Raw genomic sequence first — 288358 nt, forward strand, 5'->3', positions numbered from 1 at the left:
TCAAGAATAGATACGGAGGAAAGCTTCTAAAACAGAGGGCTGTTTCTAGACAGACTTGATGCTAGGCTTTTCTTTTCTTATAGATTAAATACTAGGTCTACTCTCACGTAATGTGTTTAGGATTGCTGCCTTGCCTATATTACACCTTGGACTGGGGTGAGACAAATTAGTGTGACATTATCACTTAGGACACAATCCTATGCATGTTTAGAAGAAAATACACCTACAACTTTCAGCCTTCCTCCATGCTGGGAGTTGTAGGACTTTTTTCTTCTGTCTAAACATGCATAGGATTGCGCCTTTAATTAAGTTCATTATGTTAGTATGCAAAATATTTCGGCCACAGCCTAAAATCTTGAAATTCGATCTCTGGACGACATATACCATATGTTTAAGGTTTGCTGTAATAACAAGAATCTATACAAATCTATTTTTAAGCCCCAAGTCTGCCTTGTTTATTTTTAGAAAGCTCTTGGTATCTTATCTGGTTAGATTCAGACCTACGTAACTGTCAATTTTCAGCCATATTTACTAGATTAAATCCCTCCCTTGTTACGAAATCTGTTCCTTCTCTTCCTCCCCGCGAATGGTTAAAGATTGTTGAAACTGCAGCATTCTGGGACGTGTAGTTTTTAACATATGCTCCCGTAAACGATATGTCCATTTTTCCCTTTTAAAAGCTGCCTGCCGAAAAGTAAGTTTTTGCTTTCTCTTTGGGGGAAAAGGGATATCGAATACGATTATGATGTGTTTTTAAAAACATACAGCAGAGAGGTTACCCTGATTTCTTAGTAAGAGGGGAGGGGGAGTATATTTTTCAGTTTGGAGACCACGTGGTCACCATTAATAAGTTTCTTTCTCGCTGTTCTTCTGAAGTTTTCAGTGGTCTTATAATGTGTAAAAGATCTGCGACCGGGACACCAAAGAGTGTTTGTTTCTCATGAGTTCCTTCCATTTGATCTAAATGTTTACAAGGCAAGTAAGATGCCTACAAACAACGTTGAACTAAATCCAAAGAATTTGAAAATTTGCATGAATGTAGTTTCCCATACTTTTAAAACTAACGTTGATTTCCGTACTTTTAAAACTAGAGTTTTTCTTTTAAAAAACTTTTTGAAAGATCGTTCGGTGGAATCCAATGTTAAGCCTGCTTAGAGTTGACCTACTGAAATAAATGGGACTTAAATTAGACTAACATTGGATACAGTCAAAAGTTTACAATATAAACTTTGTTTTAAAGTTTTATCAGTGTTTTAAGTACATATGTTATCCTACAGATCTCCATATTTCCAGTATATGGAATATATTTAGTATAGTCTACCGAGATATGTGTTCCTCAGGGATATTCAATTGATCCCATAATTTGTAAATAATATGGGAAAATCTTACTGCCATTATGTCTAGCCATTTCTTGCTAAAGAGGTGGACGATGGGGGGAGCAATATGTATGTGTATGGTGCAAGCCTAGATACGGGAGACAACCAGGAATGTCTCTGATGCTTCTAATTCTGGTTCTCGGAGCAGTCCTGGGTCCAAGTAACTATAGCTAGGTGTAATTATTAGAACAGTCTTTCAGTCATTGTATTAAAATGACTAAAGTAACAGAAGATCAATTAAAGGCAAAATCCTATGCATGTTTAGATAGAAAAAAGCCCTTCAATTCTTACCATGCCCCAGTTTTCCTGTCTAAACATGCATGGGATTGTGCCCTAAACAAAAGAACAATTTTTACCTCTTCTAGAAAATCCCTATTTCTATGTCGTATGTACTGTGGGTGTCCAGGGGTATAATATAACATTCTTTCCACATATTGTGATGTTTGGCTTATTTACATGATCAGGCTGGTTAACATCTAGTAATCCAAAATGTGTTTGAAAGTTTGTTGTTGTTTATTCGTTCAGTCGCTTCCTACTCTTCGTGACTTCATGGACCAGCCCACGCCAGAGCTTTCTGTCGGCTGTCGCCACCCCTAACACCCCCAAGGTCAAGTCTGTTACCTCTAGAATATCATCCATCCATCTTGCCCTTGGTCGGCCCCTCTTCCTTTTGCCTTCCACTTTCCCTAGCATCAGCATCTTCTCCAGGCTGTCCTGTCTTCTCATTATGTGGCCAAAGTACTCCAGTTTTGCCTTTAGTATCATTCCCTCAAGTTAAGTGAGCAGTCTGGCTTTATTTCCTGGAGTATGGACTGGTTTGATCTTCTTGCAGTCCAAGGCACTCTCAGAATTTTCCTCCCAACACCACAGTTCAAAAGCATCTATCTTCCTTCGCTCAGCCTTCCTTATGGTCCAGCTCTCGCAGCCATAGGTTACTACAGGGAATACAATTGCTTTAACTATGCGGACCTTTGTTGTCAGTGCGGTGTCTCTGCTCTTAACTATTTTATCAAGATTTGTCATTGGTCTCCTCCCAAGAAGTAAACGTCTTCTGATTTCCTGGCTGCAGTCAGCGTCTGCAGTAATCTTTGCGCCCAGAAACACAAAGTCTGTCACTGCCTCCATGTTTTCTCTCTCTATTTGTCAGTTATCAATCCAGCTGGTTGCCATAATCTTGGTTTTTTTGAGGTTTAACTGCAACCCAGCTTTTGCACTTTCTTCTTTCACCTTCGTCATACATGCATGTTTGAAGGTAAGTGTGTGATATGCTCACTTCTGCAAAAGAGGAGTTACAAACCTATTGTTTGCATTATTATTTATCTCAGGATGAAAAAGAGGTATTGCAACTTGATGGCAGCAAGTTTTGGCCCTTGTTTTAAGACCTAAGGGAAGAGTAGAAATCTTCGTGTTCCAATAATCATGGACTCAGTACATTGCACAATCACCCTAACAGGCCTACATAGGCTGGGCATACTTACTTTGTGAATGAGCTTCGTGATCATATGTTCCCACTTTCCCTCCTAGTTGCATAGCATTTTGGATCCCAGTATTTTCAAATTTGTGGCACAGTTATTTTTAATTTGATTTAATTACTGAAGACATTTGAGTCTTATCTAGCCTTGGAGGAAAAAAGGTGGGGTGTAAATGGCCATTTGTAACCACCCTCTTTTTCCATGGTGAACTGAGCTCTCCTGTTCATTGGTCTCTTGTATATTGTCATCAGTAGGGTTTTGATAGGCTTATAGCTCGAGGCTGTTCTCTGGTTCTTTCCCTTTTTTTGCCTGCCTTTTGGAACATCTCTCTGTCCAGATTGCCACTATCTAGAACACAGTAAGTAATTGTGTGTCATAGCGTTAGCCTCAAACTCCAGTTCTAAGAAATGACTCCCATAAACCTTCAAACCAATCCATCTCTTGTGATACTGTTGATATTGTATAACAGTCCTAAATTCATTTACTTGGAAGAAAATCCAATGAATTTAGATGGTTGGCATTGCAGCAAACCATGAGGCATTTTCAATAGAAATTTGCTCCCAAATACAGATGCTTGGGACTGAGGAATTGTTACATATTGTTTTGTAATGTCTTTTCATAATTTGACTACAAGTGTGATACTTAGTAATTGTTCAAATCATTTGTCATAGAAAAGTTTTTTTTATCACTCTACACCACCAGGTTCCTTACTGTATTTTTAAATTATGGAAAATCCGCCTTCTCCCCACCCTGCTCTACCCCCTTAAATGTCAAATATATTTTGCTGTAACTGATATTCAGCTCCATTTTCGAGTACATATTGCTGGTGTGATCTTAATGCATGTTTCTTTATAAGTCACCACTGCAGACCAGAGTGATCCTTTTGGCATCTCCAGGGGCTTTTTACAAGGCAAAATGTGCAGTCTTAGGCTATTCTTGTTGACTCAGAAATAATTTCCACAGAGTTCAATGGGAATTAGTGTCAAGGAGGTGCACATAGGACTTGCAATATTTACAGCGTAAACCTATGCATCTCTACCCAGGATTACGTCCCATTGAGTTGAATGGGACTTAACTCCTAGGTGTGTATGTATACCAGCCTTCCCCAACCTGGTCACTGGTGTCCTCTTAATGTGTGGCATAGTGGCTAGAGTGTTGTACTGGGAGTTGGGAGATCCAAGTTCTAATGCTTACTCAGCCATGGGAGCTCATTAGGTGACTTTGGGCCAGTCATAGACTCTTAGCCCAACCTACCTCACAGGATTGTTGTTGTGGGGATAAAATGGAAAGGAGGAGGATTATGTATGCTGCCTTGGGCTCCTTGGAGGGAAAAAGGTGGGATATAAATTCAATGAATAAATAAATGTGTAGGGTTACAATCCTCCAAAATCCCCAGACAACGTTGCCATGCTGGCCAGAGATAATTGGAGTTATAGTCCAATATATCTAGAGAGTACCAGGTTGGGAAAGGCTGATGTATAGGATTGCAGCCTTACATTCTTGTTTACCTTCTACAGCAGTTCCCTTTTCCCCACAGCCCAATTTCTATCATAAAGGAATTTTTAAAACAAAAAACACCCCACAACATATTTAAATAAACATTGGCTAACAATCAGCGGATAGGTAAATTATGAATAAAAAAGTCAAAAGCTTCTTTGGATGTTTAGCGTTAATTGTGCATATCCCTGAATTGTGGCACTTCCTTTTTTGGAAAAAGAATGAGTTGACATTGATTGAAGATGTTTAACCTTAAATATGCACATTTTAGTGCAAGATGTGCAGGCCAGTCTATGTATGTTTATTTGTATGTTAGTCCCACTTTGTTCAATGAGACCAACTTCTAAAAAAGTATACACAGGATTGCAGCCTAACATGTTAGGATACTGTTTGCCAAGGAAATGAAATCTCCAATTAAAACAAACAAACCATGGAATGCATTGAAAGCCTGTGTGGAGGGCAAACATCCTACATCTATTGTCAAAGGTTTCTTTCCATCTCTCAAAATGTCTTGAGAAAGAAAGAAAACGTTGTGGCTGCTAACTACTTTCACTCCTATTGCCACTGCACCTCCACTAGTTCTGTTGCACTAATGAAATGGACTGCTAGTGCAAAAGGAGGAATCAACACTTATTTCCATATCAGGGCAGGTCAGTGGAGTTTCCTTCTTCAAGTTCCACTGTCCTACCCCATTCTGGGAAAAAGTATTGCTACTCATTTCATTTTTTTCCAGGGACTGCTTGTTCCTTTCGTGATAGCAGTCCATTCTGCTAGCACAGAGGCAGTATAGAGTACTGTCCCTAGATCTGGATCCAGACTTCATCATACTAAGAGCAGGTCAATTGAAACAAATGGGACTTAAATTAGTTATGATTTAACTTAAACTGCATTGATTTCGGTGCATCTACTCGAAGTATGACCAATAGTGGAATCCTGTGCATACTTCTTAGAAGTAAGTCCCACTGTATTTAACAGAACTGACTCCCAAGTAATTGTGCATAGAATTGCAGCCTAACTCTAAATCCAACCTGTAAGGTAAACCAATTCTTTCCTAAACCTTTTAATTGTGCACATTTGCAAAGGGGATTTAAGAACCTCGTCTTTAAACAAGGAGTTCTGTAGAACAAGGCTGAATAAGAAGTAGATCTGGATCTTCTGGCAGATATATTTGTGATTTGCAGTAGATTGGCAAGGATTTCACACACACACACCCAAGTCATTTAACAATAACAGCAAGAAAATGGCTCCCCTCCCCGCCCTTAAATTGTATTGCTGAAATGAAGAAAGCCTGCAGGTGAGGTGTAACTAGGCATGGAATTTTGTGTGCAAAGACTTATGTTCTGTTCAGTCCTGGTACTTCAAACGAAATGGCTGGGCTTAGAATCCTTTAATTCTACGTGTATGTCTTTTGCACCAGGCTTCAGTAGGTGGATCTCAAGTTTCCAGTAAGAAACAAAGTTGGTCCCACAAGCCTGAAGTGTGCCCACCCCTCCTGTAGAACTGAAATAATCCTTCCACCACAAATATAGCAACTGATATAGCTAATATTTATTTTTCCACCCATATTTCAGTTATGCACAACGTTCAAAGAAGTTGGACCAGGCCCTTTTGCGAACCTGGCAAGGCAGTTAGTACTAATACAGGGTCTGACAAGCTGAAAAGTCTTTAGTAGGGTGACCATATGAAAAGGAGGACAGGGCTCCTGTATCTTTAACAGTTGTATTGAAAAGGGAATTTCAGCAGGTGTCATTTGTATATATGGAGAACCTGCTGAAATTTCCTCTTCATCACAACATTTAAAGCTGCAGATGTCCTGCCCTCTTTTAAATCTGGTCACTCTAGTACAGCTCCTGCAGCTTTAACTGTGGTGATGAAGAAGGAATTTCCCCAGGTTCTCCATATATACAAACGACACCTGCTGAAATTCCCTTTTCTATGCAACTGTTAAAGATACAGGAGCCCTGTCCTCCTTTTCATATGGTCACCCTAGTCTTTAGGCTGGAAGTGGGACATGTACCTGCTACTATGGAAAGCTTGGTTTGAGCTTGGGGAGCAGAATCCTTCACTGAAGGATTAGCTTCCTTGCCAACTCTAATGTCATTCTGCATCAGAGGTCCAGGCTTCGGCCTTCTCCAAGTGGGATGTGCGCCTCCATACCTAAAAATGCAAATCCTGCCAAGTGCTTTTCTATGTGCCTGACATTAGGAGGAACTGTACACATTGACCAAAGTGGGGTTAATGACCAGCCTCTCTATGGATGACACTGCAAGGGGTGGAAAAGGCTAAATGCCATGTTTGCAAAGATTGCAACAGAAGGACTGCTTGTTTATGTGAAATTTTTAACTAGTTAGGAGGCTGTTCCCTCAGGAGCTATGCAAAGGCTTCCATTGCAAAGACAGCCTATCTACAATGCATTGTCTTGTTTGGGTAGTTTTTAATGTGCATATTTCATCTGCATAAAACCCCCAAACAACAAAACTATTATTTTTAGTGTTAGCAAATATTTATAAATGTAGCATTGCGTGTATAAAAAGATTCCCATTATGGTTCATTTCAAATGAATAGGTTTCTTGTTACACAAGTATGTTTTACATTTGGTAGTACTACTACGTGAATCTACAGAACTTTTTGACATTCTGCTTTCATCTTGTATTAGTGGGAGCCTTGGTTACTAATTCGCCATTTGTTTGTGCTGCTTTTGAATGCTATCAATGATGGAATTTTTAAGATCTTGGCATTTATTCGGTTGCCTTTTTTAAGGCATAGGGACCAAAATTATTCAGTTCAGGGGTAACAGCACTGAAAGAATCCTTCCTCCTCATGTCCCCGCCCCATTCTCCTGTTTGAAGACATTTGTCATTATTCTTCAAGGAAGCACCGACATCTGTAGTTGTTGTGAGATATACAAAGTAATTGCAGCAGATAGTTTTAAAATACATTGCTCATTGTTTCTTTAATGTTGAGCATACCTAAGAGCGGGTCTTTGAATCTGGTTGGAAATTTTGCCCCACTCTGTTAAAAGGCTGCAATCGTATCCCCACTTAATAGAAGTAAACCCTAGTGAACTCACTGTAAACATGTACAGGATTGCAGTGCAAATCTTTTTGCCCTCCCTAAACATGAAATGGTGATTGAGATAATACTCTTTATATGCCAAAGTTTGATTAAGGTTGCTATCCTATGCAGGTTTAGACAGAAAAAGAGTCCTACAATTCCCAGCATTCCCCAGCCAGCCACTGTAGACCTTTTTTCTGTCTAAACATGCATAGGATTGTGCCTTAAAGGTAGTAAGTTGAATTCGACATTACTTCTTTCCAGATAGGGATCAGTTTGTTTGTTTTGTTCCTACCAGAACAATTCTGCGCAGCCTGAAGCCTTGCTATCCTACTACCACAAGACCATTTATACCAAATGGTCCAGGAAAAGGCATTTTCGGAACAGTTTTAGATCCAATTAGTCCCTTTTTTAAAAAAAGTATTTACCTACACATGCATTGTCACCAGAATAATCTCTAACAATCTTCCATCTTCCATTGCCAACCAGGAAAGATCCAGCGGGGGCGGGGTGGCGGCGGCACATGCTAGCAGTGGCCATGGCCATCCCATTCCCTCATACATTCTTTGCATTTACACACAATTCTCTCTCTCTCTCACTCTCTCTCTCTCTCTCTCACTCTCTCTCTCTCTCTCTCTCTCTCTCTCTCTCTCTCTCACACACACACACACTATATGCATCATTCAAACACACAGACCCTTCCCATTCCTTATCTAATCAATGCAGATCAGTTGGGGGGGGGGCATTTTCCCTGCTCAGCACTCAGCTGATCAAAGATAAAACCTAGGTGATTGTGGCAGGCTGTGATTTCTTGGTGAGAAGTTAGTCAGCTGAGTCTCCAAAAAACTGTCTGGGGAGAGGGAGTAGGACCTGGTAAAGAAGCTAGCAAGCTGGGTGGGAAATCCCCGCAGGACATATCCAGCCAATGGGACAGCGTTTCCCCATGCTTGCTCTAGACACTTAGCTGGGAATAAGCCAACTTGAACTCAGCAGAGCTTACTTCTGAGTAAGACACATATGGGATTGCATTGTTAGGCTGCAATCCTATACCCACTTACTTGAGAATGAGGTATATTGAATCCGATTGGACTTTCCATGTTTAGGTTTGAGCTGTAAATACCACCACTGGTGTTAAAAGAACAGAACCAGTGATACTGTTTTCTTGGTTTGTCATATATATATTTCCAGAGCTGCAACTGTAAAAGTGCACTAGTAGAATTAGTTAGGTGGTCAGCAGAGGTGCTGGTTGTGGAACTCCTCTTACAAGAGAAAATGCAAGAACTGATATAACATCAGTTGTTCTGGTTTGTATCTCACCACTAGCTTATTACATGGTTAATCTAATCTTGTCTCATGCCTGGTAATAGCTACAATTACTACTGATTACTAAAGCGATTGGTTTTGTCTTTACTTCTGGCAGGCGTTAACAACAGAAGTAATACACCATTGGTATTACAACCGTATGCTGGGTTCAGGAAAGGAATGATGCATCCTGCCTCTACCACTTTCCCCCACAAACAACAAAACTTACTGTTAATACTTGTAACAATGGTCACAATCATATGTGCTTATGATTGTGCTTATTTCAGTGTGTGTAAACAAGTACAAAGTGTCGCCAAAAGCACTGTGCAAAATGTTACTAACTGTAGCAGCGGCATGGTTTGTATTGTTAAGTGTGAGCCACAGCATTAAAAAAGAAATCTGAACTGTTCTTCATGAAATGATCACCATGATTTGCTGCATGAATTGCCAGAGGCCTGTGAGGAAAGTGGGACAGATAAAACATGCTTTGTTTCTTTGTGCTAGCAGTATCAGAAGAGGAACAAAACAGAAATGTATCCCATGAAATGCACAAAGCAAACTTCTTTGCAATATGGCATTTTTTGCTACTACAGGTATTGGTCAGTGTAATGTGTAATAGGCATGTCCTGCTTTTTCATAGACCAATGGCTGAGCGAGTGCTTGTGATTGGCAGTGGAGGCAGAGAACATGCTCTGGCATGGAAATTAGCGCAGTCCCCCCACGTAAAACAGGTACTGGTCGCGCCAGGAAATGCCGGAACAGCTAATCATGGAAAAATCTCCAATTCAGGTAATTATGAAAATGTGAACTAAGCTGAGATGTACATCACAGAGGGATGAAATGTTTCAACCTTTTCCACTGATAAAATGTGACTTTAATGGGAAGTACACAATGGGGCTCTGTGCCCCTACTGATTCCATTGTGCCCCCACTGATTCTGTTCCACAAACGAGACCCACCACTTGCACAACAGAGATTTAGTGCTTTCTGGAATGGGGCAGGTCAGTGGAGCTCGCATAAGGGATCCAGAAACGAGTGTTTCCATGCATTTTAGGCCTTCTTATAGGAAGGATTATATCTCTGTTGTGCAAGCAGTGGGCCCCGTTTGTACAATGAGATCGGTGGGAGGGGCCACTCATGCAACAGAATGGGCAAGAGAAGTTGCTTGTGAAATGGCCACGATGGATTCTCTCCCCATCTATATCACCATAACCATTCTCATCATTCAGACTCTTTTTTTGGGTTTGTTGGGAAAAAATTAAAAATAAATTACTGCCACTGATTTTTCTGCTCTCTTCATCTGAGTACCTGACATTGCATCCAGTTTTAGTCCTACACAGAATAGACCACTAAAACCCGTAGGACCATTAGTTTCAATGGATCTAATTGAAGTGTGATTATTAATCTTATCCCCGCTATCCTCCCGTCCTTGCTTCACATCATTAATTCTTCTCTATCCTCTGGTTCATTTCCTTCTGCTTTTAAACATGCTACAGTCTCTCCCATTCTCAAAAAACCCACTCTTGATCGACTATCCCTGTCTAACTACCGACCTGTCTCCCTCTTGCCCTTTGTCTCAAAGATCCTGGAACGTCTGGTCTACTCTCGTTGTCTTGACTTTCTCTCTAATAACTCTGCTCTGGATCCCTTTCAATCTGGCTTCCGTCCTTTGCATTCCACTGAAACAGCCCTTACCAAGATCACCAATGATCTTCTTACTGCCAAGTCTAAAGGCCATTATTCTGTTCTTATTCTCCTTGATCTAACCGCAGCCTTTGACACGGTTGATCACGATCTTCTCTTAGATTCCCTCCACGACCTTGGACTCTGTGGCTCTGTCTATAACTGGTTCGCCTCCTATCTAGAGGGCCGCTCTTTCAGCGTGTCGGCTAACGGCAGCTCGTCCTCCTCTTTTCCCCTTTCAGTTGGGGTTCCGCAAGGCTCGGTGCTTGGCCCGTTGTTGTTCTCTCTATACATGCTGCCCTTGGGCAAGCTCATTCAATCTCACGGCCTCCAATATCACCTGTATGCCGATGATACACAATTATATCTTTCATCTCCGGAACTTTCTCCAGATGTTCACGATCGTATCTCGGCATGTCTTTCAGATATCTCAGCCTGGCTGCTTCATCGTCGTTTGAAACTTAACATGGCAAAGACTGAATTGCTAGTTTTTCCTCCTAAACCTTCTCCTCACCTCTCATTCTCCCTTACTGTCAACAATGTCACGCTTACTCCGGTCAAGGAAGCTCGTAGTCTTGGCTTTATATTTGACTCCTCGCTCTCCTTTACTCCTCACATCGAGGCAGTAGCTAAATCCTGTCGTTTCTTCCTGTATAATATTGCCAGGATTCGACCATTTTTGTCTGTCTCTTCTGCCAAGACTCTCGTTCACGCACTGGTTATCTCTCGGTTGGACTACTGCAACCTTCTTCTCTCTGGCCTTCCTTCGTCTCACATCAGTCCGCTGGTCTCTGTCCACCACTCTGCCGCCAAGATCATCTTCTTGGCCCGCCGCTCTGACCATGTCACTCCACTTCTGAAATCTCTTCATTGGCTTCCAATTCACTTCAGAATCCAATATAAACTTCTCCTGCTGACCTTCAAAGCTCTTCACTGCCTAGCTCCTGCCTATCTCTCCTCTCTCATCTCACACTATCGCCCCGCTCGGGCTCTCCGCTCCTCTGATGCCATGCTTCTCGCCTGCCCAAGGACCTCCACTTCCCTTACTCGGCTTCGTCCTTTTTCTTCTGCTGCCCCTTACGCCTGGAACGCTCTTCCAGAACACTTGAGAACTACAAACTCAATCACTGCTTTTAAGACTCAGCTCAAAACTTTTCTTTTCCCTATAGCCTTCAAATATTGAGTTTGTTCTGACTTTACACTGTTGGTTTTGCCCTACCCTGTGCCTGTTTACACTTCCCTGTGCCTGTTTGCATTCTCCTTCCCTCTTTATTGTTTACTACAATTTATTAGATTGTAAGCCTATGCGGCAGGGTCTTGCTATTTACTGTGTTATCTGTACAGCACCATGTACATTGATGGTGCTATATAAATAAATAATAATAATAATAATTAAATCTGGACCCAATGCATACGCTTGTTTCTTTGATGGTGGCAATCTATTCAGAACTCCTCACCTTTGCACACAAATGTATTCTGCATATATAGTGGTATTAATAGTGTATTTAAACTCTTGTTCAAAGTCTCTCCCTGATCTTTCATTTCTGATGAAAATGTGTGGGACAGGTGGCCAGCAGGCAGCATATCAGTAATCCTCTTTTCAAGGCTGTATTGAAAGCATTCCTGGGGACAATATCAGTCTGAATGGACCAATGGTGTGATTCAGCATAACATATCATCCTAGGTTCCTAGAATCTACACAATTTATGATAAAACGATTGAGGAGGTCTTCGTGTGTGTGTGTAAAACTATCTCTTACCTAACATCCTTTTAAACTGAATTTCTATTTCTGTGTGCACTCTTACTATAGATATCTCCCACTTGAAAGGGAGCATGACTTCCGGCTCTGCAGGGCCCTTGAATACTCTTGAAGGGTATTTTTATATGGGAAAGCATTCAAAAATATCATTTCCTCCCTTTCCCTGCCCCTCCCTGGAGCTTGAAGAGGGATAGTCCATTCGACCGCCTCACTTTGCTGCATTTGTAGACCATGTCTATTTCACATCTGGAAGTGGGAAAGACATGTTGCTACCCTTAGCAGCTTTCTTGGAACTGAAAAACAGAGGCTTGATGTTTGGTTTCACATAGAGTTGGGGCAATCACAGCTTGGGGGAATCACAACCTTATTACAGCAAATGGGTAGTGAGCATGTTTAGACCGTAGTTATGTAGCCACCATGGTTAGGAATGGTTCACATGACACACTGTCGTGGTTCACATGACACTAAACCATAATGTTTAGCTCAAAATGCTTAACTACCATGGCTTACCATGTCATCTCAACAGGGTTAGTGTCAACGGTACTGGTCTAAATGGACCAATGGCAGCTTCCTATGCAAAAGGAAGTTTCCTATGTTCCTTGAATCAGCACCAGTTATTATAAAACTATTGGGGCTGTCTACCACTTCGTCTGTGTGTATTTGTGTGTGTGTGTAAAACACTATTTCTTACATAATATCCTTTGTAACTGAATTTCTATTTATGTGTGTTTAAAGTACATGATTTGATGAACTGAGATTGTTTGCAAACTATAATATAAAACTAGCCTCTCTTATAAGTATAGATGTGTTCTGGACACATCCAGTCAATTAATAGTTCATATGGGTACTATACTAATCTGCTTGGCCCATTTTAGGCCCAAGCCTGACACTAGAAAGGGATACACATCACATTGAAAACAATTATGTGCAGATGGGTGACACCCATATTTGGAAGCTCATTGAGATGTGCATCAGATTTATTCCCAAGGGTCCAGAATTTTTGATTGGCCACAACCCCAAAAATCTGTGGCTGCTAGGACCAAATCCTTCCCTTAAGAATGAGTTTTGTCCCAGTCATTGTGCTGTGCTTCCAAAATGCAGTGTGAGGTTAGGGGCAATTTCATGCTCCCCTCCCCAGTTCAAAAGCTTGGGGGATCACCTCAGCATGAAAAGAAGAAAGAAAGCCCTAGCCCTTCTGTTCAAGTTTAGGGGGCAGGGAGGAAACATCCCCTTGCACTTTGAAGGCACTCAGATGGCCTCTAGAGCCTAGTGAATTTGTGGTAATAATCCCTGCCCACTCTCTCCAGCACTAAGATGTAGATGAGGGCTAGGTTTTGGATTTGCTCTGCAATCCCAAGTTATCCATGGACATGCTGTACTCAGATGTACAGAAACCAAGCATGCCTAGCCTTCCTCTGAACTTGGAGTTGTCAAGGGGGTGGAGATCATACCTGCATTTGCACTGCACTGCACTTTGGAAGGCCTTAGTAGCCCAGTGCAATTGTGGGCATGATCTCCCATCGCCCTCTTTAGCTGCAAGTTCAGGAGGAATGCAAGGACTCATCACAGTTACTGGCTGGCAGCAGAATACTGGCCATGGCAAGCATTGCGAATGAAATTGTAGAAGTCGTTCTGCTTGGTGTTCCCACCCAGAAAAGGAGATCCAGATGTGGAAGACTGCTTCCACGTGCAGATCTCCTTCCCTGGATTAGGGCATCTATCTATTAGGACAAAGTTTTTTATCTGCAATTTGAAATAAACAATAAAAGTGTCATATTTAATTTCAACACATTGCCAAATTTTGTCTGCTCCATTTTAAAAGTATTTTCTGTATGCTAAAAATCAATATGCTCTATTTAACTATCCTTTTCATTTAAGAGACTGAAATATCCCAGGGCATTCACGTGGCAATCATATGATCTGTTCAAACCCATAGCATTGGACAAAAAACTTTGTCACTCTGTTTATTGAATTAAATTTGGTTTCCTCTTCCAGTAACCTTCTCTTTCACATGACAGACCCAGCATTGGGTGGGTCAAGATAATTGCATTTTCATTTATTTATATTTTAAGAGTTCCTCTTGATATTCCCAATGAAAGAGCAGAAATACCATCTATATGTTAGAAAACTCAAACTTCTTAAAATAATAAGAATAAAAACAAAACCTCAGCTCCTAATTCTGTAGGCTTTAGAGCGCATGATGAGTGTGTACAACAACCTGATCTCAATATGTTGTTTGGAAGAAGGTTCAATTAGTTTGAACTGAACTTGCTTCCACATGGATGTCTTTTAAAGGCACTTTAAGGGCGCAATCCAATGCATGTTTAGAGAGAAAAAAGCCCCACAGTTCTAGCATTCCCCAGCCAGCCATGCGTCCTGATCACTTTTTCACTGTCCTGTATCTATATAGTGGTGGCACAAGATGCACATTCAAATGTTAAGGATGTTAATAGTTTTCCAAATTTCCCTTCACCTTGTGGGTTTTTGTTTTGTTTTGTTTTGTTGTTGTTTGTAGTATGGGGGAGCGGTATCAACATTATTTGTGAAGATTACTTTCAGTGTGCTTTGAAAATTATGATCCTGTTTAGAGAAAGCAGATGTGTGCATTGCGACTGATTCTTGCATTTGCTTTTTGTGCTTTTGGTGTAAGATCCAAAGGGGGAAATCCCACATTTCTCTTGCAGAGAGATGTGTGGCCATCCGATGCTGCTCCACCCCATGCATAACACTGTCACAATATATACAGATGCGCTTTTCAAAAGTTATATCAGAAGCATGAAAAATGAATTTGTAGGTCACTTGTGCATTTCTCCATTGGATTGCAACATCTAAAGCTAACCCAAGTTTTCTAGAGATATGGGGACTTGCCAGATATCCACAGACCCACTCACCAGGTCCAAGTGTCCCAGGCCCTCTGGTGAATATGCTCCCCTGCAGCACATGGGTCTCCCCCCTAGAGTGCTATCATTGTGCTGGGTTTGGGGTTACGTAAGAAACCGCAGGAATTTCTCCACTGCTGACCAGCTTCTCCATAGAGGGTTCAGATGAAAGAAAATCCTGCTTCTCTTCCAAAATCAGAGGACTTCAGGGGAGGGGCTTGTTGGCAAGCACAAATAATGGATGGCTAGTATATCAGGCCAACATTTGTGGACCCTAGGTCTTTCTCTACCTTTTCAAATGCACCTTTTTGAACATTGTGTGCCATTTGAAGCAGGAAAGACAGAATATTATATATGAAGGGAAAAAGTAATAGACCCTGTTCGGATGTAATAGTGGGGATTTGTGGGTTAATTATTTAACCCATGATTTGTAAAGATGTGTGCTATGTGTGGGACACTTCCAGTTTTTAGCAACAACCTATGTCGTTTGTAGGTCATTTCCGTGACATCCAGGGAATTGTGGGTTAAACAACTTCAACTTAGCCCAAGAACAAACCATGGGTTTGGGGTTACACAAGAAACAGCAGGAGATTCTTACTGGCTTCCCCATTATTAATTAGCCCACAAATTACCACTGAATGCCACCATTACATCCGGATAGGGCCATAAAGTTGGATCATTAAGGCATTTCCTGTCACCCTCCATATTTTCCCCTAAAACCATTAACCTATAACCTAAATGGCACTTTTGCGAAATAATGACATTTTCAGAGACAAAAAAGTTTTCAGTCAGTTATTTTTATTCCTTTTAACCTAGTAAGGGGGGGGGGGAGAGTCAGCACTTTAATATGAGCTATTCCAAATGCTCTTCCAGCGTTATCAAAGTGGTGGAAGGTGGTTAAAATAAAATTTGCACGCTTCAAATTTAGGATAGCTTCTCATGCTATCCTACAATACCACACAACACCTTTTGGTGCCCACACTTCTCCCATGCAAAAATTATGAAACCCAGGTGAGGAATAACATCATAGAAGGAACAAAGGCTTCACAATAAATAGGCCAGGCCAATGAAAATGTTTTGCTTCATGTTTGCCTGTTTCTGCCGCTGTAACACCCCCTGCAACTGCCAATACTCGTCATGAACGATGAGGGGGTAGGAGGTTGTCTTGGCCAATTGACTCACATGACCCATTACACTTTAGACTTTGGATTTATTTATTCTTGATAAAAGTTAGAGCGTAAACTTGCATTTTTGTACTTTTTTTATCATGTACTTGGTTTTCTTTCTCTTGTGAGCAAATGTTACTTGCTCTGTGTGTGTGTGTGTGTGTGTGTGTGTGTGTGTGCGTGTGTGTGTGAGAGAGAGAGGCTTATTAAAACTAGCATATTCCCCCCCCATAAAATATCCTTATAAAAAGTACAATCAACCTTGCCAACGTTATTCACAAGAATGTACCCTTTTTACATGAACATTGTGCCAAAATTTAGTAGTTCTATGGCTTAATATTAACTTGATGAATTCTAGTCATCTTTGGTCTCAGTTAAGATGTGTGGCTGTCCATGTGATAATACTTGAAACATTTCCATTTATAAATGGAACATCGCAAACGGGATCAGTCAAGGTTTTAAAATGCCTCAGGCGCACCACAGTGGTGCTCCTGCGTTCATGAAGGATGAGATGATACAAATGTTCTACTACTTGCAACTTACTAGGGAGGCACAAAAGCGACTGGATGACCTTGGACTACAAAACTGCCTCTCGGGTCCAAACTAGATATAAAGTCATCCACACAATTAATAATTGTGTGAGTGGCTTTTAAAAAGTATGTTTGGAGTGTGAGGGGATGTGCGCTTTAACCCTGCTTCAGTCCTGATCCATATTACACTCCTATGCCTTCTGTTTGCATTGGGCGGTGGGGGGACTCCCATTCATTCTAGTGGGAGCCCCCCCCCCAACACAAGTAGTTTCAAGGGCCGCAATCTGGATCAGGACCGCTGTGCATGGGTGGAGGCAAAGAGCTGAAGTTCTCACAGCCCCACTCCAGGGTTCAATCAGGGCGATGGGAGGCTGCACCTGAAATTTCTTTTTTAAAGAAGCCATTCACACGATTGCTAAATTATGTGAATGACATTACATCTAGTCTGGCCCTCAGCTTAACCTACGTCAGTGATTAAAGTGTCTCTCTGAGCTGTATAAAGGAAGGGAGGGGAACAAATGTAAGGACTAAATATTCCCCCTCATTACAACTGACCTGTTCTTTGTATCTGCTGACAGTTATATCAATCAGTGATCATGCCACTCTTTCCAAGTACTGCAAAGACCAGAAGATTGGACTTGTGGTGGTTGGTCCAGAAGTCCCACTTGCTGCTGGTATGTCTGACAGAAATCGTGAAAATATTTTGTTTATGCAGGTTGCTGTCTTCTATTTAATTTATTAATGGACTGATTTTAAATAACTGTGGGAAATCTAGCAAACACTTATCACTTCTTTATGCTGATAGGCGAGTGTCTAAACTGCACATGTTTGTTGATGTACATGTACTACAGAACTTCTGTTCTATAAAACTATAACATAATAATGGAGGTGTTAGAATGTTATAGCTATTAGTTAAAAGGTACTTCTTGGCCTTCCTGATTGGCTAATAGTTCAAAGATCCTGGCTTGCTTGGATGATGATGATGATATTGCTATTCATTTGCCCAATACTGGGCCTCAAGGTGGCCTTACAAAATTTAAAACATATACATTTTAAAACCTATGAAAAGAAATATACAGAAGTTAAAATATATTAAATATATTACAATATTAAAACATTAAACATTTAAATTACATGACAATTTTAAAAGTCCTTAGCATAGAAGGAGGTCCAGATTATTCGCCAAAGGCCTTCCAGAACAAAGACATTTTTGCCTACTTTTGAAAGCCCATCAAGGAGGGAGCCAGTCTAGCTTCCCTGGGAAGAAAGTTCCAGAGCATTGGAGCAGCCACCGAGAAAGCCCTCTCCCATGTTCCAACCAGGCGCGCCTGTGAAAATGGTGGGACTGAAAGAAAGGCCTCTGCAGAAGATCTCAAAGCACAAGGAGAATATGGTCTTTCAGATAACCTGGACCCGAGCCATAAAGGGCTTTATAGGTCAGAACCAGCATTTTGAATTGTGCCTGGAAACAGACTGGAAGCCAGCAGAGCTGTTTTAACAGGGGAGTTGTATGCTCCCTGTCAACAATCTGGCTGCAGCTCTTGGAACCAGGAGTTTCCAAACACTCTTTAAAGGCAGCCCCACGTAGAGTGCATTACAGTAATCCAATCGGGATGTAACTAAGGCATGTGTTGCCATGACCAGGTCCGACATCTCTAGGAATGGGCGCTGCTGGTGCACTAGCTTTAACTGCAGATACACACATGGCCACTGCCAAAACCTGAGCATCCAGGCTCAGGGCTGAATCCAGAAGTACACCCAAACTGCACACCTGTGTCTTCAGGGGGAGTGTAACCCCATCCAGCACAAGCTGAATCCCTATTCCCTGATTGCCTTTCAACTGACCAGGAGCACCTCTGTCTTGTCTGGATTAAGTTTCAATTTGTTTGCCCTCATCCAATCCATTACGGCCAACAGACACCGGTTTAGCACAGAAACCGCTTCCTTGGAATTGGGTAGAAAGAAGTAGTAGAGTTGGGTGTCATCAGTGTACTGGTAGCACCACACCCCAAAACTCTGGATAACCTCTCCCAATGGTTTCATGTAAATGTTAAATAGCATGGGGGACAAAACAACCCTGAGGGACTCCACAGGCCAACGGCCAAGGACTCGAACAGGAGTCCCCCAGCACCACCTTCTGGGTCCGCCCCTTCAGGAGGGAATAGAGCCACTGTAAAACAGTGGCTCCAAGTCCCATCCCAGCAAGGCGGCCCAGAAGGATACCATGGTTGATGGTATCGAATGGCGCTGAGAGGTCCAGCAGAACCAACTGGGACACAGACACCCTGTCCAGTTCCTGGTGTAGGTCATCCACCAAGGCAACCAAAGCTGTTTCTGTCCCATAACCAGGCCTGAAGCCAGATTGAAATGGATCTAGATAATCCATCTCATGCAGGAATCCCTGGAGTTGGGAGGCCACCACATGCTCCAATACCTTTAGAATCCTTAGTCTTATACAATTCTTGGCCCTTCCTCACTACTCCCACCCTATTTGTCTATGGCTTTGAAATGGGTATTCCAGATGATAGCCAAAAAATTGATAAAAGTGAGTAAGGGCTCAGAGTTCCAGCTCCTAGTTTCTGCCTTTACCAACAGCCATAGATATCAATCATCTCTGTAAACCTCATCCCAGGTCACAGTGCAAGGGGGGATGAGTCACAGAACATGTTGGAATTAGGAATTACAAGTGGGACATGCAACAAAATGTTGCAGTGTGGGGTGCTTTTATTCAGGGTTCCAAGCAGCCAGTCATCTCACGATAGTTCACTCCACTCCCCACCACCCTGGCTTTTTTGTGGTGTTTCCTCCGTCCAACTATCAGCCATCATTCCATGCCCATAGAGCATGCTTGGTCTTCACCGGACTGTTTTTAATCTTTTTCTCACACTTCCCCCTTAGGATTCTTCCCACCACCACCATAAAGTTATACTTCTTCAAACCTTTGGGCTTTCCCAAGCTTGCAGATACTTCCTTCATGTATGTGGGTGGTGGATACATTAAGGATTGGCTCTGGGAGAATTGAGTTTGCTATGAGTGTATGTGGTTATATTTCATCTAACTATTTTGAGAGCCTATGTAACTTCAAGATGCATTTGTTGCTAGGAATTGTCGATGACTTGACAGCTGCTGGTGTGAGATGTTTTGGTCCTACGGCGAAGGCAGCTCAGCTAGAGTCCAGCAAGAGCTTCTCCAAAGCCTTTCTGGACCGTCATGGCATCCCAACTGCGAGATGGAAAGCTTTCACGAATGCACAAGAAGCTTGCGCCTTTATTACCAGGTACAGCATTCTTTCAGAACTTGAAGAATGGTTATATTAATTTTGTTCCATCTTCCCTGAATTTGCATCTTGAGCTTGGAGTTTTCATGGAATCCTGCTTACTCTTTCTTTCTTTTTCTTTTTACCCCAAGTGCAACTTTCCCTGCCTTAGTTGTAAAAGCAAGTGGTCTGGCTGCTGGAAAAGGTGTGATTGTGGCTACAAACAAAGGAGAGGCATGCAAAGCTGTACATGAAATAATGCAAGTGAGTTGAAAATGTGCAAGCATTGAAAATGTATAAATGACTTTTATTGCCCTGTATTTAAAGTAACTGTGGTCAGAAATACAGTAGCATATTTAAAGAGCAGAACATCTATGCTACAATTTAAAATCCATTTCAGACTGGGTTTAAATGTCATGTATTCTCCAAATTGTCTGAGGAACTGTCATTTCTGGGAATTCTTATAGAAATACGGAATTGTAGCTAACTGTGTTCTCTGCTGGCAGAATACATTTCTCCTCTTCCCTGCAGCCACCCACATACACACCCACCCACCCCTTGAATCTGCTCTGGAGGATTAGGAGACCCCCTGGAGCAGATCTGGGGAGTACATGGAATAGGTGGAGTGGTCAGCAAGTCGTGACCCTAAGAATGTAAAGACTCGGATGGCTCATATTTATATTGAACAATATGAAGCATTCTAACTGATTGCTCATTTTACTCCTCAAATTGTTTTCTGGGAGCCTAATATTGGGCAAATCGGGAGTAGTGATGCAATCCTAGACTCCGTCAGTAGAGAGTCAATTCCATTGAATGCACTGGGACCTGCTTCTGAGTGAACGTCGCTTAGGAATACGGTATCATTTTGATTCTGAGTAGCTCCCCTGAGAGTAAGCAACCTTGAACAGAGCGGGACTTCCTTCTGAGTACACAGGCATAGGACTGAGCAGGACCAATAACCATGTTTGCCAGGGATGATGGGGGATGTAGTCCAATGCATCTGGAGGACACCAGGTTGAGAAAGTCTGCTTTAAAGGGTGTCTACTCCATTCCTCAGAACTAAAAACAGTAGCTCTCATCTGAGCAAGTTCTAATTTGGAACATGAAATGAATGAAAAATTATGAAAAGCACCTCAGGTACTTTCGCAGCTGATTTGGCTAATGTCAGCATTTTAAAAATGGGAACAGTTTGAGAAAGCAAAGGAAACGGCCTCTGCTGTTGTTTGGGTTTCCAAAGTAGATGATTGAGAACATGTTTGAAAGCATTTCCTCCGTCTTCCCTGTTGGGCAGATTCCACATATTGGAAAAGTGTGATAAATGAAAAATCTGCAGATGGTATATGGTATTTGTGTATATTTTGAATGTAGGACAAAACGTTTGGAGCAGCTGGAGAAACTGTCGTTGTTGAGGAACTTCTAGAAGGAGAAGAGGTTTCTGTAAGTATATAACTTATAATGGATGGGAGCCAATGTGAATGGAAGAAGCTTCCGTTCATGGAAGCTTTTTCCATTTATGGAACAACTACGCTGGATCTGACCTAATGTCTATAATGCAATGCATTTAGCAGAACCAGTCGAAGGTGGTCATTTTTATGACTTGCTTATATCAGTGGAAGAATTCAGCACATGCTTAACTCTTCCCTCCTCAAAGCAATAGGACTTCATGTCACCTTTGGCTGCATCATGTCCATTCTCATTAATAGTTACAAATTTTAATCCCTAAGCACTTAGAAATTGCTAATTGGCAACAACAACTATTGTACTATTCCGAGCTCTTCGTACGCTGTTGACAGAATAAAATATTCTGTTCAGGTAACCAAAATAAAATATTGCTTTATAATGGGTGTGGGCAGGCTGCATGTGGCCCTTAGAGGCCCCCAGAGAGTTGCTCAGCGTCGCCACTGCCCCATCCCCAATCCCCGCCCCCCGGGGAACCACCACTAGGAAAGAGGGGATGGAGGGTTGACTTTCCCATTTTCTTCCGCAGCACTATTAAAGTGTTAGAAATTATATTGGCATTTTGTGTCCTTTCCACAGCTTCTAATGTAATTCATATAAGAGGTGTCTGCTCTGTTTCCAGAGATTTCCTTTTGTTCAGACTGAGTAAAAATAGAATACCTGTGTTTGTTTGTTGTTATGAGCAGGGTTCTATGCATAATGAAGGGCTTAATAATAGTCAGTTTTATAAGCCTGGAAACCAAAGCAATTTCCATTGTTACTCAGCGTGGCTCCATCATTTATCTGTTTTTGTTACAGTGCTTATGCTTCACAGATGGTGTCACTGTTGCCCCCATGCCACCCGCCCAGGACCACAAACGGTTAATGGATGGAGATCAGGGCCCAAATACTGGCGGCATGGGTGCCTATTCCCCAGCACCTCAGGTAAAACGCATGTTGTACGATGTTTCTTTGCTGAAGCTTATTTCTAAAGAGCGCTTGTCATGAGAATGAAAGTAATAGAAAAACCAATTCTTGCCTTCCTGCCTTGAGCTTATTGAACATATACAGCTGCCTTATATTGAGTTAGATCACTGGTCCATCTAGACCAGCATCATCTGTTCTACTGACTGGCATCAGGTCTCAGACACAAGGATGCCTTGTATTGAGCCTGGGAATGTTGGGAGTGGGGCTGTGGCTCAGTCAAACAACACCTGCTTTGCATGCAGAAGGTCCCAGGTTTGATCCCGGCATCTCCAGTTAGGGCTGGAAAAATGCCTGCCTGAAACCCTGGAGAGCCGCTGCCAGTCAGTGTTGACAGTACTGTGCTAGATGGACTCATGGTTTGACCCAATATAAGGGAGCTTCCTATGTTCCTGTGCTTGTTAAATATGCGCTGTCTTACTGAGCTATAGACCCTTCCCTGAACAGTTTCCTCCCATAATGTTGCCCAGGGGTTCTTCTAAATGATGCAGAATAGGAAAGCAATTTGGACATAATGCCTTGCATGCTTACAAGTGCTGCTTTTTGTAACATTTTAACATTTTATTAGCTGTCCAAGGATCTACTTCTGAAAATCAGAAATTCTGTTCTCCAGAAAACAATTGATGGTATGAGAAAAGAGGGTATTTCTTACATAGGTAAGTGGTGTGTGTGTGTGTGTGTGTGTGTGTGTGTGTGTGTGTGTGTGTGTGTGTTCACTTTGGCAACTTGCAGCCGTCTCAGTGTTTTGGCCTGCAACTCCCATCATCCCTCACCGTTGGCTGTGCTGGCTAAGACTGATGGGTATTGTAGGCCAAAACATCTGGAGGGGCACAACTTGCCCCCCATCCCTGACCTAAAATTTTCTAAGCGCTGAACAAAGGTGCAAAATAAAGTATAGTCCCTGCCCAAAAACTTTCAAACTAATAGACACAATATAAAAGGGAAAGGGCAGGAAAATGAGCAGTTATGTATTCAGTTACATAAATGTTACATGATCCCCAAATCATTCCAGGCAGGACAGTTGCAGGGCCTGTGCTCTCCCACCTCTTCCTCTGCTGGAACCAGGTGGACATTATCAGTGCATTCTTCATGTCTGTTGACCTACAGCTTCATATGCCGTGGTTCTGCATGGCTACAGCTGTAGCTGCTGTAGGACTCCACCCACTTTTCCCTATGGCCCAGCTGATTAGTGATCTCGCTGGGGGACAGGAGAGCTACAAGTCTCAAACCCCAGCAATCCTGCTTCTGAGATCGCAGTTCTGCCACCAGTAGCAGCAGCAAAGAAAGTGATATCTCGCTGGCGATTGTTGGGGGATGAGAGAGGTGCTTGCCTCCAAGCCACCCCTTCCCCAGCAATCCTAACCTCCCAGCAGGCAAGGAGAGGAGGCTTTAAGCCTCCCCATCCCTTCACACTTAAATGGGGTGTGTGAGAGAGAGTGTATGTATTTGTGTGTGCACACAGATGAGCAGCCCCTGGCCCCTCCATCTGACACCGGATGCAGTCCTTGGGGCCGAAAATGTTGTGTGCCCCTGCTCTCGGGGAAAGCAAGAGCTGTAGTGATAAACAGCCTATTATAAGCTGTTATGCTCTGATATCCTGAAAGACATGAAGGGAGATAGATCTAGCAAGCTCACGTTTTTGGTCCTGATTAGCTCCAGCTGCCTTTGCTTTGCAACATCTCTTTTTAAAGCATTCAGCAGTGGGAACAGATTATAGAATGTATGTCTAATATAAAACACACAGCCAAACATGTATATGCTATGTAAGTTAATCAGCCTGCTATTTGCAAATGACTGCACTCCAAAACTTGTGAATACAATTAAGTGTGAACCAAGTTTTTGTGGTCCACAGTTGTGGACCATAGCCTCTGTATACTTGTCTCTAGATAGTGGAGACGTTTTTAATTAATGCAACATTCTTGTAAATGAATTTAAAATATATGTTTTTTTCATTCACATATGTTCTCAGTATATTGTGTCTTTTCAATACAGGTGTGCTCTATGCTGGGTTAATGTTAACCAAAGATGGACCAAAAGTCTTAGAATTCAACTGTAGGTTTGGTGATCCTGAATGTCAGGTGAGAGACACCAGCGGTGCCTTCCTTTGCATGTTGGCTCAGGAGTGAATCCTACCATGTTTAGTGGGGATTACTGGCAAGTAATTAAAAAGAATTGCTGGCTCAGTCATCACAATGACCTGGTGCACACTTAACAACAACCCATATGTTCTCCAGCCCAGGGATTGTCGCAAGTGAGCAAGTGTATCCTCCTGCTATTGCACAATTGCAAGCATTTAAGCATTTTTGTTTACAGAACTTTACACGTCAGTGGAGCTTACAGAAGGAGCTGACCTGTCCTTTTCTGGGGTGTTTCCATTTGGTTTTGGGGCTGCTTTCGGAAGCACTAGCTCCTGTTGTGTTAGCAGTTCCGGGCACATTGAAATGAGCAGAGGTGCAGTTGCAGCATTGGATATTGCCCTGTGAAAGCACAGCAGTCTTACTATTTAGAGAGAGTTTAAAAATGAAGGTTGGTCTATGCATCCCATGGAAGAGTTAGCATAATCCAATGCATGCAGGCACAGGGAAAAGAAAAAAAGGCTTATTAAATACAGAAACATGAAATAAAGCTGACATATGAAGACAAGTTCACTGCACTGCAATGTGAACCACAATAAATACCATGCCACACAACAGTGGCCCTAAACTTCATCCATTGTGACCAAAAATGTTGGCATAAATGTGATGTATTGCCGTAATGTGAACTTTGATAACTAAGCAAATCATAGCTAAATCATAGCTAAATCATAGCCATGATTTAGAGCAGGGCTCCCCAACCCCTGGTCCGTGGACCGGTCCAGGTCCGTGGCCTGTTAGGAACCGGGCCGTGTGGGTGAGCTGCTTTCACCCACCCACCCCTACCCCAGCGTACCTGGGTGTGGGGTGCCATCTCGCCTGCCCAGCCAAAGTGAAGCTAGGACGCTGGGGTGGGGGGTGGGGGCTTTGGAACAGCGCACCCAACCGGAAGCCGCTCTGGGGGAGTGACTTCTGGGCACGCTGTTCTGAAGCCGCCGCCCCACGCCAGCATCCTGGCTTTGCTTCAGCTGGGCACCCATCCAGCCGAAGCAAAGCCACGCCCACCCCACTCCAGCATCTCTGAGAGCCGCTGTGGGAGAACGGCTTCCGGGTGCAGTGGCGGGGGTGGGGAGGCTGCCGCAGCTCTGCTCCTCCCTCTCGGGAGCCAGGTGGGCATGACCCTGGCTGCCGCCGCCGCTTGCAGGCAGGAGCGGGCCTTGCATGTGGATGGGCTGGAGGCACATGGCGCCGTCGGCACTCCAAATGCGGAGCAGGTTGCAGCTTGGTCTGGTGCTTGGTGGGAGGAGGAGGGAGGGAGGGAGGGTGGCTGCAGCTGGCAAGGAAAGAGGCGGCCCACCCCTTGGCGCCTCCCTAACCCCTCCACCACCACCACCACCCCGGTCTGTGGAAAAATTGTCTTCCACGAAACCGGTCCCTGGTGCCAAAAAGGTTGGGGACCACTGATTTAGAGGGTCAATCAAATGAGCAATGCTTCTTTACTGGAAATCAGCACAGGAAGATCCTATGATCTTCAGCACTGTCCTATCTGATCTATTAACAATATATTAAAAGTCCAGTGTGTTGACCTCTTTGTCTTAAAGCCAATTAATTCTACACAATTCAATAGAATATGTGCTTAGGTCTCATACATAATATTAGTATACATTGAGATGTTCATTTTAGTCTCTCGCGATCTCCACTGTATTTCACTGGGAGTTAATTTCCTAATTTTGTTATTAAATGACAGCTGCCACCACATCTCTTAAGTCTTGTCTATATTTCTTTAGGTAATTCTCCCGCTACTTAAGAGTGACCTTTATGATGTTCTACAAGCAACTATTGATCGAAAGCTATCTTCCCACATGCCTGTTTGGTTTGAAGACTGTGCCGCAGTGACTGTGGTCATGGCTAGTGAAGGCTATCCAGGAAGCTATGCCAAGGGTTTGGAAATAACAGGTAGGAAACTTACGCAGAGAACCTGAATGCATAGAATATGATGTGTTTTCACTATCATATGATTGGTCAATCATGTGACAGTGGAAGCATAGCATCTTCCAATCAATCTCTTTGAGCTTGACTAGCTCAAATCAAAATAAAAAAGGGCTGAACCAATGGAGAGTTTTCTTTTGTTCCCCGAAGCGATCACTTCCACTTTCTGTCATAATACAAAGAGGACTAGTGACTTTCACTTGTGCAAGAGGAGATTGAATTGATTGTTCCATAGTCAAAAAGTGGTTTTATTTTAAATTAATAGAAATTTCCATTTGCATAATACGATGTGAATTCCCAGAAATCTCTTTGAATTCTTTGGGGGTTACACCTTGTACAACCTGGTGCCCTCCAGATGTTTTGGGCTACAACTCCTCATAGCCATTGGCCATGCTGACTGGGGTTGATGGGTGCTCTAGTCCAAACCATCTTTAGAGAAATAGGTTGCCTAACCCTGCTTTAGTAAATGTATTTTTAGGATTGCAGCCTTGCAACACAATCCTATTCAGGTCTGCTCAGAAACAAATCTCATTTAGGTCAATAGAATCATAGAATAGTAGAGTTGGAAGGGGCCTATAAGGCCATCAAGTCCAGCCTCCTGCTCAATGCAGGAATCCACCTTCAAGCATCCTTGACAGCTGGTTGTCCATCTGCCTCTTGAAGGCCTCTAGTGTGGGAGAGCCCACAACCTCCCTAGGTAACTGGTTCAATTGTCGTACTGCTCTAACAGTCAGGAAGTTTTTCCTGATGCCAGCCAGAATCTGGCTTCTATGATTCTATGTATTGCATTTTATCTCGCCCTTCCTCCAAGAAATACAGAGCTTCCTAGGGAGGTTGTGGGCTCTCCCACACTAGAGGCATTCAAGAGGCGGCTGGACAACCATCTGTCAGGGATGCTTTAGGATGGATTCCTGCATTGAGCAGGGGGTTGGACTCGATGGCCTTGTAGGCCCCTTCCAACTCTGCTATTCTATGATTCTATGATTCATGGATGATTCTTCGCCTCACTCCCCTTTTATCCTCTCAACAAACCTGCAAGATAGGTTAGGCTGAGAGACAGTGACTGGCAATCTGACCTGGACCACTGCACTACACAGGCTCGCCTACAGAGCAGTTGTCTTATGGCTCTATTTTCTGTGTAATTTCCCAGTGCAAAAAGTGTGGCCACTCACTGACCTAAACTGTATGCATCTTTAAAATCATCACATGGTGAATTCCACCTTATTGAAATACAGGAAGGAATAATGGCAACTTTAAAATACAGATAGACTAGCCATCTGGTGATCAGGTTATGCTCTTGCCCTGCAGTAATCTTCATATCTAGGATGGGGCTGGGGAACCTCAGCCTGGGTGCTGGTGGTTCTAATCCATCCCTCCTGATGTTCCAGTTTCGACCTCTGGGTGTCCCCATACGCCATGCCCCCTTCCACTGGCCCTATCTCCTTTCCTCAAACTACCACTGATTGGTGGCTTTTGAGCTCTTTCTCCCCCATTCTAAAAGATTGAAATGCCTCGCCAAAGGCCTAGTTATTGGCAGTAAGAGCTTTAAGCTAAATTGTGCTGGTATTTTTGGTACTGTTGCCCACATCCCTGTTGCTTTTGGCCCCGCCCACCACTGGAATTCGGGCCCCTCCGAGAGCGTCTCCAAAACTGAATTCGGGTTGAAAGAGATTGCCATCCCCCTGGTCTAGGAAGGAAGATAAGGTGGAAGGGTGTGAGGATGTCTGCATGTGAAAACCTTGGCTATTGGGCGATATAGAAATTTAATAAATAAAACAAAACAAAAAATAAATGTGGGGTGTGCTTTTGGTCTGTTTTTTGTAGGAATGCCAGCCGGTGAAACTATGTGGTTTCTGCACCCTCCACAAGGCCTAAATTTATCCCGCATAATCAATAGAAAGACATGCATAATAGAGAGTATGGCGAAACTCATCCATACCATTTCATCAAATGTAGTTTGCTTCCTCTGAGCAGTCAGTCACACTACAGTATTTAATTTAAGTTATTTAAAACCTTTCTTGGCTGCCTTTCAAGGCAGAAGTCCTCACAAGGCGTCTTACAACAATAAAATACATAAAAACAGTTAAAATATTAAAAGCAATAAAAATATAATCACAATAAAATAGACAACAATAAAACCAGCAAGAACAACAATAGCAATAACAGTACTCATCATGGGAACGGTAAAAGAAAATGTTTTTAAGGCCTTCTTAAAAGCCTGCAAGGATGGTGCATGGCGGACCCCTGATGGAAATTTGTTCCAGAGGTTTGGAGCCACTGCAGAGAAGGCCCTCTCCCATGTGGACACTCACCTAATTGCTTTCACAGGTGGGCAAATGAGAAGGGCCTCTCTTTTTGATCTTAAAATGTGGGCAGGCTGATATGGGTGAAGGTTGTCCTTCAAGTAAGTAGGTCCCAAACCATTTAGGGCTTTAAAGGTCAAAACCAGCACTTTGAATTGTGCTCAGAAACAAACCGGTAACTAGTGTAACTGTTATAGTATCGGGTACGGAGAAAATGTGATTTCACAGACGTTTTAGAAAGATGGATTCATACACTCTTAAGTAAGCTTTTACTGGTTTGACTTAGTACCTTTTTGTTTTATTAAGGGACCGTTTGGGGGCGGGGGGGGTCATAGGATTTTTCAGTTTTCTGGCTCCAACCTCAGAGACAGCACTCCAAAGCCGGAGCCAGGAAACTGTACTTCCTGCCCCTTCGCCTTCACGGCCAGGGCAGAGTGAACTGCCTCTTCTCCTTGTAAAATCAAGCACAGACAGGGAGAAAGAGGGTGTTCCTGGGGGTGAGGAGGAGAAGAGGGTGCGGAAACTGCTTTAGACAGCTTTCTTAGTGATGTGGGGCTTCCCCATCCCACTCTGAAGCTGCCCAGGTAGACGCTCAAAATCGAGCTTCTAACAACTACTGCAGGGTGGATGGAGCATGGAGGGTAGGATCCCATCTGTCCTCCATCCACCCTGCATTGGATATTCACACATCCACAAGTTTAGGGGCTTATGAGTGCCCAGGTATGTAAGTAATTGCTAGGTTACCCAATCGATGCATGGCGAAGGTTTTGAAATAACTGGGTTTTTTAACATTTATATTGCTACCTTTGTAACAGGGTTTTCTCAGGCTAAAGACCTAGGCTTGGAGGTGTTCCATGCTGGCACAGCCATGAAGGATGGCAAAATAGTGACCAGCGGAGGCCGAGTCCTCACCGTGACAGCTGTCAAGAAGGACCTTGTGTCTGCACTGGAAGAAGCCAACAAAGGAGTGGTAGTCATTCGGTTCCAAGGGGCCATTTATAGAAAGGATATTGGTTATCGAGCTATTGCTTTCCTTAAACAATCCAGGTATCTATCCGAAGGCAAAGTGGAAGACTGATTGAAGTCATTATGTAATGTTCTTCATGAGTCACGTCTTCTGTTTAACTTTAAATAAACAGAAGACATGATTCATGCAAACTGTTACATAACCATTGTATGTTTAGTATAATGTCTATAAACTTCGCAATAGCCTCATATAAACATTCTTAACAGATATGCTTGTGTATAATCTCAACAACAGAGTGCAAGGATTAGGTATGCTTTGGGTAATGAATAAGTCTTCCTGAAGACTTTAAAAACATGGATAAGCAAGCATAGGATGCTGACATGTATTTTTCCATGTATACTTACAAAATATTCATATCACAGTGTTACACCAGTTTATCTGTACTGGCTTGCCCACATGGAACTCTGGGAATTGTATTTGTGTTAGAAGGTTAAGACTCTCAGAGAGAGAATTCTTAGTATCTTCTCCAAACAAGGCTGGTGGGAGTCCAATTCTGCTAGGAAACAGGATGCACAAGGAGATCCATCCCCATGCGCCCTGGTGCACAGCACAATCAGGAGGGGAGGGGAGGTTTAAGCTTCCCCATCCCTGCATAATGAGATGGGGGGGGGGAGAAAAGTTGCTGTGCATTATAATTGCTGTGGTAGGGGGGAGTGTGTGTGCATGCATTTGGAGGGATGGTGCATATCCCCTTACTCAGGAGTAGGCAAAAAGAATACCTTCAGATGTTTGAGACTTCTGCTCCCAGTGCTCATGACCATTGGCCAGTACAGATAAATAATCTGGAGAGCTACCATCTGCCCACCTCTGCCGTCACCCAACCACCTCATGTGGCCTTCAGGAGCCAAAGGGTTGCCCACCCATGATTTAGTATTGGACCAGTGTGGAATACCACCTGAATCTCACTTTTATTAAGCTTTCACTCTCCCAAAAATAAGTGGTAAAGAACATTGTTTGCATTTCCATTTAATTTTAAAATAGTATTGCAAGAAGCAGGCTTATCAGATATGGGAATTCTTTAGGGTTTGTCCACATATAGCTTTTTGCTGGCTTTGTGTGCAGCTTTTAACTACATCCCTCTTAGAATATAGAGCTATATAAAAGCCCTAATATTGCACCTCTTCTGGTAGATAAAAATGTACCAACACATAATCCACTTGTACCTGTAGAGGCTATTCCTGTAAACATTAAGTAGTGGAAAGACATTTGTACTGGTATAACTGCATTAGTTTCTACCTTGAACTAACACAACTGCACTAACAAAATTATCCATTAATCCAAATATTTCTGTCAGTACAAGAACTGGAAGCAGGCAAGCTCTTGCTGGTTTTGACAGGTGCCTCTTGATCTAGACAAGAGCGTCTTTTGACCAAAGCCACCAAATATTAACCATTAAAATGAAATTACCTTCTGACAATGTAGTGCGCTGTAATGCATTATAGACTGTTAGTATAAAGCTAACTTTGCTGAAAAGCATATGACATCAAGCCTTAGTACATTGTACTACTAATCTTATGTACATACAATAAAGTTACTAAAAATGGCATAGTATCTAGTTTTATTTCTCCTGAATGTCTAGTATTTGATCATTTATTGGGTAAAGGATGTAAATCTGTGTAGTGTGCTGTATGCCATGAGGTCAAATTTGTTTTCAAATATGTATTAAAATATTGTCTATTTTTATGGGTAAAATTCAGTGCTGCCCAACTGGACTTCCACATGTGCAATAGGAGTTTCCACGTCTCTCTTCTTCCCTATAGCCCTGCACAGCCCCCACTCCCCATCTGCTCAAGAGTTTCCTCCAACCTCTGCAGCAGATTTTGAGGGTGGGAAGTGGCTGCAGGAGGGAAGAAGAATTGCTTCCCTCTCGCTTCTGCTGACGCATGCCTCTGTTGGCAGGAGGGGTTAATTGCATACAACTTTACACTTGTAGAAGTTCTAAGGGCCAAACGACACATTCTTCTGAGGACCACGGTGTACATTGGAATCAATGCAGACATTTTTTTTTCTTTTTTTAATAACCCTTCCCTCGTGGTGGAGATTGGAATTTCAGGATGAAAATGAGGGGCAGGGAGCTTAAATCACCATGGTCCTGATGGAATTGGGGCCCTGCATGCTTACACTTGGGTAAATAAGCCTATCATGCATAACTCTGCTAATCTTGATTTGAAGCACTGTTTCAGCCCTCAGCCAAAATAGTTATAATGAATTTGAATGTATGGCTGGAGAGTAGGGGTAAGAACCAGCGTATTCAAGTACATGTTGGCAAAGTTGAAATGTTTGTGCATTCTGATGAAACAGGTACTACAGGTCACAGCAGAACTAAAAATACCTAGACTTATGTTGACAACACATAGTGGATGTGGAGTGATGACTGCCACCAAGGCCTTATACTAAACATATTGTATCGAGGGCATAAATTAGTATTTGCTTCTGGGGCAGCCTACCCCAACCTAGTGTACTCCAGATGTGTTGGTCCTCAGCATAGCTTGCTGGGGTTATTATGGGAGTTGTAATCGAACACATCTGGAGGGACCAGGTTGTTCTAAGGCCTTTGCGAAGACTTAAGAGAGGTGTTAAGAGACCTCATCTTCCATAGGACTAACCTATGGAAAATAAGGTTAGAGGCAGCCTAGTTCTCAGATGATTTGCCCTGGACTGAAATAATACTTAGACAACAAATATAAAGATTTTAGTTACATATCTTTGACAGATGTGTGTATTAGACTATATACTTTTTAAAAATGTATTTGGTTTTATTTCATTTTAAATCCTACTGCTATTATTCTAAGAGAGCCCCCCCCCCCATTATCCTTGTGTGAAAGAGTCAGTATGATCCATTTGACAGAAGCTGGACTTCAACCTGGTAGTCATGTGTTAAAATTCCAGCCAAACCATTGATGGTTTGGATAGCGATCACTTCTCTCCACATGAGGGCACATTCTAGCACTCCATGCACTCAGCAGCACACTGTAGCTGTACTACACAGCTGGGGATGGGGAAAGTGGGGAGCCAGGCTTCAGCGCTTGCACTGGTCTTCATTTGGATGGGCAGGGGCCTAGTTCCAGTTGAGGCACCGCACACACCAGGAGCACAGGGAACATAAGCACTGGCACAGAGCTACCTACCTCTGGAATCAGGCCCATCAGAACACTGCCTCAGTTCACCATCTGAAAAACATGTTTTTTAAATCAAAATCATTTTATTTTTATTTTTGCACTGCTGCTCAGTTATACTTTGGTTTTTGTCTTTATTTTATACTATTGTTTTAAACATTTAAATTCTATTTTATCCTGTTGTATTTTATGGTTTAAATTGTTGTGAACTACTCAGAGAGCTTCACCTATTGGGTGGCATAGAAATGTAATAGATAAACCAGGACTCTTACCTGTGCTTGTTGAAGGCACAGAAGCAGGGTGAGTTCAAAAGTTGACAGTTGAGATCCCAGTTAATTGTTACAACCGAATAACTGGCACTGGAAAATACTGCTGCTGATAGATCATACGTATGGTTGAATTGATAACTGGCTATTCTGCCTTTTTAGAGGCCTGACTTATAAAGACAGTGGTGTAGATATTGCAGCTGGTAACACCTTGGTTCAGAAAATTAAACCTTTAGCAGCAGCCACATCCAGGCCAGGTAAGATAAAAGCTTGATTGTTTTTAATTAACATGCTTGTGTAGCGCTCATTCACTCACTTACCTCATTAATATTCTGTGATAATATATAATGTACAGCTACTGTGTTTGTGTCTTGCATTGGTGAGCCAGTGTGGTGTAGTGGCTAAAGTGTAGGACTGGGAGTTGGGAGATCCAGATTCTAGTCCTCACCCAGCCATGGAAACCCACTGGGTGACTTTGGGCCAGTCACAGACTCTCAACCCAACCTACCTCACAAGGTTGTTGTTGTGAGGATAAAATGGAGAGGAGGATGAGGATTATGTACACTGCCTTGGGTTCCTTAGAGGAAAAAAGGCGGGATATAAATGCAATAATAAATAAAATTGGGAACTCATGGTTCAGCATCCAGATTGGCCACTATGCTGAGTTTTCTGAATATTGGAGTTGTGCTACAAACTCATCTTAAATGAAATAAATTCCATTTGGCATATTTTATCCTTTAACTCATTTCAACATAAAGATTTCTTTTGCAAGGGTAAATACAAGATTGACAGAGCAGTCTTTTACTTTGGGGTACTCAGAGGTAGGTCCCATTGAGTTCAACGGGGTTGCTCCCAGGTAAGGAAGTACAGCAGCTGCAATCCTAAGCACACTTGCTATGGAGTCAACCTCATGGAACATCGTGGGACCGGATTGCACCGTAAACCAAAGAAAAGTGATGTAGAATAGGAGGAGGGGCAGGCTCTTCCCTCACCTTCGCTGTTAGTTCCAGCTGACTACCTATAGAATAGTACCACTATTGGCATCTGCAATCCCGAGGGAGAAACTTGTCCTCTTCGCCAGCCCATTGTATCATATTTTCTGAGGTATTATTTCACAATCTCAGGATGGGGGAAACAAGCCAGAGGAGAAGTTTGATAAATAATTCTGCAGGATCCCCCCAAAGCACCTGTTAACAAGCCCTTTTTTCTGATTGGTAGGCTGCAATGCTGAGCTTGGAGGATTTGCTGGCCTTTTTGACTTGAAGGAAGCTGGATATAAAGATCCAATTTTAGTATCTGGAACTGATGGTGTTGGAACAAAGCTCAAGGTAAGGAGAAGGAGGGGATTGAATGCATTTCTTTGCAAGCCTTATCTTGACAACTGATATTTTACGTGGTAATTGAATGTTTAGTTTCACATCACATTTATAATTTTGGTATGGGAAAGGGACTATCGCTCAGTAGTAGAGCATGGAGAAGTTCCTAGGCTCAATCCCCGGCAACTCCATTTAGAAGGATCAAGTAGCTCTGGGTTCTCCAGCCTGGTGCCCACGGTCAAGTCTCTTGCTTCCCGCCACTCCTGATTTTTATTTTATTTAAGATATTTTAATTATTTAAAATAAACACGGTGAGGCTTCAAAGCGAAGTGTTGCCCTCCAGCACCTTCCTTATTTGGGGTTCAAAATAGTGTTTTGGAGTTTAGACCCCTCCCCCACACCTCTGCCTTTTCTTTTTAGTCTGCCCCACTACCTATCTCTTAGCCATTGGTTGTTCAGTATTGTTTGCAAATTTCTGAAATTCTGTTCAGTATTCTTTGCTGACAATTCTTCCGCCTGCCTAATAGATAGGACAGGGGTTGACAACCTAGTGACTTACATGTATTGTGGATTGCAACCCTGCCTAATTTGTGACCATTGGCCATGTTGGCTGGGGCTTACACGGGTTACAGTCCAAAACATCTGGAGGGCAGCCAGTTGCCTACCTAAGGGAAAGAATCCCAAAGTCCAATGATGTCACATCTTGGTGTGGTTCATACAGCAAAAATCTTAGAGAACAGTGTGCCTTGTAAGGGAGAGCATAGGGCAGCTTTCCCCAACCTCCAGGTGCCCTGGACTAGAACTCCAAGCATTCCTGGACAGGGCTCATGGGACTTGAAGTCCAAAACATCTGGGGTGGGAGCACCAAGTTGGGGAAAGCTGATACAGGGATATGGTTATATTGGATTTGGTAAGTAAATAATTGCCAATATATTTGGGGGGAAATGTCCAAGAGCATAACCCATCATCTGTGCCTCTTTCTCAAGCCACATTGACAAGAAAGAGAGTTGCAGAGTGTACCTCAGCGTCTCCCACAGTTAAGTGACCTGCCTGCTTTCCACTGCAATTGGGTAGGCAAGTCTCTCAGATATTGTACCCAAGACATGTCAGGCTCTGAAATTATTTTCCCAATTCTCATTACAGATTGCCCAGCTGTGCAAAAAGCACAACACGATCGGCCAGGACTTGGTCGCCATGTGTGTCAACGACATCCTAGCTCAGGGAGCTGAGCCCCTCTTTTTCCTTGACTATTTTGCCTGTGGAAAGCTGGATGTGGCGATGGCGCAGGCAATCGTAGCTGGAGTAGCTGAGGCGTGTAAATTGGCAGGATGTGCTCTCCTTGGTAGGAACGATCCCTCATTTCTTCTTTGGCATGAGAAATTTCTCATCACGGTTAGACGAAAAACGGGTTATTTTGTTGAAGGTGGTGCATGGAGTTGCATCTATGCAAGTACGAATCTGCTCTAGTACGAATCCACATTGGATTTGCAATGGGTTGTCACAGTGTGCACTGTGTTGAGAGTGGGAGGAGCTTAAAATGGGGATCGTCTGAAGGAGAGTGAGGGTGGCAGCCTAGACTGTCTCCCTGTCCTTCCCCTCCAGGATGCAGCTTTTCTCTGTGTGGGAAGTTATTATACATGGGGGGAGCATTCAAACACATGATCCCCTATTGGAAGTCTGAACTGGTCTAGTCCAGAAAAGGTTACAGCACGTGGCTCTCCTGGTGACGTAACTTGAGGGTCTTGCCCTTTCCTTTTGTGAGAGGCTGTCTCCTTCTCAAAACTTCCCCTCAAAGTACAGCTGCTCTTTCACTCTTCTGACCATTCCTCTTGGAACTCCTTTGCTCATTACTTCAACCAGCTTCCCCAACCTGGGGCCCTCCTGATGTGTTGGACTATAGCTCTCATCATCCATGGCTTGGGAATGTTGGGAGTTGTAGTGCAATAAATCAGAAAGTCTGGCTTAAAAAGTTTCTTTCTTGTCATTGATAGGTTGCTTTCTTCTCCGTATCAGAACAGTCAGAACTGGAAAATTAGACCTGGAAAATTTGAATCATTTTTTTTTAATAGCATGACTCAAAACGTGCCATTTCTTAAAGGGCAAAAAGCTTTTCTGACAGGCTGGGCTTGCTATACTTCCATGCATATAAGACTCCAGGAGTTCGGATTTCTCCAATGGCCACCACTGCTTTGGCTAAGGGGAGACATGATAGAGGTCTACAAAATTATGCATGGTATGGAGACTTTTTTCTCCCTCTCTCAAAATACTAGAACCCGGGGGTCATCCCATGAAGCTGATTGGTGGGAGATTCAGGACAAATAAAAGGAAGTACTTCTTCACACAGCGCATAGTTAAATTATGGAACTCACTACCACAAGAAGTAGTGATGGCCACCAATTTGGATGGCTTTAAAAGGAGGTTGGATAAATTCCTGGAGGCAAAGGCAATCAATGGCTACTAGCCCTAATGGTTGTGTGCTATCTCCAGTATTCGAGGTAGTGTGCACCAGATGCTGGGCAACATGGGTGGGAGGGTGCTGTTGCACCATGTCCTGCTTTGTTGGTCACTGGTTGGCCACTGTGCGAACAGAGTTCTGGACTAGAGAGAAACTTGGTCTGACCCAGCATGGCTGTTCTTATGTTCTCACAATGTCTTTCTCTGTCCCTGTCCTGCCTCAGGAGGAGAAACTGCTGAAATGCCTGGCATGTATCCACCTGGGGAGTATGACCTGGCTGGCTTCGCTGTTGGCGCTGTAGAACGAGGACAGATGCTTCCCCAGCTTGACAGAATTGTTGATGGGGATGTGATTATTGGAATTGCTTCCTCGGGCGTTCACAGCAACGGGTTTAGCCTTGTGAGGAAGATCGTCGAAAAGTCCTCTTTGGATTTTTCCTCTCCTTCAGTGGGCGGCTCTGGTGACCAGACATTAGGTAAGGTCTGTCAATACAATCTCCTCCTCTTCTCAGTACAGTATGAGGATGAATTCTGGGTCCTCCTCTGTTCACACTTACTGGAATATTTCCTTTGGGGGTTTGCTCTAAAAGGAGGTCTGCAGCTAAGGAAAGAGGGGTAGGTGCAAATACTGGAACACTTTTAACTCTTCCTTCTGTATATATGCTGATGTGATATTTGTGCTTCAGTAGCCCTTGTCGTGCGTTATTCGTGTGAAGGGGCCGCCACACAATTAGAGAAAGTGGGACCCCACTGCTGTCTCTGCCCCAATCTGGTGTGACGTCTCCCCAGTCCTGTCTCTGACATTCACATGTTAGCTGTGGATGTTTGTAGAGGGAAAGCCTATGTGCACAGACCTCTATGCAACCTGTTCAGGGTTCCAGCTCCCACGGAAGCTTATGCGCATAGCCTTTCTCTCTGTAGATGTCCATGCATTGAGTGTAGAGATCAGGGGCAGCACTGGGGAAAACACACCACAGTGCATTGCAGCCCCACTTTCCCCCAATGGTGTGGAGCCATGAATTAAGCTGTGAAAGAGGCTCAACAATATCCACGTTACGCCTCCTTGCTCTATTTCGCCCCGGTGTGTATTTCTGTCTTGTAGTAATTGTTTGCCTGTTTCTGTTCGCAGGTGAGCAATTGCTTACTCCGACGAAAATCTACAGCAAAGTTCTTATGCCGGTCCTTCGTTCAGGTCACGTGAAGGCATATGCTCACATCACTGGCGGAGGGCTGCTGGAAAACATCCCACGCGTACTCCCAGCATCATTTGGTGTAGTTCTAGGTAAGAAAGACCTGGCAATGGGTAACAGCTAGGCCAAAGCTGCAAATATGGTATAAGATTTCCTGATTTTTTATAAGTAACCTTTTCCTCTTTATAGTACTGTTTTCTCTCTCCCCTCTACCCCACTGGTGCTGCTAGGACTAGGCTGAAGCAGCTTGAGACCTGCTGGACTCTCTCCTGCAGCGGCCTCAACAGGAAAGTAGCTGGCACAGATGTCTGGAGTGGCGGTGACCACCTGTCTTATGCCTCACCCTGACAAATTCTCAGAGTGAGACATAAGGCAGGTGGCCACTCTGAAAAGCCTCTTTAGTTTATTTAATATGTATATATTTACATATGAGAATGAAGCACACTTTATATTAAAAAAATAACCAACTTTAAAAAATGTGTTTATTAGATTGTTTTAGTTTAATTGAGAAGTTTTAAAATCAATTAATTGGTTAAAGGTTTCAACCCTAACTGAAATGGGTTGTATCCACTGGTGTCTATCTGCTAATTGAAGAATGAGAGAGGTCCTTGTGCATCCCTCAGATCTCCAGAGGATTGGGGGACCCTCCGAGGCAGATTGGAAGTGCTTTTCGGGGTGCAGCAGTGGAGGAGAGGAAAGGAAAGTCCTGTTGCTAATGCTGTAATTGGGTTGATAATTTTTCCATTTGTAAAGTGCATTCAAGCCCCCACCGTCCCGAGACATTTGAGTACCATACTTGTGTGTGCCTATTTTCTCTGCTGTAAAATGTTTGTCAAAAGACAACTCTGGTTATTTTCAGATGCCTTGAGTTGGAAGATGCCAGACATCTTTTCCTGGCTTCAAAGAGAGGGAAACCTATCAGAAGAGGAAATGGCTCGAACATTTAATTGCGGGATCGGTGCAATCTTAGTGGTGCAGAAAGAACTGTCTGGGCAGGTTCTGAAGGACATCCAGAGGCATGAAGAGGCATGGTTGATTGGGAAGGTTGTACGCCATCAAGCAGGTGACTATACTGAGGCTTCTTGACGATTACGCATAATGTGGTGATGGTGCCATAGCCATGTTGACCCAGCTGTCTTGAAATCTGTAATTGGCCAATATTTATTTATTTATTTATTGCATTTTTATATCGCCCAATAGCCGAAGCTCCCTGGGCAGTTCACAAAAAAATACAGCACATAGCTGTGCTTTGAAGGGCAGTAGATTCCCTCATGTCTTAAACCCTGCTTATATCATAAATCCATCCATATTCTCTCTAGTCCTAGGTATATCTCATTTTAAAAAGACGGTATTCAAAGCACGACATGATAAATTCAGGATAAACAGTAGAACTATAAAAGCTGTTTGGCCTGATATAAAGCTGCGTAGAAACATGGCTGATTCCTTCTTTGGAGGTTTTCAAGAAGTTGTTTGACTAGCAGGTGTCGCTCAGAGATAGGTATAAAACATCTTGACTTAGAGCAAGGGGTCAAGCTGGATGAGCCTTTGAGTCCCTTCCAATTCAGCAAAATAAAGCCACAGTGTATCCCCATGTTTTAGATGCACCATTGGAAAAGTGAGAAAGTTGGGAATCTGGTAATTTATCTTACATTCACAGTACAGTCTGAGCGATTATTTTATTACTGTTTGTTTCCAACTAATCTTTCTTCTCTGTATTAAAGGGTCTGCCCATGTTAAAGTCAATAACTTGCTTCAAGCCTTACAAGCGAACCGGTTACAGTCCTCCGACAGACAACAGAGCAAAACCCAACCAAGCAAAACAAGGGTGGCCGTCCTCATCTCTGGAACAGGTGAGATTCCTGTATTCTCCACTCCAAGAAATTTAAAAAAGGAACTTTGGGGTATCTTGTGGGGAATCAAGTCTGGTCATTTTATGGACAACCTTAAAGTAGGTTGGTCAAACCCAACAGGAAAAATATTTCCTGATTCTAAATTTATGCGATAATCATGATAATACTTAAAAGAACATAAGAAGAGCCAAACCAGATCTAGTCCAACATTCTGTTTTCACTGTGTCCAACTGGATGCCTATGGGGAGCCCACAAGGAGGACATGAGTGCAGTAGCACCCTCCCACTTGTACAGCTGGTACTGAAAAGCAGAAGTACGTGATCAGTCACCCCTCTGCCTAAACACAAAATGCAAACGCTGTCTTTTGCAAACAAACAAGCAGAGGTCCCATCATTTCCATGTGCAATTTTCAGGGTCAGGAGTTTGTGGGGGAGAGAGAGGACATTTAAAAATATTCTTATCTGAAGTGCAGCAGAATCTAACAGATTTTTAGCAGCAGGTTGCTTTGAGGAGGAGGTTTTTGCAATTATTTGTGAAATCTGTACCCATCGACACAAGCTCTATGGAACCCAAATGCAAAGCATTTGAGAAAAGGCACTTGTTTAGAATTAGAGTGGTGTGAACATGAAGGAGAAAGAAGAACGCTCTGAACTCAACAACGGAGAATGAAGAACTGTTGAATCGTGTTAAGTGTGGGAAAGAAGGAAATAATTAATAGTTTGGTTTAAATGTTTGGAATATGCTGCAAAATCTTCTTTTGCCATCAAACTAGAAACACTGAGGTTGTAATCCTATACACACTTACCTAAGAGTAGGATTGGACTGCATGTGATTTTTTTTTAAAAAAAAACCCAGGATATATTTTGTCATGGATGGATACACTTTTGAAGGTCACTGTTGGTTTTCTGTAGGTTGGATTCATTAATAAAGTGATGCTACTTTTAGAAAGCTTTTCAAAACATTTAAGAGTATCATTTATTGTTTTGGACTCTTCAGGTACAAATCTGGAAGCTCTAATAACCAGCACAAAGAAGCCAATTAGCTCTGCACAAATAGTGCTTGTCATTTCTAACAAAGCTGGTGTTGAAGGGTTACAAAAAGCTGAAAGAGCTGGCATTCCTACAAAAGTAAGTAAACATTCAGCGGTTTATCATATTTAACCTAACAGTTATTGCTGTGTGCAATAAATGAGAAACAGCACTGTTCAAAGACAGTCCTGCACGTCTTAGCTAAAGTTAATGGTCTAACATTGCTTAGCATAGAATCAAACTTCAAGGTCTTCATGTCCATGGCTCAGGAGTCTAGAATATACTTCTGGGGCTATTTCAGATATGAGTCTGGGGTCTTTTAGGGGTCTTCTTGTAAATTACCCCAAAACCCTCACTCAAGCCACCCCATTCCAGATCAAATCATTCATATTTCACATGAAGTAGCCTTGTTCTTGCACTATAATTTAACCCTTAACAAGATTAACAAGCACCATACTCTATTTTAGGGCTCAGACATTATAAAGAATATGTGCAATATAACAGTTCTAAACTTTTCTCATTGTTACATTATTTCTTACATGATATGCCAATAATTCTCTTTAGCTGAGGTCAGTTGAGAAATTTATTTATTTATTATATTTCTATACTGCTCAATAGCCAGAGCTATCACACCAAACCATGCTTTAGGAAGTTTGATGATGGTTTGGCATGATGTCTGAGTTGACAGATAACAGTTTACAATCAGTGGGCAAACCAAAATCAGAAACTAGTTTAAAGTGGGTTTGCATACTATGGATTGTGCTGGCTGTGGTTTGGCTTGATAACTGAAATCAACACATAGATCAGATTTATTGTGTCTTAGCAAATTGCTAAGTTACAGCCGTTAGCTAATCATCTCTGGGGTCCTCTGCATCTTAGAAACAGAAGTGGTCAGATAGAACACACACTCAGAAAAGCAGTTCAAAACCATGCCTGTTCTGTTCATTTGGAAGCTCAAGCCATGCTTTTGGGTCTAAACAATGAATAGAGCAAACCACAATTGGCGTTATGACTGCTTCTTTCATCGTGGGTAAAAAAAAATTACAACCATAGTTAATATCAATTATACACACACACACACCCTAAGCTCCATGGGTTTCAATGGGATTTAAGCCTTCTGAACCTCTGTATATCAGGCTGGTATATAGTTATCAAGGGTAAGTTTGTTAATAAGTTGAGTTTTCTAATTTTTAAATTCCATAAAACAATGTAAGGCTTTACAGCCAGGATGGGGAACCTGTGGCCCTCTAGATGCTGTTGGACTCCAGTACCCATCATTCCTGATTATTAGTATGCTGGTTGGGGCTGATGAGACTGGAGTCCAACAGCAACTGGAGGGCCATAGGTTTCCCACTGTGCTTTACAGCGACGGAAACAATCTAGGAGACTGATTTATCAATTTCATTTGTACCCTGCCTTCTACCAAAAATGGTACTCAAGGTAGCTTACAATCACTGATAAAAGCAACAATAAACATTTTTTTTTAAAAAAAAAAAAGGTAACACAACGGCAACAGAATAAAAACAGCCTCCAGCTCAACAGTTTTGCTTACACACCAAAGGCCTGCTTTGCCGGTGGGCAGAAGGACAGCAAAGAGGGAGCAAACCTAGCTTCCCTCAGTACAGGGTCCCACAGCTGGGGAGCAGCCACCGAGAAGCGCCTCTTTCCCGTTGCCACCAAATGTGCCCCTGAAGGTTGCAATCCCAAAAGAAGGGACTAAATTTGGCTTGTACAAATGCAATTATTGTCCGCTGGTTCATTCTCTCCGCCACCATGAGTGTACTAGGTGGCCTTGGGGCAAGCCCGTCTGTCTCATCCTTAATGTCCCATCTGCAATATGGGTATAAATACAGCTCCACTTTATGCAGTAGTAAGGATGGTTGAGAAGAATGTATGTGAAACGATTTGAACAAGTGAAAGAATAAATTCTTAGATAGGCCTCCACATATCTGGTCACCAGGGGTAAGTGCCCTTCCCCTTCTGGAGAGCCCTGGCTGTGACTATCCCTGGCCCAGCTCTTCCTATTAACTCCTGCTTAACCTTCTTCAAGGCCAGCAGCCAAAGCTCATTATCGATGATGATAAATTGGGCATAGTCCAACATATCTGGAGGGCACGGAATTGGGAAAAGCTGGACTAAATGAACCCCATCATATATTGTTTTTCTACCCTGTCTTTGGCTTCTTAGGTAATTGACCATAAGCTGTTCAGCAGTCGTACGGAGTTTGACAGTGCAGTTGATAAAGTCCTTGAAGAGTTCTCCACTGAACTGATCTGCCTTGCGGGATTTATGCGGATCTTATCTGGCCCTTTTGTCCGAAAGTGGGATGGTAAATGCATCTGAATGTACTGGATATAAACTAGAAATGTTGACGTAATTAAATGCTGTATTTAGCATATGAAGCAGTTTGGTAGTATAGTCGCTTTTAATGAGGCAAATTTTGTTTTAATTTCCTAGTTTTAAAACAATGCAGTATTTCCTACAGGTTTTGGGGGATAGTCATACATTTCCTGCAGATTTTCCCCCCAAATGAAAACAGCATTGCTTCATCTTTTTAGCAAACCAGCTATCCCTGTGATTGTTGATTCCACAGTGCAGTGCTAAACTATTTTCTGATCATTTGTTCCCAAGTTGTAATGAAACAACATTAATGACTGTTGTGGTTGTATGATTTGAAGACAAAACACCTTTTTATTAACTCTCCAACTAAGTTGATGTACTGAACAAACCTGATTATTTCCTGGGGATGTCTTAGAGTGAGTGACCCCCATCTTGACTTTTTGTAACAAAAAGCAGCCTGAATTCCACCCCCATCCCACACAATTGTTTGAAGGGCGTTATAGCCAAATTCTACTTTTGTTTTCCACCCCAGAATTCATTGGCTGGTGACAAAACATATTGGACAAAGTGTACCGTCAGAAATCTCACAAACACTATTGAAGACGTAGAGGGTGTTGAGATTCCATCCCCAAAGATGTTGAATTATCTTAGGTTGTATACAGTGGAGGCTGGTGGCTCCAATCTCAGTGGGGCATTGAATCCGCTCCAGGTTTCAGTCAGAATTCTAAAGGAGCAATCCAAGTTCTGACTGATACCAGGAACAGATTCACCACCCAACTGACATTGGCGCCACGAGCCTTCAGTGGTTGTATGTGGCAACCAGTTCTGTCAAGGGCTGCAGTCTCTCGGGGTAATCTGCTTGGGGCTACCTGCCACCAGCAGACTGGGCCAAAGTCAGCTGTGGGTGAGGCTAAAACCAAAAGTGGACAGGGCCACCATTTTTCTCTCTGTCTGCCGCTTCTTTTTCTCTCTCTCTTCTGATACCCCATTCTTTCTTTCTCTCTGTCGCTTTCCCTCCTCACCCAGCAGGCTGCGAGGAGAGGGACAGATTGCTGTTGTCAGATATTTTTTGAAGTTAGGCTGAGGTCTGCATGGATGTGGCCCCAGGGCCTCAGACTGCCTTCCCTTGAAGTACAACTTCTGTGAAGGATGTGAGGAGAGGTTATGGCAATAATATTGGTCCATGTTTGCCATTTGCAATTTTTGTCTTTAAGGGGAGCACTACATAGTCCAAGAAGGCATGGGAGTCTTAAACCTGAGGCTTTCTTTATATAAAATCTGCTATCAATATTATTGAAGACCAGTTCATTTTTTATTTTTTTTTACTGTAATGGCCTTCACTAGACATCCAAGGTCAGTGACTGCATGGTTTATCAGCTATGCGAATGCAGGCTGTGTAAGGTCAGCTCTGTGCGACTGCTAATACCCACTTCTGCTTGGATTCTCTGTGTCGGGTGTTGCAGAACTCATCTCACAACTCTGCATGTAGGTGAATTTTTGGCCCCTTCTGCCCCGCCTCCTACCATTTTTAAAAAATGAATTCTGCTTTTGGGTAAGAAAACTGATAAGAATCTGCATTTGTGTTTATGTGCAAATCAAAAGGAGAATAACAGGTGCATCGTGAAGAATAGTTATTTCAGGTGGAAGCAGAGAACGTTGCCCCATCCTCACTTTTTGCTAGGTAAAATGTAGTACCACCATCACACTGTGACAACTTCTATTCCCAGTTCTATGGGTGCCAATGGCAGTGGGTGGGTCTGCATGGTTCATGCATGGTTTCATGTGCATACACACAGCCTAGATGTGCATAAAAATGGGCCCTAAGCTGCTATAAATATGTATTGCGGGCAATTATTATTATTGTTGTTATTTATATTTCTATACTGCCTCATAGCCGAAGCTCTCTGGATGGCTTTATGAGTTCATGGGTTATTTTTTATAAGTATCACACATCCCATTTGATTTGCATTTCTGAACCTTGATGTTGCTTAATTCAGCATGCCTCCTCTTAAGGACAGGGCCAGGCTCCAAAGATCCATAGAACTCGTTCTGTCAATCCTGCGGGTGGGGCCATAAGACGTGTTTTTCTCACAACAGTCATTTAATCCCATGCCTCATGACAAAATGCTTTTGAGACGAAGTGTGTTTCAAAAGACAATTTTATTATGGCCTATTAGCAGGGCAGTCTACTACCATAGCTAAATGGTACAACCCACATATTTTGCATGCAGAGAATCCCTGGCATCTCCAGTTAAAAAAGGATCAAATACTAGACTGGTGAGAGAGACCTCTGCCCATTAAAATAGACCATACTGGGCTATGTGGACAAATAGCCTGACCTGGTATAAGACAGCTTTCTACATTCAAAGGGGAAAAGCCAAACATTCTACGGGGCTAGAGTGTAAGCAGCTCTTTGGATTCTGACTCTAATATCCAAGGTTGCATTGCATGGCAAATGTGACGAATGGCATAGTAGTAGCATACTTCGACTAGACCCATTGAAATCAATTGGACTTAAGTTAGTGATGATTAACCTAAGTCCTATTGATTTCAGTGAGTCCTACTTTAAGTTTAACTTAGATTCAGCTTTCTCTTTTGTTTAATTGCAGCTTTAATTTGTTTAAACTTCATAAAATTAGGGATGAGAATTAAAAGCAGAGTCTTCTGTGTGTTTTTTCTCTCTCTCTAGGAAAAATATTGAATATTCACCCTTCTTTGCTGCCTTCATTTAAAGGCGCAAACGCCCATAGACTGGTACTGGAGGCTGGAGTCCGAGTCACTGGGTGCACCGTGCATTTTGTGGCTGTACGTTCTCTCTTTTGTTACTCTGTTCATGATAAGCTTAGTCTGACATTATTGACAGTTTGTTTATCTGCCCATTAAAAATGTAGAGAGAAGAGTGTGCCTAGTGCACCATATGCTGGCCAGTGATCTGGGCACATAGTGCAGTAGTTGGACAGCTGCTGCACCTCAGGCTCACTTCAATGTAGCCTGAATTCAGTCATATTTCAGCTCCCTAAAAGATTTATACCAGGGATGGGAAACCTGTGGATGGACTACAACTCCCATAATCTCTGACCATTGAGTGTATTGGCTGGGGCTCATGGGAGTTGGAATCCATCTGGAAGTTCCCTACCCCTGGTTTATGTGAATCCACCCTGTCTGTAGCCACTAGTAGCCAGGCCAAAGTTGACATGAGAACTATATGCTACTGGGAGTCATTTGGACTAGAATAATAGTAGAGTTGGAAGGGGTCTATAAGTCCATCAAGTCTAACCCCTGCTCAATGTAGGAATCCACCTTAAAGCATCCCTGACAGATTGCTGTCCAGCTGCCTCTTGAATGCCTCTAGTGTGGGAGAGCCCATGACCTCCCTAGGTAATTGGTTCCATTGTCATACTGCTCTAACAGTCAGGAAGTTTTTCCTGATGTCCAGCCGGAATCTGGCTTCCTGTAACTTGAGCCCATTATTCCATGTACTGCACTCTGTGAGGATCGAGAAGAGATCCTGGCCCTCCTCTGTGTGACAGCCTTTCAAGTGTTTGAAGAGTGCTATCATGTCTCCCCTCAATCTTCTCTTCTCCAGGCTAAACATGCCCAGTTCTTTCAGTTTCTCCTCGTAGGGCTTTGTTTCCAGATCCCTGATCATCCTTGTTGTCCTCCTATGAAATGACTACTTCATTTACTTGACAGTGTGAAAATAATTGTTGTGAAATGTATTATTAGTCTGTTTTTTTTTGTGGTGATGTGGACTTTATGATTTTCTCTTGGCATCTGTTCTACAGCCAGTTTGACTGCATAGCATTCAAACTATGTATTTCTCTTTTTAAATTTTTTGTTTAGAAGTATGTTATCCCATCTCAATATACCTTGTACCACTGCGAATAACTTTAAAGAGGAAAGGTATGACGAAAAGTTGTGAAGGCAAAGAAACTCTGTAGCCGAGAGCTCATCTCCTTTACTATCTCTTTTCACCTTGCCAAACATTTTTACCTTTCTTTCTAGGAAGAAGTTGATGCCGGAGCAATAATTTTTCAAGAGGCGGTTCCAGTGAAGGCTGGAGACACAGAGAAGACCTTGTCAGAGAGAGTGAAGGAGGCAGAGCATAGAGCCTTCCCGGCTGCTTTGGAGCTAGTGGCAAGTGGAGCCATGCAGTTAGGAGGAGATGGGAAATTATGCTGGAATTCGGAAAAACGCAACTGAAATGCAGAGAGCAAGAAAATAGCAAGAACAATCATGTGTATTTTTGTTAAATTGTTTAGGATAGGGCGGCAAGACTTTAAAGTTTTGATCAAGCTAAGATGAGGAACCCAACAGAGCCAAATTGGGAAGGAAATGAATTTTCCGACTCTAATATTCAACTGCTTTGGCCATGGTCTGGAATTTTATGGGTGGAGGTCTGTGTGGCAAGCCACAGGTTCACCTGCATCATCATCATCGTTTTGTTAAGGTGCACTAAAATGTTCAAAACCTATGTAAGGAACCATTTCAACCCAATAGTTTGCCATGTTACCTGCACAGCACATGTCATAAGACATGGCAGAGTCCAGATTTAAATCAAGCCTCAGATTCAGCATCTTCACAGGCTTAGCGAGCTGACAGAAATAAACATAGTTGGTGTCACGATATGAATTAAACACTTCAATAGCACCCTCACGATATGAATTAAATGTTTTAATAACACTCCCACATCAGTTTTTCCTGCTAAAAATATAGAGGTAATTCCAAATCACACACATTCTTTGGGCTGGATCTATGGTTGGCCTTCTGGAAGAGGAAGGTCCCTGCCTGTGGAATGTGCCTCTGATTAATGTTAACACCCCTTCACACCGCAACTCACCTCATTTTGCAAGGCATCTTGACTCTTGTGTGTCGCATTTTCAGGTAGCTGGAGGGGCTGCTGTGGGGAGAAAGTCCACTTCCATCAGCGCAGTTGATCCAGAGTACATCTGGATCTAGCCCTATGTAATTCAGAATCAAGCCCTTCCATAGTCTTTGTCATAGTACTGGTGGCAAATGTTCTGGCATTTGGTAATCCCTTATGAAATACTTCCAAAAAAATACAAGATGGTATCATTGAATATCAGGGCAGTACTTAGATAATCACCTGCGTGAGATCTAGTCTTTTCTAAATATATTGTACTGTGAAACGTATTTGAACGGTACATTGAAATGTGGCTCATTCCATTACAGAGGCATGTGCTAACCTTTTCTTCGAGATGTTTTATCATGGCTGGTTAGCATGATGGGGTGTATTGCAATTCATCTAATTCCTATTTAAAGAGAAAAATGAATTGGGTGTCATGTGCCTTTCAGAAAACATTTCACAATTATTTCTTAAAGAGAATACATATGTATTTCCTCCTTGCCATTTTTTTTATTTACAAAAATAATCAGTGTTCAAATGTCAGGCATCCACAATACTGTTAGATTCCTGTTATCTCTGCTTTATATCCATGTTTTGTGATCTCAAACCCCATCCAAATAAAATGTTGAATTAATACCAGAAATCAAAGGTGTTTGTTTTAAAGGAATTTCTGGGTGATTACTAAATGAGTTCTCTGTCTTTACAGTAGCTGGAGATGACTTGCAAAGAGCTGTTGGTTTCTAGGAGAGGCCAGATGTCCAGAGAGACTTGTTGATGGAAATGGATCCCCCCCCCCCCCCCGCCCCAACAACATCTGAAACCTAGAGTACATCAGTTGGGTTCTCCTTTGGGCCAAAAAAAGCAACAAGCTCACCCATTGCACCTGGATTTTAACCAGTGTGTTTGACATATATTACCAAGAAATATGCCGTGGATACACAATAGAAAAGTGAATCCCTGGTTAACTGGAGCTTACTCATTTTCTTTAATAGGGAAAGCAGATTTGCACACAAAGCTTTTTGCTCATGCAAAGCTGCTCCATCTAAACTGTGTAAGTCAGGCCTTTCCCTGTCTTTGACAGTCCTTCTAAACTGTATAAATCAGGGAAAGATGTCTGCATGCACCACAGCTGCTTATGCTTGCAAATATTATTGGATACAGGATAATTTAATTCAAAAAGTGGAACAAAATAAATGCAGGAAACGTATTTTTCTTTTCATATGTGACATGTTAGAATGTCTTAAATTTAACTGTAGTGCACTCTGAGAACGGAGCTGAGGGTTATTTGAAATGAATTGATCAAAGCTGAATACAGGAAAAGTAGGAGAATGAAAATGAAATTCAGGAAGTGCAAGAAAATAATCAATTGAGACTCATTCTTTTTATTCAGAAAGGTTAGTAGAAAGCAGCGAACTACAACAGCGGTGGGGACAAGGTAGATTAGCCAGTTTCCCTAAAATGCAAGGAGATCAATTCAGATTATCTGAGAGAAGGGGCTTGATTTAACTCACTTCTACCTGATTTAATATTTTTTGTCAGTAAACTATCTTTATAACCATAATCTTTAATCTCTGTAAACTTCCCAGAGAGCTTCAGCTATTGGGTGGTATGGAAATGTAATAAATGAATGAAAAATGAAATGTAGGCCACTAAGACTTCACTGGTACAGCACAATTCTATACATGTTTGCTCAGAAAAAAAATCCCAGGGATTTCAATGAGGTTTCCCCCCACAACTAAGTGTGCATAGAATTGCAGCCTTGAATAGGTCAATGAGTGAACTAGATGGGAACTAGATATGCATGAGTTTACTCCAGAACTGGATATTGCATTCCCATTAAAACTTGCAATACTACTCTTAAACTGTATTTAATATTCATTAAAAAAAACCACAACCTATAGTTTACAAAACAACGTTAAGGCTTGACAGTTTTCAGCCAAGCACCATAAAGCAGGGAAGTTGGGAGTTAAGGCTCACAAGCCATAACACCACATCCTCCGTAAGGAGGCAGAAAGTGCCAGTGAAATTCTCATTCTATGTCCTTTCCAAATACAGGGGCTGCCCAATATTTTTCTCTCACATATAGCAGCATGGTTGATAACAAAAGGGACACCATTTGTTACAGAGCTAGAACCAGATCATGTGCCAGTCAGTATCCTGCCCAGACATAAGGCACTCAGCACACCTATGTGAGAGTGAGTCCCATTGAAGACAATGGGACTTGCTTATGAGCAGACATTTGTGTGCATGCAGCACCTGGTGAAATTTCCTCTTCATCACAACAGTTAAATCTGCAGGAGTATAACTAGAGTCCTATTGAAGAAAATGGGACTTCTGCAGATATCCTAGGGAAAGTCCTGGGTTTCCCCTGGGAGTCCCTGTGCATCATTTGGATACACAAGGACGATCCAGGGACTACCCCGGGATCTAGGGCTGGTGTAGACATGCCCTGTCTATACACAGGTGCCCAGTGCCAGGGGGAACAAGGATGGAACATGGCGAAAAGAGGGTGTGAGAGCCTGCTGCACCTTATGCATCCTTAGCGCATGGTATCATGTTGTGTTGCCCTCACCAAGATGTTCTTGCCCCTGGCTGGTGGCTGTTGCTGCCGTTTCTTCTTCACCTCACTCTGGCCAGGGATGCTGATGGCTCTCAGGGCTTCTTAACTTGCCCTTGCCTCTGCGCGGTATCCTGGCTGGGTAGCACCCCTGTCCTTGACTCCCACGTGTACCACAGCTACTACACAGACCACATAAAGTTGTGAACTGATTTCACCCAGCCCAGTTTGGCTGCTCGTGTTTCTCATCCCTTGCTCCCTGCAGACGGCACAATTCCACTGCTGCCTCAGTTCCTTCTTCCCTGTGGCTGGTGCTGAAAGTCCCATGCAGCCTTTGCAATAGCACCAGCACAGGCCATGAACAACTCTCCCCTAAGGTCAGCAGTAGAGTCCCAAGGACCATACAGAGCAAGCTGATGAAGATTTGTGTGCAGAGGGAAGGAAGAGAGTATGGTTGTTATTATTACTTTAATTTGCACCCTGCCTTTCTACACTGATGTGCCAAAGCGGCTCACACCACAAGAATAGCAATACAAGAATGGGAATATATATCGAAGCATCATTACAATAAACAGCCCTAATACCAAATATATTATTAGCAGAGCAAACAGTTCCTTTCAATGATTCTAGCATTGTAACATTTAAATTTAATTACAAAATAGAGAGTGGGATGGATCCAGACTTAGCCATGCTCAGTCAAATCAATGAGACAGAACTTAAGTCATGACTAACTTAAAAGTTTTCTAGGCTGCCTTTTAGAGGAAACAGTCCCAAGGCAGCCTACAAAACTAAAACCATATATACATATCTCAAAATTTTAATAAGTAAAACAGACTTAGCCAGTGGACCAGGCTATCATTAATTAAAACTCAATATCAATGATGGTTTAAATACATAACCCAGAGTCAGAGGGTGCTTCCAGATGGGGTTTATATACCTCATCTATGAAATTTTAGAGGCAGTCCAGAGTATGCCATTTTCAAATTGTAACCCTCCTGTGTTTTCCCACCACTTCTATCTTTTTTGTGAACCGCCCAGAGAGCTTCGGCTATTGGGCTGTATAGAAATGCAATAAATAAATAAATAAATAAAATAAAGGGGGGAAATCCATCAAAGAAAAAAAAAAGCAGAACAGCAGTGCAATGCTTTTTGATGGTTAGTGCTAGGAGCCCTCCAACTGAAAGCACACAAAGTTCGGGCAGCGCAAGATCTTCACTTAGACTGTTCTAAAGCTAATTGTGGGCCACATATTGTGTCCATGGTTCATACTTTCCTCACCCTAAGGAACCAACAGTGGTTCTAACATTTTGATTTTACAAAAGGAAGTGAATGGCTACGACTGTATGAACAGGATTACATTTGAACAAAAGGAAATTGACAGATCAAAATTAAAATTCTAATTACAGCCTTAGTTACTGTTGCTGTCACATGTACTATTAATTGCAGTATTGTAGAAGAGTTTAAGAGGAGGAACAATCCTGCTTTTCCTTTTGACGGATCAGTTTCCGACTTTCTCGTTTCCAGTAGGTTTTACCATCCGCTCCTAGCTGCACCGTTCCGCTGGCTACCAGCTGCAGAGCAACAGGAAACACTCGGCTCTCTGCTTCTTTGACCTTTTCAGACAAGGTCTCCTCTGTGTCATCTGCCTTCACCGAGGCCGGCTCCTGTAAAATTACTGCTTCAAGACTAGCATCCTCCTGAGAAAGGAAAGGAGAGAAATTGGATCAAGAAAGGATGATCATGTGAAGAGTAACAGAGAAGCAGAAATGCTGTGGTATGGAGATGAGTTACTGAAATAGTGGAGACTTCAGTTTTGACATGAAGGGCAATAGAATACTTCAAAAGGATGCATGACAAAGGGCTACTCTGTGACCAGGAGCACATTTAGAAAAGGGCTGGAGGAAAGCAAAGAGGAAAAAACAGCTAGACGGGATAGGAATTGGTGGGTAGAGACATTTACTCGAGAAGCAGATTAAGAGGCCATTCCTAAGACCACTTACTGGAGAGAAAACCCCACTGAACTCAATGGGGCTTACCGCTGAGAAAAGTTGTGTAGGATTGTGCTATGTCTGAGCTACAAGGTAAGACTTGCAGATTGTAACCCTGAGGGCAGGAACATATCTTACGTCAATTGCTCTCAAAGCCTTTTTGGCTAAAGGATGGGATAAAAATGCAGAAAGAAAGAGAGAAAGAGAAAGAGAGAAAGAAAGAATACTGTTACAACAACTAGAACACTTCAGTAGACTGAGGAACATATGTAGGAATATAGTACACCAGGAATAGGGAAGTCTTTGAGACTTTACTGAGACGCTTCCTTTGTGGAAAATGAGTTATGTGAACAGTGAACAACAGAATTCCATAGACCCAACTTCTATAAAAGTATCTGCCAAGGCCTCACAGTTGTAATTTTTCTATTTATGAGTGCAGTTACTCTAAATAACATTTTGTTAATGTTGCCTGTGACCAGAATAATGTTAATTTGCAGGCATGCAAAACACAAGAAAATAATGTTTTCTATATACATAGAAAAATACTCACAAGTACAAAGTGCACCGTGCAGCCAGCAGTGTTGTCTGCAGACGAGAGGGCCTGCTTCTGGGCATTTCCTCCTTTAGTTAATGGTGAAAGTGATGGATAAGTGCTCAGAATTTTCCCTATAATTATTAAAACCCCAGTTCAGAATTATCAAAATGCAAGGACATGTAAGAGGCGCCATGTGACCCCATTTTACTGAAGCAAACATTTTCTTGTTCCTCCAAGCAGAAAAGTCACTCAGACCACTGTAAGTAATGTTTTAAATTCCTTATTTCATATGGATTAAAAAAGAAAAAGAAAATCTACACATTGGATACAGAGACAGGATGGAATGAATTTAGTTTGAGGCACGTGAAGAAACTAGATGGAATCCCTACTTCTGAGGAATCCACTTGTGAGGTGGAGCTTGACGAGCTTTCGTTAGTTCACCCCTGTCCGCCCACCAATCCTGGACTTTGGCCATTTCCCACTAACTGGCCTGACTCAAAGGCAGTGAATCAGGCCAGCTAGTGGATTTTCTAAGTTTTTCCATTTGCGCAAATTACAGTTGCAGTTTCCACTAATTTGCGCAAATTGTGCAACATACAACCACAGCTTGCACAAATTTCAGTTGCAAATTTCACAAACCTCTGTTTGCACAAATTGTGGCTTGGCTAAAAAGAAAAAGAAAATGCAAGAAGTCCCTAGAGTTCAGGAAAAATGTGTGGCTCAGCTCATAACTGTAAGCCAAGTCAAGACAACTGTGGCACTCCATTGAGCCCCAAAAGGGCTGGATTTCCAAGCGACAAGCATGCCTACTCCTGAGTACTTATTCTAATAGTAGGTTTGTCCCAATTGCTTACCATTCCATTTTCTAAGGAAGTTACTATTCAAAACTCTCATAAATCCTGCCAGGCAAATGAGCTCCACAGAGAATTCTTCAAGGACTCTGTCAATTGTACCATCATATTCTGATCGGCTTCCATACAATTTATGGTCAATTACCTATAAAAGTTAATGTGAAAGTTAGGGTTTGGGAAAAACTCTTCCAAATACCCTACAATGAAAACTGAAAAACAAGGATGTTTATCTGGTGAATATTAGAAATAACAGTTGTGATGGTGACCCATTTCAATATTGGCTAGATCTACACTACTGCTTTATAGCGGTATTAAAGTGCACAAATAACTGTTCGGGCACATTCACACATTCTATATTCCACTTTCATAGTGATAATTCTGGCTTTTTATTCCACATTATCCAAAATACTGCAACAAATGTCATAGTGTGTCCTACGAGGTATAAATGCACAAGACGGGTATAGCATTACCAGGAAGGGATCGTAATGATTTGACACAAAGTGTAGATCTGCCCCTAGTAACTTTTACCCTACTAACCTTTTAAGATATATGTGGCAATTGCAGCATTCAGACTTATACATTTGGAAGTCATTCACAAGGATTTACAACTTCAACCAACAAGGACCTTGTGGGGTAGCAATGTGTTTCTCTGCAGAGCATGTAGAGACACAATGCACTGCCTTCCCAATTTCTACACTACCTTTCTTTCTCCAGACACCTACCAACTATCACAAAGATGGACAATTCATTAGTGGTATATAATTAGGATCCCCTCTTTTCAGGATTCTCAGGTCAGAGTGTAACTCTGAACAGATTGCATTCTTGCTTTAGGTGTACAGTTAGCATGTCTGATATTAGACTAGAGCAGAGCTTTCCAAACTGTCGCGACACGTTAGTGTGTTCAGCTGCAGTGTGTAGGTGCGTCGCGTGAACTTATTACAATTTATGTATGTGTCCGTATCTCTTATAAGCGGTTAGTTTAACCTCCGGTTTGCTAGTAAAACTGAATTACTGTATCACGAAACGATGCATGGCTAAAAAGTGTGTCACCAACATGAAGAGTTTGGAAAGCTCTGGACTAGAGCAATAGAGGTCCCAACAGTAATGACTGTCACTGAAGCCCCCTACTTGTGCACACCCACACACATGAGAACTACTTCCCCAGGGTGTGATCATACACTAATGGGGAGATTTTGTGACTTTTACAATAACATGGGCATGGCCAATTGTGTAAGTCTTTATCACCTGATTGATATCTCACTAGAAAAAAGGGCATCCACTAAGTAAAAAAGAATCTCTGCTGGGTTTTTTTTGTGGGGGGGAGGCCTGGGCAAGATGTCCTCCATGGATCTAATCTGTAACCCTGCCTAAAGAGAAAAGAGTGTGGTGAGTGGAGGATGTCCCTGCTTCCCCTCTTGTCAAGCAGGGAAGAAGAGCAGCAAGCCTAGGAGGCTACAGGGGTGGGCAGGAAGCCCACTGCTGCATTGTGAGCCTCAGCAAGTGCCCAATGATGCCAACTCTGGGGAAAGTCCCACACAGTCATCCCATGACACATAGCTGCAATGTTCATCCACACTCCTCAGCAATGTGGGATCATATCATGGAAATGTGATTCACATGCTGGTGTGTGTGTACATGTGCGTATGAGAGACATACACACACACATAGAGTACAATTCTGCCGCCAACATATACAACACTGCTCAGAAATTGGGTAATAGGCAATATCTTCATTGGAATTTACATACCAAGGACCCCTAGAATGAAGCCAGTGGGAGTTAATGCTTCTATTAACAGTTTCCATTAAGTTAATTAAGTATTAGATGTCTATTTCTTTCTGCCTGCAGTGCACCCAAGGGGGCTAATTTAAAAAAGATGTAATCGCATATTATAAAATCAGTAACACATCAAGTAATATAAAAAGCAGACTAAAAACAACGAACATAAAACAAAAAAGAAAAATGAAACTAGAGTTTGACAAGCAAAAAGCTCGCTTAAGCAAAAATATTTTCAGTTGTTGCAGGGGCGGGCGGAGCAGGCAGAGATGGGTCTGAGGGACTGAGTTCCACAGTTTGTGTCCTCCCCAACCATGCCTCAGAAGGTTGCAGGACAGTTTCCAACCACTAAGGGAATCATAGAAAAGCAGAGTTGGAAGGGGCCTACAAGGCCATCGAGTCCAACCCCCTGCTCAATGCAGGAATCCACCCTAAAGCATCCCTGACAGATGGTTGTCCAGATGCCTCTTGAATGCCTCTAGTGTGGGAGAGCCCACAACCTCCCTAGGTAACTTATTCCATTGTCGTACTGCTCTAACAGTCAGGAAGTTTTTTCTGATGTCCAGCTGGAATCTGGCTTCCTTTAACTTGAGCCCGTTATTCCGTGTCTTGCACTCTGGGAGATAGTTCTTGTATGTATTAATTCAAAATATTTATAACCTGTCTTATACTAAAACATAACTTGGTTCGAAGCTGATTATGGTCTATCATTATGATCATAAAGATGAGAAGAGAAATCAGCATATTTATTAACATCTTTATGGCTAGCATAATCGCTACATGGTTCTGCTTCCTGAAAAGTTAGGAACAACTTATAACCATTTCCTAGGATTTAAACCCAATCCCACTGTTAAAAGAGAACTCTTCCCATCTGGCACCCTGTTGCTTCTTTATGCTCACTGGAAGATTCCCAGTGGAACATGCCCCAATTGGCTTTTGCATTAGCTCATCGACATTATTGCCTTATGCTTCGTTATTATTGAAATATGAGGCTAGGTGTAGCATTATTAATACAATGGGCAGGGAAGTATTATAGGTGAAGATGTTTCCTAGCATATAAAAAATGAGCACTGTTTTTGTTTTCGTAGCAAGTAAAATCAACAGAATGTTCTTCTTACTCTGGTAGGGATGCCAGCCAGGGTTGCATTCTTCAGTTCTTCTACCCCAGATCTGTTGGCAATCACAAGGACTACTTGTGCACAGCTTGCTGGCTCTTTTGCATAGGTGAGAAGTGCTGCAAGGCTTGTACCTCAAATCATAAGATTAAACACTGCCAGTCTCCATTATACACAGAAAACATGTACCCAGAGATACAGAAAACAACATCCCACAGTACACACATAAAATATCCTTGAGCCTGTACTTAGTTACCCACTTAGATAGTTTGCTGCATATCTGCTGGGCTTTCCACTCTTCAGTTGCAGCATTGCTAAGAATGTCAAAATTGGTTGTAAAGAAAGACTGAATGAAAGGTAACAGTAATGCTATATACATGACTGCAGTAACAATCATATTGTATGTTTGGGACTGGGAGCAGGGAAGGCTTCCTCCGATATTCAGACTGAGGCCTGCATACTTCTCTCAGTTTGTTATACAAAATCTCTGTATCACCTAACATACTGAAATTAACACCAACATTGAAAAAATATCAAGATAACAGTTCACGGAAGAGTAGAAAGCTATCTGATTTTAACCATTTGTTTCTAATTAATATCTTCATTAACTTCCAAAACACATTCTAATCATTCTCCCCCTATCTACATCTACTTCACTTGCCTGTTAAGTCTAAGATTTAGAGAAGATTTCTTCTTTTTCTCTTTTTTAAGGCGCTTGTGTGGATATTGATGCGCTCTTCTATGGAGAGCCTGGAAGACTAAAACTTTCTTGCACATTTTGCTAACTTATGTGAGCTAAAGCCAAAAGGGGTTTCTCCCCTCACGTCATCTTACCAGTTTGACACGCTTGGAAGATCTGACCTTAAGGTATGAGAATGGATGCTTCATGTGAATTAAATATAAGTGAGGTTTCCAATAAGGATATTAAACCTGATTTCATATTGAAATTTGAACAACATGGTATGATGTAATATTTGGATAATGGAAGATCCACTGAATTTTAAATCTGATCAAGAACCTAAATAGTAAAAAGCCTATTTGCATATCCACACCAATAATGTCCATTGATATTCAACAGCTTTTATATGGTACCTTCAATCAGAGATAAGTTAAGTACAAACAGGTAACTCTGTCATAGTAAGTGAAAGTGTGCATCAAACTCACAACATGATAAAATTATTTATTTATTTACGTATTTATTGCATTTCTATACTGCCCAATAGCCGAATTTGTAACCGTCAATGCAGAAATGTGTTTATACTGTAGTAAAACTGCAAGCTCACCTGTTCCTGAGATGAGAACAGCGACCTTCACTTTGTTTTTTATGCGTAAAGTTTGGAGCTGACCATCTCCATTGGAAATATTCTTCAGAAATGGGTATCTGTTTTGCAGCAACACTTCGAAGAGATTCTTGACTTCTACATGAGGATACCCTGAAGAAGGAAAGGATGCTTGGGTGTACATGCTTAAAACATAGTAGCTTAAAAACATTGAAATTTAGAAATCAGCTAAACTATTGATGGGATAGCTTCATTTACCATTCTAAAGTCTAGTGGAAATCTCTTTCCCTTCCTTCCTGACACTCTTTTCCTGTGCTGGTACTTGGAATGCTTGCTGCAATGTCACAAGAGAGATGGAAGCAAATAATAATCTCTAATTAGCTGATCTATCCAGCTGTCTCTTCATCTAAGGAGTATTAAATGGAGCTTGGATATAAACACTGAAATATAAACTAAATATTAACCCAGTTCACATGTCATGACTAACTATGGGTTAAATATAGTTAGTTGGGGCCGCACCACGGAGAGCAAGTGTGCTGCCTCCTGCATGCTTGTAATTTCCACTTTACATTTGCTTTGTAAACAACCCAGGAATGTCCTATTCCTGGAATGTTGTTGTGACACTTGAACCTAGCACTCTGGAATGCTTAATGTTAAACAATCCAGGATTTTAACCCAACAATAACTCATGGGTTGCTGTTGGGTTCAAACTGCCTTGTTTAATCTTCAACAACCCAGAGTGCCGGGTTCGCACATCACAACAACAACCCAGGAATGGGGCATTCCTGAGTTGTTTACAAAGTAGAAGTGATGAGCATGTGGGAGGCAGCACACTCACTTGCTCCCACTGTACCCTAGCAATTAATGGGTTGAAAAACCATGAATTGCCTTTATGTACAAGCTAGGTTGAATCCAGATTTAGTAATGACTCATTTAAGTCCCATTGATTTCAGTAAATCTATTCAAATTATGACAAAATCTGGATTCAACCCATTGAGCATGGCACATACATATTACTTTAACAAGTTTTCTCATATTTTTCTTTCTCTGAAGTAGCAACCAGAAAAGAAGCAGGCTTTCCTTCCCTTTAATTCATCAAGAAAAGCAACAATTTACCATACAACCCTATACATGTTATTCAGAAGCAAGCCCCACTGAGTTCTATGGATATTCTAAAGTGTTGCAAGGTATGTCTATTTTGTACATGAGAATCCATACATGAAGACAATGCAAAATGAGAAGTGGCCCTCTCGCAAGAGTAGTGAATGTTGAAACTGCCACCTGGACTTTTGGATCAAGTGCATATGTGGGCAGAGGTGATATTTCATCTAGAACAAGAAGACAACTAATAATAGTCCTGAGATGAACACCTTCCTTATCATCCCCTAGGATCAGGACAACTGAGAGCGAAATTGCCCATCACAATCAAGTTGAGAATTAAAAGCACAACTGCCCTGGAAGGTCAGGAACAGAGTCAAAAACATTCCTGGCCGATGATAATTATTCTGAAGAACGTAGTCTCTAAAATGTGATGGTTTTCACCCCTACTTCACAAGTTAAGTGGTCCAGCTGCAGAAATGTAATAAAAGTGATCTAGAGCCAGCTGGAACATTTTTCCAGACTTTTGCTGAGCTCATAAGAAAATTATAGGAAATTCTATAACCTGAAAGATGGTGGATGACTTTCCCAATCAACCATGCATCCTCGTGTTTCTGGACATCCTTCAAAACCTGCTCAGCAATCTCCTTCTGAACCACCAACACAGCACCAATCCCACAGTTGAACATTTGACTCATCTCCACTTCTGAGAGGTTCCCTTCTTCTTGAAGCCAAGAAAAGATGGAAGGAATCTTCCAATTATGGGCATCTAAAAACAATTGAATTTGTAAAGGACAGCACCATTCTTGCACAGCCAATGTAGTTACAGACTTTATTCCATCTGTATTAAAGCCATGGCACAGATTCCTCTTTTCAGCATCAAATCTCATTAGCAATATTAGATGCAAGCCAGAGAAAGTTAGGAACTGGTAAGTCACAAAGCAATTATCTGTGAGAAGGAGACTTGAGTATATGAGGGAGAAGAGGAACCTCCTCTCCACAGGGATATTCTGGTCTTTCCTGTCAAACCCTGGGATCAGGTAGTGAAACTGAGTGGCACTCTTTAGGAATGGGTTGATTTGTTTGTTTGTTCATTTAAATTTTATTTGCTTGAGTGGCTGCTGCTGTTAATAGTTGAGGAAGGAAGAGCCTTCATGAGAAAGGTGATTTGAACCATCAGTTGGCTCTAAAGCCACACTTCATGCTTGTGGGTAAATTTTGGCTCTGGACTGACCTTAATCAAGCCCCATAGTGAGCTCTCCATGGTCCTGTCCTTTAGCAGCCTAATCTGCCATTCTTAGCCAGAAAAGAATGAAGAGAAAGGGCTGTGGTTCATAATAGAAAACTTATATTGAGTTGTGAATCGATTGTGTCAGATAGAGGATAGCTGGATTCCAGCAAGGGAGGCCATGAAGCACTCTCCTGGGATCACTGCTCAGAAGGACAGAATGAAAACATTTCCCCTTCTTTCCATCAGGAGAAGCTAGGCCTGAAGCCTTTTAGAAGTTTTCTTGAAGATTGGGGATTTTAGTTTCCAAAATGCCATAATTAATGTCAAGCTTAAAAAACCCAAAACCCAGTCTATGCCATTCTGTATATTTTTAATGATATACAATTTATTTATTCATTTATTCTACTTACCCAGAACTACACTAAATTGTTCAGGAAGGATATGGAGAAAGCTTCCCAGCAATGCTCCTTCAGCGATATGGATGTAAGCTTTTACATTTCCTGAACGGAGTACAGGTAGCAGGACTTTGCTGTAGATTTTAGATGGGGTTAGCAACTGCTCTCCTGTGAATTTACAAAGAAATTAATGTTAAACAGAATATAAGATAGTGTGTGTGTGTGTGTGTAGTAAGCCGGGTAAGATTCCTTCCTCATCCCAAGGCATCAATTCTTTCTGTGGCAGAAGCAAAATGGGATGACACTAAGCAGGTACCTGAAGACGCTTTGGAGAGAGATATAGTAGAAATGAGTCTTGAGGTTTATATATTATTTATAAACCCTTTTGTTCACTATACCAGTGAACTAGCAGAGTTGCAGCGGTTCTTAACTATGAAAGTCAGCAAAGACCAAATTAACTTCAAGACAGAGTCTATTTTGTTTGGTACAAAAATAAAGTATTTTACTGATAGAAAATAACACAGTTTATGGCAATACAAATTTACACCAACATACTCACACACTTGGTCATACAGATTACAGCAGGGCTCACAGCAGTAGAGAGAGAATATTTTAATCTGGTTACAAAGCTCCAAAACTCTCTTTATATACACTTCCCTGAACAAATGATGAAACCACTAATTGGCAATGGCAAGACAATTAGACTTTTGCATCATCCCAATAATTCAATAAAGTCCAGCTGCAAACTTGACCTTTAAGCTGATTGACTGATGCTGAGTCTTCAGTTTCTTCCAGGTTTTGCAGGCTTGTACAAAGATATGGAAATCACAAAAAACCAGTCCTAATTCAGGACTCCCAACACCCCTTCTTTTTTGGGTTTTCCACTATTTCACCACGTTACAACATTTGTACAGTTAATCACATTTTTAGCCCTCCCTGAAACCTAACGTTTCACAAATCTCCCAATGTTTGATGGCTCCTAACGGTTTTGTAAAGACGTCTGCCAAATTATTCTGGGACTCACAGTAGACTATGTGTTTTAAACTTTAACAGTCACTGGCTTCACCACTGGGACCTTAAAGTCCTTTATTGCTGGATCAGTCAAGTAACTTTACCACTCACCAGCACCATACTTAGCCTTTTTGTAAATCGCCACACAACTCTTGCTTCTTGGAACTTCCATGATTTTGGCTTACTTCCAAATATCAACCTTCCAACGTTGCTTTTCTATCATTTGCACAGCCAATGCCAATTTGAATCAAAATAGCACAAAAATTCTCATCTGACCTCTGCAGAAAAAATTCTCCAGTGCTCCAAGGTTCGAGATACCTTAAGATTCCCTTAGACACTCCAGGCTGAATTTGTTTTACTACATAGAATAAGCACAAAGAGTAAAGCATATGATTTCACAGTAGAGAAATGACGTTAAAGTCCCTCCCTATCCTGACTAAATTCCTTGGCGACTAGTTTCTAAGAAACTCTATTTACAAGCGGCTTGCTGTTAAAAACTTCTCCTCAGTGGCAAGTTAAATACTTCTGTCCCGAATGCAAAACAACTTCTCCTCCAAAAACCTTGTTAACTCGAAGACTATGTAATTCGCTTTCCATGGCACACTCCCATTGTTTTCGTTCAAAAGAACTTAATTGCTTTACTTCCGCATAAGAATTAGGTTCACAGCTCACATTACAAGCGTGTATTCCAAGCCTATGGGGAGGCACGCCTTTGTTTTGTCTTTGAGACCTACGGGGGATCTGCACCTCCTCCTCCTCCTCCTCTTGCTCTTGTTGCTCTCTGTCTTCTGGCTCGGTCTGAGTTGCTACAGGCGTTTGCCTGCTAGAAGAATCTAAATCTAGTAAAACTGACGGATTATCATGTACCGATTCCCAATTCTGCTCAGCAAAGGAAGCAGATTTTGAGACAACAATTCTTCCTCCTTTGTGCAAAAACCTCCAACTACCATTTTCATAACCAACAAACATCATTTTGACTCCCCTGGGTCCTAGCTGTCTCCTTTGAGCTAAAGGAATATTCACAATTGCATAGGATCCCCAGATTCTGATGTGTTTTAAACTAGGATTTTTGCCAAAAATTAAGAAAAAAGGAATATTGTTAATGGCTGAAGACCACGTTCTGTTGCACAGATAGTTTGCAGCCATAAAAGCTTCACCCCAAAGCTTGGGATCTGCTTTGGCATCCTTCATTAAGCATTCCATTTTCGTTTTCAGCACGCCAATCCGCCGCTCCACATTCCCAGCTTGCCAAGACGCCATGGGATCTGTAAACTTATGAGAAATCCCATGCTTTCTGCAAAAATCAGCAAACTCTAGACTTCTAAACTCGCCCCCCCGATCCGAACAGAAGTTCTGTATTTGCCTTTGCAAAGATCTCTCCACCTTTTTAACCCATTCCTTTACTTTGGCTAGACACTGAGACTTTTGCTTTAACAAATATACCCATGAATAACGTGTTTTGTCATCTAAAATGACCAGGGCATATTTAGCTTTCCCATAACTCTCTGGGAAAGGACCAGTCAGATCTAAATGTACTAGACCAAGAATGTCCTTATGTCTCCAGTCTCTTACACGTGGAATATTGGCTACACGTGATTTTGCCAACTTACAAACAGAACAGTCAAGGTAATTCTGGCAATTTTTTACTCTCACATCTTCAGCAATCTTGAGAGTTTTGCCCAGAGATCTAAAACAAGGATGTCCAAATCTCCTATGGAATAAATGTAGGCAATTGTCATGGGGAGAAATGTTTTTGTAAGTCATAGAACTTGAAGAAATATCTTCCTCTCCACCTTGGCTCTTGTCCAGGAAAAACAAACCGTTTTTTAAACTGGCAGTCCCCTTCAGTTCTCCATGCCTGGAAATAAAACATTTCCCCTCCTCAAAGGAGACAGAGAACTTTTTCTCCATTAGGTTTGACACACCTAAAAGAGAATGACTTAAGTTGGGAACAAAAATAGCATTAGCAAAGCTTTCGTTAAGGACAGGAATATGGCAAATTCCTTCTCCCTTCACTTCCTGCTTTGAGCCGTCAGCAAGGAAAATAAATCTGTTAGACGTGACTCTGAAGTCCAGGAAGCTTTCCATTCTAGTAGAAATAACAGAATTACAAGCTGAGTCTATCAGCCAGATAGCTGAGCTTCCGTTTCCTTCCTCCTTGGACATCTTGCTCACTCCGGCTGTAACGAGCTGTGCTGACTTCTTTGAACAAGAAGCATTTTTCCAGCGATGCTCAGAAACTTTCTCAGGTTGTAATCTCACTCTACAGTCAATCTTCTTATGTCCAATTTTGCTACATTTCCAGCAAACAATTGTTTTTTGTGGCTTGTGCTTTTTAGAAACTGAATAAGCAGATTCAGTCTCCTCCTTTTTCACAGTCCCGGTCTTAACCCCTTCAGAACCAGACCATTGTTGAAATGAGTCTGCCTTGCCGTTTGAGCTCACGGCTTCTCTCTTGGAATGTCTTTTCTGTTGTTCTTCTAATAATTTTCCGCACACATAATTCAGGGTTAAATCACGGACAGTCACTCCCTCTAGGGTAGTCACCAACACGTCCCAAGACGTTGGTAAGCTAGACAAAATAATATAAGACTTCATTTCCTCTGAAAGAGTCAAGCCAGCCGATGCTAAACTTTGGAATATTTCTCTCAGCTCCTGCAAATGTTTGCCAATATCTCCAGATTCTTTTAGCATCGTCCTATACATTCTGCGTGTTAAATTTATTCGATAACCTGCTGTATCTCTTATATATACTTCACGCAATTTTGTCCAGATCACATGAACAGCATCCTCTCTATTAACATAGAATAGCTGATCATTCCTCATACAGAGGATTATATAGGTTTTTGCTTTCTCTGCATTTCGATTCCACTCTCTCAAATCAGCTGCACTTAAATCTTCATCGGGTGGGTCTGTAACTACTTCCCACAGCCCTTGGTTCCTTAAACTCATTTCAATCTTAAATGACCAAGTAATATAATTTGTGTCTGTGAGTTGTTCCATTTGTGTATTCATTCCTATTTGAAGTGCCATAACTGCTAATTGGTTGTTTTTTCAACCCTTTTGTTATTTGAATTTCCTTTTTGGGAACTGACCGGCTTAACAACCTCAGAATCCCTTTTCAAATTCAAAAATAGCCTTCTATCAGACAGCGTGTGACTTTGCAAGACAAAAGCTTTACAAAAAAGCCTCTTCCTTTGTCTAAATCCCAACGTTCTTTTGAAAAAGCAACGCTCCAGGGCAATTAGTCAACGCACGGCTTCTCTGTCTTATCAGGTCCTACTGTTTCTCTGTTAAGAACTAGAATTATGTCCAGACTGTTACTGGGCCATAACCTCTTGAGGTTTATATATTATTTATAAACCCTTTTGTTCACTATACCAGTGAACTAGCAGAGTTGCAGCGGTTCTTAACTATGAAAGTCAGCAAAGACCAAATTAACTTCAAGACAGAGTCTATTTTGTTTGGTACAAAAATAAAGTATTTTACTGATAGAAAATAACACAGTTTATGGCAATACAAATTTACACCAACATACTCACACACTTGGTCATACAGATTACAGCAGGGCTCACAGCAGTAGAGAGAGAATATTTTAATCTGGTTACAAAGCTCCAAAACTCTCTTTATATACACTTCCCTGAACAAATGATGAAACCACTAATTGGCAATGGCAAGACAATTAGACTTTTGCATCATCCCAATAATTCAATAAAGTCCAGCTGCAAACTTGACCTTTAAGCTGATTGACTGATGCTGAGTCTTCAGTTTCTTCCAGGTTTTGCAGGCTTGTACAAAGATATGGAAATCACAAAAAACCAGTCCTAATTCAGGACTCCCAACAATGAGATCCAATAAAGCAGAGGTATGGAACCCTCCAGATGTTGCTGAACTACAACTTCCATCGTCCTTCACCATTGTGGCTGGGGCTCATGAGAGTTGCAGTCCAACAGCACCTGAGCAGTCACACATTCCCCACCTCTGTAATAAAGCAAAGCAGGCACTTATATACAGCATTATTATTTTTAACTTGCTGATAGCTGAATGGTATTTATTTCCAAGAAATTTTCAGAATAAGAAAATGGCAGGTATGGATATACCTAAAGTATAGGGCCCACATCCACCAGGAACTGGAGAGTAATAGTGTAGGGATGATGTTAAAAGAATCTTCCTCACAAGACCAAATCCTTGATTGTGGAGGCCTGAAGAAGCTATTCCAATTAGGATATCCCCACTGACAATCCTCTCCTGCTGTGGAAACTTCATTCCTTGTTCCACAGCACCAACTGCAAAGCCAACAAGGCTGTATTCTCCAGGCACACGTTTGGCAGACATTTCATTGGTCTCTCTTCCTAGGAAAGCGGGAGAAACCAACAATGGTAATTCCCCTGAAATTTCATGGAACTAGATTTCCCTAGACATATGCCTAATATTGAAGACATGAACAACATCCTTAGTTCAGTTACAAACATAGTTGTTATCCGCATATCTTACTATCTATAATAGTAAATTTGAACATGTTTCCTAATGTCTGATTTAATGGGAAGAAGGACACTCATAAAGATTAGCAGAAGCACAAAATAAAAATATTAGGAGTAGGGAGAAGAAATGCCTCTGAAGCCTGCACACATATATACACAACAGAATGCAGATGCACCACGAATCACAGATAAAACCCACAAGATCTCACAGCTGGCCTGATTAAAAATGGCATGGAACAGACACTTTTCCTAATCTCACCACCAATCTTAATCTGATGTCCAACTGCAGGAGAGCCAGGCTGTCTGAGATAGCACCAAACTTTGGCTGCATTCAGACAACACAATAGTCAACAGTAGGGTGATAATCAACTTGACAGTTGTTTATCTAGGGGGTGCTCCCCACACAACATGATAATAATCAGCCATAGTGTGGATTAGGATCAGCATTGAGTTGACTATTAGTCCACGCTGAGGACTCACCCATCCCCCACCCTCGCTCCCCCTCAGTCCTCCCGCTAGTATCCCATCATCCATTGCTGCTGAAAATTTATCCTGCTGGCTAGACTAGAGTAGCAGCCACTGCTTTGACCGCTTTTGCCTTGCAACTCTGTGGCTGCTGAAATAACCAACGGTGCCCTCCACACAACACGATAATCAATGGTGGTTCAAATAGCCAACTCTGTACCCAAATAACCAACTGTTGGTTAAAAAGCTTTCTCCATACAACACGATAACCCATGGTGGGTTAAATAACCAACCATTGACTATTTAAACCACCAATGGTTATTGTGTTGTCTGAACCCAGCCTCTATAACACCAACATTTTGCTGGGACTAATGACCTGAAGGGAAGGCTTCCCCTATCCAGCATTAGAGCATGCAGGGGGTTTTTTTATAAGGAGGGGGAGGGATGACAGCATAGCTATTTCTCCCCCAGCATGCCTACTTTGTCCCCATCCATGGAATGGGGACATAATATTGATAGTACCAGCCATTAGTGTAGTGGAGCCAGGACTTGCAGGGACACCACACCAGCATTTTTAAAATTATTATTGGCAGGGACATGAAGAATTCCTTATTCGTCTGGACCTAGCTGCAATCTTCACAGTAGCTGGGGGGGAATGAATTTTACTAGCAGCAATATATTGTTCCTTGTTGCAATACAAAGTACTTTGCTACTTGGTCTTGAATGGGCAATTAAGACCCATTCATTTTACAGAACACCTACTTCTGCTGAAGATACAATTGCTAGAACTGGTTGATATGGATCAACATTGCTGCCTGAATGTTTAAGCTCTCTTTGTGAGTGTAGCTATAAGGGCTGTCATGATGAGTGCCTGCACTTTAAATTTGGCACTACACCACTGGTGCCAGCCCAAATCTAGACAATCTTTATCTGGGATTTTGTGTGTGGCTTTTTTCCCATCTGGAAGAGCCTCTGGCTCAGACCTAGATTTTGCAATTGGAAATGTGTGCTACACCACCAATAAAACTCACAGCAACTAGGAGACAAGAGAGAGATTTCAAAAAGGGTCAGGAGAAAAAGTGGTCATACCGAGGAGAGTACAGCCTGCCAGCTCACAAGCTTCAGCAATGCCCTCTGTGACTGCCTGAGCCACTCCAGCATCCAGATTTCCACAGGCAAAATGGTCAAGGAAGAAGAGAGGCTCAGCTCCCTGGACCAGGAGTTCATTGACACACATGGCAACCAGGTCTTGACCAATCGTGTCATGCTTATTGCACAGCTGGGCAATCTGTAATGAGCAAGTGACTCAGTTAACTTTTAATACAATTGCATTGCTCTTTTATAAAATATTACTTTCGGCTGTATCGGACACCAGTCTTGATGTATAGGAGAAGAAAAGAAGGGAAAGTTTTGCAGTGTGAGCAGACGTCCACTTATACTACATTGGATGGAACCCACAGGCAGTATCTCAAGTTATGGTCTTATTCCAAACTGGAGTCTTTTTCCAAATGAGCAACTGATACCAGGAAAAAAATACTAGTAAGGTGCAGGATGGGGAGAGAGGAGGAGAAGGAGAAGAAGAAGTTCATTGAGATGATAGCGAGTTGCCATATAAGGATTGGCTGTATTCAGCATGATCGGTCACAAGTCTAAAAAGGTTCTATATAACCCGAAAACAGAAAAAGATTTGAGATATTTATGTGTAAGTAACTCTTGCGTTCATGAAAAGGTCATTTCATCCTGGTGTAGGTTTGTAAGTATCTCATTACAAGATTGTGTACAAATAACACAAATGTAAGTAAGAGCATGCATCTGTTTACCTTCAGTTTTGTCCCAATGCCTTTCGTTTGGGCTACTAGAATGGGATCATGATAACCAGATGCTCTCAAATCAAAGAAGGCAGAAATGCTCCCCTGCTGGCCATGGCTGCCTGCAAAGAACATAAAAGTCAAAGGCGCTACGGACAACAGCATTTCCACTGAGGACTAAAAACTTTATCACTGTCCTCCCTAGCCAGTTCTCCTGCTCGTAGCTCAACTGCTGACACAGGGTTGGGTGGGTTGCTGGAAAGGGCTAGAATACATAGACAGGGCAATAGCATTTATCCTTGTGGTTCATGTACTTGATGAGATGCTACTCTTCTGAGTCCTTAAACATCTGATTCACACAAGCCTATGCATCATTTGATAGGAAATAACGTGGTGTGTCTCTCCGTTGATAACTGAAACTATGTATGTCACCCGCCTCTTTGAAAACAACGTGTTTGAAATTGTGAGAGAGGTTCACACAATCTAATAAGCCACCATGGAACTCTTTTCGGAGCACATACTGCTGAGGTTACTGTGGTTCCCTGAGCAGTTCTCACATTCAATAAAGTTTCCATGGGATACAACTGGGGCTACATTCTTATGAACAATGTAATGAACAACACCCATGAATTCCGTGCAACTACCCAGAACCAACTAGTGTAATTGTTGGGGCTGAACCCTGTGCTGCTGCCGATGGAAAAAAATTGTCACCAAGATGTATCTGTGGATGGACTGTACTTCTGTAAGCACCACTGTATGTGAACTAGAGGGTGGCCTCAAGCAAAGAATCGTAAGAAAGATTAGGTAAAAACAACTTCTGGAACATATTTCTACTGGAAGGAGATTACATGAGGGCAATTCGCCCATGTGTCCCATTAAAGAGATCAAATTTGACATTGATCTCTATGATAGGTTAAATTAATTACTTGTTTAAAAATACTTGAGTTTCTATATAGCAGTGAGGCTGCTAAAAACATTTACCGATCAGTCACTCAAATCTTCATGTTTCTCTTTAAGATTCTATTTTTCCCAGCACCAGCAGAAAACAGCAGGTGCTGCCACTGATGCTAATAAAAGGTGAAAGCTGAGCAGCAGATTTCAAGTTCACCCAAATTTGCAATATGATATCAAACTAGACAGCTGTTTGCATATTCTATTCAGCAATTACAATATGTAAAGCTAGGACAGAAGAAGCCTGTTGACATTTCTGCACTGACTTTTTGTTACTGTATGTGGCCTGTGGTAGCTTTCCCCAAACTGGTGCCCTCCAGATATGTTGGAGTAAGGGCATCTCTACATTAAGGGAAAAACCTGCAGCATCCTTACCAGCCTTTCTTTTTCTCATGTCTTTCCAAATTCACTATAGGATGCTTTAGACTGTGACCAGCAGCGACCACATGATTTTAAATTAAAAACCTCCTTTCTGGGCAATGCTATTCTGTTAAATGAAACAGCGCCATCTATGGGGAGAATTATAGCACTACACTGGGGAAATCCTGTGATAATTAAATACTGCATTATCCCCATTTTTTTGAAGTATGATTATTGGGGGAAAGCACAGGAGATATCCTCGAGATGGATGGCGTCATGTAGAGGGCTCACAAACTTCTGTGAGTGGTCAATCATGAGCATGCAATAAACCAGTCATGCAGAGAAGCTCTAAAACTCCCAGCATGCCCCAGCACGCATGGGAGTTGTGGCACTTTTTTTCTATCTAAACATGCATAAGATTGCATCTTAAGTGGATTAAATGTTGCAGCCCTACTCACTGGGGATTCTCCTGCTTCTTTTTGTGCATGAGAATTGCCCACATGCAAAAAGCTGGACAGAAACACCTCAGAATAATGAAGGACAATGAAGAAAGCTTTTGTTTGGTTCACATTGGAGAAATTTGGAAAATTAAAGTTTGTTCAAAATCTTTTGACAGTTAATTGGTGCATCCTGTTCTTACCTGATTTGGAACCACTCGAAGTTGGTAGCTTAGGTGGCTGAACCAAGACACTGCAAGCTATAGAATTTGCAATTTTATCTTCATATGGGCTCCTAAAATAAAATTTAAAAATCACAAACGTCATTGTTTAAAACGTAGCAGGAACACCTAGAGCACAGGGGAAGACAAGGAACATCACTCTCCTATCATTTCAGTGTTGCCATTGGAGCTTTTTAGAAGTGACCCAGAAAGAGAATTGGGCATGTGAGACAACATCTGCTGCATGTTGAAAGAAATGTGGTTGCTATTTCTTGCATTTGGCAGTTTTGGAGAACTGGTTACTGCTTGTATTATTTATGTATTTTAAATATTGGTATTGGGTTTTACTGATTGATATTGCTTATTCTGTAATGAATTTAAAATGTAATGTGAGTATTAATGAAATGAATTGTTTATTTAGATTGTTATGTTTTGAAATGAATTGGTCTCTGTCATAATAAGAAAAACGAACAGGCAAAGGTAGCAGTGTTGATGGTAAGAAAAAAAAATCAAAATCCATATTCATGTATTACCTTTATTAGGCCAACCAAAAGATCATTAAAAAACATGCAAGCTTTCAAGGTCACCAGATCTCTTCACCAGGCAAGATATTACAAAGAGCAGGTTTAGTGAGCGGGGGGGGGGGGGGGAATGGAGAGGGGGGAAACTGATTTGATGATGAAGTCACAGTGCCTGTATGTTCAGAGAGTCAAGTTGAAGTTGGAGAGGAGGGGTCTGCAGACATTCAAATTAGGCTCTGCGGGTCATCTGATGGTTACAAGATTGGACCTGGAGCTGCCCATAGAGTAACTGAGAACAAGGAAAGGGAAAATGTTGGTTTCCCCCATTTTGAATTTTTTAAAAAAAAAAAAAAATTCCACCAGTATCCAAGGCAGTAAGCCTGTGTGCAGTAAGCTTGTCTGCCAGTATCTGAGGCAGTAAGCCTGTGTGCACCAGTTGCTGGGGAACATTGGTGGGAGGGTGCTGTTGCACCATGTCCTGCTTTGTTGGGTTGGCCACTGTGTGAACACAGTGCTGAACTAGATGGACCCTTGGTCTGATCCAGCATGGCACTTATGTTCTTAAAATCCTGCTGTTACTCAGATGTGTTTCCATACTGGGCAAAGCCCATAGGTCCCTTTTGCCAGAGGATCACAGAGATAAACTAGACAGTCTTCGTTCTAACCTAGCTGAGGATAATGTTTGATGCTGCACACTGTGACTTCATCAACATGCCAGTTTTTTTCTCCTCCCCATTCGCCCCACCAAACCTGCTTTTTGTAACATCTTGCCTGATTATGAGAACTGGAGATCTCAAAAGCTTGCACATCTTCTGCAATCTTTTGATTGGCCTAATAAAGGTATTACATTAATATGGATATTCTAATGATATATTTTTGTGTGGCACTCTGCTTACTTCAGGCATACTTATGTGGAAAAGCAGCATTAAATTAAAACAACAACACTTTTTGCCTAAGATGGTAGTTTTCAGAAAAACCTGGACAAAATCAGAAATGTTGGATTAGCACACATTATCTGCCAGTGTTTTGTTTACATACACAGCCTGACTGAAGAACTTCATAGCCTGATACCCAACGTCTTTTCTGTACGTAGCACCTGGAAAATAAATGGCTGCTAGTCCTTTGTAGGCATCTTCAAGTGCTGATGTGAGGTCCTGCTGGACAGCTGTTACTGTAAGAACTCTGCCTCCATGAATCAATACTTTGTTATCCTTCATTATAGTAGCTCCATGGAAGACTTCCAAGCCTAGCTCTTTTGCCCGAACGAGCCCTACAAAAAGCAAAATAGAAAATTGGCTCCATTATTAGTTTCAGAATATAGATGTGGGTAGTTGTATTGCCAGTTTGCACACTTCATAATGAAAGAGATTCCGATTTCCAATAGAAACCACCCCCCACGTCATATGTTGTTCTGAATGGGCTTCTTCAGATTAAGGGGAAATCATGTTGCCTTGCCAGGGCTTTGCTTCCTGCCTTTCTAGCGCAATTGTAATGGGCTGCATTACATGGGCGGGGATGGGTGACCACGTGGTCTATAATTGAAAACCTCCTTCCTCTCAGTGCTTATAACACTTAATGGGTCAGTGCCCTCTAATGGGGGCTCTGTAGCACAACTTCAGCTGCACATGGTAGGAAATCTTGTGATATTGCAGCAGAATCGGGATATCCAGGGTTTATTTACAATGGAATTACCAGAGGAAGGCATGGGAAACATGCGAGAGGTTAACAACATCATCAAAAGGGTCTGCAAGCTTCCATGAGTGGCTAGTCATGTGTGTGGCTTATTTTGCATGTGTGAGGAAGACCAATGTCTCTGTTGACAATATCTCTGTTATTGATATTGTCTCTGTTGACAATATCTCTCTTGACAAGATATATGAACTATCCAGTTTTATTTCCCACTGATTTCAGTGGTGCTTACTCACAAGCAAATGTGAACAGAATTGCAGATATGGTAAATAATTTAAATTACTAGAGGTACTTATTGAGGTATTTTTTCCTTGACAAGAAGAAAAACATCAAATGAGTTATTGGTTGTGTCTTGCAATAGAAACAGACAGAACCCAAGAATTACCAGTGATCTCATTGCCCTTATTAGAGCAACCTGGATAGTCTTCACTTGCCATGACAACTGACACAGTAGTACAATTATCTGACCAAGCCAAAATGAAATTGCTGAGGCTGCCGTCAATAGCGGCTTGGATCACTTCATAAAGATCATTTTCAAGAAGCTGAAGAACTACCTGCAAAAGTGAACATAGCAGGCAAATGTGGGTATTTAAATGACTATGCAATAACTATTGCATTTTAAAATTCAAGGTATTATTTTTGTTTCTAAAAAGCAGTGAAAATTAGCTTAGTTATTACAAAACAGAAACAAACACTTAAGGCATAATCTTATGCTTGTTTACACAGGGAAAAAAGCCCTACAACTCCCAGCATGGCTGGCTGGAGGGATGCTGGGATCTATAAGACATTTTGGTCTAAATATGCACAGAACCTGCACCTTTACTTATATTTCTCCTAATGCCTTCATATCTTAGCATTTGTTATCCATTTTGTAAATAGAGGTAAATAGAGGTAGCAGCAATACATTATGTAATTTTAGGGATAATTGATTCTGGTAAAGAAAAGGATTTTTTTATGGTTTGTAACATCTTGGTATTACAGATGTCTGCAATGCAGACAGAACAACAAGGGGAAATGTAAGTGATCATTAACTATGCATTACTTTTAGAGTGTTCAAAGCGCTTTACATATATTATCTGAATTTTCCTTAACTTGCTTAAGAATATGAAGTGTCAAGGGAGAAGGAAAATTCTTTCATGACGAAAGGAAATTTTGAACTAGGAACTCCATGGTTCTTGGTTCTGAGTTCTCAGCAGGCAGGAGCTATCAAATCAGCACCTGACTACTACTGAAGCTGCACTAGGCACTGTAAACTTGACCAAAAAGAAGCTAGAGTGTAACACAGTGACTAGGCTGAATCAGTCCAGCCACTGTGTCACATTAGCTTCCTCTTAGTCAATTCATAATGCTAGTGCAGCACTACAAGCAATAACACTGCATTACCACAGCAGAATTGACATCCAGTCCAAAATATTAATTTTTTGGCTCGGTGATTCTCTGCCTTACCTGGCACTCAGGGTCACCAAAATGGCAGTCAAAGCTTAAGACTTTTAAACCATCTTTGGTAAGCATTAATTCTATTTGCAGCACACCTAAATGCGGAAAAAAGAAAAGAATTAAGAGAATTATAGAAGTTAATAAATTATATCTGTGTCTATTTACAGCGTCTCTGTGTGGGTATCGTATATGTAATATTTCCTCTTTGCTTGTAGGTCGCAGGAGTGGACTACTTACTCAGGCTTCCATGCCCCAGTAGATTACAGATTCCTTTCTATTAAGAGCAACACCTGCGAAGTTAACCTTCCAGTGGCAAAGCAAAGCAGCTTATGCAGACTTTCACATCTCCAATATACACAGAGAGAGATGGAACATCAGGCACATATAAGAGAGAAAATGTATTATTCCATTACAGGTCCCATTGAGGCTGCATACCTTCCCAGTGAGTAAGTCCTATTTAACTCAGTGGGACATACTTCTGAGTAGACATGCTTTGGATTGCACTGTAAATATATCACAGCATACAGCTAGGCTAAAGTATAAACTGAAGTGAAACATAACACATCTGCAAGATTATTGGTGCAAAACCAGTCATTTATGAAATGAGACTCGTAAGAACCTACTTACACGGAGAAGACAGGAACAGCGGTTTTCAATATACTGAGCATCTAATACATAAAGCAATCCAGAAACATAGCACAAAGTAGTATCACATATGAGAATAATCTACAGTACAAATCATAATGCTTAAGGAATATCATATTGAGTGTGAGCTCTTACCTACATATGACATGCCTTCTTGCTTCATGCTGTCGAGAATGTGTTGAAGGAGTGTGCCTTTAATTTTTTCTAGAAGAACTTCAGAAATCTAAGAAGCAATGGGAAATGGAGATGCTGAGAATTCTCTATGATAGGTCATTCCCCAGTGTAAAAATTCACGTAGAGCATTGTAGTCTATGACAGAACAGAATGCACCTTAGACTTGCTAGAGTAACTTGTTAAACTAAAAATAGTTTACAATTTAAAATGAAGCAATTATATTGATGATATAATCAAGATGTTATTTTGCAGAATGTTGCTTGTGGACCATTCCATTGTGCAATTTAAAACAACAACAACAGCCGCAACAACAACACAGCAATAATATCCTTTACAGCCAACAATAAGCTCCATCCAACTAGCGTTTTATTGCACACTCGTTACTCAGGTCCCTCACAAGATGTTGTATGCCTCCTGCATGCCTTCCACCCCTTCTGGCCTTCCTTGCGCAACAACAACAAAACCTCATTAAGTACGGTGATTTTTTAAACTCAGAATTGCTGCTCTCGCCTGCTGTGTGCAGGAGAAGCAGCGCCATTAGAGCAGCGGACTCAATGGGCCTCGTGCTCATTGGGTACTTCCTCTTTTGAAAAGAGGAAGTAACTGAGGAATGAGTGAAGGTAGTTAACCCCCAGTGTGATGGAGCTTAATTTTTTTTAGAAAAGGTTGATAATTGGTCAATGCACTACTACAGCTACCACAATATCTATTATTATTGCTAATGCTGCAGAACCATCTGATTTTATCTCCCTGTCAGGCAATAATGTCCTCACATTAATAGCTGATTACATGTATTAAGTCAATTTATTTTCTTGTAATAAAAATTTATTCAAATTTTGCTAGCCATACAGAAGGGCAAAGAGCTATGCAGGACACTGAAGCCTTACCCTCGACCACAGCTTAGTGCCCTCACCCTTCATCTGTTGAAATTTTCCCTGGTATTTTCAACTGGTATCTTTTTAATTTGGGATTTTAAAATTCGTAGTTTTAATGCTTTTACTGTTTTTAATGTTCTTGTTTTTATTGTCATTATTTTAATTATTGTACACAGTCTTGATGGCTTTTTAGTAGATAAGGCAATATCTAAATGTTAATAATAAATATACAATATCTAAATGTTAATAATAAATATACAAATATTGTACATCCACTTTCATGTTTACCCCTGCAATCTTAGGGACCCGAAAGTTTTTTTGAATAGAAAAACAAGGAAAGGAGATCATCAGGTTGTTATATTTAACACACAATACCAGCTTCTGTGGTTGTGAGTGTGACTGTGCAATACAAGATAGGCTAGACTATAGACCACTGACCTATTAGTATCTCGATAATGTCATCTTCTTTTATTAAAAAAAAAAAAAAGTCAATAGGCATCATGGCTTTCCCAGAAAGGCTAAAAATATAACACACACAACATTACTCAGAAAACAGACTCTCTGACTTCCAGAAAACAGGGTGTCTTGGCATATGAGCTTTATCCAATGAAATCCTAAATAGGCCATGCAAAAAAAAAAACTTTTGTACCTGAGGTAAAGGTCCATAAGCTCCCATTCCAACAGTGCTTGGACCTTCGTCTCCATCTAAGAGTCGCCTCTGGACCTGGACTGGTGGCATGGCAGCAAAAGTGACTCCATCCACAAAGCATAAGAACTGTGAGGAAAATGAAAGAAAACAAGGGGCATGGTAGATGAAGAACAAAAATCACTTAGTAACATGCATAGGATTGCCAACTGCTCAATCCACTTTTGCAGCTGTGACTTTAAGAGGAGCTTGATCTGCAGAAATCAGCAGAAGTTTTTGCAGCAGGGAGGTGAACATTATCACCTGCTCATTGTTGCAGATCAAACTGCTGCGAAGTGCATAGCTTTGGTGGCCATGTAAAAAGTTGGCAAACTATTCTCCTTCCTCTCATTGGGCAGATTTCCATGATAGCTCTGAGGGAAATAAGCCAAGCTGGCTTATTTTCCCTCAGAGCTATCATGGAAATCTGCCCGGGGGGGGGGGGGGGTTATTTTCAAGATTTGCCTAATTACCCTCACTGGCACGGCTCATCTGAACCCAGATGGTATGACTTGATTGGTGGGTAGCAATCCTCAAATAAACCATCATTTGAGGATTGCTGCTCCCTCAAACAAGTCTTGCATCCAGGTCTGGACAACATGGCAAGCTGCACCAGCAAGGGTAATGAGGCAAATCTGACCGGCACGCATGGTTAGGGAAATAAGCCACATAATCATGTGAACTGAGTCACTGCTTCTTAACCTCTTCCATCCACAAGCCCCCACCAGATCTACTTTCCTTTCTGAAAAGTTCCTGGGTGGGGGGCAGGTGGAAGAGAAGTTTATATAACAGCTTTCCCCACCCCTCGTGCCCTCCAGATGTGTTAGACTGTGCTGGTTGTGGATGCTGGGACTATAGTCCAACACATCTGGAGATCACCAGGTTAGGGAAAGCTGCTATACAGTAGTTCTTACAAATTGCTTGACAATAAAGAAAATGAAATCAATCCAGAGTAGACACATTTCTGTGTCTTCTGCTATGGAAGATGCTGACCCTGATAATCCTGCCTTCTGTTCTACTCTGAAAAGGGCTGTATACAAACCCCTCAGTATCCTTCAATGAAAATCATAATGACTGTGTAACAAGGCTTACTGCATGTTAAAAAAATGATGGACAGGTCAGATACACCATAAACCCCTTCACCTGGGCCTCTTTTAAATGCTAAAAGTTCTTATCATGCAGGAGTGGTCAAATCAGTATCTCTCCAAGTGCTTCGTTATGTGAGTAGCAACCTATTTATTCTGCATGTTTTGTGGTCCCCTTGAAATTTAACCAGCCCTTCCTCCAAGGATCTCATAGCCCCCTATTTTATCCACATGACAATCTTATGAGGTTGGTTAGGCTAAGATAAAGAGACTGGAGTAGGGTCACCCAGCAAGCTTTATGGCAGAATGGGAGATCTGGGTTCCCACTCCAACACATTGTCCACCATACCACACTGGGAACTATTATAAAATACTACGAGAAATGCTTAACACTAATTTTGTGCCCAGCATTGTGTTAAGGGCTATGTAAACTCTGTTTATGTTGAGAAATCAAATTAAGCTTTGTAGATAATGTATGAACAATCCAAACAAATTAGGTAAGTTTGACCATGTTCTTTACTGAAATACGTACAGAGAACTCTTCCCCTTTAAGACGCTCTTCTATGATAACTGTCTTTCGGTTGTCTCCAAAAATGTTGTCCTGCATTATAAATATGACATCCTCTGGTCAAATCTTCTTTCTATCTTTCCTTTTTAATGAAAAAGCTATCTTTAGATCATTTCCTATACAAATAGTCACTGTTTTTGCTCCATGTGTAAATATTTGCATAATATATATTGAACTCAAGTGCTACACCAGTCAATTCCCCCAATTATGGAACGATCTCCCCGACGAGGTTCGCCTGGCGCCAACATTGTTATCTTTTCGGCGACAGGTCAGGTCTTTTCTCTTCTCCCAGGCAGTTAACAACATATGCTGACTTTTTTAACTGAACCCAGAATAGTTGTTTTAAATGGATATTGTTGTTTTTATGCTTTTGATGGTTTTAAATTTTTGTATATTTGTTTTTAATGTTCACTGTTTTTCACCTTTGTAAACCACCCAGAGAGCTTCAGCTATGGAGCGGTATATAAATGTAATAAATAAATCCCTGAGAATTTGTTCAGTAAGGTGTGATTTGCAGGTTAAATCATATATGTAGGCCTCTTAAAGGTACATACATCCACATATCACAATATACAGAGACTGTGTACATCAGAATATGCATATTTATTTAATTATTTATTTATTTTATTAAAACATTTGTTTGACTGGGAGATGATTTACACAGCCCGAAGGAGCACTATAAGCCTTCCCAGGAGGGCTGTACCTCTTCAGAATACCAGTCGGCGATTACATGTTTGAATTCTCCCTGCATAAAAAACAAATTTAAAAAATCCATGCCCATAAAACAATGGTAACTACAACAGCAGCAGCAGCAACGGGAAAGCTTAGCTAAAACCCTTCTCCTTGAGATGTTAGCTTTCCACAAATAGAGTATTTCACATGGGAGAGATTCAAACATGTTGGGGTATTATCTCCTGCATTTGGAAATGGCATAGTCCAGGACAGCTGTACCACATTGTGTTTCTGAATGTACCAATAATTAAACTGACTGATACTCTTGGGCAGACATTTGGCTGATGCATATCCACTTAGATGGGAGGTAGATTGGTCTTTAGTCTTTCTGAGTACAATCTACTTTTCTCAGTTCTAAGAAATCTTGTTTGTTTCACTTTTCCTATTATTATTATTATTATTATTATTATTATTATTATTATTATTATTTATTATTATTATTATTATCCTACCTTTCGTTCCCTAACGGATGCTCAAGATACTAAAGCCAGAACACCTCAAATCAAAATCAAGAATAATTTTAGATGAGGCCCAGCTATGAATGTCAGCTCAATATAATGAACATATACAAAATATGGCATATACATCACAAAACTGAACATGTTTCATAACTGATTTTGGTCACTGATCTCTCTGAAATACAGCAACCCAACTCTTCAGAGTTGGGTTGCACGACTTTCCCTTACTTAAAGCTGATAAACCGAAATAAAGTAAACAATGGCTAAACACAGAATCACCTGCAGAATTTCTTGTGCTGCCTTGCAGGCTTCTTCTCTGCTGGATGCAAGAATTACTTCCTTTCTAGGACCAAAGCCACAAGGCTTTACCACCAATGCAGGAAAATCTGCACTTTAAATGAAGATATAGCACTTCAGAGGACAATCACGGATTTATAGTACATTGTCAATGTCCCTCTCTCTTTAAAACAATGCTACATTTCACATAGATAGAATAGTAATTTAACCCAGCCAACATCAGTATCAGGCCTACCTGCCACAGAATCATTACAGTCCTGATCCACCTTGTGTGACTTCATTAGTTAGGAGCAAATGTATTTCCAAATCAAATACAGATGTATGGGCAGGTTTGCGTTTGAAGAAAAACAGTGATTCACTGAACTCCTGGTTTTTAGAGAGCAACTTTTCTGCACTAATTCTTTCCCACTGTTCACATATTAATTTAACTTTTTTTTTTACACTATTTAATTTAACACTATTTTGCTGAGCGATTTTCATACCACTTCACACATATAGCAATTTCGGCACATGCATACATGCTATACCAATTGGACTTTGTTTTCGAGACTTGGAAAGAATCAAAAGATTTGTATTTATGTTCAACATACAGACAGTTCTAGAAGCTGGTGTGGGGCAGAGGAGGCTAGAGATGCCGCTGCCCCCACCCTCCCGATATTGTCAGAGAGATAAAGCAAAAAAACTGACTACTGTTGTAATCAATACCTGATGTTCATATCAGGAGAGAGAGAGCAAGGGCAGCCTGTTCTCTAGGGTTGCTTCCAGACAGAGGCCTCCTAGCACTGCCAATCAAAATACACTGAGAAACTATTCTGTCTGATTTTTCTTAACAGATTTTTTTTCTGGCAAGAAAGAAGACAGAAGGAGCGGTGAGAAAACGTGGAAGGTTTACAAGTGGGAAGAGATGCTATCTGGAACCCTGGTAAAGTTCCAGGAATGAGCTAGGGTGGCCAGGTGTCTTCTCTTACAGAGGACAGTTCTCTGTTTGACAGGCTGCCAGGCAACAGTCCTCTATGTATAGGGCTGTCCGGTCCAATTCTGATTTAAAAATAAAGAAACGCAAGAACTGCTGCTCATTGATATCACCTGAACAGCAGGCAGACACATAGGTCACATGGCCACCGTTCTGCCACACTATGGTCTGATGTACTGCATTTCTATTTAAACTATAATAATTAGTTCTAAAATTGCATCTATGCATATAATGCACATTTTATGCAAATTACTGTTCTCTTTGGGCCTATTTTGGGGTGATACATTTCTTCTTTTTTTGGTGATTCATAAGAGGCCCCCCTTGGCTGGGCAATTGCACAAACAAAAAGCCTTGTCTGGAAGCACCGTAGGACTGAGGTGCCTAGTTTGCTGTGTTTTGAGAGCAGAGTTGAGCTGTGGAGGAAGGAGATCAGTTGAGAAAAGCTAATGCATAAAGTGGGAGAGGAAGACAAAGCTAATGTTGACAGTAGAGAGGCTGAAGTTCTAGATCTTCTATCTTATATAAGAATACAATAGTGTAAGGCTTATTACTCGAGATCTACCAGGCCGATTTTGATCATTTTGTTTTACACTGAAGCTTGAGCAGTGTAGAACTGCAAATAAAATTGAAAGTTCTAAAGCTTGAGCTTTAATAGCAACTAATTTCCTCCGTGCCAAGCAGACAGAGAAGCCCTCCACCAGTGGGATGACAGACAGCCCTGTTTGGCCAGTCAGTGTGGCACGAAGGCGGGCCCCAGCTACAGCTGCATGGTAGGCTGTTACCGCCAGCAGGGAGGGGGAAGGGTGGTGGCCAATTGGGGAGTGTGAGGGAGGGGCAGGGCTAGGGCTGTGTTGCACTGTGCCACATGCCAATTTCAGAGAGGGTATTCCCTATGCATGAGCCATAGTTGCATTATTCATGATGTGGTGGACTGAAGGGCAAAGAAGCAGGAAAGGAGCAGGACTACTAGTGCCCATGGCAACATGGGCTTTACAACAGTCATTCTATAATATTAATCAACGGTATATTTTCAGCACAGTTCGAATCCCTTTTAGATGTAGCATTTAATATTGCACCTATTTAGAGTAGGCTTATAAGTGTACTGCCCAATCCTATACATATATATATTTCAATAATGAATGTGTTTGCATATAACTATATTACTCTTCCATAAAAGCAGATGTAAAATATGTCCAAGGAGTACTTTCATCACATCTTGAGCACCTTGAGTCCATCCCCCAAACCCTTAAAAATATTTTGGGGGTCCTTGCCAATTTGTATACTTGCAGACACAAAAATCCCAATATGATAAAGTTATCTAAAGAGCAGCCAATTATTAATCCGCTAGCAGGAAAATAACACTTACCTATTAATAAAGGTGGAAACTTCTTGAGGATTGGAAAATGCCTTCCATCTTGCTGTGGGGATTTCGTGCTGATCAAGAAAGACATTAGCAAAATGTCTGTTTGTTCCCAACTGCACTGCCTTGGCTGTAGGGCCAAAGCATCTCACTCCAGCAGCTTCCAAGTTATCGACAATTCCTAATGATGAAATACTGAAAGACTCAGACAAAATATTCTGTGCAATATAACTTCTTATTATTTCTATTCTGTTCTATTTATTACATTTATATCCCGCCTTTTTTTCCTCCAAGGAACCCAAGGTGACATACATAATCCTCTTCCTCTCCATTTTATCCTCACAACAACAACCCTGTGAGGTAGGTTGGGCTTAGAGTCAGTGACTGGCCCAAAGTCACCCAGTGAGCTTCCATGGCTGAGTGGGGACTAGAACCTGGACCTCCTGACTCCCAGTTCAACACTTTAACCACTACACCACATTGGCTCTCTTATTACTATTTCACCCACCCCCTCTGGTGTGTGTGTGTGTGTGTGTGTGTGTGTGTGTGTGTGTGTGTATGTATGTATGTATGTATGTGTATATATATATATAAATGATCAGTGTGCAGATCATCAATATGAAGGAAACCGGAAGAAACTGTAGGGGGTTTAGTTTAGAAACAAGAGATGATGCCTTTATCACACCACCTTCAGCTCAGGTGGCTTTAAAAAATGGAACTGGACAAAGTTCATAAAAAAATTGGCCTTTCAGTGGATACTAACTATGATCTTTACTTTCGTTCAGCAAAACAGTCTTTAGATCATGTTCCTAAGTGTTATGGGCTGGTGTTTCCCAACCTGGTGCCCTCCAGATGTGTTGGACTACAACTCCTATCACCCCAGCCAGAGCTAACCATGGGGGCTGACTGGCTATGATAGGCACTGTAGTCCAACACACTGAAGAGCACTGCATTGCTGTTATAGGCATATGTCTGATTCCCTGCAGGGATATCAGCAGGGACTGATCAGTCCGGAGCTTCAGAACAACGGACAAGAAGCTGGTGCATGTTGCAAAAACTCATCCAGCTGTTTTGCCAGGGGCAATGCTTCTTTTTAGGATATTCTGGATGCAGTAAGCACACCAAAGGAAGGGGGTAAGAGAGATTTATTAGCAAGAGCAAGCTAATTAAAGCGTAAAACAAAATAATACAGAACCTCAGCACATGCCAAGCCGGACGGGTACTGTGTAACCAGAGGCCATTTTGGGCTCTCATTTTATCTTGATCTGATAAGATGCTGATCTTATCTTGATCTGATAAGGTGCCAGGGTTCTCAGTGGCAGAAGAGATGTTGGGCCCATCTATACAGGAGGTTTACCCTGGTGCCACTGTGGCTTACAGTCCGTGTTGCATGACATCACCCATCCAGCTTGGCATGTGCTGAGGTTCTGTATTGTTTTGTTTTATGCCTTAATAAACTTGTTCTTGCTAATAAATCTCTTTGCTTCACCCATTAGTGTGTTCATTGTGTCCTGAATATCCTAAAAAGAACTTCTGCAGTTGGCAACAGAAGTTGCCAAAACACCACCCTAAATCCCTTCTGCTCTCCATTCAGCTGTGTATCAAATACTGGGTTCCTTGCCTCCGTTATCCAAGACTGGGCTTTTAATATTTGATCTAGAAGCAACCTCTTGGCTTTGTGAGTTGTTCTAACCTTACCGGCTGCAAGCAGAGCTTCTGGTCCAGCAATCACAAATCCAATGTTATGATCTTTGCAGAACTGGGCAAGGATGGTATGGTTGCTAATTAAAACAGCTGAAATGGAAATAAAGATAAATAATTGACAACCTTATATAGAAAATATTTTATGGTACCCCAAGAGGGGAGAAGAATCATGCTATCGATCAATCAATCAATCAGGCTAATTTTTAAAAAATGGAAGGCTCCACTCAAACAGATGGGACTGAAATACAGGTAAAATTAGGTGACCTGATTCCTAAAATCAGTGCACAAGTACACAAGAAGAAAGTTTCCCCTCTCCCTCATACACCCCTCTGAAAGAGGCCTCAAGGGGGTCACCTGGCCTGAACAAGGTAGGATAGGTTGCTGGGGGCCACTGAGGGAGGGGGAATCGCCCCAAACGAAGCAGAGCTCAGCTTGATTTGGGGCAATTCTCCACTCCCCTAGCAGCCTGTCCTCATGGCCCATTCCACATTATTCAGGAAGTCACCTATAATAAAGTCATCGCTACCTAACTGGTAAGGGCTTCAAAGTAACAGTGTACATGATAGAAACGATTTCTATACAAAAGGGATGTAATTCTAACATGCGAACTTGGGAGAGCCATTTTTTTCTATGTAAGTTAAACTATGGAGGGAGGGGAAAATATTCCCATACTTTCAAACAAATATGCACTTTTTGAAACAATGGCCTGTTTAAAATTTAGTAAAGGTTCTGCTGGCAAAGCAAAACATTCCTTAGTGGTGACATCTGGCCCTTAGGCTGCAGGTGGATCATTTCTGATCTGCAGGAAGTGTGTGCATTTTTGCACCTACATCTCATTCAGTTCATATTAAAACTCAGATCTGTTTGAACAGTGTTACTGCTTCCTGTATAAAAGTTGACTTTCAACGGTGGTGAATCAAATACACCCTCCCAAAGCATTTACATTTGTGAAATATGTTTTAACTACTTTGGATTGGTGGCATGGGGCATCTGTTTATTCAAATATTTTATGAATACACTTTAAACATAGCATACTTTGTTCTCAAACACTGAGCTGGATCCAAGATCTCCCTTCACACCACAGTTCACCCCATTCACTAGGGTTCTCTGATCCTCTATGTAGCATTTTCAGTGGCTGGAGGGGTGGCCAGGAAGAGAGGGGGGTGGGGAACTTCACTTCCGCTAATGCAGTTGATCCAGCATAAATCTGGATGCAATCCAATATAAGGACATAATCTCTTTACCTGAATTGGAGATTTTCTCATGATTTGCTGTTCCGGCATTTCCTGGAGCAACCAGTACCTGTTTCACATGGGGAGACTGTGCCAATTTCCAAGCTAGAGCATGTTCTCTGCCTCCACTCCCAATCACAAGCACTCGATCAGCCATCTGAATGGTGAAAGTAAGAGGTGCTTTGTCATTTCCAAGACAAATGCCTCAGTCCTGAAGATTTTTTAAATTTGGAAGTAAATCCAATTATGGCTGCCACATACAAAAAATGTCAGAGAATATTTGGAGAAAATTATGCAAAGTGGCTTTCTTTGTGGGGAGACAGGTTGAGAAAAAGAAAAATCTCAAAAATGTTCTTGGAAAAATGTCTTCAAAGAAATTTTGGCTCAGCTGTAGCAGCAACAGGTGAAGGTTGTGTTATATGGATGTTGTCTTATACTTTGTCAGACAGAGGGCTCCATCACACCAGCGATTTATCGCACATTCGCCATGCCTGGTATGTGGTTTTTCATGATGTTGTCCATGTCCTACACTCATTTCGCCTCTTCCCTTCCATGTTTCAATTATTTTTGGAGCAGGGAAAGTCTGGATTATTTTCCCTCCATGCAAAATAAAGGTGCTCCTCCCTCCTGTGTATTGCTGCCATTGTGTTCTATCTCACCATCCCGTTCTTTGTTGGGGGCGTGTGTGTCTAAGGGCAGTCTTGCTAACAAAAGAGGAGGGAGGGGTGGTTCTCCACGCAACCTTGAATGGGGAGGGAGAGAGGTCCCATTTAACTCTATGTTCTTACTCCTGAATAGGCATTTTCACCTTAAAAGAAATGTGGAAAATGCACCCTCCTTGCCCACAGCTCCCTCATTTTTAAAGATAAATAGATCAAAATTGGCACAGTGATAGCTCTTAAGGAGGCCATTGAACACAGAGACTTACTTCTGAGTAAACAAAAGTAAGACCTCAGAAGGAAGACTACGGTTGCAGAGCACTTCTTTCCAGTTTGCTGTTTTAGACTTTAAAAAAAAACTTCTAAGTGACCACACTATTAGAAGTTAGTTCTATATGTGATTACTCATAAGTCTCCCTCTGTTCAATGGGGTTTACTCAAAGGCAAGCATGCATCTGATTTTTGTATGACTTGGATGTAAATACAGTTGATATCAATGAGATTTACTCTTGAGTAAGGGAACCAGCAGATCTCTATTTTATGTACTTGGAGATGCATAGCTTCATATGATCAAAGGAAAGGAAAATCGATCCTTTGCACGGGTGGATTATCAGGAAAAGGATTTAAGGGGGAATTTTAAAAATCCTTAAAAATCAAGGGATGAACCGATCTGATTCAAACTTGGCATGCTGGAAGCCTGCCTTAAGAGCTATCACCATGCCATGTTTGGTCTCTTTATCTTTAAAATGCACAGAGATGTAAGCATTTTTGTTACCTTGGAGCAAATGAGGGGACCTGACCACCTTTACAGTAGTTTAAATTATTGTTCATCTGCCCACCCTTTGAAATGAGCAAAACAAATGTTTGCTCCTCCTCCCTTGTAAACCTTTCCCAAGCCAAGGAGCAGCAACAGTCTCAGCCCATGCGCCCCTTCCTGCTTCCTACAAACAGCCTCCCTTCCTTGGAGTTTATTTACTATGATCTATGGGGAAAGTATAGTGTGTTGTTTTACTGTAATTGTGCAGTTTCAGGCTGCTGTATTATTATATTTGGCAGAAATGAAGAAATGTTTTTTTTAAATAAAAAATTAACTGCAGGAGAAAGGAGAACATAGGGGAAAGGGCGAGAGATTTCACCGGCATAGTAGAACTCCAGGTGAAAAGATACATGAGCTGAAAGAGCACAATAACGCACAGACGTGAAAGTGCCCAGCGCTTGACTCATTAAGGAAATGGTGGGGGAAACCGTGGATAAAAACCAGATTTAAAAAGTAGGTGTGATGCAGCTCTGTTAGATCATCTAGGTCTGGATTATCTGTTATTATCAACATTTGTTTTGGAACAACTGATGAAAATACATAATGACCATGTTACTCCGCTTCTGAAATCTCTTCATTGGCTTCCAATTCACTTCAGAATCCAATATAAACTTCTTCTATTAACCTTCAAAGCTTTTCACGGTCTAGCTCCTTCCTATCTCTCCTCTCTCATCTCACACTATTGCCCCGCTCGTGCTCTTCGCTCCTCTGATGCCATGTTTCTCGCCTGCCCAAGGGCCTCTACTTCCCTTGCTCGGCTCCGTCCATTTTCTGCTGCTGCCCCTTATGCCTGGAACGCTCTTCCAGAACATTTGAGAACTACAAGTTCAATCACAGCTTTTAAAGCTCAACTAAAAACTTTTCTTTTTCCTAAAGCTTTTAAAACTTGATGTTGTGCAGACTTTATACTGTTAGTTTTACCCTACCCTGTGCCTGCTTACCCTACCCTGTGCCTGTTTGCATTCTCTTCCCCTCCTTATTGTTTTACTATGATTTTATTAGATTGTAAGCCTATGCGGCAGAGTCTTGCTATTTACTGTTTTACTCTGTACAGCACCATGTACATTGATGGTGCTATATAAATAAATAAATAAATAAATAAATAATAATAATACAACATAATAAAAATAATCTAAAAAATTTAACATAGAAAAATTAAAACGATGTAAACAGCTAAAAACAAACAATTTATTTATTTATTACATTTTTATACCGCCCAATAGCCGAAGCTCTCTGGGTGGTTCACAAAATGTATTTCCTAATAGACCTGTTCTAAAACAGCAGACATAAATGCCTCATAATATACCGTCAAATGCCTGGGAGTAGAGGGTGGTCCTTACCTGGCGCCAAAAAGATGATAGTGTCGGCGCCAGGCAGGCCTCAGAGAGGTGCTCATTCCATAAAGCATGTGCTCTGTGAGTCACCTATGATTTTTCCTTGAAGCTTATATCCACATCTAAATCTGTTTATTTCAGTCTATGAGCAGATTCAAAAGGAAAGGTATACAAAACATACATAACATGTACCTGACATACATGGTTCTCCCCTCAAGTTTATCTACACAGTAAGGCTGTGAGGTTAGACTGAGGCCCAAACATATTACTTTAAATCTGGGTCTAGCAGCTATTTGCCCCCCCCCCCCCCACTGTTACTCAAAAGTAAGCACAGAGGCTCTGATTTAGAATGGGATCCTAGTATGAGAAGTAGGGGGCTTTTAAGTTTCAGAGTAGGTGGGGGCCTGCATCTACTCTAGAGTAAACATGAAAAATAAGAAGACCTAGCTTAAAGTAATGTCTGTTTTGGCCCTAAGAGAGCACACAACTGGCTCAAGATCATCCAGCAGCGAACTTCATGGTTCTAATTTGACTTACCATTACACAACACTGACCCCCATTTTGGATTTTTCATTGGAAGTGGGGGATGGGAAGTTTAATGGCTTGTATTTCTACGAACTCTGCCTCTCTCACAAATATCCAAACTGGCCATCCGCACAGTGCTAGCTGATGTGTAAAAATGGCTGTTGTTGTCTGTAACGGATCTTGTAGAATACACATCAGTAGAAAGAACTTTTTTTCTACGTATTGTTTTTCAGACAATAGAACTCGGTATCACAAACTTAAAATTGCAACAATAAAAAGAACAAACGATCAGGAATGCTGCTTGGGAAAAACAGTGTCCAATATTATTTCCTAGATATAGTTTTGACTTATTTCAATAACATCACATCTTCATTTTGTGACCTTATTTTTTATATGAACTGAGAGCAAGCTATCATAAATGCCAAAGAAAAACAACCAATTGAATGTGACCTTTAAGAAATGCACTGTTGACATTAAGCAGTCCTTGCCCATTAAATACATTAATTCATGTACTGTGAAATGTGCCAGCTTTTCTAAGGAAGGAACATAACTCTTTCACATAAACAGTACTTTTAAAAATAAATAAAATAAATAAATTGCTGAATAATATATAGAAGTAAAGGGTTCAGGATAATGATGTTCTAGGAAAGGCAGTACAAAGAACAGCCATGTACAAGGTGTCTAGTTTCTAGTATGAAGCTTGATCATAGCAATGGAAATAAATACTTGGTTGTAAATATTTTGAAATGAATAATGTAATAAATTTAATATCCACTTAGTATTGTACTTTGAAACTTTAAAAAAACTTTTTATTAAAAACAAATCTAACACAACAAATTAAACATGACCTATAAAATGAAACATAATTTGCCATTCACTACAATGAATCCCATAATGAATACTAAATTTTGCATTCACATTAAATTGTTCTATATGAAGCATAAGACTGGTGTCTTGTTATTCCAATACATAATAAACACAATCCATTTCTGAGTAAACATATGATCCCTGTTTCACCTTCTTTAGAAATTAACCCATGTATTTCCTTGTCAAAGGCACTAAAATATTATGAACATTTCAAATACAATTGGGGCTGCAATCCTATGCACATTTACCTTGGAATAAGTCCCATGAAACACAATTCAACATATTTCTGAGTAGGTGTGCTGTAGAATTCCTGTAGGTGTGCTTGTCCTGTAGAATTCTTTTTATGTATTATAGACAATTACTGCAATATCCTATAAATGACAGTATGCTGCATATAGATATATAAGCAGAGCAGGTAGGACATGGGTAGGTGTGGGTCTCTAAACAGTAGAGTCCTCCTACTTTTGCAGAAAAGTACTGGAAGGTTAACATGTCCTCTTATCTTTCCCCCTCCCCCATTGTCCAACACTGCCAGGAACCAAGGTTGAACCTCCTTGCTGTTGTTTTCTTGCCAGGGAATATTGGCAGCAGAAAGCCCCCTCCCCATAGATATCTAGGTTGGCAATTAGGCAGAAGGGCAAGAAACCTGCCACTTGTTTGTCTTCAACATTAAGCAAAGTGTTGGCCTCTTTTGTATCTGGTCAAGAGGGCAGGGCTCCTGCAGTATTAACTGTTGGGATGAAGAGGGAATTTCACCAGGTGCTGCATGCATCCAAATGACACCTGCTGAAATTCCCTTTTCTATACAACTCCTAAAGATACAGGAGCCCTGTTCTCCTTTCTATATCATCACCTTATCTTACGTTCTTAAAACAAATATGTACCAATTTTATTTGCGTCTCCCACTCCTTGCAGGTAGGAGGGAGACTGACCAGGGGCATTTCAAGTCAAGGTGATCCAAAACCGACTCTCCTTCAGCTCTGACCCACAAAAGTAGCATAGCGTCTTCTCCACCTCCCCCACCACAAAAGGTTGTTTCTTCTGCACCAGGGGAAACCATCCCCACCACCCCGGGCAGAGACGGGATGGAGCTCCGAGAGGAGGTGTCAGAAAGATCGCAGGATCGAAACCATGCAATTGCGGGTAGGCGATGGGCATTTGGAAGCTGATCAGCTTGGATTCATTGGAGATCCCTTCCCTGTTTTGTTCTTTTCTTTTGAGGGAGCTCTTTCTTCTCACGCCCCACCCCTCCAACTGAGCAACCCCCCCTCCATAATCCAAGGGGAGTGGGTTGATCTCTAAGGGGAGCACTGTGCAACTGTTCAGAGCCCACCTTGCAGGTGGATTGCATGGAGTAGCCCCCTCCCCTAACGATGCCTCCGCGAGAGGTCTTGGAAGGAGTTCTTCCCTCTTTCCCCCCAACACTTCCCCAAAAGCAAATTCTTCGTCTCCCATCCCCACACCACTCCAATGCTGCCCCCATACTTTTTGGTCCATGAAGTCCCCCTTTATGCCAAAGAATCTCACGAGGCATCTCTCCCTACCTGGATTCCCTCTTGTCCTTCCCATCCACTTTTAAATTTTCCTGCCTCTCTAGAAACCACAGCTCAGTTCCCTTAATCCTTGGAGGACTGAGTAGCAGGAGCTCAATTTTCCCCAGACTACAGACCTTTAAACTGCACTCATGGCACCTCCAGGGTGATTCTCTTGGTTCCTGCCAGCTGGTCTTTCTCTCCAGAATAAACTAGGAGGAAGCAGGGAGAGGAAACCTGCGGGCTGCAGGGGAGAGGGGGAAACTAATGGCTTGTTTTTTCCTTGCTCAGAAGAAAAGGGAATCGTATGGTTTGCTCCACCCCCACTCCCACAACATATTAACATCAGAGCTTCCTGCCTAGGGACTCCTTGAGGTCCCCAACCAGTCTCTGGATCCAGACCTGTATATCTTTAGCTTCATGGGCCATCAGGCAATTTCCCTGGGTCATTCTGGATGAAATGTTTTGAATGCAACCTCATCATTTCATCTCCACAGACTCCAGAAGCTTTTGTTATATGATAGATGCACTGATTTTGTGGGCTTTGACCTGAGAGCCATTTACATCCAAATGGCATCTTACTGCTTCTCCATACACGATTAATTTCTGCAGTTCACTGGCACAACATGTAGTAACAGCCACCAGCTTGGGATGTCTTGAAAAGGGTGTAGACCAATTCATGGAGAGGACTATTGATGGCTGCTAGGCATAAGAGCTATATAGAATCATAAAATAGTAGAGTCGGAAGGGGCCTATAAGGCCATTGAGTCCAACCGCCTGCTCAATGCAGGAATCCTCATTAAAGCATATCAGATGGCTGTCCAGTTGCATCTTGAATACTTCTAGTATGGGAGAGCCCACGACGTCCTTAGGTAATTAGTTCAATTGTCAGACTGCTCTAACAGTAAGGAAGTTTTTCCTGATTTCCACCCAGAATGTCACTTCCTATAACTTGAACACATTATTCCGTGTCCTAAACTCTAGGATGATTGAGAAGAGATCCTTTCCAGGTTCAGAGGCAGTGTACCTCTGAGTACCAGTTGCTCAGGTACAACTGCGAGAGCAGACAATTAATTGCCTTCCTTCCCAGCTTGTAGCTATCCCAGAAGCATTTAGCAGGCTACGATGGGGAACAGGGTGGGGATGAGATTTTCTTTTGTCTGATATAGCAAGTGTCTTTGCAGGATCCTATAATCTTATTGTGCAGAGTTGGTAGAAATGATGTGTGCATGTCTGACTCTCAAAACATTTAGTCCACTTCTGGTGTGCCATCAACTTTTTGAAGTCTGCATTGTCACACAAGCTTTACACAAATTTCTTCAGATTCACAAATCGATTGAAGAACTTGACGTTGTCTATGAGTACTCCCTACATCAGTCTACTTTGGTGTCTCAGTCAGGGCAATCCACATGAATATAAATAACTCTTCGAGGGTTCTCATCCACCTCTCCAGATATTCAATGCATTGTGGTGTACAGACGTTCCACTTGGGCACAGAATGAGTCACACTGTACAGCAAGTCCCTGCTTGTGATTTTGTCCTAGGAATGCCTTAACTTTCAGGGACATTAAGTTGTAGGCCTTGCGTTCACGCAGGATGTTGCTAACAGTGTCCAAGCATTTCAGCACTTACACCACAGAGTTGTTTTCATGCTCACTCTCTTCGATGTGTGTTTGGAACACACTCATGAGTGAGTGCATATGCCACAGGTAGATCTCACTGAAATCATCTTCAAAGAACTCCTTGAGCGCAGCAGGTGGTTTGCTTTGAGAGAGAAAGAAGGACTTCAAGGATGGAAACATCTGCAATAGCCTTGTTATTCCAGGTTTCTATATTCAATGTCCACAAACTCGCAGTACTCCTTCAGTCTCTTGGTTCTCACAATGTAAATGCTGACGTACTGGTATATTTTAAAAATAATATTCTCCACATCCACATCAAGTGTGTCTGCCCCATGATGCACACAATTGTTCAAAATGTGTGCTGGGCAATCCACACCAATTAGAGTAGTCTTCTGCAATAGCCTTTTCAAGTTTGCAAAGACATTTTTCCCTTCCTCATCATGCCGTAGTCCACCAAACATGGTATTGCAATTGTCATACCATAACAGATGTGAATGCAATGCATTTCTCGAGCAAGCCATTTTTCTCCAGAGTGTCCTTCACATATTGGGCAATTGTATCAGCTGTCTCATTAAGTGGGCTCTTCACTTCAATGAGCTTGGACTGCAAACCACCATTCTTCCAGTCAAAATGTTGAACTATAACTAGAACTATTTTCACTGCACCATGGTTGCTTCCATCAGTTGAGACTCCACAGTACGGTATGTTGTACTTTTTGATTGCTAGCAGGGCACTTTCCACAGACAGAGTTCACAATTGTTTCTGTCTTGGTGTGAGCACTTGAGAACTTGCAGCCTGCTTTTGAGTCAGGGAATATCTTCTTCAACAAGCCAGAGGTACAATATGATGCATCACAGTGTGAAGGCCAGCATACCCTACGCATCCTCAGATTTTCTTCATGGCCTGACAAAGAAATCAGTCACTTTGGTGAAAGAGCTCTCCCTTTGAACAGTCTTCTCGTGCTTGTCTGACTCAACATGGGACTGCAAATCCAAGGCACCTTTATGTGCATGAGACACAAACATTCCAGGCTTGCATATGATGCAGTCAGCCTAGCTCTCATTGGCCATTCTTGAAGCAGGGAAATTTGGCTTTTAACTCAAGCATGAATTTATACTTTCTTTTTGGCACTGTGAATATATTTCTGCAGAGTTTTTATTAAATTGTAAATCACAATAGAATCTAAAAGACAATAAAGTAAGATATCATTGAGTATCTCTGTATCCTACAACAAAACCATTACTGTTGTGAAATGCAGTCAGTTTGAAAAATGGGAAAAAGAAGGGGCAGAACTATGACAACACCACTTGCCATGTTTGTACACCATCAAGCACCAGTTCAGAGTCCAAGTATACTTTTGAAAAGTTGTGCAACAGTTTTTTTAAGATAAAGAGATCAAAATTGGCACAGTGATAGCTCTTAAGGAGGGCTTTCAGTGTGCCATGTTTGAATCAGATCGGTTCATCCCTTGATCTTTTAAGGATTTTTTTAATTTCCCCCCTCTTAAACCCTTTCCCTTATAGTCCACCAGTGCGAAGGACCGCTTTTCCTTTCCTTTGATTATGCAAAGCTGTGCATCTCCAAGTTCATGAACTACAGATCTGTTGGTTCACTAACTTGAGTAAATCCCATTGATTTCAACTGCATTTACATACTAAAATCAGATGCAGGAGTAAACCCCATTAAACAGAGACTTACTTCTGAGTAAACAGCAGTAAGACCTCAGAAATAAGCATAGCATGGCAGAGCACTTCTTTCCAGTTTGCTGTTTGACTTCTTTTTTTAAAAAAAAAAACTTCTGAGTGACCACACTATTAAAAGTCAGGTGTATATGTGTTTACTCTGCATATGCTCACAGGTACTCTTCTTATTGATCACATATTCCACAGCTGAGCACTTGCAATGAAAGCAGATTGTGGGGTTGGCCCTTGATTAGCATAGAATTTAGCGGTTTAGGGAAATCCTGGATGCAGCTACAGACAGATTGTTAACGTGGGAATTTGAGCGATAGGTGGCATCACCAATCAGACGAGTTTGATGACTACTATGTTAATTTCCAAAATTTTATGCGCACAAATGAACCTACAGCGACCAAAAACAGCTGAAATTGCCTTGCGCGTTTTAGCAGTTTAAAGTTGGCGTTTCTAGTAACAGACAGGAAGACCATGTTCCAGGTCTAGTCGGCGTCCGTATCCCTCCATAAAAGTGGCGTAACCTTCCTGTCCTGTATGGCAACCTTCCCCAAACCGGTGCCCTCCATGCTGACCAGGTGATCGTGGGAGCTGTACTGCAACACCTCTGCTGTATGCTTCCTTGGGAATCGATGTGGTCAACGCCGCCTTTGCAGGAACTACGTCTCCCACAATCCCAAGGGGCACACACCGGAACTAGGCGCGTAGATTGTCCTAAGGCAGTGGGGGCGGGATTGTGTTGACAGTCTCCTCCGGTAGCAGTTAGGAAAGGTCGTTCGTTAAAGGGTAAAATGATAAATACATAAAATGCGGGCTGGAGGGGCTAAAGAGGAGGAGAGGCGGGCAGGGCTGGAGGCACGTAGGGTGGGAGGGGAGAGGTCAAGGAAACGATCGGAAGAGATCGGGCTTTTTGTGTCGCAAGATGGATTTCAGATCTATTAAAATGCATGGGAGGTTTATAATTGGCACTGGTGGAATATATAACACTGAGGATGTTATCCAAACTCCGAATGTTTCACATTTCTGATAGCGATGGTTTTCATGTAGCCTCCGTTGCTGTTTAAACAGTTCATGAGTAGATGAAAGGAGATTGTAATCTAGCTTCGTCTGGCTGACATGGTGTGTTATTTGTGGAGATGGGGAGGTTCTTCATAAGCTTTTAAGACTATAAGCATATACACACTTACCTGGAAGTAATTGCCATCGAACTCAATGGGTCTTACTTATTTCTGAGTAGTCATGTATAGGATTGCACTGTAAAATACTTTGATATTTGAAGAATTTGGGACCATAATCCTATTACACACTTTCTCAATGAGATTTATTTCAGAACCTACATATGTGTAATAGTAATCCAATGAAAATTATTAAAATTGATGTTACTAAAAAAAAAGTCAGTTTCATAACATAACCCTGTACAATAAAGCCAAAATCTAGTCTGCTCTCAAATATATATTTATTGACCTTGTTGTCAATGATCAAGCGTGAATACTAAATTGATTGAGCACATGTTGTTTGTCTTGTACATATGTCATAAAAACTTAAGAGAATCCTGTAATTTTCCTGCAATGTGATTTAATTCAAGTAACTTTTTACCAAAATTAAAATGGGGAAAAAACTAGTTATCACCTGATTAAATAAATCTTAGTTGTGTAATCAATTAGAGTGCAATTGTATGCATGCTTAGAAAAAGGTCCAGCATAAACATGCATGGGATTGCTTCCTTAAACTCATATTACTGTTCAGTTAAAAGCATCTTGTTTTTATACAAGTGTAGCAGCATGTAACATCATATGAATCTTCAGTATCTTGTAGATCACAACTATTTTTTTTAAAGTCAATTATGGTTCTGGGTTGTAAACTGGAGAACCCCCCCCCTTGTCCCTTATTTGACAAAAACAGCTGGTTGCTGTCTTTTTGCTGTTTCTCATATATGCATATTTGCTTGGGAGTTTTCCCACTGTTTCTTCCAAATGTTAGTATAGCATACAACCAAGGTGGTAATATGTTTCACAATACTTTGTAGTCCCAGCTAGTTGCCATTAACTTGCTCCACTGATTTCAATGGATCTTAATCATGACTAACTTAAGCTGAATTTTGGGACCCAAATGTGTAGCTGACTGAAAAGCACTGTAGCTCCAGTGCTTGCAGGTGCACCCTACAGCAACAGTGGCAGAAGGTAGATCTGGATTTACTGGTAGATCTCTGATTTATTTGTAGTAGATCAGCACAGGCTTTTCTGACTCCTCATTTTTAGCAATAGTAACAAAATGGCTTTTTCTCTGTAAATTAGGCTACTGCCTGTGATAAAAGTGTGGCATAACCAGGCGTGGACTTTCATTTAAAAGGACAGTGAACTCAATTTAGTTCAGGCACTGAAAGCAAATTAATAGCTCAGAATGTTTATAGAGACATCTTTAATTCTAAATATCTGTCTTCTGCACCTGGCTCTTGTTGGTAGATCTTGAGCTTAAATGCCAAAATAGATCCAACAACTCTGTCCTATAGTTTGAAGACATAGAATGTTGTCTGTGGGCTTCCTAATCAGTTCTGCAAGCAAAACAAGTCCAAATTAATAAATTACCTGTTCACTGTTGTTTTTTACCGTGCATATCTGGATAAGAATTATCTTAAACGTTTAAAATGAAATATAACCAGTCCCAAATGCAGCATTGTAATGTTGTGGCTGCTACAATACCCACCTATCCACCCTGAGCATGGTTATAAAGTTGTAGAAGAATATTTTCTCATGAATCTTTAAGTTAGTTCCTAGCCAGTCCAAGGCTCAATTTAATGTACGCTTGGGACATGTGATGTAATAATGAAGAGAGCATAACTGAGCATATATGGAATGACATTCTCTGACTGCTCAATAACAACCACTACTCATTTGCATCTGGTTTTATTAGGAAGGCTTCCAAATAGAGGGCCTGAACTAAAAGAAAACTTGGATAGGATAGAACCAAATATGTTTTTCTCACATGTTTTTCTCTCGTTTATCTTAAATCCAGTTTCATATATCTGATAGATTCTCTGTTGATTTAACTCTTTTACTTTCATATATTTTCTCTCTCAAATGGAATTAAAAGTCTATAAATCATAGCAGATAGATTTACATTTCAACTAGTATAACTAACAGATTGGTTTAATATTATGGTTTTAATTTTTGTGAACTGCCCAGAGAGCTTCGGCTATTGGGCGGTATAAAAATGTAATAAATAAATAAAATAAATAAAATAATTGATGTATCAGCTATTCACTTTTACTGATAATCAGTTAAATTTTTTGAAGGGAATTTTCATTTTTCCACAGGCTAAAAAAAGCCAGTGGAAGAGTTCATCACATTCAAGACATGCAGAAGGACAACATTTCTTATAGAAGAATGGAAGGTAAAGTTTGACTTCTGGTTAAGAAGATTCCACAATTTTATTTTCCAGATTAAGGAATAATAGAGACTGTACCTCTCCAGGTGGCTGGGCTTAACCTGCTTAGACTTGAGTTGCTTGTTTTAAGTTGACCTCATTGATGGGATTTTTGACTTTTACTCAATTTAATTTAAATTTGATGGTTTTTGCATGGGAAGGGAGAAATTAATAAACAAAAGCTGTTGTTCATGTTAAGATGAAAGTCAATCTCCACTTTGTGTAATTACTTTTAATCAGTTTGAAAATCTAAAATACAGAGTACAGGTGGGACCATAACAAACTTCTGCAGTTTATCCTCACCTCGTAGCAGGAGTGTTCCTGTTCCAGGTTCCTGCCAGCCAGCTATTCCCTTCTCCAGGATACTGTAAAAAATTCAAGCAGGGCATTCCACTCCAACCCTGACCTCTAGTTTTTTATTTTTCTGTCCAAGCTGACACTCAACATTTTGTGGCTGTTGAGCATGCTCAATCACTTTTCTAAAAAGTTTTTTCTTTTGCAAATTTTGTGGTTCTCCTGAGCAAGCTGATGCTTCTCTCATTTAGTGGTCCTCTTTTGGTTCCATTTCTGTTGGCACACATCACTTGAGTTCACTATTAGAAGTGATTCCTATTATACTAACACACTAGGCCAGAGCTTCAGAACATTCAGATTCCATTGATATCGTAGAAAATATAGATATGGTAATGAAACAGCCTTCCCCACTATAGTAGCTCCCAGATGATTTGGTCTACAATTCCCATCATCCCTGACCATTGGCTATTCTGGCTAGGAGAGTCTGGAGATTTAATCCAAAACATATGGGGGAACCATGTTAGGGAAGTCAGTTATAAAGTTAATTTGGGCTGGCTCTGAATTAACATATATGTAACATATATAACATATTTTATCTTCAATTTTCTAAAACTATCTCACAGAAAATCTTTCAATAAAGAAAACAGCTAATTTAAGAAGTACATCTGATTCACTTAAAATTCCATTTGAACTTATTTAGATTTGCAACTATAGCTGCACTGAAGAATTATGAAGTGGTTTTGTGTGGTGCTGATGAGAAAAATACAATGTCACATTTGGATATGTTCAGCGTTGGTTCCAAGGACAGACAAACCAGTTCCACATCGCTTTATCTATGGCTGTAGACTGCTGTCAGATTGTAAGTGTAAGAACATTAAAGACTCTTACAGGCTGCTTCAACTTCAGAAAGGCTGTTCGCTGGATGATGTCAGAAATTCATACCGAGATCTTGCCAAGAAATATCACCCAGACAGTGGATCGCCTAAAGCAGATTCTGCAACTTTTGTGCAAATTGAAGAAGCCTATAGAGTTGTACTTAATGATGTAGCCAAGAATATTAAATTAAGAGAAAAGGAAGATAATGATGAGGAAGACAAATTTAAATCTAAAACACCACAACACAGACAGTATTTAAGTTTTGAAGGTATGGGTTATGGTACTCCAAGCCAAAGAGAAAGGCAGTATATGCAGTTCAGAGTTGATCGGGCTTCTGAACAGGTCATGGAATACCGAAAGCAGAAAATGGAGCGCCAACTTGCTATGAGTGATGCTATGTTAGTTAAAGATGTACGGCAGAGTAAGAAAGCAAAAATTACCCAAGCAATTGAACGGTTGGTTGAAGACCTCATTCAGGAATCTATGGCAAAAGGAGACTTTGATAATCTTGGTGGTAAAGGAAAGCCATTACAAAAGTTTTCTGACTGTCCACATGTTGATCCTATGACTCACAACCTGAACCGGATCCTGATAGACAATGGATACCAACCAGAATGGATTCTCATGCAGAAAGAAATACGGGAAACAATTGAAAAACTAAGGAAGGATATGGTCGCTTCTAGGAATAAACTAGGTGATCCAATGACACCACAAAAAGAGAAACAATGGGAGGAGGTTTGTGAACAGTTTATAGAAAATATCAAGGCATTAAACAAAAGAATTAATGACTTCAACTTAGTTGTCCCAATTCTCAGCAGGCAAATGGTGCATTTTAACGCAGGCAAAGAAATTGCACGTGCCCAGGAGATCTATGCAACTCAGATTAAAAAAAAGTCCAGAAAAGACACACAGAAAACAGAAGACGAAAATGGTAAAGCATCTGACATTAAAACCATTTTTTTTAAAGTGGATGAATCTGATTTTGAAGAAAGGTTAAGCAGATAGTCACTATTACACACACTTTAAGATTCATATTACTTCTAGAAGACATGGAGTTTTTTTTCAGCTTACTGTTAGAAAGTCCCTATGTGTAAGTATACGAACAAATAAACACATTTCTACCAGCAAGCCTTGTTTTTGTTACAATCCCTTTGTTTATGGGTCTAATTAATATTTTAATCAATTAGGAAATGTAAAAAAATTAAGAAATGGAAATGTTTTTGCTCCTGTAGCAAAAAATAAAACATAAAGCAAAAAAACATTCCTTCCCCACCCATTTTTAGAGGCACATAAGAGACAGATGTTGAAGTAACAAAAGCAGCTTCTCTACACAAAAATAAGTTTAGGCTGCAATCCTTTGAAGAGCTATTGAGCACTGGTGGGGGGGGGACTTGCTTCCAAGTAAACATGCATTGGAAAAGATAATTCAAAATGGTGCAAGTGTACCATTTGGATGTCAGCAGTACCATCAAATAGTTACCCACAATGTTTACACTCACAGAGGTGCAGTGGTTACAATAACTAATTTCAGAAATTCAGGTTGCCAGTTTCTACTGGTTGACACTGTTTCCCTATAAGAGGAGTATAGGTGGAGTGACATTTTCCAGTTAGTTCAGCAACTGTATTGTAATCCTGTTGTAAGTACAGTGACTGAAGAAATCTATGCTTTTCATTTATGCAAAATGGCTTCCCTCAAGCCAGTGCACAGTTTGGACAACCTGGCTATTACAATACTGATGAGCGGTAAAATCTTGTTTAATGATAGCGGATGGGTGTGATATTAAATCTATTTGCATGCCTTAAGCTGCTATTCCCTGCACACTCACTTGGGGCTGGGAGGAAGCCCTACCGAAAGTAGTGGGACTGACTTTCAAATAAATTTAAGATTGCACTGAAAGTAAAAAACAATACCTCTAAGTAAGGAAAAGAACAATGGTAGCCATGCTTAAAAGCCTAGAAGCAAGGGGTAAACAAAGGTGAGGAAAAATCAGCAGAAATAACTGGTTATTATTTTTATATTTATTTGTATCCCACCTTTTGCCCAATACTGATTGAGATATCTAGGAAGGCAGGGTACACGTTCTCTAGAGACAATTACTGGGGATAACACCACAACTTGTTCAACAGGTTGGGGAACAATTATACATTTATTTCATTAAAGTATTTGTAGAAATGAAGCCATATCTACAGGAATGGAGAAAATATACTGTAGCCTATTTAATGCATTTTAAACTGCTTAATAAGCAAAGTTCTCCAAGCAGTGTACAAATTAAAAACATAAAATACAAAATGGCAATAAAACAAATAAAGTAAAAACAAGATAAAACTTGCAGTTGCAGCGCATGATAAAATCAGAAGTAAAACCAGCAGCAGAGCTAAAACAGTGCAAAGATGTAAAAACATCCCAAAATGCTCCTTATTTTATTAACATCATATTTCTATCTGTGCAGGAAACTTAAGGTGGCTAACCATCAAACATTTTTTAAAAAACCACCAAAATGTTTATCAGTATCTCCCAATTTTTTTCAGAAATTCATGCAGCAGCTACAAATACCTGGGATCACCAAGGTAGTAAAAAAGCAAAAACACTGCTTGGTGAAAAGAATAAAAGTGGAAAAGGAGAGAGTGATAAGAAATTAATAAATAAAAAAGGGGGTACTGATTAAGTGCAATAGAGGATATTCCATAACTAGAGGATACAATCAACTAAAGCACCCATAAATCGCATTTCCTTGTGTGTTGCTTCTCTGCTCCTGCTTTTGTCCCTCATTACTTCCTCTTTCTGCCCAACGGGGAAAGACGAAGTAAACAAAATTTATTTATTTATTTATTACATTTATATACCGCCCCACAGCCAAAGCTCTTGGGCGGTTTACAAAAGTTAAAACAGTAAACTTTTAACTTTTAATGTACAATGTACAAGCACCATGTACATTGATGGTGCTATATAAATAAATAAATAATAATAAATGTTAAAAAGTATACAAAATTTAAAAAACCATCAAAAACATAAAAACAACAGTATAAAAAACAAGTGTCCATTTATAAAACACCCTCTTAGTCATTCAGGGGTCCTTTTTATCTCGCTGCTTTTCCTGCACATGGCAGGAGATCGTGGCACATCGTAGTTTTTTTTAAAGTGGGATTAAAAAGGGTCTATTTTGGGACTGAAAAAGGAGTGGAAGCAGCTGGAAGCGCATAGGACATCATCTAAGGGACACACGCTCATCCGTAAGTGGCAGTAGCCAGCGTGCGATAAAACACTCGTCTGATGAACCTCAATCAGATCATGCTCTTTTGAGAGTCTTAAATACAGCCAATGTTTACAACTGGTAGTTGCTTATCATACATGAAACTTTTATAACCCCAATCACCAAAGCAAAAACTGCATGAAACGTGTAAATGCCTTTGCTGGTTAATCTGCTATGAAGACCCAATGTATACGATGTGCGCGTCCGTTGAAGCTGCAATCCCATAGCACAGTTACTCGGGAGACAACCCTATTAAACACAGTGGGGCTCACTTCCAAGTAAGAGTGGTTAGGATCTGGCTTCTCTGTAGCAAAGCTTTCATCGTACCCTGAACCCCTCCCTCACACCACGCCCGGCTACCGAAGGAGACGGAACAAGCGATCCCACACCTGCCCTCGTTACGGAATCAGCCACTGGAAGTCCTCGACACAGGTGGAGCCACGCTCGCGCCTTTCGCCATTCTTTTCGCTTTACACGCCAAGCCTGCGCCGCTCCACGGACCAATCGCCGCGCTCCCCAACAAGGAGTCCGTCCCTCTTTGTGATGCGGCCCGCTGGCAGCTGATTGGCTGAGGTCTTTGTCACTTCTTCTCACTCGTCTTGCTGACAGAGCCGGCTAGGTTGGGACCGTAGATGGAGTAGAGGAGACTCTTCCAGGTGAGGCGGGGGGGGGGGGGGGTCTTGCGCGGCGGATGCAGTTTCATGCTCCCCCCCTTTTCGGAGAATAAGGGCGCACGGACACTCGGGAGAGCGGCTGAATATCAGTTCGTGCACCCCGCGTCCCGCCGGCTTCTATTTATTTTCATTTCTTCTAACCTGAGAGGGATTGTGAGGTGGTTCTTACCGAGTGGGCGGTGGCCTCGAGAATAGCCCCGTCCTGTGGGGGGTGGGTGGAGGTATCTCTTTCCCCCTTTTCTGGTGTTTATGAGGCGAACGGTCATGGCGACGAAGCTGTCGCTTCCCCTCAGTTTTGCTTCTGGAGCGGCGCGGGACTCTTCTGCTCCCCACCCCCAAACCCGCCGGGAGAGGGGCAGAGTCTCAGTCCTTTGCTGTGCGTTGACTGACCTTCGTGGCGTGTCAAGGGAATTAAAAAGGAAAGGGAGCTGGAAAGTTTCTTATAGTCCATTATCTCCCTGACACAGACGTCTCATTCTCTCGCCTTTCCTCCTCCCCTCCACCCTATCACCTATGTGGGCAAAACGGACTTTAGGCTCCCCTTTTAGTTTCGCTCTCCAAGTGAGCATGTTTCCAATCCGTAAGGATGCATTCCTGGCCTTGTCTGCTCACACACATGCGTATGGGCCTTTTGTGTGTGTGATTAAACCAGCTTGTGAGAATAGTTGGAGACGTGATCACCACCCATGGGTGCATCTACCCAACCTTCAGTTTAATTATACCAACAGTAATTGGTTGTACTCCTGCACATTTATCTCTCGATCTCCTGAAACCGGTTCCACTTGTGGGACCACGCGTGGAGACAGTGATTAAAGCTTTTTGGGTGCTCATGAAGTCATGAAGGGCAAAGATTATCACATGAATGAAGCCTCCATAATATCTCCTGGCTTCTCTTAAGACCTTAGTGCTGTGTTTTAAGTTCTAAACAAATGTTTAGCTAGGGTGACCATATGAAAAGGAGGACAGGGCTCCTGTATCTTTAACAGTTGCATAGAAAAGGGAATTTCAGCAGGTGTCATTTGTATGTATGCAGCACCTGGTGAAATTCCCTCTTCATCACAGCAGTTACAGCTGCAGGAGCTATACTGGAGTGACCAGATTTAAAAGAGGACAGGGCACCTGCAGCTTTAACTGTTGTGATGAAGAGGAAATTTCACCAGGTGCGACATGCATACAAATGACATCTGCTGAAACTTCCTTTTTGATGCAACTAGTCACCCTAAAAGTTTAGCAAGGAAGTGATTTCCTCAATGGTGGTTTCACAGGTGCATCACAGGTACTTTGTGTGGTGGTGGTGGTTGTTAGGTTGATAGAGCAAAGGAACAGAGAGTTCTAATTTTTTGTTAGAAGTTTGAAATGGCCAAGGCAGAGTTCCAAAGGAAGGCTCATTTCAAAGAGCTCAAAGGTTCCAGCTTTAAACAGGTTAAGTTGGTCCAGCAAATCATAGCTTCTCTAACGATTTTGAATATTTAAAGCAGCCAAAAATGTAAATGAGGAAGTAAAGGTTAGGGAGTGCATAGCCTAACTAATGATTCATTCATGCATATCGATAATGCATCACTTTATGACTTCTGGATTAACATGTGAACAATTTCCATTGAAATCTTCTTGGATTATAAAAAAACATTTAAACTGCAATTCTGTATGCATTTAACAAGGGGTAAAACCCATTAAGCTCTTATTGCTCTGTTACCTTAGCATTCTTTCATTAGTCTTGCAGCCTCATTCAGGATGGCTATAGTGTGTTTAATATTTCAGTCCATTGGATGGGTGAAATGTGACTTTCATTTTTGTTAATAAATACAGCACAAAAGAAAAAATGACAATGAGTGTGTTTCATGCAAATATCAAGTAATGGTTTTGTAATTCTTTCTCTTCATCCTACATTTTGGAATCCTAGAGCAGGAAGAGCTCAAATAATAGATATTCTTGTGCAGAGTCGGAGAACTTGTGGCCCTGCAGATAATTCGGTCTACAACTCCTATCAGGCCTAGTATCTAACATAGCCAATGGTGAAGGATGATGGGAATTGTAGGGCAAAACATCTGGAGAGCCACATGTTGCCCACCCCTCTTTGGTGACTAGTCTGACCATCTCTTCCAAAATAGGATAAAGCAGCCTCAGTCTTTCCTTGAAAAATCTGGCTATAATTAAGGATATGCTTGTATAGAACAAAAGAGTTGGCTTAACATCTCTTCAGTAAATAAACTCTCCAAGGACTGTAGCCTGTTTGTGTAAAAACACCCCTCCCCCCATAAAAAAAACCCTACTCAAGAGCATGGTCTGTTTGTGTGAATAGTGTAACTTTGGTGTGATTAACTTATCATGTGTGATCATACTTTCTCTTCTGTGAATTCTAAAATTACAATTTTCAAGTACACACACACACATACTCATGCATGCTCATACACCCACAGACAAGAGAGAAAGATTCCTAGTCCCATCCTCAGTCCTTATGCTTTGTATCTTTTCTTTCACTGAAGGGGGAGGGCTGAACTAACTCATAATTCACTCCTTCCTGGTACTGTGTTATGTCTGGTCTGTCTATCACTGTGGGCATTTTCTGGGGTGAGTAGAGTATGAACACTACATGTTGACTGTAATAGATGTGTTCAATACGTTTTGTTCCTGAATAAAACATCTCCCTGGGAAGATCCTGTGTATTGGTGTTTTATTTTTTGGACTATTTCAGATAGTCAGATATGTAGAAATAGTATACATAGGATGGGGTGTGTGGTGGAGACCTTCATAAGTACGTACAACTAGAGTTATGGCATACAGTGTGCATTGACTATATGTGTCTATATCTCTTCATGCCATATGCCTGACCACCACCATCCTTCCATTTTTGATGCTGAAAATTGAGGAAAATGGTCTGTGAGTGCATTTATAAATATACGGACATACAAGTGAGGCACGTTATGAGTTGAATCTAACCTAAGTTAGTTGAACTTAGTTCCCATTGAACCCAGTAGGACTTGGCCATTGATTTCAATAGGAACAAAGTTCAGTTATGGTCTGGATTCAGCCAACTGTGAAGTTGGAGGCACATGTAGAGGATTGCATGTTGTTACAGTGTGTACAGTACATCTAATTTTTTACCATGTGATCAGAGTCTCATGAGCCATATTTTGGTTTAAAAAACAATTCCCCATGCTGGCAGCTATGGGGGTGGTTGGTGGGGGTTTTTCTCATCACTTTCTTGTGGTTTGATTCACTTGCTTGAGCCATATTTGCTGTGATTCATCACTTTGTTTGCTTCTGTTCTTTGTTTTAACAAAATTGCCTGGGATATTGGGAGGGGCGTGAGTCTCTAAGGTATTTGTCTCAGAGCTGTGGGTTGGGCTGTATGATATTTTGATTCCTTCCTATACTATCATTAGAACCCCTTCCTCTCAAAATGCTGCAATAGAATGTGCTGTTTGGCATTATCTTATCAGCTCTTTATAGTCTGAACCCAGTATGGGATGAATATGATTTGAATAATTTATTTGCTAAGATCCCTCAGTGAAGAATATTTCTTGGCAGTTGTTAATTTGAAACAGCCCTGGACAGTGTTACTGTACAGGTTTGATTTGAATCCTGCTTCGTTTAAGCTGTGATTAAGTGTGAGGCTGTATTTCCTGTTCAATTCTTGAATCTGACCGTCGGCCCCCCCCCCCCCCCCAAAAGCATACTTTATATTTAGATGATGTGTGTGTTGCAGTAGGCAGCATCTTAGAGGCATCGCCTCTGCTCTTGCACAGAGGGGAAGTAGCTCTCTTAAAACAGTGGTTGCTTTCTACTTCATTAAAAATATTTTTACAATCTGCTCCCCAATTAAGCTCAGGCAGCTTTCTAATTGATCAAAATGTGTTTACTCAAATTAAAAAGGAGTCCTTGGTTCATTTGCATGCAGGGTTTTTTTTTTAAAAAAAATTATACTTATAAAAACCTCAGGTGGAAAGCACCATCTTCTAAAACAAGGGTGGGTAACACTTGGAAGCAAAATCACTGCTTCTTTGCCACTATCAGGTTGCATCAGTGGAAATGGGGGGTGGGCCAGGCTTTGGACTCTAGTAGGGCTGGGATGAGCAGTATGGCTCCTCCAAACCCCAGAAGTTGCCCACCCCATTCTAAAAGATTGATTAAATGTTATAGCCCTAATACTCATGAATAAATTACAAAAGAAAGAGAAGAAAAATCAAGGTTGCTTGCTGCAAGTCAACTAGAAGGCCATTGCCATGACAGGGACTGGAATATAGATTTCTAGTGCCCCTCTGTTTCCGTATGGCATTCTGTCTTTTACAGGGCAATCCTATGCATGTTTACTCATAAATAAGCTCCACAGTGTTCATTGGGGCTTACTCCCAGGTAAGTGTGCATACTTAGTGCTCTTCTGATTCAGGATCATTCTGGCCCAGTTCAGAAGACATTTTAAACCATGGCTCACGGTGGTTAAGCCAGAAAGCCGGGCTGTGTTCAGAAGACACCTTAAACCACGGCTTTAACCATGATGAATAAAGCAAAAAGGCTTATTCACCATGGTTAAAGCCATGGTTTAAGGTGTCTTCTGAATGGGCCCATTGTGTGAAGTGGTGCTCCTAATATAATGTAACGGCTGATTCTTAAATGTACCTTTATTGCCATATTTTTATGTGTCGGTATACTCCAGCAACTCCTAAGATCAAGCTATAAGAGTGCACTGTTCTATTTGACATATCTACCTCTTTCTCTAAGGAGCTCAAAACCTCTTGTATTGTACTTGCTGTGTGTGATCCAGGAAGTCCTTGGTTCAAATCTCATTCATTTCATGAACTTACTAGGGAGCTTTGGAAAAACCACTCAACCCCCAAGTCTTTCCAGTAGCTGTCTTCAAAACCTCTAATGTAAAGCTCCATATTTTTAAGAAACAATAGGTTCACAAATCTACTGTATAAATCAGTCATTTGTAAGATCCTTTCCAACATGATCCAAGACTTAATATGAAAGTAACTCCACTGATCTGATAATTTGTTTGTTTCCCCCTCTTTTTTATAGGACTCCAAACCTTATGAAAATCTAATGTAAGTACACAGTGAAGAAGCCAAACGGAACTGAAAAATGGCAGGCTTCCTAGACAATTTCCGATGGCCTGAATGTGAGTGTATTGACTGGAGTGAAAGAAGAAATACAGTTGCTTCTGTGGTAGCTGGGATCTTGGTAAGCCTTGAGACAAACAAAATAGCCTGTTAAGAGGAATTCTTCATCTGTCTCTTACTTTTAACTTCTTGTAATGCCTGTCAGATGTTCCATTTCTGTAAGAGTCTTTTTAATCACTTGCATTGATTTTAATTTAATTTTAATTGCATTTCTTGTGACTAAACGGGCCAGTCTTAGGCTGGCAGAACCTGTCATAAGTATCATATCTATAATCTTTCTTAGGGAGATGATGCTTTCCACTCTATTTCTCATGTTGATGCTGTGAGAGCCCAGAGTCTGATGTCATTTTTTATTATTTGCCAGAGCTTCCCACTTGATGTTGATAAAACATTTCAACTCCTATTTCTAGGTGTTCTTATATTGGACAACTATTTGGGCAGCATTGAGTCTGTTATACTGTTTTTCATCTAGAAGTCCCATTGGGGCTATTTGTGTGATATGACAGCTCACCGTGGGTTATTTAACCTATGGTGAAGCTGTGTTGCATGCGGCCACCATTTTGAAAATGTAGCCCATACTTGGGGGCTGTTGTGTCATGTGAACCTGATGAGCATGTTATGCAAGGGTTAAACAGTCCTCACATAACCCATGGTCTGCAGTCCTAAGTACACTTGACTACAAGTAAATCCCAATGGAACATCTGGAAGAAAATGTGCTTAGAATTTCACTGTTGGCTATCCCATGAGCATGTCTTCTGGTGTACAGCCATTCTGCATCCTCTACACTCATCCCAACTAACACAGCTGTGTCTATTTGAAAAGAGTGACAGCCGTTGGTTAGTTGACCACAGCAAGGATGTCTATTTAAGTGACCTTATCTTGCCAGAAAATGCCCTGGGAGTGGTGTGAACTGCAAAATGGGGAAGTATAGGGTTTCTTTTCTTGAGATCTGGATGCAGTTTCAGCCATGCAACAGTATTGACAACATAGCTCTATTAGATCAGCATATTTGCATAGTTTGGCATTTTTCCAGGTACAGGGTTGTATCCAATGTTAAATTAACTAAAATATCATTTATTTCAGTGGGTCTAGACCCCAGATTTTGCAAAGGTTCTAGAACTTGTGGCTTCTTTCCCAATGATTGTTTCCCCTTCAAGTGATATGTTCCATCTGCAAAGATTCAGATAGCATAATATATGAAGGGAGCAATCCTGTGGCCCCTAGACATCATCTGAGGGGGCATAGGATACTTCGGATTCCCATATCCGAGGTCAGAGATAGTCTACAGCCTTAAAGGGAGGGATCTGTGCTCCAACAACCCCCACCCCCTGCAGTTAGCATGGAAGGAACAGTTACCTCTCCAAGATCAGGAATGCAACCTCAGAGAGTGAGGAAAGGGGGGCATTTAGGTGGGCAGGGAGAAGACTGGAGAGGCCAGGATATGAGCTATCCTGAGGCCTCTCCATCCTCCACCCCACAAAATGCCCTGGCTAAACAGGCAAAAAAGCCCTTTGTAGTGAGTTTAGTTTTAGAACACTGGCGAGGAGTGAATGGATCAGGTGTGAACTGATGCAGTGTCCTGTATGCTTTATAGCCCTGTATATTGGGCATTTTACTGTGGCTATGCTAGAAATAGATTTCTTCTTGTACACAGTATAGATTGTATTAGAGAGTATTTTATAGCTGCATGATCTCATCCTCTTAGATAAAGATATGTTTCACTCTCCCATGAGAAGTTGGAGCTGAGGCCCCCGTTCTCCTCGGGGGAATGATTTGTTTCCTTGCCTGTGTTTCTTGTGACAGGCTGTAGAACTTAAGAGAGACATCTATAAAATCCAGCAGACTAGTTTGCTATTTGTTCTCACTCTGTGAGGGGGCAGGGCCTTCCTTCCAGAGATTTTAGGCCTTTGGAACAGCACCCTGTTGTATTCCAGGAACCAATGCAACACCGATAGAAAAGATTGTGATCTCCAGTAGAGGGAAGTGTGAGCTTTCTTTTGCATTTATTGTTTATATCGGCACCCATATTACAATTATGTGTTCAATAAACCATATGTCATTGTGGCGTTACCCACCTTTCTGTCCCTTAGGTATGTCTGAGTTTGTATGTGTAGTGAGTGTGGAATGTTTGACTGAGAGGGTGTGGTTGATGATGCTGTGAGAGAGGGGGAGGGAGGAGTATAAATAGGTTGGCTGAGGGGATTGTGGGTTAGTTATTTTGAGGTTTGGTTTTAGTCTGGGAGTTTTAGTCTGGCTTGTGCTTCATGAGAGTGTTTGGTGTGAGGAAATAGAATTTTAAGGGACTTGGGATTGTTGTTTTGAATATCAAAATATGCAGGTTTGATGTCCTGAGTAGACCTGGCTTTCTGACTGATACATCCATCTAGCAAAAAATGCAGAGTGGGAGGACAGGGAAGCAAAGATCACTTCTGCTGTGCCTCTCACTTTGCATTGGATGATCATAAGCCTCTAAGTTCAGAGGTGTACAATCATCGAGGGCAGAAACAATAGGATTGAGTCCTAATTGCCTTAAGAGAGCATTGCTTAGGATAATAAAAGGCTATTCTATCTGATACACCTTGTCCCTTGACTGGTTTTCATAATGATAAGAAATATTGAGAAATATTTCTTATCATTATGAGAAATATTTTATTTCTATTTTAGCTAAATAAACCTCTTTTCTTCACCAATTGGTGTGTTCATTGTATCTGAATATCTAAAAAGAACCATTTTCTATTGACAAAACAGTGAGCATGGGAGTTGTAGGTCAAAATATCTGAAGGGCCACGTTGCCCATGCTTGCTTTAGAAGGTATGCTTAATCTTTCTGGCTACTAGAAAGGAAAGGGACCCCTAGCTAACTGTGTCTGTCATACATCTGTATTTATTTTATTTATTTATTTAGAATATTTTTATCCTGCACCTCAGCCAAAAGGCTTTTGGAGAGGCTTACAATTTATCAATAAAGAAGACAGTCCCTACCCTCAGGCTTATATTCTAAAAAAGACAAGACACACAAGGAAAAGTGGATGGGGAGGGAAGAGGGAGAAAATAAAAAGAAATTAAGGAGACTGTTTAGGCTGGTGGGAAGGCCCTGCTCCGTCCTGTATGGCTCAGAAGCCTGATTTCTCTTATGAGAATGGGTGGCTGGAAGCTATATGATTACAAAGCCTAATAGAATGGTGGGGAGAAGAGGATTGAGTTATATGGGTGTCCTTTCTACTGATTTATCACATGGTTTAATGATCGCCTGTTATGCAGTTCTTTACAGGTTGGTGGATAATGATAGATGCAGCCGTAGTTCACAGTAAGCCAGAAGAAATGAACCATGCATTCCATACTTGTGGAGTGTTTTCCACACTAGCTTTTTTCATGTAAGTATGTATAAAGACCATTCCCTACTTTAGGATAGAAGTTATTTGTAAACTATCAAATAGCAGAAAGCTTACAAAGGAACACTTTCCCCAATACTTGATATGTGCACATGTAGCTCATTGTTTTCTCTGCTTTAGAGGATGAGGATATACAGGGCTTTCTTTTTAAAAACTAAAGTTTTCCTACATACTTAAAAGGTTTCTGTACCATCTTCAGAAACCCTTTCCTGCCCTGTCCGGCATTTCCCTCTACCTAATATGTTCTCATGCTAGCTATCCAGTTAACTAGAAGTGATTACTTCCTTTGAATGGTTGGCATTATAGTGCTGTTAACTGGTCTCTGTCATTGGCCACATTAGAAAAATTTAAGGATTATAGTCAGTAAATTACTAAACAAAAATTGCATGTCTAGTATTTAATGCTTACTTGCAAATCAGAGAGAAGTTATTTTATGGATTGGAATAATGAAGCTGGTACCTTTTAGATAGCTGCATGTAGGATTCCGCCCACCCCACTTAATTAAAAAAAACCTCCTTTTTGTATTACAGGATAAATGCTGTATCAAATGCTCAGGTGAGAGGAGATAGCTACAGTGATGGATGTTTAGGAAAAACAGGTGAGGGGATTCCTATTTATGCAAATAAACTTACACTTGAATTCTCATCTCAAAACGTGCTGTGCAAGCAGAAGAGGAAGCATGCCAAAACCTTCTGCCCCATACAGTTCCACAAAGCAAGATGTTACACAGATGTTGTTGGTAGAGCTGATGGTGTAGGAATCTTTTTATGAGAAGCTACTAAAAACATTATTAATGGTTTCTAGTACCATTTAAAATTTTAGTGAGAAACTGCTAGAAGATTTCAGAGTTAAAAAATGAGGGTGTAAAACCTTCTTTGGTGAATTCTGGAAATCTATTTGATTTATCACAACTTTATCTTGACCTCTTCCGTGGAGCTCACATGGGGGTCCTCCAATTTTATCTTTGCAGCAAACATGTGAAGGTTGAGAGACTTTATGCCCCCAAACCTATCCAGTGGACATTATAGTAGAGGCTTTGGACTCAAGCCTCCCTTATCCAAGTCTAACCCTTTTTCTATTAAACTACATTGTATTGGAATTGTCAATGTTGTTAGTTGGTTGTTCAAACCAATACTTCACAGGCCTTGTAAAACAAAAAATGTGTGTCACCATTTCCTGAAAGCTGAGACTGATGCATATATTCCTGGGAAACATATTCCCAGTTATTTTTCACCATGTTGTACACTAATTTTCATCAAATTTGTCATGAACCACTGATATGATACTTAAAAGTAGGGTATCATTGGCACACGTGCCTTTGAGACTGAAACTTATAGAGGTGAAGGTAGATATTGTGATGATGAATGCAACGCTTGTTCTGTTTTCTCAGTGAGATAATGAATGATGCTCCTTCCCAGTGATCTACTTTTATAATTTACAGAAAGGTTTAACTCATTGTTTTACTTCATTTATTTATTTATTACATTTCTATACCGCCCAATAGCCAAAGCTCTCTGAACGGTTCACAAAAATAAAAAAACACAAAATACAGCATAAAAAACAATATAAAATAGAATGGCTTAGAACTGCAGTATAAAAGTGCAACCAGAGTAAAACCTAGCAGCAGTGCAGAGGTTTAAAATGCAATAAAGGAGCTATTAAAACAGTGGAGCTAAAAACTGGAGTGCTAAAAATGCTTTGGAAAATAAAAAATGTCATATATTCTTGCAGGTGCTCGTGTCTGGCTCTTCATTGGTTTCATGTTGATGTTTGGTTCACTTATTGCTTCCATGTGGATCCTTTTTGGAGCATATGTTACTCAAAGTAAGAGCAATTTCCTGTTACTTTTTAGCGGAATAAGAGGGAACACATTTTTAAGTACCATCGTTTTAAATGAAACTGATGAACGTATTTTTCTTTTGTTGAAATGAAATATATGCATCTCTCTCTTCTTGAAAACAGTGGTACTTACAAGTGTTTCACATGGCTGGATCATACTTATGTCCTTTGGAATTATTTAACAAGTATAGTGGAAAATATTGTTTGTTGATTAGTATAATTTGTTCGCTGATTTCCTGTTAGATATTGCTCAAGACAGTCTACAGGATATAAAATAAAAAGTAACAACCTAAAAAGAAGAAACGGATAGCAGTAATGTTTTCTTTTTTAAAAAAGTAGCAGCTACCACTTTCAGAATATTTGAAAAGTATTTTAAAAATAGCCAAATGGCAAAATGCAGATAATGAAGCAGGTTGGCAAAGTTCCTTGTGGAAGTTATTTCATGTATTAATGTCGTCATTGAAAAGGCTCTGCCTCATGTCCTAGCAAATCTGACTTGACAAATTTAAGGAACATGGAAGCAGAGCTTCACCAGATGATTTGGGACGAATATGGAGGTTTATATGGGAGAATGCATTCCCAAAGGTAAGGCATTGTAGGGCTTTAAAAGGAAAAGGTAGAGGGCATGGTGTAGGCTTTTAATGGGACTGAACAGGGCCTGGAGAAGAGTAAATGTTCTTACCTTTTATATGTTTACCTAGTTTTTGCATGCTGCTGTCATAAGTTATGCAGAGGCAGGTTCTATACAAATAATAGCAAAAGGCAAGGGGGATTTTACTGGCCTGGTCTTCTAAGCTGAACTTTAGTGACTCAAAATGCTAATACATGGTTTCTATGGAAATTACAGGCTCCCTCCATGGATTTTGAAAAGTCAACACTTAAGTTATTTAATGCTTATTCTATATGTATGTATTAAAGCCCTACTATTTTGTAGTGGGACTGTCAAAGTGATAAAAAAATACTTTGTATTGCCAAATTTTAAAGATGTCTCTTTTTTTCTTTGCATTTTAATTTTGTAGATATTGATGTCTACCCAGGATTAGCAGTGTTTTTTCAAAATGCTTTGATATTTTTTAGGTAAGTAACTAATGCTTTAAAATTTGAATAATTAACATGTGCAATTCAGGGTGAGTTCTAGATCTGTGGAAAACAACATAATCAGAAAACAAGAAAATTTCTAATACAATCATAAAACACATGTAGAATCTGTAAGCAAGTGCCAAGGGTAGGTGTACAGCTCTACATGTACAGTTGTAAACTATATTATCTGCAACCAGCATTTTGATGATTTGGGTGACAAATCTGTTTAGGGCCCTAATAAATCTGGCTTTTCAAAAATCTCAACTTCCTAGTAGTGCATTGTTATAGGATCCCTGTCTGTTGTTCCATGCATCTCTGTGGTGGAAAAATTATAGGGTCTAATTGCTTCATTCAAACACACAAGGCAAACGTTGGCTCTGCAATATGTGCATGAATAAAATTTGCTCAGGTTTGCTTGTTCTCTTTTCCTCTTTCCACCCCTTTTCTTTTTTATGCTGTGTCTTTTGGATTGTAAGCAGACAGGGGCTGTCATGTGCTTTAGGACGCAATCCTATGCACGTTAAGACAGAAAAAAGGCGCACAGCTCCCACATGTCTGGCTATGGAATGCTGGCAGTTGTAGACGCTTTTTCTGTCAGAAGTTGCATAGGAATGCACCCTTAGGCACTTTACTAATTAAGTAACAATAGGGTCAAGATAAGGAGTGCCATAGTGTTTTTAAACACTATGGCACTCATTGAAAAGACGTTGTGCATGACACATTGCATCCCTCATTCACCAAGTATGCTAACTGGCAATATAAGGAGCTGCTATGAATACCCCACTCACAATTTCTTTGTTTTGCTAATGTCCTCCTTTTGGAACTCTAAAAGTACACACATACCTGATCCATCTGTCCATTTTCCTTGGAATTGTATGCATTCCTGCCAGAGGAAAAAGTAAATACTGGTAACTGAGCTTTCTTTAAGGCTTGTTACACATTAGAACCTCCAAGCAGCTTGATTTTGTAAGGTTTAGTTAGTATGAGAACCTAAAGTGTATTTAAGGTTATGTTTCATCCAGAAATGCATACTATATTATATTCTTGGGAGTTCAGTCCATGCCCTGATTGAAATCAGTACCAAATTCCAGCACATTTCAATGCGTCATGCCTTCACTCTTAGAAGCCAATTTGGTATTAATTAACTTATATACTGTAATATATACTAGTTTACAATTGTACATGAAGATTAAAATACTGTCTGGGTTAACAGATCTGAACTTCTATTTTCATAGTACCCTTATCTACAAATTTGGAAGAACAGAAGAATTGTGGGCTTAAGAGTACAATTTTTTCTTCATCCTCCTTAGCAAGTCATGTATGTAAATATAACTTACGTTTTGGTTGTTTTCTATTTTGCCAAACAGATTGCATTACATATTTTATATGTTTTCTTATTTTTGGAAAGCGAATTGATTTAAATAGTCTGTTCCAAGTTGTTGTATTTGGCTACCTTTTTAATAGAACAGATTTGTGTATATGTACATATTATGGCTATCTATAATATATAATAGTGAATGTTAAATTTTCATTGCAGTTGGCAGATTTTTCTGCTCTGATATATTGTGAATGTTTTAAAAGGCTCATAGCTTTTTCAAGACCACATGTCACTCTTAGCACAAATGTGCTTAGTAGCATCTCATGCTACATTCAATAGAGGAGTGAAGATTTGATTAGGTGATTAGAAGGCGAGATTAAAGATTTTATCTAGAATCGCATTTTTAAGGTTCCTCAAAACAGCCATTTTGTAGTGCATGACCCAAAAAAATGTATTATAAAAAATTGTATAATCTGGCATTATATTTTAAAACGTCACCTAGCACTATTTCCCAAATACTACAAATGTTCTACTATTACAAAATATGTTTTGAACAAAGGAATGAAATATGTATGAAAATTCTAAAATGCACTAGACCTTAACTTAAGTTGCTAGCACAGCATGCCTTGGAATGGACCAAAAATGTTTTAAGATTTTGACAATTTTAGCAAAATTCCAGGTGTGAAATGCAAGGGGTTCTAATATAAAAACCAACCCCAAAATATCTACTCACTTATGGTTCTGTTCAGACATAACTTTAGATATACATACTGAGAGACACAGATTTTAATGCAAAAATCTTCTTTACCATAGATATTTCACTTGTTTATGCAATATTCAGAGCAAAGGAGATCCCATGTTCAAATTATCTTAGAAACTCCTGCTTAGCTGTCTGTGTTATAAAAGCAAGAGTGTGTTAAGTGTCTTTAGATGTGATTTGCTAGATTCCAAATAAAGGGGAGGTGGAAAAACCCAATTATATTTTTAAACTCATCTCTTGGCAAGACTATCATAGTATTTTCAAAGATTTTATATACTTTATTTGTATGAATGAACATGTATGCTAGTGCAGTGTCAAGTTAACAAGGACTAGCTTTATTTTGTACCCCTAAAGCCAAATTGTGTACAGCATCATTTGCATAATTTAGCGGTTCTTGATTTTCTCTTATATTGAAAATTCCCTGGCAAGAAAGGGTTGTAGGGGAAAGATGAAGAATCAGTTGAGCTAGAGGTGCTTACATTCTGAGTATTGCATGTCCTGCTCATGGATCTATTCCAAGCCCTTCTATCTTGCATGCTTTTGAACTTTACCCACACCTAGAAAGTAAACGGGCCAGGTAGTGTTGATCTTTTGAAACTTTCTTTGTGTCTTCAGAGCCTTTAGAGGACAGACTATGAAGCAAATACATATGCTGAAAGTTGTCTTGTTACCTCACTCTTATTCCTGATTTCAACGTTGGACTGCACTTTAATCTGTTATAAACATTAGTCTAGACTACCTTGTTTGTTCACTGTAATTACCTTAAAATCCAATAAAGATTGGTAAAATATTTTGTTTTATAAACTTTAAACTGATCAATACTCATAAGATCTTGCTTTAAACTTTGTCTTAAGTAGTGACTTGGAAGATAACATTTTGAAAAGAACACATAGCACTGTTTGTTGCTTTACTTTCTATGTGCACTATCAAAATGTGCAGTTTTAGGCACTGTAGGGTAATACATAACATGAGACAGAAGGTTTCTTTTCCGAGTGACTGCCACCACTGGACTTAAGTTTACCACATCCCTTCCCAAAAAGTTTTATGTGGTAGAGAAGGCTTCTGAAGCATCAGTCCCATACACTGAAGGTTCATTCACCCATTAATAATCATGCAAAGGGGCATGGATAAAATACTCTTCACTCATTCTTGTTTATTTAACAAAGTACCCATAAAAAATGAAGTCCAATAATGCTGGTTCACTTTACAGTAACAACAGGTTTGTACATTCTGATTTCCCCACAGTTCTCAAGAACCAGTTCTGAATTGAGTAATCAGATCAGTTTTTTAGTGTCTTTTATTCTTGCTGCTGCTAAAAGAAGTAAATAACAGTCTATACTAATCCAAATATTTATTCCCAAAAGGTTCTTTTAGCAGTATACAATACTGTAAGATGTGGAAGAGTGGCCTCCTGTCTTTTCAAAGACACTCTTATTTATATAACAAAGCTGTACAGGAGTAAGGTGCAATTATCAGTTTTTGAGTAGACCCGTGCAGTACAGGTGGTATTTAGGAGTTGTGTGGACCATAAAGACTTCCAACAAATCTCCAAAATAGTAGCTTCTATAGGGTAGCTCATACAAATCTCTTCGAAGGCATCCCTTCAGAAGGATCTCTCCTAACTGGGAGAATGGGTATCTAAATGGGCAACCAATTTGTTGGCCACCTTTAAACTGTTCAGTAATTTTAATCTTAATAAGGTCTTTGATGCTTTAAAAGCCAAATTCTTACTATTTCTGAATTATATTTGTCAAGATCTGCAAAATGAGGGTGATCAGGACATGGGAGTAATAATGATGTGAACAGTGCTGGTTTTTAGGACAGGTCTCTCTTCTTAAAGGCATTTTTTTTTTACAAAAGATAGAGAACTATATGAAACATTTTAAAAGTGAGATTACACAGTAATTGCTTATAATACTAGAAGTGAACAAGGACACATTACAACAATATGGCCACAGCTTCTCAAAAAGAATGGATTAGCAACAGAAGCTTCCTTTTTTTTGTTTCTTGGCACAAGCAGGAAATGTTAAATGTTCTTTTTTTCTCTCTTACTAAAAAATAACTCAAATGGTAAAAAAGTCACTTTTTCATATTATCTAATCATGTCTCAAAAGGAGATGTGAATTTATTCCACATTTGGTTTACTTTTCAGCATTGAGGGTTGTTTACAGTACACACAATTATTTTATTGTCTGTCTATTAGATCAATATTTACCCACTATTAGCAAAAACAAAATAAGGGCACAAAGTAGGGTATGGTAAGTATGGTGTTGAAAAACAAATGAAGAAAACCTTTACACCTTGCAAGAAGCAGTTACATCAGAGCTTAATTCAGCTGTCCTGATTGCAACTTGATTCTTACTGTAAACATATATATATATATAGCTGTACAATTTAAGTATTGCTTCTAGTACTTCTCTGCTCAAAATAGTTTTCACAGCAAAAATATAAGGTGATTACAATTGATTCAAAGTCAGGAAACCATCTCATACAACTCAGTGCAAAAATAATCCAACATAAAATCACATTCAACAAATGCATGAGAGCCCATAAAGACCTTTTAAAACAAACATTTTCAGATATTGGTGGAAATTATAAAGTGATGGTAGTAACTAAAATGCTGAAGATATGGCATTCCACAATGAGGATGCCATGACAAAGAGGTCCTACGCTACACCCTTTCAGATCTTCGGTAGAGGAAGGAAAACAGAGGAAGGCCATCTCAAGTGATTGGGAGAAAAGTGGGAGTAGGCCCTCCTGAAGCTAGATAGAGCCACAGTGCTTTAAAAGGTAAGAATGAACACCTCCATCTGAGCTTGGAAGTGAACTGACAGCATTAAGATTGGAGTAAAACAGTTATGCTTTAATCAGAATAAGAGCTGATGCAGCTTAAAAACAAACCCACATACCACATCTGTAGATTAGACTAAATCAGAGCACTGGAACATTCTTTGTGCTTTTTTCCTGTACTTGACAGCACTGCAGTCTCAAGCAGTTTCACTGGTTAAATTGCATGTTAAAACTGACTTCTGTTCTTCATTGTTTTCGTGTACAGCAGTGACTCATCATGCAATAATTCTAATGGAAAATACCCATATTCTCTGGTGAATCATTAGGATATGAGATAGCACATAAAACATTCCCTTTAGTCGTCTGAGAAGCCTTCAAATATATATCAAGCCATAGTATCTTGGTCCTTTTAACACACATTTTGTGTTGGTTTCAATTCACATGGAGGGGCATGCGTTGCAACTGGCTGTTCTTTAGAAGAAACCATTGAAACAAATCATTAAGGTTTAGCATCAATGGATGTGAGATGAAGATGCTCTTTCAAATTGTCATCTATGTTCTACTTTCAATAAATCTACTTGTTGATTTTCATTGGTAAAGCTGTTTGTCATAGTTTGGCTTTTTCTGCATTGGAGATAACTGATACAGTCTCCCACTGCTCTTCTCCTACAGAGTTCTGAAATTCTTCACCCATACTCATTTCAGCATTTTGTAAGTCCTAAAAAGAAGCATTAAACTGTTAGAACCTAATAGGCTAAACAAATTCTATGCCATAATTCAACAGTGCCCCAAGTGCAGCACTTGACTTTTGTCTCATAAGAATGAATTTCACAATGGAAGAGAAAGTAAAAGCATGCACTCAGGAGTGGAGAGAGGAGATAATGCTGCTCCCAGCTCCTGATGATTCCAGTCACTAAGAATCAAGTCTGCATCTTGGGTTCTATTTCTTAGCCATGCTTAGTGTGCCGGAATTTTGGGAACTGATGTATAATACCTTTCTAATATTTTACCATTGCTCTACCTCTATGCTATCTTCTTTAAGTTCACCCAAGTCATCTCTGCAGTTATTTTCATTAGGAAGAAGCTTGCAGTGGCTTGCTAAATAAGATAGCAGAGATATTCTGCTGGCCAAAACCCCTAGATATACTTATTTGTGATCATGGCTTTTATCTGTCTACAGCACTGAAAAAACAAGCTAGGGAAATATTAAGTTAAGCTTCCATCTAGTTGAAAAATCAAGAAAGAGAAGCTAAATGACTAACTTATATAAAGAACAGATGGAACCAAAATGCACTCAATCCAGCGTTTGAGCTTAGATGTGTATTCATATAAGAGCAAAAAACAAATGCACACGTTAGTGATTATGGTTTCATAGCAGAAGCCAAAAAAGTGTGCCAGATTATGCTGCCAAGTATGATCCTGTGAAGAACCACATTCCTGATTGCTTACTCAGGGCTAAACAAAGCAGTATCAGGCCTTAGGATCACAATGCTGCCCTCTTCTGGAGTACAAATATTCCCTGCAGAATCCAACTGCAGTAAACAGCTGCATCATCACAGATGTTGATCACAGAGCCAGCCAGGGTCCCTGCTTAGCCCAAGATTTGAAGGCCTGGTTCAATATTAGAGCTCTACTTGGTTTAATGAAACCATTAAATAGAGCTCAGAGAGATGCAGAACTGGCACTTTTGTTTTATTAGCACGGAAACTGACACTTGACGAACCCCACCCCCCCCACCCCAAGAATTCCCCATTCCCTCTGATCTTAGCTGCAATCCTCACAGTAGTTGGAAGGGAATGATTTTTCCAAGCAAATATATTATTCCCTATTTTAATGGAAATATTTTGGGGTGGCTTGGACTTGAATGGGCAATTAAGACCCACAAGCTTTCCAAAAGACCTGCTCCAGGTGGAGATGAATACTACTAAAACTAGTTTGTTGCTATGGATCAGCAGAGCTGCCTGAATTTTTGGACTTTCCTTGGGGATGTAGTTATGCGAACTATCATGATGAGTGCCTGAACTTCAAAATTGACCTTAACACTACTTCCTTTTCTCTGTGCTCACACAGGGAGCTGAACCCAAATAAACCTAAGGCATATGGGGCAAGAGGAGACAGTATTATTCTGTTGCTGTGCTGCAACTAGTTAGAAGGTTGCAACAAGTTTAAATGTAAGTCACAAAAATAGTACCCATTCTTGAGACACAAGCATGTATGTCAGTTATATCATGTAGTCTTCAAACTCTAGCTATGCTTTGAGTTTGCTGTGGAGGAAAGGACTGAGAAATTAGTACAACACTCCAAAGCACAACTCTATGCAGTTGAATTGTGCATTAAATCATAAACCTATGCCAATTACAGTTTACTCTAATCATAATTTATATCCGTAGAAATCATCAGTACACATACCTTTTCATAGTGGGATGGTATTGTTAGAGGAGCCTGCCAAAAAGATTTAATTGTACTTCGATACTTCCGAATAACAATCAAGCACAAAAATATTGCAACAAGTACAAAAACTGCAAATCCAAGTACCAGTGTGAAATAGAGAATTATTGTTGCTTCTGAAAAAATAAACATGACATTAGTCTCAAATTTGAGACATTAGTTTCACATCTCATCTGATGGACATTCTGATTAATGATTAAGGGAGTTATTTTAATGTTTATCATTTTCCTATATGGGAAATACCTTGCATAGGAGAAAAGTGTGAAAACAGCATACAGATACTCATGTGCAATAACTGCACACATGAAATTTGCTGTGTGTGCATGTTAAGAAGCTACAATTGGCCACAGAGTCTGGTACATGAATAACTAGTACATATAGCAATAAGAGTTGTGTGCGATATGCATGAAAAACAGGTTTCACAGTTTTAAAATCTTACAGAGAAGTGCCTTTTATATAGAAAACATTTGCAGGGAACCTCACAAACCGTAAAGATTTTAAGGCATCCAGCAACCTGAAGGCAGGAGACTTTTTTTTTTCTTTTTTACATAGTTTCTACTTTTTCTTCCCTGTCCTGTCCCTTTACCCCTGTACATGTTTCCACAGTGATTCCTTGCAAAATATTTGGTACACAAATTTAATTTCTAAAAAAAGAAAGAAAAAGCAACCCTTGAGCAACAGAAAACCAGAAATTCTATAAAACCATCTCAATGTGACATTTTGAAAGCACAGGATGCTACATTTATTTTATATTTATTGCCGATTCAATAGCTCAAGGCAGGTTTTTTGCTGCTAATAACTTATTCACAAGATATCTCAATTATTAAGTTATATCATTTTAAGATATGAGAAATGTTAATAAGTAGTTAATGTAATCTACTCGCTTAAATCCACATCAGTTTAATGGCACACTAATTAAGGGTGCAATTTTATGTACGTTTAGACAGAAAAAAGTCCTACAACTACTAGCATACCCTAACCAGTCATGCTAGCTGGGGGATGCTGTTAGTATTTGTATTGTATGTGTAATTTTACAAAGAATAAATTCACTGAAGAATGAATTAGGCAAAAGATTGAACCAATCTAAAAGCAGGTGTTTAAAACTAAGGCACAAGAAATGCTGAATCATTCAGTGTCAGCCTGTTAACCATTTAAATAGGGGAGTGTCTCAAACAGAGTTGTGGGGCGGAAGTGAATAGGAGGTGGAATGTACATGCTGCTGTGGGAGTTTGTTTGGGAAGCTGTTATCTCGTTGTTCGGTGGCTGCAAGAGCGAAGACCTCAAGCAAGTTCAGCCTGAAGGTATTCAAGAAAGACTTTTACAAAGGAAAGAAGGAAAAAGGACTCTTTGCAGAGGAAAAGAATATAACTTAGAACTGTATGTATAAAAGGAATACAAGTTGTTCATATGCTGCTAATATGAAAAGTAAAGCTACTCATCCTTAAACCTAGCGTAAGAAATTTGTTCCAGCTCATAGGTTTAAAGGGTGAATCCACTGTGTCACTCTGTTTCAAAAGAAAAAACCCTAACAAAAAAGGTCATGGGCCCAGGCATTTACATTGCTGGAGCTATATAAATAAATAAGTCAAGCCCAGGCATGCTAAGGTCAGCAGATAGCAGAAAAGAGCAACTTTAAACTCAGCGTTTTTTGAAAGTAACCCAGAGGTGAATTGGAGCTGTGAATACTGTGTCTGGCTGAGTGGTTTGTGAAAGCAGCAGAAATTTAACAGCAGCAAGGGGGAGTACCAAGTTTTAAAATGGCTATGTCTCTAAGTTCCAGTATGCCACTGGAGAGGCTAACAGAGAAGAATTATGCAAGTTGGTGTGTTAAAATGGAAATGCTACTCCGGAGAGAAGATTTATGGGACCCCATAATAAAAGACCCACCTACCGACCCTCCTTCTCCTGAATGGCTCCGAAGAGAGGAGAAATCAAGAGCTACAATAATCCTAGGCCTGGATGATAGCCAATTACTAACAATTAGAGGGCTAATAACTGCAAAAGAAGTTTGGACTGCTTTAAAGAATTTGCACGTGAGGAAGACAGCAGGCAGTAAGGTGTATTTGGCCAGGAAGCTGTACCAAACAAGGCTGAGCAAAGGAGGCTCAATGTCTGCACATTTACAGACAATGAAGGGACTCTTTGCAGATCTACAGGAGAGAGATATGCCTTATACTCCTTTACATCAAGTCTATATAATTTTATCCTCCCTAGATGAATCATGGGATGGAATAATTTGCGCCATGGAAGCAATGGCAGAAACAGACTTGACACTAGAATTTGTTACAGGAAAGTTGCTTCAGGAATGGGAACGAAGACAGGAGCAAGAGAAAGTGTTAGAAAATTGTTCTAATGCACAAAGACAAAAGGGAGGAATGAATGTAGGAGAAAGAAAGAGTGAAAATGTATCAAAAGTTTATGGGATTCGTAGATGTTATAGATGTGGATCAGAAAAACACCTTAAAAGAAATTGCCCCAAGAAACATTGGGATCATGCATCTATTGATAAAGGAAAATATTTCCAAAAGCAAAAGGAGCTTTTCTCTGCACATATTGCAACGGTAGATTCCAAAAATGCAGATAAGAAAGATAATATAAAATGGGTAGTAGATTCAGGTGCTACGCATTTTTTATCTAATGACAGAAAAATGTTTAATAAAATAATCCCAGCAAAAGAATTTGTAACCCTTGCAGATGGTACTCAAAGAAAAGTGGAAGGGAAAGGAAATGTTTATGTAAAGTGTATAGGAACAATTGTAACTGATGTTCTGTTTGTTCCTCAACTTGAAAATAATTTGATGTCAGTTTCAAAACTTGATACTATGAATTTTGAAGTCAGGTTTCTTAAAAGGAAATGTGAAATACTTCAGAAGGGGAAGGTGTGCATAACAGGAATGTTAGAAAATTCATTATATGTTGTAAGGGAAAATTGTTTGAATTCTTACAACAAAGAAATTATGAAAATAGGTATGACAGTGACAAATAAGCCTCCACATAATGATTGCATACATTTATATCATAGGCGTTTAGGACATGCTAATTTTAAAACAATAAGCAAAATGCCAGGATTATGCTTAGATATGAAACTAAAACCATGTAATTCTTTTATGGAGTGTAATGCTTGCAGAGAGTGCAAATCAATAACAGCTCCCATTAATAAGAAGTGTGAAAGAAATTCCAAACGAGTGTTAGAATTACTACATATGGATTTGGCAGGTCCGTTCCTGAAAACTCAAGGAGGAGCTAGATATTATCTTGTAATTGTAGATGATTTTTCCCGCTTTGGTTTTATTTATTTGTTAAAGCATAAGGGAGAAGCTGAACAGAAGTTAAAGAATTTTGTAAATTGGGTGGAAGCAAAATATAGTACAAAAATAGCTGGATTGCAATCAGACAGAGGAGGTGAGTTTACCTCTAATTCATTTGAAAAGTTTTTGTCAAATAAGGGGATTAAACACAGATTAACTGCACCATATTCACCACAGCAAAATGGCATTGCTGAAAGGAGAAATCGTTATTTACAAGATATGGTCAGAACAATGATAAATGATTCCCCCCTTTCCACAAAATTTTGGGGAGAATGCATAACTTATGCTAATTACATCCAGAATAGAATTTATTCAAATGCAATAGATTCTACACCATTTGAAAAGTTCCATGGAGCTAAACCAAAGATTAGTCATTTGAGGGCATTTGGATCTGACTGTTGGGTGAATGTCCCAAAAGCACAAAGGAAAGGAAAAATGGGTGCAAGAGCTAAAAAGGGTATCTTATTAGGATTTGAGAATTCAAGTTATAGAGTATGGCTACCACATGAGAAAAGAATAACAATAAGCAGGAGTATAAAAGCGTTTGAACAGAATTGGGAAACAGTAGGAAAATTTACTGAGGTACATTTAGAAATAGGAGCAGAAGGCTCACAGAGAGTGAATGATTCTGAAATAAATAATGAAACTGATTCTCCTGAACCAGTTGTTAGTCAACCATTTGAAATTAAGCAAGAGGAAATGGAAGAGAACTTATCTCAGAGAATGCACGAAGAGGAGGGGGAGGGAATTCAAACGAACTCACAATCAGTTCCATCCCCAGAACCTCTTCGAAGGTCAGAAAGATCTAATTTTGGTAAACCTCCTGAAAGATTTCAAATAAGTGAAGTAAAGGCATTTTGTACAAAAGTAGAACCTGAAACATATACAGACATAGAAAAATTACCTCCTGAAATTGCTAAAGAATGGCAAAGAGCCATGAAAGATGAGATTGATGCCATGGAACAAAATTCCACTTGGACATTAACCACTTTACCCCCAAACAGAAAAGCAATAGGATGCAAATGGATTTATAAAATTAAAAGGAATGCAACAGGTGAGATTGAAAAGTATAGAGCACGATTAGTAGCCAAAGGTTACAGTCAGAAATTTGGTAAAGATTTTGATGCAGTGTTTGCCCCAGTAGTTAGGCATGAAACAATTAGATTGTTGTTAAAGATAGCTACAATGGAAGGATTACAAGTGTTCCATTTTGATGTTAAAACTGCTTTTCTATATGGAGAATTAAAAGAAACATTGTTCATGGAACAACCCCCAGGGTTTATAAAGAATCCCAACCTGGTTTGTAAATTAAACAAATCCATCTATGGTTTGAAACAAAGTGCCAGATGTTGGAATACTAAGATAAACCAAGTATTAAAATCCATAGGATTTAATCAAAGTACTGCAGATCCATGCATCTACATAAAACAAAGTGAACAAAATGTTGTTTATTGTTTACTTTATGTTGATGATATTCTCTTAATATGTGAATCAGACAAACAAAGAGAAGAATTTGAAAAACAATTAACAAATCATTTTGAACTAAAATGTTTAGGACATGTAACCCATTATTTGGGAATGGAAATAGAAAAAGATACTGATGGCGGTCTTCTCCTTCATCAGAAGAACAAAATAGAGCAATTGTTGCAGGAATTTGGAATGCTAGAAAGCAAACCTGTAAAAAACTCCAATGACAGTAGATTTTCAGAGGAGTGATGAGAGTCCACCATTTGAACATACTGATTTATATAGGAGTGCAATTGGTAGTTTATTATATATTACGAAATTAACAAGACCTGATATTAACAATGCAGTCAGCGTTTTAAGTAGAAAGGTAGAAAACCCAACCCAAAAAGATTGGAATGGTATTAAAAGAGTATTTAGATACCTTAATGGGTCTCGTGATAAATGTTTGAAATTAACAACTTCAGGAACAAGTGAACTAAAATGTTATGTTGATGCAGACCATGCAGCTGATGTATCATGTAGAAAATCCACCTCAGGAATGATAATAATGTATCAAGATTCATTAATCGATTGGCATAGTAGAAAACAAGGAATAGTTGCCATATCCAGTACAGAGGCAGAATATATAAGTTTGTCTATAGCTTGCAATGAAATTATATGGTTTAGACAACTATTATCTGATCTCAATATGGAAATAAAAAAAAACCTGTTATAGTTTATGAAGATAATCAGGCGTGTATCAAACTAGCAACTGCAGACAAATGTGCTAACAGAACAAAACATGTTGACATTAGATACCACCATGTTAAAGATAGTGTAAAGCAAGGTTTAATAGAACTAAGATATTGTGACACAAATATGATGGTTGCAGATATGTTTACAAAACCTCTGAATATTGAAAGACATGAAAGATTTGTAAAGCGTATAGGAATGATTGAAAAAGAAAAAACAGGTTGAAATATAGGCTGAAGATTGAATACATGTTTCCAAGATTTTCATTTATTCTATTGTAAAATAAGGAGGGGTTTGTTAGTATTTGTATTGTATGTGTAATTTTACAAAGAATAAATTCACTGAAGAATGAATTAGGCAAAAGATTGAACCAATCTAAAAGCAGGTGTTTAAAACTAAGGCACAAGAAATGCTGAATCATTCAGTGTCAGCCTGTTAACCATTTAAATAGGGGAGTGTCTCAAACAGAGTTGTGGGGTGGAAGTGAATAGGAGGTGGAATGTACATGCTGCTGTGGGAGTTTGTTTGGGAAGCTGTTATCTCGTTGTTCGGTGGCTGCAAGAGCGAAGACCTCAAGCAAGTTCAGCCTGAAGGTATTCAAGAAAGACTTTTACAAAGGAAAGAAGGAAAAAGGACTCTTTGCAGAGGAAAAGAATATAACTTAGAACTGTATGTATAAAAGGAATACAAGTTGTTCATATGCTGCTAATATGAAAAGTAAAGCTACTCATCCTTAAACCTAGCGTAAGAAATTTGTTCCAGCTCATAGGTTTAAAGGGTGAATCCACTGTGTCACTCTGTTTCAAAAGAAAAAACCCTAACAGATGCTGGGACTTATAGGATCTTTTTCTGGCTAAACATACATAGGATTGCACCCTAAATAGTATCGTTTATGAAAAAATACATACCAGTGGTTTCAGTTTGTTTGCAATAAGGATCGCTTTGTCCTGTATTCTTTATTACAGAAAGCTCTGCTTTTATTTGGAAACAATATTCTGTCCTTTCCTTTAGATCCCTGAAGGTGTATTCTGTATTCATGGTGGTGTTTGTCTTCTGTGCAGGGGAGGGGGAAATAAGGCTCTTTAATATGAAAATAATTGTAGCAAAATTGACTTCGTATGTATTTCACATGAGCTCCAGAGTTTAACCCTAAGTAGACCAAGGAGTGATGTTCTAGTTTACACTTATAGTCCATTTATTTAGAATACTTTTGTTCTAATTCTACTAAATTATACACTTTTGTTCTAAATTATATACTTTTGTTCTAATCCCACTAAACTATATAGGTCATCCCCATAATTTTTGCGTCGGCTACAAATCTACACTCCAGAATATCTTAAACAGCTCTATCCGCCTGTGGCACTGGCATAATATCACAGTAACAGTGGCCTAATGTCCTAGTTTATTACGTTGTGCCATTGCTAGTTCCTATCCCAAGCATTTACAGTGCATCTGATGAGCCCCCAAATTAAAGATGTTCAAAGCTGGGTCTATCTAACCCTTATCAATACCATCTTTTCTGGACCAGCTCTTTGGGGGTCTTTCTCTAAACTCCAAGCTGCATTTGCCATTTGTCTCTGTAAGAATCCTCAAACTATTTGTAGCTTTCCATCAAGTTTGGATTCTTCAATACCTAAGAAGATTAATCTATGGCTGAAGCTTTCCAAACACCCTGGGGATCGCCTTTTGTGTATGTCAAAAGATTACCTCTTGACATATAATATAGTGCCATATTCTAAATGGATAAGAACTAATTCTACAAGCATTTGTAAACCTTCAGCAAGCGTTTTTGCATATTTCAAAGGACAAATGGGACCTGCAATAAAATGTTGCAGTGTGGAGTGCTCCCTGTTCTGGAATCCAGCCATTCTATTCTATCTGTCTTTCCTCCTGTTTTACATTGTTGTCCTCAAGTTCATCAGCCTTCCATGCCCACTCACTATGCTCAGTCCATTTTGAGGGTTCCTTCCCAAAAGATTTTTTGTACTTCTGCAAATCTTGAGAGTTCCCACAAGATTGTTGATATCTCCTTTTGTGTGGATTCTCAGAAAATTGATATTGCTATGATTATAAGTGATTATACAAGCATTATAAAGATAATAGAAATGTATCTGAACAGCTGCAGAAGGCAATTAGTTTAACAGCAGCAGAAATGAAGAAATAGGTGCACTCCAGAGGTCTTCCAAGACAACAAAACTTTGCAAAACACGTTATTTTCAGAAACATCCTCCTGAAATAGTCCAACGATTTTCACTATAATAATTTCTATAGCTGGCTGAAATCTCTTAATGGTGAATTTAAAGTACATACATCACTATGTCTACATTAATAGAAATTCTTCCATTACCAACTTGTTAAGTAAAGGCAAGTACTTACTTTTGTGCTTGTTGACTTCTCCCAATAGTCTATTGTATATTTAAAAGGAGGGTAATCGGCTGTATACTCAAAGGGAGGCAAGAACCTTACAAGAAGCGAATTTTGTTTTGGGATAATATTTATTGCTCTTGGTGGTCCCAAAGTAGCTAAATGGGTAAAGTCAAACAAATATCAGTTAAGCATACATCCTACTAGTTTTTATCAAACACAATCCAATCCAAAGTCTCGCATCCACTCTATGAACAGGAGGGCCTTCTGTGTGGGGTATATAAGTACATTTCAACAGAAGTAGCAGATCTGCATACACACGGGAATGCATACTTGGCTGAATTTTCTGCTTCTGCCATTTAAATAAATGGAATATGCCCTTGTGGAAGTGGAAGATTTTGGTGTTCAACATTGCAAGAAACCTCTGGAAGAAAATTGATTAACATCTGAGACATCATCAGAAAACTAAGAAGTCTTCATGTAGGATTTGTTAGTGCATAAAACAGGATAGGTATTCTTCACGTCTTTCTAAAGCAAGTTTATTACATGTGCTGTGGTATTTTTCATATTGGCAAACAATGAAGTTCTCATTTCCTTTTCTCCCACAGAATTATCCCACTTCAGCTAAATTGTTTCTTGAACTGAAAAAAGAGCAACGGTCAACTCAGCTCCACAAGCACAAATGAGGCAGTGCAACTCTAACACAGATTAGATTATATATATCAAATTGCTGTTGTAGTACCAGTATGCCTTTATAGACTGAAATGTAAGAAAGCTTACTTCCAGCTGAGTATCCATATTAATCTGTTGTAGCATCTTAAAAACTAACATGCTTATTATGGCATAAACTTTCATGGATGAGAGTTCACTTCATCAGATGCAAATGTCCACAAAAGCTTATGCCAGAATAAATTTGTTAAGGTTGGATTCGGGATCTGTCTTTTTTTGGAGAAAGGGTTCTGCTTGTGGAATGTCTCTCTGCCTGATTTTGGGGGTCCCTGTCCCCTTCACACCATAGCCCATCCCATTCAGTAGGGTCTCCTGACTCTTCTTATAGCATTTCGGGTGGGTGGAGGGACTGCTGTGGGAAGAAGGGGACAGGAAATTCCACTTATGTCTGGGTAATTTATCCATCTTAAATCCGGATCCAACTCTTAGTCCTTAAGGTGCCACAAGACTCTTAGTTGTTTGAAGCACAGTAACTCCCTTTGATTTCCCCCACACACACACACAAATTACATTCTCACAAAACTAATCAAAAAATTTTCAGAGGTACTGACAAATAGAAGAAATGGAATGAAACAAACATACTGTCTCTTTTTGCTTGAAAGCGAACCGTTTTAGTCCAGGCAGATTTTAATTCCCCTTGTTCAGCCCGAACTCGTAAAATGATGTTGGACAAAAAACTGCCATGATCAAACTCACATTCAGGCTTTGTTATATTTGTGCAGGTTACATTTTTCCAAGTTGCATACGAGTGTCTGCAATATAATACAAAGGGCAGATGATTAGTGCTGCATTTTTGAATGAGAGTATATGACAAAAAAAGCAAAAATGTTTCTGGTACATGAGAACTGTTTACTTACGAGAGTTGGACTCTGTAAAACACTGAACCATTGATCCCCTTAACTGGAGACCATCTCAATATATTCTCCAAATTATATGAGTAAATTGTCAAATTCTGCGGTGCTGGTAAGACAGCAGAAGATTCTAAAAAGATAGAGAATACACCATAGGGTAAAAAAACACCAGCCAAGCAAGATGCCTCTGAATTCAGGACAAACGAAAATACTAATTGTTACACTAGTGTATTGGCTCTGATGTTGGTGCAGGTAAAATACGGCTAGCCTAAATGCTGATATGCCAGCAACCCAAGCAATAGGATTTGGGGTGGGGTGGAAAAATGTGAACTATGCTGTTGATAGACCAATGTTCTTCACTGCAAAGCCTGAGGGCCACTGGTGTCTCTCAGTCACCTTAAGTGTGGATCTCCACCTCTCTCTTTTAACAGCAGCTGCTCACTCTATGCAGGGGCTCTCTAGCCTTGTTGTTTGCTTTAGCAGTGGGGCAGCTGCTGTGATCTGAGCTGTGGGAAGCAGCTTCAGGGATGGGGAGTCAGGACACCTGCTGCTCCTTAGCTGTAAGATGACCAGGGGGCTGGGAGGGGAGAGGATAACAGAGCTATGGAGGGGGAGGAGGCTAAGAGGCAAAGATAGACAAGATTGGTTATTCAGATAATGTGGCGGGGGATGGAGAGGAGAGGTCCCAAAAGGCCTCCAACCGATGGGGGATGGAGAGGAGAAGTCCCAAAGGCCTCCAACCGAGTCTGGTGCATAGTATTTCCATTAAACTGGGGTGGGGAGAAGGGGAGAGGGCCCCACAGCCAAGATAAGGCCCCCCAAGTACCTGGAGCCTAGTGGCTCCTGCTTGAAAAATAGCGAAGATTATTGTGACAGACCATCCAGCTTTAGCACTGCACATATGGGTTCACTGTTCTTTATCTCAGGCAGTGATGGTTCAAAGTGCTCAGGTATCTTACACACCCCTGCAGCTTGTCCTTTCAAGGGACTCAAAATGGTATACATGGGATTCTCTCCCAGGTACTGGCCAAACCCAGATTTGCTTAACTTCAGAAATGGAACTGCACCTTCAGATTCTTCCTGGATGGGACAAGTCAAAACCTAACACAGTATTCGTTGTACACTAACTTATTCAGTTATATTTCTATACAATTTTTCTTTGCTAAATAGCACTGAACACCTCAAATGAACCCCATACACAAAAGCTGGACTTCCAGCCCATTGCTACACCACAAAAAGAGATACACCCTAGAAAATTATGTTAGAGACAAAAGGGAAATAAAATGATGTTTAGCCAGGAATTCCTTTTTAGTGCATAAGCACTCACAAAGAAGGGGGGGAAGAGAAGGAGTAAGTGAATGGCAAGACATCTTAGAGATACTACTTTGTTGTGGCCTAAGATTTCATATGACTACAATAATTCAGGGCTAAACAAAGCATTGGAATGTGTTCAGTGGAAATGTGAATAGGAATATCTCCAGGACAAAACATTGTTGCAAACAAAGCAGGTTCACTGGACCCAATTTTTATTTTTGATTATTATTTCTAAAAGGAAGAGAGAGAACTGTTGCACCATAACCGTTTGTTGCAGAATTTCCATGTGTCATTGAAGTGTTTTGAACCAATAAATTCTAGTGAAATTAATTGCAAAAATCAGCTTGTGCTAACATGCCCAACTGAGCTTTCTTCCCTCAATTCTGCATTATACTTCCAAATCCCCATTAAAAGGTGAACAATAAAAATACTTGTATTAAACAAAGCATTAAAAAAGCATTTACAAAAAGGGAGAACATTTTCCTCCTCCTGATCAATACCCTTCCATGTCCTCAACCATCCAGATTATATGAATCTTCATACACAACCTATACCATGATGCTGAATTTGGTTACTAACTCCCAGTTGCTTATTTGTGAAAGAGTTTGAAACAAACCTCGCTATTGTGTAAACTAGGGATGGGGAATATGTAACTCTCTAGATGTTATTAGACTGCAACTCCTACCATACTTCATCATTAGCTATGTTGGGATGGGAGTTGCAGTTCACCAACATTTGGAGGGCCACCTATTCCCCACCCCTGATATAAATTGAAAAAGAATCCAACGGGCATATCCCCCAATAACCAAAACCATGCTTTGGACGACCCTGTATGATATATCTCTATGATTGGACACGTACCCCTTCAAGATAAACACTACTTTTGTTCAATAAAACTCATTTTTGTACAACATAGCGTGTGATGCCCCCAAATGACAATTACAAATAAGGAACTGGAGATATAGCTTCCACAATAAGCTTTAGGCCACTCCAAATCATACACCCACACATCCTTGAGAGTGTTCCCTAGGCAATGCAACTGAATCATGTGCGGCCCAAGGGTTTCTTCAGGTGCAGGGCACTGTCAAATATGGTATCCCCATGCCAATAATAGCCAAGGAACACATTTTTGCTATAATTGGGGATTGTGCACCCATTTGACAGTCCCTGTTGCACCCCAAGAAAGCTTTAGGCCAGATGCAATTCAATTCTCTTGTAGAAACTGGTTTGTGTGATTGGGAGTGCCCCAAAGCTTTTCAAGAGGTATATACAGCCCCAGTTCCTTAATCTATTCTACATATTTTGGTTACAATTGGCATGCTGGTGCCATGTTTGACAGTGCTCTGTGCTTAAATAAAATTTTGGGCCAGATACAGCTCAATGCCAATTAGAAGAGATGACTCTCCTGGGTGTGTTGGTGTATGATTTGGGGTGGCTCAAAGCTTATTTGGGGCTTAAGAAATTATAGTTTCGATTGAAGAAAATTAGCGTTTATCTTAACGGAGGAAGAGTCCCAATCATGGAGAAATATGCTATGGGGTAGTTAGTACAGGTGTATCAAACGTTTAGGTTCTAAAAGCCAAGCTGCCCTGCTAGAAAGTGGGAGCAACTGTCCGAATAACCAAATCCCCCCACCCAGTCAGGATAAAAGGTAATGGATCCTGGGAAGGGGACAATGTCTGGGTTTGGGGTTTTGCGCCCTGCTTCCGTATTGCTTTCCCCTCCCGCACACGCCCCGGTCCAGGCCCACCCCCGCCTTTGCGTCTCCTCGGGAAGTACCTGGCACGGCCAGCGTTAGCAGCGGCCTCCCTAGGAAGAGGAGAAGCAGCGGGACACTGAGGCGCAGCATGGCCGCCGAACCCCGTCCTCTCACGCCTCTGCTGACGGAGCGAGCAGCCCTTCTCCCGCCTCCCCCGCCATTTCTCCGCGACTGCCGTCAGGCTGCTGGTTCCTGCCTAGCCCGGCCGCACACGTCCTGGGAGCTTCCGAGCGAAGGCCGGCCTCTTCCCGCACTCTGCTGGGGGCGGACCGCGGAGGAAGAGGCGTGACCGCACCGGGGGCTGCTCCTTCGAGGGCGAAACTTTCACTCCGCTGGAGACGTGAGGAGGAAGAGCCTGCGATGGCGGTGAACGCCTTTGGGCGAGCTTGGCCTGCGTTTCTCTGTAGCGGTCCGGGCTCACGATAATTTTATTTGATAGGCCCGTTAACTCCTTCTTGTATTGTTGGCCGCTTTAGCTGCTCAGAGGGAACGGAAAAGCGGGATATACGTACAGGGGCAGCAGAGGCAGAGGCAGAGGCCAATACCCGACGCCCCGGTGAGCCCGGACGCGAGGCAACTGAGGAATTGTAGATACCACTATTGCCTGCAGGCACAGTTGGGCCCTCTGCGAGGTTTGTTTGACCCGCTGGAATAGGTGGTGAACAGTGGCCAAACCAGCAGAAAAAATTCTGGGGGAGGGGGGCTACAGAAGAGGCAAAGCATATTTCTATGTGGGTCAGATATGCCCCTTACGTTAAGATTTCCGAAAGCAAAATAATAGTATATTTCACATTGAAACGTCCATCCTAAACGTATTACCGTATTTCTTCGATTGTAAGACGCCATCAATTGTAAGACGCACACTAATTTCAGTACCATCAACAGAAAAAAACACACCCTAAGATACACCTGTGATTCTAAGACGCACCCCATTTTTAGAGATGTTTATATGGGGAAAAAAGTGTGTCTTAGAATCGAAGAAATAAGGTAGTTCTGAAATAATGGGGGGAAAGGTTTCTTTAAGTCTACACAACAGAAAGGAACAAATATTTTAATTTGTGGTTCGAATTTTTCTTCTTTTTACTGTTTTTCTTTTCTTTTTTCTACTATTAGGCACTCCTTCAATAAATAATAAATCAGTTATTTCTTCTGCTTGCCAGATGTTGCCGCTTACCCCTCAGTGGATTGCCACTGGTCTTTAGGCAACTTGAAAGGTATGTCAGTAGCTGCAGAATGCATAGCCTTTGTTGGCTCAAGAGTCTGAACTGTGGAAGAGCTACAGAGTCAATGATTTATGAAAGCACCTGTATATGTAAAAAGTGCCTTGCCTTAAAGTAATGACAGGAGTCCAGCAAAGTTGGGGGGGGGGGAGTAGGGTGGTGAAACAACATGCACAATCCTAGTAGGAAGCTTGATATTTCAGCATTCACCAAACACTGTCCTTTTCAGGACTTACTAAAACAAAGGACAGTACTTGCCCATAGGGAAACCATACTTGCCCATAGGGATTCATTGCAAAGCGTTTGCCTCTAGGGAAACATAGGACGTGCTCTACAAGTATGTGCCACGATGTCTAAAAATTGTATGGAAAACTATTCAACTCTTAATGGTTGGTTGGTGGAGTTTGTATAGTGTTTTATTCTGTGTTTGTGTATAATGGCAATTTGCTAAGACACAATAAAGAACTGTTATGTTATAGTTTTTTAAAAAATTAAAGGGTGCTGCAGTGAGCAGAGTCAGCCCTGGCACACTCTGGCATGTCCCTTCCAGATGCTGAAGCTGAGCCTGTTTGCTACCACCCCTCCCATTCTCTGGGTAGTCATGGGGTTGGGGGGGACTGGGCTGTGGGGCCCCTGACTTTTGTCCTGAGGTCCAATTCTAGCTGCATCATTGGCTGTGGCTAAGAGCATCTCCAAATTAATGGACCAGTGGTCTGGCTCAATATAAGGCAGCTTCCTATGTTCTTGTACACTTGTAGACAACTTTCAACTTTCCTGAAAAGTTAATTATTTTGAGTCCAATGGAATTTATCTTCAGATAAACAAATTTAAGAACATGACCTTAGTTTTAAAGGAGAGGGATGACAATAATACTTAGCATGTACATAGCACATTGAAGTGAGGAGAGCATGCCTGAGTATATATATATATGTAGTCATACTTTCAATAGTCCTGAAAGGACAAGCAGGTGTTATTGTCTTGATATTGCAAGTGGAAGAGAGCTAAGGGTGAGATGGAGATGGTGGTGATTGAGGCCACCTGGTAAGTTCATGACTGAAGTGAGCTTTGCAATGGGGATTTCTCAATTCAGAGGCCATGTCTTTGTTCATTGTACTCTTAGCAAAATATGTGGCTAAGCAGGAACTCAGAGAAATGGCTCATATCTAGAGTTTACTATATGAGTCAATGGTATGTACAATAAAGTGAAAGTGAGAATAAAAATGCAAAATAAATATTGTATGTCTCTATTTTATTCTGTGGATTCGTAAATTATGTCTCTTATGGTTTTCATAACCAAGTGTGGTATGCATCTTACATAGCACATATAGCTTGTGGTTGATGTGAGAATACTTTGCACTATTTACTTATAAAGGTGAGCATACACACAGAGTGATAATTACATTAAAGCTTAAATATATACATTTACAGTGACCATTCACAAAGCAGTGTTGACGATACCACAAACATCCTGGCACTGATAAGCTAATTAACACTTGTGGGATCAATGCTACTTAGTAATCAATCACTAAGAATTTTAAATACATTTAATGTAATTATCGCAGTCCGGATGTTTTGTATTTAATTTCTCTTCACCCTCACTGATTGTACTCCCTCCTCCACCCCCACAACCATGTTTGTCTATAGTCTAGCAAATGTAGGATAACACTTCATGCATCTGATGAAATGGCCTTTAGAAAGAAAAAAAGAAAGAACATAAAAACTGCCATGCTGGGTCAGACCAAAGTTCCATCTAGCCCAGTGATCTGTTCAAACATTGGCCAACCTGCTGCTCGCAGGAAATCCACAAGTAGGAAATGAGTGCAATAACATTCTCCTACTCATGCTCCCCAGCAACTGGTGCATGTAGGATACTGCCTCTGATACTGTAGGTAGCATAAAGCCATCAGGACTAGAAGCCATTAATAGCTTTCTCCATGAATTTGTCTAATCCCCCTTTAAAGCCATTCAGATCACTACTTCTTGTAGTTCATGTGCTGAGTGAAGAAGTATTTCCTTTTATCTGTGCTGAATCTCCCAACAATCAGCTTCAGAGAATGATCCCGGTTCTAGTATTATGAGTAAGGGAGAAAAATGCCTCCTTATTTACTTTTTCCACACAATGCATTATTTTAGACCCCTCTTGCTTTAATAAATTGGGTAGTCTTTAAGGTGCCACAAGACCCAAACTACAAGTAGGGTATGACATATTTGAATACTTCTCTGTAAACGGAGCGGGGGGGACATTAAGGGAGGGGGGAAGTAACTTTGCAGGCTATGGGAAAAGGTTGTAAGGTAGCCTTTCCCCCAGCATGCTATTTTTCTATCTAGATGCAGGAAAGTTAGTGTGTTAATCAGTTAACACTGATGGTGCTATATAAATAAATAATAATAATAATAAATAGCATTATTTTCATAACATGTAATTGCCTATTGATAGTCTAATATGATACAATCCAGGGACAACTATTTTCCCCCATGGAGAAGGACTCAAACATCTCTTACTTGTGATAGAGCCCCTAAAAAGTTGCATCACATGTTCCTGCTGTATGTAGACTGTAAATTGCAACAGTGAGAGTTTTGATACATAACGTAGATCTGCACTTAGTTAATTTTATCCACTTTTTTTTTTGGCCTTATATAGCAAGTTACAGAAGCTGGGCTCCTTAAAAACAGATTAGAATAGAATCAGTTGGCTCTAGCATTATTTATTTGAGAATATGAAGTATGAAAGCCAATAAAATTGACATCTGAGAAACAGAAAACTCAAGTGCAATGTAGCAGGATGCAGATGCACGGTAATGGACTGGATGAGGGCTGACAAACAGACTCAATCCAGACAAGACGGAGGTACTGTTAGCGGGTGGTTCATCTGTCTGGCAAGATGATGTTTGCCCTGTCCTGGACGGGGTTGCACTCTCCCTAAAGGATTGGGTCCGTAGTTTGGGGGTGCTCTTCGATCCAGAACTGTCACTTGAGGTACAGGTGAACTCAGTGGCAAAGAGCACCTTTTATCAGCTTAGGCTGATATACCAACTGTGCCCTTATCTGAACAGAGATAGCCTAGCTACAGTTATCCATGCTCTGATAACCTCTCGTTTGGATTACTGCAATGCATTATACGTGGAGCTGCCTTTGAAAATGTTCCGGAAACTTCAGCTCGTACAAAACGGCAGCCTGTTTACTAACAGGGACTGGCCGGCGAGGTCACATCACGCCAGTCCTTTTACAACTTCATTGGCTGCCAGTCCAGATCCGGGCCCGATTCAAAGTGCTGGTACTAACATACAAAGCCCTAAACGGCTTGGGGCCAGGTTGTTTGAAGGAACGAGGCTCCTCCCATATGTACTTGCCTGGACATTAAGATCATCACAGACGTCCTTCTCCGTGAGCCCCTGCCAAAGGAAGTAAGGCAGGTGGCTACTAGGAGGAGGGCTTTCTCTGTTGTGGCACCCTGGCTGTGGAATGAGCTCCCCAAAGAGGTTGACCTGGCACCTACACTATTCTTTTCGTCGCCAGCTGAAGACCTTTTTATTTTCTCAGTATTTTAAAACCTAAATTTAAACTTTGCTGTTTTAATTCTGTATTTTAATCCTATATCAATTTCTGCTGTATGGTTTTATCCTGGTTGTGCTTTTTATATTTTATTTTGTATTTGGGTTTTTAGATTGTTGGGTGTTTTATTATGTTCTTAATGGTTTTAATTTTTGTGAACCACCCAGAGAGCTTCGGCTATTGGGCAGTAGAAAAATGTAATAAATAAATAAATAAAAGCACACACATGGTCCAATATAATTTATGTTCCTTCCCCACCCTAACTCAAAGGCTCAGACAGAGCTACATCAGTACATCCTTAGCTCATTTTGTTCTCACAAATAGGAAATAACTGATCAAGACCTTACCAAGCTTAAGGATTCGAACGGGTCCCACCCCACATCAAACAAATGCAAATCAATGAATACATAAATAGAATATTCAAGATGACAAGCAGAGGACTAGAACTGATTTTTTGGTGCTAGTCATAACAGCATCTATCAGTAGGTGAAAGTATGAGTCAAGCATCATGTGGGTTTCACCATTACAGCAAATGGGTTTCAAAGCTGATGCATTTCCTGTTGAACTCATGGGAATATATACAGTTACAGCAGGTAAGATCTTGAAAACTTAATATTGCACTCTGACCCCATGAAGCACAAGCAGAGCTTTGCACTGTGATAGATTAAAACAAAGACTGGAATAGCCATATGTATCAGATTACACTTTCCCAGATGAAGTCCACAGTGATGTCTATCTGATATTGCTAGGTTAAACAATTTATCCTTTTAAGAATTAAATTAGGTATGGGGACTTGGGTCTAGGCCAACCTTCCCTAATCTGGTGCCAGTAAAATGTGTTAGATTGCAACTCCTGTAATTCCCAGCCAGAATAGCCACTATCCATTCTGGCTGGGAATTATGGGCCTTCAGTCAAATACATCTTGAGGGCACCAGGTTGGGTAAACTGGTCTAGGCATTACAGTTCCTTGCTTTATAGTGCAATCGTAAGCATTTGTACTCAGAAGGAAGTCCCATTGAGTTTTAGTAACACCATGGAATGAAGTTTCCACTGACCTACATGAAAGAGCATAAATGGTTCCTCCTCAAACATGCATTCCTAAAAGTGTCAGAATACAGACTTTTTTTTACAGATTACAGAAATGTAAGCCATGCACTTACTTATCCCTTCATACATTACAGGAAAGTTATCAACCGTATGTCCTCACAGCAAGTCCTATAATATGTAGAGAGAAGACATGTATCTGAAAACACATGGTGAACAGAAGTCTGCAATAGTGTGTGTGTGTGTGTGAGAGAGAGAGAGAGAGAGAGAGAGAGACAGACACACACACACACACACACACACACACATACACAGACAGACAGACAGACAGACCTTCTTTTGCTGCCATGGACACAAATTAGGGTGCTATCCTACACTCTGGCCTTTCACATTTACCTCATTTTGTCCATAGTTCTCAGTGACAGTTTATTATTATTAATTATTTATTACATTTGTATACCACCCTATAGCCGAGGCGCTCTGGGCAGTTTACATAGGATAAAAACACTTAAAAACAATATACAAAAATTTTAAATCACAAAAACATACAATTTAAACCACAAAAACATACAAACCCCCAGGCTAATTACATATTTCTAAATGCCTGGGAGAAAAGTCTTGTCCTGGCGCCTAAAAGATAACAATGTTGGCGCCAGGCAGGCCTCATCAGGGAGATTGTTCCACAATTGGGGGACCACCACAGAAAAGGCCCTCTCTCTTGTTGCTGTCCTCCGAGCTTCCCTTGGAGTAGGCACCCAGAGGAGGACCTTGGATGTTGAGTGCAGTGTATGGGTAGGTTCATGTCGGGAGAGGCATTCCATCAGGTATTGCGATCCCAAGCCATGTAAGCCTGTAAGCCGTGTAAGTATTGCACTACAATCTCTATTTACACTACTTCACTTTTTTTTTTGGCCTCACTTAAGTTTTTTTTAAAAACTATTTACACAAAAGCACTTATTTACCAAAGCATTTGGGTAAAAATATGCTACTTGGGTGGTCTGATGCAATTCCCAAAAATTAAAACTAGAGGCCTTCAAGAGGCAGCTGGACAAGCATCTGTCAGGGATGCTTTAGGGTGGATTCCTGCATTGAGCAGGGGGTTGGACTCGATGGCCTTATAGGCCCCTTCCAACTCTGCTATTCTATGATTCTATGATTCTATGAAAAATAAGGCTAAATGAAGCTCACCACCCAAACACTGAGTGCTGACCTCCTTTCATTCCACTGCACTTGTAAAAGGAGACTCTGATTTGTAAACATTTCCTCTCTTCTCCACCAAAGTCAGCCAGCTACTTAAGATCAGTAGCTGCCTCAGGAGCCCAAATTTCAGACAAAACATCAGGTATACACTGATGAGTTGGAGTTGAAGACTACTGAGTGGGAATCCTGTTTATACTAAACTACATGATACCATGCCTTGGATGTATCTAAATACTGTGAAAAGGGGGAAAGTAACTGTACAAGCTAATTGAAATAGCAGAAGCAATGGATTACAGTAACTGCAGGCATCATGAATATATCCACAAGTTCTCCTCCACCTTCATAAGCACCAGCTAGTAGTCATCAATACTGACCAACTAAATATGGGTAAAACCATTAATGGGAGTGAAAATGTTTCCTCCTCTATAGGGAGGTGCAAGTGAGGAGACAAGTAACAATAAATCCAGACTGTAAGAATACATTATTTCAGTGTTCAAGTACATATTAGCTCTCATCCTTCTATCAAAGGAAACAAATTAGAAGGTAAGCATACAACAAAAGCTACATGTCTCATTAAGAAAAAGTTCTGAGAAATGCTGGTTGCACTTTAATTCTCTGGTTGGCAATAGCTAAATGAAGAATACACACAATAAAGGCATAGGTACACTGGAAACTGCCCTATTCTGAGTCAGAGCAGTGGTCCATCTAGCCCAGTATTGTCAACACTGACTGGCCCCAGCTCTTCAGAGTTTCAGCAGGATTTTTTCCTTGCCCTACCTGGAGAAGCCGGGGATTGAACCTGGGACTTTCTGCATGCCACGCATGTGCTCTAACACACTGACCTTCGGTCCCTCCCTTAAATTTGTAGTTCCCTAGAAATTTAAACTACGGATTTTTACTACTTTTAAAACAACTTTGAACTTTTTGACAGCTAGCTAACGATTTTCTTCTACCTCAACAGAGCAAAAGTAAGTGTTTAAGGTCAACTATAAAATATTACAGATGTCATCTTTGTCTTTTATTCTCTGAGATTTGGTTTCCGTAGTTTGAGCTTTTGACTACAACCAAATTGCAGGTAATACTAAAAAATGTTTTCCCGTTCAACAGGAAGTTCTTTTACTTGTTAAAATTGAAATATATTGAACATATGTGGTAAAACAAATAAAAATACTAAGAGCATCCAGATACTTACTGTAACACTGATAAAAGTTGTATTTTTTTGTATTTTTTTTTATAAAGTTGTATTTTATAAACTGTGCCCTGATCGTCACTAATAATTAACAGATTGGCTATAAGAACAATTAAGTGAAGAGTGACCAGGTCTTTGCTTAAATCAAGTTTCACTCATTTGATTTTCACCAAAGTATTTACCTGGATGAAACACTCTATCTGCCTCTTATACTTCTCATTATAAGCTAATCTTGACTGCACTGTTTTGTGCAGAAATTATGTTCTTGTATAAATTTACATTAATAAAGAGTGACAACACATGGAAGGCACCAGAGGTATTGTGATTGAACTGTACTCTGTAACAATGCTTGTAAGGAAAACATCAACAATGTTGGCATATATTCAGTCAGAGCAGAAGTTCTTTCCTTCTTGTAAAAAACTGCAGTGTGTATCCTTGCAGTAATTTTTGGAAGCTGCTGCAGCCTGTGTTGGCTTATATTACATTTTGCTATAGACAATAGGAGACTAGTACTATTTACAGTTAATACTGTGAAAATCAACTTGGCATCAATACCAGCCTAGGTTCACTGTTTTCTCAGAATGGTCCTTGTACACACATGCATACAAAACTGTAATTTAAGTACCGACGTCCAATCAAAACGTTGAAGTAAACATTTTCCCATGATGTTTTTGGTAGGGAAATTAAAATAAGATTTGTTCTCCACATTCTAGCAATTCTTCCAATGGCAGGACACGCCTCAAAATCTTTGGTGTAAGAGCCAGTTCCCAGCTGACTTTTTAGCACCAAATCTCTGATAGCTGCAAGGTAGCAGCAATAATAATGATTCCTATAATCAGCAAGATGCTAATTATGTTGTCCTTCTCATCTGGCACCTTCTGCCCATTACTTTAGAAAATCATACTGCTTTCTGTTCTAGGGTTTTATATGACTCTCTGTTTCCAGAGATATCATCATCATTGCAATAGTTTCCTGAATCTTGGCTGATCTGTTCCAACTCTTTGTGGGCTTTAGAGTCAACCAGGTTAACTTCATCTGGAATGCTGTCAACTATGACACAGTTTTCTGTTAGTTCTTCTGAAGTTAGCAAATAGGGACTGTTCACATCTTTTCCTTCAATGCTCTGCAGGTATGAAAGAACAGAAAATGTAATGAGAAAAAATTGTACTAAGCCTTTGATTTGTTTAGTAACATACGAGCAACATATGTTCACCATTTCCACTGGGAGAATGTGTGTATGAATTGAGGTATCCCTGGTGTTCCAGTAAACAGATAAGCCATTGCATGCTCAGAAATTGCAATTACACATCTGTGTTCTCATGCACACAAGAAGCTCTGGGCTGGGGCATATGCATTTTATTACCCCTGAATATATTTGTTTGGTGAAACTGCCAGATATGTTAGTTTGGTCCATCCTATAGCTCCCACTAATACTAGGTATTGGAATGACATTTTTACTTTAATATCACATAACAACTTAAAGGTTTTGTTCCCCTCTACAGTGCACTGACCTAACAATGAAAGTAAGAGAGTAAGTTCCAGTGTTCCCTTACTACTTCCTCAGTTGTCACCACTTCCTGTGTTGCTCTTAGCCAGACACCACATACCCTTTTGTACATAACTAGAACATGAAACATTGCATACAAAAAAATGTAATGGTAAAACCTTATGCCTGGAACGCTCTTCCAGAACATCTGAGATCCACAAGTTCAATCGCAGCTTTTAAAGCTCAGCTAAAAACTTTTCTTTTTCCTAAAGCTTTTAAAACCTGATGTTGTTTGGACTCTATACTGTTAGTTTTACCCTACCCTATGCCTGTTTACCCTGCCCAGTGCCTGTTTGCATTCTCTTCCCCTCCTTATTGCTTTACTATGATTTTATTAGAATATAAGCCTATGCGGCAGGGCCTTGCTATCTACTGTTTTACTCTGTACAGCACCATGTACACTGATGGTGCTATATAAATAAATAAATAAATAAATAATAATAAAAAAAATCTGTCAAATCTCTCTATATCTCCAGTAGCTTCTTTCTGTTTGTCCCACACTCAAAAAGAATGTATGTCTACTGTTCTTAAAATAACTTTTTCAGGTGTTTCAGTTATAGATCTATTTATTTGTAATCGACAAGGCAGAATTTTAGATACTCTTTGTACTCTAGGAGCAGGAACACAGTATATATAGATTAAATTTTGATTTACTGTATCCTGAACAGTTTTACCAAAGAATCAAAACTTGAGTAATAACCACATCTGGTGGTTGCCAATTCATGTAATAAGCTACATGAACCAAATTCTTCCTTACTGCATTGCAGCCAGCATTTACAGTCTTGTATTATAGTCTGAGGTCATTTTTTTCCATTACTCAAATGCTAATTCATTTTCTTTCTTTTAAAATGCTCTAAAGAGCCAAATTAAATGTTACATTGAAATGAGCAGCTACTATCAAAACAGCAGCTGCATCGTTAGCTTGCCCCTGTCCCTCCATGGCATCTAGTAGAACTTACTTGTATCCTGATGTTTCAGCATTTTGCCTTTCACTTCCTTCTACCTTATTGATTATCTACACCTGTATTCATTTGATATCATTCATTGATGGGACAGGGAAATGCAGACACAACACAGATCACGAGACAATTTTGGTGGCAGCCAAGCTTTTGGCATAATTTCTTCTTTTGCCCTAACTTGCTACTCCCTAGTTCTCAAACTATATCCTAGTGAATGAGCTTGACTGGCTAATACTTTGGAGCAAGGAGACGGAAATCTTTTCAGTGTTTTATACACCAATCATATCCTCAGTCCTTAATAAACACAACACGTAATTGGTTCTCTCCATACATCACTGCTTTGTGTAGTGCCACTGATGTAAAAATCAGTCTAAAAATGTTTTGTTACCAAAATGGAATGGTACTGTACTAAACACAGGAGCGCCTATGATACCGTTTCTAGACTACTGCAAGAAATTATAAAGTAATGAAAACAGATATAAATACCTGTATGATCATTGGAGGATTGCATTTTGGAAAGAATGCATATTTGATCTTTCTCCAAATATAATAGATCAAGCTTGCTACGGAAACAACAGCCAGAGCAATGAGAAACACTACAAAGGTTGGAAATGATTTTCCTGTGAAAGAAATTAAAATATTTAGATATTGGATAAAGTGTCACATTTATTTTATTTTACTTTATTTGTTATATATTTATACTGCCCATCAGCCTAGGCTCTCTGGGCAGTTTACAACTAAAACCATAATATAATAGTCCAAACTAAAACTTTAAAAATCACATACAACCAGAAGAGGTATGTTTGAATTAACCCCTCCTCACTTTCCCATTACAACTGTGGGGGGGGGGGGGGAGTAATTTTCCTATGCCATCTCTAGGCTGGCATAGGTGAGGACTTTGACCTGTCTCCAAGACAGCCCATTTTAGGCCTTGGCCTTCGTATTCGTAGCTTTCTGCCTACGAAGCTCTCTGCAGGTGCAACAGAAGTCTCCACCATGACGCAACCCCCTGGCAGGGTTCAGCAGAGGGGGGCCTTTGCAGGATCCTAATCACCTCCAGCAGCCAACATGGGGTGGGGGGGTGGGGGTAGGAGTGCACAATAAGTTGTGAATGTTTAATTTTTTAAGAACTTATTGTTTTTAATGTCAACAGCTTGATCTTCTGGCACTTGAAAAGCTGTTATGGCTCAGAAAATATTTGCACTGCAGGGTGGGAAAGAGAGATGTATTGCTTGCTCACTCATATGCATACAAAGCCTTTAAAACTAAATTTATCTCAGTAAGAAGTGCCAGAAGAGTAAAAATGGTTTCATGCTCTATAATAAATATGAAGTTTAATATAAAATTGTAAAATAAAATAGTTTCTTTCCTGAACATTTCATGTCAAGAAGTGCATACTTGCTGGGATCTTTTCATTATCATTCCAAATACCAAGTTCAATTTACAGTAAATAATTGAACCTCAACATACAACATGCAAATGTATACGTTGCATTCTTCATAGGAAGTTACATAGAGGAACAGCATTAAGAATATGATAATCTAATAATGTGTCTGAAGGGCAGAGTAAAAATCTTAATAATAGCAATTTCTGAGCAGAATTTCTAATCAAAAAGTCAAACAATTCATACCATTGGCTGTTTCAATGCATGTCACATTGCTAAATGCACTACTTTTATTATATATCAAATTATGCGCTTGCACTTTTAGGCAGTATGACGTTGACGCGGTCAAGCCTGAGATTATAATTGCTGGCTTATCATCAATTTTTTCCTGTAAAACAAAAACCAAATAAAAATGTAAACCAGACCAAAAACTAACTCAGAGATTGACTTTCTAACTTGGAGTGCAATATATAATGCTGCAACCTCTGCAAACTTCAGGTACACTGTTTTAGGTTCAGTTCTTTGGGCACTGTATGCCCAGTGTTTTATTCGTTCCTGAAGAAAGCACTTTACTTCCAAAGGCACGTTTGACACAAGTATTGGTTAGCAATTGCAAACTATATTTAGCATTTAAAAAAAAAATATGTGTTAGCTTTTCATATTAAAAGGTAATTGGGTTGCAAATAGAAAGTCATCATGAATTCTTTAAAGCACACATGCAAACATATACCCAAACACTTGGGGCTTGCCTTGATGAGGGGTTTGCTCCAGGGTGGATCTGGAGGGGCGGCAGGTCATCTATATGACACAGCCACCATCTGGAAGCCATCCAGGGGCAAACCTCCAAAGCTCCACTTTAAAAAAGTCAGGCACGTACTGTGACTTTTTTCTCTTGGAGCTGCTTTGGAGGCATGTCTGGGCAGATGGCGAACCCCGATTGGTCGCCATCTGCCCAGACAGCGGGGAGGTGGTGGGCCAACAGGCTGAATGGCTGCTGGCCTGCCTCTGCGCTTCTCCAGTATGGGGAGAAGCACCCCAAAAGTAAAAAACAAAACAAAAAGACAGGGATGCAAGGAGGAGCGGGCGCCCCTACACCCACGGCTATGCGAGGAAGTGCTCCTCCTCACATGAAACCCCCCGCATTCACTCCCTCGGGTGCGGATAATGCAAAGGAGCGCAAAAGTGGCCATTTGGGGGCTCGCAGTGCAAAAGTGCTGTCATCAGGATGAAACCTAGGAGCAGAGTCTACACTTGCAAACCCAGCACCTTGCCTTACTTCTTTGTCCAAAAGGATAAGTGAGGCTCTTTAATACCTCCATTGATATACAAATGGTGCCTCTTCCTGCAGGAGAAATCTTCAAGCGCTTAGACACAGAGAGAGAACCAAAAAAGCAATTTTTTATTGAACATGTCCCAGGAAAGTTTAATTTCCGATCAGTCTCTTTATATTGGCATATTCCAGATTCACTTCAGAATCTCAGGCCTGGAGGCCAAATCCAGCCTATGGGACCCAAACCAGGCCCTCTGGAGTTTTCCAGACAGCTATACGCCCTTCCCCTGGCCCCACTACTTTCCCCCAACCACTAATCATTTTGTGCTTTCCAAGCTTTCATGCAGTTTTTCCCCTCCCAAGGGTTAGTTACAGGCAGTAAGTGCTTTACGCTAACATGTGCTGGCATCTTTGGCCCTGGAATTTAGCCCCTGAGAATGTCTCAGAAATGGATTTTGGCTCTCAAAGAGGTTCAACGCTCCTGGCATATTCTCACCTCATCTTTGGGGGCATTAGAATTAATGGAGACTGGGTCAGTATGTATAACTCCCAAGCAAAGGAAAAACACTCATGTGGGGTGTTACGAACAGGGGACCTATGACGATGGTAAGCTTTGGATAGCGGTATGCTGTAAAATCTCTTAGAAATAATAACAAAAAGTGATCTAGCAGTTCTCTAAATGAAGGGAAACACTGTTCTGTATTAAGCACAACATTGAAATAATTTCAAAAGGAAAACAAATTATATTATAGTGGCCTGGTTCAGACAACACACTAAACCATCCTGCTTAACCACAAAATGGTTAACGGAATGCATTAACCATTTTGTGGTTAAGCAGCATCGTTTAGCCGGAGTGTTGTCTGAACCAGGCCAGTATGTCTTAATTAATGTGGCGTGCCAGCCATTTACTAATCACTCTCCAAGTAGTTTACTTGGACTGGAAAAGTAGGGGGCTTATCAAACACTTGAAGGGACTACAGATGGGCACGGGGCAAGTTCAGAGGCCTGCAGAAGTCAGTATTTTTCATTCACGCATTACCTGAGAATGTGAAGAATCTGTCCAGTAGCAAACGTGGTAAGTAAAATCATATTTTTTACTCAATGAATTATTTTCAGATTCGCCGGGAGAAGCAATGAAAACTGTAAGTGAATCTTCACTGGGACTAATCTTGATGATGCTTGGTGGGCCAATTTCATCTTAAAAATGATTTATACAATTTATTAAACATTTGAATTAAACAAACCAACTTGATATTTAATGCTAGCACTAAAGCTCCAAACAGAAGGCAAAATCTCTACTTTAAAACAGACAAAAGAAGAATGAGATGATGGAAAGTGTGACACTGGCTCAATTTAGACAACATGTTAGTCAATGCAGTGTGAAAACTCCACTCAATAGTTGAGTTTTTAGGGGTACCCCCCCCAACACATTCTAACTCCACCGTTGTGTGACTGTAGGCTACCATGGAGTTGAGTAAAATTCAACGTGGCATTTGAGTGACAGTTCCTCCACCCTCTCTCCTCCCTCAGTCCTCCCAATGGTATCCCATCAGCCACTGCTGCAAAAAAACCAATCCCGGCCGCTCTTCTAGAGCGGCGCTTGCTCCTTTCGCCGCTCTTGCCAAAGAACTCAATAGCCAGTGGGAAAAATCAACTCAACATAACAGAAAACTCCACAGAGCCCACCACACAACAGCAGGAACTCTCCTCTGCACAGCGTGGATATTCTGCATGGAGTGCTTTCCCAAAAAACCTCCACTATTGTGTGGAGGTTTCCTGCCAAACAACACATTTCTCAACGGTGGTGTAAAAACTCCACTGTGGAGTTCTAAAACCACCACTGAGAAATGTGCTGTCTGAACAGAATCACTGAAGTAGTTCCACTGTGGTCACAAATCTCTCTTTTTTGATGAATCTGTTGCCATCAGCTCTGGGTCTTTTGGCTGCATCTAAACCTAAATACATTTTTAGCTAGTTCACATGTCATGATAAGCCACCCTGAGAACAAGCCACCATGGGTTGGTTATATGATCACTAACCCACAATAGTGCTGACAGACAATCACCCTCTGAGAGGTTTGTTGTGTCTTGTTTCCAACTGACTTCTCCTGCCTGCTCCCAGGGGCTTTTGTAGCACATCTCCTCTACATTCATGCTATGAGGAGATTCTACCCCACCCCACCCCTTTCTTGTTGCAAAACACCTGTATTGACATACATATGCTGTATCTTCAGAGTGGAGGGGGGGAGGCTTGCTTTCCTTTTCTATGATGAGGTGGCTGGGTTTTTTTTCTTTCTTTCTTTAACACTTTTTTTTAAAAAGCCTTCTTGGCTGCTCTTATTTTCCTGCCAAAATCTCCCACCTCACTGTTGGGGGAATGGTTAAAAAAGAAAAAAATGAGACTTTTTTCTTCTTTTTTTAAACTATTCCTGCCGGGTGGGGTGGCGGCATGAAATCAGGAAAGGGGGGGGGGAAGCTGAAATCCTCCCTCCCGAATTGCCATAGTCTTGAATTATATAGAGGTAAGTCAATCACGTGTACAAGCACAACTGTGCTAACTCCATTCACAAGGAGATAACGCTGGTCGCTGTCAAATGAAATGCTGATCAGGAGGAGGGAACTGGAGAAGGAGGGGCGGCCAGGTTTTTCATCACCCTTAAAAATGCCTGTGCAGCGCTTTCAATCAAGCCATGCCGAATCCACTCTGCCAGGTTCAGATGTCATGACAAGCCACCTTGAACAACTGAACAAACCATGGGTTCTCAGGATAGCTTATTCTTCACCCTGTGGAAACCATGTTGGATTTGGACGTCATACAAGACACCATAACCAATGGTGGGATGTCGTATCATGTGAACCAGGTCATTTTGAGCACATTTGGGAGAGTTAGGAAGTAGTCTTTGAGGAATGGCCACTGGGCAACTCCCATTCATTTCTATCAGGCATGTTATTTATTTATTTAAACATTTGTATCCCACCCTACTATCACTGGGATCTCAGGGCAGCGTTCAGATAAAATCAGAACAATATAAACATAAATAATTTACACAGCTAAACATATATTAAATCATTAACAAATTAAAACTGGCAGATTTTTTTAAAAAGCAATAAAACAATTTAAAACAATTAAAATAATGTGTAACCATGGGGAATTTAGCCCTTGAAGGCTTTGATAAAAAGCCATGTTTTAACTTGGCACCAAAATGAAGCCAGTGCTTGCGCCAGTCGGACCTCCATGGGGAGGACATTCCACAGCTGGGGTGCTACAACAGAGAAAGCCCTCTCCCATGTCCCACCATAATGTATGTCTTGCATTGGTGGGAGGCAGAGGAGGGCTCCTCCAACAGATCTCAAATCTCAGGCAGGCATGTACAGGGAGAGGCGTTCCCTCAAGTACCGAGGTCCCAAGCTATTTAGGGCTTTGAAAGTCATTGCCAACACCTTGAATTCCGACCGGAAGCTTATCGGCAGCCAATGCAATTCTTTTAAGATGTTCTGGTAAGCAGTCTAGCTGCTTCATTTTGGACCAGCTACAACTTCCAAGTCATCTTCAAGGGCAGCCCCATGTAGAATGCATTGCAATAGTTTAATCGGGAAGTTATCAGCGCATGGACTACTGTGGCCAGGTTGTTCCTGTCCAGGAAAGGCTGTAGCTGCCAGATCAGCCAAAGCTGACCCCGAGTACTCTGGGCCATGGAGTCCACCTGGGCCTCCAGTGACAAGGATGCATCTAGGAGTACTCCCAAGCTAAGCACCTGCTCCTTCAGAAGGAATGCAACCCCATCCAGAATAGGTCATTTACCCAATTCCCAGACTCGGGAACCACCAATCCACAGAGCTTCCATCTTATCAGGATTCAGCTTCAGTTTATTAGTCCTCATCGACCCCATTACGGCCTCCAGGCACTGGTCCAGCACCTTCACTGCCCCAGATGACTCCAATGACAAGGAGATATAGAGCTGAGTATCATCAGCATACTGATGTCTCCCAATCCCAAAACCCCTAATGACCTCTCCCAGTGGCTTTATATAGACGTTGAACAGCACGGGGGATAGAATAGAGCCATGGGGTGGAACAGGAATCCCCCAGTGCCACTCTCTGGAATCGGCCCTGCACGTAGGAGCAGAACCACTGTAACACAGTGCCTTTTACTCCCATCTTGTGGAGCTGATCCAGTAAGATACCAAGTTCAATGGTATCAAAAGCCGCCAAGAGATCCAGGAAGATAAACATTTAGTATAATGTACCATTATACTAAACAAGGGGTTGCACAGCGAGAGTTTGCTGCACTTTCCAGCTGTTGTGTGCTATAAACCGTGAAGCTCTTACATTTTTCTTTTAAATATGCAGGCAGAAAATTTAATGATTTGATGGACAGACTGTCATACAGATATTTTTTTTAAAAAAAAAGATTACAAAGTAAATACACAAAAAGCATATGTATAAATGTCAATGTATAAGAGAAGAAAGTGATACTTACTATCTTCTTTAGGTTCAAATCTTAGCATTTTAGACCAAGGTGATTTGTTATGGCTATGCACAGCCTGTACACGGAGATAGTAAATTCCATCAAAATCAATAGGAGGTAAGAGATTGCAGTGTGTGGTTGAGATGTTTTTGCATCCTTTTGCACTTTGCCACTCCTTTGAGATATCAGGAGAGGCCCGTGCTTTGTATCCTCTACAAGAACAAAAGAAGGTTGATTAGCTAAACGCGATCAATTTATTAACACAAAATTAGATCCCAACTCTGTCATGTTTACTTGAATGTAAACTCACTGAACTCAGTTCCACTGAGTTCCATGGAAGGTGCTCTTACATGAGTGTACATAGGATTGCAGCCTTAATGAGATGTGGCAGTCAAAAGTAATTTGATAGGACATTAACAATGAATAATTACTGTCATTGGTAAGTTCATGCTTTCAAATAACAAAATCGCCCAGAGAGCTTTTGCTAAGGGGCGGTATATAAATGTAATAAATATATAAAAAATAATAATAAAAAAGACTTGCAATGAGATGAGAGAGAGGGTGTACATCATATACTCTCCCCATTGTCAGACCTATGGCCCAATTGAAACCCCAAGTTTCTAGTGCTGTAGCCCCTGCAAAGGAAGAGACTCTCAGAGGTAATGTTCTAACTGAACTAGATGCTCCCTGCATTACTCCGGGTCCACCAATTATGGCCAGACTAATATGTTCACCCAGCAGCAGCCAAAGCTGGACCTTGACACACTCCAACTTGCATTGCCCAAGTGTGATGTCCATGCATGCATTTGTGCAGCACAGCTGGGCAGCACACTTACGCTGTGGGAAAGTCATGTTCTCTTGTGTGATTAAGAACTCCTCCTGAATTTTAGTATTCCTATTTATTTTTGTTTATTTTACTAAACAGAAGATACAAACTAACTGCTTTTTGACATTACGTTTAAGCCAGACAAACTGCACTTAGCCTTTTAATGGTTTACTGAAACAAGCCAACCTCGAACTGCTGTTTCTGATTCCTAGTTGATATAAATCATAGCTCTGGTTTCAGAAATAAGTAAGAAAACACCACTGGCCGAAAATGGAAGTGGTCCAAGGCTTGTACACACAAGTCTAAGGCTTCGTATTCAAACCATTTTAATCTTGTAAGGCATTCTTATTGTTCTAAAGATTTGCAAGACAAAAATGTCATAGATTTCTTTAGCGGTAGTAAACAATCTGCTGATGTTCCTCATGCTAAAACAGATGACTGATATACTCAATGATCTTACTGAAACATTTCAATGAAGCCGTTTGCAACCACTGGAAACTTTATTCCATAGGCACTATGCTCAAGAACTTTTCTTCACCATAACTGATTTGGCATGGTAATACCTGCGTGCACTGGGTCATGAGCTTTGGGACAAATTATCCAAGATAAAGGAAAATTATTATTTATTTCTCTAGTCATCGATTAAATTCTCTGCAAACTCATTTAAATAGATTTGTTTCATAATAACCCAAGCTGGTTTCTCTTTGTACAATCCTATCTTTCCTATGAGAAAAGATAACTGCAGTATAACCACAAGATCCAAAGACTTTCTTACTATTTCCTCTAGAGAATTTCATCAGCCCATTCCAAATTTTTCAGTTTCTATGTGGAAAATGTAGACAGACAGAAACCTTCAAAAGAACTAGATATAAACCTGAAAAACCACCCTGATGTGCCAGGAGAAATGCAGCTACAACAGTGGATTCAATGCCTACAGTTATTTTTCCAGATATTAGAGCTAAGCAGTCAGCTTCTGGACTATTTTTTAAAATGCATGAAATGGTTAGGATCCAAAGTATGTTGGTAGACCAGCTGTTGCAAATGTAATTTTTCATCACCACCACACAGAACATTCTGAGACAGAAAATTCCAAGCCATGGGGGGAATCTGACATGAGAACCGATGGAACTTGAGGTTTTGGTGCAATTTTGGATTTCCCCCCAAAATATCCGTTACTTAGGTTATCTCTAACAAATGCAACTAAAGGTGAAATTAATCAAAGTGATCAATCATGCTCTATTCCATTTAATTCTAGTTAATTCTATTAGTCAGGACTGACCATAAAAGAAGGAAATTGTCTGTGTACTTTAATGATAAAGCAACTTGACATTTCATCAAAAGAATAAAACATTTCCATTCTCAGTAAGGCCACTTTCTACCAGTGTCAGTGTGGGATTGTGGTGAAAGTGTTGGACTATGACTAAGGAAACCCAAATTCAAGTCCCTCCTCAGTTGTGAAGTTCAATGAGTGACCATGGCCTAATCAGTTTCTTTCACTCTAAACTACCCTAGAGAGTTGAGAGGTGGAGTGGAGATTGAATGCACTGCTCTAAGCCACTTAGAGGGAGAACTCTTCTTTTAAAACTATTAAAATAAAACACCAGTAATTACAGAGTGGGGTGATTGTGTAAATTAACTACCAGGTCAAACACTAAAGATTTAGATGATTCCTCTAATATGATTCCTCTATCACCAGAACTTGGCTCAAAAGTAATAAGAATCCCAATAGCAATTTACATCCCCTGCTGGAAAATAAATACATATAATAAACACACACACACAAGTTTTAACTAGAGTGAATAATTTTGGTAAAAAATTTTTTTTAAAAAAATCCTGTTACTGTTTAGAAAAAGTCTATTGGAGTGAGTTATATTTTGTAAATTAAATTTTAGTGCTTTTCTGGAGCTCCATCAAATGTCCTTGGAGGTCCTGCTTCCTGGCGGAAATGATGCAAATAGCCTCAGTTTCTCATCAGGGATTCTGGGACAGGAAATCCATCCCTAGAGGGGAAACAAGTTCTACAGGGATCTCCAGGGCACTCAATGCTGCCTATCCTCTTCCCTTGCACCAGGGTAAACAACTGGGTTCTTGGGGCAGGGGCAGGAAGTGGAAGTGAAACTAACAGGTTTGAGAGAATTAGGGCCCCTGCTCCGATGGATTCAAGCGGGATGCTTGCTTTTGCTCAGAACCCCAGGATCTCCTTGAGTTATTGATCAGGCTTACTTTCTAGAAATCTTGATCTTCAAAGACTCAGTAAGATAGTAGAAATTAGATGGAATGTGAAAATTAAGACTAGAATGTGTGTGACAAGGATTCTTACGTGAGATACTGTACCAGGAAGCTCACATTTCCATGATATAGATTATCCCAATGCAAAACGTACTTCAGATTCAAGGCACGGACATAAACATTTTCAGGGCGAGGCAGACCGACCCAAGCTACAAAAGGAAAGAAAGGAAATCCACTGCATAATCCATTTCCTTCCAATAGCAAATATGAAGCATTAGTAACAGGGCTTTGATGCTATAACACAGGCTAGAAACAAAAGATTCAGATGAGCTTCTGAAAACAGTGCACCATGGACTGCCCAACAATAACCACTCCCAGAACTTGGGGATTTTATGAAAATAGCCTCTGATGCTCTGCAAAACGCTGAGGTCTCTAAAGAACCAGAGATGGGGAAAAACCAGGAAGAAAAGCTGTGCAAAAGTACTTATGAGTACCTAAGGAGCTTCCTGATCGATTCTGGCCATAGATTTCCTTTGTGTGAGTGGGATATTATAGTTTTGTTTCAGAGTAACACATTATTCATTACTAAGCTGGAAGGACTAGAATGGTTAAAATACATAAATAGCAAACACATACCTTTAGGTGTTTTCACAGAGTACACTCTACTATATAAAGATATATGATAATTCAGATGCGCTTTAACTTTCAAACAATAAGTAGTTTCTGGCTCAAGGTCGTGAAACAATTGTCCTGAAAAAACTTCTTGATTTTTTACCTGTAGACAGACAATGGGATGTAATTAATTACATTTTTTTTGCAACACTTATAGACAGTTTTTGCTATGTTGATACGGAAAGTGTTAAAATAAAGCACTATTTTAATGGTCTAATAGAAGAAATATCAGTATAATTTCAGACAATATTGCATCTTCAGCTTATTTAGAGTGTACTTTATGATTTAATTGCTATTTAAACATTTTCATTCAAATAGTTGCACCTAAACCTATGAGATAAGATTTTATGTCCACAGACCTGTGGCATCAAGTTTTTATCAGGCCAGTTTATTTATTTATTACATTTTTATACTGCCCAATAGCTGAAGCTCTCTGGGCGGTTCACAAATACATTTCAACATTTTCCCTTATTCAAATAATTTCCCCTTATTTCCATATTCAACATTTTCCCTTCCATGACTAATCTGGACTACTCGTGGGAATACAATCAAATAGAGAACATAAATTCACCCCTCTACAGATACCTGCAACTTCTCCAGTAAACATTTCCATGGTACCTATGATATGCGCTTCAGATGTCATGACCACACAATCACTTCAGAGGGCTGTATTGATAGACTAGCTGATATGCCCGGCGTTGCTTGAGTCCGTGAATAATGTTTATAACATTTATTTGATATAAAAAAATTCTATGCAACTTATTCATCTTTAGGTTGGTTGGGTTTTTTTAGTTTGGTTGAGTTAGTAAATTGTTTTGTTAGAATAAGTGGGAAATTGTGTTAATAACAACTGTATTCTAAATTAGAGCTTGGTGATAAACCAATTTTTTGTTTTATCTGAAAAACCTACACCTCCCATCATGCCTTGGCCGGAGCAGCTGTCTAAACTTCAAAAACAATCAGGACACACAACACCCTATCTACCAGCTAAAAAAGATGCAAACCTAAAAATATGTTTTCAAAATACACCTGGCATTGGCCAGATATCAGAATAACATATAGTAGGGAAGCGGATCCACCACCTTATGGTAGTGGATCTGCAAGGTAATCACCTTAAAGTAGCAGGCCAGTGCTAGGCCTGTGAGTTAACCTCTAAACAAATCCATTTCCCCCCCCTCTCTTAGCCTCACAACAACCCAGCAAGGTAGGCCTGTCCTAGGCCTGTGAGATAACTTTAAAAAGAATTAAATTAGTTTCTTTTCTCTCTCTCACCCTCAACGCCTGTCCAGGGCCACCTTGAAGCTGTCATGATTTTCCTTGTCCCCACTGTCTTTTGCCCAGAGCTGCAACCTTCTTCCCTTCTGCTCCCGATGGTGCCTAGTAACTGAAGCAGCCAACCCAGGTGTTCTCCCTTCAGGCCCAGGATAGTGAGCCACTTCCAGATGATGGCTCCCAAAGCCTGATAAATCTTCCATCCCACCCAAGGCATGCTGGGAGTTGTAAGCCTAGATCCCGAATAATGTGTTAAATCTTTGAACACCGTCTGAGGTGTGGTGGAAGACAACTGGAGAGCAGTACATCTTAGTTGTGGCACCCTGCTTATGGATTTCTTTTTCCCAGGCAGGCTTGCCTAGTGACTGCATTAATGGCTTTTAAATGTGAAGTGAATTTTTTAAAAAAATATTTTCCAAGGCCTTTTAACTTGATGAGATTTTTTATGTTGGTTTTTTCCCCTTGTTATAACTAAACCACAACATTCCAAGACAGTTGCAAGAATTACTAAATAAAGTTAATGATTTTTATGGAAAAGCTTGACTTTACTATTGAAACAGAAGAGTGAATGGAGGAATGACTGACAGCTGAAGCTAGAATTGAATGGTGGGCGGAGTTAGTGGCAGTTGGGGAAAGTCAGTTAGAAGGAGAAAAAAGACAGTTAGTGAGAAATCAGAAAAGTGGGGGGTGAGTTAAGACTGAGAGATAGTGATGCCAGTACTACATCTCCCAGCATGCCTTTGGCAGCCCTCAGGTGCCCATGTCCTCTAAGAGGCGCTTTCCTCCTCTCCTTGCTGATGCTGCTCCTTGACAGAGCATGCAGGAGTAGCATTGCCAAGGAGGTAAGTGGCTGTCAGTGGATGCGCACACCTCCGTCCAAGTCCTGCTTGGACTGCTTCAGCCCACACTTCTCACCCATGAAGTGCTCCATCAGGAGCCTGTACTGAAGGGCCGGGACTGTTAAGGGCACTTGCCCCTCTTCACCAAGCCTGTTTCTGGACATGCACAGAGTGCATCCCTTTCCTCCCTCCCTCCCTCTTAAGGGTGAAGGCTGCACGTGTGTTTGCCTCAGTTTCCGAGAAAACCGATATCAGGACGGGGTGCCTTTGAACATCTCCAGATTCGGCCACTCAAAGACACACTGTAGTATCTAAGATTTTAAAACCACACATGGCAGGTGGGAGAAGGCACCACAAATGGATGCAGTCCATCTATGTGGGTTGTTTCATTTTATGTGGAATTGGGCTGACTGCTTGAGACTGAGCTTAGGAATCACAATGGCAGCCAAAGGCCAGTAAGTTTGGCCTCCCACCCAAGGCATGTTGGGAGTTTTACCCAAGGTATGTTGGGAGTTGTAGGCATAAACCTAGTTTTTTATTAAATTCTTTAAAAATACTTAACCCCCCCCCCCCCAAAAAAAATCATGTTTTTAGATTTTTTCTGATCCATTTACACAAAGTCCTGTCTGGGTGAACAGCATTAAGGCAGTACCATATGTAGAAGTGGGTAATCATTTAGGGACATATGTGACAAACACATACTTACATACTTTCCGCTTTATAGGTAGAGATGAGTGAGATCTTAGCTTATTTTATGTAATAATAAATTACCCAGATGTATGAAGGAAAATATTATGAACGTCTGAATTTTGAATTAGCTGTTAAAAGTGCAAGCAGTAAATTTGAATAAAACCTGGATAATTACTCAGTGACCCCATTTGTATGTCATGGCAGCAATTTTAACCCAGGAATTGTAGGGATGAGAGGAACATGAAAGTCAAACACTAGTTGTTTCTGGTTTAATTAACAACCTAGGAATGCCCTGTTCCTGGGTTATTTCATGACATGTGAACCCGGAATCTCTCAGCTATTTATTGTGTATGTTTTTATTGCTTTTAATGTTTTAAAACATTTTTATGTATTTTATTGTTGTAAGATGCCTTGTGAGGGCTTCTGCCCTGAAAGATGGCCAAGAAATTTTTTAAATAAAATAAATAAATAAAAATGTATGGGTTAAACAACCCAGAGTTAACCCAACAACAAAGCTCGGGCAATTGTCTATTGCTCTTGTTCTTTTTCTTTAAAATTATGATAGAATCATAGAATAGAAGAGTTGGAAGGGGCCTACATGGCCATTGCAGGAATCTACCTTAAAGCATACCTGGCAGATGGTTATCCAGCTGCCTCCTGAATGCCTCTAGTGTGGGGGAGCCCACAACCTCCCTAGCTAATTGGTTCTATTGTTGTACTGCTCTAACAGTCAGGATTTTTTTCCTGAGGTCCAGCTGGAATCTAGCTTCCTATAATTTGAGCCCATTATTCTGTGTCCTGCACTCTGGGAGGATTGAGAAGAGATCCTGGCCCTCATCTGTGTGACAACCTTTCAAGTATCTGAAGAGTGCTATCATGTCTCCCCTCAGTCTTCTCTTCTCCAGACTAAACATGCCCAGTTGTTCAACATGATGATAATTTATGCTGAATACGTATGACATCTAAAACGTTCTAAGCACTGTACATACACTAAAACATAAGAACTTGCCTGCAGACTCACAATCTGATAAACACAATGCAAAAGGAAAAAAGAATGGGGAGGGAAGAGGAAAGCACTGGAACATAGGAAGCTCCCTTATACTGAGCCAGTCCAATGGTCTATCTAGTGCAGTATTATCAATAGTGACTCGCAAGAGCTATCTACAGTTTCAGACAAGAATCTTGAGCGCTCTACCTGGAAATGCCAGGGTTTGAACCAGGGACCTTTTGCATGTAAAGCAGGTGTTCTACCACTGAGTCACAGCCCCTCCTCACTGAGCCAAGGCTTCTTTTCTACCTGATGGAAGGGGCCAGTCTGGACTCCCTTTTGCTACCATCACCTCCACCGCTCATCCTGCCTTGACAGCTTGAGCCAGGCAGGGCATAGGATTCTCGGAATAATTTGAGTTCAGGGAGTTCTGACCAGTGATGCTGCATGCCATAAGATTGGGCACTTAGCATGTTATATATGACAAAGGATTTGTGCCTAATGAAATATTTCAGCAAAGAAAGCAAATCTTAAATAGCTCATAGAGAGAAATGAGGAACCTGAGGTTGGGATGAGTTCTTCCAGATTGTTAGCTTGTAGGTGAAAGTTTCCGTCTCCCACATTTTTCTGGGCTGGTTTGCTTCAGGAGATATAATGATGATTTTCACATCTCCATATATGAATTCAAACTTAACTCCTGGAGGACCAACTTGGGCTGTAGACCAAGATAACAAACAGAACTTAAGCACACTGGTAATTAATAGCATTCCTATTGCTAATGTTTCTGCAGAGAGAGCTTGAACCTGCAAAGATAGATATCTGTATAGTTCCCCCATAAGGCAAATAATGAACACTCAAATAAATTTCACTGGGCCATCTATTTAGGATGTCTTTTAAATGATTTTAGGATGTTTTAACAATGTATATTATGTTTTAATTCAGTTTTATGTCTTTTATATTTACTGTTGTTCCCCACTTTGATCAGATTGGAGAGGTGGGTAATAAATAAATAAATAATAATAATAACTTTTGTTGTTGTTTTAAATTATTAAAACAATCTCTGTAGAGACAAACCACGCATCAGACAGGGTTCCCAGACCTTTGCCTGGAGGTAGTGGCTATACCTTTAAATGCTCTGGGTGAATGAATTCCAACTATATGCTGTGTGAAGTACGTCCTTTTATCTGTCCTCAATTTCCCACCATCAGCTTGATGGGATGACTCCAGTGTCTAGTGTTTTCAGAAAGGGAGAAAAATGTCTCCCTGTCCACATTCTCCACGCCATGCATAATTTGGAACACCTCTATCATGCCACCCCCTTACCGTCCTTTCTTCTAAACTAAACAATCCCAGCTGTTGTAACCTTCCTGCTTAGGGGTGATGCTCTAGCCCCTTGATTATTTTAATTGCCCTTTTCTGCACTTTTTCCAGGGCTACAATATCTTTTTTAAAGTATGGTGACCAGAACTGTACACAATATTCCTAGTGTGGTCACACCATAGATTTGTATAAAGGCAGCACGATGTTGGCAGTTTTATTCTCAGTTCCTTTTCTAATTATGCCTATCATGAAGTTTGCTTCTTCTTCTTTTTTACAGCTGCTGCACACTGGGTTGACATTTTCATTGAGCTGTCCACCACAAGCCCAAGATCTCTTTCTTGGCTGGTCATTGCTAGCTCAGATCTCATCAGGTTATACTTGAAGTTGGGATTTTTTGCCCCAATGTGTGTCACTTTACACTTGCTTACATTGAACTGCATTTGCCATTCAGATGCCCATTTTCCCAGTTTGGAGAGATCCCTTTAGAGATCCCCACAATCTTAAGGATTACTACAGAATTTATTTAACAACTACAGGAGAGACAGCTTTTAAAAAGGAAAATATGTTAACATGAAAAAAGTGATCATTTTCAAAAGTCTTGTTTTTTTTAGTAATGCAATGATTGGGAGGTTCATCAGATGAGTGTTTTATCGCACACTTGCTACTGCCCACTTATGGATGTGCGTGCATCCTTTAGACGACGTCCGCCTCCCACACACCTCCCACTCATTTTTCTGTCACAAAATTAAACTGACCTTTCAAAAAAACAGAATGTGCTGCCATTTCCTGCTGTATGCAGGAAAAGCAGCACGATTAAAATGGCCCCTGAATGGGCCACGTGGTGTTTGTTAACTTCCTCTTTCTCCTCTGGGCAGAACTGGAAACAACGAGGGACAAATGTGGGGGCGGAGAAGCGACAGTAAGGAAATGCAACTTCCCCCCGTGTGATGACGCTCTAGGACAGTTTCCTGAAAGTTTTGTGCACGTGGCCGTGATCTGGGAAGTGAGCCCTTGGTATTTGCAATAGGTACACTCTGGCTTATTTCATGAATACTGGCACTGTTAACAAGTTCCAAGCTTCTGGCTTCAAATCTTTACTGAATGCCAACATTTAGAAAGGGTGGTGGTGGTGGTGGTGGTGGCAGTTCAGGAACTGCCCTTTTTGTGATAACCCCATATTTATGGAACATTCTTCCCAATGGAGCTCACTTTACATCAACACTGTCATCTTTTCCTAGGAATAGGACATTAGGTATGGTCCAACTGTTGTGGGCTGCTTCTGTGGTGTTCATTCTAGGCTATGAGGAGAAGGTTTTCTCTATTGTGGATGAACAGTTTTCGTATTGTATTGTTTTTCAATTTTGTTTTATAGTGTTTATTTTTATTTGGTTTATACATAGTTTGTTTTGTTTTTCTGTTATATGATGGATTTCTGTAAGTCTCTTCAAGGCTACTTTTTGCAATGGGAAGCAACACAAACTTAAACAACAACATAACAACCAACTCATGAGAAATTCTTGAGGAGGAAAAAAAAGTCAAGTCCTCTTCATAACATATCCATCAACTACTAACCATAAAATCCCAGCTGACATATCACATTTCTTACACAACTAAGTATTCCTGTGAGTGATAAGAGCCATCTAAAACTTATCTAGGGATGATAACAATCAATCCTAAACTTCTACTTGGTTTTAGCATACTTTTCTTGGTCTAAGACTAATGGCTCAAAGGACCAATTTTCAACCTAGATTCCAGTGGTATATACTAGTGTATTCAGCTAATGAAATCATCCTTATATTACTTATCCTACTTGATGAGTTTAGAATTACATCTGCAAACTTTAATTTGTATGATTAATCAATTCAAGCATTACTCTGCAATCTCTCTAGTCAGGCTATGAGGGCCAAACTACACATTATATGGGAGCTCTGTGACTGCATGTCCCAAGGTTTTCTTTAATGAAAAGCAATTTGCATGAGGAGTGGTGAGAGGGAATGCCAATTAGATCATGGAAGTGGGGGTGGGGGTTGATCTATTCCCTCCCAATCAAAATCTCACCCATCCCTAAGTGCTGTTTCATTGGGGGGAGGGGGCAGATATGGATGAGACATTTAAAACAGGTTATCAGCCCCATCTTCAATAGCTGCATAAAACACAATATGGATAAGCAAGGCATATATTCATACCATTCACAAGAGGACAAAATGTTAACAAGGCAGCGGGAGAGTGATCCGTCGTTGTGTATGCTCTTATGCTCACATTATAATCCTGATCATAAATTAGCATTGCCGACGAAAGGTCGCATTCTGTGGTTGTCACATTCTGACACCCAGAAATAACTGACCAGCTTTCATTAAGTATCTCTTCATCGTCTAATATTCTGAAAGAAAAAGTAAACATGTTTTCAAACAGTGTGGACTAATAAGCATTAATGATTCACATGTTCAAATGCCTTTCTTGGAACATAGCAGGTTGGAAGGGGAAGATTAGGGACAGATCTCCAATCCTTCAATAGTGTTCTGCTGCAGGAGACCTGGGCTTGTGAACAGATAATGTTCAATGGGTATATTGCTACCTCACTGGCAGCAACTAAATCTTCAAGTAGAGGTAGAACCAAAGCAGGATTGCTTTGTTTGGTTTCTACATTCCTTAATGTGGAGGTGGTTGCACTCCCCAGTTGTGGAACTGTTGCTATGGCAACCCTAAGTAAGAGTAGCTGCCTTCAAGTCTTATTGTTTAACATCTATGTCCCTCTCATTACATGCTATTCTGGCAAGAAAGCCCAGTGGGAAGAGCTAGAACAGTATATTACACTGAGGCAAAGTTTCCATCAGCACAGGTCTTTATGGCTGGTGACTTCAATGCCCAAATTGGCCCCAATGATATATTAGCAGAACCTCGACATCTTAAAGGAATTGATCACACAATAGGGCAGTCTCCATATAACAGACACTCTAAAGATGCTACAAATTTTGCTGGCACATGCTTAGCTCTTCTTGCATGCCGACATAATAAAATTATCTTGAGTGGAAGTACTCCAGGTGATACAATGGGTGAGTTTACCTTCAGTTCTTTGTTAGGGTTGTCGTCTATGTCCTTGTTACTCAGTCATTTAGAAGGGCAGTTCAAGCTTTTTATGTCGATGATTATACAGATTGTGATCACTATCCTTTAGTGACATTAACTGAACCACCCTCAAAGATTTATTTGCCTACTGGACTTCCATTTCTGGACTCTTCTGTCTTCTTGTGTGAGAACGATTAAATGGACTAACAGGACGGAGGGTAAGTTCATCTCTTTTATAGAATCCTCTGCCTGTCTTCAATCATATCAAAATATTTTAGCCTCTACTGGTGAAGAGAAGCTGTATCATGATGACGTGCTTATTTCTGATATCCAAAGGAATCTAGGGACAGATAGCTCTCTGGCTGGTGCTAAAAACTATAGGAACAAGACCTGGTTCGACCATGAGTGTATGTTGCTTAAGAAACAGATTAGCCAGGTTTATTCTATATACTGTAATAGAGGTGATAAATGTCTTCCTGAAGTGTATTATAAATTGAAACAAGAATACAAAGCATTTATTATTTGAAAGAAAAAAGCTAAAGAGAGAGAAAAATTGAATCAACTACTATATGCTACACAAAAGAAGGCTAGCAAAGTATTCTGGCGAATTGTCACAGGGACTTAGTCAGAGTGACAAGAACATCCTGCTTGTTGTATCTCCAATTGTGAGTGGGAAAGATACTTTTCTGCAATTCTTCAGGATCCAAATAATTTCTTAGCGTTTAGTTTCCAATTGTCCCCTGATGTCCCAGAGTGGCAATCTGTTACTCATTGTGAAATTGTCAGTTTGATTACTGAACTTAAATCTGGCAAAGCTCCAGGCCCAGATTCTATACCCCCTGATCTTTTAAAATCTAATCCAGAATGGTAGGCTCCCCCATTAGCAGCTCTATTTACTTTTATTAATAACTCTGAAAAGATCCCAGATATCTGGAGTAAAGCGATTATAGTTCCTATTTTTAAAAGAGGTGACAGGACCAATCCAGCAAATTATCGTCCTATCAGCCTTCTCTCAGTTATTGGAAAACTTTATGCCAGGTATTTAAAATGTAAGCTTCTAAATTGGATGGAGGATAATACTATAATAGGTGAGGAACAGATTGGGTTTAAAGCTAGCCGCTCAACCTTAGACCATTGTTGTGTGTTAGCTCACCCGGCAGAGAAATATACCTCATTTCCTGGAGGAAAGCTTTTTACTGCCTTTATTGATCTTAAGTCTCAAGGGAATTACACAAAAGTTCTATGGACAAGGGCCTACAGTTTCTCATTAGATGTCTGTATAATCAGACCTCTAATCAACTCAGATGTGGACAGCAGGGACAAGTTTCCAACTCAATCCCGGTTATAAGAGGTGTAAGACAGGGCTGTATTTTGGGCCCTTTTCTTTTTAATTTATTTTTAAATGATCTGGCTTCTTACCTTTGTAATGTTGATTCCCACGCTCCCAAATTGTTCAACACCAAGATACCTTTACTTTTGTATGCTGATGATGCTGTACAGTTATCACTTTCTAGAAATGGGTTGCTCGCTTTAATGTGTTGCCATCAGCACTACTAGAAGGACGATTTAGTAAAATCCCAGTTAATGAACACGGATATGTCCCTGTGGCGCTGGAGCAACAGAATCTGTCGAACATGTCGTTTTGCATTGTAACATGTATGAGGAATGCAGAAAGAATTTAATCTTTCCATTATTAACAGCCTTTTCTGGATGTAACTGCTGAACTTTGCAACTAAGATTGTAGTGCCTGAATTTGCTTTCCTTTCCCCCCTCCTCCTCCTCCTCCTCCCTCCCAATCCCCTTTCCTTTTGTGTCATGTCTTTTAGATTGTAAGCCTGTGGGCAGGGACTGTCAAGAAATACTTTTGTAAGCCGCCATGAGAGCCTTTTTTGGCTGAATGGCGGCATAAAAATCCTTAAATAAATAAACTTTGGTATTAATTTAAGGGATGTGTCCTCTTGTATCAGCGAAAGGGTTGCTAAACTATGGTAGTAGCTAACGAAAAGTTGCAAAGTTGGAATATCTGGGCCGGAGCATTCCTAGATAACCAAAAATCAAGTTAATGTTCTCTTAAGGAACAGTGAGTACCTCTCTCTTTGTGTTGATGCTTGCCAAAAGAACATGCCATGTATTCTCTTTTCAGCTAGAAATTTCCTGTTAGATGGTGCCTACGTATGCAGCACCAGAGAAGATAGTGTATAAAACCTAGCTACCTCCCTTGCGAGGTAGGCACATGCTTTGCAGCAATTAGCTCCTTGTGTCTCTTATTCTGCAGAATAAACATTGTTGACCCATACTTCATCTCCTCTCCTCCTTGTGTGCTGTATTGGATTTGGTACACCAGGGAACAAGCTATTTTTGCAACAATTCATATTACTGAAAGGGTCTCTAAGTTTCTTATGACCTCAATGCAAATTAGAAAAATAACGCTGCAATCCTCCTGAGAGAAGGAACTTCACAAAGCTGTATTTTGTTTTTATGTCACTATCCTTTGTATATTTTATATTGATTTTGCTGGTCTGCGACCATAATAAATAACTGAATTGCATTAATGATCTTTGTGTAAAGTTCATTTTAGTTTTGATCCATATTACCAGGTAGTCAAATACATTTTGTTACTGTTACTATATTACTTATTGTAAAGGAAGAGAGAGGTCCACTTACCCTCCCTGCCAGGTAGGCCGAATTCAGAACACTGTCAGAAGCCAGAACCCCAAGGAAGTAACGACACACTTTAGGGGCCAAAGGATTTATTAAAAACACTAAAACTAACATGTAAGACTCTGGCCAACATTCAGTTAGAAGGGGTAGGGAAACAATTAGGCTGACAGGCCTTTCTTTTAGTGGCCTCCCCACTTGTGGAACTCTATTCCAATTGATGTCTGCCAGGCTCCAGCACTACGAGACTTCAAGCGGGCCCTTAAAAACTCATTTGTTTACCTTGGCCTATAACTGAATTACAATGCTATGATTTTAATTTTGGTTTTATCATCATCATTTTTATCACTGTCCTTATTATTCTTTTATTCTTTTTTTATAGTTTTAAGTTTTGCTGTAGGATGCCTTGGGAGGGTTTTCCATAAAAGGCAGCTTACTAAACTTGTAAAAAAAAAAGTTTGTTAGAAATCATAATAAATTGGAAACTCACCCCTGTTTCTCAGCGGAAAAGGTTACATTAAGGCCACATGGATTATTCCAGTTCCATTTCAGAGTAATGTTTGTGTTAACAACCTCGATGGTAACATTCTGTGGTTCTGGCATACATATTAAACCTATGGATATTTTGGAGAAGAATAATGTTAGGCTTGAAATGTCCTCTACCATAGACAGGGTCCATTACTGTCTATAATTTTACAGGTCCAGAAAGGTCAACCAGCCATCTGTCAGGTATGCTTTACGGTAGATTCCTGCAATGAGCAGGGAGTTGGACTAAATGACCTTACAGGCCCCTTTCAACTCTACTATTTTATAATTCTATTAAGCAAAATGAGAAGTTGCGCAAGCATGCCTCGGTTTTCCAAATGCAACATGAAAAGCAGCCATCAGAGCTCCAGCCCAAACTGAAAAGGTCATACACAAAGATCAATTTCTGTATCATCAGCTTTTTAGATGCAGAGCCAGCGCTATGGAGCTAGGCCAAGTTTTAGCCACCAGAGAAGCTCAGATAAGAAGCAAAACGGTGTGTGCATGGTTATGCCTTCCCTTCTGAGAGTTCTGACAGGCAGTACACTTTAATTTCAGAGGGCCTTCTGGGGAAATATTGGGAGATGGTTTTTATGCTATAGTTTTATTATTGTAAGATGCTTTTGGAGGGGGAGGGTCTTTTCAAAGATGGGTTGAAATTATTGTAATATAGCCCTTTACTCCCCTCCTCCCATTACTCTGTACTGTCACTGAATGCTATAACCATTTTCCTTAACATCTCAGCAGTTTGAGGCATTTGATGAAAAGTTCAAGGTTTTTGGTAATAGAACAGGAAAGCAGGCCAATGCCTGAACTTTCCCTGATACCATGTAAAACAAAAGTCTCATTCACAATTCTCATGCACTGTACAGAAATGTCTGCCCCCACCTCATCACTGCAGGAAACAAGGAGCATTAGAGTGATGTAAAGCATGACGTATAAAAGGAGGGTAGAAACTAGAGTAAGAGAAAATGGGTATGATATGGGAGACACATTTTAAAAGGCCTTTAGGATGACACTATTAATGCCAGGGACAGGGAACCTCCAGTCCATGGGACTTCTGCGTCATGCTTCCCCCACAGCAATTGGGCTTGAAATACACCTTCCATTGGCACCAACAAGAAGCTTTTTCCAGCATAATTGCCACACTGGAGACCATGGTTTGTTGTTGGGCTAAAACCTTGGGTGTAGGGTTTGGATGTCACAACCAACAACCAGGAATGGGGTTCCTGGGTTGTTTCAGAAAGCAGAATCAAAGCTGAAGAGGTGAGCAGGCAGGAGTCACACACTTGCTTGCTCCTGCATCCCCCCCCCAATTTATGGGTTATTTAATCCATGAATTGGCATTACGTGTGAACCAGCTCTACATGTCAGTTCTACAGAGGCATAAAGGGATCTGGAATAGTGTTTCAGATACCTGGAAGGGACTGGACGACGGAGGAAGGAAACAAATAACCCAGGGATTGAGAAAACAAGTAACAGTTTGTTTGAACATTTGCCAAACCTGGAGTAGGGCAACAAACCATGGGTTAAATATGGGTTTGCACTATGTGCAAACTAGGCCATGAATTGCATACCAATTTCTATGGGAGGAGTGAAATACAGTAGAATGATAACAGGAAACAGTCTATACAGAAGAATAAAAAGCATTCGAAGAAATAAATTAGAGCGAAGTTGTAAAAGGAATAAAGTCAAAGTACTTCACATTTAAGCAAAGAAAATGGGGTGAGGTGGGGAAATACAATTAGAAAACTGAATGGTTTAGACACAGAGATGTGCAAGCTGCAGACAGAAAAAAATAATGGCATCAGGGTTCTAAAATACACATTTGCAAGCACTTTACATTTGACCCCTTAAGCATTTGATGTGAGAGCAACAGGAAACTGACATAAAATGCAGAAACAGACAGATCATAAAAGGAAGTGAAGATTTCTGTAGCTTCTTTCAGTGTTCTGTATTGTATTTTCAGTATATGCTTGTAAAGTCAAAGTTTGATTAGACTTTGAACTGATTTGGCATAAACCACTTTTCTAGTTGGAAAACACACTTAAAAAAAAAGAGTGATGTCCTCTTAATACATCAATTCATATGTTTGTTATGCCCTTTACTCTAAGTCTTGAGGGGGAAGCATTCCAAAGTTTTAGAGGGTTTTAGCAATTAAAGTTTGATGACAGCTCCTTTAATGCTGCAATGTAATGCTGCAAGTCACACACTGACTTGTGAGAATGTTCCACTGAGTTTAGTGGGACTTACTGCTGAATAAACAAACTCAAGGTCAGGCTAATCAACATCAGTAAGAATTAGCTTTCTGTTATTACACACACACCTAAACAAGCTAATACACAATCTCTACTAACCACTTTCACATCTGCTACAGGCATTTTAAAATAAAAACTCTTGTCCAGGGAAACAGGTGTTTCTTTTACCAACTCAAAACACACACACACAAACCAAGACTTCAAGTAACTTTAAAAACGCTTCAACCCTTTAATGCAGAGATGGGCAGCATGCAGATTTCACTGCACTCTGGCGTGGCCCCATTCATTAGCTCCTGAAATTTATGGCAGCAGCAGCAGCAAAAATAATCAATTTGCCACTGAAAATTTGTCGCAGACCACTACAGAATGCTATAATGACCAAATTTAGCTTGTTTCCAAGCTAAAGTTGGCCTTTGCAGTGTATAGGATTGCACCATAAATCTAGCTTGAAATGAAGGCACCACTTTCACACATTACATACACATCTGTTAAATATGATGAGTACAACAATACAAAGGTAGAGGTTGGAATTGACAAAATAGAATAATGCTAATCAGCACACAACTGCTAAAACATTAAATGATATCAAAGCAACTGGGGTGGTAAACAAACATTTTATATAAATTTATCATAAGTAACAAACATTTTATATAATTTATTGTATAAGCCACAAATTATTTTACAATAATCAAACATAAGTAGTTAACGAAACTGAACAAATTGTTAACAATAACCAAAATCAAATGGTTTACAATAACAGAGTGATAACCGAATGATTAATCCACAGGCGTCTGGTTTTTTCTACCTGTTTCACAACTGCTTTGTCAGAGTCAGAAAATCACAACAGCTTAACGTTGCTTATGGTTGGGGAAAGAGGTGGATTTGTTGAGCTTATTCCTCAAATTTCAAAAAGACTTTTAAGTCCTCCAAAAAAGGATTGACTTGGATCCCCAGCAAAAAACGTGAATCTCCAGGAGCAGTGAGTTCTTGACCAGCTGTGAGTAACCATGGCTGGTATATTATACCACAAAGTTTTAAAAAGATTTCTCACTCCAAAAGTGCTCACTTTATTCAGCAGTGGAAGGGGTAAGTCACTCAATAACTACAAAGAAGGCTATGCTACAGAGGAAGACAAAAAAAAAATTTTTTTTTAAAGTGACACCCCTAAATGTATCTGAGCAGGAGGGAAATTCCACCCTGCCAAACAGTAATTTGAAGTTCTTACTTTTTGTCACTACAGATATTGCCACTAACAGCTCTGAACACCTAAGAAATAACCACATTAAACTGATTGAAGACTAAACAGGAAACAAGATCCTTGGGCAAACCAATTTCTAATTGAAACAAAAAATTACCAGCTGCAAATGTCTGGTGTGACAGTGATAGGCTCCTTCAGTACTTTAAGTGGCTGCTTTGATGCCCTGGTATCAGCATGAGAAAGCTTCAGCCCTGTTTACCCAGGTGTAAAAATGTTGATTGATTCCAGTATTTCTGAGCTGCCAAAATATTCCCCTTGAGTTACAAGCATAGTCTTTGCTTCAGAGATGCCTGCTGTTACATTCTCAAGATTTACTCTGTGAAATTAAGCATTGGGAACAATTTGCTATCACCATTTAGCATCTTTAAAATGAACAGCTCTTCCAAATACTTGCTCTAATAACACTTGCAAGACCAATACTACTAGCTCAGATATCTGGCTCTACCCAGCATTTATCTCATTGCTGCTAGCCCCCATTGGAAGAGAGTGGAGGGAACTAGCTATTAACTCTCTGGTGAGAAGGCCCCTTCCCAAAGATTTAAGCTATTTATTTATTTATTATTTATTTATTTATTTATTTATTACATTTTTATACCGCCCAATAGCCGAAGCTCTCTGGGCGGTTCACAAAAATTAAAACCACAGTAAAACACCCAACAGGTTAAAACACAATTACGAAATACAGTATAAAAAGCGCAACCAGGATAAAACCACACAGCAAAGTTGATATAGGATTAAAATACAGAGTTAAAACAGTAAAATTTAAATTTAAGTTAAAATTAAGTGTTAAAATACTGAGTGAATAAAAAGGTCTTCAGCTGGCGACGAAAGGAGTACAGTGTAGGCGCCAGGCGGACCTCTCTGGGGAGCTCGTTCCACAACCGGGGTGCCACAGCGGAGAAAGCCCTCCTCCTAGTAGCCACCTGCCTCACTTCCTTTGGCAGGGGCTCACGGAGAAGGGCTCCTGTAGATGATCTTAAGGTCCGGGCAGGTACATATGGGAGGAGGCGTTCCTTCAGATAACCTGGCCCCAAACCGTTTAGGGCTTTAAATGTTAATACCAGCACTTTGAATTGGGCCCGGACCTGGACTGGCAGCCAATGAAGTTGTAAAAGGACTGGCGTAATGTGATCTCGCCGGCCAGTCCCTGTTAATAACCTTGCTGCCCTGTTTTGCACCAGTTGAAGTTTCCGGACCGTTTTCAAAGGCAGCCCCACGTATAACGCATTGCAGTAATCCAAACGAGAGGTTATCAGAGCATGGATAACTGTAGCTAAGCTATCTCTGTCCAGATAAGGGCGCAGCTGGTATATCAGCCTGAGCTGATAAAAGGTGCTCTTTGCCACTGAGTTCACCTGTGCCTCAAGTGACAGTTCTGGATCCAAGAGCACCCCCAAACTACGGACCCGATCCTTTAGGGGGAGTGCAACCCCGTCCAGGACAGGGCAAACATCACCTCGCCGGACAGAAGAACCACCCGCTAACAGTACCTCCGTCTTGTCTGGATTGAGTTTCAGTTTATTAGCCCTCATCCAGTCCATTACCGTGCCCAGGCACTGGTTCAGAACAGCCACTGCCTCACCTGGGTTTGATGAAAAGGAAAGGTAGAGCTGGGTATCATCCGCATATTGATGACACCTCAGTCCACATCTCCGGATAACCTCCCCCAGCGGCTTCATGTATATGTTAAACAGCATAGGGGATAAGATAGAGCCCTGTGGAACCCCATGGCTTAGGTGCCACGGCACAGAGCAATAATCCCCCAGCACCACCTTCTGGAATCGGCCATCCAAGTAGGAGCGGAACCACTGCAACGCAGTACCTCCAACTCCCAGCTCAGACAACCTATCCAGAAGGATACCATGGTCGATGGTATCGAAGGCCGCTGAGAGGTCCAGGAGAACCAACAGGGTCGCACTCCCCCTGTCTCTCTCCCGACAGAGGTCATCCCACAGGGCGACCAAGGCAGTTTCCGTTCCAAAACCAGGCCTGAAGCCCGATTGAAATGGATCTAGATAATCCGTTTCATTCAAGAGTGCCTGGAGTTGTCCTGCAACCACCCGCTCAAGCACCTTGCCCAGGAAAGGGATATTTGCCACCGGCCTGTAGTTGTTAACATCTTCCGGGTCCAGATTAGGCTTCTTCAGGAGTGGTCTAATTACCGCCTCTTTTAAAGAGGCCGGCACCACTCCCTCTCTCAAGGAGGCATTTACAACCTCCTGGACCCAGCCGGCGATCCCCTCCTTATTTGATGTAATGAGCCATGAGGGGCAAGGGTCAAGCACACAGGTGGTCGACCGGACTTGGCCAAGCACCTTGTCCACATCCTCGGGCCTCACTAACTGAAACTCATCCAATAAAACTGAACCGGACGGCGCTCTGAACACCTCTACTAGTGGAGCTGCATTAAGTGTGGTGTCCAATTCATGACGAATCTGAGCGACTTTATCTTCAAAGTGCCGTGCAAATTTGTCACAGCGTGCTACCGAGGGTTCCACCATCTCTCGCCCTGGCCCAGAGTGTAACAGGCCGCGAACCACCCGGAAAAGCTCCGCCGGACGACACTGAGAAGACGCAATGCTGGTGGAAAGGAACTGCCTCTTTGCCACCCTCACCGCCACAGAGTAGGCTAGATAGTGAGCTCTAACCCGTGTTCGATCAGACCCAGCACGAGTCTTCCTCCACCTGCGTTCTAGCCGTCTCCCCTCTTGCTTCATTGCCCTCAGCTCAGGTGTATACCAAGAAGCTGACCGGGCTCTGCTCAGAGGGAGAGGACGCTTGGGCGCGATCGTGTCAACCGTCCGAGTCATCTCTGCATTCCACAGAGCGACCTGGGCTTCGACAGGAGCACCGGCCATACCAGCAGGAAAATCCCCCAGAGCCCTCTGGAATCCATCAGAGTCCATTAGCCTCCGGGGGCGGACCATTTTAATAGGCCCCCCACCCTTGCAGAGGGGAAAGGCCGCCGAGAGTCTAAACCTCAGTAGGAAGTGATCTGACCATGACAAGGGGGTAGATGTTAGTTCCCCCACTTCCAGATCACCATCCTCCTGCCCAGTCGAGAAAACCAGATCAAGCGTGTGTCCCTTTGCGTGTGTTGGGCCGATGACATGTTGAGACAGCCCCATGGTTGTCATGGCAGCCATGAAGTCCTGAGCCACTCCAGAGACAGCAGCCTCAGCATGGAAGTTGAGATCCCCCAGAACCACCATCCTGGGGGTTCTCAACACCAGGTCTGAGACAACCTCCGTCAGCTCAGGCAGGGAGACTGTGGGGCAGCGGGGTGGACGGTACACCAGCAGAATCCCTAATCTGTCTCGAGTACCCAACACACAGTACAGACACTCGAGATCAGCACTCGACTGAACAGGAAGCCTAGAGAGGGAGATTGTATTCCTATAGACCACGGCAACCCCCCCTCCCCGGCCCTCGAGTCTGTGCTGGTGCTGCACCGAGTACCCAGGAGGGCAGAGCTGGGTGAGAGCAACCCCTCCCAGTTCACCCACCCAGGTCTCAGTGATGCATACCAGGTCAGCCCCCTCATCCACAATCAGGCTGCAGTGGCCTTTGGAATTCAGGAAGACTAGCATTAGCGGTAACGTTTGGGTTAGGTTTCTTTTGTTTATCTTGTTATCGTTGATTTTGCTTTGTACTTATGTATTAAGCCAAGATCAGCCTTCCCCGAGCTGGTGACCTCCAAAGCTCTTTAACTACAACTCCACTGGGCATGCTGACTGGGGATGATGAGAGGTGTAGTCAAACATATTTGGAGGATGCCAGGTTGAAGAAGGCTGGTCTTGTAATATTGGTTTTCTACTATGTTTCAAACGGTTGATTTTATATTGAGTTATACTATGTTTTGAATTGCTGACTTTGTCTTGTTTTGCCTTGTTATGTTTTGTAACAAATTATGTTTTCAAATGTGAAGTTTTGGGTACAGTTCACTGTGGAAAAACGACATAGAAATGAATCTACAACACTAGGGTGTAGCTTACAGTCCGATGTACTAAACCCCACCATAGCATTCAGTTACAAGAAACAAAGTTAAACTATAGAATTTGCTATCGCAAGATGGTTTTAAAATGGGAATTAAATAAGTTAACAGAGGATAAGGCCAATGGCTAGTAGTCTTGATGGCTATATACTATCTTCAGGATCAAGGGCAATGTGCCTATGTACACCAGTACACAAGCAGAAGGGTGCTATTGCATCAATATCTTTCTTGTTGGTTTCCCATGGGCAGCTGGTTGGCCACTGTGTGAACAGAACACTGGACTAGACAGGCCTTTGGTGTGATCTAGCATGGCTTTTCTTATGTTCTCATTATGTAAAACAGGATGTTGAAACTTTTCCAGCCCGAGGGCCAAATTAAATTTTGGAGAAGTCCTTGAAGGCCTCATTTGAGTGATGGGCAAGGCTGAAGGCAAAATGGGCAGTGGTCAAAGGCAAAGGGGCAGAGCCAAAATACCATCATATTTTAGCTTAAAACTCTTACTAGCAGTAATTAAAGCTTTAGGAGAAGTGTTTCAAACTTTTGCAATGAGAAAAGGCCATGCAGAAGCTGGGCAACGACCAAATGATTGGTGGTCAGGGGAAAGGGGGTGGGGGACCCTGGAGGCCCAGATTGGGACCCCAGGCAGTCCAGATTTTGCCTTTGGACCTGATGTAAAAGGTGCAGTGAGGTTGTCACAGAGGGGTAAGCAAAAAGAATTGCACAGAAAAAACTAAAATGCACTGCCCATATTACAACTAAAGAAGAAAGAAGATGTGCTTGCAAATAATGGAAATACCAGACAACTCTGTCTTCATAGAACAGAGATTTTTCAGCGGGAGCTAACATTCTGGGAGCACAATATGAAGGGCTGGTTCCCTTGGTAAAATACAGTAAAGGTAGGAAGAGGAGAAAGGGCCTCTAAACACGTTTTCATCTGTGCAAAAAACAAAGCAAGACAGTGTTCCAATTCTTAGAATCCACTTTCACTGTCCATTAGTTAGTCAACATGTCACAGGAATATAATTTAAAAGTACATGAGCATCCACAAATAATAAAAATACTTCTAAAACAAAATACAAGTAATACCTCCTAGGATAGGTGGGTGCTTCCCCCCCCTCCCCCAGCAAGATGCTGTGGTGCCCAATACACTTGAAACATCCGTTTTGGCTGAATCAGTCTCAATTTTAAGTCAAGAGAAATGGTACATATGGAAACTAAGGCAACTTTCCATTGACTACACTGTAAAGAGCATTTTAGTTCTCTGTTTCATTCAACCCTATTTTAAAATAAATAATAGGTGGGTAGAAGATAATGGAAACTGCATCCTACTATTACGTGAATAGATAGGAAGGTATCTAGATCAGAGATTTATCAAGTGTTGTACAGCCCAGAAAAATAAATTCTGCTGGCATCAGTTTGTGGAAGTTAGTACTTTCTTTTATACCAAGATTTGGGATTAGCAGCAACAAGCAGTTCATGACCACATTTATATTTGTCAAATATAGCAAACAATAGCCACTGTCTTGGCTTCTGAACACCCAATGATAACCAATCATGCCTTCTCTCCATGAACTGCATGTGATGTCCCTAACGAACAAAATGGACCTACAGCCATTATGATCCAATTCAGGCATTAGATTTTATGAGCAGGGGAGCCATATGCAAAAAACCATAACGTGTAAATGGTAAAGTTCATGTATTTTACTTCCATATAAAACTATGTTTGCCAGGTCCCTGTAATACTGCTCCGAAGTGCACCATTTGCACAAAAGCAAGTTGTTTTGTATTACGTATGGAAATGGAGAAGTGTGTGCAGAAGTTTCCTTAAGAAGAATGGCAACAGCTTCATCACTCCTTAGTCACAAGTCAAGTCAAAAAGTCAAGTACAAGGAGGAAAGAAGTTCTGCACATGGGAGAAGGCATCAACAGTGCCAAAAGGAAATTTTAACTTTTCTGTGATGATTGTAAGAGAGCTAGACATCCTGGTGCTATATACATGCCAAAACCTCAAGGACTGACAAAAAAATTGTACCATTTAAAAGCTATATGGCTTCTAAATGTAAAAAAAACCTGTTCTACAAGTTGCTAATTATATAAATAATATACAATAATATTAATTTTTCAAGAGACTATACCAAGATGTACAAAAAATGAATGACTTGATTAAAGAAAGCTCATTACTCCTGACCTGAAGTGCTTTCAGCTTACTATATAGCTCATATCTACTACCACTTACAAGTCTTCACATATTGTGTTAGTGATAGAAGGAAAAATATCACTAACTATACCAAAGGTGGGGAAACAGTTTAGGGGGTGCCTAAACCCACCCTATAGTTTCCCCACTATTAAGCACCCATTTTTGTTCACTATAACTTGCACATATATCTATTTTGCATGAAACTGATCTCCTTACTTACACATAGAACTACTTAGTACACACCTATCTCAACACACCAAAGTCATCATTTTAAATAAATAAAAATCAGCAATGATAGAGGGCAGGAAGGGAAGGGAGCCCAATTCCTGGAAGCCCTGGCTTATTAACATACACCAGTAATCAGTTTCTCCAATATGAAATTATGTCCTCTTTTCTGGAAGCCCTTCTTTCAGGGGAGGTTGGTGGCTCCGATTTCGGTGGAGCTGTGAGTCCACTCTGAGTTTCAGTCAGAACTCCAAAGGATCTATCTAAAGAGCTGAACCGTAGTCCCCAAATAGGCTCAGCAGCTTGGATGGCTTTGGCTGAAACCAAAGCGGATTCGCAGCATCACCAAAATCGGAGCCACCAGCCTCCACTGTCTTCTTGCTATTCCCGATAGCCCGTCATTTGGTGTGATAGCGAAAGTGCTGTGATCCTCTGCGGCAACCTTTCCTTCTTTATATCCCAGGGCATAATCTAAAGACACAGGAAGCAGCCACCTTGCTGAAACTAAGCAGATCTGGGTCTGGTCAGTGCATGGAGGGGAGACCACCTGGGAATCACATGTAGCCACCTTGAGTTCCATCATGGAAGAAAGTTGGGATATAATAAATGTAATAAATTATATGGCTTCACTTGTCGCAGGTATTCACCTGAGGCTATCCGGCGGCCTCCAGGTTAGCAGCCGCACACAGAGGGTGCCCACCCTATGCTTTGGCCGCCCTCAGATAACTGGACTAAGCTCCTGCGCCTCTTCTCAGCACTAAGGAAAGACGGGCTGAATGGGGAAGGAGAGCGCGCGCACCGCCCAGCTTACCTGTACAGGGACGCGCCGCTCCCAGCGCGGCTGCGGCTACGAGCAACGCACGGGCCACTTTCATGTCCAGCCCGGGAAAAGTCCAAGCGCTGACAGCAGCCGCCGCAATACGCCGGTGCTGCTGCTATCTCCACCGCAGCGTTACCACATTTCCGCGAGGTTTGCGATAACAAAGATGCCGCTAGAACAGCAGCGCCTCGGCCCCATTACCCTTACATGTGCCTCCGCGCAGGGCATGCGCCAGACATCCTTTTCCCCGCCCCTCCATAGAGATAGAAAGTGCAGAGTCGCGCGCCATTTTTTTCTGAGTATTTTGGGATCTCCATTATTTTATTTTATTTTAATATTGCGAGTGAGGTTAAAAAAGCACCGCGTTTGCATGCGGGTCAAGAGAGGGCAAGTCGTCTGCATTGGACTGGGGATGTGAATCCGCTGTGGGTTTTAATCAGAACCAGCCAGAATTCTAATGGCGCTATCCAAAGTGCTGAACCCAGTTTGGGGATGGGGTTCAGCACTTTGAATAGCTCCTTGAGAGTTCCGAGTGGTTCTGACTGAAACCCAGAGCAGATTCACAGCCCCACTGACATCGGAGCCACCAGCCTTCAGTGCATTCGACTGAGCGGTGGCTTACGGGAGCAACGATTTAACTACGACGACCTTTGCTGTGACCGGAAGTGTGACTGGTATATGAGATAGGGAATTCGAAAACAGCTACCGACAGAAAGGGAGTGGCTGCAGAGGGGAAGGGAAGCCACGGTATAGGAGGTGTTCCTAAGGGCTTAAGAGCGACTGAACACATCCCGGTTTATTGTCTGTTACTCTCTCAGCCTTTCCCCCCACCCACCCCGCAACACGGGAACAAAAAACGTGGACTTCATGCAAGCCCCCCTCCCCGCATGCAACATGGGAATAAAACACATCGGACTACACTGCAAGATTGTCAGAAACAACCCAGCCGCAGCCTCCCAACCCCGCAACATGTGGATAATAACGGTCGAGGATATTTGTATTTGCAGATCAACGGTTTTTGTTGTTTTTGGATTAAAAACATTTTAAAAATACCGACATAAAAAAGATCTCAGAACAGGCATAATTCCCTGTCTTTGCCGCTCTTGCTCTCTTTCTGAATGCGGGGAAGGGCTGGGGATACCGAGAATGCTCGGATTTTTCTATTGTTTATGTGCAGCTGTTACTGGTGTCCTGCAAGGCGACAGACCAGTTTGCTGACAATGAACTGAATAGTCTGCCTTTTCAAAAAAATCTAAGGACTCAATGCTATGCATGTTTAGACAGAAAATAATCCTACAACTCCCAGTATTCTTCAGCCAGCTGCCGTCTGAGAAATGCTGGGAGTTGTCGGACTTATTTCTCCCTGAATAGGCATAGGAATGTGCCTTAAGGGAAAGAGTTAGCGTAAGATACCCCCCTCCCGTTTCCTGTCTTCTATAGAAGCTCAATTTTCCCTCCCCGCATCCCCACCCCAGGCCTGTGCGGAAGTACAACGCAGGCCTATTTTAAGTGGAGCACTGCTCTGAAGAATGGAGGGGACCAATTTAGTAGATCTGCCTTTGCTGCAATCTGGCGTTATGTTTTTGTGTGGGACTTCTTTTTCTAAGAGACGGTGTAAAGAAGAGAGCGGGCCCAAACAGTAGAGCATGTTAAGAACAACATTTAACAACTGAAACCTTTCCAACGTTATGTTTTTATTAATTCCTCATCTCCCAGAGGTCGTACAGAACAGAATAAGCAGTAGTGCCAATTTTTGTGCTAGTCCAACTCACCAAATTCACCAGTCACACATAATTGACATGCTGAAGCAGCCTTGGCTAAAGGGGGAGCCAAAAATTCTTACTTGTTTGACCTTGAATCTGCTTTTTAATTTGCCTTCGTAGCATTGTGATTCACTCTGCCCCTATGGACACAAGTGCACCTAAGAGATTTGGGAGGGGTAATATCTTATTCCACTCCAATTGGAGTTAAAGACTCGTAGGCAAATTGACCCAATCAACACAGACAAAAAATATTATACATTGATCTTGTGTGAGGTTTCTAAGGAAAGTGATTTTGTAATGATAGGTGATCAGAGCACGTGCCATTCTTCCTTTGCTGATCACTTTGGTGTGTGTTAACTTGTTCTTTCTTCTTGCAAGAGCTGGCCTGCTTGTGATCCATTTTCAGTTCTTTTTATGTAATAATTTGTTTGTACACATATTTGGTGGCATATTAATTAAGTTGTAATTGCTGATTCCACCATATATGTTGTTTTCCTTAACTCTGTTTTAGTAATTTGTGGTTTTCTGTTAAGGATAAGTGTGTGTGTTTTATTTGTGGTCACCACATTGATGGTGCTATATAAATAAATAATAATAATAATAACTTGTGTATTACAACACAAATTTAAATTATGAAGCCTTTAGTAAAGTGCAACCCAAGCATATGCAGGTTTATTTATAAGTGGGTCCCAGTGAGTTTAATAGTTTACCACAAGTAATATATTGCCAAAAGGCTTAGCAGAGGCAAATTCGGCATTACCAAGAACCCCCTACATGCATTATACACATTAAAAGGGGATCACACGTAAAAACAGATTGCAGTGCTTTCCCTGGCTCTGATTTCATGTGGCTTCCTCTGGCTTCACCCCTGACATACTAGGAGTGGGCATACACAGGAAAAGTCTACAAGAGCAGGCTTTCCATGTGAGCTGGAACCCTACATGATTGGGATTTCACCTTGTGTAGAAAGCCTCCAGATGTCCATGCCTAATGTATGGACCCTGAAGGTGAGGCTGGGGGAAGCTGCCCGACTTTGGGAGCGGGACCAATGATGTGGCCATACAGCTCCTTCAGGCAGTTTGTGCACGAAGGCAGCTTAAATTTCACATGGAAGTACAATTTGCATCCAAATCTAGACATCTATATATCAGATTTAATGTTTATACTTACACACAAGCCCCCGCAAATTTGCTCATTCATTGATAAGCGAAAACTTAAGTTCACTCTGACCCTGAATAATAGTTTGAATACAGTCTCCATTTTTCACATCTCACATTTCTTTTCATCTCTAGTGATGAGTGCCTGGTACTTCAGCATTCTCACTTTGGATATTATCCAAACTGTTTTGACAATCACATTTTGATAACGATTACCTAAAGTGCACTGTGAACTCACTTCATATTTTCCCTATTGGTACCAGTTACCTTGTTATTTATTTAGTTCTCTGGATTCCTAATGACCTTCTATACAACATGCCTAATTGCCTGGGGCTTGCCGATCCAAGAAAAGACAGCTTACGTCTTTTTGTTTGTGGGGGCGGCAGGGGAGGGGGTCAAGACTGAACATATTTGGGAACTGGTGTAGAAATAAGGTTACTTTTTAAAGTACATTTTCCCACTACACCTTAGCGTACTGTAAAAAAAAATGTGTAGATTGCATTCTGCTATTCCAGGCATGCGCTTAGAATTTGGGGGTGTTCCTGGGGAAAGTAAACATGGCAACATCTTACCTTCAAGGGTTCCCAGTACAAGCCTAGAAACTGGCATTGGTCACTCATATGAAATCTGCAGAATTTCACCCACAAAGGACACATCTGATGTGGCGGCCATTGGATTCCAGAGGATAGTAGCCAACTACCGTATTTCTTCGATTGTAAGATGCCATCGATTGTAAGACGCACATTAATTTCAGTACCACCAACAGGAAAAAAATCCCTAAGACATACCCACAATTCTAAGATGCACCCCATTTTTAGAGATGTTTATATGGGGGGAAAAGTGCATCTTAGAATTGAAGCAATACGGTATGTCATTCTGCCAGCACAAATGATATTGCGATAGTGGAAACCAGGTTTTGAACTATACACAAGAGGAGAATCCAACTAAAGTTACATTTCTGCAAGTGTGGCTGCACAACAGGTTTTGAGTTTGAGGAAAGACACTGTTGGATACTGCCCTATGAGTGCAGAAAATATCAGATGGTGCATATCAAATATGCCTCAAAGTATTGGAAACCCAAATCATGAGAATCTGCACATGTGCATCCCAGCTTTCATCACAGTGGAGACCCAACTGGGGGTTCTGCTGCTATCAGGGTAAGTATTTATTGCTGGCATCAATATGTGAGAGTTCTGGAACCATGTGATATTTCTTGTGCATGCATGAAGCAGAACCAGATTTTGCCACTGCCTTGTCTCAGTTTTGATTTCACTTCCTCTAGATTTTTCAATGTTGCCCCAGAGGAAGTCATTATGTTTACTGTAATGCATTTTGTCACATTTCCGATGTATCATGCAGATGTATGATGTAAAAACCTGACTATGCCATTGAAACAGAAGAGTGAATAGAGGAACGATTGATAGCTGAGTCTAGAATGGAATGGTGGGCTGGGTTAGAGGTAGTTGAAGAAAAGAACAAAGACAGTGAAAGGACAGGAAAGTGGGAGCTGAGTTAGAATTGAGAGATAGTGACCTGGTTTGCTCACCCATACGTTATTTAAAATTAGCCACCCTACATGCCAGTACTACACCTCCCAGCATGCCATTGGCAGCCTGCAGGTGCCTGCATCCTCTCCTTGTTGCTGATGCTGCTCCTCGATAGACTGTTGAGTAGCATCGCTAAGGAGGGGAGGTAAGCGGCTATCAGTGGACATACCCAGCTCTGGCCAGTCCTGGTAGGACTGCCTTGGCCTGCACTTCTCACCCACCAAGTCCTCCATCAGGAGCCTGTACTGAAGTTGGGTCTGTTTCTGGGCATGCACAGAGTGCCTCCCCTTCCTCCCTCCCTCCCTCTTAAGGGTGAATGCTGTGGGCTAGCTTCATCCAGATTTTGAGAAAACAGCGATATCAGGACGGAGTGCCTTTGAGCATGTTTGGCCCCTCAAAGTCACACTGTTGTATCTAGTTATGATTTTAAAACCACGCAGAAGGCATGAGGAGGCGCCACAAATGGACACAGCCCATTTATGTGGGTTGTTTCCTTTTATGCGGAATTGGGTTGACAGCTTGAGACCAACCTTAGGAGTCAGGGTTGTGAAAGACGCAGTGGCCTATGCACTCACAATGGCCACCAAAGGCCAGTAAGTCTGGCCTCCCGCCCAAGGCATGCTGGGAGTTGTAGGCATAAGCCTTGGTTTTTATTAAATTCATATTTATCATATTTATTAAATATGTAAAAAAACACCAATTCTGTGTTTTTAGATTTTTCTGATACATTGTACAACCAGACCTATCAGCATGCCAAATTTCAAGTTTCTAACTCATCTGGAAGTGGGTACACATTTCCAGACATACACAGCACACACATACTTTCCGTTTTATAGGTAGAGATAAACATTTAAAATAGAAAAATTGTACACACACATTTATTATCAAATACTGTATAGTAGAATAAATATATGTATTTTTAAAACTGTTCATACAGTTACCAACTTTGAAATCTGTAATGTTCAAAGTGTAAATAGCTGCTCTATAAGTGTCAGAAAGTGCCTAATAGTGCAGCACATTATTCTTTCCAGTTTTAGGGCTGTTCCAAAAGTGTACAGTTTGAAATGTCTTTTGGCATCAAGGTTTCTTCTTGAAATTTTTGGAGTTGCATCTTTGTGTTGCTCAGCTGCTCCCCAGATTCATTATGACCATCTTTTGGCTCCTCTGGAATAACCATTATCCTGTCATAGGCATCATCTTCTTGTGATAGGGATGGAAGAAACTGTGAGCTGTAAGATGGCTTGCTTAAAAACTGTAGGGAGAAAAATAAATAAATAAAAATGTAGATGATTAATCGTATCTTAGAATCCTAAGAATTTTAGTTTTAATTCATTCTGCCCTTCAAACACACACACGTTTTTCTAGCCCTACATGAGAGACTGCGTTAGAAGACACATTGCCCAGAGGTCAGTATGACAGGAAAAATTCTCAAACTGCATCATAGTAAGTAGGGCTGTGCACAGACCCCTTGATTCACTTCAGATCCTGATTCGGACCTTCTGAATCTAGCCCGATTTGCTTAGGATTGATTTGGACCCAGTCCGCCTCGGATCCGGATCCAAATTGAGATTCAGATGTCCGAATTATTCATTTTTTTTTCATTTCCCCATAGACTTGCATTGGAAAAAATAAACGCCTGTAACTTTTTTATTTTTCAACATAGAAATATGAAAGTTGGTGACCTTACACATGCCCTGGAGGTGCTTATTTTTGACAAATTTCAAATACATCTATGCAGTGGTTTTCCTATAATCCACTGCTCAAAATGTGATTTTTCAGGCTAACCAGTTAAAGCAAAGTGCTATAACTTTCTCATCTTTCATGAGACAAACATAAAAGTTGGTGAACTTACAGGTGCCCTGGAACTGCTTATGTGTAACAAATTTCAGACACATCTGTGCAGTGGAATTTCTGTAATCCGCTGCTAAAAATGCAATTTTTCAAGGAAACAAAGCAGCCATTCAAAACAAAGAGCAATTTGAGAAGGTGTGTAATCAAGCTCACACTATCACTTCCCTAATCTGTGTGTTTTTGAAGTGCAAATCTCTCCTACTTGAGTTTTCTTTTGTGTGTTCTGAAGCTAACACATCCCTAAGGCCCTTCACATTCAGACAAGAAACAGGGAAAGTAGGCTGCCTGCAATACATACATTACCTGGCTGGGAGCAATGTGCCTCAGAAATTGAGTCAAACCAGCCCTGCAAGGTGGGACCAGGCAGGTAATATTGGAGAAGTGTGTAGGTGCTCAGGCAGACAGGCAGCAGGTAGCTTTGCAGGCATGAGTAAGTGAGCCAAAGATTGTCTTGATTCAAAGCCAGAAACACAAACCAGCCCTGCAAGGCGGGACCAGGCAGGTAATATTGGAGAAGTGTGCAAGTGCTCAGGAAGGCAGGCAGGCAGCAGGTAGCTATGCAGGTATGAGTAAGTGAGCCAAGGATTGTCTTGATTCAAAGCCAGAAACACAAACCAGGCAGAGAGGCAGCTATGTGGGCAGGCACAGAGAAGCCGGCAGAAAGCAAACAAACCGGCCCTGAAAGGCAGGCACAGAGTAGGAGAGGCAGCAGGCAGCTAAGCCCATGAAGCACTGGGAGCAAGTATGCCATAGGCTTGTGGGGTTGACCCACCCAGCCCATCTACATCTCCCAGGCACCAGGAAAGCAGAGAGGCAGGCTGGCAGAAAACAAACAAACCAGCCCTGTGAGGTGGGCACAGTGGTTTGAAACAAAGTCAGTGAGAGATGCTTTGGCATTCCCTTAACAGGAGGCTAGGAGGAAGATAGTTTCAGGGTCCTTCAGAGTTAAATTTTTAAAAGTTCCTAAAAATCAGGGGATGAACCGATATGATTCAAACTTGGCAGAGATTAAGCCCTACTGAAGCCCTATCATGGTGCCAATTTTAATGTCTATCTGTGCTTGAGAAAGGGTCTGAATCAATCTGAATAGATTCGGATCATGCCGATTTGCTTCAGACCGATTTGGAAACCACAGACAGTTCCACTAGTTATGTTCATTTATCTTCAGACCACGGAAAGCAGAACAGTTCATGTAATGTTTGTTACATTCTGTAGCTGTTATGAGCGTTATGCATTGCTATCTTTTAAACTTCATTTAATTTTAACAAATAGCTTTTATATACATCACTTATTATTTGTAATACTATTTAGCAGAGGCCTAAGGTCCATATTTATAAAGGACATAAAAACAAACCTCTTTGAAATGCTGTGGCAAAGAATATGAAGGAAAGAAGACAAATTTGGTCTGTCGATAAACGCGATAAATAATAAAGCAGCAAAAAGAAACCAATATCAACACTGATAGCAGGATAACAGTCAGTTGCACTGGATTTATACCTGTATGACAAAAAGGGGGAGTTATTTCTTCATTATGGAATATGTGATTGACATATCTTTTAAATAGTGGCATACAAAATTATCCAGCCACCCATTTTATTGTTTTAAAATCTAAATACTTCGTAAGACATTTTGTAATAAAAAATCCAACAGTGACAACATTTACATTTGATGTTAGCTGCACAGAAGACTTAGTATAAGATTTAGCCCATTGTAAGCTTGTCTCATTCTCTCACAAAACTCAAGGTCAGGAGTGGTGAACTTGTGGCCCTCCAGATGTTTTGGCCTACAACATCCATCTGCCCTACCCAGGATAGGCAATAGAGAAAGCTGTGGGAATTGTAGGCCAGAACATCTGGAGGGCTACTAGTTGCCCATCCCTGATCTAGACAGTGTTTTAGTCCCATTTTAAGAACAATTTTAGCCAGTCATTTTTAGATTAAATGGAGGCCCTGTATTCTATAGTAGACATTTCTTATTATGTGTAACAGTCTACTGTACCCTCAAGCCAAAATCTCTGAAGCCTGACTTATACAAGACACTTGCCATGAGAAAATGCCTTATCCATTTATTTATTTATTTATTTATTTATTTATTGCACTTATATACCGCTCCCATAGCCAGGGCTCTCTGGGCGGTTTACAGAAAAGTTTCATATGTGCCTAGAGATATTTAAATGCACTTATATGTGTGCTGGCCTGTTCATGTGTCAACATTAGCAAACCACCTTGCAATAGCATAGAGAGCAGAATGGCTGACATGTTACTGAAATGTTGACATATGAATGGCCAGTGCATGTAGTATGTACTTTCCAACATGACCAGACATACATAAAACAGTTACATAGCCAAGTGCTGTCTCTGCGGCCCACATTATGTATAAATCAGGCCTTTGTCTTTGCTTAGAAGTGAAGGGTTTTTTAAAAAAAAAATTGTAGAAAATTTAATATTCTGCTCTTTTACTCCAAAAAGTAACTTAAAACAGCTTATAAAATATAAAACAAGCATACAGTTGATATTCCACAATTAAAACACAGTAACCTGATTAAAACCAGCAAAAACACAGAGCTGAAACCAACAATCAATAAATTAAAGTAAGCAAGAGAATCAAATTAACCAACACAATGTTTTTATCAACCTGATTTTATAAGCACCGATGCTTCTCTTTAATCCAATCAATAAACTGGGGTTGGGAAGAATACAGAATGTATACATCTATCCTTTATGAATTTAATGAATATTTAATCCATTAAGTATTACCAGTGTCAGTTGAGTCGGCGGTTCTGATATAATAATCTTCACTCCACTCCCCAGTTTTCTGCAATCCTTCAATATATGCTTGAGCTTTAAGGCAATATGCTGTCCCAGGATCCAGGCCAGATATTATTTGGAAAGTGTGTGTCATATTCTCATTTCTAACCTAGTAGTAAAGAATACAAAGTCACAACAACGAATGGACAAATTAGACACTTAACAGTACAACCTTAGAGGATATCTATATGGAGCTTTTACTCCAGTTCTACTCCACCCCACAAGCCAATCGTGTCACATAATGCAAATCCCTCCCTGTAGTTAATGCACTGTTTCTTGCCCTAAATCTTCTCAACCTCCAGGCAGCAGCGGTTGCCTACCTGCCTCATACAGTAAATGTATGTGTATGTTGGGTTTGTCATGAACATCCACTTGTAGGCAAGTGCTCCATTGCACTTTGTTGAACACGTAAGGGAGGAGGGGAGGGGGAGCAAGCCTGCGCTGATTGGCTTCCCTGCATCTATGCAACTGCTGGCGCTCATTTGTACTCGCGGGACTCCACCCACCCCACTAATGAACTAATGCAGATTCAGTTCTTGTTTGCCCCCCAAAAGCAGAGGAATACAGCACTTTACTGGGTTGCCTGTGCCATAGAAGAACCTAATTCATTTCTGTGAAAACACAGATTTTGCCCAAATCCTTTCACAAAACATTTCTGTTTAAATTGGTTCCTATTCTCTATTTACACTGCCTCGATACAGATAGGACTGCTAGTAAACGCACTTGCGTTGGTGGATCCGAAAGATATATCACCACGGTTGAACTATACTGGTGTAGCACCATGGTAACAACGGTGAAACATTCAAAAGTTTGCACTGAAATAATATCGCCAATGCAAAGGTTAAAAAAAAATGGACAGAGTTGGAAGTTTGGCTTACACAAATGTTAACAAATGTTAAACCACCCTGCATTTTAAGTTAGTTCAACTGCTCTGTGAGGCAATGTATTTTTCATTTAATTCAAGGAAAAGATATTTCCTCTTCTTCCTTCCTCTCTTGCCTCTATTAGTTCAGTCATGCTGCTCCCTGAGTCTAGAACAGCCACCCTCCCTAGTGCCATTAAATCCTCAAGCGTTTATAAATCCTCCTTTAAAATCCACATTCTTCTTCAAAAATCTGCCCTTTTACTTTTTAAAAAGAGGTCTGCTATCAAATCTGCTTGCTGGCTCTTTCTCCACAGAAACAACTGGTCCTGACTTGCTTCTTAAAAAATACCTTTGTTTTCTGCCACAACATGAGGATCCTATGGGCAAAAATGAATGTGGGAGAGGACTCTGTTCCTTTCATTCCCACCCAATGGCACAGAAAGCAAAGCAACTACCTCTCTCAGTGCCTACAGATGCTTCACTACAGAATACTGACCAGAGGCACACACCTCTATACTGATAAGATGAAGTTACAGGCTAGGCTGAATGCCTTGCTGGAAATTAGCTAGGAACTACAGTACTCTGATTGCCGGAACTGTCTGCCAATCAAGTCTTAGCTTTGCAGACACAAAGCTCAAGTTCTGTCCTTGAAGAGAAGTACATTCAGACTCCAACACATGAAGCCAGAGATCCACAAATGCCAGCAAGCATTACCTGCTCACCACCACAGTCTTTCTTCCAGATTAGCAGCCTGTAAATCACCGTACCATACAAATCGTGTAAGGAAAGCTTGCCATCATCACGTATAAAAAAGGGATCTGTGAGTTGCACACTCAAGACCCCGGGTTTGTGGGCTTCAACTTGTACAGCAGGTGGTCCAATGTTTGCTAAATGAGAAGAAGAAAAGCAAAAGGTAACCTGCATGTGTTACTCTACCTTGGGATCCATTTAAACATATAGCATGGCCCACGGCACGTAGGAAGCTTTTTTCTTCAGGCAAGAGAACAACAGCCAATGAACATCTTGAATACTGATTGAAAATGACTTAAATATGTAACTCAGCCTTCCCCAACCTGGTGCCCTCCAAATGTGTTAGACTGTAACTCCCATCATCCCCAGCTAGCATGGCACAAGCCTATCCACTCTCTGGTGTAAATAACAGTTAAGGTGGTTTAAAATGTATTTCCATTTTTTTGTCATGAGTGTTGGATCCAGATGTAGTAACACTTAAAGTAGTTCCATATCAATGTGTCTACTCTAAGCATGACTAAGGGTTACTTCCAGATGGAGAGTTTCCACCAATACCAATCAAAAGGCTTTGTGCAGGGATTTTTTTCTTGTAAGAAAAGACAGAAGAATCTGTTGGAAATCATGGAAGAGTTACAAGAGAAGATGCCTAAGGCCTCAGCTAGACAAGGGGAGTCGGAGGGAGGCGATCTTGTGATTTTATGATCGCAAGATCGTCGGCCCTGGTTTACATGTGGCGCGTGACACTGCGCCCGCCATTTTGTTTTTGTTTTTAAAGAAGGAGCACCCGAGCGCTTGTGGGCAGATAGTGAGTATTTTTTAAAATAACTAAGTTTCCCCACTCTCCTCACCCCACCCCCAATGGGGTGCTCCCATGCTCCCCACCTCTGTGCTCCCATGCCCGGCTTCCGGCTCCTCGCAGTTACTTGAGAGGAACTGGGACAAACTGCGATGCCCGCCCACACGTTCTGCGGTCTTGAGATCACCCCGAGACCACGGAAAAAGCGGGCTAGAACTGTAGGGCGATATCCCAGGGCAAGGGAGGGTTCATCCCTCCCTGCTCCCAGGATGCCCTGTGTGTCATTTGGACGCACAGGGACGATCCTGGGGCGATCATTGGGATATCATCCCATCTAGCTATGGCCTCAGTCTGTGTTTGAGATTGGATGCTGCAAGATTAAAAAACGTATCTGGAAGCTCCCCAAATCTGGATTGAATTCATGTTATATGAACCTATGTATGCACCAACAAACATAACATTTCCAAACTGCAATTAATAACATTAGCTTAAGAGAAAGAATTGAAAATGATTGTCAGAACAAATAGCTCCTTGCCTTCTGGCCTAGTTTCAAGGTTGTTTAAAACCCGCAGGGCAAGGACTTCTCTTTCATTCAGAGCGTGGGTGTGAATGACTGCCTGCACAAGTAAGGTGCCTTACAGAATGTTTGTGGATTGTACTATGCAACTTCATAAGAACGCAAAGCAGTCAGTAACTGGGATAAAATTATAAATCTCTTGGGAATATTGATCTGCGACTTGTAAATGTGAGCTCTGAAAACATGTTGCTAAACTAGTACTTGGACAAGGCAATCCAAACGAGTTGGTTAAATGCAAATAAACAATGAAGCGATAACAAAGGGGACAACTGCCAGAGAGGCCCCGTGAAGCTGCACATGGAAAGGAGTAAAATCCTGCCAGCATGCCAATCAGATCAAAGGCTGCCAAGAGGAAGATCCTTCATTTCCCATCAAAAACACTGACATTTTGGTAACAAACAAAGGCGCCTCCTTTTCAAAAGAAATTCTTTAGCCGATTTAGATCTTTTCTTCCTTTGAACCCAAGCAAATGTATCTGCCTTCCCAAATTCACTATACTTTTCATTGCTACAAGTCTCAGAGTGGATAAGTGCGGAATATTTAAAACTCATTATTTCGTTGCTGATTTTCAGTATTGAACATCTGACATTCAATATTTGATAGTGGACGTTAGATAATCAGTAGTATTTGATATTATTGACAGCAGCAGCACCAAACCATAGAAAGCAAGATACACAACAAGTTAATAGCCCATCAGGTTTCATGAGTGGGGTGCCTAGAAAAAGTGGGGTCCTCAAAAATCCTACTTCTAACTCACACAGGATCCCCAATACCCAACACCTCCCCCTCCCAGCACCTCTTCCCACCTCTGCATCCTTCCCACCTCTGCATCTTTGAGGTTTGTTGCCATGGGTAGAGCAAAGGCCCTGTCCTAAAGTCACTTTGGGTGCAATCCTATCGATTGTGCCCTTGGTGATCAAAAACCCTGAGCTTGGAGGCATCCAATCATTCAATGCAGTGCGGAAGGAACGGTAGAGGCGATTTTCAACTCCCTGCACTGCAGATTTCTCTAGACAGCCTTTTTTCCAAGTAGGGAACAACTTAAGCCCAGCCTTCCAATTAACAGAGGAACTTTGTGTGACAATCATAATCTATATTGGCCTTAGGTCTTTTTGAGGTTTAGAGCTCCATCTGACAAGAGTTTTATTAAACGCTCGTTACTGGGCACTCACGGAGTTTGCTCAGGTCCCTCACATGATGTTGTCTGCCTCCCACCCCTTCTGGCCTTCCTTTTGCGACAACTTCCCCCCTCATTAAGTCCGATGTATTTTTAAACATGGAATTGCTGCTCTCTCCTGCTTTCTGCAGGAGAACAGCGTACTCAAATGGGCCTCGTGCTCGTTGTGTACTTCCTCTTTTGAAAGAGGAAGTAACTGAGGAATGAAAACACGGGTGGAGAAGTGACAGTAGGGAGCGTGTTTCCCCCCAATGTGATGGAGCTTTGAGTCACTGAAAGCCTAAAAAAAAACCATTCTTAAACAATGGTGTGCAAGTATGGTTCATTTCCTGGTGTGCTCTGTCCAACACAGACTACCTCCCCCTTAATCAAGCTGCACCAAGAAGTATAACTGGCTTGTTCACCTCTATTTGAAATGCTGAATCTTGTTTCTAGGCAGAAGTTTATTTACTTTCCTTTTCCCGATGGGCTTTTTCTAAGCCTTAACTTTTAAAACCTCTTTGAGTACTTGTCAGCTATTCATTAGCCCCAATACCAGGGACATAGATGCTGTTTGCTCATAGTGACCATTTTAAAGATAAAAACAGGGAGAAGTTTACCAAGGTCTTGTACTGGAATACTGTTTCAATACTGTATAACACTCAAACTTACGTATTTTTCTTTATTATTTGTTTTTACTATAACTCATCATGATAGTTAAAAAAAGAAAGGGAGAATTGGAGTACTATATTTTAAAGCCAAACAATGCAACATTTAAAGTATTTATTAGTGGACTAGAAGTATGACTTACTGTCTTTTAATGATGTGAAGGTGATGTCTACCCAGTTTGATGTCTTATTCTCAAACTCAGCTCTAACTCTTATAGTGGAAAGTCCAAACATAGGTATACTTGAAATATTGCACTCTGTGATATAAATTCTTTGGCATAGGTCAATATACTGATGATGAAATCTGTAACAAAACAAAAAAAAAGGGAAACAAAATGAATTATCTATGAGATTAAAGAGCTCTCTCTTATTTCAAGCACTAAACCACAGTGTTAATTCATTTTTCATGCATACCCTGATAAATTAGATAAATTATCTAAAACACACACAATAAAATTAATTACAAAACTGGCAGTACAAAACCCCCCACTTCCTTCTGATTTGTGACGAAAAAAATCATTGTTCTGTTGTGGTACATTTCAAATCCTTACATAGCCTAACTACGCACTGAGCAAGTCACAGCTTTCTCATCTATAAAATTTAAAATATTAAAGACCTATATCACAGTTTTAAAATAACAATTCTGGCCCTTTGCTTACCTATGACATTATTATTGCAACTCTACAGCCCAAAGGTCTTCAAAGCTAAAACGGAACTTGGGCAAAAAATGGGCTATAACTTATTGTTATCCAGATATTGTTTTTCTTTGAAGACCAGGAACGTCAACTGGTGCAAAACATCATAGGATGGGGAGATAGAAATAGGTTCAAGCAGCTGAGTAACAACAGCACTGGCTTTCTATAAGCCTCTGGACACAATTCAAAATGCTAGTCTTGATCCAGATCAGTTTCTCTTAACCTGGTAACTTCCAGATGTGTTGGGACTACAACTCCCACCATCTCTAGCCAACACAGCCATTTGTGATGCTGGCTGGGGATGATGGGAATTATAGATCAACACAACTGGAGGGCACTAGGTTGTGAAAGGCTGCCTTCCATAGTGCTGTATATGATCACCATCATTAAAGGTCAGCATCTGTTCGGAGGAGCAGGGCCCCATACTGGATGGCAACAGTGCTCTTTCTCCTTAGAAAGAGCACTGCTGACAAGACTACATAACTAACAGGCTTTGAAAGTGCATGCAAAGCATTCATTTTGAAATTTTGATTGTAATTTTATGATTTTGATCTTATTGAAGGAAGCTTTTTGGTTGTATATTATTCAAATTAAATGTTTTTTTTCTACAGTTTAAGTGATGTTTTATTTTTAGTATTGCTAGCCACTTTTTATTTTAAGACATGTTGGGAAGTGGTGGTAAATTTTTTTAATTAAATAATTATTAATTAATTAATTATTCAGAGGCAAACAAGTTAAGGCAATAGGGATGCTTCCAGATGGCTGGTTCCTAAAGATACCAATATTATGCAGCAATTCCATCTTCCCCTCCATAATGGATTTTAGAGGTGTGCAGAGCAGGTTTGCGCCACTCCAAAATTCAGAGTGGAGCTCCGCTGAGCGGCTTCTCCACTCCAATTTTTGGAGCAGCTCCCTTGCTTTGCTTCATCAGATTATCTGTCAGACAACTGCTCTGTTTTCGGATAACCGCTCTATTATAGTCAATGGAAATTATCCAAAATGCTTACAGCTCTGTAATTTTTAAAGATAAAGAGATGAAACTTGGCACCATGGTAGCGCTTAAGTAGGTATTTAGTCATGCCAAGTTGGAATCAGATCTGTTCATGCCTTGATTTTCAGGAATTTTTAAAAGTTTGAATACACAGCCCATTGTAGCCTGTGGAAATTAACAAAAATTCTTACCTCTCCCTTGTTTTTAAAGATAAAGAGATGAAACTTGGCACCATGATAGCTCTTGGCACCTCTTCCTCTACCACCAGGCCAGAACTACCAGTACCCATTCCATGCCTCATAATGGAATGATGAGCAAGCTATATTAATTTGGGGGGGGGAATGAAAATTTGTGCTTGTGAAAAACAACACACACACAACACACAAACTAGAAGACTGACAGAACAAAGGATTTTTGGGGGTATTTTTAAAGTGGGGGCTAGTAGACTTTAAATACACATACACACACTAATAGCAGGCACTGGGGGTGTGGGGTGAAATGTAAGGTAAAGGATTTTTTAAAAGGTTTGGAATGGAAAGCTACAGATTTTTTGGGGTATTATATATAGTGGGGTAACAGTGAAACACAAACACACACACTCCAATAACAACAAAGGGAGAGTGTGTGTGTGTAAGGTGCTTGGAAGGTACTTGGATTTTAGATAGACAGACACACACAAGAAGAAACTAGTACTACACTCAAGACAGTCAGACTGGGATTTAAAGAAGGATTGGAAAAATAAGAGATTTAAATTTTTTTTAAAATTTTTTAGTGGGGGTAATAGGATAGAACAAACACACTAAATAACACACAAAGGGGGAGTATGGGGTGGATATAAGAAGCTTGGAACTTGAGGACTGGAATAGACCACAAGAAGAACTAACACACACACAAGAACCATAGAAAAGCAGACACACACAGAGACTGCAAACAAACAGCAAGCAACAGCAAGCAACAGCTCTCTCACACACTCTCTCTGACTCTCTTCTCCTTCCTTCCTAATGCTGTAGACTAGGAGCTATCAGAAGGAATGACTTCCAGGACAAGGACAAATTGGTTATATCATTTTCAATCCCACCCCTTAAGCACTGTGATTGGAGGGGGAAACAGGGAGGACACTGTAGCTATTGGTTAGCCACAGATGTCAATCTCAAAACTACCCCTCAACCCTCAGCATCTTCCTAATATGGAGAAGTGTTGTTCAGTTAGTCCATCAACATTGTAACAAGTTAAAATGACTCTCACTAAGCCTAGAGAACAGCCAAATATCTTTAAAGCTCTTCAGAACTCCGAACGTCCTTCTCTCCACTCCGAAGCCTAGAGAACAGTCAAATACCTTTGAAGCGCTTCGGAGCTCCAAATGACCTTCTCTCCACTCCGCGAGTTTCCAAAACCGTCCCCGAATCGCACTGCGGGTTTGGAGCTCCGACGGGCCTTCAGATATTTGGAGCGCAGTGCACTGCCATAATGGATTTCTCACCCCCAATAAAATTCTGTCTTTGAGGAAGGGTGATTGCCCAATAAAAACTAGCCTGGAAACACCCTAGATCACTTTCAGCATGAAAACTGGAAAGGGATTTGCCCCGATAACAAAACAATGTGATAAAGAAGTGAGAACTACTGGAGAAATGACTTGTATAAGTGCACTAGAATATGGTAACCAGTCCTTACTAACATGGCACCTAGGGATGCCTAAAGCTTTCCAACCGATATGGCACACATACTTATCAGCTCAGCTTGTGGAATGACTCTTAAATCATCTACTAAGGCACAAACTAAATGTTCTTCAGATCACACATACTAGAGCTATTTATGATTGGCTTATTTACTTCAGTGACAGCATGTAGGAGGGGATGTGTGTGTGTGTGTGTGTGTGTGTGTAATTTTGGAACAAAAATACAGTTTAAATTCCCCCTCCTGGAGCGCCACAGCCCCAATCTGATTGCACGGAAGTAAGTAAGCTAACCTTGCATGTCCATGCAAACTTGTGCAAGGTCCTTGTTTATTTATAATTCCACTTGCATTACAGTTCTAGATCTCATTCTGGAAACAGGCATCATGTTGTTTCTTCCAGATAAGGGCTTCCTGTTTTTGTTACTTAACTAAATCTTGTGATGGAATGAGCATCTCCCTGCTCAGCAACTGTAAGGCCGTGTGGTTTCTTTTTCCCGCACTGGGGCTGCCCGCCATTTCTCTAATTGCCCTTGCTGTGGTGCAGGTTGCCATGTTGTCTGAACTGCACCATGGTGAGGGTAATTAGGGAAATGGTGTGTGTGTGAGTGGCACGTGTAGGGTGGAGAAAAGAAGCCACTGTGGCTTCTTTTCCTCCACTGATTGTCCAAATCCAGTCAATGACTCTGAATGGAGGAAAGGGGTTGGTGGAGTGAAAACACCTTTCCCTCCAACCCAAAGGTTATGTTGACCCTCCACCCCCAGGAGGAGATGAAGGCCACCCTCAGCAAATATGAAGTTTGTGCAGTATAACCACCTTGTTCTTTGTGGTGTGTTCATGGTAAAGGGGAACCTGTTTTGGAGTATGCATAATCTGGAGTTTGTGGTAAGCCATGACATTTTCACCGGGTTTCTTTTTTCTTTTAGTAGAAGAGCTATTGTAAACGCATGCACAATGTCACTCAAATATCATATTACAATTCAAACAAAGGTGTGGTTTTTTGGATGTGAATAAACTCGGGGGGGGGGGAGGAATCAGACCAGTGGGATAATACATGGCATGTTTTTCAATTGTAAATAAACTAGTTAATAATGTAGAGGACAACACAACAGTAAAAGATAAACCTTTTAAAAATAGAGAATTAAAATTATTAGCCATTCATCTCACACTTACTTTTTATACTGAACTGTATACGTCACATTTTCTTTGTGAAAATTGGGTGGATCCCACTGGAGAACACTATCAAGCATAACTGAATGAATTCTCACATTTTGAGGTTCTGGAAACATTCCATGTACTGTAATGCAGAAATATTAAATATCCTATTTATTATGTGATCGTCACTAATAGGAAAAATATATTTGTTTAACATATAAATGTGGTTAATTCTTCCAGTGTTCTTGCGGAGTCCTCAAATTCTACATAACAACAACAAATATATACTCCTGCTATCTCTTTCCAAAGATGCAACCTTATTTGAAGTACACATTTTGGAAGTTACAGTGCAAGATTACTTAAAAATGAAAGGTCTAGAACTGCCCTTTCCAACCTGCTTCCTCCTAGATGTGTTTGACTGCAACTCCCATTATCCCCAGCCGGCATGTCCAATGGGCATGTATGTAAATAAATCTGAACTGAGGCCCTTTGAACACACTGTTGTTTACTAGTTGTTATCCTTCTACAGAGCAAGAGGAGGGACACATTATGATTTTCAGCTCCCACAGTATCTTGAGCTGTGCTGGTGAAGAATAAGAGACAGATGCCCCAATACAGTGCTCTGTACGTGCATAAGCAGGCCCAAGAGCATGCACACAGCGGATCCCTTTATTTAGAAACAGGGAGACCTTGTGTAAGGATTCCATATACAGTGAGGCCCTCAGCCCCAGAGAAGATCCCTGGATTAGATGAATCAGTTTAAGTCACAGGAAAATGGATTTTGGTTAAATATTAGGGAAGTTTTTCTGACTATGAGAACCAACACAAACTGTGGGGCTGTACTCTTCCCTCCCTTGGATGTTATCCAGACAGGGCTGAATGGGCATCTAATTGCAATGCGTTAGCATCCTCCTTAGAATCAAGTGCTGCAAAAGATGGCGGAATGATTCCTTTGAGTTAAAATTCATCTAGCTCTTTCTTTTGAGTCTTTTGCCAGAAATTCAATATACTTTTATTTTGACAGGCTTTTAATGTGTAGCACCTAGTTTTATTGTTCATAGTGTAGGTTTTTTTAAAAAATTCTTGCCCGTTAGATTTCTGTTTCACTTTGTTTTTAAGTGTTAGCTGTATCTTGTTATAATTTAAAAAAAAAAAAAAAAGACCCAGGCTTAGGGTGCTTCCAGATCAGGCTTTTATAGTGCAATCATCCTGTCTCGTTACGGAATTTTACAGGGGATCTAGCTGTTTTAAATTGTTTTTCAATTTTGTATGTTAACGTTTTTTAGATTATATTTTCTTTTTGTAATTATTGTGAACTGCCCATAGAAACGAAATGAATGAAATGGAAATGTTAAGGAGAAAAATATGGAATAGCTGCACAAAGCTTTTTGACTGGTAGCGCTAGGAGCTGTTCTGTGGAAGCACCCTTAGTCATGGCTAATGTAAGACCCACTGATCTCACTGGCTCTACCCTAACTCTGGATCCAGCCACATGACTTTATTATTTATGAGAAATATTTCAGTTGCTCTGTCAATTATGTAAAAAGAACAGAAAGGCAGTTGTAAATAGGATTTTTTAAAAAAAGAATAGGATTTATTAAGTCATGCATTTGTGAAAATATTTCCATTATTGTCGAAAAATGAAACTGATCAGCAGTGAACTTTCAGTTAGAGACAGTTTTACCCAATCTTGTAAAATAACATGAATGGTAGTGTTGCTGTGAATCATGACTGAGTCACCAAAATATTTGACTACTCCTACTAGTCTGGTCATAGCCACCAGTTGTCTTTTCCTGTTTTACGGATTATTATTTTTAAAAAAAATACACACCTCAGCTGCTACAAAACTGAAACGAGAAAGTGTTCCATTATTTTCACAGTGCATCAAGATGTCCTTCAGCAGGTCTTTTAAATTTGATTTTAATTCTAGCAAAAGGAACCTGGATCCTGCAAAATAATTTTACTTTCCTCCTAAGAGCTGTCAGATCAGAACCATTTAGTATAATCCAAAAGTTGAAACAGCATAGTAATTTCTACTAATTTGAAAATAAATAACTGTACACAAATAAAATAAAATAAACTGTATACAATGGTCTCATTCTAGGGGTTTAGATACCTTAAGCCCCAGATCTGCTAGATCAGATCAGAAGCCTATCTAAACCAGCATTCCATCTCCAGCAGTGTCCAAACAGATGCCATTACAACCTTAGGTGCATACTGTAAGGAAAGGGTTAACTCATACATGCAATTGCTGTTTTTAAAAAGAAATGTAATGTCCTGTTGTTGATTTTAGGAAAAGAGAGATAATCGCCAGCTGCCCGTGGGCGTTGGGCACCTCCTGGCTCCGCTTTGTCCAGGCCGAGTGTCCTTGAGAAATTAACATCCAAGAGAAATGTGAAATACCTCACCGGGGGTGGGGGTGGGGAACCGGAGGGTGTGGGGAGAAAGAGTAGTTTAGTTACTATAAAGGGATACAAAATGCTGGGCCCTTTGTTCAGAGCTGGTGGATGTCTTGGCTGGGTAACGTATGTTAGTAGAAACTATGTATTAGTTTGCTGGTGTTGGGGTTCAATGTATCTAAATGTATCAAGTTTTTAGTATGCTAATACTGTATTGCCTTGCCTTATTCCTGATTAATAAATCGGGCCTAACCCTCTAATCTGAGAGCTGTGTGCGTTATTCCGGGGATCTGTGCAAAATCCAGTGGGAGGCCAGTTTGGCCGGGTTCTGTTTCCCTTACACATACCATCTCTGAACATGAGTATTCCATTTAGCTAACTTCACCAAGAACCACTGATACATTCATAAAAGATAAATCTGTTTAATCCCTTACTGCAATCTAACCCAGGGGTCATCACATTATTATTATTATTATTATTTATTTATATAGCACCATCGATGTACATGGTGCTGTACAGATAACACAGTAAATAGCAAGACCCTGCCGCATAGGCTTACAATCTAATAAAGTTGTAGTAAACAATAAGATGGGAAAGAGAATGCAAACAGGCACAGGGAAGTGTAAACAGGCACCGGGAAGGGTTTACCTTGTGGTAATAAATTAGGATTAAAGTGAGCTGAAAAATAGCTAGCAATTCAAGATGCTCTCTGATGGACGGTGGTTTGAATGTTGGGTGCAACTACTCAGTTCCTGTGACACACACATACACATGCCCAAGTCATACAAGAATTGTGCCCATGCCAAGCTGTGATCTCTGCTACTCCAAACAGAAGAACAGAGACGAATAGGATCCATACAAGCAACAAATCCCAAAAGAGTTATGGCTGAACCGAACTCCTAGCACCAACCATTACCACTTTCTTGTCGTTTCTTCCCCTTCCCAAGCTTTGTATTTAGTGGAACAATACAGAAGCTACCATTGGAACAGGCTCTCAAGCTTCTTCCACCACACCTAATCACCTAATTTAGGGGTGCGCAATCTCAGGCTCAGGGTGCCAAATCTGTCCCACCTAAGAGTCACAATTGAGCCCTCTGGGGGTTCCCAGATATTTATTTAAAACGTATCTTAGCAGGCTTTTGGGGAAGAAACCCTCCGAATTGCAGCTCACAGCAATAAAATACATAAAATAGTTAAAATAGTAAACAATAATAAAAGCCAACAATAAGAACAGATGGTCCCACTCCCCTTTCCTCCTAACCTTAGATTGTTTGGTGGCTTCCAAGGTGGGTGTTGTTGTTTGTTTATTTATTGCATTTACATACTGCCCCATAGCCAAAGCTCTCTGGGCAGTTTACAAAAGTTAAAAACAGTGAACATTAAAAAGTATACAACATTTAAAACCATTAAAAGCATAAAAACAACAATATCCATTTAAAAACAACAGTTCTGGGGGCTCTTAAAAATGAAGAAACAGCATATGTTGTTAAATGCTGTTAAATGCCTAGGAGAAGAGAAAAAAACTTGTTGTTTTGCCATTTTTCTCCATTCTAAAAGGTTGAAATGCCTCTCTTAAGGTTTATTAGCAGTGAGAGATTTAAGCTAAAATATGCTGGTATTTTGACTTCACCCCATTTGCCTTTGGCTCCACCAATCACTGGAATGTTGCTCCCTGAAACAGAACTTGGTTCTTAGGCTGAAAGAGGTTCAACACTTTGCATAATCAATAGCAGGACTACCATTTATGATGGGATGATTGCACAATTCCCTATCAGGGTGTGAAGACAAAACTTCCTGTTAATGACAAGCGAAAGTACACCATAGTAATTAGGCTAATAAACTCAAGTTAATTTCCGAATCTTGATTGCGTAAACAACTGGGGATGTTTCTGTAGTTCTGCATGTTCTACAAAAACCTAGGAACATAAGAAGCTGCCTTATACTAAGTCAGACCACTGGTCCAACTAGCCTAGTACTGTCAACATGGACTGGAAGCAGCTCTCCAGAGTTTCAGGCAGGAGTTTTTCCAGCTCTTCCTGGAAATGCTAGGGATTGAACCTGGGACCTTCTTGCATGCAAAGCAAATGCTTTACCACTGAGCCATGGCCTCTGTGACTACACTGAACCAAAGGGTTTCAAGAGGGAATACATTCTAACTACGAACACTCTTCAACTGAGAAATGTGCAGTCACAATTATCAATAAAAGAAACACCCTCTTGGTTTTAAGTCCCATGTCTATGCCAACAACATTCAATCACAGTTTCCCGTTCCTTCAGTTACTTTTGGTATCCCTTCACTTTTTTTAAAGCCCTTTTCTTCTAGTTTTATATGATACTCTGTGGTTTGAGTCCAGACATGCATGACCGGAAGGGCATTCAAGTAGCAGGACTTTCCCAGTCAGTCATTCTTCTGCATTCTCTTCTGTGACTTCCCAAAAGCCTCTCAGGGCTGGCCCCCCATGAAGCAGGGTGAGGCACCCACATCTGGTGGCAAAATGGGAAGACATGGCAAATTGCACTGCTCCCCCTTCCCCTCCAGGAGAGCCCACTGTCTTCAGTAGGTGCTGCAAGCCGCATTTGCCTATGTGACAGAGTGGCTGAGCGGGCTCTCTGGAACAGCCGTCTGCCCTCCCTTTCCCTTGCTGTGCCTACTGCTACTTTTGCTGCTACTGCATAGGCTCTTTGGAGAGATGCATAGCTGGAAGAAGTGGTTGCAGGGCTCCTGTAAGAGCTCGCCTGGATCTCCTGCTGCCCAGCTGCTTTTTCTTGAAAAGGAAAGACACCCTCTTATTAAACTTGTTTTTTTTTAAAGCATGCTTAATATATGTGGCAAGGTGTGATTCGACCCTAAAAATTAACTAATTTATGTTACAGTAAACCTGGCACTCTTCAATGCAGCCTTGGAAGGCAAGGAGTTCTAGTCGTATTTGGTCATCCCATGACATGCCTTCCACATGTGTTGGATTATAACTCCCATCATGGCTGGAAGGCCCTTGCGACATTAATTGTTTATGTCAACCAGAGGCTCTGGATAGGGACCCACCCCCTTGTCATGCCCCCTTCTCCCCTGTGCCTCCTGCCAGACAAGGAGAGCACCCAGTCAGGCAGCACAACCTGTGTCAGTCCTCCTAGACCAGGGGTGGCCAGAAAGCAGATTTCCAAATGCTTTGGACTTCAACTCCCAGCATTCCTGACCACTAGCCATGCTGGAACGTGCTATCGGGAGTTGGAGTCCAAAACTTCCAGAGTTTTACCTTCCGCTCACACCTGTCCTCCAAGTTGCCAAGGAAAGCCCCTTTCCGCCTTACCTGTCCAGAAGAGGCAGCTGCAAATCAGGCACTGCCAGCCTCGCGGGGCCATCGCCCGGGCTGTGACGCTGGAGAGCCACACAGACTCACTTCGTTGCGCGCTCGCCTACCCGCCGGAGTAGACGGGAGGCTGCTGCTGCTGCTGCTCACGCTCCGCCCTCAGCCTTCGAGGAGTCCTTTGAAGCACGCCTAGACCCCTCGCTTGGCAACGCTGCGCCGCATGATAACGCCGCCTTTGCCCTCTCGCTTCTTCCTCTTCTCCTTGCGGCGCTTACCTTCCCTCGTAGCGCGAACCTCGTCGCAGTCCCGTTCCTCAGCCCTGTGCGGCCATTTCCTCCCCCTTTCCGAAAGCAACCAGGTGAACCTTGCCCCAGAGCCACCGCTCCGGGAACTCCCAGCTTTCGACGCCTACAGAAAAAGGGGCGGCGAACAATTCGGCCCTGTCCGCCAACCCGTCCACCAGCCCAGCCATACGGAGGAAGAACTCCGCCTTCTCGCCCGAACAGCCACTCGTACAGGTGTTGCTGTTCGCCCCTGCCCCGCCCAATTCCCAATTGGAATTGGGTGTCAGCGCTCGGTAGAAAGTGCGGCCAAAGAGAATTGTAACCAGATAGAGTGTGGGACTCAAAGATACGGTTTGTAGGCCCTACTCGGCCACGAAGCTCTCTGGGTGACTGAGCTAGTCCATCTCTCACAGGGTTGTTGTTGTGATGATAAAATGGCAAGGAGAAGGGCTACGTAAAGCTATCTTCGTTCCTTGCAAGAGGAAAAACGGTGGGATATAAATATAATAATATTATACTACTACTACTACTACTACTACTACATTATGGGTAAGATGTTCAGAGGCTGTGTGTAGACACCCAAGCAAGACTAAAATATACAGGGGTGTGGGGAAACCCCTACAATATTGCTTTTTGTGAAAAATAGTGGAAATAGGACCTCCATCTAGCAAGACTACAACATATTCAGTCTCCCTCTCATTGCAGTCACTGCCCTATTCTGCCTGCCCTGCCATGTCAGTCAAAAGGGGTTATAGGGATTGTATTCTAACACATCTGGAGGGTGCCAGTGTGGGAAGGCTAATGTATACCATGGACTCCCCCTTCCTGCAAGTCCCCATGCTAATCAGTGCACACCATTACTTTTATGGCAGCATTCCTCAACCTGGAGCACTTTAGATGTCTTGGAGTACATCTCCCAGGATTCCTGGCCATTGGTCATGCTGTCTGGGACTGGTGGGAATTTGAAATCCAAGACATCTCGGGTGGGGTGGGTGTATCAGGTTGAGGAATGCTGCTTTTAAGGGGAAAAGGGGGAATTCTGGGTTTCTTCCCTTGTTTGGTGAGAGTACGTGTCCTTCTGGAAGCCCTTGGTATTGACACCTTGTAAAGTTTTCTTTTAAAATTGTTTCTGATGAGTGTTCATATCTATGTGGTGCCAAACAATTGGCAAAAATGATAATAAATTTAGGGTGACCATATTAAAAAGAGGACAGGGCTCCTGTATCTTTAACAGTTGTATTGAAAAGGGAATTTCAGCAAGTGTCATTTGTATATATGGAGAATCTGGTGAAATTTCCTCTTCATCACAGCAGTTAAAGCTGAAGGTTCCCTGCCCCCTTTTAAATCTGGTCACTCCTGCAGCTTTAACTGTTGTGATGAAGAGGGAATTTTACCAGGTTCTCCATATATACAAATGACACCTGCTGAAGTTCCCTTTTCTACGCAACTGTTAAAGATACAGGAGCCCTGTCCTCCTTTTCATATGGTCACCCTAAATAAATTTCCTTCAATGCATGAATACCAAAATGTGATGGGATGGTGTTTTTGATAGCCATATCATATACCCCCCCCCCCACACAAACAAATACCAACCCTGTCTTGAATCTTCTACCAGAAGAAGTTCCATTCCCCCTTTCCATGATGTACTTCCTGGGAGACAGGGGGCACAACCTGTAATTTTAAGCTTCTATATGTTATACTGTTTTTATGCTGTACTTTGTGGTTTTATATTTTGTGAACCATCCAGAGAGCTTCAGCTACTGGGTGGTATAAAAATAAATCTCCCAGTGACCCTTGGTCTACACCAAGCAGGATATTCCACTATGTAAGTGGCATATAAAAGGCAGGAGCCACACTACTGCTTTATAGTGGTACTGAAGTGCACTGACAACTGTTGGGGCCCATGACACATCTACACCAAGCAGGATATAACACTATGAAAGTGATATGAAAGTGGTATATGGTATGTGTTAATGGGCCCCAACAGCTGTTGCTTCACACAGGAGGTGATGTGACAGTGGGGGATCTGACTGTTTCCTCTCACAGATTATTAAGAACAAAACAGGAAAAGAAACCAGCTGCTGCGTTGCAACAGAAACTCAAGGCAATTTGAGAAGTCCCCTTGCAGTAGGTTGGGGAAAAACACACAGACAAGATGCAAATATGTACATACTTGCAAAAGCCAGATCCCCCAGGGGTGTAACATACAGTTTCGATGAAAAATCACTCTCTGGAAGATCTAAGATTGCCATCTGACTGCACTTTCGATGCTTTCTAACTACTTAAAATATTGATCACTGGGTGGATTAAAAATATAATAAATGAACTAAAAGTGCATTTCATTTTAGCAAGGCTTTAGGGATGGCTGGTGCCTCCCATCAAGTGGTGTTCAACATATCCTTCCCATCCTACCTAGCTACTCCAGTGATACTTTTCCTTGGGCCATCTGCTTAATGCTCCTTCTGCCTGCTTCACTCAGCACTGCCAATGGAAGTCCCTCCTGACTTATGATAACCAAATGAAATTTCTAAGTTCAGAGGTTGAATACCAGATGCTAGAGATAAGAGCCTGGGAAGAGCCCTGCTGGACCAGACCAGGACTGCATCTAGTCTGCATCTAGTCTGCTATCTTGTGGCCAGTTTCCAGGAAGTCCACAATCAGGGCTTGGTAGTAATGGGTAGGGATGTGCTCCGCTTAGAATCGGAGAATCAGAAGCGAATTGGCCTGATCCGCCTTGCCCAGAGGCGGAGTAGAAGCGAACCGGGGTCCTGGAGAAGCATGGCGAAGAGAAGCGGCCATTGGAGAAGCATTTCTCTTTTCGCGGAGCGATCCACCCGCCATTTTGGATAATTTCGCCCATAGGATTGCATTGCGGAAAAGATTAGGGGATAACTGTGTTGTTTTTAAAGCTATTTTTCTGAAATTTCATGTGCTTGGAGAGTCGTGGCTGGGGGTCATTTTGAGCCTACTCTCAGCACTCTGCGTGGTGCGGTTCGCTTGCTATAATTTTTTAAATAATAGCGTAAAAAAAGCGTGAGAGGTACCTTTTTGAAGTGCTGAGAGGCAGATTCAACTCCCAATCCTGATGAGAAGTGATGACCTCATGAAGCATCCTCCAATCCCAGCGTTGGAGGGGGGACTAAGACAGAGCCACCCTGAGAGCTTTCTGCTTTGTGTCTCTTTGTGGGTTGGCGTTCGTGGAGAGAGGAGTTAGTTATAGGTGCTGCTGCTGTGTTTGGAGTTGGAGGAGATTAGATTAGGATTTAGCTTGGGTTGTGTGTGTGTTTGTTTGCTTGTTTCTGACTGTTTGCTTAGTTTGCTCTGTGTTTTTCCCTTTCTTTGGTTTTATATAAACTTTATTTTTAATTTTTGGAGTGTTTGTTTAGTTGGTTGGTTCCCCCCCCTTCCCCCTCTTAAAGCCTGTCTGTGTTTCATCTTCCTTCTTTCTTCTATATAAAAAAAATACAAAAAATACAAAAAAAATTTCTCTATTTCTTCTCTCTTTCTCTCTCTCTGTGTGTGTGTGTGTGTGCGCATGCGTGTGTTACTTGGACGGTGTGTGTGACTGTGTGTTATTGTGTGAGTGTGCTGTGTGCACTGCTTGTGAAGTGCAAAAAAAGCCAATACAGTTTGAGCATTTCAAATCCAGTTTGGGCAAAGCATACACACTTGTCCCATTTCCCCAAATATATATTATTATTAGTATTAGTAGTGGTATTATATTATTATCATCATGAGAAGAGGGAGCAGGCGCACGTCTGTGGCTAGGCGTGCTGAAAGCAGTGGTGGTCAAGGGAAGGCTCAGGCTGGCACCAGTAAGCAGGCCGCCTCTCCTGCTGTGAAAATCAAACGGACAAGTCCGTGGTGGGGCATCTGCCGGGACTGACTCCCCCATACTAGATCTATGGCGTATCTCTGCCTGGCTCTCTGCCCACCTGTCCTCCTCCTCTGTGACCGCCTCACAGGGATGGTTTGCAATGCATGACTTACTGCTGGCTTTGAAACAAACCATCCTTGTCTCACTTCCTTATGCCCCCAGAAATGCCTGCTGCCTGCCTGCCCGCGTGCCTTCCCCCCCAGGGTGCTGCTGTGGTGGGGCATCTGCCGAGACTGATTCCCCCATACTAGATCTATGGCATATCTTTGCCTGGCTCTCTGCCCGCCTGTCCTCCTCCCCTGCCCACCTCGCAGGGATGGTTTGTGTGTGTGTTGCTTTGTCTCAGGGGACAAGTCCTTCCTGCGCTCACTTAGACTTTTTGAAGTTCCAAATCAATTTTTCAAATGTGGAAGAAGATTCATATTTAGAGTTATCTACTCCCCAATTCATGGCATGTTGGGATTTCCTTTGAAATGGCCGCATTGAGCTGTCTGCAGCTTTAATCCCTGAGATACTGGGGTGTCCGATTTTCAAAAATTCCCCCAAAATCAGGGGAGGTTGGATTAGCTTGAGTCTTGGCATGCGTGTGTATACGTGCATGAGGTGTCATGGTGTATACGTGCATGAGGTGTCATGGGGTTTCTAATGTGAAAATTGATGGAGATATAGAAAGGGGTGTTGGAATTGGGGTTAGGGGTGCTGTGTTGGAAGTTAAAGCCCCCCCCCCAAATCAGGGGATGATGGAATCTGCTTGAAACTTGCCATGAATGTGGATGTGCCTGCTTCCAAGTTTTTATCTGTCAAAATGTCGGAGAACAGTCCATGTCCCTGTGGGGAAGAAGAAAGAACAAGGGGACAGGAGCAGGCAGAAGAAACATCATGGCCTGCTCCTGTTGGATCTTCCCCCACCCCCACAGGGCAAACTGTCATCTTGTCCCTGTGGGGAAGAAGAAAGAACAAGGGGACAAGAGCAGGCAGAAGAAACATCATGGCCTGCTCCTGTTGGACTCTTCCCCCACCCCCACAGGGCAAACTGTCATCTTGTCCCTGTGGGGAAGAAGAAAGAACAAGGGGACAGGAGCAGGCAGAAGAAACATCATGGCCTGCTCCTGTTGGACTCTTCCCCCACCCCCACAGGGCAAACTGTCATCTTGTCCCTGTGGGGAAGAAGAAAGAACAAGGGGACAAGAGCAGGCAGAAGAAACATCATGGCCTGCTCCTGTTGGACTCTTCCCCCACCCCCACAGGGCAAACTGTCATCTTGTCCCTGTGGGGAAGAAGAAAGAACAAGGGGACAGGAGCAGGCAGAAGAAACATCATGGCCTGCTCCTGTTGGATCTTCCCCCACCCCCACAGGGCAAACTGTCATCTTGTCCCTGTGGGGAAGAAGAAAGAACAAGGGGACAGGAGCAGACAGAAGAAACATCATGGCCTGCTCCTGCTGAACTCTCTCTCTCTCCTCCCCCCCTCCCTCCTGAACTCCTGTTCCTTGTGTGTCATGTCTTTATTAGACTGTAAGCCTGAGGGCAGGGACTGTCTTTTTTGCTAAGTGTAAGCCGCTCCGAGAGCCTTTTTTGGCTGAGGAGCGGGGTATAAATATGATAAATAAATAAATAAATAAATAAATGTCTGAAAATGGGGTGTCCGATTTTCAAAAATTCCCCCAAAATCAGGGGAGGCTTGGATTTGCTTGGGTCTTGGCATGCGTGTGTATACATGCATGAGGTGTCATGGTGCTGAATTTAAGGTTTCTAACTTTAACAGAAAAAAAGTTGTAGGCTTTTTTGGATTTCAATGCAAGCCTATGGGGGGGAAGCGGAGCTCCGATCTGGATCCGGAGCTTCGCAGCGAACCGGAGCGGACTATAGGTGGAGCAGAGCAGAGCGGACCCAATCCGGAAGTTGCAGATCTGGAAGAGAAGCGGATCGGGGGTGGTGGTCCATGCACACCCCTACTAATGGGCCAGCATTTAGTGCACATTGCCTGTGAATGTGAATGTATTTAGTTATTGTGGCTAACAGATACTGATAGACCATCTTCCATGAAGTTGTTGTTGAGTCCCCTGATTTTTTGTGTGGTAAAATTTTAATACATTCAACTGTTATGTTTTACTTCAGTGGTTTCCAATTGGTGGTCTGTGGACCCCAGGGGGTCCGCGTAACCCACCCAGGGGGTCCGGGCACCATTCACATATTTACCATTCATTTCTGGAGTCCACTGACGACGAATTCCTACCAGAAGTAAAATATAACATCACTGAGCACCTGCATGATTTAGCGACTAGCTTCAGAGATTACTTCCCTGCACCTAATCCTGAAAATTCATGGAGAAGGAATCCTTTTGAATGTGGTGATGTACAACTAACAACTCTATCTGCGGAAGATCAAGATGCACTTGTTGAAGTGACATGTGATGGTTCATTGAAATCATTTTTCAAAGAATATAGACAGGACCAATTCTGGGTGAAGGTTTTACCTGAATATAAGAAGTTAGGTGAAAAATTTATTTTATATATTTATTTTATTACATTTATATACCACCCCACAGCCGAAGCTCTCTGGGCGGTTTACAACATTAAAAATAGTAAACATTAAAAGTATACATTTTTTTTAAAAAAAAACCCATAAAAACAATATAAAAACAGTATCCATTTAAAAACAATTCTGGGGTCCATTAAAAACAAACTTAACGTTGTTAAATGCTGTTAAAATGCCTTGACCTGGCGCTGAAAAGATAACAATGTTGGCGCCAGGCGAGCCTCATCGGGGAGATCATTCCACAGTCGGGGGGCAACCACTGAAAAGCTTTGAAACATCTAGTTCCCTTTTGTTCCACATATCTTTGTGAACAAACATTTTTGACATGTCATAATTTGTTCAATTGTAAACTAGACGTTAGTAAATTTAAATTCGTCTTTATATTCTTAACTAAACCATTGTCATTTTTGCATGGTAATATCACAAATTTTATGGTCTGTTTTTTAGTATACCTGAAATCCTTTGCTTGAAATCCTTATTTTCTCCAAAAAATTGCTTTGCACAGGTAACTACCATAGAGATAACAATTTTTTCAAAAGTTAGGGGGTCCATGGCTTGGCATTTGAAAAACAAGGGGTCTATAGTACTTAGCTAATTGGGAACCACTGTTTTGTTTCAATGACTGAAGACAAAGGGGGTTAACAGTAGAGGGAGAACATGTGTGCCTTTTATTAGAGGTGTGTGTGTGTGTGTGTGTGTGTGTATATATACACACACACATACATACACACACAGTGTGCTGGTGCAGTGGTAGATATAGTTCAAGAGCCTGTCAAAATACTTACGTCATAAGATATAAAAGGTTTCACTATCTAGTCATCTTACAAAAGTTGTGGCATCTCAAAGTGCCAATCTAATGTGCAACTGCTGGGGTGTTTGGGAGTGGCAGCCCCCCATGGCCCCTTTTCAGGGTCAACAATGATGTCATAAGGAACATGGATGACACAAGCAGCACAGTTGGGAAACAGTGTATATAATTCTAGACCGTCCACACTGACTGACTTTTGTTGGGATGTACCCCCTTTCTGACCCTTCCAAAAATAGGACCATTAACTACAACATAAGGTACATGGCTGAAGGTAGTACTTCACCTTTTATCTTGAAATATCCAATCTGACTGTTTTATGTGGAGCCAACCCCAAATCAGACCATTTAATATGATCAGAGTCATAACAATTTCTGTTGTACTGAGTTAACTAAGGAACTGATACTGCAGCTCCAGAAATAGATTGGTACTTCTGTTTGGGCTTACCATGGAAAGGAGCCTGCATAATCACCAACAACCACATTGTGAAACCCCGTAGCTTGAAGATTGCACCTGTACCTGTCATTGACAGGTGCAGCTGGAGACACACAATGTTGTTTTACCAAGATGTTCTGTATGTTGAAATAAATGGGCATGTGAAACCATATGGACCACAGACACTATGTCTATAGGGCAGAGGTGCAGAACTTCAGGCACCTGGGGTTCTGCAGAGGGCCATGTCCCCTTTCCTTGGCCACATTGTCTTTTCTTCACCCCATCACCTATACCCTGACCACTGATCATTTGGTAGTTTCTCTGCTTCTTTTGTGCTGTTTTCCCCATTCTAAAATGCTAAAATTCCTCTTCAAAGGCTTAGTTACATGCAGTAAGAACTTTAAGGTAAAATATGCTGTTATCTTTGGCCCTATCTTTTTACCTTTGGGCCTGCCTACCATGGGAATATGGCCTCCAAGAGCTTCATGGAAATGGAATTCATCCCTCAGGCTGAAGGGGGTTAAACACCCTGATGTAAGGCTTTGCACAGAACAGATGGCACATTGAACAACCAGCTTAGAGGGAGAAACTCTGCCAACTGCAGTGTCCCCCCACCTTAAAATAATTACTGGAAACCATGATTTATGAAACCGGCTTGTTTTCACTAAGCACAGTTAAGATTAACTACTATTTAGGGTTCAGACAAAATACCAAACTGTAGTTAATCTAAAATGGAAGTAGAAGCTTCCAGTCTCCTCCTTGCTGTTGTGCTGGGAAAGATGCATCGGGTGACAGTTTGCAAGCAGAAAGCTCGCTGTGGTTCATCCCTGTAATTCTAAATCACGGTTTGGTCTTATGCGAGAACTGGGCCAATTAGCATGGTTGGATGGATTACTAAGATGTTCCTTTTTTGTTGCCTTAGCACAGAAAAGTTCTTTTCCTTTAGGGAAATTTTGTTTTTCCATCCGTTGCCTAGTACTCAAGGTAGTTCTGTGGGGGTGGGGTGGGGTTGGGTAGTTATGTTAGTCTATTGCAGTGAAAACAACAAAGTCTTATGGCACCTTAAAGATGAACAAATTTATTATGGCATAACCTTTCATGGAATTCCTTCCTGATGGAAATACTTTGGTTTGCAAACATTTATTTTTTTGCCAAGCTGAATGGTAGAATGCTAATGCTCTTTTATTAAATTACATCCTTTTTTGCAGTGGGTCGGGTAGCATCATGGTTTTACTTTTTAATTATTTTAACTGATTTATTGTATTTTGTGAGCCATGTTGGGGGTGGGGGTTCATTCCAAAAGTACACTAGAAATCAGGCTAAGAGCTAAATTACATGCTATATTAAATACACAGCATGTAGCTGATCCCAATCTTTTATTTTATTTTAGTGGAAGCATGCAGGTACCTGATCTGGATCACCATGCATGGATAAGGGGGTTAAACCACCATGTACATTGATGGTGCTATATAAATAAATAATAATAATAATAACATCTGCTTCCCCCTCCCAAATTCATCCCATGGTGACACTAAAGTAAAACCCCCCAACCCTGTTAGGATCAGCTACACATGACACATTTGACATTATATATAGTTTAGCCTGAAAGAAGTAAGATTAAAGCCTTTCACAACTAAATATAGGCAGGGCATTGAATGTACTTGTGTAAAAGTGTAAGAACTTTCACTCATTCAGCCATCATTAAAAGCAATGATAACCTCCATGTTGCTTTAGTATTGGTTTTCATATTATTATGCTGCTTATTGCACCAAAATTTTTGAAAACAGACACACGGGTTTGCGCCTTTTAATTCAGGGAGTCTCTAGTGACCAGATTTCTTTCTCACTGTAATCAACATGTAATTAAAAATTAATTTTTATTTAACGTATTTGGACCCTACCTTTTAGGGCAAGTCTTCATAATTAGATTTCAATTGTGCCAGCTTATTTTGAACCATGTGGGTTTCCAACTGTAATTACTTTTATCTGAGCAAAGAATTCAAAGCAACTCTGAGAGATTTTGTGCACATGCTGCTGCTGTGTGGTATAGTATTCCTGTTCCCAAACTAGCATCTCAGTCCACGTTATTTTATGCAAACAAGCCCATATCCAGGTCTGGTTGACAAAGCAAATGGGTCATGACAGCTCATCAGCATCACTGATATACTTGTTGAACTGGTCCTGATCTGGGATCAGCTGGCAAAAACAAATACAAATCAAAAACAAGGACAACAACTTAGGTAGGGCAACCATATGAAAAGGAGGGCAGGGCTCCTGTATCTTTAACAGTTGCAAGAAAAGGGAATTTCAGCAGGTGTCATTTGTATATATGGAGAACCTGGTGAAAGTTCCTCTTCATCAGAACACTTAAAGGTGCAGGAGCTATACTAGAGTGACCAGATTTAATAGAGGGCAGGGCACCTGCAGCTTTAACTGTTGTGATGAAGAGGAAATTTCACCAGGTTCTCCGTATATATAAATGACACCTGCTGAAGTTCCCTTTTCAATACAGATGTTAAAGATACAGGAGCTCTGTCCTCCTTTTCATAAGGTCCCCCTAACTTAGGGGATTTGCACATTTTAATTTTCAAACCAGCTCACAAAATTAAAAGAATGTGTAGCCTTCAACTATAATTACAAAGCAACAGCTCCAGTGTTGTGGGCTTTTAAGATTGAAGCATAAGATGAGATCTAGAAGTCAGTGGCTTGGCTCCCAGGAACTTTCTCAAGCTCCTCTCCTGATGGCTCCCAAAGGCAAGGAAACCTCCAGAGCAGCATGTGATGGAACATGGGGGGTGGGGGCTTACAGAGTGGGGGTGGGTGGGGAATCAGCAGAAATTAGCCTTTCCGTTCTTGAATCTTTACACACAAGCCAATTAATCCATTATGCTTTATCTTCCAGCATTAGAATGGCATGTAAAGCGTAGAAAGTGGCTTCTCAAACATTATTAAAAAGAAAAGTTTTAATTAATAGATACTGTGAAGGACATGGGGTTTGCTGATGGAAATGTACTGGCTCCTGGCTCTTTAAGTATATGGGCTTTTAATTGTATTATTCTTTCTGCTGTGTATCTGTTCTGGTACGTGTTGTGTAGTTACATTGGTATGTTAAGTGGAGGTGGGAGTCCGGGACTCAAGGCGCCAAGACTTCAAGAGACTCCAAGATCAAATTGGGCCTTGCACCTGCAGGTTATCTCCCTAGTCGTTAGGATAATTGGGTTCAGTGTGTGAGAGAGGGGGAAGGCTCTCCAAGAAGGGAGGGGCGTTAATAGTCAACATGAGTTAGGGGTTGATTCAGCGGGGTCATGGAGCTTTATAGCTACAAGTGGATAAAAAGGGGCATCCTGCCTTCTCTTCGGGGTTTGGAGGAAGAACATCAAAAGCTGCCTGGGATGGTTGCTTGGAGTAAGCTAGAGTTTTTGTTTCTGTTTTTGAGGTCTGGTTTTCCTAAGACAAGGCTGGCCGCTTTTATGGCTAGGGGGGTGGGGGCTCCCATTTGTCAGTATTAAATGGAGCGTTGTATAGTTGTGCCTACCCCTTTTGTAATCTACCCTTTAATTCTTTCTCCTTATTATCTTCCCTTTCCTATTCCCCTTCCTTGTCATGCATGTTGCTGCTACCTCAGACCAAAGCCTTATGTGTTAGTATTAGCAGATTTGTAATAAACTTGCTTTGGTCCTTACGTTGTGTGCGTGTGGTTTATTCCTGAAACCTCTGGCTCCTTAAGGTGGTTGGTCCTTGGTCCCGGGACCGCCTTGCAGGGAGGTCAGACTGACTCTGATCTTTGGTTACAGATACATCTGAAAAACAGCTGAGAGAGGGCAGGCACTTGTTGATTTGAAGCTGTATAGCTAGGAAAGACATCGTATTCCCCCTCCTCACTGGCTCTGTGCTACCTGCTCTCACGCCTCTTGTGCTCCCACACGTTCTGCTCAGTCTGTCTGCCGGTCTCATAAATGTGTGTGTAGTGGGTATGTGATCTTCTCATAAGCAAGTCCTTCATTGCACTTTATTGAACATGTGAGGGAGGAGGGGAGGGGCGCAAGCCTGAACTCATAGACTGCCATGCACTTCAGCAAGTGCCGGTGTTCATTTCTACTTGTGGCCCTCTGCCCTGAACTAATGCGTCTTCAAGCAGAAGAAGAATACAGTGCTTTACTGGATTGGGTGGATGGAGCTAATTCGTTTCAGTGAAAGTGCGGATTTTGCCCAATTTACTTCCCAACCCATTGCCACTTAGATGGTCTTCTGGATTAGGGGCCCATGTGTTTACTTCAAGATTTAAAAATGGTGATTAGGTGCACACTACGGATGTAACACAATGTCTAGTTTCGCTTTGAGTCTCAAGGCCTGCTCACAAAGCCCAGCCTTCCCAGTAGATTAGCCCATGCCTTCCCCACTAAGGATTATGTGCCGTAAGTAAAAAACTAAGAGCAAGCAAAGAACAGCATTTATTTACTTATTTATTTATGGTATGTCTAAAATGCCCCAGAACTGAAATTGTCTGGGTGCAGTACATAAAAGGTTGTTAAAAAAAACACAGTATGAACAATAAAAAAATATAGGCCACAGCTAGACCTAAGGTTTATCCTGGGATCAATCAAGGTTCGCCCCTGCCTGAGCACTGGATCCCCTGTGTGTCACCTTGATGAACAGGTTTGACCCCTGGACGATCCAGGGATAAACCTTAGGTCTAGCTATGGCCATAATTACAGTATGAAAAACATAACAAAGATTAAGCAATAAAATCAAAGTCTGTCAGGTCTTAATCCTTTAAAAACCCAAAACCTCAAACCATTAAAATTTTCCTATAGGGGCCCTAAAAAGCCTGGTAGAGTACAAGTAGGCACCAGGGAACCCTCTCTAGGGAAGGTGTTCCACAAGTGGGGTGCAGTCATAGAGAAGTCTCTCTTTCCTGTAGCCACCCATTGGATCTCACTGGACAATGGCACTCAGACAATGACATCAAGGTTGGAGTAGAAATATATGGGAGGAGGCAATCCTTCACAGAACTTGGCTCTGAGCTGTTTAGGGCTTGAAAGGGTTAAGACAAGTACTTGCTTTAAAGTATGCTAAATTCTGTACAGTTTGACAAAGATGCAAAGAAAAGTACAAATAATACTGAGGTAACTGTAATAACAACTTCTACTGTGTAAGTGCTCAGAAATCATCCTGCATTCTTTATCCTTAGTTCAGCTATCGGAAAGAAGTGGACAAACATATGAAGGATTTTTTGTGTTGATTGGGAAGGACTATTTAAAGCAGCAGTCTGGGCTCCTAGTTCCCAAGGAAGTGGGTGATTGTTCTCAGAATGTTTGTTTAGAAATCCAACAGAACACTGCAAAGAAGCAAGTTCCCCATTAAAGAAAGAGTCACTTCCCCACAATAAAACCCAATAGTGGAACATTAATCAGACATCCAGACACAAGAAATTTAAGGTAGTTTTTAACCAGCTAGGCAAAAACAAACAAACAAACAAACAAAAAACACCCTTTGCTGCATTACGTACTACTAGTCAGTCAGAGTGGAAGATACAATCCAGAATAACAAGATCTGAAGAGCCAGCCAAATTTTAGAGTTCTCCCCCAAAATATCACGACTCTTCACCAATGTCTGTCATAGCTGCATGAATGGGAAGCAGAAAAATCTAGTAATGTGTGTATGTAGCTACAGAAACAACATGCAGGGCCTTGAGGAAACTTACTTGGCAGTTAGAAAAGCTCTGCAAACCATAACTGTTACAAAGGTTTGTAGAATTAAGGTTGATACAGAAAGTCTAAACAAGTTGGAGTGAACAAATAGGGGATGAAGAAAGGGTTTAGCATTCCTCTGTTATAAATTTTCCTATTCTGAAATGGCTTTTCATAATAAACAAAACAACTGTGTCAGGGCTCAGCAATACATGTTTGCATGTAACATGTAGTTTAACAGGACATGACAACCAACTCAACTTACATACATTAAGTTCAATATGGTTTTGAGACAGTATACCAACATGGTACAGCAAGTATCCTGCACATTTATCATCAAACTTTATTTCTGTGTTGAATAAGATGGCCTTGCACAACTCAGAGAATTTAATACCCTAGCCCCCATCTATACAACGGGATTGCTCATCATTAAATATAAACCTGAATTTTCGTTGATTCAAATCTAGCTAAAAAGTGTCACATTGCAGCAGCAACAGCCATTTATTTCCTGAATTTTTTTAATAGTGCAGTTATAAATGTGCACATATGCATATATGATGGTACGATGCTATGGAGGAGAGACGATGAAAGCTATAAATTTTATATGTGGAGCTCTGCAGGTTCATATACAGACAAACCAGGAGTGTGTATGTGGGGGAACGAGGCAGCAGAATCAGAGAATTCAAACTAAAAACGGCGGACGAACGAGGCAGCCGATAGGTGGGAATTCGAGAAATTGGCCAATCACGTTGTGCTGCCCTCAAAGCTCCACCCACATGTCAAAATGCGATTTAACTCCCCCGAAGACACATAACCATAACACGGTGCAAACTCAGACATGATCTAAAAGTTGCGGTAAATCATGAATGCGAAGATGTGCATTATTGCATTAAAAACCCGGCGCTATGGAGAATGGACGGTCGTGTCATGTGTCCTGAAATGCGAATATGCACATTTAGGTTGGGCTAAACAAGCTGTATAGACAAGCCCCAGGTCGTTTTGTTTACATGAATGTTTGGGTAAGTATTTTAAAATGAGTGGTATAAAAAAGTTTGCAATTCAAGGAACTACTTGAAATGGCAACTCCCAATCCAGGTCATTGTTACAATTCTATTCACGGGAATGAGAAACTGATAAAAAAAAATCACTCTAAGATGATAGGTAGAAGTACCAAACTGTACTTTCCCACATAAAGCCTTTCTACACAAGGCATTTATTGTGCACTCATGATTCCTCACTCATGGTAATTTGTGGGTGCTTTACACGCCATCCTCCTCCTCCAGATTCTCTCCCATTATAGCCTTTGCAACCATTATAGCGTGCGTGTTTCTTCTAACGAGGAAAGTCTGGTATTTTTTTGAATGGTGGCATGAAACCCTGGTGTATTTGTGCAGTTCTGTTATACCATAGCACCACCTAATGCTTGTGTAATGGAACATATAGAAAGGCAGAAAAAGAACCCCTTGAAAAAACACATGTGTAAAAGGAGCTGATCTTAACAAAGAATCCAGAAGCAGAAGCCTCAGTAAAGTGGAGGGTTAAAAGCCTCAGGTAGCAAAGCTCATAGTAGAAGCAATGGCACTGAACTCTCCACCCTTACAAATATACAAGTATAAGGTATAAACAAAAGGATAGCACCATTAGGGTTTGGAAGATTTTTGGCTGTAACTCGCAGAAAACAGACATCCATTCTGAAGAAATTCACTACCAGTAAAGTGCTTCTGATGCTCTAGTTGTATGGATGATCAACTATACATAATTGAGACATCCAGACTCAAGATAGGTTTCAAAACTACACTCAGCAACAGGACAGGATCTGAAGTTATTGTGGCCTGCAAGCATTCAACTACACGGAAAGCTGGAATTATTTTTCTAGACACATTACTAGACTTTCAGGAATGGTTGATGGTGTTTAGTTATACTTGAAGTAGATTGGTCTGTGACTCACCCCCCAAAAAATCAAACAGCTGGTCATATGTTCTTGCTATGGGGATTCAGAACAGTGCTGCACTTTTATGCATAACTGAATAAAACTGAAAATGTTAGAGAACATACGCCACTCAGTTCTTTAAGAAGGGAATAAGTTGCATATTGTAAAGTGGTAACTTGTCTTTTCATTGATTCATCTGCTCATGTAGTCACCCACACAGTCTGGTTCTGAATCAGATGTCTCAGTTCCTCCAGACCCGCTAGAATTTTGCCATGCACATGAGAGGTTATCAACACCAAAGCTCTTTATATATGGTATATCAGTGAAATGGTCTGACTCATATTCATAAGAAACACCTGAATCTTTCAAGTCTGTTGCCTCCTCTTCTGTTTCTGCAACTGGTGTTGCAGAAACATCCCACATTTCGTCAGCCATTCCTAGCATCACAGTATTTAAGTTTACATTTAAGCAGCTGCTGTGCTCCTCTGTCTCAGGCTCACTACTAGTGTTCACTTCAGAAGAAGGGGGAAATACTTGGCTTGTTGGACTTTCTTCTTTGTTAATATCATTCTGAAGGTTTTCTGCCATATCACACAGAGGTTCAGCTATTTCAGTTGTAGTAGATGAGCAGTCTATAGACAGCTGCTCTACAATGTCCACCTCGGAGCAGGGTTCTGAAATCTTGCCCAAGAAGTTACGCTTAGAATAGAAATTCTCATTTTCAATGTCACTTTCACTGTCGTCATCAGAATTGTCTCCTGAGACTTTTTTGTTATTTTTCTGGGTGACCTGGACGGTGTGCACTTCTTCAGGATCTGATTCAAAGATGGAATAAGCCAATCTAGGTATGAATTTCTGAGGAGGGAAAACATACCAAGTTTGAAATTTACAAACAAAGTATCAGTAGGGATGCATGCAAAACAGCTTGTGACACAAAGATGGCAATAAATAGGTCTCACTCTGCATTTTTGCTAGATGGGCTTTTTGCCTGTCTAGCTGGGATGTTTTGGAGTGGGAGGGAAGGAGGCTGGAGAGGCCCCAGGATAGCTTGTATCCTGACCTCTACAGTCCGCACCCTTCCCTGCCCACTGGAATGCCTCTCACTTTCCTGACCTTTGAGAGGCAGCTGGCACAGTTCTTTTTGTGCCAGCTGTGAGGGGGAGAAGGGTTGGAGCACGGATTCCTGGATTTGAGGTTGGAGTGCTGTCTCCAACCTTGGATCCAGGAACTTGAAATATCCTGCCCCCCACCTCTGATGCTGTCTAGGGGGCATAGGATCGCTCTCCCATTTACTTAACTATGGAGAAAATGAACACATACAAAGGAACAGGTTTTTCTTTGGGGGGGGGGTTGCCCTTGTTTCAGGTGAGCTATATCTTATTAGTTACATTGCTGGGCAATGAAATCCGAACCCCTGCCAAAGGCCAGCTGATCAGGGGCAGATGAGCCCTTTCGGTGGCAGAAAAGAGATTCGCCCCAGTACACCTGAAAGACGGGAACTGCTGGCAGTCTTTCATTCAGCAGTAAGGGCTAAATTGGGCCATTGCAGGGGCAAGTTGGGTGTGGCCTAGAATCTACTACACCCAAAGCGCCCCTTACTCCTGTCGCTCATCCCTAGACTGGGCCTTGAGCTGAAGTAGGCATCTTTCAATTGAAAATCAAAAACAAAGATCTGATGGGACAATGATAGGGAATCCTTCTTGCATCCGCACCTCCCAACTTGTCCTCTTAGCTCCCACCACCACCAAAACCCCACTAGGATGCTCTGTAAATTATTACCATTGGAAGTATTGCTTTTAAAATACTATGATGCAGCCACAGTGCTGCAGCCACAGTGCTGCAGCCACCACAGGGCTTTCCCTTGAAGCTGCGCATTGAAAAAGTTGGGGACTTACCTCGACTTTTTCAATGGGAGCGATGTCAGTACGGCTCTTCTGCCATCTGACGTTGCTCCAGGGCCAGTTCGGGGGCAGTCTCTGGTGGAAGGTGACTGGCGCTTGGTCACCTTCCACCAGGAAGAGGGTGGTGGGTGGCTCCGGTACCCGGATGGCTGCTAAAAACCCTGCACTCCCTCCTCGGCGTTCACCCTGGGAGAGGAAAAACTTGGGGTTTTGGAGAGAGGCGGTGCCAACCTGGCACAATGAAGACAGCCCCTGATAATCACCTGCATGAGCACAGCCTGTTATGTCAGCATGGCTTGTTGGAGGGGGAAACAATACTCAAATAATCCATGGGCTGTTATTTGAGGGCAGTTTCACTTTCCAACAAGCCATGCCACTGGGGGTTCGGATGACATGACAAGCTGCACTCAAGTGGGTGATTAGGTAAATGGTGCCTGGCATGCACTACAGCTTAAACAAACAAGTTACTGTGTGTTGCTTAAGCCACTGTGATGGTGCAAACCAGCCCACTGACCGAGCATGTAGAGCCAAATATGAGAAGAGCGTGAAAAACAGTATGCCGCTCACAGAAGGTAGGGTAGAGGAACCTTGTCTTTCCTGTAGGTTCCTGAGTTGACCCAAGAATGAGGCTAAAGCATCTCAAATCTACAAGGGTCAAAGGAGCAAATTAGTTGATTTTTGAATGGAGGCCAAGGGGACACATGTTACATCCAGGGGGCTCTGTCTCCCCATCACAGACATGACCATCCCCTAATCTGGTGCTCTGCAGGTGTTTTGAACTACAACTCCCAGGATTCCTGACTATTGGCTATTCTGGCTGGGGCTGATGGCAGTTGAAGTCTTTCAGATATCTCAGCTTGGCTGCTTCATCGTCGTTTGAAACTCAATATGGCAAAGACTGAATTGCTCGTTTTTCCTCCTAAACCTTCTCCTCATCTCTCATTCTCTCTTACTGTCAATGATGTTACGCTTACTCCGGTCAAGGAAGCTCGTAGCCTTGGCTTTATATTTGACTCCTCGCTCTCCTTTATTCCTCATATTGAGGCAGTAGCTAAATCTTGTCGATTTTTCCTGTATAATATTGCCAGGATTCGATCATTTTTGTCTGTCTCTTCCGCCAAGACGCTTGTTCATGCACTGGTTATTTCACGGTTGGACTACTGCAACCTTCTTCTCTCTGGCCTTCCTTCTTCTCACATCAGTCCGTTGGTTTCTGTTCACCACTCCGCCGCAAAGATCATCTTCTTGGCTCGCCACTCTGACCATGTTACTCCGCTTCTGAAATCTCTTCATTGGCTTCCAATTCACTTCAGAATCCAATATAAACTTCTCCTGTTAACCTTCAAAGCTTTTCACGGTCTAGCTCCTTCCTATCTCTCCTCTCTCATCTCACACTATTGCCCCGCTCGTGCTCTTCGCTCCTCTGATGCCATGTTTCTCGCCTGCCCAAGGGCCTCTACTTCCCTTGCTCGGCTCCGTCCATTTTCTTCTGCTGCCCCTTACGCCTGGAATGCTCTTCCAGAACATTTGAGAACTACAAGTTCAATCGCAGCTTTTAAAGCTCAACTAAAAACCTTTCTTTTTCCTAAAGCTTTTAAAACTTGATGTTGTGCAGACTTTATACTGTTAGTTTTACCCTACCCTGTGCCTGCTTACCCTACCCTGTGCCTGTTAGCATTCTCTTCCCCTCCTTATTGTTTTACTAGGATTTTATTAGATTGTAAGCCTATGCGGCAGAGTCTTGCTATTTACTGTTTTACTCTGTACAGCACCATGTACATTGATGGTGCTATATAAATAAATAAATAAATAAATAAATAAATAAATAATAATAATAATAATAATAATAATAATAATAATAATAATCTGGAAGGCACCAAGTTGGGAAATGTTGCTTTAGAACAGTTGTGCAATGTATACTTAGTAAAAACTGGATAGAATCTTTCCCAAGACTACATACCAAGGCTTTTGGCCATTTTGGCATTTTTAAGCAAAACACACCAGCTCGATGCAGGACAAGCAGAGTGACTCCCACTGCCAATGGTATAAATATGCCAATGAAGGCTGGCATGATGTTAAGAGCTGCAAGGAAAAGAGCTGCTGTGATTAAACAACAATGCATTTGGCATTATAAAGTATAATGGCTTTATCCGATATATAGAGCACCATAATATGAACATGTGAAAGCAAAAGCGCATATTACCTGAAATACTAAAACAAAATCAATCAATCAGTGTTTAGTTTTTCAACAAATCAAAAATCTGAACAGGCTCCCACCCACTTAACTCATGGTACCTGATTTATTCTTGGAGCCGGTGACAATACATTTGAGCGGGGATGGAGCACACTGCTTCACTACAGTTGAAGACACATCAACGGCAATACAATAATTTGTATTTGGCTGCAAATTCTCAATAACACTGTGAGAAATTTCTTGTCTGCTATTTTTAGAAGAGTACTGAAAAAGACAAGTGGTTTAATTTTGACAATTGCTTTAAAATGTGCTATTAAGAACGGTTACAAATTTTAGAGGTGGTGGAACGTAGTGAACTGCTCAGCTTAGCATGAAGTCAATATACAGCCTTGCACTCTCTCCCACTTCTGGTTTGCATGATCATGGAGGGGAAATAAGCCCTGGGGGCTTATTCCTCCCTTTCATCCCACCCCTGCGTGTGTAGGGGATTTGCATAATTACTCTTGGTGGCATGGCTTATTGTGTTGTGTGAACCTAGCCAGGTTGGCATGTAGACTTGGGTAGTAAACCACGTCATCCTACAACACCCCATGGTATGTGACCAGCACATGCTAGTGGGGTGAAATAAACCACTGTGATTATTTCCTCCTCCGTGATTGTGTGAACTCAGTCTCAGCACCCCAACTTCAATATACGGGGATTATAAAACTAGCCTAGTGCTGATAGAAGGATTACTGAGATAATATACAAAGAGGCTTATCAAATAAATAACAGCAACATTTCTACTTCTTTGCTTAATATTTCCATTGACATTTCTTCTTGCAATGTCAGGGTAGCATCGTGCTTTTTGATATTATTCTGCTGACTTGGCTCTTGGTATGCCCACTCCTACTTTCTTGCTGGTACAGGAATTAGTCTACTAAAGGAATAATAACCGTTTCAATCCAGCAAGTTATTCAGGAGCTCTGAAGCATATAAAAGAACAACCTTGTCAGTCTGAATTAATTTCACCATTCGCTTCAGCATCAAGGAAAGCACATGTTGAAATATCTACTTGATGGAAATGAATGGGGGAAATCCATGTACATAGAACTCCAGCCATGCATCAGGGCACAAACAGAACTGCAGATCAGCGACCAATACCAGAACTGTGGATCAGGGAGTCCTATGGGACTGCCACATACTAGATGAAAGCCTCCAATCTCAGGGGGTTCTGAATGGACAATACTGGGCTGCTGCCAGAAAGGCGGGAGGACCAATGGAGGCAATTTTTGTCTCTCTGTCCTTGTTTTAAACTTTCCCCTTCTAGACAGGTCTCTGAGCCTCTCTAGCAAAGGAGTGCTGGTGGGGGCGGGACCAGAGCTGGAGAGTCCATAGGATTTTTCATATCCAGGCCCCTCTTCTCCCCTCGGAGGCTGCTTTTGTGACTTTGAAGGCGGCTGGCATGGCTGGAACATGTAGCACCCCCACCCTCCAGTCATAAGAGTGTCTATGGGTTTGGGAGCGGGCACCTGTGAAATTCTACAGTACCTGGGATGCTCTCAAGGGTCCATAGGATTGCTCCCTAAGTAGCGAATGTACTGGAGCTGAAAAGTTAGCAACCTTCTTAATGATGAAGTGAACTTGTTTTGATGATTTAGGGTGGATTCCTTTAGGGTGGATTCCTGCACTGAGCGGGGGGTTGGACTTGATGGCCTTGTAGGCCCCTTCCCCTTCCAGCTCTGCTATTCTATGATTTCTGAGAACTTTCTTTTAATAATAAATTACTGACCTCTTGTTTGAAATCTTCTTTTGTCACAGTGATTTTATAGTCAAGTTCCTGGTATATTTTAAGTAACGAGGATGAAAGTTTCACTGTCACATTAATGCAGTTGGGACAAGCAGAAATCGTAAAGTGAGATGGTGCTAGGCAAGCTGGTTAACAAACAAAACAAAATAAAATAAAGTTATCAATGATATTTGCTAACATGCATTTTTGGTCTAGATTTTCATAAGTCAAATTAATGAAGTGTCAATCTAAAGCAAAACTAACTTGGAGAGAAATCTATTTGACTTACTTCCAAACACGTCTTTTTAGGATTCAAGAATAAATTAGCACAAAAGAAGTTCTACTAATTAGCTTTGAGGTTTCAAATGTAGATCTTTAAGAAGTATAGGACTTTCTTCTGTCTAAACATAGGATTGCAGCCTAAGCCTTTTTCCTTGTTGATCTTTCATGCTTGTCTTGGTTTCATCTTCAGTGTAAATTTTGATCCTGAAAGCCAACTTTAAGTCTAACAACTGGTGCTGTGTTCTGATCTTAACGTCTAAACTAATATTTTAATCTTAGCAGTTTGTGGTGTAAAAGCCAAAAAAGGAAACCCCACCAAAGATGCTGGAAAAGCCAAAGGCATAGGAGACTGAAGGGTATGAAATAGAAGAGATACCTTGCATTTCATCTAATCACCCTGAGAAAGACCCAAGGGTCTGAAATGCATTGGATTTATTTTAACAATAAATAACAGCTTTTGTTCTATACCTTTGCCTCTGGCTTTTTTGGCATCGGTTTGTGGTGCAGCCCCTCTCAGGACTGGAGATACATCTCTTGGCACCCAAGGCAGAAAATTTGAATGCTGCCTCCTCCTCCAATCAAAATATAGTAATAAATTAAGAACTTAAAATAATACATTTAGTAAGTGCTCTTTAATGGTACCCAAATTTTGCCTCCTGAAATTGCTGCCTCACTTTGCTTAATGGCAGGATATCCATGAGGGTCACAGAGAAGATACTGCAGTCTGTGTGATGAACGTAGGAGTGGGACTGAGCAAGTGCTTCAAATATGTATTTATTTTGAGAATTATTTTTTCTTTTTAATTTTTATCAATTTCATTTATTTTTAAATTGTAACCAAAAAGAGATCAGTCCCCTAACAATTGATGTCTAAACAGCTGTTGATAAGAAGCGCTTCAAATATGAATGAAAAAGAAATTACTTACTGTTTAGGTATGGAATGAAATCTTTATATGAGAACACAGCTCCGGTTTCTGTGACCTGCTCCACAAAAATCACGTAAAGCTTGCAAGGATCTGTGAACTCTTTTGTCAGGTTACAAAATGAACGCCTGATATTGGAACATTCCACAACGGTCTTTAAGCCTGATTTGGGTAATCTTGAAATGGAAATAGGAAGGAACAAATAAATATTTTCCAGCTGGATCTAAAGCAGTTACTCAAAACAACAGCATGCAAACCAACACTGTGTGGGTCCCAACGAGGCTTATGTATAATGCATATTTGGTGCATTTTCATATATTTGTTCATCCTTCATAATTCTGTTTCTAAGTACTTGAAAGAGCTGTAATTACCACAGTCCACCACACCCTGTCATTCTTTTAATCTGTGTAATGGAGAGAGTTGGTGAGGGGAGAAGATGAGGAAAAACGCTCCCTTTTGGCTCTTCTACTGCCATTTCTAGGGATGGAGGACAGGAAAGGGGAGAGAGTATTTGTGGAATGGGAATGGCAATTTCGGTAGACTGAACACTGTGGTTCAAGGTCATTACCTAGGCTGCAGTATTAGACTTCCTGCCAGTTGACCCAAAGGTCAATCCCTGTGCACCAGGACTTATAAAGGCCTAGCCAAATGCCTGGCTTCTTAGTCCAAGCAGCTAATCCCGTATGAGGACTGTGCCTAGCTTCTTTTTCCTTTTCCCAACTGTTGCCTTGGCTGTTGCCTTGGGCCTGCCTTTGGCCACACACCTGCCAATGCCTGTTTCCCACGATACACTGGGTCCTGTCGCAGTTGGACATGGAGGCAGCTTCCCTGGTCCTGGAATGTGATGGTCTGGAGCTTCACTTTGCTGAGACCTGGCAGAAGGGAAGAAGAGAGTGTGTGTGACAAAGAAGCAAGCTCCCAGGAAGGAACAACCACCAGTCACTCCTTGCATTCCAGGACTGTCTGATGATCAGTCCCAGGGTTCAAGGACATGTGCCCCCCTTCATGAATTTTTCACACTCCCCTTGGAAATGGGCCTCCGAGATTGACAGCATAGGTACCCTGGAAAAGTAGGGTGCATTCTGGACGAGGTCTCCACAGCTGGGGAACTCTGTTCCCCTGAACAGTAACCAGAGCACAACCATCTTAAAAAATAAATGCTGGGTAAGCCATTCCACATTTGAACTGCCTTTTTGGTGATCCCTGTTGATCTTATCGGTGTATAGAAATAGCATTATGTGTTATGTCGTTAGTGGCCTAGCCTAAGCCCTCAGCATGGTACAGGTTTCAAATCTAAATAAATAATATGAACACCACTGTGTTCTTCAGCTTTCCCTAATCTGGTGCCCTACAGCTGCATTGGACTACAATTCCCATCATCCCCAACCAGCAGAGCCATTGGCCACTCTGGCTAGAGATGATGGGAGTTCTACTCCAATACACCTGGAGGATGACAGGTCAGGGAAGGGGAGCATCGTTAGATCACGCTGAGTGCAGAAAAGTGGAAGGATTAGGGTGGCTATCAAAAGCTCCCCCAGAACAGAATAGAATTTTATTGGCATTTTCCCAGCTACCATTCCTGATTTAATCCTGAGCCTCAAAAGCCAGCCCCCAAAAGTAAACCTAATGAAATGCAGTAAAGCTTGGAGTCTAAGCATTAGCCAAGCTATAACGTTTGAGTCCAAGGTTTGGAAACACCACAAAGACAGACATATATTTGAGCGCCAACTTCTAAGCCACACGTTACTTACCTGGATTTGCTGGAAGAAACATCTGGTACCTGGCCTCCCTCTAATGACTTTGACTGTGTTCCATTGAGACAAATAAACCTTTCATAATGGAGAAAGGAAAGGAATATTGGAGGTTTAATGTGTTTGATCTATTTCCTCTAGTGATAGTTTAATAAGAGCTCAACCATGTAACTCCTCCCATATGTTAGTTTATGTGCAAATTAGGCAATTCCTTAATTGACCAGATGGAAACCCAACAGCCAGATGTTGGCTTACATGAGGGATAGGCAACCTGGTCTTCCGGATGCTTTGAACTACAACTCCCATAAGCCCCAGGCAGCATGGCCAAAGGTCAGAGATGCAGACCGGGGATGCAGAGATGACTTGAGCAGTTGACACGCCCATGCCCAAGTGCCCTCTCCCTCTGAGCAGAGCCCAGGCAGTTCCTTGGTGTACAACTGAGCTGAGGGCAATGAAGTCAGACTAGAACCCAGTTGGTGGACAACTATTGACCAAACATAGGTGAGAGCTCACTATCAAGCCTGCTCTGTGAGGGCAATGATGGAAAAGAGGGAGTTCTTTTCTACCACTATTGCATCTTCTGAGGAGATTTTCTGAGTGTAGTTTTTCTGAGTGGTTTGTAGCCTGCTGCAAACTGGGCCAAGGAGAGAGATGGCAGAAAACTTTGTAGCATGCTGTGAAAAGTTTACATAATGCTTCAAAAATAAAGTAGCTTGAATCTGCCATGACTTGGACACCACAGTTAGTGCAGTTCCATTAGCAGATGTGTTCAGAGCATTGACTTGGTTTAGTTTGGATGATTTTAGTTGTTGGGGGCCAGGAAAGTGGACAAGGTGCAGTCAGTCACCTGCATGCGTGACCCTTGTCCTTCATGGTTTATCACATCTAATATGAAGAGGGATGTCCAACTGGGCCCAGGAACTTGTACATTTATTCTTAAGAGGGCGGGGGTACCAGCCTTTTTAAAGGAGGTGGTAATTATGCCACTCCTGAAAAAGCCTAACCTGAATCTGGAAGTTGTTAACAGATGAGAACAATTGCCAATATCCCCTTCCTGGGCAAGCTGCTTGAGAGGTTGATATACCAACTATGTCCTCATCTGAACAGACATAGCTCTGCTAAAGTTATCCATGCTCAGGTAACGTCTTGTATGGATTACTACAATGTGTTATACATGGGGCTGCCTTTGAAAATTCTCCAGAAACCACTGCTGGTCCAAATTAGGATAGAAACATTGTTAACAGGGACCTTAGCTAGACCTAAGGATTATCCCAGGCAAATGGAGGGGTCGTCCCTGCCTGCTCCCGGGATCCCCTGTGTGTCCTTTGGACGCATAGGGATGATCCTGGGACAATTCTGGGATATAGGCCTGGTCTAGCCATGGCCAGGGACTGGTTGATATGGTCATGTTATGCCAGTGCTCTGTGATTTGCACTGGCTTCCGCTACATTTCTGGGCCCAATTTAAAGTGATGTCATTAACTTTTAAAATTCTAAAATTTTAAATTCTAAAACACTTGGGACCAGTTTATCTGAAGGATCATCTCCTCCCATATATAGATCATCTTCAGAGGCTCTTCTCTGAGTGCCCCCCACCAAACAAAGTGAGGGTGCTGGCTACTAAGGAGAGGGCCTTTCCAGTGGTGGCCCTCCGGTTGTGAAATCCCCTTCCTAGAGATGCTCACCTGATGCTTACATTGTGGTCTTTTTGGCTCCAAGTGAAGACCTTTTTATTTTCCCATGCTGTTTAGTCCTTCAGTTTTGTTTTTAAATATGTTACTATGTTTTTACATCTTTACACTGCTGCTGGTTTTTACTATATTGTAAACTTTTAAAGGTTTTAATTATGTTTTAGAATTTAATTTTTGTGAACTGCCCAGAGAGCTTTGGCTATTGGGTGGAATAGAAATTTAACAAACAAACAAACCTGCTGTGGATAACATTCCAAACCTCTGATGAAGTGGCCTCTACTCCATGGAGGCTATGCCACAATAAATCTATTAGTCTTTAAGGTGGTACAGAATATTGGTTATTTCTGTATTTTATGTAGCAGGAACTTAAGTAGATATACTTAAACTAATAATGATTCTTATACCATATCAATCATTCACAGCACCATGTACATTGATGGTGCTATATAAATAAATAATAATAATAATAATAATTCATAATAATTTACAAAATGTGAATATATAATAATAAAAAAATAGAAACCTGGGTATTGTTTTATACTTCACATGGTAACATGGTGGTGGTGTCCCTGTATTATTTCCACCTTTCCATGATACAATGTATTCAAAATCTTGTGATTTCACATCCACGATGAATGGTGACACAGATGTTTCTGGAGGTGGGGGGAGGAAAAAAAACACAGTTACAAAACTTAGCAACAACTGAAAAGTCCAGCCCTACTATTCATAAATAATCACCTATGCACCTTGCCCTTCACATCAAATAAAAAACAATGCAAACATGGCTGTGAATGCTATGCTGATTCAATTCATACTAACTTAATGGGAAACACTAATACTGGCATGCAGGATTTTAGTATATACTGATATTGGCATTGAGTGCAGGCATACAAAACAACAACAAAAATGAAATGCTGCAATTGTTTCTGCCGGAGGAGCTGTCTCACACAGCTTCCTATGTGCGCCTCAGCCTCCTTCCCTCCCACCTCCTTCCCTGAGGCTTGATGAGCGAAACAGCCCATCTAGCAAAAATGCAATGAGGCCGGAGCATGGAGGTGACAATCGCTTCCATCCTCTGGCCACCCTACATTGGATACTTGGCAGCCTCCGACTTTGAAGGCTGCCAACTATCTTGAAAGGACTGCACCCTAAGTCACTAAACTTCAATCCAACATGCTCGAGATGGAATGAGCAGAGCGAGCCTCATGTTTGTGTGCTTCTGCATGGCAAAGAGGAGGACCAGAAGCTTTTACTTTCAGTTTCTTTTAAAAAACGGCTTGTTGTTGCATGCAATCCCAGAACTGTGGTTTATGTTAATGTAAACAAGTCAGCTTTGCAACCCGTGGTTTGAAGCTGGCTTGTTTTGAAACTGATCCGAGGTTTGCAAGCAATAACAGGCAAAAACCTCCTCTCAACCATCATGGGAGAGGAGAGCACGTGCAAGCCTGTGACTTACTGGGGCTTGTTGCAGCTCATGCACATTGCACAACCACGGTTTAGTGTGATGTATGAAGATGGCTAGTGAGTGTACCCAAAGTGAACTCATCATTAAAATTATGTGGGTCTGTATGCAGCCTTAAGTGACTCATTTGAATAAGGCACAAACATCAAGAGCTTTTCTTTGCAAACATCATTGAAAGGAAAGCTGGTCAGCTCACAAGGACAGTTCTCAATCATGGCAATGGGCTTCTACAGGAACTATTCTAATAGACAGGGTCTATAAGAGCCTTCTCCAACTTAGTGTTCTCCAGATGTGTTGGACTACAACTCCCACTATGCACAGCTAGCAAGATCAATGGGACTGGTTGTTGTGGATGGTGGGAGTTGTAGTCCAATGCACCCGGAGGGAAGGCTGGTCTATGGTATTAGATAAGGGAAGGCTGGTCTATGGTATTAGATAGCAGCATGGATATTGGTCACAACAGCAGTACTTCCCAAGGAAAGTAGTTTAAAGAAGTTTTAAAACTCTTACCAAGTAAGTTGTACAAAGTAGAAGTCATAACACTGATGTACACTATAAATTAAAAGTATGTATTAGAAAATAATATTGAAAACCTGTTCAATCAACAACATTTACATAAATAGACATCTCAATGCTGACTGCAACGTACTTCATACAGAACCCAGAATTTGAGATTCATGCCTTTTTTTCTGGGCAGGAGAGATTTTTCAGAGTAATTTGAAAATACTGTTATGTATTTATTTATTTATTACACTTATATACCACTCCCATAGCCAGAGCTCTCTGGGCGGTTTATAGAAATTCTAAAATTAAGATAAAAACGAGTATACAAAATTTAAAATTCTAAAACACAGAACATACACACATAAAGCATTAAAAACCATTAGAAAACTAAACATGTGGGTGATTAAGATGTGCCGCCATATGCCTGGGCAAAGAGGAAGGTCTTAACCTGGCGCTGGAAAGATAGCAGCGTTGGTGCCAGGCGAGCCTCATCAGGGAGATCATTCCACAGTCTGGGGGCCACCACCGAAAAGGCCCTATCCCTCGTTGCCACACTCCGAGCCTCTCTCAGAGTAGGCACCCGGAGGAGGACCTTAGATGTTGAATGTAGTGACCGGGTATATTTACGTCGGGAGAGGCGTTCCGTCAGGTATTGTGGTCCCAAGCCGTGTAAGACTTTATAATTCAAAACCAGCACCTTGAATTGGGCTCGGAAACATACAGGCAGCCAGTGCAAGTGGACCAGAGCAGGTGTTATATGGTCGAAACTTCTGGTTCCCGAAATCAATCTGGCCACTGCATTTTGCACGAACTGCAGCTTCCGAAACGTCTTCAAAGGCAGTCCTACGTAGAGTGCATTGCAGTAATCTAACTTGGAGGTTACCAGAGCATGGACAACTGAAGCCAGGTTATCCCTGTGTAGATAGGGACGTAGCTGGGCCACCAACCGGAGTTTGTAGAAGGCACTCCGTGCCACTGAGGTCACCTGAGCCTCAAGTGACAATGATGGATCTAAAAGAATCCCCAAGCTACGAACCTGCTCCTTCAGGGTGAGTGCAATCCCATCCAGAACCGGTAGAACACCCCCCCCCCCCATCCTGTCAGCGGAATCACCTACTAACAGCATCTCAGTCTTGTCTGGATTGAGTTTCAGTTTATTAGCCCTCATCCAGTCCATTGTCACAGCCAGGCACCGGTTCAACACATCCGCAGCCTCTCCTGCTGAAGATGAAAAGGAGAAATAGAGCTGCGTGTCGTCAGCATACTGATGACAGCACACTCCAAAGCTCCAGATGACCGCACCCAGCAGCTTCATGTAAATGTTAAACAACATGGGTTAAATAGTATTAAGCTGGGGAACTGAACAGCACTCACAGTCCTTCCACGCAAAATCCACTCCTGATTTCACTAAGCTTTCTTCATTTCATCACTACAGTTTAGGACTGGGGAGGGGAGTCGTCTTGTTGCTGCTGTTGTTAAACAATTGAGAGTCAAAAATCCTTGTCTGATCTACTGCAAATCATCCAGGGATCTAGCAGTAGATCTAGACCCCATGTTCTCCCTACCTCTGACTGCTGTTAGGAGTTGCTGGTCTTAAATCAGCAACCTTACCAGGAGATGACATTTCCTCTTGCCCACAAGCTATTTCCTCAGCTCAGACATCCTGCTAAATCCTAAAGTGCTTCCAGACTGGGCTTTTATGGTGTCAACACCCTGCCTCGTTCACAAAATGAACCACCCAGAGAGCTTTGGCTATTGGGCGGTATAGAAATGAAATAAATAAATAAATAATAAAATGTCATGGGAATACAGACATTATCGTCTTCCACTCATAAGCCTCCTGTGTTTTCCCACCGCTTCTTCCATCTTTGTTTCTTACAGCAGAAAATCCATTAAGGAGAAAAAGTTGGAATAGTTGCACAAGGCCTACTATTTGACAGGGCTAGGAGCTGTCTGCCTGAAAGCACCCATGGCTTCACTGCTACCTTCTATTCGGCACCATCCCCATCTTTTCTCTGCATCCTGCTGATCCAGGATACCTATGAATACTGAAAGTCATGGGAAGCTGCCTTATACTAGGTCAGAATAACAAATCAACTGTGTACATGACACCTGGTTCCCATGTACTCAACCCTGCTGCTTCCCTTACTTCCTGTTTGTCTAATTCAACTTATTTGACTAGTTCCTTCCCTCCAGCTCACCACTGAAACTCTTTCCCTTTTCTGGAAGGTAGCCATTTCCCCCCCTTCATTTTAGAACTAATGACAAAGGAGGAGGCAAACTCTGGTGCTCAAAGAAAGAAAATTTATTGTGCTCTATGCGTTTGGAGAGGATGTCTCCTCCTTTAGGAGCTATAAAATGAACAATCAAATTAACCATAAGAGTAGTATCATATAGACAACACCCTCATTCTTTTTAACAAAGTTTTAGGGGCTTTCCTACATAAGAATTCTACATTTTCTTTAAAATCTTTAAAAGTAAATTCTAATATGACATACATTGTTCCCATGATTTTACTCCTAGCTAATTTTAGCCAGTAGTGAAAACAATACCTTTTTATATTCACATACCACTTTCACCAAATACAGGATCAGTGCCTGAGGTTAAATGGGGTGTAGTCTAGTTATGAACCACCTGTGGTATACAAGACACACCAAAGGTTTGCTTCTGGTATGAGTTATAAATGCTCAAAAAACAGCGTATAAAAGCACCTGAAAAAGAAGAAAATATTGTTGTTCTTGTAGCCAAGGAATTTCAAAAGAACTAAAAACAGGTTGGCTTATGTTTATGTTTGTGGGAATTGGGAGGATAATGATTCATGTAAGGAGTGTATTTGTTGAAAGCGGTATGTGAATATGTCTGGGCAATGCTTACAATAGAGTGGCTGTGTTGTCTCTGAGTCAGTTGCTGGGTGGGGACTACAAGGGATGGGATGCTCAAAGGTTGGTCAAACAACGAGGGGACTCAAGGGGAAGAGCAGCTTGTCTGACACAATGTAAAAACAGGTATCATTTCAGTGAAATAGACGCTGTTTCTTTAAGAAAAAGTCTCTATAGTTAAAGAAAGCTTCCTGTTGAGAATGTGTAGGATGGCACAGACAGCATATGTAGGGTGACCATATGAAAAGGAGGACAGGGCTCCTGTATCTTTAACAGTAATGTAGAAAAGGGAATTTCAGCAGGTGTCAATTGAAGAGTGTGAAATTCCCTCTTCATCACAACAGTTAAAGCTGCAGAAGCCCTGCCCTCTTTTGTGTATAGTCATTCTACTATAGCTAGTGTAGCTTTAACTGTAGTGATGAAGAGGGAATTTCACCCTCTTCAATTGACACCTGCTGAAATTCCCTTTTCTATGCAACTGTTAAAGATACAGGAGCCCTGTCCTCCTTTTCATATGGTCACCCTAAGCATATGGTTTATAGGTATTTTCTCCATAACTCAATATTTCTTAAGTAACACATTGATCCCCAGCAACAACTTTAGAAAAGGAGCACAACTGATCACCAAACAATGGTATGGTACAGCATATGTTACATTCTGATTTGACCACATCCTCCTTCCTCTTCCTCATAATTTTTGCAACAACAAAAAATGACAAAAGAAGAAATGACGCTTGCTAAGAGAGCTACATAAACATTAACTGGAAGCAGGACTGCAAGCTTATTTAGATGAGTTCCTCTTCCTTAAAAATATAAATATAGGTATGGCCTATTCTGGCTACCTTAAATTTATTATTGCAAAGCCTTACTGTCCCTGCTGCTTTTGATCTCTCTCTCTCTGAAACAAATAGCCAGTGTTTACCAGTAGCATTCATTCCGTTAATCTGTAGAACAACCTTCTCCAACCTGGTGCCCTCCAGAAGTGATGGACTGCAACTTTCATCATCCCTGGGCATGCAGGCTGGGGATGATGGGAATTCAACACAGCCATAAGTGTTGGGCTGGGAGAGGCTGCTGTAGAGTTATTATTTTTTACTATTAAATACACTGAACTAAAAAATCAAGAATAAAAATAAAACATAAAACTATACACTTCAATACTTATTCTATATCCCTCCCCATTCCCTCCCCACACTTGGTCGATTACATCAAATCACAGCACAAAATATGCAAAATAGAAGTATCTCATTAATTGTGACAAGTCCAACAAATTGTTGCAAGAAGATTATTGAGTATCTGGTTTTAATGAGTTCCACAGATTTCTATAGGCTTCTGCCAAAGTTGTTCTGTTTGATTCCTTTTTCATGTAGTCTATATATTTTTGCCAGTCTGTCCTGAAAGAAACTCTTTTCTTTATCCCTCTATGTGTTCTTAACTTCTGTGTCAACTTTTCATTTATTGCTTTGTCCCAGTTTTTTTCTCTCCACAGGGATTCTGTCAGTATCTGAGCTGTCTTCCAATTGCCTGCTATTAATTCCAATTGCCTACTATTAATTAATGTTAATCCAATTAATTTTTTTTTCTTTTACCTCTCTATTTTCTTTAACATGCATATTCAATAAAGAGGCAAAAACTGCTGTGGCACTTGAAGCTGAGGCCACAATCCTATGACATGCGTATGCAGGGCAGAACTGTGCATACAGCTGGGGGATGTCTTTACAGCACCACTTGGGCCATGCAGTCCTTAAAAACCCTGCAGCATCACAGCTGCAGGGTGGGAACAGTTAATCTCTATGGCGGGAAGGAGGAAGCACGGGCTTTCCTGCAGCCATTTGGCTCATTGAGGCTGCCCCCTGCCTGGCTTTCCCACCCTTCCCAAGACCTATCTGTGGCTGAGACCCATCCCTGGAACACCCCCAGCCTCAAGCCGAAGCGAGGTCACCACCAACAAATGGTGGTGACCTGGAAGCAAAGGAAAACGTCATGGTAAGTCTATGATGGGATCATTAAAGTTAAGCACACTTAAGGTAGCAGTCCTCAGCACACTTACCAAGAAGTAAGAACCACCAAACTTAGTGAAACGAGGATCAGATGCAACAGCCTTAGCACTCTCCCCATGAAATCAATGGGAGTTAAAAGTGCTTCACTTTGACTGCACATTTTCACCTCTGTTAGCATTTCCCTTATGTCAAGAGACTCAGGTTTTATTTATTTGTAGAAACTATTCTCTGTCCAAACTTGCACAGGCATTAAGGGTTAAAATAAATAGGACGTAAAGTTAAAATCAAAGAGAAGCAGATGCAAAACTTGGGAGAGAAAGAGATCTGCAAATTAAAAACAGGCTTTCACATAGTAAATAAAAACCACTACTTAAGCTTCTTGGTCAGTACACACATTTTGGTATAAAGGCAAAACTGTTTTCGGTTGAAAAACAGTTGCTAATCTCTTTAATGAATTCTAAGGGTATTGTAAGGGATTCTGTTTCTTCTCCTAAGGCAGCAGATTAGCAAGCCACAAGTACAGTTTCCTGAAAGCTATTGTATAAAATCTACAGTAGTGGTATGATCATATGTTGAGTTGCATAGACAGCTGGTCCAATGAAATGGTTTCCCTTTCTAAGTTTATGCTATGGCAATGGGGATGTTTCAAGGATATATGCATGGAAACTGCTAACATATTGGGTCTGTTCAGACAACACACTAAGCCATGGTTAGACCACTAACCCTTTTGCAACAAATGGTTAGTGAGCATGTTTAAACCATGATTATGCAGCAATCATAGTTAGGAATGATTCACGCAACACGCTAAGCCATAATGCTTAGCTCAAAATGCTTAACCACCGTGGCTTAGCATGTCATCTGAACAGAATCATTTACTTTTTATTCTAAAAACTTGGGGAAATGAACAATTACACATCCCCATCATAATTATTAGAATGAGATGACCATGATAAGTTCATGGATCAACAGTGAAAGTAATATTTAAACACAGCACAAATGACATGGAAAATAGGAATACAGGGTTTTGATTTCAGAGATACAATGCATCAACATACAGAGGTACAAAATACAAACCCCAGCAATGGTTAATATTAACAATATAATATTAATGTATCTCCCACCGCCCAATGATTCTGCTCTCAGAGGAGAGAGACAAATCCCCATACAAGTTAAAGACCACAGACCAGGGTTATAAATGGTAACAGGAAGTGTTGCAATTCTGATTTCAGGATGTGGTTCTTAAAAAAGAAGATGATTAAATACCTATTGGGGATTCCTGAAGGAGGAGTGGGAAAGGTATAAATATTTTAAAACAACCAATAAAAATATATTACCAAAGCCAACTCAAAAACAAACACCAGACCATGTCATGGTCATGGTCAGGCAGAACGTCAGCTGTTTAAATGAATGTACTCCTGTTTTGTTTATTAATATTCCATTTCAGCTGAGCAGTTTGTTTTTAAAAAGATGGCAGAATTTGGTAGTTAAAATGTATTTGGCAAAGGAAGCTATAGTATAAAAACATAGTATAAAAAAAAACAAAAAGGAAGGATGAAGGTCCAAAATATTAAATTCTGTCTGGACTTGACTCACCAAGTTTGTAGAAATTCAGTGGTCCTGTGAAAAGCGCCATCATGGTTTAAAACCTCATCCTACTGGCAGTCAAGTGCTGATGTTAATTCTGCATCTACAATGATAACAAATGCAATTGTTCTCAGATAACAATAACAATTATCCTGAATGGTTAACATTAAAGCACAATGTAACTTCTCTCGGGTGGCTTCTAAGGGAGTAAAGGTTTGTATCCAACTGTGTCCTTCCATTCACGGAAGGCTCTTTGATCCAGCAGGCAGCTGTGAATCAGTGGTGGTGGTGGAGTGGGAGGAAGCAATTTTCACTGATCCCCCCTTCCCTCCACAGCTCCCTGTGCCCCCACCCCCAAGTCTATTCCAGAGTGCTGGGGGACATTCTGGAACAGTGTGACCAGTGGCATGGGGGGCTGAAGGAGAAAGGGGAAATTTGTAAAAATTGCTTCCCTCCCCCTTCCATTGACGGAAGCCTCCATGGGATCAAAGAACCTTCCATCAAAGGAAGGGCACATTTGGATACAACCCACTGTAACTGTCAGCCATGGTCTGTTATTGTACATTGCTTCTTCAAATGAGAGATCAACGTGGTATTTAGTTGACTTTTTAGTCCCTCCCCTTCCTAGGATCTAGGGTGGATATAGCTTGAAAAACTGCAATAAAAACATCCAGACTATGAAAACACATGGTAAAAGCCCAACACTTTATTCTGGTTTAAATCAAAGTTCCTGCAAACATGATCAAAACAAGTCAAACAGTCATTTATGATGTCCCTGACCAGCAGACACATCACAAGCTGTCACTGCAGCTCTCTTTCCTACCCATGTCTTCATGCAACTCATGGGACATGCCCAGCAATGTCAAGACAGAATGGCAAAATGAACTATCCTGTTTAACCTGGAACTGTCCTAGTCAGAAACACACTAGTTCAAGTCTGGTTTTATATTGGCAGTACACATGCACAGTTCTCCCAGAGTGCATCCTAAACAGATTTACATGGGAGAATGTCCCATTGAAACCAGAGGGCCATACTTCTGAGTAAACATGTTACAGATTGCATTTTATGGGTTGGATTCAGACTGGAGGTGCTTCCAGACAGAGGGTTCCTAATTAGAAAGCATTGTGCAGCTATTGCATTTTTTCTCCTTAATGGATTTTCTATAGTAAGAAAAATAGATGGGAAAAGCGGTAGGAAAACACGAGAGGGTTACAAGCGGAAGATGTTGTTGTCTGCCCCCCTGGTAAAATTAGGTGAATGAGGCAAGAGGATGGTACGATAAAACTCTCAACTGGAAGCTCTCGGTTGTAATCCCATGACTAACTTAATATAAGCCACATGTAAGATGCCCAACATAGTTATTTTTTCCATTCCTTAATCAAATTATTGTATCTTTAACTGATAGACATATAAGGATGTTCGACATCATGATCTGTTTACCAATATGTGAGTGGAATCACCATATCATAATATGTTAATATGTACATTCTTGACAGTCTGGTTTTTTTTGCTTTGACAAAGGTAAAAGAAGAAAGTGCAAAAGCTGGGTTGCAGTTAAACCTCAAAAAAAAACCAAGATTATGGCAACCAGCTTGATTGATAACTGGCAAATAGAGGGAGAAAACGTGGAGGCAGTGACAGACTTTGTATTTTTGGGGGCAAAGATTACTGCAGACGCTGACTGCAGCCAGGAAATCAGAAGACGTTTACTTCTTGGGAGGAGAGCAATGACAAATCTTGATAAAATAGTTAAGAGCAGAGACACCACACTGACAACAAAGGTCCGCATAGTTAAAGCAATGGTATTCCCCGTAGTAACCTATGGCTGCGAGAGCTGGACCATAAGGAAAGCTGAGCGAAGGAAGATAGATGCTTTTGAACTGTGGTGTTGGAGGAAAATTCTGAGAGTGCCTTGGACTGCAAGAAGATCAAACCAGTCCATACTCCAGGAAATAAAGCCAGACTGCTCACTTGAGGGAATGGTATTAAAAGTAAAACTGAAGTACTTTGGCCACATAATGAGAAGACAGGATACCCTGGAGAAGAGGCTGATGCTAGCGAAAGTGGAAGGCAAAAGGACAAGGGCAAGATGGATGATATTCTGGAGGTGACAGACTTGACCTTGGGGGAGCTGGGGGTGGCGACAGCTGACAGAAAGCTCTGGCGTGGGCTGGTCCATGAAGTCACGAAGAGTCGGAAACGACTGAACGAATAAACAACAAAATAGAGTCCTGTGTTTCTGGGCTTGTTCTGGTTAGTTGCTTTAGCAATCAAATAATGCAGTTCTAATCTAAAATTCACATGTGAAAACAACATTGTAGGCTACCCCTCCACTATCACCGTATGTCACAATACAGAAAGTGGGTTATCCTACATATGTTTCTTTTTTTTAAAAAAAAATAATAACTTTGAAGCTTGGGTCTATGGAACTGACTGCCACAATTTTTTTTTAAAAAAGTTCCCAATTAGACTTCACCGCCGGGGATTGCTGCTTCAGCTATAAAACCTTTAACTGCTGTCTCTAGAATAAATTCTGATAGACTTGACCTTGGGGGAGCTAGGGGTGGCGACAGCCGACAGAAAGCTCTGGCATGGGCTGGTCCATGAAGTCACGAAGAGTCGGAAGCGACTGAACGAATAAACAACAACAACAAATCTAAAACAAACTCAGGCCATAGCTAGACCTAAGGTTTATCCCTGGATCATCCAGGAGTCAAACCTGTTCATCTAGGTGACACACAGGGGATCCAGTGCTCAGGCAGGGGCGAACCCTGGATGATCCCAGGATAAACCTTAGGTCTAGCTGTGGCCTCAGTAACCGAGTTCCTATGGCATAGGCATGGGATTGACACTACCACTAGAGACAATCTTTCAAAATGAGCAACAACAAAAATATTTTTATTAACAGAAATTATTTAGAAGCGAGAATAAAATGTCACTCTTCAAATAGTAGGTTGACATTGCTTAAAGGTTCTTAAATTAAATATGGTTGCTTATCATTCCTAATAGGTGAGTGACTTTCCCAGCCAGCTAAACACAATCTCAAGAACTTTTCCTTCAGACTATTTTTTTCTAAGCAGGAACAGGTTTAGGAAATTCCCTAGAAATAGGAACAGATGCTGCATACCACTCTTCCTATGTCTCTAGTTCTTCCTGCTTCTTCTGGGTTCTAGGATGATTCAGATTTTTCAAGAATTAATTGCTGAAGTTCCCTCTGGTAAGACATAAAATAGGAACCTAAAAGATTTAACTTACTTTGCTCATAAAATTACCATGTTTGGTATAATAAATTTAAAAATATAATTTATTTAGGCAATAATTACACATTTACTGAGTTTACTTTTAAAAGTTTTTTTTATTTTAGTGATAATTTTATGAGCAAATCAAGTTATACATAACCTTTTTTATGTTCCTAAATCAGCCTTCCCCAACCTGGTGCCCACCAGATGTTTTGGACTACAACTCCCTGCATTCCTGACCATTGGCCATGCTGCTTGGGGCTCATGGGAGTGGAGGTCCAAAACATCTGAAGGGCACCAGGTTGGGGAAAGGTGTCCTAAAGCAACAAAGTGACTTTAGATCTGTGATGTTGCGAATCGCTGAGAAATTTTATTATATCCAGCAGTATATAAATGATACAAATAAATAAATAAATAAATAAGGAGTACTAAAAAGAATAAGTATTGTGTATTTGTCCATTCCCCCACCCACCCAAATTTCAATTTCCCTCTGGAAAAAACCACATTTTTCCCCCATGGCTTGACAATTTCTAGTAATGTTACATTTCTACCCTTATGACTTCATTTGGTCTGAAAAGCCAGTAGCCTTTAAGACAAATGGGAGATGGAAGCTAACTGAAGACAAATGTGCTGCGTTTCCATACTAGGAATAGAAGTGCACCATACAGTTGCAGCCATGTTTGTTCGTTCCCACGTCTGCCTTGTTAACAAGTAAAGCAGAGGGTGGAATCTGATGAAAAGACAGTTGAGGGTAAGGGGAGCTGAACTCTCAGCTTGCTCTACCTTACCTTGCCACTCGAGGCACTTTTCTCCCAATCCAGCTCCAATAGTGGAAAGAAGCTACGGGTAGAAACATGCTTGGGAAGACAGAGATGGTAGCAGAGGTCAGGCTGACTCACGTGACAACGGAAGGGGAAATAAGCCATGGTGACTTATTTCCCCCTCTGTGCGTGCTGGAGGGCTTAGCGTAATAACCCTTGGCTGTGCAGCCTATTGTGTTGTGTGAACCTGGCCTGGGTGGCTTGTTGCCATGGGTAACAAATCACCCAGAACTCTAAAACAGTCCTCGGGAAACAGACATATGTGGAGGGTGGAAAGAAACTACTGTGGCTTACTGCCACCTCTGTGATCGTGTGAACCTGGTCATACAGAGCACATGATTTGCATGAACAAGATCCCAGGTTCAATCCCTAACATCCCCAGTGAAAAGAATTGTGTAGCAGATGTTGGAAAAGCCCTTTGCCTGAAGTCCTGGAATGTTGCTGCTTGTTTAAGGAGACAATACTAGTCCAGATGAACAAATAGTCTGTCCTGGTATGAAGCAGCTTCCTATGTTCCGAAGATAAGATGGGGATGCTCTCCTCACCCAGGCAAACCTTTGGATTTAAACATGCACACACAGACCTTCCTACCCCTGCTTTCTAGGTGAATGGGGCACATGAATGGATTCTGTTACTCTGGTCCTATGTAGGGGATACTGAGGACAAGGCCTACAGTGCAATGGAATGGAAGAAATATTTGATTTGGCTCATAAACATAATGAGTGTATGTTTCCTGTTGGAAGAGAGGGCAGAAATTCTCCTGGCCTGGACTTCTGGATTCTGAAGGGAGGGGGGAAATTGCCTTATAGGCAAGAGCAACTTCAACTTTTGCTTTCATCCATCCCCCCCCCACTGAACTTTTCATTGCATTATATTTTTTCTAAAACCTATCAATGTTCCACTCATTTCTTGCATCTTTTGCCTTCATCCCATAGACCTGATTCCCTGTTTATCTGTTGTGATTTAAACAGCATGTTTAGACAGGGGGAAAAACTCTCACAACTCCCAGCATCTCCAACATGCTGGGAGTTGTAAGACTTTTTTTAATTTAAAAATGCATAGGATTGTGCCCTAAACTTCTAAAATACATTGCACCTGTGAAGAGCCTTAGGTCATCTCTGGTTCTCATTCACCATGGCAAAGAAAGAATCTAATTTTCAGCTGCTGCCATCACATCTGACCCTTTCTATGGACAACATAGGGCTGCACTAAAACACAAACACTGTGTGGTCTTTCTTGGATTGCAAACAAAGGGCTCTCAGGGCTTCACTACATGAGACTAAAATCCTGCATCCTTACTGGGACTTCTGCTTCCAGATTCTTCACAAGAATAAGATCAGCTCCTTTACATGGGCGAACATGTGCTTTGATTGGGGGAATACCTTTCTCTATGTCTCATTTTACAGCCAGTAGATGGTGATGTGGTTATAGTGCAACTCCAGAATTTTATGGGAAAGAATTGTGCTTTTGACTCTTCTTTATGGTTTCCCCCCCATTTTTTTTGAAAGCAAGATAAAGCACAAAAAGCATGGGAGATACCTTGGAAGTTGATGTCATGTAAAGGACCTGCAAAATCTGTTCATGACCAATCACGAGCATGCAATAAAGCCTCATGTAATTAAGTCCTTAATCTTTTACTTAAAATAGGCGTATTCAGCAAAACGGAGACCATGGTAGCCACACATGCAGCCATTGGAATTGCCTGCATTCCTTACTTGTAAACTTCAGCGGAGTTTATTCATAGTGCAGGCCCAGCTTTAAATAGATGAAACTGGGTTTTTAGATAGTGTAGTGGCAGCTAGGGATGTACAGGTTTTGTTAAATATGTTCCATCTGTGTTTTGTGAATTGTCAGGAATCTTTTGTTCCATCATTTGCTCATTGACAGAATTAGATTTCTTGTATGAGAATTTTGTTTGTTTGCAAATGCTCATTACTGCAAGTGCACAAATCCCCGCCAAAAGTTTCTTAAAAAAATATCTGCAAGTCCTTGGAAACCACACAACTCAATAAAAACCAGTCCGCTATGAAACCCACAGGTTAGTTTTGCCGAAACCCAATCACATTTAAATCCGATGCAGATTTCTCCATGTCCCTAATGGCAGCAAGAAGTTAACAGTAGGTGAGGCAAGTTTTACAGTCCCTTGGAAAATGTGGGAGCTCAGGGGAACGAAGCACAAAGTGAGTAAGAAGCCCTCTGAATTATTATTTATAAGATTTGTTTTATACATTTATATAAAGCCACCCAATACACAATTTCCAAAAATAAAACAAGGTGGGCCTAAAGCAAGAGTTTTGTCGAGACTTCCGAATTGGGGTGACACGTGAGTATGTGGCAAACCCATCCACACCACCAGTTCCTGTGAGCTACTTCAAACCAGCCTGAACAACAACTAAATCAATCTTGTTTGAAACAAGTATTCCCTCCCCAAAAGATGTGATATCAGAATCACAAAAACCAGCACCACAATACATTCTAACACCCATAATGTAGTCTGCCACTGCAAATCTCAAGTGTGTGAAAGGGGATCTACAACATCACTGCATCCTGTCACATGATTTCCCTTGCTCTTGGCTGAAATGCTAGTTGGCTGCTAGGATAAGCAGAAGCTATTGCTATCGGTCTGAGGTACAAATGCCCCATTTTCAGGCTTTCCTGGTGATCTGAATGCCCTGGACTATGTGAGCATCAGATTTTAATGTCTGCTTATAGTGGATTCATAGAAAGCTGCCTTCTACTGAGTCAGACCATTGGTCTATCTAGCTCAGTATTGTCGACACTGAAAGTTTACAGGAACTGAAGGCTGGATTTCTTTCCTTTTCCTATGCTGGGGATTGAACCTGGGACCTTCTGCATGCAAGGAAGGTGTTCTTACCACTGGGTTACAGCCCTGCTCTCCTGAGCTATGGTCTTTCCCCCTGAACTACACCCCTTCATTGTAACATCATCTATCTATGCCCCTTGGTCGAACAGAGGCCTGCTCTCTTTTTATATATTTCATAATACATCTAAGGACCCATCAAGTTAACTGAATCCCAAGCTTACTTTTAAATGCTACTACAATAAGCTTGGCATGAGGTTAAATGTTACAAAAGCCCCATTGTTTGTGCTTAAGGAGGCATGGAGAAGCATCTTAGCTCAGGCACGTAAAGATAAGAAAAAGCCTAAGACAGCTATTTCCTTCTCACCACAAGAGACACAGCAGTGGCAGGATAGTGCTGAAAGGCCAGCAACTCCCTCGCAAAGGCACCTTTTCTCTAACACCAGGTGCATGAGCTTGCCTGTGGCTTCTTCCTAGCGGCCAGGGCAATGCACTCTGCCCAGGCTCAGGAACACTCTTTCAAGCCAAGTCCAGACAAGTTCAGCACACTAAAGCTTGGTGAGATCAATGGGTGTAAACTTGCCTAAGGCTGCACGAGGTCCGTCCGTTTGCCTTGCTATTCGAGGACTGAGCCTTGGCCTTCCAAGCGAGGCTGTCCTGCGAGCAGCGCTAGTCAGGTCAGACTTTCCTGGCTCTCCCCTGCTATCTTGCAAGCTGATACTGGGGGAACGTCTGAACCCTACGAAAGGCCGGGGAGGCTGTAAGGCCGCATCTTGTCCCAACCCAGCGCCTCAAACAAAGCCTCTTGGCTGTGGTGGGGATTTCCCCAAGACCAGACCGCTTACTGTGACAAAGGCCATAGCTAGACCTAATGTTTATCCCTGGATCGTCCAGGGGTCAAACCTGTTCATCTATGTGATAAACCTAGATAATATTATCTAGATAATAAACCTTAGGTCTAGCTGTGGCCAAAGAGTCCCATCTCTAGCCAGGTCCCACCAGGCGTGCATCTCGCTTTCTCTCCTTTGTAGGCAGCGCGCCCAGCCCCAGACGCAGCGTACCAGGCGATGGCGAGCTTTTTCTTCGGTTCTCGGACCCCGTCTGCGCCGCGGCTGTGGAGACCCAGCCCGGCGCCCCTCTTCAAGCCGGACGCGGCATCACTCGGGTTGGCAGCAGCGACGGCGGCCTCTGCGGTTCGAAACCGAAACAAAGAGCCGGGGGAGGAGATGGGGGGAAAGGGCGGGTCTAGTCTTCGCTGCCGGGGCCATACCCGGGGAGGCTGAAGAAGAGGGGCTGGCTGCGGCCTGGCTGCGAGAAGGAAGCGATTCCTCCGCTCATCGGCAGATTTCCCCCCTCCCTCTTCCCCGCCCCCTCTCCGCGTCTGCTGTTTCTGTCTCGCCCGCAGAGACAAGCTTCGTGTGACGAGATGTTACATAAGAGGTTCAGGGTGCTTGATTAGTAGCTTGACACCCCCACCCCCACCCCACCCCCCGTTTGTCAATAATGTAGGACCCACTTGGCATCTCTTTTGTGCCGTGCAATCCTATACATGTCTACTAAGAAGTAAGGCCAACCCATTGAGGTCAGTGGCACTCACTCCCAGCTAAGTAAGCATAGGATTGGGTAGGGACCATATCTCAGTGTGATGGAGCACCTGCTCTGCAGGCTGAAGGTGCAGGGTTTGATCCCCGGCTTCTTCAGACAGGACGAGGAAAGAATCCCTCCTGACAGCCTGGATAGCTGCTGCCAGTCAGTGTGGACAATACTGGGCTAGATGGACCAATGACTTAACTTACTATAAGGCAGCTTCCTGGTAAAAACTAGATTCCATAGTTCACTCAAAAATTGATCGTCTTGAATTGGAATGCACCCCCCTCCCCAGATTGCTCAAAAACTATGATCAAATCACAAATCGTGATTAATGACTACATGCCACCCTCCCCAACCCAGATATTCCCAAGGCCAAGGTCAGACTGTGACTGTCACCTGTGGTCAGAACCATAACATTCTCATATCCAGCACTTTAAAGCACCACTGTTACACAAATACATGGATCCTCATTTTGTTTGTTTGTTTACATGGCATGCCTCCCACACCATTACCAAATCACATATCACATCTGCACCCATGGACTGAATCATAAAAACCATGGATCCTGTACTTTGTAGTTCTTCTGTAGCGCAGAAACATGGTTCTGAAGCACGGATCCCCATGAATTCTTATTATGTTTATATAGTTCTCTGAAAAATCATAAACAATTTGCCAGTTGCATCAGAGCCTATAGATTACTCCATAAAAATCTGGTGATTCGCAGCACCAGCAGCATGGCACAAAAGCATAGATCTAGAACATGCATTGTCATGGATTCTCCAAATGCCACCATTGAATCACAGAGCACATCTGTCCCTGCAGATCACATCAGAAAACATGTATCTGGTGTTTCATACTGCTCCCATGGATCCAAAGCATGGATCCTTGTGGATTCCCAGGTATTAAAAATGGGGGTGAAATACTATGTATTGCTTGTGGGTATACCTTAACCTACACATTCTTAGGTTAGTTATCTTATCCTTATTATGCTCATCATTGCATTCATTAGCTCAAGTCAAGCTCTTTATTAATCTCCTCATGATCTTTAACAAATTAATTGCCATGATACTAACCGCCTGATCCTTTGCAGAATTAAGGTTGTGTAAATCCATTAATTGAAAAGGTGTTAGGTGTGCTTAATTCTGTATATCAGGGGTGGGCAACTTGCTGTGGCCTTCTAGATATTTTGGTCTAGTCAGTGTAGTCAATAGTGAGGAATGTTGGCAGATGTTGATGAAAACATCTGGAGGGCCACAAGTTGCCCACGCCTGCTCTATATAGTCAGGTTGTAAGTCTGCTTGAAAAAATATGCTTTCTCCTAAACCGTGAAGTACTTGGCAATTCCAGATATGCTTCAGGGTGGTTTTAAGCTGGTTGATGTTGAATTCCTCTTAATTATATGAATTAGTGTTCTATTTTGTTTTTCTTATATTCTGGATGTGTAATTTTATGTTTGTAGATGGCCATAGAACCTATTTTGGAGGGTGAAGGGTGTCTTAGAATTTAAATAAATAAATAATCCCATTGCCATTCCAATTATTTATCATTTATTTATTGCATTTTATACTGCCCAATAGCCAAAGCTCCCCTGGCAGTTTAATTAAATAATTAGTTATTTAATTAAAACATGAAAGAAATGGATCCATAGGGAAAGGTATAAGAGTGGGGAAAGAGAAAAGCATGTTTACAATCAGAATTTTAAAGACAATGAACCACCCAGAGAGCTTCGGCTATTGGGTGGTATAGAAATGCAATAAATAAATAATAAACAAACAAAATGGAAAGCAGCAGCAACAACAATAACAATAATAATAACCCAACCACACATGAGAATATTTACTTCATCTGAGCATAGAAGAGTGGCGAAGTAGAAGGTGTTATTCCAGGCTGGTGCTGGTGCTGATGGTATTTTTCTGCCTCCTTCTCCAGTTTTTCACTCTCACATGGCCACCGAGGGGAGGAGGCAAAGGGACAGGTGTACATGCTGACTCATATATGTGATGACTTACATATGTGAATCAGCCGTCACAGGCATAAAGTGTTCCTATTATTCCAGAACCCATATTTTTCAGTGGAAAGTAGTTACATGTTCAGTTGAGAGGGGTGTCAACAAGAGATAAGCAGAATGCCACTTGTGAATCAGTCTTTTCTAATTAACATAAAACAGCTTTGCTAACATTAAAAACCCTGTTGTTTCTCTTTACTTCAGTTATTCCTTACCAAAGGACCTGAGTGTGTTTGCCCAAGGTTGTAGAGAAATCTGAGGAAGAACTTGATTTTATATTTTTAAAAATGGGGAAATTGGCGTTTATGTGTTTGTCCCAACAGTCCTAGGTGTAACTTGAAAACTGTGGGACACTTAGTAGAGACTAATACTTCTGAGTCTGTGCCTCCTCCACTTCATCTTAAGACTGAAGATGCAGATTTCATGACTTAAACATCAAGGTAATCTTTTCCTCCCTCCACACTTTTTGTAACTCTTTTCCTGAAGAAGAGATTTCAAAAGACTATTTAGTGTGTATTGGGTTGGTTCTAATCCAGGCCTGAGCTAGACCTAAGGTTTATCCCGGGATCGTCCCGGGGTCATCCCTGTGCATCTAAATGACACACAGGGGATCCTGGGAGCAGGCAGGGATGACCCCGGGACAATCCCGGGATAAACGTTAGGCCTAGCTAAGGCCATAGTCTATTTCCTCACCCTAGAGTTTTGAACTTATTCAAAACTGAAAGTCAAAAGAATTCTTTGGGATGGTGTAAAAGCCAGAATGGAACGGAACAGGCCGGAACGACCCCTTTATATTAAAAAAAAACATACCAAAAACAGTGGCATGTGTTAGCAACACTCGGGAACAATATTTTAGGACTAAAACAATTGCAATATTATATCACTATTAACCCCAGAACTCCCAAAACAACATCTGGAACAGAATGGGACAGCCGAAACAGCCACTTCTGAACGAGCAATATCAACCAAACTCACCAGTCACACATAACTCCATGGCAAAGATGCAATAAGCCGCAAAATGTCAGAAAAACTGCATTGCGATACCCGTTCCGGGCCAAAGTCCATATTGCGCAAAATGGGCCGGAATGGCAGCTTCCAAATGAAGTAAGTCAACCAAACTCACCAGATGCACATTACTAGGTGGGACAAATATTAAAAGCTCCAAATGTTGCCCCCAAACCACGTTCCAATACCCGTTCCAGGCCATAGTCTGTATTCCGCAAAATGGGCCGTAATGGCAGCTTCCAAATGAAGTAAGTCAACCAAACCCACGAGCACACTTGGAAGCTGCCGTTCCAGCCTGTTTTGTGCAATGTAGACTATGGCCAGAACAGGTATCGGAACGTGGTTTCAGTGCAAGATTTGGAACTTATTACCTACCAATGTGAGTCTGGTGAGTTTGGTTGACTTACCTCACTTGGAAGCTGCCATTCCAGCCCTTTTGCACAATGTAGACTATGGTCTGGAATCGGTATCGGAACGTGGTTTTGGTGCAAGATTTGGAGCTTATTATATCTGCCCCACCTAGTCATGTGAGTCTGGTGAGTTTGGTTGACTTACCTCATTTGGAAGCTGCAGTTACGGCCCGTTTTTCCACAATACAGACTATGGCCCAGAACGGGTATTGGATCATGGTTTGGGGGCAACATTTGGAGCTTTTTATATTTGTCCCACCTAGTAATGAGCATCTGGTGAGTTTGGTTGACTTACCTCACTTGGAAGTTGCTGTTCTGGTCCGTTTTGCGCAATATGCGCTATGCGCGGAATGGATATTGCAACACAGTTTCTTTGGACGTTTTGTGGCTTATTGCATGGAGTTATGTGTGACTGGTGAGTTTGGTTGATATTGCTCGTTCAGAAGTGGCTGTTTCGGCTGTCCCATTCTGTTCCAGATGTTGTTTTGGGAGTTCTGGGGTTAATAGTGATATAATATTGCAATGGTTTTAGTCCTAAAATATTGTTCCCGAGTGTTGTTAACACATGCCACTGTTTTTGGTATGTTTTTTTTTAATATAAAAGGGTCGTTCCGGCCTGTTCCGTTCCATTCCGGCTTTTACACCATCCCAAAGAATTCTTATGTTACTTTAACTTGTTGAAAAACTTGCATATTCTGTAGGCAACTGAGCAATTTCTATGGAATGTGGAATGCTAATGAAAATCTAAAGCATTTAAGAAGCATAGATAGCAGCATATTGCTTGCTTTTTCTCACAGTTACTTTGAGGAATGGTGCCCTCTGCTGTATGTTTAGGACACTTAGTGGAGTATTAGTAAATAAGAATGGAATACAGATAATGTACAGCAAACAGTGACACTTCTTTCAGAATATTAAAGACTTTTGCTCTGGGTGATAACCTGACTCATTGAGAAAACAGATCTGGGTAAACCACACTAATTGAGAAAATGGAAGGGAGGAGCATTCTACAGTTTCTTGTGTTGCTTTCATTTTTTCAGACAGTGTAATCTTGCTGAGTCACAGCAACATCATGGTGAGTCATGGTTATTCTAGTTCCTTTCCATTCCTCCCCCCACCCAATCTTCTCAGAGTGTTTGAGATAAACCCAGAAATGTTTATGGCCTGTATGTTTGAGTCAGTCTGCATTCAGACACCTCAGCTATTTTCATTATCCAACTACTATGCTTTGAAGTATAGAGCAATTGGCCCCTCAACATGGCAATTTTCCTCTCCATGTACTTCATCACTGTTACTCCATGACTTATTTAAGTATTGGTTTTTTCCCCCATCTTCTTTTAAGTGGATTCACCATTTAGTTTCCCTCTGTGTTTTTTTCTCTGCTTCTCTCATTTCCCCATTAAAATAGTTTTATTGCTGCACTGTGCGGATGGGAGTGAACTTATAAAACTGACTGCTGGTTGAATGGAAAATGAACTTATTTATTTATTTATTACATATTTATACTGCCCAACAGCCAAGGCTCTCTGGGCAGTTAACATACAAGGAGTTCTAAATCAGGGCTGGAGAACTGTTTTTGGTCCAGATTGCTACCTGAAAACCTCTTGGGATCCTCATGCCATCAGTGGGTGTGGCCACCCCATTCTCTCACCGTTCACACACAGAGACACATACACCCTTCCCACCATCCCCCTCCTCATCTGATCCATGCCGATCAGGAACAGAGAACATTTTTGTCTCCATTGTGTTGCGCTGGGCTGGGAAGTTTAATTCTTCTTGCCCAGGATGTGGATTAAAATCACAAAAGGCTCTTATCTCTTAATATTTATTTATTTATTTATTACATTTTTATACCGCCCAATAGCCGAAGCTCTCTGGGCGGTTCACAAAAAATAGCGGCTGATCCAAAGATAAGAGCTTTTCCTTGATGGGGAAAGGGGATGGGGCCTGGGGTAGAAGTTGGGGACCCAGATGGGGAAACACTTCCCAGTTGTATCTGGACAGAGACTCCCCAGGCATGTTCTAAACCATGTTTTGCTTGCTGTATGCTTGGAAGCACAAGCCATGGACCGTGTTCAGAGGACACGCTAAGCCACGGTGGTTAAGTATTTTGAGCTAAACATTATGACTTAGCGTGTCATGTGACCCATTCCTAACCATGGTGGCTATAAAAGCATGGTTTAAACACACTCACTAACCATTTGCTGCAAAAAGGCTAGCAGCCTAACCATGGTTTGGCATGTTTAGGGTGACCATATGAAAAGGAGGACAGGGCTCCTGTATCTTTAACAGTTGTATTGAAAAGGGAATTTCAGCAGGTGTCATTTGTATACATGGGGAACCTGGTGAAATTCCCTCTTCATCACAACAGTTAAGCTGCAGGTGCCCTGCCCTCTTTTAAATCTGGTCACAGTATAGCTGCAGTATAGCTCCTGCAGCTTTAACTGTTGTGATGAAGAGGAAATTTCACCAGGTTCTCCATATATACAAATGATACCTGCTGAAATTCCCTTTTCAATACAACTGTTAAAGATACAGGAGCCCTGTCCTCCTTTTCATATGGAAAAACGTCCTGACTGTTGAAGCAGTACGACAATGGAATCAGTTGCCTGGTGAAGTTGTGAGCTCTCCCACACTAGAGGCCCTCAAGAGGCAGCTGGACAACCATCTGTCCGGGATGCTTTAGGGTGGATTCCTGCATTGAGTAGGGGGCTGGACTCAATGGCCTTGTAGGCCCCTTCCAACTCTGCTATTCTATGATTCTATGGTCACCCTAGGCATGTTGACTGAACAGGCCCACTGTGTGGAATCTTAACTATGGTTAACACTAGTATGGTTTGGTATGATGGTTTGGAATTGAGCTACTGTATGTAACTACCATCATTTGTGGCACTTTGCTATGTATACACAGTAGCATCTTTATTTAGATATGCCTTATGATGCAAATAATCTGGGAGGACAGACTGGTAGTTTTGCACTGCATTATTATTTTGCCTATTTCTGCACATGCAAATTGATCTGCATATGCATGAGCAGTAAAATCCTTCGCAGTTTCCATGCATAGCAGTCAACATGGTGGACCAATAAAAAAATGAAACAAAATTAGAAGATTTTGTTATATTTATAATCAGTTAATCTGTGTGAATAGCAGCACACAGCACATTTCTTCCAAATAGCCTTCCAAACCCAGGCAGAAAAACTTACATGGGGTGGAGGGGGGACACAAAGGCTGCTAAATGAATTGTCCCTGGTTACTGGTCTATCTAAGCTCAGAATTGTTCTGGCTCTGAGGAGCTTATGCAGCCCAGGATTCTGCTGCAAAAGTGTTCTCTCAGTTCACTCAGATTGCTTGCTTGTACTGGACCTTCTGGCTGTCTCCTTAAAGAGTGCAAAAGCAAGGAAAACCCCATGGGGGAGTAAAAAGAAGCCAAAGGCAAAGGTAGAACCAGGCAATCTTCAAAACGTTAAGTTATCTGCAGAACGTTCTGCAGATAACTTAACGAACTCTATAACAGCCCTGAGGAAGAGCGCAGTTTGCGTTTGGAACACGTAGGCGGCACCTTGGCACTGTAAATAAACTTTTGTAAATATTCCATTTTGAAGATTGCCTGGTTCTACCTTTGCCTTTGGCTTCTTTTTACAGTCTCCTTAAAGAGACCAAGGAAAGGAAAGGAAAGGAACCTCTCGTGCAAGCACTGAGTCATTGCTGACTCTTGGAGGGACGCCAGCTTTCGCTGACGTTTTCTTGGCAGGCCTTATAGCGGGGTGGTTTGCCGTTACCTTCCCCGGCCGTTATTACCTTTCCCCCAGCTAACTGGGTACTCATTTTACCGACCTCGGGAGGATGGAAGGCTGAGTTGACCCGAGCCAGCTGCCTGAAACCAGCTTCCACTGGGATCGAACTCAGGCCGTGGGGAGTTTCAGCTGCAGAAACTGCTGTTTTACCACTCTGCGCCACACGAGGCTCAAAGAGACAAAACACAACTACAATTATCTATGCTTTTCCTAGAGAAGCTTTGTCAATCACATAGCTGATTGTTTAAGGCAAATTATTCCATCTCTGTATCATACTATTTGCTTCCCTCTTTTTTGGGGGGTGTTGCATTTTTAACTAAGCTTTGGTATTTTTATCTATTGCAATTTTGAAAACAAAGGCGTTTAAGAGCTGGCATTCTACGACACTTTAAAAAAAGTACAGAATGGTAATAACCAAAAATAAAAACTATAGGTGGAGAGGAAATGTACATTTTGATGATTCCAGCAGTAGCTTAATGGGATTTTAACTGTTTTTTAAACTGTTGTAAACTGCCCAGAGAGCTTCAGCTATGGGGCAGTATATAAATGTAATAAATAAATAAAATAAATAAATATGTTGTAGTTGCTAGATTTACAGTATATCCCTTAGAATGAATAACGCTGGAAATGATGTAATCTAGTCTGTAATTTGTGTAAATATGGAAAAATCAAACATGAATAGTTAACATTCTGAATGCTTTTTCGTTTGCGAATATTTGGAAAAAACACAATTCACTTAGGTTGCAATACTATGCCTCCTTTCCTGGGAGAAAACCCATCTGAACACAATGGATCTTACATCTTGGAGCAGCGAAGCCATGAGAATGGGTATGTGTGTGGATAGCTAAGCACCCCTCCTGCTGCTTCTCCTCTGCAAATTATGCCTTCCGACCCGTCTCTCCCTGCCAAAAGAGATTGCTGTGGTGAATTATATACATTTACATGAGGTTAGACCTTGTTTGTTAAGAGAACTGATTTCCAATTAATGCCTGAGTACATTGTCGCCTGTAGGTGACACTGTTTCTCTAGTTTTCTCTAGGAAACCTTTAATGGAGAAGAGTAGATTACTGAAAGAAAAATGTCCTAAATATATTCACTTGATATTGTTCAAGCTATTATTTAATTTAATTTATTTATTTACTATACTTTTAAACTGCCCAATAATTGAACTTTTCGGGTAATGAACAATACATTAAAAACATAAAACACAAATATTAAAAAATAAAATAAAAAAGAAACACCCCAGAATAAAACAAAATCAAACCAGCAGCAAGGAATAAAACCATCTCAGCACAGAACAAATCAGATTAAAACCAGCAGCAAAATGAAATATTGAAAGCATTACCTGGATTAGATGTCCTTTCAAGTTCCAAATAGCCTGGGCTCCCTGAAGGAGTGCCCTCCTCCCATAGATAAACCTAACCTTAAGTTTATAAACCATGCCTCTCCTTATATATGCCTGCCCAAGACTTGAGATCTGTTGGAGGAGCCCTTCTCCGCATCCCACCAGCACAACACATTTGCTATGATGGGACAAGAGAGAGGGCTTTCTCTGTTGTAGCACCATGACTATGGAATGCCCTCCCTTTGGAGGCCCGCCTGGCGCCAACGCTGATTTATTCCAGTGCCAAGTGAAAACATGGCTTTTTAACAAAGCTTTTAATGGTTGAATTCACTACGCACATTGTTTTAACTTTTAATAGTTTTACAGCTTTTAAATTATATATTGTTTTAACTTGGTTTATGGTTTAATTTGTTTTTAGCTGTGTATATTTACTGTTTTTATACTGTATGCTTTTATCTGTACGCCGCCCTGAGATCTTATTGATATAGGGTGGGATATAAATGTTATAAATAAATAAATAAATAAATAAATAAATGAAGATCAAAAGAGTCAAAGGATAGACAAATCTGCTAATCTCAGTTTCTCTCAGCTCCTCATTTTTTCCAATCTTAAAATTGCTTTGTCCTATTTCTACATTAGGTCGAGATATTTTTTTAAAAAAAGTTTGCATGAAAATGCATACTCATATTTCCTTACTAATATATGCATTTTGTACACAATATTGCCTAATGTACACATCTTTGCAAGCAATTTCCCCATATCTAATCCATCTTTAATGTTATTTTCACTGGTATATACATTTTTTGTGCACATTTCCTCCTTTTACATACTTTTGTATGCATTTTTCTTTGGAGAAGTCCACTGCAACGTTTGGAGATGTGCGAATTTAGAAGGATAACATACATGGTTCACATATAGGTTCAAAAGCGCCAAAATAGTTTTCATTAAAATGCAAACCAAACAAATTTCTTCCCCATCCCTAGTAGGGTCAACCCAAGATATTTTGCTGCCTGTACCAGAGTACAAATGATCCTCGTAGTACTCAAGATGAGTTAAGTTATTTTGGCACTTGAGACTGGAAATCTCACAAATACCCCTCTCCTTCTGCAGCAATAAAATTACAACAACAAGTAAAATGACTATTGACTGCTCTTTCATAACACCCCAAAACAGCTGCCTGAGGCTGTCACCTCACTCCATCTAATGGTTGGGCCAGCCCTGAATGGTAAGATTGTCTTCCACTAGAAATAGGGAGTTTTTCATGTACTATAGTATAATCATTGAGGTCGAAGGGATCTCAAAAGTCATCAAGTCCAACCTCCTGATGCTTATGAAACTCAGTCCCTAGGGAAATCCCTCAGGCTTGTTCTATTGAAATTTGAAATCTTATCTGTTTTGCAAGGATTTGTGAGCACTCTGTTTTAGATGTCTTTGATTAAGACTGTAACCAGACTTACTTGGGAGTAAGTCTGACTGAACACACTGAACCTTACTTCTGAGAAAACATGAATTATGTTCCTACTGTGTGGCACAAACCTATACATGTTTACTCAGAAGTAAGTCCCTTTGAATGTATGTATAGTAAGGATTTCAGCCACAAGTGGTGGATTATTATTATTATTTTCATTTGTGCTTCAGTTAATTTTCAGTGTTTTTGTAAGTCGCTGGCTGTGAAATACTGGGAGTTGTATGATACTTTTCTGTCTAAACACGTGTAGTATTGTGCTATTAATCACATCTTTTGTACTTGATTCCAATACGTGAAATTGGCTCTTACAGAGCAATTACGGGGCTGTCTATAAGTCTATATTCTGGGGTGGAAGGCGACTGCTTATAGGTTGCCAGAAGAGGGGCAGGGGGCGGGCCCAACAAGCTGAATGGCCTCCGGAAAGCCTGGGCAACCTGCTGCCCTGGGGATTTCCCCACTGCATCCCACAGCAGCGATACCATGGGGTTTTACTCTGAAGGAGCGGCGCTGTGAAGACAGTGCCCCACAATATTTTATTGACTTCATTGTGGTTACTCCCAGGTAAGTGGGTATAGTATTGCAGCCATAGGCATCATTAACATTGGGACTGGCTGTATTGTGTGCTGCAATCTCTTGTGTTTAGTTCACTTTCACTTGGTAAAAGTGCTTTTCTTTTACACCACCCATTACTATAGATCTGCCAACTTTCTCAGCCACTCCATGTATCTGATGAAGTAGACTCTAGCCTACAGAAACACATGCCAAAATTAATTGGGTAGATTTTAAGATGCACAGGATTCTTTGCTTCTGTGGTTGGTTTTTTTTTTTTTTGGTGGGTTTTTTTTTTAGTGTTACAGTCTAACATGGTTATCCTTTTGGAATTGGTTATTTGGTGACAGGATTAGGGTGGCAAGCAACAGCAGCCTTGCTGCACTAGAACACATTTTACCCGATACAAGGCCATTAGTTCCACACTTTTCTGAGATGTTTAAACATAGGTACCATAATAAGTGGTGTACGCGTCAGCTGGGATTTCACTGTCTGCAGTTTTCAAATTCAGCGTGTCCCCCTAAGGACTAATCAATATTGATGGCAATTATTCTTAGTACACAGACTGAAATGGCTGGTTTCTCTTCCTAGTTCTTTTTCTTCTTCCCCTTTTTTCTAAAGCATATCAACAAGCTACTGGATTTAAAAACACACACAAATAAATCCCTTATGTGCTCCAGTAGTCAGGCTACCTAATAGCTGCAACTATTTTACATCAGGTTGTCTTTGTCCAGTTCTGGAGAACAGTCCACTAATGATGCAGTTACTGAAGCTTTTCAATGGGAGGAAGATGTAGGATGCCCATTTGGAAGGAAGGTGCTTTGGACCACAGGGTGAGAGAATTGAAAAGCCTCCCAAAGTCATCATAAAATGACTTCCCGGAGCATGGTGTTATTGTCACTGTTCCAGGTATTCTCTGCGCATTTCTGTTTCTAAGTCTCAGTCCCTGGAGGGCAGGGAGGCTCCCTCAGCATACAATAGATCAACAAGGTGATGGAGGCAGAGAAACAACATTTTGCTACGCAAGATTATTCAGGAGGATTGTTGCTAGGGCTGGGTGCCGGGCTTGAGTAGGCCCTCAGCACAGTGCTGCTGATGCTCCCCCCACCCCATGCTGACCTGGACACCTGCCCTATCAGGTTCCCACTCCCACCATCCTCATGGGACCCCTCCCTCTGCCTCCATTAACATTGAGCCATTGGACCCCTCCTGGCATTGCCATTGGCTGCCACAACTACCGGCTGCTGGCAACACTGCTGCTCTCTGCGGTGCATGCAGCAGCTGCTTTGGGATATGAGTGGAGTGGTCACTTGGCTTCAAGTGAAGCCAGGAAGCTTCAGTAAAAAATGCAGTGCCTGTCAATGTTACATGCATGTATAAGATAGTGGCTGTTTTGCTCCCATTCCCACCCAAAAGCAGTGCCGGTGCTGAGTGAGAGAGAGGGTGAGCAAGCAAAGAGCAGTGCTGTTGGCAGCCGCAACTGGTGGGAATGGTCAGTAGCAATAATGAAAGGGGGACCAATGGTGGAGGTGGAGGTAGGCATCAGCCCCAGTGGACCCTGCCAGGATGGTTGGCCTTATCAACTGCCTGAGTATGCTGGGTGCTGATGCCAGGTCTATTAGGGTGACCTTATGGAAAGGAGGACAAGGCACCTGTATCTTGAAAAGTTGTATTGAAAGGGGAATTTCAGCAGGTGTCATTTGCATGCACACAGCACCTGGTGAAATTCCCTCTTCTTCACAACAGTTAAAGCTGCAGGCGCTATACTAGAGGGGCCAGATACTAAAGATGTCAGGGCTCCTGCAGCTTTAACTGTTGTGATGAAGAGGGAATTTCACCAGGTGCTGCATGCATACAAATGACACTTGCTGAATTTTCCCTTTCTGCACAACTGTTAAAGATACAGGAGCCCTGTCCTCCTTTCTATGTGGTCACCCTAACTGGTCTATCTGTTGTTCTAGTAGGAGGACTAATAGGAAAACTGATAAGGGCTAGTAGATAAAATGTGTAGTAGAATGAAATGAAAATCTATGGAAAGGTGGAAGACTTGGTAGAGGGATTAAATGGCTATCACATCTAATGGCCTGTCCTCACGACCTTTTCAGAATGTGGGGCCTATGGGAAAATCCCGCTTGTGGACTTCTAGCCACTTCTAGCTAGTCAATTCATCCACCAACATGCATGCACAGGCTTAGCCTTCACATGCCACTGTTAACCCAAATTTAGGATGATGTGCAGGTTTTCTTCCCTACAGCAAGTTACTTTGTCATAGTTGGATAGATATACAGATGTACGGCCATGGGATCAGCACTAGAACTCTGTGGAAAGTTGTTCCATGAACTAATAAATAAAGACCATCTGTACAAGTTGTGCTAGTCTGAAGAATTAGATTCCTGTAGACCTCCGTTTTTTACATCCTGCTTTGCATTCCTTCTTCTGAATAATCACTTAATGGCGTATCAGCATTCTGCAAATCATTGCTAATATTATAATCATGTAATTTATAGCTCAACTGGCAAGAACTGATTACAGCCTTTCCGCATATGACAATAATTTTCAATTCTCTGCAAAAAAAATAAAATCTTTTGTCTCTGCCATACAAAGCAAAGGGAGAAGGGATTAAAATACTTCAGACAAGAATAACATCAGGCAAAAAATTAGAAATAATGACCTGTGGACAAAGAAGATGATCACATTAAGGCAGAATATGTGCCAGAACATTCAGACTGGGTTACTAGAAAATGTCATGAAGCTAAAATGGTGTGGTCATGATCCAGCCCATGTTAAGTTCATTTTATTTTTTGTAGAAAACAAGCAACGTACCCTTGGCGTTCACCTGCCCTTGGAGAGATCCACATTCTTACATTATATACAATATTTGATTCTATCAGCATTGAAGTCATTTAAAAGCTAATTGGTAATTTTGTCACGGAATAATTGTTTAACAAAGGTTATTGTGATACTTGAAGAAATTTGTGAGTCTTATATAATAAAGGGAATGGATTATGGTAATGATACATGGTTAATTATTGCTAGGCTTCTGCTTTTGATTAATGCTGCTCCAATTAAAGCGCTGATGCCTTGGTGCTAAACACCTGGGCAAATTGCCTAATTAGCTGAAAGAAACATGTACAGTGTTTTCAGGTAATTGTTTTAATTTTTAACAGTTGTTTTATATCAAACCCGGAAGCCTGCCTCTGCCGCTTTGGTGCAGCAGCCTCAGTGGAACTCCACAGTGTACAATGGTGGTTATGGTAAAAGGGCCCCCATGCTTCCATTCAGTTTAGAGCGGCACATGTGGAACAGGACTTGCGTGCAAACTTGTTTCATAAAACATCACTAAGAAAACATGGATCAATGCAAGGATGTTTGAAACAGACCACCAGCCTGATTTCCGTGCCTGATTATTTGGAAGTAAATCCCACTTAGTTCAATGGGGCTTACTCTAAGTAAGTGTGCATAAGATTGCAACTTAACATTTTCAGGGCATGTCTAGATGGGGCAATATCCCGGGGTCATCCCTGTGCATCCACATGGTGCATAGGGCATCCCGGGAGCAGGAAGGAATGATCCCCCCTTGCCCCGGGATATTGCCCTACCCTTTTATTCCAATTTTCCCCACGGGCTTGGGATGATCCCGACACCGCAGGATGTGTGGCCCACCGTCGCAGTTTTGTTCTGGCTCCTCACAAGTAACCTCGAGAAGCTGGGACCTGGGCATCCTGAGGAGCTCCGTGCCCATCAGGGGTAGGAGGAGGGGAGCGGGGTCTTTTTTTAAAAAAATAAAAACCTTACTTTTTTGTAAGAGTGCTCCTGCACTCTTTTCTGGGGGAAAAAATCCAAAATGGCTCATTGCAGGAGGAGCAGGTTTTGTTGTAATCATCTATAAAAATGGAAGGCATTTTGTGTTTTATCTGGGCCATCTCAGATAAAACTCACTATAGTTGACTGGAAACAACTATAGAATTAGCAAAGTGACTCTAGAGGCAGAACTGAAGCTGCTGTCCAGATAATGTCATCAGTGCACTGTGCAGACACAATGCTCACTAGTTGTAGAGTAACAGACGTGCTCCTATCCAGCCCACAACTGACACCTACTCAAGGCAATACATCTCTCGGCTGCAAACAGGCTGCCAAACGAATTGGCAGTTCTCCAGCCCTGAAATTATTGTTTGGTGAACAAAAGAAACAAGTGTTTCTTAATTCTGAAAAGAAACAGCAAACAAGTGTCCTGTTGTTGATTTCTCTTGGAAGGATGGTGCAAAAGAAGCAGATGTATATCAAATCTCTGCACATAAGCTGGCGGGAACTAATGGTGCATGTGGACCTTAAACAAGACAGCCCTTAATTGTTGTCTTTTCTTGATATAATCCATGGAGCGATTTGAGAACATCTGTAAAGTTACAGCATGCAGAGAACCACAGGGGAGTACTATACAATTAGATGATGATTTGCATACTAGTCAGCATTTATTACAAAGTATGTTTTGGATTGTAAGTGATTTTTTTAAAAAAATAATTGAAATAAAGTGCTGATAATAGTTACATTGGTTAAGTATATTTAATGAAACACTGCTGAGATGACTACAGGGATGAATTTTCTAAACAGAATTTTCTGAACAGTATAATCTCGAAAAGTAGGGACAAGCAATGACTTGTAATCATTACAGCACCTTCGGAAGGTGCTGTAATAGAATCATCAAGTATTATGGATGCAGCTCAGCCTTTCCCAACCCAGTGTCCCCCAGTTGTTTTGGACTTTAACTCGCATCATCCCGAGCTAGCATAGCTGATGATTAGGAATCTTGGGAGTTGCAGTCCAACAGATCTGGAGATTCCCAGGCTCAGAATGCTTTTGATCCATTGCTGCAGTTGGACAGCCAATGTACAAAGGTGGGCAGAAGGCTTCAGTCTAGTCTTTGAGCAACTTGGAGCTCTCCATAGGGCTGAAACTATTGGTTGCTTGGCCCCATTGCGGCCTTCTTGTCAGGCCAGGACAACTCCACAAGTTTTGTTTGATTCTGATGTAGTGACAGTTATTCATGTTGCAAATGTATACTGTTCTTTATATCTGCAGCTGGTTCATCAATCAAACCCATCAGTTCATCTTGTGACCTCTTCTTCAGCTTTATCATGACTTGGCTTGCTTCTTTGAACGATTTGTACCAGAAGCAGGTTTTGGTACACACCTGCTAGCTACTTGTTTGGTCTACTTTGTGTGTGTGTGTGTGTGTGTGTGTGTGTGTGTGTGTGTGTGTGTGTTGATCTATGGCAGGTTTATGGTAGGTTAGTGGTGGCTGGATGATCCTCAGCTTTGGCTGGAATTGAACTATCTCACCTCTTTGCCTACTTGCAATTTGACAATTCTGTATTACTGTGATGCTCAGAGGGTGGCTACAGGGGAGAGGGCCTTTTCAATGATGGCCTCCTGACTATGGAATGGACTCCCCACTCAGGCCTACCTGGTGCCAACATTGCCAACTTTTTGGCACCAGGTTAAGACTGTCCTTTAATCCCAGGCATTTAAAGGCATATGATGGGGCACTTAAGTCAGCCAACTAAACAGGTCTAGTATTCTATTGAAACTGTTTTAGCTGTCTAAATTGTTTTAAATTTTGTATATTTATATTTTAATGCTGTATTTTATTAACTTATGAACTGTTGTAAACCACCCAGAGAGCTTTGGCAATTAATCGAGTGGTGTAGAAAATAAATAAATAAATAAATAAACAAATAAATAAATAAATCTATGACAGGGGCTTACAGTGGATCCCAAGGACAATTAACCCCCAGGGAACATGCGAGATAAGCATCAATGAACTGAAAACAACTTCCCAAGTCATTGGCAGCTAACTGTAACAGTATTTTACCCCCACACGATCCCATCATTAACATATATTTGGGACTAATTGTCAATGAATCCCAAATTTGCTCTATGTCCAAATCTCTTGAGCATTCTTAGGATTTGTGAGATATTCAGCAAGTGCCTCTTTCTGTGCATTGTTGACTCTTAGTAAACAAGGTTCTTAAATACTTTACAATAGTACTAGAAGCCTGGAGTTGAAGAATAGACTGGTTAGAACAAATCAATATGTAAAATTCATCCCTCCCGTACACCCATACTACTTCTTGTCCCTCTTTGCCCCCTTGTGACCTTAAGGTCACCAGAATATAATGCTGCAATGACAATAGAAGCTGCCACTGGTGGAATTTTCCTTTTGTGTGCAGAAACACAGTTACCCTGTCAGGTTTGAGGGCAGCTTTCCATATCCAGGTGCCCTCCAGATGGTTTAGACTTCACCTCCCATCAGCTCCAGCCAGCATGACCAATGGTCAAGTGTTCTGGGTGTTGTAGTCCAAAATATCTGGAGGGCACCAGACTGGGGAAAGATGGCCCAGGGAAGGGGCCATGGCTCAGTGGTAGAGCACCTGCTTTGCACAGAGAAGATCCCAGGTTCAATCCCTTGTATATCCAGGTAGGGTTAAGAAAGAATCCCACCTGAAACCCTGGAGAGCCATTGCTGCCAGTCAGTGTTGTCATTACTGAGCCAGATGGACCAATGGTCTGACTCAGTATAAGGTGGTTTCCTATGTTCTTATCTAGAGCAGAGGGTGGCAATTCGTGTCCTTCCAGATGTTTTAGTCTACAACTCCCATGATCCCTCACCATTGGCTATGCTGGCTAGAGATTATGGCAGTTGAAGTCCAAAACATCTGGATGGCATCAGTTTGGGGACTTGGAATACACAATTGGTGCCTTCCACCCACCCCTGTTTAGAGTGAAGACTTTAAAAAGTCATGCTGCACCATTTGGACACCAATTCCTGACGTCATCCCCTGAAATGGGTTCCTTCAACCTGTAGCAAATGTCCTCCTTTGTTATTTCCTTTGGTTTGAAGTCTATTCCAGGTAAAAATGTTTAAAATTGATTTAATTTCCCATCTGCCTTTGCATAGTCATTATTGGAATCTTTTTTTCTTTGCTTATTCATATCCACCAATTTCCTATAGAAATGCCAATGATTTCTTTTGTCATTTTTTTTGACAAGGGAAAGGTTGTTTCTAACAATGTACAACCTGAGCAAAGGTTTGATTTACATGTTATGTTGCCACAGATAGATTAAATATTCTACATGCGTCCTCATGATGTTTTAATATATTTATCCTGCACTGGCGTATTTGTTTATGGTGTTAACATACCACCTGGGCTATTAATCATTGGCATGCTAATGTTACACAATTCCGCCACCCAACACATGAGGTATGCACAGTAACATTATGGGGTGAACACAGGTAAGTGCTATCCCCAAGACCTGTTTAATATATGGGCTGGGCCTTATTCACAGTCTTCTCGAGCTATAGCAAGGTTCTGTTTTGCATATGTGTAAAACGATTTGGTGTATGCACTCATGCGTGGGTGACAATGCTCATTTAATGTATGCCTTTAAAATTACTGAGACCATAGTCCTGAGAGGAGGAAGTGCCTGAAGATTTCTGGGACAATGAAGGCCATCTGGAAAGAAAGACAAACATGAAAACGGGTGGATTGTATGGTCATTCACATTATACCCCGTGGAATGCCTGTTTATTACATAGCACAGTGCAGGACAGAGAGTGAAGAGGAAATTATTAACTGGTCAAATTTAAAAGGCATTTACAATTCACATGTCTTTTAAAAGGCAAGGAAAGCACTGATTTCTCTTTGATCTGTTTCCTATTAACTCTGTATCTCTAACCTGTCACTTTGGGTAGGCAGAGAGGGGGCGTTGACTGACAGTGTTTGAGATTGGTGGATGGTGCTTGCTCTGCAGTATAGCATGCCTTCCACCTCATATTCTGAGAGGGGAATGTCCTTGGTTTGTTGCAAAACTTTTTTTTTTTTTGCTGAGTGGACTTTTCCATTGGCAGCCTGAAATGGTCAAAAAGCAGCGGGGAATGTCGGGTGGGGGGAAGGACATGGTTGCCTTGTTTGCCTTTCTCCTATTGTCTTGTTGAGTCTAGGGTTGAACATCTTGCTGCTAAGGGTGTACCCATTACCAGTGGGTTGGCAAGACCTCTATATCATTCCTCTGTGTAAGGCCTTCAGGATGTCCTGTTGGTTAGTTTAAGCCAGTTGCCTTAGCAAGGGCCATCTGTTGACTGGGACAATTTGCTTTCTTTATCCGTACTCTGATAAAGCTGGGAAAACTTTCTTCAAGATTGATTTTTTGTGATATTTGGGTCCACCAAAGATTACACACCCAATATGTTGGACTGAAAATTCACATGGATAATCCTCAAGCAGGAGAGTAGATTCCTGCCAGCTCCTGTTTGTGGCTCCAAAATCCATCTATATTTTGCTGTGAGGAAAATGCTACCTTTGAATTGGCGCTCAATTCTTAGACCTTGTCTGTAGAACTGGCAAATGCTTGGCCCAAGATGATTTGGCCTGCAATTCCATGCACACTCATCGGGGATTAAGGCCCATTGATTTTAATAGGATTTTGGGTTTGTTTGTTTTTAGCTAACATACACAGTATTGTGTTATCAGTCCAAAACCAGCCTGTGGCATCTACATTGAAAATATCTGGGAATTAGTGTTGGCATTACAGGTCAATATATTAAAACTTGTCATGTTGCATGACTTTAACTGACATCTAACACACACACACCCCAACAACTCCAACTCCTTAGTTCTGTTCTTGACAGTCATGTCTGACAACCTCACGTCAGAATGTATAGGATGATTGCATACTTAAAGCAGTCAATGCCACAATATCAATGCAATATAACCCTAAGAAGCACTCTCCAATCTATTTCAAATAGAAGCTGGTCAATGTTCAAGGAAGTAGATTTGCACTGTCTCAGAAATAAAATGCTGGTATTCTCCTCGTGTTTTAGTTTTGCTGATTTCTTAAAACAGCCTTCCCCTACCTGGTGCCCTCCAGATTCATTAGACTACAACTCCCATAATCCATTTGCCATGTTTTGTGGGGATGATGGGAGTGAATGTCAAACACATATGGTGGGCACTTGGTTGGCACAGGCTCAGGGCTGGTGTGAAAGTTAGGCATGGTTGGGCTCCTGCCAATGGCCCACACCCCAGCAGTGGCCCACTGACAAGAGCCACCTGGAGTTGCTCCTTCTCTTAAGAACATAGGAAGCTGCCTTATACTGAGTCAGACCATTGGTCCATCTAGCCCAGTATTGTCGACACTGACTGGCAGCAGCTCTCTGGGGTTTCAGGCAGGTGCATTTCCAGGCAGGTGTTTTTTCCAGTCTGTAAAAACTGGGGATTGAAGCCAGGACCCTCTGCATGCAAAGCAGGTGCTCTACCACTGAGCTACACAGCCCCTCTTTACTTGCCTCTCACCCTGGTCCTGATAACAGTGGTGGTGAGAAGGAAGAGCAAGAGATGCTACTGCCTACTGGCTCACTAGCTGTCTGCCTGTGAAGCAAGGAAATGGTAGCAATGATGAGAAAGAGGATGAGGAGCAATAGTAGCTAGTGGTAATGGTGGTGGAAAGATGGACTCACTGAGGGAGGGACCCATTGAGAGTGACTTGCTCTAGGCCCCTCTAAAACTGGAGCTGGCACTGTGAAGGCTGTTAAGACAGGGATGAGCACAGTGATGTCTTCCAAAAATATTGTGATTCTCACATATCGGGGGGAAAAGTATTTATTTCAAACATCATATCCAATTCCCAGAGGGTAGCCATGTTTGTATATTGCAGGAAACCCCCCCCCCCCCCCCGTTTGTGGCATCTTGAAAACTAACAAATTTATCCTGGCATAGAAAACCTCTGTTCAAGGGGAAACTCTCCATGTCAGCTGTGTTGACCTCTTTATTTTCCATAGGAATATTGCCAGGTTAATATTTCCAAATTAAGGGATGCGCTAGGGCCATGATGTTTGGAATAAGGGACATTTCCAAAACAAAACAAAACAACTTGGGACATCTGGCAACCAGTCAGTCCAATCATTCAGAAAACTGGTGACAGTTAAACTTTTATTAAGGGCAAACAATGAAACCAAAGTCTTTAATCAAGCTGCAGTAGTGTTAACTCTTTCCATCACAACCTTTTCCTTTTAAAATATTTTTTAAGAATTGCAGAAGTCTTACTGCTTTCTGAGGATAGTGGGACAGATAATTTTGGGACCTACAGAACGATTCAAATATTCTTTAACCATTGCTCTTTAATTGAGATTTGTACAAAATGTAGCAAGATCTGCACACTTATAAAGGGCACACACAATCTATCCTGACATTTTTTATTCACAAGCCCCATTTAAATTAATTCATTTAAAGGGTCTTGCCCAGGAAACCATGGTGGATTTTGCCCAGAATTCTTTTCTACCACCACCACCCATCTCTTTTGAAGACATAAATTGGTCGCTTCACTGATTTGTTAAATGTATATAAATTCCATTTATATCTAGAGGCTTTTGTGATCGGGTTACAACCTCTATGTAGCCTGGTCACATGAATGCTTGCTGCTGGACTGCTTATATTAAACCACCCTGTATATACTATACAGGAAACTTTCCTCTTCTTTGTTTAGAATCACATAGAATTTATTTCATTTTGTTAATACCCTGAAATCCATATCATTAAAGAACAACAAATGGTTTTATGAATAGAATGTTATTGTAACCAACAAGGTTTAAATACTTTGGCTACCCCTTAACAAGAAAAGAAAAGTGCTAAACAGCACTGGAGTTTAGTAGGATACTATTAAACAGCAGTTTAAGATATATGAAAATAAGTAACTGATTAAACAGAGATAGGTTAGTTTCAGCTTCAGCAGCACTAAGCCTATATCTGGTGATGCACTTATTTTAATTCATAGATACGAATTTCACTTCCATGAAACGGTTTTTCTTCACCGGCTTTTTTGAATGCCATTTCCCAGCTTGAAAGAGAGAAATGTCAGCTTAAGACATAACTTGACTTTATTTCACCGTATCAAAACAATCTATACAGCTTTTCCTTTAGGGAGGAAAAATGAAGAAGGCCAGTGATGGAATATTAGGTTCTTGCAGGCTGTAGCCCAGCCAGAAGGCTGCAATGAGTCTAGCATAAACAGAAGCAGCTGGTCACACAGCATGGAGTGGCGGGACCACGAAACATGGCAGATGCAGTTTCAGCTGTTAATGGGTACAGAGCATCAGCGTCCAAGCCTGGGTCACATGAAGGACCCATTTTAACGGTGACAGGACACTGTCAAACTGCCATTCTCGCTGCTTTTTGTTTTTTTTAAACCAAACAAATCTGTCATATCTTTGTAACAGCAAACCCCTAGCCTCAAGTTCATGGGGTAAGTGACAAAAAAAAAAAAAAAAAGAAAAAAGAAAAAAGAAAAGAAAAAGAAAAAAGCATTACATTATTTTATTCTGTTTTAAGTGGAAGAGTTCTACTGCTCCATTTTATCTGTCTTAAAATTCCACAAAAAATCTAACATAAAACAAAATCGCTTTTAGGAAATTATTATAAGAGAACCGTATGAATTAACCAATTAGAGTACCAATATGCAGAATACCAAATGCTAAATTCAACTAATGGAAAGTATGATTCATTGAAATCAGCAGGGAATAAACTTTTGAATAATATATTTAAAGTTAAGATTATAAACTTTGTATTATTTCAACATTCCCAAGTGCTTTCATTTTGAAAAAAGGCAGTTTTGAACTGGGATAAATGGACTATTTGCCATAGAAATTCCCTTTCAGCAATGATAATAATTAGCAGTGTAATAACGTTGTGTTGAAACACAATGTGCGTAAGCTCATTTGTTAACCATTGGAAAAATGATTGAACCTTTTATATTTTTAGCTAATAAAGTGAACTTTACAAAAGTATATACTTGAGATCGGTTCCCATGGTATCTAAGCCCTGGACAGTAAAGTGCTAAACATTTTAAATCTATATCTGTTTGGCTAAGATCTAAATCAGACACACTAGTACGGCATTTTTAAATTTGTGCAGGAGAAGAGGGGTACCTTGGATTTGCATTCTCTATTTGCATTCATGTATTGTGTGTACGGTATGGGCTATGTACATAACTGTGAAACACTATAAGTTCTCTGAAATGTCATTATAAAGCCTTCAAACAATGACATCTTAATTTTGTTCTTTGTCATGGTAATCTTTAAGCAATCAAGCAAACTCACAAATGCACACAGGGAAAATAAAGACACACAACACCAAGCAAAGAGATCAAGGAAAATGATTGCAATGGGTAAGCAATAGTTCTGCAACTTAAAGGGCACTTTCTATAGATCTTGTTCTTTGGAGAGACTGTGGATCTGTTTGCTAAGGGATCAGTTATAGGCATTTCTGAACCATTATATACTGAAACCTGCAACAGCATTTCTTCGGAGTTGGCGTAGGTGTCTATAGAAACAGTTTTAAAAGGCTAGTTGGTTGAGAGGTCAAGAGAAACCGATATTAAGATAACCTAGTTATTTCAAGAGACCAGGATTCATACCACATTGTATTTGTTTTAAACATTTATGTCCTGCACTGAAGTTTAAAAACTTGCAAGGCAGCTTCCAATGCAAGAATAATAATTTAAAACACACACACACACACACACACACACACACACACACACACACACACACGTTTTAAAAGCAGGTAAAATAAAACTGAAATCCTATGCACAGTTACTTGGCAGTTAGACTTATTGAACACTGTAAAAACATATAGGATTGCACTGTAAATCCCAAGATAGCACTATTCAAACATTTTTAAAAGTTTGGATAAATAAAAAAGGCCTTTACTTGGCACCTAAAACCCATGTTATTTTATACCAGTCATGAACACCTGGGTATAACATTCAATAACTTTAGAACTACTCAGGTCCTACCATTACATGGCATGAGACAGCTGCCTCAGGCAGCAGATGCTGGAGGGCAGGGAACAATGGCAAAATGTTGGAGGACAAGCTGTGTCCCCCCTTTACCCCCTAAGCAAGCCTACTGCCCTCAGATGCAGTGGGAGATGCAAATTACCAGTGCTGAAGTAAAATTCAACTGCCAGTTTTTGGACGTGGAATAGAAGCGGGGCAGCATCTTGTCCTTTACCTCAGGCAACAGAATGTCTTGGGCTGGGCCTGGCACTACTTTTGCTATAGGCTTCCCTCGCACCTGATCTCTGTTGGTGGAAGGGGGTCACCTCTGCCCACGGAATGCTGTAATGGGTCATGTTTAAGCCGTGTTCCTGTAAACTTGTATGCCGTGGTCTCATCCCTTGTTCAGAGCTTAATTTTTGTTGTTTCTGTTGCTCTATATTCAGTCTTTAGTACCAGGGTACCTTCATGTATTGATTTGTAGTGCTACAGTACTTTCAGTGAGTAAAACTATCCAATGCAACAATGGCGAGTGGGTATTTGGAGTTCAGCAGCTGTATTGTTCAATCCTCAGAACAGGTGGGAGCCATGGACCAGGATTTGCCTCTGGGGGCAGATTTGCAGACTCATCTCAAGCAGGGCCTGAGTGTGTTAAGTGTCTCTGATCATGAGCACAACAACACGACTAAAATACATTCCTACAAGGAGCGTTCCTTTGACCCGTAGGGGGTCAGTCCTTTTCTGAACCCTCGATCTGAGTGCTCATGAAAGACTCTCAGACATTTGAAGCACCCACTGCCACCATCCATTCAAGGTGGTCAAGCAGGATGCAGAGGGCTATGCTCACCTCAATCCTGCAAATTGTCTCCTCCATCCAGTGGTGTAGTGGAGCCCGGGCTCATAGGGTTGAGGTGCTGAGACTTTTTGATTGCCAGGGATGATGTAATCAGCCACCCTCTTCAGGGTTCCCTATTCTCTTTGAGCTTAGCTGCAATCCTCAGAGTAAATGGTAGGAACATGGATTGTCCCAGCAACAGCATGTTGTTCTGAGCTATCCTGGTTGCAATGTAAATATTTCGGGGTGGTTTTGTCTTGAATGGGCAATTAAGACCCATTAGCTCTACAAAAGACCTCTGGAATGCATATATACATTTCTATTTCTGGACTTGCTTTGGGGTGCATGGCTTTGGGGACTGTCATGATGAGCACTATTTACCAATAGACCATTGCTCTGCCTGCACCACTGCCTATTCCCTTTCCCTTGACCCCTATGGAGCTGGAAACTTACCTGGGGCAGGGAGATGGGGTAGGAAAAAGAGTTAGAGTCTCCAGGACTCCAGTGGAGTCTCCTTCCCCACTTGGTATGGGACAAAGACTACCATGCCCATCATCTTGCCATTTGTGTCTGTTTCTTCTGAGGATGCTAGAAGTGGGGTACTTTTCAATATTGAGGTGAGTACAGCCCTGCTCAGCTTGGCCATCATTAACCTTGACTTCTGAAATGAAGGGCCTAGTTCAGATATAGCCACATTTGTGACTGATTGATAGCAAAGTAACATAAAATAGACTGTTAAAAAGGTATGGATTTTTAACATTTACTGAAACTTTCCTGTTTGCTCTGCTCTACTAATTGATTGGCCATAAGAATGTATTGTAAAGTTCAATGGGTTGGATCCAGATTTAGGTCTTTGCAACTGATCTGATGGAAGTGAACTTCCCAGTCCTTTTTGCCCCTCCAGCTCCCTGAAAATGCTACGTGGAGGTTTGGGGGACCATTCTGAATGGAGTGAGCTGCAATGCAGGGGGGAACCCCCCAAAATCAGCTGGAGGCACCTTCCATGAGCAGAACCCTTCCATCCATGGAAGTCAGATCCTGTATCCAATCAATAATGAATTAACAAGTAAATTAGAAATGTAAATGCATGCAGTCCAATGGCTTACACTTGAATGTTGCACCACAGTAAACAACACAGATTTGTGCCTAAGTCACTTACAGTTGCAGATGACTTCCCTTATCAGAAAAAGGAACTCTCTCAAAGTTAGGCCAATTTTGAAGGAAAATCTCAGCCTCTGTTTTGGCACTGAAAGGCAAAGCCCCACTGTGATTTGAAAGGGTAATTGAGAAATCCTCATAGGAACTCAGGAAGTTGCCTTACATTGTCTACACCGACTGGCAGCAGCTCCCCGGAGTTTTAAACAGGAATCTTTCCCTTTCTTATGTCAGAGACTGAACCTGGGACCTTCTGCATGCAAAGCAAGTAGGTACTTTACCATTAGGCTATAGCCCTTCCCCTCATGACTCAGTAGCAGGCAACTGGTAGCCTGTGAGCCAAATCTGGTCTGCACTGATGGACTGCCACTCACCTATATCCTTCTAATGGTGAAAAAGGAACCTTTTAGCCTGACCTAAACTCTTCAGAGCTGGTTTTAGGTATGTGTGTGTGTGTGTGTGGAGTCGGTGCCAGAAATATTATCTTCATTTTTTTTTTACCCACCTTGCTCTATTTTCTTAATTATTTGAGAGGGAAATTGTACCTTCAGAACCTATTTTGCTCTTCTTCGCTCCCCATATTTGTTTTTCTAGTAATGTAATTGAAAATTGCTTTTAAAAAAGACCAGAAGGACTCCTGAAGAGTATACTTCAGAAGGCTTTGTCTCTGAGCAAAAAACAAAAACAAAAAACTTTGGTATTTTACTTTAAAATTTATTTATGTAAATGTGACTATATTTTGAAGATGTCCAAGCAGAAAGATCCTGGGGTGGTTTTGTTTTGTTTTGTTTTGACCAGACCAGAGTCAAATGAACTAGGCCTGTGTCATAAGGGACGGAGGAGACAGCTGTTTCAAAGGAAAAAGAAGCAAGAAATAAATAAATAAAATTAGAGCACTTCCCCAACTGTGTGCAGCTGATGAGGTAATCTAAAGGGAACCCATAGGAGTAGAAGAGAGAGAGAGAGTTACTCATATTTGAGTAATCTTCAGGGATGGGAAGAGTTTCAGTTTCAGAGAATAGCCAGCAAGAAAATGAAAGAGAATCAGCCTTCACCAATCTGGTGCCCTCCAGATGTGTTGTACCATAACTGTCATCACAACCAGCATGGGGGTTTGATGATGGGAAATGTAGTCCAACACATCTGGAGGGCCACAAATGGAACCCATGGTTTGTTGTTGGGTTATTATGAACTGTGAGTTGTTTGTGGTTAACAAACTATTGGTTAGCATGTCTGGGTTCACACAACACAACCTATGGTTGAACAACCCAGAGTTCACCATCACCTCCCACTCAACCCACAATCAGCCTTTAGTGTGGGTTGTCATGTTGTATTAATCCAGTTAATACCTTTGTTAGAACCAATTAAAAACAACAAATGAGCTAGTTTTCAAGTTTCACAGAACTCTTTCTCAGGCTTGGTTCAACAAACAAAACAAGGGTGAGAAAAATATGTTGGTGCTGCTAGAGGCAATATGATATCTAAAGAAGGCAATTTAGGAAACTCTTTTGCAGACTAATCAGATTAGGTTGCACTCAGTACAAAAGATCACAGGTTGCATCATGGTATTTAAGTACAAAGAAGCAATGGTAATACTGAGGCAAATACTAGTTTATGTTGTTGATGATGATGATAACAACAACAACAACTCCTTTCTTTAAAGCTATACTGGAAGCTTATATCTCTCAATTATGAACGCTTTAAGGAATTTTACTTTCCCTGCCCTTCATCCTTTTTAATCCAAGGTTAAAGACCATCTGTTTTATATGTTATTGAGAAATGCAGAATGTCATTGATTTTATTGGGGTCACTCTAGATGTGCAAAGCCCACATGCACATTCTTTTTAGCCGCACATTTCTGGCTTTAAATGTTGCCCGTGACAAGGCTCCCCATGAGCCTTTGAACTGTAGACTAATGAGCTGTAGAACTTCACTTGTGGAGGAATCATTGTAGCTGGTCCCTCTGTTTACATCTCCATTGTCAGCGAGAGAGCAAAGGGTCTCCCATATCTGTTCATTTGGAGTCTTGGCAAGCCTTGATAGCACTAGACTTCTATATTAACTCCTGACACGGTAATAAACATCAAGGCCTCGGTGCCTGATGTTAGCGCCGGGTGCCTTTCCGCTCAAAACATCTGGTCCCTTGACAAATTGTTACAGTTGCCGTGCTTCGCCACACCGTTGGTCCCTGGAAGATTGCAGAGCCCTACGGCACACGTCCTGCTAGGGATCTGTTCTCAAGTTGTTGCCATGAGCCGGCCGTATGATGGCAATTAGAGGCAGTTAGTGTGCAGATGAGACTTGCGAATGGCAGGTGGTGAGGATGGGACTCAATTAACGAACATGCACAAAATCCCTTCCTAATGAGGCTGGGCTGGCCCAGATGAGCAAAGTAAGCATGTGTCTCTGACAGCAAGGGAAGAACTGAAACAGAGAGGAAGAGAAACTGGTTAACAAGTATCACCAGTACCATGACAAGAATGCTCTCTATCTCTAAATAGTCAGTAAAGATGGATGGCCAATGTCAGCCAAAGAGGGCATTTGGTTAAAGAACTGCCCCCCCTTTTTTTCTTACTTCCCTTCCATTTTAAAATCTCATGATGTTGGGATTTCTTTTGTGCAGTCCAGGTGGAGGAAAGAAATGGTGTGAGGAGCATTAATAGGGCTGAGTCTATGGGGCTCCAACCCCACATCTATTTCCAAGGGCCCTGGATCTATTCCTGGGTACTGAGTGTCTGTTGTAGCCAAAGGGACATTTCTCTCCCTCTCTCAGCTAAATTGACATGTGGGAGCCAATTTTCAAGAGAGATTAGAGCTGGGGAAGACACACCCAGTCCCAAAAAACTGTACTGACCAGTTTCTGATACAAGTTAAATGACCCTTATATATGTAAGTGAGTGGTGAAGTTGAAATTACATATCTGAGGCATCTTTTCACTTGTCTGTATAAAATGAATTTAATACAGCACAGAAAATAAGTGCAAAAACATCCTCACTGTTATCCAGAGGGACGTTGGTGTCAAGGGGTTTAAAGATGCTTAGCTCTGCATTGGATTGTGGCCAGAATAATTTGCTGTGGCTGTGTATTATGAAGCTCTCTGATCAGTGTCATGTTATACACCCCCAATCTACCAGTCATCAATATTGAGAAATAATGAGTTTAATTAAGGGTGAAAATGACCTGCACCCTATAATTTGCCTCCAGGTATTTTTATGTAAATAAATACCAGGTTTTTCTCCTCCTTCTGTTTTGCTTCCCCCCCCCATTGTTTTATTACAAGTTTTAACAAAATAAAACAATACAAAACAATAAAAAAACACAAAAATAACAAAACAAGTGTCACTACATACTTCAAAAGACTCAGTTTCAAATAACACAGTATTCTTAATGATAAAGGAACAAAAGGATAAGAGGAGTAAATTACACATAAACTTCCATGGAGGCAGACCAAATATCCAAATATAAGTCAATTTGTAAATGGTACCAGTATGCCACTCTTTCAGATTACCTAGTGATGTTAGGTTTCAATCCATTGCATTATAGGCAGTGAAGTTTTATCTTTTGAATGTTGTGGTATCAGACTGATAGTTTAAGATAACATGTACATCAGAAAATATTAAAGAGCTTTTTAATACCAAGTTTATGCATCTGATGATTTCCTCCCAGAAGGAGGTAACTATTAGGCATCTCCAAATGAACATATGAACAAAAGAAGAATTAACTATGTCACCGCCAACAATTAGCCGGCTTAGAAAAACCTTTGTTAAAGAGACGTTGTGGCATCCAATAGACCCGAAACAAACATTTTTGCTGAATAAGACATAACCAGAGGTTCATGACGTATCAACTACCCAAGCCAAAATGGCAGTCCATTGATTAGATAAAATGGGACATTCCAATACCCTGTTCCATTCCTCCTGAAGGCCCCATGAATCATATTTATTCATTGATAATAAGTACTTATAAACATCAATTGTGGCTCGATGTGCCTGGTCAGCTTCAATAAGTGTTTCCAATAACAAAGGAAACTCTGAGGCAGTAAAAGCTCTGGAGCTGAAACTAGATTCTAAAAATTTTGCCATTGCAAGTACTGCCATTCAGCTGTGGCAGGCAATTCAAATTTATCTCTCCAAGCTGAAAATAGCAAAAAGTCATCATCAACAATAATTGTTCCAGGGTAAAAATCATTCCATCTATCCAGGTCCGCCACAAAACATTTTCATTCCAATTTTTAAATCCTAATTTCCCTGTAAAGTCAAGTTAGCATGAGAAAATGGGTCAAACTGTAATTGGTGTGACATTATATGTGACACATCTCTAAATGCCGAAATTGTGGGAGGAGCTCTGTCCACCTTAATATGCCAAGAATCTAATGCCATCCATTTGGAAAGACAGGATGATTCCAAAACTGATCAACGTGGGAAATCAAATGTAAGTGGAAAAGTCCAAACTTTAATTCAGATCAGCAGGTCAGCCCAATGGTATGTAGCAAGATCTGGAAAGCTGAACCCACCGTCTTTAATTGGAAGTCGCATCCTTTTCAGGGATATTCTTGGTGGAGAGAAACGCCAAGACAATTTGCAAAACAAATTAGTACATTTAAAAAAATATTTGCCAGGTATACATCTGCTCCTGTTTTGCTTAACATCCAGTCTGAAGAAGGATTCTGAGGAACTCAAAAGTTTGCACACTATTTTGTGATATGTTGGTTGGTCTTTCTAATAAAAACAGAAAAGTTGGGCTTTTTGTTTTGCTCTGAGAGTGTATGGCAACCTTGTTTCCTGGCTTGTGTAAAAATGGCTACTTTATTTGCATCTTTCATTCATCCCTTTTGCCTTAATTTATTTGTTTTAAATATGGAGAGAGAGAGAGAGAGAGAGAAAGAGAATCAAACTCAGGACCACTAACCTGATGTCCTCCATCCCCGCCCACCCCCATACTTACCACGAGTTCAGTGTATTCCTGCATATGTGTACATCCCAAATCACAAACTTATTATTTTGTAAATGTTGCTGTTGTTAAAAGATAGCTCTAGAATGGAAGGCATTGTGCGTGATAAGGTGGGATTTATAATTTAGTCCAGAAATAGGCAACCTGCTGCCCTTTGGATGTTTTGGACTACAACTCCCATTGGTCCCAGCCAGCATGATCAATAGTAATGGATTATGGGAGTTGTATTCCAAAACAACTCGGGGGAACCATGTTGCCTATCCTTGATTTAGTCCATTGTGCTGCTCTATTACCATTAATAGGGTCCCAGCAACAATAGTGAGTTATGTGAATGCATTTCTTCAACAGTTGTCCTGGATTTTCTCAGGTCCATTCTACAGTGCTAGGAGAATCCATAAAATGCATGTTACAATAGCAGCAGAGAAAAAGTACTAAAAAACCCCATTCGATCCAGTGCATCGTGACATAGTTGCAACTAAAAATCCCTAACATCTTGGAAAGTTTAGGCTAGCCACGAGACTCTTGCCTGTGATTGAGTTGTCTAATTACCTTTGTCTTATATGGCATGAAGGTATTGTATTTAATTGCTATGATCATACTCCATTTTGACAGCCTCAATACCTGGAGCAGGATGGCAGTTAACAAAAAAAGTCAACCATTATAGCATGTTTTCTACAACAGTGGCTGGTGAGTTGTTACCTTTTCAGCATCCCCAGCTAATTAGATGAGATGACTTGAAGTTAATTTGGAGGAAAACATTTCTGGACTTAATGATATTTATGGGTAATTAGCACGTTGTAAGAAAGGAATACACATTTACATTCCAGCTTATTTCCAGTGCTTAATAAGAAGAACCCACCTCTTTCTCCACTGGAGGTTTTGTATTCTCTAAGGGATGGCTTTGACACAGATACAGCACAGGTCTTCTTGTTATTCTAGAAACCAACAACTGTTTGCATGAAATAAGGTATCACACACAGTAATGAGGCAAAGACAGCTAAAATTAGTCACAATAAAACAAACGAGCCCAGCAAATCCTGCCTCTTCACTATTGTCCTGACAAGGGCTTTGAGCAATTCCAGGGTAGTATAAAAGTAAACTATATGCTCAGATTGTCAAAGTGCATACCAGTGACTGGAAAGCTAGTTTTAAGCAACTGACTCACTGAGATGGATTTATTTATTTGTTATATTCTGACCTTGTATTTTCAAGAAATCTCAGCAGTTTATAATAAAAACGTTAAAACCCAAACAACTAACAAATAATGGAAGAAAAACAGTTTCCCCAAGAAATAAAACATAAATGGCTGCACTCACAAATATAATGGTGTGCAAGGCATCTCAAGCACAGCTATTATTATTATTATTATTATTATTATTATTATTATTATTATCTTGCAAGCCTGCTTAATATAAGCCTGAGACCTTATTTCTGGAAGGGTTATTTTGCCTTTAAAATTCAACAGGTGAAGCTTTCCAAATTGCTCAGGAATTATTAACCAGTTGAATCTCTGCCTGGCAGGCAGCAATGAAAGGCATATCAGAGAGGTGGAGTAATGGAGGTAATCCTATTGCCAACTCCCAATGAATTTAACTAGGGTTTATTTTAAAAAGTATGCCTGATTAGTGCAGCGTTTCTGAACATGATGCCCTTTGGATGTGTTGGACTACAACTCCCATAATCCCCCAGCCAGCAGAGCAATACATGTGAAGGGCAGCAGGCTTTGGAAGGTTGGTCTAGCAGAACTCAATATTGCAGATTTCACGGAGCTTGCCTGGATAATTTGGGCTGAGTGGGTCACAAACATTTTTAGATTAAAAATGGAAACAATGAGGGATGGTTTTACTGGTGCCAATTACTGCTTGCCGCCTTGTCTGCCTCCGGGGTTTGCTCTGGCACAGCTGCATTGGCTGCCAGCCACAGATGGCTGGAATCAGGGCAAATTCTTGGTGTAAACAAGGCCTAAGATCCGTGGGCTGGGATTTGGCTCTTCCAGACAGCACGGCTGCTTGATGTGCCTTCAGTTATCTTTGGCATATTGCAATGGCATGTTTTTAAAAATATTTTTTTCTGGGCAGAAAAAGGATTGACAAGTTCCAAGGCAGGAATGGGGTTGGGGGTGGGGGTGGGGGTGGGCAAGCAGAGACATAGCCTTGTTTCATTTTCCCCCAGGGTGGTTTTCTGACTGAGAACATTTATATTTATTTTATTTCTAAACAAATGTCTTATCGCCCTTTATCCACAAGGGATTCCAGTACACAACATTAAAAGCAAACAAACAAACCCAATACATTAAAAAGAAAAGAAAAGACAAATTAAAACCGTAACTCTTCAAACAAAGGCCAGATCTACACCAAGAAGGATATTGCACTATGAAAGTGGTATGAAAGTAGTATATAAGAGGCAGGAACCACACCAAGCAGGATACAGCAGTATGAAAGTGGTATATGATGTGTCAATGGGCCCCAAGAGCTGTCAGTGCACTGTAAAGAGCTGTAAAGCAGTAGTGTGGCTTCTGATTTAGGCCTTAGTTTAGGAGGTGCAGGGCAGGTCACGTGGCAGACACAGCTCTGTCCTCCAACACCTCCCTATCACGCCCCATTTCCCAGCATCTGCCACCTGAGGTGGCTGCCTCACTCTACCTAATGGTCGGGCCAGGCCGGCCTTCAAAGTTTTCACCTTATTGGATATTTTTGCTGAAAGGTGAGTGGTTTGAACAGAAGAAGATAAACAACATTGTTGGGGGATTATCCAAACAGCTCACCTCTGCAAGAAATGCCCATTTGCCAGTGGAGAGGAATTTTCCCAGTGGGGTGGTATGACTGCCCCAGAGACAACTGTTATGCCCATAGCTTGTTTCCACTGGTGGTAGACTCCAAAACAGGGCATTTGGGGGTGTGTGTGTCCTGGAGGGGTGGCCATAGATTTGATGAATCCAAAGCCCTCTCACACCCAACACACCTCCAGATTGGGCCCAAATAAATCCCAGTTTAAGGCCAATTTAAGCCACTAAAGGCATAATCCTATGCAATTTTATTCAGAAAAAAGTCCTATACATCCCAGTCTAGCTGGCTGGGGAATGCTAGGAGTTGTGACACTTTTTTTCTGCCTTAACATGCATATGATTGCACACCAACATAGTAAAAAAAAGAAGTTCTGTGCTGTTTTACCTTAAACAGCTTTCCTTCACATGTGACTGTGTATATGGACCTGGCCATGGAGACACATGCCTTAGTTGCATCCCATTTGGATGACTGTAACACACTCTACATGGGACTGCCAGTTTGAAGACGGTTTGGAAACTTGAGCTGGTTCAAAGAGCTGCAGCCAGATTGTTGACCGGGGCTGGTTACAGGGAGCATACAACTCCCCTATTAAAACAGCTTCACTGGCTTCCAGTCTGTTTCTGGGCACAATTCAATGTGCTGGTTATCGTCTATAAAGCCATCTACAGCTTGGGTCCAGGTTGTCTGAAAGACCGTATTCTCCCATATGAGCCTGTCTGTGCTCTGAGATCTTCTGGGGAGGCCTTTTTATTCATATTACTCAAAGTGTTTGTAACTTTTCTCCATTATGGCAGAAAATATCCATGAATTTTACACTTCACTTGAGAAATATTGAGTTAAAATCTACCAGAACTGGAATATAGAACAATCACTCTTACTAACCTAAGAGTGGCAATTTTAGGTTTGTTATTCTTTCATACATTCAAAATGAATATTTGTTATGGAATTTGGGGATTTTTTTTTGTAATAGGGTTCAGGTTTGTGGGAAGTATTCCTGATACAAGAAACATTTCTTCCTTCAGCTATTTGACCAGTAAGGGGCACTGTTGATTGAGAGAACTATGGTAATCAGTCAGTAACTGAAGGGCCAGTTTTTACCATTGGCTGACTGATTCACGAAATGAGAAGGGGCTGCTGCTCACCCTGCAAAATGGCAAGATATACCAGTTCTCAAATCTCACAATTGTAGGAATCAAATCATAATTTCCAAGTTGTGATGAGGTTTTCTCAAGACCTTATTTCCAATAACTGTTGTTATGCGTGCTTGTTCTGCCGATATTTTAGCTTTAATTGAATTGTCACAGACTGTACTTCGTTTGCATTTTATTTGCCGTTTGATGCCATGATATCCCTCCCCCACCCCTCTATGGTATGTATAAACTTGTCAGCTGAGGATAACACTTTTTGTGAATTTATTGAAGCTATAAATTCCATAGGATGCTAGCCTATGGGAACATATGTCATAATGAATCAGATAGTTGTCAAGATGCCACACGACTCTTTCTCATGCTTTAGCTCAGGGGCGCAGAATCAAATTTCGGGGGTGGTGGTGGGTGGGAGAAGGATGAGCTAGCTGAGTCCTCATTGCTCTTTTACTGGAGAAGCAAAAGGGACTCAGCCAGCACAGCTGCACAAGGACCTTCCCTATCTGGAAAAGTCCACATGCAGCAAAGCAGCAGTACAGTGGAATCCCTACAATTATTTCTGATCTGTGATTAGAGACAACAGTGGGATGGGATCCCTCTGTCCCCCAATTCCTGATGGGGGTGGGGCTTATAGAAGGGGCAGTGCCTGAAGTAGGGGCATAAGCCTCTGCAGGCCAGATGTTGAGTCTCAATGGGTTGGATTATGTTCACCAGCTGGAGGTTCTCCATCGCTTCTCTCAATGATTTATCACTTAAGTATTAAGGCTGATTAAAAAATCCTTTCTTTTCTCTCTCTCCACATCTTCATTCCCCCCTCCCCACAAGACTATACTATGCCCAAGTTATTCCCAAATGAGAACTTACGGTTACTTCCATACAGATAGCTTGTAGCACTACCAAGCAAAAGGCCTTGTGCAGCTATTCCGTCTTTCCTTCCTTAACAGATATTTTGTGGTAAGAAAAAAAGTCAGGAGAAACAATGGAAAAACACGGAAGGGATACAAATGGAAGACAACGTCATCTGGACCTCTGTGTTTGAGGAAGTGTAATTGCACAATAAAAGCATTGGCTGGAAAACCCCAAGGAGTTCTCCCCTGATAGTTTATGTGCTGCATCATTTCAGGACTGATACGATCCAAAAAGTACCCACAAAACTAGAACTGCCATCTTCAAACTATTTCCAAAGATTAAATTATATGGGTTATTCCAGACAAGCAGTTTTGAGGACTTTTGCTAGGGTACCCAAAGACACTCTCATTGATGTGTTGCTACAAACACTGGGGTAGGTGGGTGGGCCTTTGAACTTCCATTGGCTTCATCGGGAGAATGAAGTCATTGCAACACCGACAGTGTACACAAGTCCTTCTAAACAAGGTTTGTTTGTTCACCTCCACCCTCCAATAGTGGAATAAGCCTGGCTTTCTCCTGGGATTTGAAAAGCGAAGGAGTGCCCAACACGGTCAGAGGCAAATGCCATGTACTTGTGGGGTTCAAACTGGGAACCCTTGGGTCTGTGTGCAGTTGCCCCAAGTGGTGAAGCCATTTGCAATGCATGTGCTTGATATTTAGGGATGTACAAGAATTTTGTTCCAGTTTGCAAATCATCCAAACTTGCGTGGTTCACAACCCCAAACGTGAATGGGTGCACTCTTTTTTAGAAAAATGTTCACACGTTCCTGAACTTGCAATCATATTTGAAAAATGCATTTTAAAAAAATAAACCAATGCACTTTAGTTAATGGAGGGGAAGTGCAAATAGAAATGCACACTTTCCCCATTTGAAATGCACAATTTCCCCATTCAATTGAACTGAAAAACATGCCGCAAGCAAAAGCAGAAGTGAGTCAAATTGAGTTTCAAAGTGAAGTTCACAGAATTTCGGCAAGCTCAAACATCCCTGGTTCTCCCATACCTACTTAGAATGCCTCCATAATTGTATATCTGTTAATTCATAAACAAACAGATGATTATAATGATACAATGTGCATGTCTACCCAGAAATAAGCCCCACTGAGTACAATCTGACTCACTCCCAAGTAAGTGTGCAAAGGACTGCAGCATAGGATTGCTCGGTAAATGTCCACTTCTCTTATTCCAAAGCAAAACTAATGTTCCCCATAAAAGTTGCTTTTAATATCAACAGCAGAGAGAAGGAAGAATGTAAAATCACATGCATTTTATGTATAGGCTCTGGAATATGTAGCTGTATTTGAATTCAGCTATGAACTTGGCATAGAAACAATCAGCTAGAAGGGGTAGTTTCTGCACATATATACTGGTAATACAGATTCATAGAAGTATGAATTTGTAACTGGTTCTGATTTGTAACTGGCAATGAAAAAGTTAAAAGCTGATAACTGATTCATGAATTCTCCCTTTTTTAAAAAAGGCATCCTATTAAAATGCAGATGTAACTCACCATTTGCAAAGCACACGGTGGTGCTTTCAGATTTGGTAAGGGTATCTTTTCTGTATTTATATCTTTGGGTTGGAAAGTCCAGCTGCCTCTTATGGGACTGCACACGTATCTCTTCAGATGTCAACAGATCATTGAAAAATGTCAGAAAGCAGGAAAGGAAAGACAATTATCCAAACGGTAGTGAACTATTTTGAAAATGAATAGGATCTGTCAGATAGTCCTTTGAAAGCAGTCACTAGCTGCCTGCTCTGGACATATTAAATGGATATGTCAAGAGACAAGTCATGTTGCATTAGATTTTGATAATCAGCTGCTGCTGGATATTTGGTGGGGAGAAGCAGAGAATAGTAGCCAATATCCAGAGATGGTTCTTTAGGCACATAAAGACAGACATTTGATTTAAATACTGGTATTTTTTCTTAACTAAGATGTACTGTAGCTCACCTTTCAGATTCTAGAGTGTGCCAATTAGACAGTATAACAATAGCAGTAGCTATATTCGCTTCTGTTTAGACATCTTATGCCTGGGGACCTAATCGGGCCCTGCAAGTTTCCCCAGATGACCCCACCCCTTCTCAAGTCCCCTTACACTGATCCCCTGAGCACTGATCTTTAGATGGTTTAAATACTTTCCCCCAGGCTTAGCTAGTGTCAGTAAGAGCTTGAAGCTAAAATATGCTGCTGATTTCGATATTTTGGGCATTGCGCCTTTTGCCTTTGTTCCCGCCTCTTTTGCCCATTCCTGAAATGCAGTCCCCAAGGGCTTCTTTGAAATTGAATTTGGACCTTGGGCTGACAGAGACATGATACCCCTGCCCTAGAATGTCATGCATGGAAAGAGATTACTTGTGGTTATAGAAATGGCAAGAAAGCAGAGTGACCATAGACTAAAAATCCCAACTATTCCACTAGATCGCATGTTCTTTACACTTCCTTTGGATTTTTTGGTGGGTATCATTTGTACATGAGAATTTCTCTCCATCTGCAACCTGGAATGTTTGGATTGGAGCCTCTGCCTGCTGCATCACATGCCCTCAGCGCTGGACATTTGCACTATTCTTTATGGCCTGGTTTAATGACTTAGAAACAATGGCAGGAGCTGAGTTTGGCAGATCAGATTTCTCTGGAAACCTCTGGAACCTGTACCATTAGTGTTGCACGTTGGAGGCAACTGTGCTTGGGCCCAGATGTTAGAGTTTACTGGAGGGAGGCTGCCTCTACAACAGCTGTGAAGAACATGAAGAACATAAGGGTAGCTTATATGCTGCATCCAACCAAAGTCCTATCTCAGAATTGCAGAACCTCAGGCCTGAGGGCCAAATTTGTCCCATCTGTACTCCCAATCTGGCCTTCCAGGCTTTTCCATTTGCTCATGCCCCTTTCCCCAGCTACTGACTGTTTAATGGTTTCCTAAATATTTACATTTCCCCCCATTCTAAAAGGTTGAAATGCCTCCCCTAAGGCTTAGTTAGAGACAGTAAGAGCTGTGAGCCAAAACATACCAGCATTTCAGCCCTGCCCCCTTTTATCTTCAGCTCCACCCACCACTGAAATGCAGCCCCCAAAAGCTTCTCCGAAATGGAATTTGGCCTTCAGGTAAAAGAGGTTCAGCACCCCTGGTCTATGTAGTCCAGCATTCCAAGTCCAGCAGTGGCCACCTAGGACACTCCTGCAATGCCCACAAACAGAGCAACATAGAGATGGCCATTCACTGTTGCTAACCCCCAGTATATTGAAATAAGCTATATTCTTTCTCTGAATATGGAGGTTGCCTTTATTCCTTTGGCTTGCCAAATAGGCATTAATAAACCTATCCTTCATGAATTTGCATTTAAGCTAAAGGCCGTCACCACCACTTGTACTAATATATTCCACATGTAAAGAGTGTGTTCTGTAAAACAATACTTTTGTTACTACTGTACTTACGGTCAGTTAATTTCACCGAAAGACACCAAGTTCTAATTTTATCAGAAAGGGGAAATTTCTCTATACATTCTCTCCACACCGTTATTCATAATTTATAGATCTCTACCATGTCCCCCTTACAGCGCAAACCTATGTGTGTCTACTCAATGGGCCTTGCTCCCAGCTGCATGAGCATAGGATTGCAGCCTTCCAGAGCAATCCTGGGTGGAGTGGGAGTTATGTGGTAGATGATCCACCATGACAAAAACCATGCTGACTTGCTGCAGCTTTCCCCTCTCTTTCAATCCCATTAAAAAGTACTATGCAAGCCTCAGGTGGCTGTGGTTTATGGACCCAATCCAGGCCTGTGTTAGGGAAGCAAGGAGCTTTAGAGCCATACTCCTAGAATGCCCAATTTGGGATACTTTCTCTGGTGGAAACACCACTAGAGGTAGATCTATGCTGGTGGAGCTTTCTGTGGGCATACCAGGTGTCCTCTGTGATGTAGGCTGAGTTGCAGTATTCTGCTTTGTTGCAATGTTCTGCTATAATCCAATCTTTAGAAAGGGTCAGATTACTTAGGCAAGCAAGCATAGAAGAAATCAGCACTATAGAAAGCTCCAAAAGGTCCTGGCTCAGGAAGCCAGAGAGGATTGTATGTTGTTCCAAAAAAGAGCAGATCAAGACAGAGCCCTAAGTAGGAATTTGTCAGCGTTTAGGCTGGTTGGCTCCACCTCTACACTAACTGAGGCGTTGTCTCTTAAGGAGGCTGGCCCATTTGAACAACCTCAAACTTTAACAATGTAGGAGTGTGGCATTCAAGTGTCCTCAGGGCCAGAGTCCTCAGAGTCCAAAGAAAGCAAAACAATCTCCCTTTTTCTGGGGAAGTAGATCTGGGAAGGTGGAAGCCTCATGATACCTTTCTATGCCCAAATCCTCTTCCTAAGCCCTTAGACTTTGGAGTCCTCTTAGAAAATAAGGGTTTGTGATCCTTTGAGGATGAGGGTTCCAGGTCCTGGTCCATGACAGGGGCAGACATACTATCCTGTCAGCAAAGCCCTTCTCTGCTTCTGAAGGGGCACTTCTACCCCATCCTAAACCCCCTCATCCAGCTTCGAGTGGCCATTAGGATTGCTCTGCCTGTTCACTTCTTCTAAATTAAAATGCTTGGGTCTCATTAGCCTTTCCTCATAGGTAAGCTACTCTGATAGATTTCTTTTTTGAAAAACCCTTGACACTTATATTTTCTTATGATATTAAACCATTCTCCTGCTTTCTCCCCCACCCCAACCCCAGATATTGTGAAAGGAATCAACACACAGAAACAGACTTACACGCACTGATTGCCATCTGATTACCTAGGATCTTCTCCACACAAAGGATGCAATGTGTTCATAGGCACAGTGCCTCTTACTGGACCAGAACTCCAGGCTCACTCTCAAGCACATGGTCAGCAAGGTCAGCTTTCACTCTTCCAGATGGGATTTTTTCTTACCTGGAAGAGTGAGCAGAAAGGTCTTTCTCACCTGGATCAAAAGGTGAACTGGATGGAGAAAATGTTTGGATAAGGGCCAATGTCTTTATTTATTATGAATGTCTCCTAAGAAGGCATACAGCATTCTTGTCCTGTTTTGCTAATGCATTCCCACTAACTTGATTTTATTAAGCTTAATTTTAGCCATACAAACTAAAATCAAAACAGGCTGCATTTCAATGAACTGATTTATTTTTTGGAGGTTTGATTTAAATCTTTTAAAAGACATAACTACACATATATACACATACAAACACACACACACACACAAGCCAGAAAGGAAGCAATGAAAATAAGTGAAATTTTAAAAAGAGAAGAGATCTGTGTCACTGGGGAGATGTGTTGCTTCTCTGGGGAATTTTGTTACTGCATAATCCCTGTGGCCAGGAAACAAGTGCTTAATATGCATTCTCACAGGAAGACAGTGGAAAACAAGAAAAATGAAGGCTTGTTGTAGAGAAATAAAGCACCCATAGCTCTGCTGATGGCTTTGGCAATCATCTTTTCAAACTTACATTTAGGGCATCATCAGATGAGCATTTTATTGCACTCTCATTCACAGTCTTCCCCAACCTGGTGTTTTCCAGATGCGTTGCATTACAACTTCCATAATTCTCAAGGAATTATGGGAGCTGTAGTTTGACATATCTGGACTGCACCTATCTGTAGGATTATTTGCTAAGACTGGAGGGAGCCCTCAGAAGGGGGGGGGCATCCTATGTTAACCGGCATCCCTCAATGGACTCCCCAGAGCAGGCTTCCTCTCTTTTCTTTCTGTCCTCTGGTGGGCTTCTCCTTCTCCTTCTCCTCCTCCTCCTCCTCCTCCTCCTCCTCCTCCTCCTCCTCCCCCCCAAGCGTCAAAAGCAGGCCTCTTCCTTCTCTCCCTTTCTTTGGGCTTCCACCCAGCTGGCTTGCCTGGTGGTGGTACCATTGCCACATTATGGGGAATTAAAATGGTATTCACATAGAATTTCCCTCCCTCCAAGCACTGACCCCCACTCCCACCCCCCTGCCACCCCAAGGACCCATAGGAGATGTCAGTGGTAGGTCTTGGCAGGGGGTGCTGAGGCCTTGGCAACAGCCTAAGAAACTGGTGGTGTCAGGGCTTTTTGTAGCAAATAAAGCTTTGGTTTTATTTGCTACAAAATATTGGTATGCTAGGCCAGATCACCTGTATTTATTCCAGTGGAGGCTAGCAGGTTTGATTTTGGTGGTGCTGTGAATCCATTCTGGGTTTTAATCAGAACCAGCCAGAACTTTAAAGGAGCTATCCAAAGTGCTGAACCTATTTGGGGGGTAGGGTTCAGAGTCTTGGATAGCCCATTTAGAGTTCTGGCAGGTTCTGATTAAAAACAGAGCAGTGAAACCAGAGCCAGCAGGCTCCACTGACTACTTCATCGCCCTAGCTATGCTCTAAAGGCCTGTGGCTGGGGGTCAGCTCCAAGCCAGTCGAGGAATGGTGCACAATTGTCATACTGAACACACCAAAGCTTAACCTCAGGTCACTTTTAATATGCAGCTATAAGAGCTGGAAATGCACTTAAAACTGAATACTGGACCCATCACCAAATTCTGCATTTTGTTTCTTGTTTTGGTGGAAGAGTGGCAGAAAGAGAGTTATGCCTATGGCACGTGTGGACCTCTCCCATGCTCCCCCCTTCCCAAAGAGCTTGTCCATGTGTACTGGCTTTTGGAAACTGTTTCTGCCCTGTCACGGGGACTCAAATCTGCCAGTTCCAGATCCTGAAAGGGATAATGTGCGTTTAAGGCTGTGATCCTATATACCAGGGTTGCATAAAATGTGGCCCATGGGCTGCATGTATCCTCGCTGCTCCCTGACACCCCCAAAATCAAAATGGTGGTGATGAAAAATGGCACTCCACAGCAGCTGTGGAGCCCCAAACAGACAAATTTAGTTTGCTTGCAAGCTAAATTTGTTCGTTTTAGTGCTGCATAGCCACTTTTGGGCACTGAAATTGACAAATTTAGCTTGCAAACATTTTAGCACTACTGACCACCATAGAGTAGTTTGCTGTTGACTTCTGGCAGTAAACCAGTGGTTTAAAAAAATAACACTCCCAGTGCAGCCCATCTGGTGTGTGTGGGGGTGAAAAAAAACCCCTAGATCTCCCACTGTTGCCCACCCTCCCCCCCACACCTACTTAATAGGCCTTACTTGTGAGTAGTCATGCATAAAATTGCATGACAGGGAGACTGTAACTGGGTGCTGCTTTTAAATAATAATCCCGGCAATGACCGGATCAGTCACATCTGGGGGAATTTCCAGATGTGGAAATTCTAAGCATTTCTAAGCATTTCATAAATTGGGTGGGGAAGCTGTGGCCCTTTGGGTTTGTTGTACTACAACTCCCATCTTCTCTGGCCATTGGTCATGCTGGCTTGAGATGATGGAAGCTGCCATCCAACTACAATTGGAAGGCCACTGGTTCACCAGCCCTGTCGTAAAGAAACAGGATCTGGAGCTAGAGGCAACCCTAGCCCTACCGTTCGAAATAGGTGCTGGAGCTCAGCCCAGGTGAGTCAAATGGAATTCCAGAAGAATCTGGGAAATGTGTCTCTCCTAAATATAGCAGCTGAATCAATTAGTCCTGGAGCACCAAGGGGAAGCCTATCTGCTGAGTGCTGAGAAGGTGATTTTTTTCCCTTTAACAATGAGCAGCCCTTCCCGTCCTATTTGCAGGAACTGCGGAGGGAAGGATAAAACTAATCATATAATAACCACCTTTGTAAATGTATCTAGCTCTGGTTTAAAACTAATGAGGTCCTTTGTGCTGATGACAGGAGATAATTAGCACTTAGTTCATGTTAATCTTTTTTTTTTTTAAAAGAACCAGGCAAGTTTCATTGATACTTTGAAAGCCCCAGAATTCAAAATGATGTCTAACAAACTTCCAGCTAAACTGGAGATTCAGTCATAAACAAGACGTTCACTTGTCCAGCTCAGATGAGGAACACAAGTCGTATTCCCACGAGTCCGTTAGGATTGCTATCAGTGGCACTGTCTTCCTTAAAAGGATTAGCCTTTAATTAGATTTGTGATTCCCCTTCAGAAGACTTTTCTTTAAAAAGCTACCATAAAACAAACACTGTGTGGGCAAAGATAAATTGACCTTATTGAGAATGAAGTGACATTTCTTTCACTGAGATGGGCCTTTCTTTAAACTGCTGCCCCCCCCCCGATCACCCCCCCTGCATACACACACTTCCCCTCCCTTATGAAACAGCCATTCAGGTAGGGGATGGTTGTGAGTGACTTCTTAAGCGAAGGATCTTTATTTGTAGGACTGTGTGGCAGACTTTGGACATCCCAGTTGGCAGGAGGAGAAAGGGCTGCTTGTTTCTCGGATGGCGAAGAAAAAGGACTGGCGCAGGTGGTGG

General features: G+C 41.3%; 8 protein-coding genes across 10 annotated transcripts; 3 read left to right on the top strand and 5 right to left on the bottom strand.

Moving 5' to 3' along the window:
* Positions 1–609: 609 nt before the first annotated feature.
* GART (phosphoribosylglycinamide formyltransferase, phosphoribosylglycinamide synthetase, phosphoribosylaminoimidazole synthetase) lies at positions 610–48846 on the top strand. 2 transcript variants are annotated; one of them, XM_063126682.1, is made up of 22 exons: positions 610–694; positions 9342–9490; positions 17296–17391; positions 19820–19994; positions 20126–20237; positions 21342–21410; positions 22230–22355; positions 22963–23050; positions 24387–24472; positions 26254–26422; positions 29574–29805; positions 33330–33424; positions 34386–34495; positions 35627–35825; positions 37162–37413; positions 38067–38219; positions 38987–39190; positions 39849–39977; positions 40974–41104; positions 43193–43334; positions 46035–46150; positions 47351–48846. In XM_063126682.1, exons 2-22 carry the CDS (start codon positions 9346–9348, stop codon positions 47546–47548), a joined length of 3027 nt encoding a protein of 1008 aa, XP_062982752.1. In that variant the 5' UTR covers positions 610–694; positions 9342–9345; the 3' UTR covers positions 47549–48846. The 2 variants fall into 2 exon arrangements, with proteins under 2 accessions (XP_062982752.1, XP_062982751.1); XM_063126681.1 differs by lacking the exon at positions 610–694 and adding an exon at positions 2999–3206.
* A 3359-nt stretch (positions 48847–52205) lies between these two features.
* On the bottom strand, positions 52206–91469 carry LOC134399511 (trifunctional purine biosynthetic protein adenosine-3-like). Its single transcript, XM_063127575.1, has 22 exons — positions 91342–91469; positions 85218–85362; positions 83968–84063; positions 82276–82450; positions 79919–80030; positions 78414–78482; positions 76761–76886; positions 75198–75285; positions 74427–74512; positions 73366–73534; positions 72330–72561; positions 70753–70844; positions 68814–68923; positions 68083–68281; positions 66148–66399; positions 61052–61204; positions 59976–60179; positions 58316–58465; positions 57036–57166; positions 54147–54288; positions 53308–53423; positions 52206–52466 (listed from the first exon to the last, which is right to left on the bottom strand). Exons 1-22 carry the CDS (start codon positions 91387–91389, stop codon positions 52230–52232), a joined length of 3132 nt encoding a protein of 1043 aa, XP_062983645.1. The 5' UTR covers positions 91390–91469; the 3' UTR covers positions 52206–52229.
* Positions 91470–94980: 3511 nt separating this feature from the next.
* DNAJC28 (DnaJ heat shock protein family (Hsp40) member C28) lies at positions 94981–99973 on the top strand. 2 transcript variants are annotated; one of them, XM_063127578.1, is made up of 3 exons: positions 94981–95023; positions 97566–97642; positions 98670–99973. In XM_063127578.1, the coding sequence occupies exon 3, from the start codon at positions 98699–98701 to the stop codon at positions 99848–99850; it is 1152 nt and encodes a 383-aa protein (XP_062983648.1). In that variant the 5' UTR covers positions 94981–95023; positions 97566–97642; positions 98670–98698; the 3' UTR covers positions 99851–99973. The 2 variants fall into 2 exon arrangements, with proteins under 2 accessions (XP_062983648.1, XP_062983647.1); XM_063127577.1 differs by having other exon boundaries at positions 94997–95038.
* Positions 99974–102680: 2707 nt separating this feature from the next.
* TMEM50B (transmembrane protein 50B) lies at positions 102681–117068 on the top strand. The gene is made up of 7 exons (XM_063126684.1): positions 102681–102752; positions 107790–107951; positions 111151–111263; positions 111812–111879; positions 113013–113105; positions 114140–114197; positions 115436–117068. Exons 2-7 carry the CDS (start codon positions 107853–107855, stop codon positions 115479–115481), a joined length of 477 nt encoding a protein of 158 aa, XP_062982754.1. The 5' UTR covers positions 102681–102752; positions 107790–107852; the 3' UTR covers positions 115482–117068.
* Positions 117069–117614: 546 nt separating this feature from the next.
* Positions 117615–134207, bottom strand: IFNGR2 (interferon gamma receptor 2). The gene is given in 8 exon segments (XM_063126683.1): positions 117615–119693; positions 119696–119786; positions 121478–121632; positions 127932–128076; positions 129400–129545; positions 130699–130868; positions 130974–131097; positions 134061–134207. Coding segments are annotated over 8 exon segments (978 nt in total). The 5' UTR covers positions 134131–134207; the 3' UTR covers positions 117615–119616.
* Positions 134208–140281: 6074 nt separating this feature from the next.
* IFNAR1 (interferon alpha and beta receptor subunit 1) lies at positions 140282–177888 on the bottom strand. The gene is made up of 11 exons (XM_063126685.1): positions 177700–177888; positions 166922–167045; positions 162894–163087; positions 159948–160102; positions 155563–155701; positions 155018–155135; positions 151884–152083; positions 148444–148601; positions 146381–146522; positions 145237–145370; positions 140282–143368 (listed from the first exon to the last, which is right to left on the bottom strand). Exons 1-11 carry the CDS (start codon positions 177761–177763, stop codon positions 143144–143146), a joined length of 1653 nt encoding a protein of 550 aa, XP_062982755.1. The 5' UTR covers positions 177764–177888; the 3' UTR covers positions 140282–143143.
* Positions 177889–183069: 5181 nt separating this feature from the next.
* Positions 183070–202253, bottom strand: IL10RB (interleukin 10 receptor subunit beta). Its single transcript, XM_063126687.1, has 7 exons — positions 201865–202253; positions 196177–196300; positions 191789–191949; positions 188413–188585; positions 186783–186942; positions 185381–185523; positions 183070–183427 (listed from the first exon to the last, which is right to left on the bottom strand). Exons 1-7 carry the CDS (start codon positions 201914–201916, stop codon positions 183209–183211), a joined length of 1032 nt encoding a protein of 343 aa, XP_062982757.1. The 5' UTR covers positions 201917–202253; the 3' UTR covers positions 183070–183208.
* A 12012-nt stretch (positions 202254–214265) lies between these two features.
* On the bottom strand, positions 214266–244412 carry IFNAR2 (interferon alpha and beta receptor subunit 2). The gene is given in 11 exon segments (XM_063126702.1): positions 214266–218276; positions 221283–221404; positions 221618–221780; positions 223288–223430; positions 224492–224664; positions 225253–225360; positions 226240–226317; positions 228453–228582; positions 229902–229943; positions 236367–236460; positions 244300–244412. Coding segments are annotated over 10 exon segments (1719 nt in total). The 5' UTR covers positions 236410–236460; positions 244300–244412; the 3' UTR covers positions 214266–217559.
* Positions 244413–288358: the final 43946 nt, after the last annotated feature.

The sequence above is a fragment of the Elgaria multicarinata genome, chromosome 5 (assembly GCF_023053635.1).
Source record: "Elgaria multicarinata webbii isolate HBS135686 ecotype San Diego chromosome 5, rElgMul1.1.pri, whole genome shotgun sequence".
NCBI lineage: Eukaryota > Metazoa > Chordata > Lepidosauria > Squamata > Anguidae > Elgaria > Elgaria multicarinata.

Excerpts from the sequence above, each read along its gene's own strand:
- GART (XM_063126682.1), top strand. The coding sequence starts at position 9,346 with ATGGCTGAGCGAGTGCTTGTGATTGGCAGTGGAGGCAGAGAACATGCT. Across the intron at positions 17,392-19,819 it reads AGAAGTCCCACTTGCTGCTG|GAATTGTCGATGACTTGACA; the intron begins GTATGTCTGACA and ends ATTTGTTGCTAG. Across the intron at positions 37,414-38,066 it reads CTCTGGTGACCAGACATTAG|GTGAGCAATTGCTTACTCCG; the intron begins GTAAGGTCTGTC and ends TTCTGTTCGCAG.
- LOC134399511 (XM_063127575.1), bottom strand. The coding sequence starts at position 91,389 with ATGACCCAGGGAAATTGCCTGATGGCCCATGAAGCTAAAGATATACAG. Across the intron at positions 66,400-68,082 it reads GGCAGGCTGTACTCTCCTCG|GAAGAGAGACCAATGAAATG; the intron begins GTATGACCACTT and ends CCGCTTTCCTAG. Across the intron at positions 53,424-54,146 it reads CTTCCTTAGAAAATGGAATG|GGAAAATTCTGAGCACTTAT; the intron begins GTAAGCAATTGG and ends TAATAATTATAG.
- DNAJC28 (XM_063127578.1), top strand. The coding sequence starts at position 98,699 with ATGAAGTGGTTTTGTGTGGTGCTGATGAGAAAAATACAATGTCACATT.
- TMEM50B (XM_063126684.1), top strand. The coding sequence starts at position 107,853 with ATGGCAGGCTTCCTAGACAATTTCCGATGGCCTGAATGTGAGTGTATT. Across the intron at positions 107,952-111,150 it reads CTGTGGTAGCTGGGATCTTG|TTCTTTACAGGTTGGTGGAT; the intron begins GTAAGCCTTGAG and ends CCTGTTATGCAG. Across the intron at positions 113,106-114,139 it reads TGGAGCATATGTTACTCAAA|ATATTGATGTCTACCCAGGA; the intron begins GTAAGAGCAATT and ends TTAATTTTGTAG.
- IFNAR1 (XM_063126685.1), bottom strand. The coding sequence starts at position 177,763 with ATGAAAGTGGCCCGTGCGTTGCTCGTAGCCGCAGCCGCGCTGGGAGCG. Across the intron at positions 167,046-177,699 it reads AGCGGCGCGTCCCTGTACAG|GTTTAATATGTATGCCAGAA; the intron begins GTAAGCTGGGCG and ends AAATATCCATAG. Across the intron at positions 163,088-166,921 it reads TTTTCCGCTGAGAAACAGGG|AATATTAGACGATGAAGAGA; the intron begins GTGAGTTTCCAA and ends TTTTTCTTTCAG.
- IL10RB (XM_063126687.1), bottom strand. The coding sequence starts at position 201,916 with ATGGCCCCGCGAGGCTGGCAGTGCCTGATTTGCAGCTGCCTCTTCTGG. Across the intron at positions 196,301-201,864 it reads CAGCTGCCTCTTCTGGACAG|TACATGGAATGTTTCCAGAA; the intron begins GTAAGGCGGAAA and ends TCTGCATTACAG. Across the intron at positions 188,586-191,788 it reads CTTCACATCATTAAAAGACA|CAAACATTGGACCACCTGCT; the intron begins GTAAGTCATACT and ends CTTCTCATTTAG.